The sequence below is a fragment of the Hemicordylus capensis genome, chromosome 4, assembly GCF_027244095.1.
Source record: "Hemicordylus capensis ecotype Gifberg chromosome 4, rHemCap1.1.pri, whole genome shotgun sequence".
Lineage (NCBI taxonomy): Eukaryota > Metazoa > Chordata > Lepidosauria > Squamata > Cordylidae > Hemicordylus > Hemicordylus capensis.
The window spans coordinates 314,328,603-314,616,960 of record NC_069660.1 but is presented as its reverse complement, the minus strand read 5'-3'; the positions used below and the strand labels follow the sequence as shown (position 1 = coordinate 314,616,960).

Below are 288,358 nucleotides of genomic sequence, written 5' to 3'. Positions count from 1 at the left end.
CCTAGAGTGTGCATTTGATGGGGGATCTGTCAATGCACTGTGCTTGAGGAGCGGTGCATTGTGGGGTATCCAGAGGCCAGGACGATGTGTGGCAAAGTACGGATCATCTGGAAGCACAGTCCATGCTCCCAGTAGCATTTCTGTGATCATCTGGAGGTGGGGGAGGTTAGTTGGAGTAGCCTTCCCCCACCCACCCACCTGGTCATGTGAATGGCCCCAGTGTCAGCAAGGTGAGAGGAAAGGGAACGTAACAGGTTGGGTTTCAAGAACTTGTGACTTTTCACTGGAAAGAGAGCCCTAGAAATGGCAGTAAGGGAAAGGCAGTATTTAAGAGAACTTCTTCTTTGCTATGAACCACACCGCCCATTGAGATTTATGTATCTACTAGTGTTTTTTAGCCCGTTACAATAATGGGCGCTAGCGGTTCCCCCCTCTTACCTGCCATGGCCGTGCCGCCAACCACCCGCCCGCCCGCCCGCCCGCCCTCCCAACTGCCGAGTCCTCCTCAAGCCCAGCCAACGTCATTCGGGCGATAAAAGTCCAAATTTTGAGAAGAAGAGAGGAGCTCGCAAGCAGAGCTCCTCTCTCTTAAAAGCCTATTCCCGAACTGGCGCTTTGGGCGCAAAGGACGCCTATTGAGTCCTTTGCGTCCATAGCGCCATTTTGGGCAGTGACTTTGCACAGAGAGGAGCTCTGCTTGCGAGCTCCTCTCTCCTTCTCTAAATAGGAACTGTTATCGGCCGAAGGACGTGGGCTGGGGCTGTGGAGGTCTTGTGTGGGTAAGGAGGTCTCGGCAGCTGGGAGGGCAGGCGGGCGGTTGGCGGCGGCGGCCATGGGGGCAATTACATGGGCCAATTTGGCCCTTAATCATGGGGGGAGGGGTTGGTTTAGAAAGGAGGACTCGGGCAGCTGGGAGGGCGGGTGGTTGGCGGCGGCGGCCGCGGGAGCAATTTGTTGCTACGATGATGGGGACATCAACCATCGTTTGGGGCACTTCAGCTACTTTGGCCAACATGGCCGCCCGTGTCTGGGCGGCCGTATCTTTTTCGGTGGTTCTGAGCATGCGCTCCGCGCATGCCCAGAACTGCCGAAAAAGACACGGGCGGCACGGGATCACACACAGGGCTTTTATTATAGAAGATGTATGTATTTATTTATCTATCACATTTGTACACCGTCCCAAGCTTTCATCCCTGGGCAGTTAACAATATTGAGATTGTCTGGAGAGGTTCGTCTACAGTTGCCAACGGCTCATCTGGTGGCTACTCACGGACGCGCCTTCTCCATAGCTGCCCCAAGGCTTTGCAACACACTTCCTGCTGAAATAAGAGCCTCCCCATCTCTTACAACTTTTAAAAGGGCAGTCAAGACACATTTGTAGGCTTGTGCATTTCAATTTGGGTACAAAACGTATTGTGCCCGAAAATGGCAATTGCAGAGGTTTTGTAACCAAAACAAAATCAAGAATTTAAAAACAGAGATTTTTGTTTCCAAATCAAAATGACTGTGTTTTGGACAGAATGCTTTGTTCTTTGGAAAAGCATTGCAATTCAAATTGACTTCTCTGACTCTCTCCACTCCAGCTGAGGCACTGAGTGATTAGCAGAAGATAAGATATGCAAAAAGCTGTTGAGCATGAATGGTTTAGTTAAGTATGTGTTGTATTCAGTGTGATTGAAATGCAAACTGACCTTGCAAAGGGATTTGGAAGATAGCATTTTGAGACAGAAATACCCAAATATCTTTGGGAGCTCAAAGCAATTCCAAAGCTCTTGGTAAACGCCATGTTATAAATTGTGTGGAGAAGCTTTTCGAGAAGCTGGTTAGGAAAGTTCTGAAATTACACAGGTTTTTCTTTCTATAGGTTTAGAAAGAATCTCTTGACTTGTTCAGGGGTCTTTTGAAGAGCTATTTTGTTTTTCTTCTGATTTTTATGAATTATAGTGGTGTCTAAGTTTTGATGCCCAAGTTGAGCAGTCTAATATAATTTAGGCCACAATGTAATTTGGTGGGACATGTTGTCTAAGCCAGGGGTTCACAACTTTTGGCATTGCAGGGACAAGTCTTCCACATGGGACTACAAGAGACAAAAGGAGGGGGTGAGGAATACCCCTGTCAATCTATTGACATCCTCAGGAATCTTAGTTGCTTCTCTCTTTCTTGTAACCATGATCCATGGTTTTGCACTTTCTTAAATGCAGTGATGATAAATCTCAACAATTCTGAACAGTAGGCTGATTTGTTTGGGCTATGGCTCACTCCAGTTCAGTTAAATGAACATTTGAAGCTGTTCCATAGTACAAAGGCAGTTTTATTTTATTTTTTTACATTTTCTATCCCGCTCTTCCTCCAAGGAGCCCAGAGCGGTGTACTACATACTTAGGTTTCTCCTCACAACAATCCTGTGAAGTAGGTTAGGCTGAGAGAAGTGACTGGCCCAGAGTCACCCAGCTTGTATCATGGCTGAATGGGGATTTGAACTCGGATCTCCATGGTCCTAGTCCAGAACACTAACCACTACACCACGCTGGCTCATTGGTCTATCTTGCTATCTCAAATGACCTGTGGTCACTGTTCCATGGGGAGGGAGTGTTTTTATTGAAAGATTGCTTGAATTCACAAATGAGTTGTGCTGCTGTGCTAGTGCCACAGGGACAGGCTCACACCCACTGCAAAATTCTCAAGTAACTGTGTCGTTGTTGTTCATCATTCTCTTCACTCTTTCAACTTGTTTATGTGGGGCTTCAGGGGCAAAACAGTGGGTTGGGTGGCAGTGCCCCAAGGGTGGTGCACTTAGATTCCAAATAGGGCAAAGGGCTGATTTCTTATGAATTTTTGAGGTTTACGCGTCTTTTAAGATTTTTCTCCATAGGGAATAATGGAGGTTTCAGCAGCCCCATAACTCCACCTGGGGGGCACTGGGATGGCCTGAAGCAAGTGGTGGTGTAGTGCACAGAGGTTTCCAACCACCCCCCTGGATTGCTAACCCATTGGGGTACTGGGATTTGTTGTTTTTGAGGTGTTGAGTTTAGATTTTCTGGTAGCAAATGAGATTTTTAATGAAAAACCATGAATCCACTCTCATATGCTACTAGAGAATCTATTCTCAGAACACCTCTAGAACAAAACCCTGTACTTCATGGGTTGGCAACCCATGTGGGTGGTTGGCACCCTATGTGCACTACACCGCCACTTGCTCTGGGCCACCCCAGTGCCCCTCAAGTGGAGTTATGGGACTGCAGAAACCTCCATTATACCCTATGAGGAAAATCTGAAAGACACGTAACTTCATTAATTCTTTTAAAATCAGTCCTTTGCCAAATTCCTCTGAAAAAATTGTGGTAGCTTCCTTGTACCAACTGGGCACTACCACCAACCACACTCCACTCTGTGCCACCACTCTCAACCACCACCCACCCCCGTGTGAATCTATACTTTTCCTGAAGTATACTTTTCCTGAAGTATTTCCCCATCATACCCTATGGGGGAAATCTGAAAGACACACAAACTTCAAAAATTCACCAAAAATCAGCAGTTTACCCAATTCCTTTGAGATTTTTGTGGTAGCTTCCATTCATTGGGCACTATAACCCCCACCCACTCTTTTGACCATGTGACCCATTTTTAAATCTGAATTAATTCAGATTCGGATTCGGATTAATTCAGATACAAGACAAAACTGGGGTGATTTGGAAGGCTTAATTTTGGACAAAATACAAAATGGGGTTGATTTGGATTTGATACAAATCGAAACAGCAAAAATACAAAACGTGCAACCCTACACATTTGTTCACCCAGGCTTTTAATTAGTTATTGTTTTAATTGTGTTTTAATAGTTTTAATGTTTTAAATTTTAATTGCTGAAATGTATTAATCATTTTATTGGTTGTTTTTTATTGTCTTGTAAACTGCCCAGAGAACCTGCATTTTGGGCAGTATAAAAATGTGTTAAATAAATAAATAATAAATATAGGCTATTGCAGTGCCAAGTTAAGGGCTTTTGTGACACCAATAGATCACTCCTTTCTCATTGCTCTCATTCCTGTTTCCATGTTTTGGATGTTACTTGGTGTAAATTAGGAGGGGGGGAAGGTAGATTGGGATCTATTGGTATATTGGCAAGAGTTCCTTACTCCTGCTTGTTTAACAATAGCAGCAAGTGGGGGAGGGGCATTTTCTCTCCTTCTGTATTATGCAAAGCCTTATCTACCCTTAGATCACATTTCAATATATACACATCATGTGGTGGGCATTCTTTTCGTCAGAACGATGACATTATACTTAGACTATTACAATTCTTATATCCAACCTTTCTTAAGCAATGGAATACCAAAGCCGGTAAACAGTATGAGTAAAACCAAAAGAAAAGCATACATAAACCAATCATTTTATTGTACTACTTTAATATGGGTCATTATTGATGTCTGCATTTTTATTTAAATTGCAAATAAAACTCTTAAAATGCAACCACCAAAATGCATAACCATTTTCTGAGATCAAGCCATCAAAAAGCTGAAGAGCATATAGCAGGTCAGCAAGGAAAGCCCAATACTGACAAGGCCAAAGGGGTCACAGCTCAGCGGTGACGCATCTGCTTTGCATGCAGAAGGGCCTCGGTCCAGCCCCTGGCAGCTTCTCCGGGTAAATCTAGAAAAGACTCCTGCCTGAAGCCCCCGGAGAGTCACTGCCAGTCAGAGTAAACAGTTCTGAGCTAGATAGACCAATGATCTGACCCAGGATAAGTTTTGACTGCTCCATCTGCCCTCTGCAGGGGTGGTGGGCCGATTAAGATAGTCCGCCCCCGGAGGCTTATGGATCTGCTTGGATTCCAGACAGCCCTCGGGGAGTTTCCAGTGTCCAGAGTTGGTGACCCTGTCGAGGCCTTGGTTGATCTCTGGAATGGAGAGATGGCCCAGGCTGTTGACATGGTTGCTCCTAAACGCCCTCTCCGGCTTGGTGGAGCCCATTCGGCTCCTTGGTTTTCCTCGGAGCTAAGGGTGATGAAACAACTTGGACGACGGCTGGAACAACACTGGAGGAAGAGTCGTGCCAAATCCAACCAAACACGGGCTAGAGCCCATTTTAAGGACTACTCCATAGCGGTGGGGGCAGCAAAGAAATGTATTTTCTCCGCCTCCATTGTATCTGCTCAGTGCAGACAAACAGAGCTGTTTCGTGTGGTAAAAACATTGCTCCACACATCCCCCCAGGTAATGAGGGAGGAATCATCTACAGCCCATTGTGATCAGTTTGCTTGCCACTTTGCAGATAAAGTCGCTCGCATCCGTGCTGACCTGGACTCCAGAGTTTTGGCAGTTCCAGCAGACGTGCCTTTGGTACCATCTGGTCCAGTGGTGTTGGATTCTTTTCAGTTGGTGCAGCCTGAGGATGTGGACAAGATCTTGTGCAGTGTGCGAGCGACATCATGTGCTCTTGACCCTTGCCCTTCATGGCTAATAAAAGCTGCCAGGGAGGGTACAGGCAGATGGTTGGAGGTGATCATTAATGCTTCATTAACGGAGGGCAGGATGCCATCATGCCTCAAGGAGGCGGTGGTAAGACCACTATCAAAAAAGCCCTCCCTTGATCCCTCCAACCTGGACAACTATAGAACTGTATCTAACCTTCCCTTTTTGAGCAAGGTGATAGAGTGTGTGGTGCCATCCCAGCTGAAGAGGGTCTTGGATGATATGGATTATCTGGACCCTTTTCCATATGGCTTCCACCTCGGATATGGGACTGAAACTGCCTTGGTCGCTCTAGTGGATGACCTTCGCTGGGAGCTAGACAGGGGGAGTGCGTCCCTGTTGGTTCTGCTAGACCTCTCAGCGGCATTCAATACCATCGACCATGGTATCCTTCTGGACCTCCTCTTGAGTATGGAAAATGGAGGTACTGTGTTTGAGTGGCTCCGTTCCTTTCTTGGGGGGAGGGTCCAGAAGGTGGTGCTGGGGGACTACTGCTCGGCCCTGTGGCCATTGGCCTGTGGGGTCCCCGCAGGGTTCAATTTTGTCCCCCATGCTGTTTAACATCTACATGAAGCCGCTGGGAGAGGTCATCTGGAGACTTGGACTGAGTTGTCAGCAATATGCAGATGACACTCAGCTCTATCTCTCCTTGTCACCTGATCCTAGGGAGGCAGTGGATGTCCAAATCGGGGATTGGAGGCTGTGATGGGTTGGATGTGGGCTAATAAACTGAGACTGACTCCAGACAAGATGGAGGTAATGTTGGTCAGTAGGAGAGCCAATCAGGAAGAGGTAATTTTACCGGTTCTGGATGGGGTTGCACTCCCCTTGAAGGAGCAAGTACACAGCTTGGGGGTACTACTGGACCTGGCTCTGCTTTTGGAAGCTCAGGTGGAGGTGGTGGCCAGGGGTGCCTTTGCACAGCTTCAGCTAGTGCGCCAGCTGCATCCCTTTCTCTAGAAGGCAGATCTGGCCACAGTTACCCATGCCTTAGTCACATTATGGCTGGATTACTGCAATGCGCTCTACATGGCGCTGCCCTTGAAGAATATCCGGAAACTGCAGCTTGTACAAATTGCGGCAGCTAGGGTGCTATCTGGAGTTGCCCGGTGTGATCACATCACACCTATTTTGAAAGGTCCAATTCAAGGTGCTGGTTTTGATCTTTAAAGCCCTTAACGGTTTGGGCCCAGGATACCTGAGGGACCACCTGCTCCCAAGGGTTTCTGCCTGCTTGACGAGATCATCTGAGGGGGCTCTACTCTGGGTGCCGACAATGAGGGCGGCTTGGTTGTTGTGCATGCGGGAAAGGGCCTTCTCTGTTGCTGCCCCCAAGCTTTGGAATGCTCTCCCAGTGGCCACTTGCTCCTCAGACTCCATCACAGTTTTTAGAAAGATGGTTAAATTTTTATCCAGGCCTTTGCATGATTGTTTTATTGCTGCTTCTGTGTGTTTTTATCCATGCATAGTTTTCTGTATTTGTATATTATATATTTTAATATCAGATTGCTTTTATATTTTTAGCTAAATACTTTAAACTCATTTTTATTATGTGTTTTAACTTTCGTAAACCGCCTTGAGATTGTTTTTAATGAAAGGCGGTATATAAATCTAACAATAAATAAATAAATAAATGAGGCAGTTTCCTATATGCCTATGCAGTCATGAGCCATTAGGGTGCAGGGCTTAGAGACTAGGAAGACCCGGCTTCTAATCCCTGCTGGGTAAACCTGGGCTTTGGCCCTGCGTACCATAGGATACCATAGGGGCCGTCTGCTCCCAGCTGAAACTACCCACCTAACTAGATCAATGGGGGGGGGCGCTCTGCTCTGGCCACCTCCAGCCTCAGAGGCAAGATTCTTCTAAATACCAGTTGTAGGGGAGCAACAACAGGAGAGAGGGCATGCCTTCTTCTTTTACCTTTTAAGCTCTACCTCTGGCTTTGTCTCTGTGATGAAGCTCTACAAAGTCACTTAATAATTTCACTGATTGGTTTGTATCTTTTTAACTACCTTGGGGTCTTAGGGTGAGAGGGAGTATATACATATAAATACAATATATAGCCACACACTCCCTCTTTCTCTCTTTCTTAGCCTAACCTACATCACAGAGTTGTTGAAGATAAAATGGGAGAGAACTTTGTATACCATCCTGGCCTTCTTGAAGGAAGGGCAAGGAATGGTAATAAAGTATGGGGCTCCTTCTAACTCTCAGATCGAGGGAGGAGAAGCATCCAGGCAAGCTTCAAGCCCCTTGCATGCTCCTGAAAAATGGCCATGCATGAGCAAATATTAAAGAAAGAGGAAGGGAAGTGATCATCTCTGCTACACCCAGTCTGGGTAGGGGGGCACAGGGTGTGCTTTTCCATTGTGGGGTACACACAGGTGGGTTGTCCACCACTGTCCAACCCAGATCTCAGCTATCACTTCCCCCTTCTCCTACCTCTATGTTTGCTGACACATGACCACTTCTCAGGAGTGTGAATGGGGCTTGAAGCTTGGCTGGATGCTCCTCTTACCCTGATTTTGAACATGAAAACCAGCCATGGTTTCTTCAAAGCTGAGCCTTCACCATGCATGGAAAGTAAGCAAGGCCAGAACAAAGTGAGCCTCCCTGGGAGGGCATTACACACAAGGGTGCCATGACCATAAAGGCCCTGTCACTCCGAGCCAGCAGTCCGATGTCAGATGGGGGGCATGAATGAAGCAGGACCTCTGATATATGAATGTACAAAAAGATCTTAAGGATCCCAAGACCCTTGTCTTGCATTTCTTTGAGGCTATTTTCACAACCATGCAGAATTGGCCTAAGGGAGGCCAGCTCGGTTCCACGGGGCCGTGTGCTGCAACGAGAGCCACATAGCTCCCAGCAGCAAACCTTCTAAAATACCTGTCCCCTTAAACCAGGTTAACAGAGCGAGAGTTAAAATGGGTTTTCACTGGAAAACTGGGAAAACCTGGTTTTTCCAATCGTGAGACGCTGTGGTGCGGCTCCACATCATGGTGACTCACGAGGAGACCCCCCCCCCACGATCAGGAACCTCCCAGCCTCGGGGGTCTCCCCAGAATGCCCCATGAGGCATCCTGGGACTTCTGGGGGCCAGTTGGCCCCCGATCCCCACCGCCCCTAGTGGCTCCGGGATGGAGCTGGTAATCGTGTGGACAGCCAATCTGGCCACCCAAGGACGGTTCCCTGCTCGTGTGCAGGGAGAGCCTGGTTAGGCTCTATGCACAGATCATGTGTAGAGCCTCTTTGTCTTCTGGCCCTGCAGTTTAAAACTTATGTTCTTGCCTATTGGTATATACATTTGACTTGGTGAGTTCCAGTCTACAAATGCTGAGGCTATAATAAATTTGGACATCGAAAAGGTGCTGCAGGACAATATTTTCTCTCTCTTTCTTTCTCGTACCCTTTCACTCTCAGCAGCATATGTCAAAGCTTGCTTTGGGCTTTATCCCAATTTGAGACAATTGAAATGGATTTAATGGATTAAGCCTTTTGAGAGTTTTAAAATAAAACTTTTAAAGCCTGGTATTAATTTTTTTTTTTTTAAAAAAAACCTAGTGTTGCTATGGGAACAGCTTTATCAAAGACAAACATGCATGAAGAAGGAAATATGAAGTTAGTTTGGTCAGAAAGTCTGTGTGGGGAAGAAGGCCAAGGATGCACTTAGGAATGGATAAGAAAGGGTGAGAATCCCCACCGGGGTTGAGCACACAACACACAAAGGAAATGGTAGAACCAAGACTGGCTTTTTAAGCGGCCAGAATCCAATGACAAAGGGATTGTTCAACAGAGTGTAAGGCCAGTCATGGTGGAACAAAATACATTTCTCAAACAATAAAGTTGGAAGGTGCCAATGGGAGGATTGGTATCATCCTTGTGTCTACTGCAAAGCAGGTAGCAGAGAGCTGATGTTACTCTAGGGCTGCCCCATGGAGGGGATGGCATGACCATGACCCCAGAGGCTATGGCAGGGGTGACCAACACGAGGCCTTTTATTGAATTACTTTTTTTAAAAATGCTCTTGTTTCTAAAGTTGCATCTACAAATCTAAATTAGCATGCACAAATTCAATACAGATTAGTTTCTCTTTTTTGTCCACTTTCATTCTCTGTTTTGGCGATGTGGCTCTGGCCACCCTGTTCTTGACACTTTGGCCTGTGAGGGCTAGGATAATTAGGCAAAATCATAGGCTTCGGGTATTAAAAAAGAACACCTTCTCGCTTATGAGCCCTGTTGCCTATTGAGATCACCCAGAGAGATCCATCTGCAGTTGCCACCAGCTCATCTGGTGGCTACTCAGGGATGGGCCTTCTTCATTGCTGCCCTGCGGCTTTGGAATGTGCTTCCTGCTGAAATAAGAGCTTCTCCATCTCTAACAGATTTTTTAAAAGTCACCGAGAGACCTTTTAGGTCTCTCGGCAGCTTTTGAGACTATCAACCATAGTATCCTTCTGGAATGTCTCAGGCGGTTGGGGGTGGCAGGCACTGCTTTGCAGAGGTTCCATACCTACCTTTCAGGCAGATTCCAGATGGAGGCTTGTTGCCCTTGGAGACTGTTGCTCTTCAAAATGTTAAATTTTATATGGGTTTCATACTGTCTCCAAAGCTTTTTAATATCTACATGAAACCACTAGGAGAGATCATCAGGAGATTTGGTGCAGCATGTTTTCTGTATGCTGATGACACCCAAATCTATTTCTCCATGTCAACATTATCAGGCAGGCATAACTTCCTTAAATGACTGCCTGGAGGGAGTGATGAGCTGGTTGAGGGATAACAAACTGAGACTGAATCCAAATAAGATAGAGATATTTATTAGGGGTGTGCGAGCCGGCTTGACCAATTCGGCTCAAGGGGGTTGGGGTTGAGCCGAATTGGCTCAAAAATTACTGGTAAAGGGGAATCCGGTAAGGATTCCCCTTCATCAGTAAAGGAGGGGACCAGAGTGCCAAAAGAAAAAGAGCTGGGACAGGAGGGAAGTAAAAAATTACCTTCAATTTGCTGCCGGTGGCGGCTGAAGCAGCTGCGGCAGTCTTGGGAGTAGTCCAGGGTGGCCAGGGGTGGTGGCGGGGACGCTCCCTCACTCCTGCCAGAGGGGGCAGGTCTGGTTCAGGCCTCCACGTGTGAATGGCAGCAAAAAAATGGCCGCATCTCCAGAGCATTCTCTTCTTGAGGAGTCTGCTTACTTCCACTGGCTTCTGCAATCTTGCCACACACACACATCAAATCTTTTTGCAATCAAAAAGTGCAATCAAAAAGTGGGCAGGAGCAGAACGTTTCCCACTGAAGTGCTAGGGTTTTACTGGCAAGACGCTTGGTACATAGGGGAGCAATAAAAATGGTATCTCCAACCTGTAGTTCAGAGTGGTATAGTCCTCAAAAACAAAAGCAAGATTAGCTGCGGAAGAGAAGATGCATTCCGATGCATTTTGATACAATCTTTCTAAGGAAAATTTTCACTGGACTGCATGGAAAAGATATTGAGGCGGGTCTCACGATCAGTGAGAACTACCTCAAGAGGATTAGCAGGGAGAGCGAGGAGAGTGGGCTTAGCCTGCTCTCCCCACACACTAGCAGGCTGCAGCCTTGGGCGGACGGATCAGCGGGGGCTGTGGGGATCGGGGGCCACATGGCCCCCGGAAGTTCCAGCATGCTCTGTGTGAGGGTGCAGAGCATGCTGGAGAGACTCCCGAGCTGGGAGACTGCTTTTTAGTTTCCCGGTCGGGGGTCTCCCCATGATTTGCCATGGCACAGAGCTGCGGCATGGCAACACACAATCATAGAGCCCAGATTAGTGGAGCACTCGCTCCACTAACCTGGGCTTAGGGGAGGGCTTTGCAAGCGGGTTACCTGCTTTGTGGCAACCAGGCTCACCTGCGAGCCTACTTGCTTCTCATGGTCCACTCCCCTAGCCCGATTTTAGCGGACCGGGAGAATAGCCTCATTTTCTTTCCAAGATCCTAAGCAGACTGGTACAGTCCTCTCTACCCCCTCATATTCTACTACTTCAGTCCGCTGCATGTGTAGGTCAGATGTGAGTCTACTTTAGCAATGAGTCTTATCCTCTGAGCAGTTGTGCCGTGCCGTTAACTTAATAAGAGCTTGACAAATATGTATAAGCAAAACAAGAAGATTGTACTCTATCAGCTGGATGCGCAGAACTACTACCTTGCTTCCCTGTTAAGCAGTTTGTCCCTTGAGAATGACCTGAGTTCAGATTCCAACAAAGTGTTGAAGTTACCTTGTTTGTCTACACAGCTGTTTTTGCTGGGTTTCCTTCTCTCTCTTTTTTCACCGCTGTTGAATCCCTTTTATTGCTCCTGAATGAAGGATCACAAAAGTGATAGAAGGGCCCAGGGTTTTAAGAGGCAGAAAGCCCCTTTGGACTGGCCTACTGTGTTGTAAAGGGGACCATGAGCTCCCTTGTGACTCTCTAAGGCAACCCTTGAAAGAGGTGCCACTCGCCAGTTCCATTGCTGTATGTGCATTATTCATGCATTGTTAGGTAGAGTTGAGGGGCTAAAATGCAAAAAATAGAGTCTGAGCGTGCACAGAATGTCACCAGCCTCCTTTTGAATTGCTTGGGGCTATTCCCACGATCAGCCAAAATTGGGCTAGGGGAGCCTAGCAAGCGAGCCCAGTGGCTCCCAGGTGGTTAACGCGCCTAAATATCCCTCCCCTAAAACTGGGTTTGTGGAATGAGCGCTCCGCAAACCCGGCCTGCCTGATCATGAGTAGCTGCGGCGTGGCTCCACACCATGGCTACTCACGAGGAAACTCCCAGAGGGGAGGCGAAAAGCCACCTCCCGGCTCCTGGGGTCTCACCAGCATGCCCTGTGCGCTCGCGCAGGGCATGCTGGAGCTTCCGGGGGCCAATTGGCCCCCGCTCCCCCCAGCCGCCACTGGCTCTGTCACAGAGCCGGCAATCATGTGGATGGCCAATCCGGTTGGGGATTATGGGAGTTGACATCCAATAACATCTGGGGACCCAATGTTGAGAATCCTTGCTCTAGAGCACACCCACCTAGAACTGAACAGGACAAAATGTATTCCACAGATATCAACCTTTTCAGCAGAAAGGTGTGGTCAGCATTTGACCCCAAGGTGGATTTCTACCTATTTCTGTCACAAAGGCACACATTAAGCAGTGTGTCTCTTCTCTGGATTTACCCATTGCATGTACGTGCATCTGGGCACCAGCTATTGCACTGGCTGTGCCTTGGCTCTCATGCCCATCCTGCTTTCCGCCTCCAGGTTGTTCCTGTCCCCAGGCCTAATCTGTGCAGCATGGACTGCATAAGGGAACTGGTCTCTTGGGATCAGACCATCTTTAGACTCTTCCAGGCTTCCCAACCCACGAATGGCACATGGATACCCACTCTTGCACCTATTTTCCTGCTTGTTCCTGGAGGGAGAAGTCCCTCAGCTCCAGCAGAGCAACAAGTGTCCAACATACCATCAGAGAGGATTGAGGTATACTAACCAACTATCTGCTCCAAACTCTTGTACTCTTTAAAGGGGATAAGGAGGAAGTCTAAAGCTGTTCTCTAAGCCAATTTCAAGGTCAGCCTTGAGTTGATTGTAATTTGGACCTCAAGCGCTTTAGCCTCTTCGTGAGCTTCAATTTAGTATTATTGGTTTTCTTAGTCTTATTAGTTTCATTAGTTAATATTGTGTTTCTTATTAATCAAGATTTCCTTTCTGTACCCCTAAAACCCTAAATAAACCTGATTATATTTGACTTCAACTCTCTGTCAGTCATTTCCAAGACTGAAACTTTGCACAAATTTATTCTCTAATGAGAATAATTACACTCACTCTAGATCTGCTGCTCACTCTAGATCCACTGATTCACCACAAAACCCCAAAAGTTAGTCAGGGGTGCATAGCCAACACCCCAGAGCAGTCTCATTAACAATTGTTGCATTCATGCCCTTCCTGTGCTTTTCAGTAGGCTGGCCACTGATGGTGAACCTTCCAAACCCTGTATGGTGTGGGATCTGGATTTGTGAAGGAACATAAGAAGCTGCCTTCTACTGAGTTGAACCATTGGTCCATCTAGCTCCATATTGTCTACACTGACTGGCACAGCTCTCCAAGATGTCAGGCAGGAATTTTCTCCTACCCTACCTGGAGATGCTGCCTGTTATTGAACCTAGGACCTTCACCTTGCAAAGCAGATGCTCTGCCAAGGAGCTATGACACCATTCCCCTGACTGCTCTCACACAAAGGACTGACTGCTCCTTTCATGACTGTTCAGAGTAAGGAATCCATTATAGGGTAAGACTACTTTATTGTGTTACAGGAAAAGACAAGTTTGACAAGTAGTACAGGCAGGAGGTAGGAAGGGACTCTGCCTCCGATTAGGACCACTGCTAGCAAATGCTAGTGCCACTTACTGGCTGGACATATTACAACATTCCAACACAGCTCCTACATGAACCTGCCCTTGTATGAAAGTCACCTTTAGCTGGTGTAGTGACCATTCTTCCCTCCCTCTAAGGAGTTAACCGGAAGTGCTCCCTTGTCTTGACTGACAGGCCAGTGCCTCCAGAGATGGCCCAATCAGTCCACCATGGGGGTAGGACCTAGAGAGCTGTTGCTGGGAAGTCTGAGAACAAGAAAGGAAGTCTGTGCAGAGAGTGTGAACTAGCATGGGGTTGGATGCCTCATGTCTGGAGGCTGCAGGACAGTCTCTTAGGGTGAGCGATCTGCAAGAAGCTTGATTTCTCATCAGGAGTTTTGGTGAGCTTTCAAGGAAAAGGGAATCCAGCATAGGGAACAGTTTGTTTAGTCAGACTGGGTGTTAGGAGCTTATATTTCTGTGTGCGTGCGCTTCATATATCCCTGATACTGTTTATTATTGTTTACCTGCACTGTAATTAAAATAAGAAAAACTAGCCTACACTCAACCCACTTAGGGCATTGCAAAAGACTCTGTAAACATCTAAGCGTGCCTAAATGCAACCTAAAACTGAAGCCTAAGACAACCTATTTTTGTAACCTACCAAGTATTTTTGAGTGTATCTAAAGCTAAAAGTCTCAAATGGAAGCAGTCTGTAGTAATTGAATAAAACTATTTTTGTTCCTTTCTTTTTACAAGTCTCTCAGAGTTGGTTTTTAACTCAGGGAAAAGGCAGACAGAAAAGAAGGATTTCTCTGGTGCAAAAGCGCTATCAAGCACTCAGCAGCTATCAGTTTTTCTCATCCCATGTAGGCATACACATGGAATGTTTTTTTATACTTGTCCAATAGCAAAATTAAGAGACTTTCCCCTGTTGTTTTCCACCCTAAATCTCAAGGGAGTTCAGGCTCTGTCAATAAGGGGGTGGTGGTGGTGGCAGCATTTTGAATCTACCAGAAATACAGAATAGTTTTATGAGAAGCCCACCCAGGCAGCTCAGCAGGGATGACTCAGCATTTTCTTTCCCTTACATGAGCTAGCTCTGAGAGAAAGAGGAGAGTCTCATGATCGGTGAGACCCGCTTTCAGAGGCTTTGTGGGGAGAGTGGGCTTAGCCCACTCTCCCCGCAGATGATCCCCAGACAGCCCAGGGTGACCGTATCGGCCACCCGCACGACTGCTGGCTCAGTCACGGAGCCAGTGGGGGCTGCGGGGATTGGGGGCAGCACAGCCCCCGGAAATTCCAGATGCACGGGGCATCCTGGAGAGACCCCCTGGGTCGGGAGGCTTGTTTCAGTCTCTCACTGGGGGTCTCCTCGTGTGTTGCCGCAGCATGGAGCCGCACCGCAGCAATACACAATCAAAAAGATGGGGTTAGCAGAGCACTCACTCCGCTAACCTCAGCTAAGGGGAGGGAGAATTAGGAGAGTTTGCTGCTGAGAGCCACGCGGCTTCTGTGGCAGCAGACAATCAGCAAAGAGCGGGCTAGGCTCTCTTAGCCCACTTTTTGCTGATCGTGAGAATCTCCTCAAAGGCTTTAATCCACTACAGCTGGGTTACCCTGTCTTCAAATATGAGGTGAGCAGTGCCCAGAGAAAGGACTTCCTCATTGCTCATACCCCGTTGATGGAATGCTTTCACCCCAGCGAAGCTCTCTGGGGCCTACCTAACCTTCCATCCTTCTGGCACCAGGCAAAGACCTTTACACTTGCCCATGCCTTTAAAGTGCCTCTAATTCTGCTGCTATGGGATTTTGTAGTAAGCTTTTCCTATTTGTTGTTTGTTTTTGATGTACTTTTATTTGATTGCAGCAGTTTCATTTTTATTGTATTTAACAGAATTTAAAGCAGGTTGGGGAGTGTTACACCAAAACGTGGAATAAAAATGCTGGAATAATTTTTTTTAAAAAAATAGGCTCCTGAGCAGAGGGCTCCTTGATTAGATCTGCAGGGTTCTCTTATGGACTGATGTGATGGATTTGTCTCTGGACTGACTTCTCTGTGGATCTGCCCAGAGTGCCATCCAGCCCTGGTCCCAATGCTGCCAGGAATCTCACCAGCTGCCCATGTGCTTCCATGCCTCTCCATGAGCTGCTCTCAAGCCTTTAAGTGCCTCCCTCTCCCTCTGTTTTCACTGCCATCTTCCTTTCCCACCCCAAGTTGCTCAGTAGGAGAGTAAATGAGATTCAAGGCATCAAGGTGACAGCTGCAATCATTTCCTTTGTTGAGGCAAGGGGCTTGTTTCCTTCCAAAGTGGCATATGGGCAAGCCGGCTCCTGGAAGGAAGGTTATACAGTCCCCAAGGAAATATTGACGTTAAACAGCCCACCCTGTCTATAACAGGCTTCCTAGCAGAGCTCCAGAGCAGCAACCAAACCAGATATAAAATGCAAATGTTGAAAGACAACACTAAAGATGGGTTTATGGCTTCTGCCTGCTTCAAAGGGGTTGTTTTTCAAAACATGGTGAGGTTAACTAGAGCTGATGTTGTCCGTGGATTCGGGCACATGGAATGGAGGCGGGGTGGGAGCTCAGTGGTTGAGCATCTACTTTGTATGCAAAAGGTCCCAGGCTCCAGCTGAAAAAGACCCCTCTCTCAAACCCTGATGTAGTGACTGTATATAAGGGTTACTTGTATGTAAAGTTTGAGTACCACTCATGTGTTAAGTTGTTGTAACACTGAGTAGGTATAAAAAGAGCAGCTGTGTATGTAAGCCAGTCTTCTGCTGAGTCATACAAGTGAAATGTGTTTGTTTTATATCCTGTCTCTGTCTGAAAGTATCTATCCTTGTTGGGAACAAACTTAACACCTGGAGAATCAGTGTCCATCAGTGCTGATAGCAACAATATAGCTACATGGACCAAGATTCCATCTAGAAAACCAATCTGTTGATTCGGAACTGATCTGGAACTGGGCTTGAAAAACCAAACCATTTTCCATTATTATTTTATTTTATTATTGTTTTACTACTGCTGCTGCTACAACTACTACTACAGTCCTTTTCTGTTAAAATCGTGCAAAGCATCTTACAAACAATTAAAATACAATGATTGATTGATTGAGTGCAGTCAAGTCAAGTCTTAGCAACCACATAGATAGATTCTCTCCAGGATGATCTGTCTTCAACTTGGCCTTGAAAGTCTCTCAGTGGTGCATTCATTGCTGTCATAATCAAGTCCAACCACCTTGCTGCTGGTCATCCTCTTCTTCTCTGTCCTTCAACTTTTCCCAGCATTGTGGACTTCTCAAGGGAGCTGGGTTTTCGCACAATGTGTCCAAAGTATGATAGTTTGTTTTGGTTTTTTGCATTAAATTTTTATTGATTTTAACAATATCTTAAACATTTCATTACATTTAAACAAACCAAAATTGACTTCCAGCTCACCAATCAGCGCAAATCACTAACTATACAATTAACCCTTGCTATAATTGCTATAATAATTCAAAACAATAAAACCTATATCTTACCAAACTTGATTTTAGTCTACTCAACCTGCTAATATTACTAAATTTCAAACCCTGTTGAAAAATCAATATTAGGAAAATAGTTCTTTAGGTACAGTAAGAATGATTTCCAATCTTCTTTAAAACCTTCCAAATTTTGATCTCTTATCAGTACTGTAAGTTTTGCCATCTCCGCATATTCCAAAATTTTTATCAGCCAATCTTCTTTTGTGGGCAGTTCATTGTCCTTCCATTTCTGTGCATATACTATTCTGGCCGCCATGGTTGCATACATGAAGAATGTTAAATTGCTTGTGGAAAACTCTCCTTGCGTTATTCCCAACAGGAAGGATTCTGGGCTCTTAAGAAATGTCATTTTTTTAAAAAAAAAAATTAACTCATTATATATCATGTCCCAAAAGGCCTTTGCCTTCCTACAAGACCACCACATATGAAAAAAAGTTCCTTCACAAAGTCCACATTTCCAACATTTGTTTGAAACATTTTTATACATTATCGCCAAATTTTTAGGCGTCAAGTACTACCTGTACATCATCTTATAATAATTTTCTTTTAAAGTGTAACATGCAGTGAACTTTAAATCAGTTTTCCATAATTTTTCCCAAGCTGCCATATCTATATTATGACCCACATCTTGAGCCAATTTTATCATAGTCGTTTTAACCACTTCATTTCTTGTCTCTTCCAAAAGCAACAGCCTATACATCTTAGACACTAATTTTTCATCATTTTCACATAGCTCCTTCTCAAATCTCGACATTTGAGCCTCAAATCCAAGTTTGAAATCCTTCTTAAAAACTTCATTTAACTGATGGTACTGAAACCAATTACTAACCAGATTTTGTACTTCAATTAAATTTTTTAACTTACAGCCCTTTTCTTGAAAACACAACAGATCCCTATAGGTACCCCATTGGGGTTGCATATTTATCTCTTTACGTAGTAAAGCTTAAATCGGGGATAACCATAACGGAGTTTTAGGTTCCAGCCATTTTTTATATTTTACCCACACTCTCATTAGACTCCTTCTTACATAGTGATTCAGAAGCATTGGGAAGCAGCAACAGATGCCTCCTTCCCTGCACACCTATTCACAATGTGATGCTGCGGCTGTCAAGTCCAGTCCCGCAGTGGTACTGGAGAACTGCACAACAACGCTGAAAGCATCTAGTGCAGACCTGCTCAACCTAGGCCCCCCAGATGTTTTTGGACTATAACTCCCATGATCGCCAGCCACAGTGGCCAATAGCCAGGGATTATGGAAGTTGTAGGCCAAGATCTACAGGAGAGCCGAAACTGAGCAGCCCTGACCTAGTGAGTAATCTATGCACAGGTGCTGCTGCCCAGATCGCCTCTCATTCTGGGTCCAGCCCCATCACAAAGCTTGTCTGAAGCATCCCCTCAGGTTTGAAATGGCTCTGCCTTGCCCAGCCCCCTTGTAGCCCTCTGGGTCTGGAACTCTGTAATGACTCCCGAAGGTGCTGGTAGATTTCAATGAATTTATCTAGCATATCTTTTTACTGATGCATTTCATTTGAATAAGAGCTGCAATGCTCTTCTTCAGAGGCAAGTCTTAACTAAATAAAGTTGATCACCATAGGTTGTGTTGGTTTGCATCTTGCTTGAAAAAGTTGGCTTCCTTTGGAGTGCTGACTTCCTTGGCATCTGTAAGACCCAGACATTCTATCTCTTGTTTCTGATTAAGAAGATAACCTCCATCTTGTTCTTGATCTATTAATATTCCAGAATAATAAGAAATGTCCTCCAATTTCTTTACTTCTATTTCATTGTTCAAATGCAACAAATTCTAACAATTACACATTGCTGAAGGTTCTTCTCTGCTTGCTGGACATTTCTTGATTTGCTCTACAACAGTCTGTTTTGCATTTGCTTCTAAAAGAGTGTGCCTTAGTACAAAGGAACATTGGAAGCTGCCTTATATCGAGTCAGACCATTGGTCCATCTAGTTCAGTATTGTCTTCACAGACTGGCAGTGGCTTCTCCAAGTTTGCAGGAAGGAGTCTTTCTCAGCCCTATCTTGGAGATGCTGCCCGGGAGTGGTTAGCGTGGTGACAACATTGCCACATTGTGACTGGATACTGGGAGCATGCGTGGCTTGTGAATCTCCCAATTTTTTGTTTGGAGGGATTAGACACGTCATATGAACCCATCCACTGACTGGGAGCAGATTCAGGACAGTCCAGGGAACATACTTCTTTACACAGGAAATAATTCATGCAGCTTACTGTCATCAGATGTGATGCTGGCTACTAGCTTGATTGATTGATTGACTGACTGATTAAGTGCCGTCAAGTCAGTGTTGACTCTTAGTGACCACATAGATACTCTCCAGGATGATCTGTCTTCAACTTGGCCTTTAAGGTCTCTCAGTGGTGCATTCGTTGCTGGCGTAATTGAGTCCATCCACCTTGTTGCTGGTGTTGCTGAGATGGTACCAGTGGCCAAAATGTGTGGGCGTGGCTCATGGACCTCAGTCAGCTGAGGATGACAAAGACATTAAAAGCCATTGAGTGCAGGACTTCTCTGTTCCTGAAGGTTTAAGGCCAGGAGTATATCTGAAGAGCATCCCAGCCTACTTTCCAAAGGAAAGAAGGCTTATGGGATCACCATCTCTATCTCTGTGTTTGTGTGTATGTGCCCGTGTGCTCCCTTCTAATAACATTTGCATTTACATTCTGAAACAAATCAAATTCACAGCAAATTGGAGGGGTTCCTAAGTGAGCCCAACAGTTTTGTTTCATTTTTGCTGATCCACAATGTTGGTTCAAGATGATGGCCACTCAAAGTATAGGCAACACCCCTTTGTAACCCATGTGCTGCCACTTAGATAGAACCCCAATTCACAGCCCATGGGAGAGGGCCCTAGGTAAGAGTCACTGACCCACATCTGCTGCAGCACCACAAGGATGGAAGAAGGGTTCTGCCCTCATAGAATGGCTGGACTGTAGCTGTGCTGAAACCTTGTTCCTCAACCCAGTACATGCAGAGGGGGGAGTGGTTTTTGCTAGAGAAGACACTACCCCAGATCCCTCACAAAAAGAAACCCTAAGTACACAGTACTGGATTTGCTCACACTTATCCCTTTGTACCTGTGCTTCTCCCTTTCTTCTTCTCCCTTTGTTATCCTCCTCTCAGTTAAAAGCCGGACTATAAGTTACTTGGGGATAAGGATATGTGTCCTTTGCTTCTCTGTCAAGTACTATGTACATTGATGGAGTTGACGGTGTTGGTATAATAGCCCAGGATTTCCACCTCCCCCACCAGAAGATGGAGAGGCCTGGATTCCTGAATCTTTGCAGGATGCAGTCAGCAAAGTGGCCACCTTGCTAAAGACTAACTGGAGGGAGAAGCCCACCACACCATGCCCTGGGGGCACAAGAGGAAATCCAGCCCAACCAGAATGCATGCCTGCATAACTGAGTGTGGCCCTTTTAGCTCTCAAGGAAGCTTCCTCCAGGGAGGTGGAGTTACTTGCACACTATTTATTGCAGAATTATTTCAACTCAGTTGGCTTCAGATACGTGCTGGAGCAATACTCCCTGCTTGTCAGTGGACCAGAGGCGCTCTTACTGCTGGGCTTCCGGGCCGAAGTCCAGGGCCTCCACAGCCCCTGGGAGCCCCCAAATCCTTTTTTGCCTATCCTGGGTGTTGTGATCGACAAGTTAAGCATGATGATGCTTAATTTGCCGGGGGGGGGGGAGGGCTCAAAAGGCCTTTAGGTCCAGGCTCCAAAGTTACTTAGCTGCACCTCTGCAGTGGGCCTGGAATCAAGCCTGGTCTAGCAACCAGGCCCACAAGGAGCTATCCATAGTCCTGACCATTTGCTGCCTGGCCAGAACACTCCTGCAGGTCCCAGCTTAAAACAGGACTACTACATAAACAAAAAATAGTACCTACCTGACATAATCATCTGATACTACCAGAGCAGCACAGGATCCAGATATTCAAGAAATGGCAATGATGCCACCCCAAAATATGTTAACTGAGTCTAACAACTTCTGTGAACAAGGAATGAATCCTAGGTTCGCACACCTGCCAAGAATGCACTCTAACCGATGGAGAAGAGAACCCCAAGTTACAATCTTCCATGGTTTAGCACATTTCTTGTGTCGGAAATAGAGTTGAGCCCAAACTGCTCCATGTTCTTTGTGAATGTTTTCAGGAGAACTGAAAAACACCTCCCCTATTTCAATTATTTGTTGGCATTAGGAAAATATTTGCTTATTGGTTTAAATTGCCTGCACTTGCCCTCACTCTTCATGGCCCTCATTTGTCCTCAGGGATGTCATAACACAGCTAAATATGATTGAGCATGTCGTGTTGTGATGCTAACCCATACATTACATGATACATTACATGACTAGAAGGGACCACTGATGTAACTGGCCCAGGAAAGCAGAAGCACAAAAGGCAGTAGCCACAAAAACAAAGATGCTGAAAAGGATTTTTTTTTTAAGATAACTGTTAACAAAGTTTAAATATTTGGGGCCAGAAGTTTTGACTCAAAAACTGAAAGTGGAGAGAGAGAGTATTTGGTGTAGGCCTAACAGGAAGAAATGCAGAACTTCTCCTAAGGAGCTTCCTGAAGGGGTTCTGATCTCATTTAGCATTTGAAGTTTTCCCATCATATTTCATCTCTTCTATCAGTACCAGAAACTTCACGGAAATACTCGGATGGTGCCTGGCTTTTTCAGCACTCCTGCAGCTTCCCTGCAATGTTTTAAACATTGTCCCAGAATTTACAGATATGGGCTAGCAGTATTTGTAGATAATGCAAAATTCATTCCTGGTCTTTGTTGAAACAACCTTGAGACATTTCAAGTTTCAGTGTTCACTGAAGAAGAAGGTGGGGGTTGGTGGCTTTTTACAACCTAATACCAGTCTGGGAACTTAATGTTATTCATTTGATTGAAGAAGACAAGTGGATCTTCGCATGATGCATTACTCCATTTATGAAAAGTCGCCGGCTGGTTACGGTTGATAATCGCCCCATGATTTAGTTAAGTCTCAATTTAGCACTTGAAAACAACCAGCTAATTGGATGCAGCCAATTCTCTCCCTTCAAAAACGGCGTTCAATCAGACGACGAGGGGTGCATTAAATAGATGGGTTATTACAACAGCAGCAGCAGCAGGATTGCGGTGAGGGAGCAGTGGCCTGACTCATCTGCCCTTCTTGCTGAAAGATAGGCACTGGGATCTTTTGACTGGAGGCAGCCTGAGAAATGGCGGGCTTCAAAGAGCCTCCTCCTGCTCACCAATGGGATAATCTAGCTAAGGAGTTTCCAGGATGCTACTCCTTGTAGGACTTTTTTTTAATTCAAAGGAAACATTGGGGATACTTTAAGAAGATGTGCTGTCTGAAAGGCTCTGCTTCATTTGCAGGGGTGTAACTATAATAGGGCAAGGGGAGACAGTTGTCTGAGGGCCCACTGCCTTGTGCCCCCCCCAGAGGCAAGACACATGACTGACTGCCCCGCCGAGCACCCGCCAGGGCTTCCATCAGCTGTATTCAATTCATCCTCCCAAATTGATGTGGGTGTTAAGACTTAGAGCAACCAGAACAGCATGTCTTTCTCTAGTACCATTAAATGACTTGCATCGTCCACAATTTACAAAACCTTTTAAAAAATAATTTAGGATGATGTTCTATTGTGGCACATAGGTGTTTTATATCTAGATCTAGATCTAGTTCTGCTTTTTGCTACCACTATTCAGCCTCATTTAAGACTTCTTTACTTCATGAGCTGAGCTTCAATGAGAGGAGGGGGCATTTTAAAATCTTGTCTCTGGGCCCACTCACGCCTTGCTACGCCTCTGTCCATGTGGCAACTGCCCCCAGCTTTGGACAACTCTCCTGACAGACATCCATGCTGTGGCTTCCCTCACTGCCTTGAAAAGGCAGGTAAAGAGCAGCTGCTCTCTCAGCCTTTGAACTTTAAGTGGTACTTTTTTAAAAATAGAGGTGGTTCTGGTTGTGTGATTTTATTGATCATGTGTTTTAAAAATGAATTTTGTTATTGGTTTTAATGGAGAGACTGTGAACCACTTTGAGAGGAGCTCGTTATGAAAGGTAACATCCACTTTTAGCAATAAACAAAATAAAATGCAGGACAGCACTGATGGAGGACAAGGGAGCTGTTGTGTGCACACATGCATGCATACATGCACAAACACTGGTATGTGCCAGGAGCCAGAGGTATAGTGGAGGGCGGACAGGCCAGGATGGAGAGCCTCTCAGCTTCTCTGGCTGTTGGGGTGGGCATGGCCATGAGGGCTGCACAGGAGTTTCAGGCCAGGAGCCAAGGGTATTGTGGAAGAGGGGATGCCCAGGGAGTGAGCGCTGCTGCTTCTCTAGCTGTTGGGGTGGACATGGCCATGGGGGCTGTCATGGAGAGCACCTTTCACTTCTGAATTTGCAACTACATCACTGCCAGGAGCACTCTGACAACTTGCCATTGGGTCCAGTGGTCATCTCCTGCCCCACAGTGTGAATCAAGCTGTTCAACTCAGCAGCAGCTACTATAACCCAGAAGTCATGTGGTCTATGGGTGCCAGGTGGCAGTGCAATGCCCTGGTGCTGGAAGAGCAGGAGTGGAGTTGGCAGAGGGGATAAGACCAGGAGACATTTTGCTGCCGGAGGCCAAGGCCAAAGTGGCATCCCTGCTCTGTCTGCAAGCAGGTGCTCAGCATGCTGCCAAGGCAGTGGTGCCAGCACATGGACACCCTTAGATGGCTGGGGTTTGTGATTATTTAGCAAAGCACCACAGAAGCTACCACTCCAGTTACAGAGTTCAGAGTTCAGTCATCATTGCAGCTGTTTCAGTAACACGCATGGAGATCACTGTAGAGTCTAAACTAAATTGATTTATTGGTGAAGTACATTTGAGATAGGAAAGAGCTACCCTAGCTATCAGCTACATAATGAATAGGTAGGGCGAGAGAGAGAGATGTCTCCATCTTCTCTCTAGGAGGAAAGGAACATAGGAAGCTGCCATATACTGAGTCAGACCATTAGCCCATCTAGCTCCGTATTAACTATACAGACTGACAGTGGTTTCTCCAAGGTTGCAGGCAGGAATCTCTCTCAGCCCTATCTTGGAGATGCTGCCAGGGAGGGAATGTGGAACCTAGATGCTCTTCCCAGAGTGGCTCCATCCCCTAAGGGGAAGACCTTACAGTGCTCACACTTCTAGTCTCCCTTTCATATGCAACCAGGGTGGACCCTACTTAGCTAAGGGGACAAGTCATGCTTGCTACCACAAGACCAGCAATCCTCGACTGAAGACTGACTCACTAAAGGAAGTACCTGAGAAGGGGTCAAAGCAGGGGTCATAGAGCAGAGGCAAGCAGGGAAAGGTACGGAGACCCTCACTAGCTACCTCTACTCCCCTAGTGGTCACTAGGATAGTTGGTACAAAAGGTTGATGCACTGGAACTCCATCTCCAACACCCCTTCTCATCGCCTGTCACACCAGCTCACGGCTCCCATCTTCTCACGAAGCATCTGGAATCTGTCTCTGGGCAGTGGCTTAGACAATCCATCTGCCACCATCTCTTCTGTTGGGCAGTACTCCATCTGGACTGCCCCTTTTTCTTGCATGTTGCAAACATAATGATACTTTATAGGGATGTGCTTAGTTCGAGAATTCATCTTCTCCATCTGGGAGATCTGGATACAACTTTGGTTACCCTCAAACATTGTTGTGGGCTTTGGTTCCTCAATCCCAAAGTCCTATAGTAGCTGGTGCATCCACACCACTTCTGTGCACGCTTCAGCTGCAGAAATACATTCTGCTTCTGTGGATGAGAGCGCAACAAGTGTCTGCTTGCAGCTAGCCCAACTTATGGTTCCATCTCCATATAAAAACAGGTGTCCACTTGTAAACTTGCAGACCTGTCTTCACCCCAGTTTGAATCCATGTATCCCACTAGTTTGGGATTGCTGCTTGCTGGAATCTCCAACATGTGATGTGCAGTACCTTTTAGGTATCTTCCCAGTCTTTTGACTGCAATCCAATCATTCTTGGTTGGCGCACTTACTTTTCTGCTCAGGTTTCCCACTGCTGAAGCAATATCTGGCCTTGTCACTGTGGCTATATACAGAAGCTTTCCAATTGCTTTTCTGTATTGATTGTTGGCTGGTAAAGGCTTGCGGTCTCCATCTTGCTTCCAGAAATTTGCATCCATTGGTGTACTGACTTCCTTGGCATCTGTCAGTCCCAGGCATTCTAGAAGATCCTTTATCTTCTGCTTCTGGTTGAGAAGGAATGTCCCATCCCCTATTTTGTTGCCAAAGTAATAGGAGATGTTTCCAAGTTCCTTCACCTCTATTCCCTTGTTCAAGTGCTATAAAATTTCATGTCTTTCTTCATGTTTTTCTTCATATGTAATAATCAAGTCATCAGCAGAAGTCGGGATGTAAGTCCATCTATTGTCTCTGAATCTTGAATATAGGCAGGGGTCGGCTTTTCCTTGTGTGAACCCCTCCTTCAGTAGCAGTTGATTCAGTTTCTCATTCCACGCTCTGGCTGCTTGCTTTCAGCCATAGATGCTCTTTTGTAGTTTGCACACTAGCCCCTTCTTTCCAGGTACCTCAAAGCCTGGTGGCTGTTTCATGCAGATGTCTTCTTCAATTTCCCCATGAAGAAAGGCAGTCTTTACATCCAAGTGGTCAACTTGCATCTTTCTGGCTGCTGCCACACTGAGCTGTGTCCTAATTGAAGTGTGTTTCACCACTGGTGCAAAGGACTCATCGTAGTTCTCACCATAGATTGGGAGTATCCTTTGGCTACTAGTCTGGCCTTGTAGCTCTGTACATCCCCTTCTGCATCCTGCTTGACTTTGATGACCCACTTGCATCCCACAGTCTTTCTTCCAGTGGGTAGTTCCACAAGTCTCCAAGTCTCATTTTTGTCCAAGGAATCAATTTATTCTAATGCTTCTTATTTCTCAGCTTCATCAGCTGACATCTTTTCTATATCTTGCCATGTGGTGGGTTCTTGTATCTCTCCTCCTTTGGTCATGAGTGAGAGCCTCTTGCATGGAACCCCTTTCTTGGGCCTCTGTGAGTGCCTAAGTTCTGGCTCAAGCTGTGCATCCCTTTCTGAATCTGTATCCCCTTCTGAACCTGGTTCTGGTTCTGGCATTGATTCTTTGGGTTCACTTGGCTTTTGCCTCATGACTCCACCCACGCAGTTCCTCTTTCACCTGGATCTCTGGCACAAGTTCTGGTACATCACCTCTAGTTGGCCCTTGTCTCTCATCAAAATACACCACATTGTGAATTCTGACCTCTCCACTTGCAGGATCAAGGATTCTGTATCCCTTTTGGCCAGGTGCATATCCAACCAATACTCCCATTTCACATCTGCAATTGAGTTTGGTTCTCTTGGCCTTTGGGACATATGCAGAAGCCTTTAGTACAAATACTCTGATATGGTTTAGAGATGGTTTGTGCTCATGCCATAGTTCAAATGGTGTCTTGTCTATTGCTTTGGTTGACAATCTGTTTTGCAAGTGATTGGCAGTCATCACTGCTTCTCCCCAGAATTTATTTGCCAAGCCAGCATCATGTAACATGCATCTGGTCATTTCTAGTAGAGCAATTTTTCCTCTCCACCACACCATTAAGTACAGGTGTGTGTGGGAGTAGGTTCATGTGAAATCCTGTGTTCCTTTAGGAATCTTTTCATGTCATTTGACATGTATTCACCTCCATTGTCTGACCTTAGTCTTTGAGGCTTTCTTCCAAATTTGTTATTGATCAGTGCAACATACTCTTTAAATTTTTCAAACACTTGACTCTTCTCCCTCAGAGGATATACGTAAGTAAATCTTGAAAAATCATCAATAAATGTGAGTATGTAGCAATTGCCACCCATACTGTGTTGAAGTGGACCACAGACATCATAATGTATAAGTTCCAGAGGATGCTGCGACTCCCTTTGTGTCTGTCCAGAAAAGCTGAGTCTCACTCCTTTATTAAGTAAGCAACATTGACATCTTTAAGTAATCAACATTGACACTTTAAAGTCCTTAATTAGTTCATTTTTTGCAAGCTCATTTATCACATTTATTTGCCTATGCACTAGTCTTTTATAACATATTGTAGAACAATTATTCTGTTTGCATGAGGCTGCAAGGCTTGACAGTTCAGTTACACAGTCCATTTGGAAAAGCAAGTCTTCACACAACGAGCCCCTGGTGGCGCAGTGGTAAAATTGCCGCCCTGTAACCAGAAGGTTGCAAGATCGATCCTGACCAGGGGCTCAAGGTTGACTCAGCCTTCCATCCTTCCGAGGTCGGTAAAATGAGTACCCAGAATGTTGGGGGCAATATGCTAAATCATTGTAAACCGCTTAGAGAGCTCTGGCTATAAAGCAGTATATAAATGTAAGTGCTATTGCTATTGCTATTGCTATTGCTATTGCTATTGCTATTGCTATATAGACTGTCATAATTAAATCATCATCTTTGATGATGTAGAAAACTTTGTCCTCAAAAGTCGCTTTGCAACCTTTATTGACTTTCATGTCCCACAGAGATCAAATTGCTCTCCATATCAGGGACTAAGAGAGCATCCTGGATCAAAATCCTCTCAATCTGTCCACCAGACTACCTGCAATGCAGCTCAGTGGTTCCTTTCCCTGACAAAAAAAATCCTATTCCCATTCCAAACAAAAACAGGAACTTCGTAATTTTTGTCTAAATCAATATACAGTTCAGGGGAATTCAGAATATTTTGGGTAGTGCTGGATTCAATAATAAAATCAGTCCTTTCATTCCTGCTTGCTACATTGTAAGTCTTGATCTTTTGATTGTCTCTCTCCGTGTCCTGTTCTTCAAAACCAGCATGCTGTTTGCTTCTCTGACTGTGAGAAAATCTTGCTATCTTTCCTGATGTATCACAGATAGTGAGTCATCTCTGTAGCTATAGTAACCAGGTTATCCTCCTCTAGAATTCTTTCTGCATTTCCCACCTTTGGGCTCTGGGCAGTTAGCTCGTGACTGCTCTGCTTTGTTAAGGTTAAAGCAATGTCTGTGCTTGCCAAAAAAAAAGGCTGTGGTATTGTCCCCATGCTTTGCAAAATGTTTCTCCCTGTTTAAGGCTGAAATCTTCCAAACATGCAATTACAGTTTCCAATTCAAGTTTATCATGTGAAATTTCCAATGCCATATTTATATGATTATAACTCTGTGGCAAAGATCTCAGAATCAAACCAATTAACACTTGATCATCCAAAGTAGATCTATGTTTTTTTAAGTAATCTGTGAGTCTCCTGCATTCCGCTTATATGGGTTGAAACATCTCCTCCTTCTTCCAGATGCATTTTGCAAATCCTCTGAATGAAAAAGAACAGCAGTGTTGGGGGAGACTCCGCCATACAGCTTTTTGACCACCTCTGAGGCAATTTTAGTCTCTTTGAAATGCATTAGTAAGTCATCACTTACATTTAGGAGAATCAAGCCATATGCTCCGTCGTTCTGTGAATCCTACTCCTTTTGGGCAGCTGCCCCATCTGTTGGCCATGGTTCTGTGAGAGCGCCATTAAGTCCTTTTGCCATCAGAAGGGCTTTCATTTTTATGACCCATTAATCATAATTCCTTCCATTTAGCTTGGAGAGGGCAGCACTGCTCACCTCTGGATCCATGTTGTCTTACTTACTAACTCCCTCAGCTGCACTTCAAAAGGAAAACTCTGCTACAGAATCATGGGCTGCTGGGCCCATAACCCTGTTGGTGTTTGTCCATCTCCAACATAGATTGTGCCACCAAGCCAGGCAGGGACAGCGGGGGAGTTTGCAGGCCACATCTGGGGGTGGGGAGAGGAGGGAAAGAGGTGTGCCCCAGTGGGGTGAGGAGGGGAAAATGAACAGAATGCCCCAGTGAGGCAGAAACAGACAGTGAGTTACAGGGAAGCCCATGGGGTGGTGCCTGTGATGGCAGGGTCTGGCACTTGCTGTCCTCTGTGCCCCTCCTCATGCCCATATCTAAGGTAACTGCCTCATCCTGCCTCATGGAAAAGCCACCCCAGGGTAAGAGCCCGCCCACTTCAAGGAAGGAGGCAGCAATCCTGGGGAAAAATAAAAGGCAAACCTTGGCTTCTAGGAAGGTGTCATTGACAAGAAGGGGTCCTAGAGAGTGGTATGTGGGGCTGGCCTCTCATAGTAGGTTGGGTTCCCTTCCCTAAAAGAGCCATCCAGGGTGAGGGAGCGCAGGGAGGAGAAACAGGGTGGGCAGTAAGTGGGCTCCTTGGTGAGACAATCATTGGGGTATGAACTATGAAGCCAAACACAGGCCTACTTTTCTGCTCTTCTCAGAGAGCTATGAGCCCAATTCAGACATTATGCTTTACAGATGTCTGCACAGTGCACACTCATGCATTTCTTTGTGTGAATGACTGTACCTGTGTTCATTTTACAGATGGACCTGGATACAGACCCTTCAAATGAATGGTACAGAGAGGAAGCGTACTTCTGCACCTGCGTTCAAGATAATATGTGAACGACTGTGCCTGTGTACAGATCTGTACCTGTGTACACTGTGCACTCATATGAGTGTTGAACATAACATGTGAATGGGCCTGTTTGTTCTTCCCTTTGATGTGGCACATGAATGTGGAATGCACTTATGCCTCAGGCTAGCTTCCTACATGATGGTGGTGGTGGTGGTGGTGGTGGTGATGATGATGATGATGATGAAGAAGAACAATTCAATGAGTCTCTGTGCTCGGTAGCCATGACAAAGGCACAGGTCCCTTTGCTTACTGTGTGAAGAACCTCTGCTGAAGCAGCAGCTGAAGACATCAAAGGAGAATTCTGCCCCACACCTCTGCTACTATACTTATGGAGAAGGAAAAGGCCCCAAAGTCCTATGGCTGGATCACATTGCACATGGGAGCCAGTGAGCGGAGTCAAAACAGATGGTCTTTCATCTCTTGTTGCATTCAAAGTGTGGCACTCATTAAGAATTAGTTGGTGCTACCAGAATTCTCAGCTGCCTGTCTGGCACACATATCTCCAGGCCTCTTTGCCTCTCTAGGTCTTCTGCTGGGACATCTCTCTGCTTCAGGCCTTTGGGCCACTCTAGGGCCTCTGCTGGGACATCATCTCTCTGTTCCAGGCTTTTCAGCTGTCCTTGGACATCCCTTAAAAAGGTCCTCCTTCTGCTTTAGTTCTCTGGGCCTTACTAATCCATTGCCACCATACGCGTAGCTCTTCCAGATGCCCAAGAACACTGTCAGGGCTTGGGTATCATATACCTTTCCAAAGGTGTGCCGAAGGTGGTGTATTTTCCTGTGTTTTTACATATCTAGTTATGCAAATACCCATTTACATCAATACTATCTAGAATTATTTTGAAAGGAAACAGAAAAACTGGGGGAGGAAGAAGGGAATTGATAGACGTGTCCAGAAAAGACTGATTCCAATAATTGCACAAGAATCTGCAAACGCCAATACTGAAACAAGCATAGTTAGGTTTTCCTTATTACACTGCTAGGCCGCTGGATGAATCAAGGGACACATTTACATTATTCCCCGTTAACAGGATTCTGTGACATAGTTTAGCATCAGAGTTTCTCTTGCAATCTTGGTCCTGCAGAGGAGGACAAAGAAAACCTTCCCTTGTACCCAGTATCTTTCCATCCTTGTAATACATCTTCTGGATCTAGAGAATAGCATAAAACCTAGCTTCGGTACAGAAATGACTTCATTTCACTTACAAACACTGATTATATCTGTATAAACTAATCTGTACTCTCATTATCATCTTCTGCAGGCAAGTTAAGACATCAGGAATGCTGATGTCTAATGTTATTTACTGGAACTTCTCCTGGGTCAATATTAATCCTGGGGCGGGAGAAACCAACCACCCTGGAATCAATACGGTGCTATGATATTTCTTCAGGCAAATTGGCTTTAAGCCTGGAGAGATCTATGCATTTTTGCTATTATTATGGACCCTTTGCTCCCCAGCTAGCAATTTGATTTAAAAGCTACAACAATGTTTTTCTATGTGATTTATTGAAGGAGGGATGCATTTCTAAAGGCCAGTACGAAGGCCAGTAGTTCAGGTAAGGTTTCTTCACTAAAATGCAACATAGTAGTTCAGGTAAGGTTTCTTACTATGCATCATAGTAAGTAAACAGCATTGCCATTCTATGCAGATTTCCTCAGAAGTAAGTCTTATTGGGTTCCATAGGGGTTACTCTATGTAGCCGCTATGTGCATTTAGCACTGCATTCTTAGATTATGATTCCTCTCCCTCGGCATGATGTTGGCTTATCCAACCAAGACAGGGCTACCATACATTCTCATTTCTACCAACATGTCCCCATTGCCATAAAAAAGAGAGATATCCTTGAGAGAAAGCAATCTTCTCGGTACTTGCACATAGGAGCTGCCTGGCCAGTGGCCAGGTCTATCAGTTCCTGGAGGCCAAGGCTATCCGTCCATGAAAGAAAGCCAGCAGGTAGGCATGGTTGCCTTTGCACCAATGACCACATCTACCCACTGTGCTCTGCTGGCCCCCGGTAGACCTGGCTTCCATTACTTCAGTCACCAGGTTTACTTGGTGGATGAAGGGACAGGATAACCCCACCCCATCCAAAATCATTGGCAGATCTGGTCACCTAGCACCCCGGAGGCCTGGTCTACCATCAGTGCTGGCCCACTCTTCATCATGTCAGTGGTCCCGTCTGTTGCCAGCACATGGCTGCCCCTTTCAAGACATCTGGCCTCCATCTTTATTTTTTAAAAATATTATTATTATTACAATAACAACCAATATTTATATACCACGTTTCAACAAAGGTTTCCAAAGCAGATTACATAGAAAAATATTAAATAAATAAGGTGGCTCCCTGTCCCCAAAGGGCTCACAATCTAAAAAGAAACATAAGGCAGACACCAGCAACAGTCACTGGAGGAAGTACTGTGCTGGGGGTGGATAGGGCCAGTTACTCTCCCCCTGCTCAATAAAGAGAACCACCATGTTAAAAATGTGGCTCTTTGCCCAGTTAGTAGGGGGTTTTTAATTAAATTTTTAATTTTTAAAAGGCGGTGGGAAGGGTGTCCTCATTTTTCAAGCTGAAAATATGGTAGCCTTAAACCAAGTTGGTCTTCACTATCCATAAATAGTAATGTTGTTCCAATTCCATCAAATGTTGCATTTAAAAACCATTTGTCCGGGCTTTAAAAATAAAATCTTGTTTCATCAGGTTTCAGTGAAGCATTGCTGCAGCCCAAATGAAATTTCTCCTTTGGACATTCTGTCGTTCCCAGAGAAAAAGTGGGATCTCGAGAAGGCTGCCAACATTTGCTTTCACAAGCCTGTTAATATTTAAAAAACAAATCTGTCAACAGATTAATTGGCAGCGGCTCGTTCCAGCCGCTTCATGATAGCCCAAAGCGGTTGGCAGTCTCTTCCTAAATGGAACCATGGAGCGCTTACATATGTACAGATGTGGCAGAGCTTATGAACACTGAGACAGACTGAAATTGCCATCCCTTTCTGCCTTCAGGGTGGAGGAACCGTTGTGATTTTTTAAAAGGTATTGGCCAAAAAAGAAGGGGAGGGGGACTGAATTTAAAGTCGTGATGCCACTTCATAGAGTATGGTTTTCTGCCACACAAACAGTTCTAACTTCCCTCAGGAACACTGCAAGAAAAAACCCCACAGTGCCTTTAAATGGAGTTTTGTTATATTTTCATGTCCTTGTTCCATTCGGTTGTGCAGTGCTTGAGGCCTAATTGCAGAAAAGCGGTCTAGAACTTTAATAAATAAATGAATGCATTTACCCATTGATTGACTGATTGGTTAAGTGTCATCGATTTGGTGTCTTAGCGACCACATAGATAGATTCACTTCGTCTTCCCATACTAGAGGTTCTTGCAAGTAGGGAATATCTTTTAGCGTATTCTGGATGTTGATGAGTACTTTGGATATCTCTAAAAGATATCTGCTGTACAGATTTTCAGTATACTTCTTCCATCTCTGTTTGATCTTCTCTAAATCATTTACTATCTGTCTTTTGGCATCTTTTAACATACCATTTTGAGGTTGGAACCTCCTTCTGAGTTCAGAGATCTTTTGGGAAAGTTCCTTGTTTTTCCATGTCTATTTCTATCCTCAAGGTCTTTACAAATGTCATTGTAGTACTGTTCCTAACAGCTTTCTGAAATTCCCTATTAAGTTCTGTCATGAGTTATTTATCTTTCTTGACTCCTACCAAGAAGGAAATGGATGGTCTCCTGGCAGCAAGCATGAATTGTCCCCTTTGCTAAGCAAGGTCCCCCTTGGTTTGCATTTGGATAGATTAGTACATCTGAGTGTTGTATGATATTCCCCTTAGGAGATGGGGCCATACCTCATTGGAAGAGCATCTGCATGCTTGCATGCAGAAGGTCTCAGGTTCAAATCCTGGCAGCATCTCCAAGTAGGGCTAGGAGAGACTCCTGAAACCTTGGAGAGCTGCTGCCAGTCAGTGTCAACAATACTGAGCTAGAAGGACCAATGGCCTGATGGTATATATAGGCAGCTTCCTATGTTACTACAAGTCAGAAAGCACTGAAAAAGGAGGAGAGAAGCAGAACTTGTGTCCAGCAGGGGAGCAGAAGGACCCCAAAGCAACCAAAAACATATCACCCACTTCTCCTCACCCAAACACCTGACCTCTCTCACTGAGGCTGGAGCAACGTGATACATGAAATAGGTGCTTGCTGGTCAAACTGGCTCCTGCAGTGACCTCACAGTTTTACATTGGCAAACATAAATACTCTATGCCCCCTCCATACCACACAGCAGGAGCTATCAACCTTGGGTCCCTGGCTTTTGTTGGACTACAGCTCCCATCATCCCCAGCCATAGTAGCTGAAAGCCATTGTGGCTGGTAATGATGGGAGTTGTAGTCCACCAACATCTGAAAACCCAAGTCTGAGAGCCTCTGCCATACAGAACTTTCTTAGACCATCCAACTCTTACACTTCTAGGATACTGTGTGTCAGCTTACAAAATTGGGCTACTCTTTCCCAGAATTGGGCTACTGTTTCCCAACATTAGCCACTGGGCTGTTCCAACACATTGAAGCATGCAAATGGAGCCCACCCACACAGTAAAAGCATAATAATAAATTAAATTAGTAACAATTTTATATTGTTAACAATACCATAACTGGCTTGAAGTGGTTGACTCATTCTGTTTCATGATAGGCCCAGCCCTGATTGCCCAGTTACTAGGTAACTTTGCAGCTATGGTAGTTACAGGCAGCTGGGCAACTTCAATTTCTTATTGTTGCTCCATCCTGGTGGGATGTGCTGTGTGGATCTCTGTTTGTGCTTCCCCACCACAAGGTCAGAACCTGTAAGTGATCCAGATGGTATAATTTATAAAACTAGTTGGTTCCCTTTGCCTACCTTCCTTTGTGCCCTGACAACTTAAGGAGACCAACATAAGGAGACCAAGGAGACCAACATACCAGATCTCTTTAAGGTCCGGGTTTCTAATAATGAGGAAGAGTAATAAATAACATTTCCATTTTCAAGTCTAATTAATGAAAGCTGAATTAGCCCAATTTGAATGTGAATAAACACAATCTGAATTAATTTGCATTCATGTTCCACAGCTCCCAAAGGGCTGCTCATTTGCATGCAAGTATTCACCCAAGTAATCAAATATTCTAATCTGATTTACATATTTGAAAGCATTTTCATTTCAGCTCCATTCACCTGCCTGACACCAAGGTGAGCAGAGCCGAAACGGTGAGAAGTGGTACAAGACCGAAGCCTAGGAGTGTGTGATGGTAACCCTTCTTTTCGCCATGACTTGTGTTCACAGCGCCATCTTCCCTCCCAAAGTAATAAGTTAGCATTTAGAGCTGTCTCTTTTGTGCCGCCTCAGATGTTCAGCCGTAAAATCAATCGCTGCAATTTACTTCTTTGAACTCATAAAGCACCATTTTATGGCTGTGTTCTGACAGCGGTTATGTTTCCAATGAGAATTTGCTCATGAGAAACATGTGCAGATGTGGGAGGGAGAGGATGAACAGTCCTGATTGTACAGACACCCTGGCTGTAGAAACGACTTAATTGACAAAACTCAGCCCCAAAGTTGCCAACTCCTCGGCAACCTCTTAGGGGCAACCGGCGCCTCTGTTGCCGTTTCTCCGGGACTTTGATGAGTGATTCCTGTTGATGCGGCAGTTTAGATGGGGCTAATTAAGCCCCAAGTGTGTTCCATGCAATTTCCTCAATCAGCCAGAGTGAGGTAAATGGGACGGCGTCACATTTTTATGCTTACGAAATCTCACAGCGATTTCATTTTTTAATAGAGCTGAGAGAGGGGAAAGCTTGGCTCACTTCACATCTGTGGTTTTGTGCAACGGCAGCCCAAGTGGATCCCAGTACAGGCAACAAATGGTGAAATTAGCTCTACAGATAATTATAGCTAACATTGCTTTGAGAGGCCGCCATTTGGTCAAATGGCGTCTCAAGGCTGTGAAGTACCATCAGCACATTGACAAACACATATTTCTCACTCTGCGGGCCACTGGCAGCCCTTCCGTGAGGCAGGTTGAGGTGACCACCTTAGGCATGGGTGCCAGAAAGGCAAGTACAAGCCCTACTACCACAAATGCCACACTACCAGCCCTCTTCCTCCTGCTGCCACCCACTTTCCTCACCCCACGGGAGCATGCTGTTCATTTCCCCCTCTTCACCCTGGTAGGGCATGCTTCTTCTTTCCCTCTCCTCCTCCTTGGGGAGGAGAGCTGGTCTTGTGTTAGCAAGCATGAATGGCTAAGCAGGGTTCACCATGGTTTGCATTTGGATGGAAGGCTACATGGGAGCACTGAACGATATTCCCCTTAGCGGAGAGAGCCATAGCTTGATGGAAGAGCATCTATACGCTTGCGTGCAGAAGGTCCCAGGTACCCTCCCTGGTAGCATCTCCAAGATAGGGCTGAGAGAGACTCCTGCCTATGAACTTGGAGAGCAGCTGCTGGTCAGTGTCAACTATACTAAGCCAGACACACTAATGGTCTGATTCAGTATAAGGCAGTTTCCTATGTTCCCTTTTAACCCCTGATGTGAGATAAGAACACCCCAGTTGCCACTACCTGGCTTAGTGGCATAGTCTAAGAGTGCTCACGTGTCCTTGTCTTGGCTGCATGGCTTGCTGAGCACCCCACCCCACCCCGAAGACAGGGGGCACTGTATTGTTCTTTGTCTCAAGCACCAAAATGTCTTGGACCACCTCTGCCCCTTGGCCCGTCTTCATGGCAGGTTTATCTTCTATGTGAAGAGGGTTTTGTTGGGGGTGTTGTATGAAGGGACATTCCATAATGTGAGCCCCAAGCTCCAGTGGTACAGTCCAGACAGAGGTTTATCACCTCAATATGAACTGAGCCTAAGACCCAGCATCTCCTAAGACAAGATCTACAGTAGCAGGAATGGAGGGTCCCCCACGAGGCCACGTGCAGGAGCTGAAGCAGAAGGCAGGAGTTAGAAATCTGTGCACTGGATTTTGGAATTGCATTGGTGATGGCGAAGATTGAATGAAATGGTCCCTTTTGGGGAAGGGCCTTCACGCAGGGGCGTAACTACCATTAGGCAGGGGGAGGCAGTCGTCTGGGGGCCCCACTGCCTTGAGGGGCCCCCCAGAGACACCTCACATGACTCCCCATTGCCCCCTGCCCAGCCCCAAGACCCTTCAGCCACTTGCCCTGTTTGCCCTCCTCTCTCCTGCTCGTCGTCCTGGTCGGCAATCCAAGCAGCAGGCAAGCTGCTTTTCTCTCCGCCTCTCAGCTGATCGGCGGGTGGGCGGGGCTTCCAGGGAGGCCTCCGTGTAGGCCTCCGTGAAGCCTGAATTCGAGTAGGCTGGCAAGCCCCAGGAAGAAGGCTGGCAGTCAGAGTGGCCACTACAGCTCTCTGCAGCAGACCCTCTTCCCAGGCCAGACAGCTCAGCCTTTGCCAGGTAGAATATGAATTCCTTTTTGTGGTTATACTCCCCCCACCCCCCATATAGGGATCTGCTTGCCATAGGGCTTTGATGGGTGGGGGGGAGACTGAGAAGTCTCTGAATATTTATATTTAATTTAAAACTGATTGGAAAATTTTCTGGCTTAAAAAAAACCCTCTAAAAAGTCCTATAAGTGGCTTGTTTCATGGCAGGAAATTACAAAAACTTCTGGAACAAATTTATTTATGTATTAATTAATTAATTAATTAATTAATTAATTAATTAATACACTTATGTTCAAGTTGTTTTGCAACCCAGGTCTGAGTGAGACCTGAGACATGAGTGAGAACTGTGACGCATGTGTTGTGCTTTTATATTTTTTCCCCTTAGGGTAAATCTGGCCAACATGTGAATGCAGCACCTCCATTCCAGAGGAGATGTGTGTTAAAGGGCTTTAAAAGCCTCCTGTGAAAAACCTCCTGGAATCGAACTTGACTGAATTGGTTCAGAATTCTGAGAAAACAAACATAGGCTCACCCTGCATGGTTGAAAGTCTCCTTTGCTAATCTGCAGCAAGGGGCCCATTTTAATAATTAGTGTTTCTAGTGTCTTCTCATTTGCTCAGTTTTGTACATCTGTTTTTTGTATGTTTTGAATGAGGACAGAAATGTGAGAATAAAAGTCCCCTGCTAACTGGGCAAAGAGGCACCTGTTTCTCTTTGTAAACCGCCCTGAGCCATTTTTGGAAGGGCGGTATAGAAATCGAATTATTATTATTATTATTAAAAAATTTCTCGGCGGGGGGGCCCATTTAAGAATCTTGTCTCAGGGCCCACTCCAACCTAGTTACGCCCCTGCCTTCACGTGTGAACACCAAATGCTGCCAAGAGGATTGCCCTTGTGGCATCTCCTTTTCTTCATCTCCCGTGAAAAATGGCCATGCTTTTTCACCGAGATTCTTAAGGACAAGAGTCGGCAATTAACACGTAAATGATTTCCTGGAGGAAGAGGCAGCAGATGTTATGCTATTTGCAGAAGGCTGCTGTGATTAGGAGACTCCGGCAATGGAGGACGGTGGGAGAAAAGCCACAGAAAAATGAGTAACCAGAGTCTTAACCTTAATTTCTTCCAATTAACCTGGAGACGAATTGGACAGAGCCACAATGGCTTCAGCCGTCACACAACAGGGGTTTGTATTGGACTTGTTGTTATTGCCCAATTCATCTTCATCTCAACATCCTCTCTTGAACCTTCACTGTTATGCCATAGCTGAGTGAACCTCCTCCCTTCAGCACCCTCCCCATTTTTGGCCCTGGCTATTTTAAGGTGGAAAACAGAATAGCACAGCCGCGCAATTAATTCCTCATCTTAAAATTCCAATAAAATCAATTTGGAGGAGCCGGCGTGTCGTTAAGCTGACATCATAATACGGCAATTAGAAACAACTTTCATCTCGCCACTTCCTTTGAAGGTTTTGATTGCAATTAATTAAACATGCATTGCTTTCAAAGTGGAAATTGGATGAGGAGCTCGAGATAACGCAGGATGGGGGTGATTACAGCAAGGATATTTTCCTCCCCAGTTCCAAAATGACCAAACCCACCCACCCACCTCCCTCTCTCTTTTGCAAACTTGCTATTAAAAGTTTGTGTATGGGAAGTCGTGTTCCTGAGTTCGTAGCAACAGTTAGAGAGATTTCCACATGCTACCGTGGGCTATCTTTTGAGTCACATATTAATTGTATTAACATAATGGTATGCTTTAAAGTTGCTCACTGTTAAGGCTAGGCTTCAGCCTGCATTTGCCGACTGGCTAGAAAACTGCCAGTTTGGTTAGTTTCGGAGGTTCCGCCTGCCATGCATCTCTGCATTAGGAGACGAGGGGGACAAAAGGTGTGCTGGATTACCTGCCCCCATCCTAATTTCCAGGCATTTACAGTTTTCATTACTTGAAAGTAAATGCTGTATGTGGGTCGGGGAAACCCAGAAGTGCTGTGTGCATGTGACACCAGAAACAGAAGCCAGTGCTATGCTCCATGCCTAGGCTGAGCCTTCCTCCCTGACCACTGAGAGTGGTGCTCAATGCCTGAGTGGCTTCCTCTCTCACTCAGTGAGTCTAAGGTGGTGGCGGAGGAGGAGGAAGATGGGCAGCAGAGGTGGCAAGGAGAAGTTGCCCTGGGCTGGAGGTGGCTGGCTCACTCGGTTCACTCAAGCCAGCCATGTCCTGCTACCACCAGCCCTGCTGCTCATTTCTGTGGGCCTGGTCCCTACCATGCCTGTTAGAAGCTTTTGGCCGATGGCAACAACTGCCTGAATCAGCCCTAGGTGGCCCTTCCATGGAGCAGGGTGAGGCAGCCACCTCAGGCATGGGCACCAGGAGGGGCAGAGGGGGCAGCATGCACCAGCCCTCACCACCTTATGGGCCACCCCACTGCCCTGCCTCTTGCCCACCATCAATGCCCTTCCTCACCTCATGCTGGTCATTTTGTCTTCCTCATCCCCCCCAGGACACACCTCTTTCCCTACCTGGTGCAAGCTAGGAGTTCCCTTGCCACCACTGCCTGGATTGATGACATCGCCTGAGATTGCTTGTGTGCCATAGTTACTGCCTCAGCAGCATGGCCTGAGGATGCTGAGCACCCACCTGCCGATGGGGGTATCATATTGACCTGCAGCTCAGGCAGCAAAATGCCTCGGACTGCCCTGAGCCCATGCAACTACACTGGATTGAGTGCACATGTATGTACATGTTAAAAGTAGAAAAGTACTACCTAGAAGTATCTAAAACTAGAAGTATCCAGATCCTCTCTTACAGAAGGTGGGGTTGGCTTTGAAGGAATTGAGTGGGGTGTACCTGCCCATTCCCGAGCCAGGGTGTGTTGCCCAGTAGGGTGATGGGTAGGACTTCAGAGTTCTGACCTGCTTCTATTGGCCCTCACTTTTCTCTAAGGGTGATTAATCACCTGGTGTTCCAGTCTGCCATGCCTGTGTAATAGTTAATAAAGTTGTGGCCCTTTTCATCCATATTAACTCTACGTGTCTTCTTGAGCTGGGATCTGGGGACAATGTTTAATTCTTGTTTTAAAATGTTTTTAAATTGTTAATTGTTGTGTTATTGTTTTTAATTTGTTTTAGCTTTTCATTGTTTTACAAATTTGTTTTAATTGTAAACCGCCCTGAGCCATTTTTGGAAGGGCGGTATATAAATAAATAAATAAATAAATAAATAAATAAATAAATGAGGGAATTGCATGGAAATTTGTGGGGGGGGGGTACAAGAGAGGAGAGTGAACTGGGCAAATGTTTTCTCAATGCTCAGGCAAGAGCAGCTCCGAGGAGGGCAAGGGGGCAAGCAAGATAAGACAAGTCATTTGCCCTCCTGTCTGCCCCACTGCCACCACATTTCATTTTAAGAACTATAATACATGGGATAGAGCTCATCCATAAATGGAGAGGAGAGCTGGTCTTGTGGTAGCACGCATGGATTGTCACCTTTGTTAACCTGATTTGCATTTGAATGGGAGACTACATGTGAGAGTTGTAGTTGCATTCAGAAAGTTCCAAGTTCCCTCCATAGAACCCCCAAGATAGGGCTGAAAGAGACTCCTGCCTACAGCCTTGGAGATGCTGCTGCCAGTTTGGGCAGACAAAAATGAGCTAGATAGACCAATGGTCTGACTCAGTATATGGCAGCTTCCTATGTACTTCACCCCTTCTGTGCCACCTCTAAATTTTTTTCTATGGTGCCATTGCTGTGTTCAAGTCTTGAATCATTGTAAGGCCTGTTGAAATCTGTGACTAACCTGGCTCACTTCCTTGAGTGCTTGGTATAGATTCTGAGTTTTCTGCCCTAAATTCATTGATACTCCTGTGGACTAGAAACTTTCTGGCTCAGTGGTTCCCATTTGTAAAAACAGGTGATTTGAATTGTGTCCGTTTGCATTGCTTATGCAGCAAGAGATTGTGTGTGCCTTAGTTGGATGCACAACTGACCAGAGAGAAGGAAATATTGGATTTACTCCTGAGTGGTGCCCAGGACCTGGTGCTGATGGGATCTGAGCTGTCAGAGACTGACCAGGAGAGAGATTTTGGGGTTGTGGTGGACAGCTTGCTGAAACTCAGTGTGCAGCAACTCAACTCAGTGTGCAGCAGTGGTTTTAAAAAGGCAAATTCCATGTGAGGGATCATTAGGAAGGGTGTTGAAAATAAAAATGTTAATATTATAATGTCCTTACAGAAATCTATGGTGTGGCCATATCTGGAGTACTGAGTATGGTTTATAGCACCTGAGGCTTTTTAGTTTAGAAAAAAGACGACTGTGGGGAGACACGATAGAGGTCTATAAAATGGTGGTGGCCACTAGCTTGGATGGCTTTAAAAGGGGCTTAGACAAATTCATGGAGGACAGCTCTATCTATGGCTAATAGTCTGGTGGCTATAAAACACCTCCAGTCTCAGAAGCAAGAGGCTTCTAAATACCAGTTGCAGAGGAGCAACGGCAAGAGAGAGGGCATGCCCCTTGCCTGTGGGCTTCTCAAAGTCATCTGGTGGGTCACTGTGTGAAACGGGATGCTGGACTAGATAGGTCTCAGGCCTGATCCACCAGGGCTTATGTCCTAAGGGACATGTCAATAAATGGAAAACTGTGTGGCTCAGATCTAGAGTGTGTTAAGTAGGCTTCATTCTGAGTGATTTACCATTTTACTCCTGGGATTTGCCCCTTTGCCTAACAAGACTCCATATCTTTAAGCTCTGGTGTTCCATCCTTGGGAACAACTCCTTTACCCTAAATGGCTCCAATCCTTTATCCTCTGGTACTCCATCCCAACCTTTCTGGGAACCACCTCTTTACCCTGTCCACGACTTCACCCAGGTACCAGAATTTTGTCTTTTAGATGCTGGCAACCCTGCCAGGGCTATGGATACACAGATCCAGACCTGGAGTGAATGTTGTCTTATCCAAGGTCATTTGTGAGGGCTCCTGTGCAGAAGGCCCTGCTGAATTGACCAGCCAAGATCAGAAGTCCAGGCTCCTAGTATTTATACCAGGCCTGGCTGATCCAGGGACTTCATACCGTCCGCATATCCCTGTTCTCATTTATATTGCAAGAAAGCTCAACACTGTCCCAGCTAGATCACTAAGCTAGATCCCAACCTCAAGTGATGGGATTCTGGGATCAGGCTCTTTATATTCTACAATAGATGAAAAACATCAGAAGGGTCCTGCTGGATCAGACCACAGATCCATCTTGTTTCACACAGTAGCCATCTAGATTCTTCCAAGAAGCCCAACCCACAGAACAAAGGCATGTCTCCTCTCCCACCATTGCTCCCCAGCAACTGGTATTCAGAGGCATCTTGCCTCTGAACCTGGAGTTGCATAGAGCCATCATGACTAATTGCCCTTGACAGATGTCTTATTTCTTTAAAGCCATCTAAGCCATCAAAGCCATTAAAGCCATGTAAGCACTTGGTAGGGTTACAATGAAGGCCTTGGAAAGGATATTTAGATGCCGTGACGTGTCTATACCTACAAAGATTAGAATCGTTCAGACAACAGTTTCCCCCGTGACACTCTATGGATGAAAGAGCTGGACTTTGAAGAAGCAAGATAGAAAAAGCATTGACACTTTTGAACTTTGGTGCTGGAGAAGACTTTTGAGGATACCATGGACCGCCAAGAAAACAAACAAATGGATCCTAGAACAAATCAATCCACAATTTTCACTCAAGGCACAAATGAACAGGCTCAAACTATCATACTTGGGACACATTATGCAAAAACCCAGCTCCCTTGAGAAGTCTATAATGCTGGGGAAAGTGGAAGGGAAGAGAAGAAGAGGATGACCAGCAGCAAGGTGGATGGACTCAATTACGCCAGCAACGAATGCACCACTGAGAGACCTTAAAGGCCAAGTTGAAGACAGATCATCCTGGAGAGAATCTATCTATGTGGTCACTAAGAGTCAACACTGACTTGACGGCACTTAATCAGTCAGTCAATCAATTAAGATAGTAGCCAGCATCACATGTGATGACAGTAAGCTGCATGAATTATTTGCTGTGTGAAGAAGTATGTTTCCCGGACTGTCCTGAATCTGCTCCCAGTCAGTGGATGGGTTCATATGACCTGCCCAATCCCTCCAAACCAAAAATTGGGAGATTCACAAGCCATGCATGCTCCCAGTATCCAGTCACAATGTGGCAATGTTGTCACCACGCTAACCTGACATTCAACTGGGATCAGTAGTCTGGTGTTTGGCCTTCTGAATATGTTTGACTTGAGTTGAGTTGAGTTCTGAATATGTTGAATATGATGATTGTGATGGTGATTATATGCATGGTGAAAGTCAACATTCACAAGTTTTAACAAGTGAAACTGGTGATTGTCACTTTACCATAGGAGGAGAGCTGGTCTTGGGGAAGCAAGCATGAATTGTCCCCTCCGCTAAGCAGGGTCCAACCTGGTTTGCATTGTATAGGAGACTATATGGTATGAGCACTGTGAGACATTCCCCTTAGGAGATGGGGCTGCTCTGGGAAGAGCATCTTCATGCTTGTGTGCAGAAGGTTCCAAGTTCGCTCCCGGGCAGCATCTCCAAGATAGGGCTGAGAGAGACTCCTTCCTGCAAACTTGGAGAAGCCACTGCCAGTCTGTGAAGACAATACTGAACTAGATGGACCAATGGTCTGACTCGATATAAGGCAGCTTCCAATGTTCCTTTGTACTAAGGCACACTCTTTTAGAAGCAAATGCAAAACAGACTGTTGTAGAGCAAATCAAGAAATGTCCAGCAAGCAGAGAAGAACCTTCAGCAATGTGTAATTGTTAGAATTTGTTGCATTTGAACAATGAAATAGAAGTAAAGAAATTGGAGGACATTTCTTATTATTCTGGAATATTAATAGATCAAGAACAAGATGGAGGTTATCTTCTTAATCAGAAACAAGAGATAGAATGTCTGGGTCTTACAGATGCCAAGGAAGTCAGCACTCCAAAGGAAGCCAATTTTTTCAAGCAAGATGCAAACCAACACAACCTATGGTGATCAACTTTATTTAGTTAAGAATTGCCTCTGAAGAAGAGCACTGCAGCTCTTATTCAAATGAAATGCATCAGTAAAAAGATATGCTAGATAAATTCATTGAAATCTACCAGCACCTTCGGGAGTCATTACAGAGTTCCAGACCCAGAGGGCTACAAGGGGGCTGGGCAAGGCAGAGCCATTTCAAACCTGAGGGGATGCTTCAGACAAGCTTTGTGATGGGGCTGGACCCAGAATGAGAGGCGATCTGGGCAGCAGCACCTGTGCATAGATTACTCACTAGGTCAGGGCTGCTCAGTTTCGGCCCTCCTGTAGATCTTGGCCTACAACTTCCATAATCCCTGGCTATTGGCCACTGTGGCTGGCGATCATGGGAGTTATAGTCCAAAAACGTCTGGGGGGCCTAGGTTGAGCAGGTCTGCACTAAATGCTTTCAGCATTGTTGTGCAGTTCTCCAGTACCACTGCGGGACTGGACTTGACAGCCACAGCATCACATTGTGAATAGGTGTGCAGGGAAGGAGGCATCTGTTGCTGCTTCCCAATGAACAGGCAAGGGGGGGGCACTTTCTTATGATCATCATAATACATCTCTGCTTGTTATTCTGTTAGTGTTTTCAATTTGGTGCCCCGGTGTACGAAATCACACAGCACATCAAAGTGCAGTTTGCTTTCAAGCAGGAAGGGACTCTTGAATCATTTTCAAGCTTTGTTCTCCCCGGCTAATCAATTACTTTGAATGCTGCCAAGCCTTTTGTCTGCGGGGTTCTTGGGAAAGCAAACAATCTTTGCTGGTGAGAGAAATGAGCCTTGTAGGGCAGCACCTGAACAGGGACCTTTCTGTGAGTGCAGGGTGAGGTCTCCAGAAAAAGATATACCTGGCACTAACTTGCAATACCAGTGTCTTTCATCAGCGATGCCATGCATAAGTTATGAAGTTATGAGATACTCCTGATTCCAAGAAGGTTCTCCAGAAACATACAAAGAACTCTGTGGGTGATGAATAGAGGGAGGAAAAGGAAGAAAGAGAATTTCTTCTCGGTGTCATCATATGGGAACTTAGGCTCACCCAATTACATTGATTGGCAGCAAATGCAAGAGCATATGCTGAGGCTGATTGAATAGGACACCATATATAGGGAACTTGAGGAGTTCATCTCTCCAAGATATGGTGATGGCCACTAGCTTAGACAAATTTGTGGAAGGTGGATCTGTTCACAGCAATTCTCAGTGATATGTGTGAAACTTTGCTGGTTCACCAGAAATGCACTTCTGAAACCTTTCTGTTAAGGGGCACGGTTGAGCTAGAAAAACCTTTGTATAACGAATTGCCATTGATAGACCTGACATCCATTAATTTATCTAATCCTCTCTTAGGTCTACCCAAGCTGGTGCATGTAACCATGCCTCATGTCAGCAAATTATAAACATTAAATATGTGTTGGGTATAGAAAGACTTCCTTTTTCTGCCCTTAATTCAGTGACAAGCATTTTTATTGGGTGATCCTGTCTAAGTATTTATTTATTATTATTTATTTATTTATCAAATTTGTACACCGCCCCAAACTTTCATCTCTGGGTGGTTAACAATAGCATAAAACAAGTTAGAAACATATACAAAAAATAAAAAAATTAACAATTTAAAAATAAACCAGAAATTAAAACCTAAAATTTTTAGGAAGCTGAGAAAGCTTGGACGAAAAGATGAGTTTTCAGGTGTGTTTTTTAAATTGCCAGAGATAGGGAGGATTGTATCTCAGCAGGGCGCGTTCCAAAATCTCGGGGCAGCAGCTGAGAAGGCTCGTCTCTGTGTAGCCACCAAACGAATTGGCGGTAACTGGAGACAGACCTCCTCAGATGACCTCAATGGGCGGTGGGGCTCATAGTGAAGAAGTATTATGAGGGACTCTCTTTTTACATTCTCCCCACTTCATCCATGGTCTAATAAAGAAAATCAATTCTACTCAACCCATTTATGCATCCATATGAAATGCAACAATGGCGAGGAATGATTGGTTCTAGACATTATTTGCATAGAATGAAAATTGTGGTGAAGGTCATAGTATGCCCCTGGATCTCAGAAAGCCTGTTGTGCACAGTGAGGGGGAAACAGATAGGAACATGTCCTTTGAAGGATCAAGTGGCTGGATGACCAACTGGGTGGGAGAGTAAATGAACAGTTCTCACAATGGAGAGAAATAAGTAGTGGGGTCCTTCAAGGATCTGTGTCAGGACTGGCATTGTCATTTAATCTGGCATCAGGGGTGAGTAGTGAAATTGGTAGGTTTGTGGATGATGGCATCAAATTATTCAAGAAAGTGAGAGTCCAAGAAAAGTCCCAAGAGTTCTAAAAGAATCTCTCTGAACTGGGTGGTGGAAGCAAATGAGGCAGCAAATGAGTCTCCATATGCATAACTGTAAAGTGATACATACAGGGAGAAAGAAATCAAACACACATACTGTACCACACACACACCACACACACACACACACACACACACACACACACACACACACACACACTCTTCTCATGACCAGCTGTACCTGGTTTAGCACAGATCCACCCAGGGAAAGCAGGTCATGAGAACTTCCAGGATCGGTCTGATCTCAGCACTCCTCTGCCACGTAGCCCAGGTTTTCTACCTGCGCTAAAAGCGAGGTTATGTGGAAGCTCAGGCTTCTGGCACCCTGAGCTTCCATAAAGCCAGGTGGAAAGAGTGCCCAACAATGAGAAAATCCTCCATTGCACAATGTTCCTTGTGCGGTGCATTGTGGGATGCAGGAGGACCCAGCCTGCTTTTCCCCGACACCCTCGCCACTCCTGGAGCACCAGCATGCTGGTCATGTGGGTGTGCAGTGCTGCAGAGCCTGGGAGCTGCTGCAATTGTAGGGGGAAAGGCAAGCAGGCTTCTGCCTTTCCCCCAGCCCTCCCTACACCCAGTCATTTTGGTTGTGAGAGCAACCTCACTAATGGGTGTCATGTTGGAGCTGGCACTGGTGTGGCCAGTGGCCCTGGAGGGGTAAGATCCAGGGCTGGCTAGTTAATAGTCCACACTGGGAATCAGTCCAAAGGGCTGGCAAATCAAGGTCTTATGACAAAAGGCCCAAACCAGGCAGCAGTCCAACAGGGGCAGGCAAAGACACGGTCAAGGATGAGCCAGGGATCAGAAACCGGAAGTTCCATGCAAGGGATAACTCATGAATAAGCCAAGAGCATAGTCAAGCGCAGCTGGGGTTCAGTTGCCAGGAGTTTGGAGCAAGGCATTCATGATGGACAGGGAGCCTTTGCAAGGATGTTGCTTCAGCAACTGCTTACTGTAAAATTAGCTCTTATCTGTCCTGCTCCAGGCTCCAGTTTCAAGCTCCCACCCTCCTGCTAGAGCTCATAGCGACTTAGAGAGGCAACACCCTATTTCTTAAATTCAGGCTCCTACAGAGAGGGGGTGATTGCTTGCTTGGCCATGGGTGGGGAGTCCAGGGCATCCTCAGAGTTGGAGGACATGGGCAGAGGTGGGATGTCCTCCAGGTGGGATGTGGGCAGAGATTCCCCAGGGTCAACTAACCCTTCAGGTGACTTGCCCTCTGAGCCGTCATCACTCAAACCTGCTTTTGCTGGCAGTACTGTCAGGTTCCTGTGTGGGCCCGTGGGCCAGGATTACATGGCTACTTCCCAGAACCTGGAGTCTCTTGTGGTGCCTTGTCATCAGAACTGTCATCACTCAATCCCATCAGGTATGGTGGATGGTTTGGGTTCAGTTTCAGGAGAGCAACAGCAGGAGAAAGGACATGTCCTCACCTCTTGCCTGTGGGCTTCCCAGAGGCATCTGTTGGGCCACTGTGTGAAAGAGGACGCTGGACTAGATAGGCCTTCTTGGGCCTGATCCAGCAGGGCCATTCTTAGGTTCTTATAAGGGGCTTAGACAAAGGGATCTATGCACCAATGGGAACTGAATTAGCAGTGATTAACCCAAAAAGAAACCTTGATGGTGGTTAGCCCAATGAAAACATCTACTTTGTGTGCAGCAGCTGTGCAAAAAATGCAAATTTGATGCTTGGGATTATTAGGAAAGGGACTGAAAATAAAACTGCCAATATCATAATGCAGTGGTGGCCAGTGAGGGCGGCGCTGGTGGGTGGGCGGCAAGAGGTACCTTTAAAATTAAATTAGGAAGTGCTTACCAGCGGTACTGCCGGCCAGCACCTGCAAACTACTGCAAACAGTGGCGCTCCGCCCGGCATCCCACACAGCAGTGGGGCTCCAGCATTCACCTGGCTTCTGTGCAGGCGTGGAGGCCATTTGTGTGGTCAGCAACACCATGCTTGCAGTTGCACAACAGTTGTGCAGCGGAGGTGCATCTCCTTTGTGATAGCAAATAAGAGTGGATTCATGTTGTCTCATGGAAAATCTCATTTGCTATCATAGAATCCACACTCAGAATACCTCAGAAAAAACAGAACCCTGTATGCCATGGGTTAGAAACCCATGGGGGTGGTTGGCACCCTATGTGCACTACACCACCACTCACTCTGGGCCACCCCAGCACCCCCCAAGTGCACTTATGGGGCTGCTGAAAGCTCCATTATATTATGAGGAAAAACCTTAAAGACGCGTAAACTTCAACAATTAACCAAAAATCAGCCCTCTGCCCAAATCCTTTGAAAAAATTCAGGTAGCTTCCTTGCCCCTACCCCACACTGCTCTAGGCCACCCCTTTCCCCCCGACATGAAGCGATACACCCTCCATTATACCCAATGGGGGAAAACCTTAAAAACGCATAAACTTCAGAAATTCACCCAAAATCAGCCCTCTGCCCAATCACTCTGCAATTGGGGTGGTAGCCTCCACCAATTAGGCACTACCACCACCCCCACTCTTTTGGCCCAGATCCCACGTTATGCCCCCAATCTGCCCCAAAGACACTAAAACTTCAAAAATTCACCAAAAATCAGCCCTTTGCCCAGTCCCTCTGCAATTGGGGTGGCAGCCTCCACCCATTAGGCACTACCACCCCATCCCACTATTTTGCCCCTGGGACCCAAAATTAGAGTAGAAGAATTTCAAACCTTTTTGCATTGAAGTCAATGGGAGGCAAAAAGGCGGGAAATTCAAATAGACGTCAAAATCCGAAACAACAGATATTCGGAGCTGAAACGGAGGTGATTCGGTTCGGCTACAAAAAATTTCAGAGGGCCAGAAGGGTGATTCGGTTCAGATCCGAATCACCCGAAATTGGCTGTTTCAGGTACAGATCGTTCTGTACCCGAAACGTTTTGCACATCCCTAATATCCGGCATAAGGAAGTTGCTGGTTTTTTGAGTTTCCGTGAGACTGCTCCCCCTGCTGTTTACGTTTTCAATGTGACTTGCCCAAATGGAGGCATTTTGATGCTTTTGAGCAGCTAGTCTGGAAATCGCCAGCTGAGGTGTGGATGGTTTGGGGCAAAAGAGAGGAGAAATACACCTTACTTCTTTCCTACGAGATTTCTATACTCAGCAGTACAGAAATGCAATAAATAGATAAATAAAATAAAATAAAAAATAAATAAATACGCTCCGGAGGGGGGGCGCTATTTAGGAGCAGCAGCAAAATTAACTGTGGTTCGACTTCACGTCTCCTCCTTCCAGCTGAGACTTGCCCCTTTCTCTCCAGAATGGCACAATATGTACCATGATTGTGAGGGGCATTCTGGGAACAGCGGTGGCTGATGGTATGGGGTGCCATTTTTCCTGAAATGCTGCTTGGAATGACACCCCGTCATGCTATATCATTGTCCCCAGGGCATTCTGGGAGAAGTGAGGGCTGTGAGCTGAAAGGACGTGGGAGGAATGTAGATGAAATTTGCCCCCCTGACCCTGAAAATGGCCGTGAATGAGGCCCACAAACTGGGGGGTGGCATTTCAACTCACCCTTAAGGAAGCCACAGGGAGGCAGCATCTAAAGGATCTCTGGAGTGCTTGAAAGAAAGAGGGGTGACCTCACTCTCCCCGCTGCTAAGGGCCCACTGGGCTGCTGCACAACTTTAAAGGTGCAGCCGTGGGGCTGCTGTGGAATGCCCTCAAAGTGCTTCTCGGCAAAAGGAGAGCCTTCCTTCCCATTGCTCCCAAGGGAAGCACTCTTGCATGAGAGTGACCCATTTTTTAATCCGAATCGATTCGGATTCGGATTCGGATTAATTCGGATCTGAATCGAATCAGGGGTGATTTGGGTGGACCATATTTGGATACAAAACAGAACAGGGGTGTTTCGGTTCGGATTCGAATTGAAACACCGAAAATCCGAATTGCACACCCCTACCGGATATACAACCTCCTAGCTCTATACTGCAGCGATTAAATTTGAGGAAAGGCATTGGCAATGTGAACGGCACCCTGTTGTCCACGTAGGGACTGCATTGCCATGTCGCAGGAAGTGTGGAAGCACACTTCCGAGACCCGACGTGACCCCGCTGCAGGGTCTAATCTGGAAAGTGCCCAGGTCTCCCGTCAAGCTGGTGATCTCCTTCTCCCCTTCTGCCATCTGCTCAATTGCTTCTCGAGACAACTTTGTGCTTTTTTCAAAAATGCATTTTGCTCTGCCAAGCCTCACGATCCATTCCCCTCGCTGCTGGGTTTAAATCGGAGTCCCATTTCCAGGGCTTCTGATTCTTTTGTCCAGCCCAGCGTTGTCAAGTCACTTCAAGTTCCTTTTCTAGGCCACTTCATGCCATGCAGCAAAGGAGACGTGATGTGCAATAAGTGACTTTCAACCCCTGGGAGCCCCAAAAGGGCAGAGTTCTAATGTGGCAACAAAGGGCCCTGGAGATGTCTTAAGAAGCCAAAAGGATAAGTACAAGCTCAAAAGAAGCTGCTGAAAGTCATTCTCTCCTGTATGTAGTTGCAGGGCTGAACTTAACCACTGAGTTGCAATTGCTGGCCAATATTAGAACAAGCAGGAAGAGACCAAGGGAGTAAAACTGGAGCGGAAGCAATGAGGGAACTTTTCTGGTGGGCATGAAGGACTGAGGGCCAAGCCATCCATGATGCTGAGACTTTGAGGGGTGAGGCTGAAGCTCAAGGGCAGAGCATCTGTTTTGCATGCAGAAGATTCCTGGTTCAATCCCTGGTGGCATCTCCAAGTAGGGCTAGGAAAGACTCCTGCCTGAAACCTTGGAGAGACTGCTGCCAGTCAGTGTAGACAATCCTGAGCTAGATGGGCCAAGGGTCTGACTCAGTATAAGGCAGCTTCCTGTGCTCCTCGATCTCTGATAGGACCTTCTGCTATTTCTTACAGTGGTCAATCCAGCCAAGGGAGAGGGAGTTTGGGTCACAGCCGCAGTGCTGGAGGAGGGAGCTCAAACCCTTTGCTCCACACATTTTCCCAATCTCAATGGGGAAACTCGCCCATCAGGAGTTGCTGTTTGCCCTACAGGGAAAACGTAGTTATCTGTTTTGAGCCTCTACATTTTTAAAGAAAAGTAAAGTGTGCTGTTGAGTCAGTTTTGACTCCTGGTGCCCACAGAGCCCTGTGGGTTTTTTTGGTAGAATACAGGAGGGGTTTGCCATTGCCTCCTCCAACGCAGTATGAGATGATGCCTTTCAGCATCTTCCTGTATCGCTGCTGACTGATATAGATGTACCTGCGGGGATTCAAACTGGCAACCTCTTGCTTGATGGTCAAGCATTTCCCCGCTGAGCCATTATTAGCAGCTCTGGGAGATCAGGAAGGTGGCATGAGGGAAAGGATTCGGACAAACCCTCCCCCAAATGCAACAGCCCCAATCTGAATTGAGTGTGGCCAGGTGTGTGTCTGTGTGCAGCTATATTTATCACTTTTTAAGAACAGGAAAACCAGCCCTAACGTCACTTGTGGCTTGGCCCGGCACAAGCAAAAATGAAGTCTCAGGAACATGTGCCCCCATCTCCCCTCTTCCTTTATTCAGTCTCTACCCATCACTGGTGCTTTCTAACCCTGTCCAACAAAGGACCACCTACAGTTAGAAACAACTTCTTGGAGAAGGACCCATGGGCTTCAGATTGGATGCACATCAAAGCTCCGTTCAGATAGCTTGTGGTACCTGCATCCAGGCATCTGTACACTTGTACACTTGTTTGTGTGAACTGGGGTACAGACCTCCTGAAGTACAGGATACAGATAGTACTGTAGGTGCACTGCAGCATCTTGGTTCAACATAGCATGTGAATAACTGTACCTGTGTACAGACCTGCCTACACCGTACACAGATTGTACGAATGTTGAACATTACGTCTGAACAGAATTTAAAACAGGCAATCCATCTTCTCTGCTTTGCTGTCAATGAAATGCTGTCAGGATAGAACTGGGAACCCTTGGCTCTGTGCAGGACTGCCCCCTACATTGACTCACGGAAATTGCAGTCTGGAGCCTCTTTGGGGGCCATTAAGATCCATTCCATCCATCCAAATTGGCATAAAGTCCTCTCCTTTGGGTGAGGATCTTACCTGGACCATGGCTGTCTCCTGGCTCCTGACTCTCAGCTCCACCACTCTGTGACTCAGCTCTAACACATGTGTATCCAGATGTGTGGGTGTGAATGGAAATGTACCTTTAGATGCACAAGTGAGTGGATAGACTGTAGCTGCACTCGGACACATGTCTGTATGGTTGCACATCCCATTGACCCCCTGATCATTTGAACCACACATGGGTACTCCCTTCTGCATTGTAAGAGGGTTCAAAGGTAGAGCTCGGCTCAGATGGGGTGTACCTTAGGGCTCACCTGAGCCAATCCCACCCACCACCATTCATTTTCTTATATTGCAATTTCACACCCTTTCCGTTCAAAGGCTTCTGTAGAGATGGCATGGGGCTCAGAGGACATGCCCCCAGTGCCCATGTTCCTAAGCTCATGCCTTCCCTTCCCAAAGCCAGTTCTCAGCTCTGGTGCTAGGGCCTGGCCTACAGTCTTCAGGAATAGGCATCATCCTCCAGATGACAACAGAAAGCAACTCTGAAGATTGTAATGGCTTTATTGTGGGGCTGGGGGGGAGAAAAATATCCAGGTATACCTTGAGAAAAATATCCAGGAATACCATATGGTCATAATACCTTCCTATGACCCTATGGAGGTGGGCTGGAGGGGAGGCACAACCTTGTGCCTCCCAGAAAAATTCAAGCCCCCAGTTGGGTTTATTGGCCCAACCCCCCACACGATCAGGTTGCTGTGTACTCTGGGAGGGAAGGAAAACCTGAGCTGGGTCTGCCAGGATCTCACGATGCACTGCATGAGCATCAGAGAGGCAGACAGAGGTAGAGTTCTCTTATCCCTGGCTCTGCTTTCCACCTGACTCTATGGTTAAGATGGCCACTGGTAGCCCAGGAACAGTTTAAAATGAGCCAGTGCTGCAGGTGACCAAAAGAAAATGTAGGGCAAGCTCCGTTTTTGTCCTACCTTACTTTAAACCCGGGTAGCAAATCTAGGCTACCCAGGTTTGAAACTGATGGATTGGGGGGGTTCCTGTTGCCCCATGCCCCAGACGGCCACAGGTTCCAGGGTTCCTGGGTTCCGAGGTTCCTCTCCTATCCAGGAATTTGTGGCAGTGAGAGCAGCTCTCTAACTATTGCAGAAGGCAGGACTGGCCTTAGGGGTGGATGAGCTGGGCTGACATTTAGGGAAGCAACCTGAAGGGGGTGCTGTATGTTGACTATAATGTCTGCAGAGAGCTAGAGAGCAAAAAAAGAAGAAGGCAACATTGATAGGCTAACCCTTGGGGATGGGACCAATGGCATTCCTCACCCAGGGCACTGTTTATCCTTGGGCCTGCTCTAGCAGGAGGGTTTTGCCTGAATGCTGCTCACTGCTGCCAAGATTCACTGGCAGAATGAGGGCAACCATGGTGGTGTAGTGATTAGAGTGCTGGACTAGGAACAGGGAGACCCGAGTTCAAATCCCCATTCAGTCATGATACTTGCTGGGTGACTCTGGGCCAGTCACTTCTCTCTCAGCCTAACCTACTTCACAGGGTTGTTGTGAGGAGAAACTTAAGTATGTAGTACACCGCTCTGGGCTCCTTGGAGGAAGAGCGGGATATACACGTAATAAATAAATAAATAAATAAATATATGTGCCTGGCTGAAAGGGATACAGAATTCTTGATCCTACAAGTGGAGAGGTCTGAATTCACAATATGGTGTATTTTGATGACAGACAAGGGCCAACTAGAGGTGATGTACCAGAGATCCAGGTGACAGAGGAACCAAGTATGTAGTACACCGCTCTGGGCTCTTTGGAAGAAGAGCGGAATATAAAATGTAAAAAAATAAAATAATAATAAACCGGCAGATGCAAACCTCAGTCCCCCCCACCCCCCTGATTTGGCAAGTCAATCCACATTGTGTACACAGCACAGCATCGAGGGTGGAAGAAAACCACATCAACCCCACTCCATCCTATCAAGATCGCAGCCAGCATGCAACCCCCTTCCCAGCTGCCTACTTCAATGTTTGCCAGCAAATGACCGTTTCTCCAGAATGCACCCAGGGCTCGGAGCCCGGATGCCCAGCTGTCAGTCATGGGAACAAGCCCATAAAATGTCAAAGGGCAACTCTGCATTGTTGGGGGGGGGAGGGGCTGTGTCCTTCCAAAGAGACAGAGACATAGGCAGCTGCCTTATACAGAGTCCAACTGTTGCAGAGAAATTGCAGGAAGCACCGTGAGGGAGTCCCATCACAGACCACCCGTCCATCTAGGTGTCTACACTGACTGGCAGCAGCTCTCCAAAGTTTCAGTCCAGAGCCTTTCCCAGCTCTTCCTGGAGATTTATTTATTTATGCATACATTTTATGTAGCAAATTTCTATGCCGCCCCAAACTCATGTCTCAGGGCAGTTTACAATCAAAAAATACAATAAAACCAAAATTAAAACCATTCAAAATATAAGACATGTTAAAGGTGTGAAAAAATGATTAAAATGATAAATCTAATTAAAAGCCTGGGTGAACAGATGTGTCGTGACTGACCATTTAAAAGTTGCCAGAGATGAGGAGGCTCTTATTTCGGCAGGGAGCACATTCTGAAGCCTCGGGGCAGCAATGGAGAAGGCCCGTCCCCAAGTAACCACCAGATGAGCCGGTGGCAACCGTAGACGAAGCTCTCTAAGTGATCTTAATGGGCAGATCATGGCGAAGAAGACATTCTCTTAAACAAAAGGCCAGGTATTGAACCTAGGACCTTCTCCACACAGAGCAGATGCTCTGATACTCAGCTGTAGCCCTGTCCCCTAAGGGGATAGCTTAGAGCAGGGCTCACATATACTTACCCATTCCAAATGCAAAACAGGGCAGACCCTGCTTAGCAAAGGGGACAATTCAAGCTTGCTATTGAGAGACCAGCTTTCCTCCCCTAGGTAACTGCAGGACATTGTGAAGTCCATTGGTACATATCAGTGATGCGGAGGCTTTAATCCTTCTTTTCACCGTATCGATTCTCTTAATGTGAACATGGTCTGTTTTCTGTTTGATAGAATTATTTTCCATATTTTCTATACTGACTTGTAAAATTGCATTCAAACTAATTTTAGAAAAAATCCTTATAAGAGAAAGCAGATCGATATGATTTTAATTTTATTTATATCCACATTTTATCCCAATTTTCCATTCTAACATGGAATGCCTAACAATTATAAATATTAAACTAAACTCACGAGAATAAAAGCAGCCAAGACATCAATGGAAAGCAGCAAAAAGCCCTTCCAGACATTGCCAAGCACACTGGGGAGGCGGCAGGCCACACAAAAGGACCTTGGCAAATGGTCAGGGGACAAGCAGGTGCAGCACCTCAGGTCTCCTGGCTATAAACTCTGTAGGCTTTTGATTGCTGGTTCATTTCTGGAGGCAGCAATCAAAGGGTCATATGATCTTAGCCCTGCTGGATCAGACTCAAGGAGGCGATTCTCACAACTGCCAAAAAGCGGGCTAAGGGAGCCTAGCCCATTTTTTGGCGATCATGTGCTGCCACCGGGGCTACCAGCAGCAAACTGCCAAAACTATACCTCCCCTTAGCCAAAGTTAATGGAGTGAGCACTCCGTTAACCTCGGCATTCTGCTTGTGTATCAACGCGGAGCACAGCAACACACAAGTAGACCCCTGATTGGGAGGATGCAAGGAGCCTCCCGGGCTTGGGGGTCTCTCCAGGATGCCCCGTGCACTCGTGATGCCCCCCGCGATGGAGCCGGCAGTCGTGTGGGCAGCCGATCCGGCCACCCAGGGCTACAGGCTTGTTCGTCTGTGGGAAGAGCGGGCTAAGCCCACTCTCTCCACCTAACCACATCTGGCGAGTATCACTGGTCGTGAGACTTGCCTCAAGGCCTATCTAGACCAGCAGTGGCCCACCTGATGCCTCTGGGAAACCCACAGGCAAAAGAAAGAAAGCATATCCTCCCTCCTGCTGTTGTCTCCCTGCAGCTGGTACGTAGAGGCATCTTGTCTCCGAGGCTGGAGGTGGCCTACAGATATGACAACTGCCGCCGCCACCACCAGTCAACACTCTAGCAGCAGCATTAGGCACTAGCTGGAATTTTTGAACAGTCTTCAAGGGTGGTCCCACATACAGCATGTTATAGCAGTGTAGAGCATTGAAGAGGTATGATTTCCCCAGGCACAGGAAGAGTTCAAATGCCAGGCAAAGCTAAGCAACGGCACTCTTGTCCACAGGCACAGCCTGTCCGAACCAGGGTCAGGCAAGACAGCTAGAGGCTCAAGCTTCCAAAGAGAACAGTTGGACCAGCAAAAGGCTGGCAATAGCTGAAGGTGTTTCTAGCTAGCAACAGGACCACCCCTTCCCGGATCTTCAAGCCAGCCCTGCTCTAGAGTAAGTGCCTGAGCTAGCCTCCCCCTCCTCCCAAACAGGCCCATCAAGAGGTAAGCCTGGAGCAACCAGACACACACTTCCCCTTCGGAGGTGGAGCTCAGCCCTGACACAGCACTGACTCCCCTCCAGGAGAGTCAGGAGGGATGGAGGGGGCCCTTCTTCAAAGGGACAGAAGCTTTACAAACAGGCAATGAGTCCCCAGTGCCCCGAGGCTCCTCTGCTGTGGCAACCAGCTCTGGTTCTGAAGGATCTGGAGGGCTATCATCGGGGTCAGGGATCCAGGTTGGAGCAGGCTCCTCCAACAAGAGGGCCTCCTCTGTGACAGAGTCCAGGAATACCCCCCACACAACCTGAGCATCCAAGAGCAAAGCCAGGTAAGAACATAAGAACAGCCCTGCCAGATCAGGCCCAAGGCCCATCTAGTCCAGCATCCTGTTTCACACAGTGGCCCACCAGATGCCTCTGGAAAGCCCATAGGCAAGGGCATGCCCTCCCTCCTGCTGTTGCTCCCCTGCAACTGGTATTTAGAGGCATCTTGCCTCTAAGGCTGGAGGTAGCCTATAGCCATCCAGACTAGCAGCCACTGATAGATTTGAGCCCCTTATAATGCATCCAAGCTGGTGGCCATCACTACATCTCATGGCAGAGAATTCCACCCCATGAAGCCCATCATTGGCAGCAAACAAATCCAAGCTCTGTTCATGCTATTTGAGAGTTGACAAGGACATAAGAACAGTCCTGCTGGATCAGGCCCAAGGAGGCCCATCTAGTCCAGCATCTTGTTTCACACAATGGCCCACCAGATGCTGCTGGAAGTCTACAGGCAGGAGTTGAGGGCATGCCCTCCCTCCTGCTGTTACTCCCCTGCAACTGGTACTCAGAGGCATCCTGCCTCTGAGGCTGGAGGTGGCCTATAGCCCTCTGACTAGTAGCCATTGATAGACCTCTCCTCCATGAAGTTATCCAAACCCCTCTTGAAGCCATCCAGGTTGTTGGCTGTCACCACATCTTGTAGTAAAGGACCACACACACACACACCTAAGAATGTGGTCATGATCCTCCAAGGATATTGATATCCCCATATTGCAGCTGTTGCTGGAAATGTGAGTCCTCAAGCACCAGCTCTCTACACCCATTCATCCTCCTGATCACTAGAGGCTTTAGGAGGAGATGTAGTGAGTAAGGAAAACCCTCTTGATGCTGCTCTTTGTCTCTGTTCTGAGCCCCCTGGCAGGGAGAGATTCTCAGGCTGCTTCCCTTCCATTTCTTCTCCTCTCTCCCCAGCACCATGAGGTAGCCAGATACAGGGCCCAGGCTTTCTGCCCAAGCATGCAATTTCCCTAAAAGACCTTTTGAACTTTAAGCATCAGTCTCCAGGTACTCTTAAGGAGCCACTCTCTCCTCACACATGCATCTTCGGCTGCATAAAACCCTCCCCTCCAATAGCTGTGGGACAAAGGTTGTGGGAGAAGATCACGGACATATTTCTGGCAGCAAACAGTGCTTTTTGTGGGGAAGGGAGAGAAGCGAAAGCCACTTTCTGGTCTCCCTCCCCCCATACTGACCTGCCCATCAAGCCTGCAGGGCAACGACTCTGAAGGTTCCCTGCCTCAACTCAGCTTGGATCCGACAATGGATCACTGCTTGTCATGTCAGCCATTATGTATCAGCCACTTTTCCACAAAAGAAGTTCTCAAAGCCATTTACATAGGGGAAAAAGAATAGGATGGCTCCCTGTCCCAAAAGGGCCCACAAAACACACAAGGGAGAGGCTATTATGGAGGGACACTATGAGTGCTGGGGTTGGATAGGGACAGTTGCTCTCCCCCTGCTCAATACAAGATGAGCACGCTTTAAAAGGTGCCTCTTGGCCCAGTCAGCAGGGATCAAGAAGACGTTTGAACAAGGTGACTCCAGACACCTGTTTAAATACTGGTCAAGTGGTTCCTTCCTATTTCCCATGGTCTCACACCACTTAGAGCTTTGAAAGCTAATATTGAGAGTCAGGGAGAGGAAATAAGATTGGTTGTATGTTCTGACTTTTGGGCCCCATCCCATCATCTGGCAGCTGCATTTTTGCAAGCATTGCAGGAATCCAGCCTGTATTCAGCCAGTAACTGATGCCAAGTCCGTCTTCTGATGCAGAGATCATAGGAACATAGGAAACTACCTTATACCAAGTCAGACCCTTGGTCCATCTAGCTCAGTATTGTTTATTTATTATTTATTTATTACATTTATATCCCACTCTTCCTCTGAGGAAGAGGTGTACATGCATATTTTTATCCTCACAACAACCCTGTAAGGTAGATTAGGCTGAGAGATACATGACTGGCCCACAGTCACCCAGTGAGTTTCATGGTTGAATGGGAATTTGAACTCGGGTCTTCCTGGTTTACACAGAGTGGCAGCAGCTTCTCCAAGGTTGCAGGCAGGAGTCGCTCTTAAACCCATCTGGAGATGCCAGGGAGGGAACCTGAAACCTTCTACATGCAAGCATGCAAATGCTCTTCCCAGAGTGGCCCCATTCCCTGAGTGGAATATCTTACAGTGCTCATATATGTAGTCTCCCATCCAAACACAAACCAGAGCTGGCCCTGCTTAGCAAAGGGGGCAATTCCTGATTGCTGCCACAAGACCAGCTCTCCTCCCATGGAAAATGATTGACAGCCATGTACCTGGTGTCTCTGGAAGCTTTCTTGAGGACTCCCATAGACACTGGCTACGTTTTCTGTTGACTTTTTTCCTGTCACACCGCCTTGTTCCTTTCCTACACACTTCAACAACTTCTTTACTTTCCTGGTGTTTGCATACATCATGGTGTTTGAAGAAAAGGGTACCAGGGCCCACTTACTGCTTGCCTTGCTCTTTTCAAAGCCTGGATTTGGGATTGTTTCTGAAGAATGAAACTTGTCATTTTAAAAGCAACAGATGTTCCAGCCAATCATGGGGATCAAGTAAGAAAACAGAATCCATTCCCCAACTGTGAGCAACTCCGTTGAAACATAGTTGGGGACCTTCAAAGCTGCCCTCTGAGAACAGACTTAAGGTCCCGTGAAGTAGAGGGTCCTTTCATCTGTTAATTTTCAAAAGATAATTGACTTTTCACCTCCAACTGCCTGAATAAATCATGCATCGGATTTTTTTTGGCTAAACTAAATACATTTTTCTCCAAACCAACCACACAGATTATTGCTTATTCAACTATAAGAACACTTGTGTTAACTCAAGCTTAAAGTTATGATGAAGTTACATGCTCAGTGGATGAGCACCTGTTTTGCATGCCAAAGGTCCCTGGCATCTTCAAGAGAAGGCTGAGAGAGAGTCCTGTCTGCAACCTTGAAGAAGCCACTGCCAGTCTGTGTGTAGACAACACTGAGCTAGATGGACCAATGGCCTGACTCAGTATATGGCAGCTTCCTATGTTCCTATGTCTGTGTGATATTTCAGAGAGCACTTTACACATGATTTAGGTTTTTCTCTCTGTATTGGAACCTAGCCCAATTTATGTCCAGGGTAGAAAAACCCTCTTTTTGCTTTGGAGTATCCGTTATGCACAGAACCTCCAGAGCAAGGCTGCTCAGCTTTGGTTCCCCAGCAGTTTTAGGACTACAACTCCTCAGCCACAGTGGCCAAAAGCCAGGGATTATGAGAGTTGTGGGCCAACTTCTGCAGGAGGGCAGAGTTGAGGAGCCCTGCTCCAGAGGAACACTCCAGTCCAACTAGACATAATGTTAAAAATGACTTTGAATCATGTCCTTTGGATTCCCAATGACAGCTTTTAAAATTGCTGTTTTTCACCAAAAACAATCCTAGGAGGCACAATCCATACTAGGGTCATGGTGTGGGAGGTGTGATGTTAATCCTGTGCCCTTTTCTCACTGAACCCCTCCCCCTACACACACACACACACACACACACTTGCAAGCTGCTGTTTACCGTCCAGTAACTTGATCTACACTCTTTTCAAAGCCAAGGAGGTATTTGTCCTATGGTCTAGCATCTCGGCATTTTCTAAACAACTGCACACTATATGGTGTCTTAGGGCTCTTGCGTGTGCATCAGAGACAAGATATACACATACACACACCCTTCATAATAACATAAGAACAGCACTGCTGGATCAGGCCCAAGGCCCATCTACTCCAGCATCCTGTTTCACACAGTGGTCCACCAGATGTCACTGGAAGCCTACAGGCAGGAGTTGAGGGCATGACCTCTCTCATGCTCTTACTCCCCTGCAACTGGTACTCAGAGGCATCCTGCCTCTGAGGCTGGAGGTAGCCCACAGCCCTCCGACTAGTAGCCGTTGATAGACCTCTCCTCCATGAAGTTATCCAAACCCTCTTCAAGCCATTCAGGTTGTTGGCTGTTACCATATCTTGAGCAGAGAATTCCACAAGTTGATTATGCGTTGTGTGAAAAAGTACCTCCGTTTGTAGGTCCTAAATTTCCTGGCAATCAATTTCACGGGATGACCCCTGGTTCTAGTGTTATGGGAGAGGGAGAAGAATTTCTCTCTATCCACTTTCTCCACACCATGCATTATTTTACAGACCTCTATCATGTCTCCCCACAGTCGCCTTTTTTCTAAACTAAATAGCCACAAGTGTTGTAGCCTGGCCTCATAAGAAAGGTGCTCTAGGCCCCTGATCATCTTGGTTGTCCTCTATAAGTGCTGAAAGTGAAACAATCCACCTCATGCAGTGCTGGCTGGGCTCTCCTTCCTGCAGTGAGCAGGGGGTGGACTAGACTAGATGACCTCCAAGGTCAGAAATTCTATGACCTAGTGAGCAACAAAACCTTGGGGAGGGAGCTAGCTTCATTCATGTGCTTAAAGCAATGCCTGACCCTTACACCAATGTTTTAACAAGGTATCCCCAAAAGGCAAAAATAGGGACAGAACAGGGACATCCATTTACCAGGAACAAGGATTGTTGGATCATATGGGGTGCAGAAGGACTGCACAGAAGGACAGTTGGATCATATGGGGTGCATTCTCATGCCCACTAATTTAATGATGGGGGAAGAGAAGCAGGGAGAAGGAGATTCACTTTGCTTTCAATTTCTCAGATTTTTGCCATCTCCAAAGCTTGAGAAAGGGTATGTTTCATAGACCTAGAGCAACACCTACTGGGAGAGGAAAGAAACAGGCCTCTTGTGTTACTCCATGGAAGCTGGAGCCCTCCTGCAATCCCAGTGTTAAGTCCAACATCATGATCATTACTCAGACAAGATTTTCCCCATTTGTTGACTCGGTTCAAGATAGGAGGAAGGAATTATTTCACATGCTTCAGGGAAGTGGAAGAAATGGAAGAACAGTATCCATCTTTTAATTAGAGAAAAGCGAGGAGGAAAACAGCTGTGTTCCACAAAAGCAAGGAGAAACAGCATCTAACTACTTCTTGAGTGATGCGGGGAGCAAAGGTAGATCTGGGTCTACTGGTAGATCTCTGGGTGATTTGCACTAAATCAGCAACGGTTTCTGACTCCTAAATATGCAGACTAACCATCTGCTGCTTCTGTTTAACAAAAGGATCAGCAAAAGTTAAATTAGGCTGCTAAAATAGCAATGACTTCAAGGGGTAGCAACTTGCAAGGGTTGCTTGCAAGGGAAATAAAATATTTCCCACTCCCTTTTCCACTCCCCAATACACCAGACTGGAACTTGACAGCAAAGTGTCAGACACTACAGTCAGAGTTCATTATGGCCCTATTGCTTGAATTATTTTTAAAGGCCTCCATTGTTTAAAGAAGCCGCATTTATTCACTCCTCTGCCTCAGAACAACCAGTAGAAGCCACAGCAGCCAAAGAGGTAGAAGATTCCTCTAGCATCCCAAGAGCCAAGACAACCCCATCACTTCCTTCCTGGCCAGGAACTGAGCTAGATGAAACCATGGCAGCATTCACATGTAACACGGAACCACAGCTGAATAGGCCTGAAGTTCCTCAAATGTTACGTCTGAATGTGGGGAACCACAGTCAGGCGTGGTGATGAAAACCAAGGGTTCAGGATTGGAACTGAAATCTAAACCCTCAGGTTGTTTTGTGAGTTTTGTCGCTGCAACCCGGGGTTCCACGCAGCCTGTGGGACATCAGAATTCAGAACTGCAGGTTGCTAGCCTTGGAACCGGAATTGAGGGAGGAAGCTCCTCCCTCAACTCTGGCCTGATTGGCCATGTGGGCTGTCCTTCCATCAAGACAGAAGCCCGTACAGCCAGCCCCACTGCCTCTCTGCAGTCTTGCAGAGTCTCGCTGACTGCAGAGAGACAACTCTCCTGAAAGTCCAAATTCAGATGGGAGAGTGATGGTGGGGTGCAGAACCATGGGTCCAGTGTGGCCCTTGTGTGCAGGGGGGTGCAGGGTCATCTCTCATCTCCTCTACAGATTTCAGCTGGCTTGGTACTGACCTCTCCCTCTCCAGCCCCATTTTTACTGCCACATGGTCTTGGACAGGAAGAGGAAACGAGTCTAGAAGGCAGGCTAACATTAATAATAAACTAATGTTAATAAACTAAAATTAATTACCTTAGCTCTTCAGGTATTTAATGTATAGCAAAATCCTGGCTCCCCTAAAAACATTTTCGCCACCCCTTCCCTTCTTCAACAAGTTGTCCTAGAGTCGTCCCCAACTAAAATGAAGAAAGAGTGTAGGAAAACCAGAGTGGCATTTTGTGTGAAAGGACTGTGCACTTAGTGAGAACAAATCCAGACGATGGGCAGGGGCTCAGAGGCACCTTGTGCCTTAATTCTTAGTGGATCTATATGTCCCTGCATGGCTGCACCACAATGTTGTACATTATTCCAGTTGGTGGACCTCAGGGTTCTTGTAAGAAAAGTAGATCACACAAGGCTGAAGTTTGTGCTCCCTTACTGCAGGAGATACTCCAGGTGAAGTACTTTGCTACTGGCTTGTTCCCACGCAGCTTATGAACTCCCCCACCCTTTCCCCACAAGAAAATTCAGCAAAGAAAATGTGATCATATCCCAGAATCCTCTGTAGTGCAACCATCTCCCATGTGCTAAAAAGAAGCATCCCTCTGTGCAGAAGAGGAGAGGGGCCTAATCCAGTACCATTTTAAGTGGTATGTCCAAGACAGCCCCGCCCACCATGTGATTAAGAATCTGCACAAATATGTCCCTTTTCCCCTCCCAGTATGCCTTTCCCATATTCCTAGTTGCCAGGGAGGATTTGTCTGAACCTTCATTAAATCAGGTGTGATTTAATGTAATATTTAGAATGCAATTCAAGGGCAATTCAGGGGGCAATTCAGATGAACGCCGCCCCCCCCCCGCAGGCAATTAAGAGAAGGGGGAAGGCATGCCAGGAAGGGGAGCCGGTCATGCTCTTACATGTTCCTAACTGCATAGTGGCCTGGGCTGGCTTAGACATATTAGGCTGGTGCACACAACCACTGGGCAGGAGAAGTGCCCAGCCTAAATAGGAGAGCCTGGTGTTTCGGACTTTTGGTCTTGTGCTCGCAAACATTAAGTAGGAGGTGGGGAGAAGGATCATGTGTGAGGTGGCAGCTGGGTAGGACAGCTTTTCCTCCTACCTTGGTAAAAAGCTGGGGACAGAATCTGGGTAGGGCGTGCTTGTCCTACCCAGATGCCCCCTTGCACACGATCACTCTCCCTGCCTCCTGCCTTAATGTCTGCGGACCCATGACCAAAATTTGGAAGAGCACCCAGCTCTCCTCCCTAGGCTGGGCACTTCTCTTACCCTGCCAGTGGTCATGTGAACAAGCCTATCGTCTGAAACAGTCCTCTATCAGGATCAGGCAGGAGTCCAACAAAAAGTGTTCTGGTCTGCTCACAGGTGCCTCCTTGTGGTCAGCCACTTGAGGCTGGGAGGGTAGCAAGAAGGGGCTGCAGGGGTGGCCCATTCATGAGGCCAGGTGAGGCAGCTGCCTCCAGTGGCAGATTATTGAGTTGCCTGCAGGGCAGCAGGATGTCTTGCACCGTTGGTCCCAAAGAGCTGCAAAGATGGCAATCTAAGTCATGCAGGCTTTATGAAAAGCACAAGGAGATAAGAGAAGGCTGCTAGTAACTTTTCCACATGCACTTCCAAAGTGTGCAAAGGTTGGTTTTGAAAGGAGGCTGGCTCCCACCAGGAGCATGGGGCAAGGCAGCATTTTGCATCTTGACTCAGGCACTGCAATACCTTAGACCTCCCCTGAGGGGCAGTATTGTTCTCCCAGCTTCTAGCAGGGCTCCACCCTGAAGGTAGCTGCCCATTGGTTCCTCCTGGCCTGGCTTGTCTATAAACCTTGCAGGCCAGACTGGGGATTTTATCTCACAGCATAGCTTGCTAGCTGGATTCGGCGCTGTTTGTTTTACAAAGTGTGTTGCTTGTCCAACGTGCCTCTCTGACATATTGTTTTTTGCTCCATCTTGCTTGTGGCAAGCATATGATCATTTGGATAATGGCAGACTGTCTTCTTCTATTATGGTTAGCGTAAAGGTGTCATTGAGTTTAGATCTTTCTTAATGATTGAGTCAAAATGTTTTTCTTCCCTTAGCCAGCATGGCGGGAGAAGCTGGGAAATCACTGTAGCTCAGAGCTGTGGTAACCCTCTATTCACCACCACCCTGCCCAGTTTATCTGTTGAGATAAATTTTAGGATTAGGAAGGTGGAAATTTGAGTGGAAGTTAGGTTGCCTTCAGGCTTGCTTACTTGGCTCTTTACTTACTTTCTTACAGGATGGATAGATGTAACCAGCCTGGTTAAATGTTGCTTAGCCTGAGTGGTTTGACCAGGGTGGCCCTGAAATTCTGGACACACAATCAGCTCCACAGGGCTCACGAATCCTGATCAACTATTTCACCAGGATCATTGTGGTTGTGTGAATGCAGCCTGAGAGTCAACCTACTTAAGGCTGATGAGTTTGTTTCTTTTCAGCTAAATAGCAATTGGATTGGGACCATGGCACTGGGGAGAAAGCCTGAACTCTAACCTCTGCCAAAGTCCTGAGCTGGATCAGGGGCCCCCATGACTACTATTTGCCATGGAAATAAAGCTCTCGATGGGACAGGGATCCAGATCAGGACCATGGATAGCATCAACACCCACTTGCCACACCATGGTTCTTGGGATTGTTTTTAATGAAAGGTGGTATATAAATTTAACAATATATAAAACAAAAAATAAAAATGGTTTTGATCCATGGGAGGCCTAATACAGCTGCTATTTAGTTTTAAAACAATCACACATATCAACATTAAGCATGTGCTTGATGCAAGGTGTAGTCTGAGTCTAAGTTTCTGTAACAAAAAAAATTGAGTTCTGTTTGCTGACATGATCAGCTGTGGTGGCATGGTAGGGAAGCAACTTGCTTAGGGAGCAAGAGGCTGTTAGTTTGAATCCCTGCCAGTGTGCTTCCCAACTGTGCCTAGTAAATATATGTAAAGGCATCATCTCATCCTGCACGGGAGAAAGGCAATGGTAAACCACTCCTGTGTTCTACCAAGAAAACCACATGACTCTGTGGTTGCCAGGAGTTGACACCGACTCGATGCCACAATCTTTCCTTTCCTTGCTGACATGAGTATATTCAGTAGCCAATGGCAGTGCTCTGTCAACCTTTCATGAAAGAAGAGGGAAAGAGAGAGCTAATAAACCAGGCTGGCTGGAAGAAACATGAAGGGGAAATGGAGAGAATTTAACTCCAGTGTACACGTTTCATTATGGGGCTGTGTGGTAAATCATGAATGCATTTTTCCACACTGGAAAAAGGAAACAGATGTTTGTCCTGGATGGTCATCAGGGAAGACTGTCCCACCACTTGTCAAGCAGAGACAGGAGATCAAGCAGCATCACATGTCTCTCTTTTCCTTGAAGTAGAAACACTGCATCAAGCCGGGTGTGATCTCCCATTACTGCCAGATATAGGAACATAGGAAGCTGCCAGCATGTATGGCTCCTGCCCTCTCCTCCTGCCCCCGACTTGCTCTCCAACCCATTCTTGCCAAGATAACACTGGATAGGATTTGCAGTGACTGAGGTGGGGCTTCATGGTCCATGGTCCATGCTGCTTCTATGACTGGGGTTGGGGAATAAAATCCTCCCAATACATGCATGATTTATTATGTAAAAGGAGAGAGATTATGCAAATCTGTTTTATTTGCATAATGTATGATGGTTGCAGAATTCATCTTTTCTTGGTGCAGAATTTGGATTACTTGGGTGGAGAATTTTCCTTTCTGTCACACAAAGCCTGGAGGATACAGCCCGCCCCCCCCCCCCCACACACACACACACCAGACATAACCTCGCATGACGACAGGCATTCTGCAAGTGGAAATGCCAATCTGCAGACATTTGCAAGAGCCCTTTGAGAAAGAGAGAGCAAACAGACCTGCAATGCTACCGCTTTGTTCTAACGCTGGCACAAGACTGTTTTGCAAAATGTATTCCTTTCAGGTTTCCAGGTGGCCTAAAGTCTATGATTGTTTCTTGTGCTAGTGCAAGGGTGCCGGCTGAGCGTAAACGAAGGTCTTCAGATTTTCAAAAGGGACTCAAGCCACTTGTAGGAGAAACTAATTAAGTACCATACAAACTGGATCCACGCTCGAGTGATTGCAAATCTACAGAGTGCGTGGCATGTGATCTTAGTAGAAGCGTCAGCTTTTATATCATTTTAATTTCCTCACTCTCACCCGTTCTTCAAGCCTGCCGGAGCAATACAGTTGGTTATTCCCCCCCCCCCGCCCTCCTCGCCCCAAGTGCTATGCATTAGCATAAATTGAAATGTCAATATCGGGGAAAATAAAATATACAAAGGAAACAGCTTGGTACTGAAGAAGCAGTGTTGCCTCTTCAATAGCTCGAGGGTTATTTATTTTTAACTAGGGAAATGTGCCACATCAATGTGCTGTATGCAGACTGCCACACAAAATCTCTCTTTCCCCACCCCACATTTTAAATAAGAACATAAGAAGGGCCTTGTGCTAGATCAGCCCAAATGTCCATGTAGCCCACTCTCTTTCCAACAGTAGCCATGAAAGCAACAACCTACCTTCTGTTGTTTGACCCCAAAATATGGTACTCAAAGGCACAACGTCATGACTCCTGCAATAAGTGTTGACTCTGAATTTGACCAGGTCCAGCACTGGCTCCACTCCCAGGCCCCAGCACCAGACCAGAGCCAGTGGGAGCCCCAGAATGAAAGCCTTCCAAAACAGCACCCTCAGAGCCTGATTCCCCTGACGCAGCCTCCTTGGAACCCAAGACCAGTGCTCCCTGTAACAGGAATTCCCAGATTTCATTGACTACAACTCCCTTCATCCTTAGCTTTTATGGCCATTGCAGCTGGAATGATGGCAGTTGTAGCCAACAGCATCTGGGAATCCCTGTTACAAGGAAGGCTGCTGGAAACCCCTGAAGAGCAAGCAGCTCCCACACCATTGCACTTCCTGATGACAGCACACCAGCGCCAACAACAGGCTAGGAAGGAACAGCTAGAGAGGATGCGTGCCAGGCTCCAAGCCAGAAGGCTGCCCTTTTAAAAGCTTCTACTCTCCAGGAAAGGAAGTGGAGCTCAGGAGGGATAACCTGAGCTCAGAGCTATTTAAGACTAGCTGCTGTTGGAGCAACTTGTCCCATGGAGCTGCCTGTGGTGCTGAAACCTCTCCTCAGAGGTTCATGTCTGTGAGACGGGATGGGACACTTCACCTATATGGGCAGGACAAGCAGATCAGGGTCCAAGGAGCTGGAAACAACGGTGTAGTCCAAATGGACAACACAAGGCTGGAGCAAACAGATCAGCACCTGAGACAGGCAGAGACAGGGGTGTGAGCTGAGTTCGGAGGGGGGATTAAGGGAAGGGAAGGGAGGTCTACTGCTGTTCATGGTGATGAGTTGCTCAGATTGATGGCTCAGCTCTGAAGTGAAGGCTTCATTGGCCTAGGTGGGATGGAATTGGCTTGTGGGGTCAGCTGACAGTTCCTGCAACACTTAGTCAGTGGGCAAAGCAGTGGTAACACAAGAGGTAAAATGCTGTATCCTAGCTGCTATGTGCCTCTGGTTCAAGATACACAGAATGCTGTACCCCCTTTTCAAAAAGCCAGCCAAGCCTGTGGCCATCATTCTGTATTGTGTGAAGAAGTATTTCCTTTTATCTGCATGCAAATCCCACACACCATCTGGAAGAACCACACCATCACCTGTGACACCTGTTATGACAGAGGTGTCCAAAAGCTGTTTCCATCTTCCTCTGTAATAATGGCAACATGTAGACTAGCTCTAAGGGGGCAAACATTTAGAATAGTTGCATTCCAAACTTCATCTAGTCATTCTTTCTTCCCAGGGAGTCCTGGAAATGTAAGTTGTATAAGAGGGCAAGGGAGCTAGAGATCTCTATCAGCACACTTATGATTGGGACTGGGGCAAGGATTGATTCTGCCCCAGGCTTCCCTGTAGAAAGCCACCTAATGGCTCAGTGGGGAAATGACTTGACTACCAAGCCAGAGGTTGCTGGTTCGAATCCCCACTGGTATGTTTCCCAGACTATGGGAAAGACTATGGGAAACACCTATATCGGGCAGCAGCGATATAGGAAGATGCTGAAAGGCATCATCTCACACTGTGCAGGAGGAGGCAATGGTAAACCCCTCCTGTATCCTACCAAAGACAAACACAGGGCTCTCTGGTCACCAGGAATCGACACTGACTCGGCGGCACACTTTACCTTTACTTTACTCTTCAGATATTACAGCATTCTCAAACTTGGGTCCCCATATGTTATTGTACCTGGCCACAATGGCCTGCAGATAACAAGAGTTTTAGTACAACAACATCTGGAGGCCCAACTTTGAGAACCCACCATATTAGGACTCTTAGGATTCTGTGTAGGAATACTCTCGAAATGGTCCTAATCACAGCTAGAGGAAATGGAAGCCATTCTAGCATGTTTGGAAGAGAGGCAAATTCAAGGTGGGGCAAAGCTTACTGACGAGTCGAGTGGTGCACCTTTTGCAACCGTAGTAGTTGGGTGGCCACCCTTCTCCCCCCCTCTCTCAGGGTGATGCTGTGTGATGACAGAACATTGCTCTGGTGAGAGCTTTGGGGGTGGGAGGGAGCCTGGTTCGGGGTACCCATTGACCATCCTAACCTCCTCCCCAAATTCAAGCCAAAACGCCTTCGTTAAAACTTTCAGCTCTGCTCTAAGTTAAACACATATCAAACCAATACAAGTTTTTCACATGGTCACGGAATGGAGAGCATGAGTTTACAGCTCTGCCATTTTGGAATCTCTCATCCATCAGACTGTGAGAGCAGAACCCTGTTTCCATCATTCATGATCGCTCCTTGAAGGACATTGCTTTTCTCAGCTCCATGGAAAATTCAAGACCTTGAGCTGTCAATTGGGGCACTATGATGATTATTCAATTACATCCCTATCTGATTCCGAGCCATCCGACTCAGCTTTAATGAGCTAAGATCACTAAGGAAACAAACTGCTTCGACCATGTCATGTTTCTGTTGCGGTACGAGGGATGGGGCCTGCAAGGATAATTGGAATGCTTCTTTATTTGCAGGGATGAAATGAATTAAAACATAAAAGGATGAGAGCCTGTCTTGGGGTAGGGAGCATGAATTGTCCCATTTTTTAAGCAGGCTTAGCCTTGATTTGCATTTGGATGGGTGTGCAATATTCCCTTTAGGAATATGCTAATTCTGCTGTGCAAAATTCTGCTGTGTAATATTCCCATCTGCTGTGCAATATTCCCCTTAGGAGATAAGGCCATAGCTGAGTGGTAGAGCTTCTGTTTTGGTCCCAGGTTCAATCCCTGGCTTCTCCAGGTAGGGGCTGGGGAAGATCCTTGTCTGAAACCTTGGAGAGCCACTGCCAGTCAGTGTAGACAATCTTGAGCTAGATGGCCCAAGGGTCTAAATATAAGGCAGCTTCCTATACGTTACTATGACACATTGGTGAAGACTTTTCACCATCTAACCATATGCTGCATTCAAGCCTGTCTTCCACTGACTGAAAATTCAACAAGAATTAAATTATGTATTCTTTGTTAAAGATGTTCCCCTGTTTTTGTCTCCCTGCCCCACGCCAGGAACCTGCATTCAGTGGTATACTGCCTCTGAACATGGAGGGTCCATCTCAATGACAAGGCTCCAAGCCACTATCCTTTGGTATAATAAACTGTCTTATAATAAATTAATATTATCCCCAGTGCCAAGTCTTCTCCCTCCATGTATTCACATATTTCTTGGGGACAATTTCATTTGACAAGTGACAGATTTACAGTTGAGAATTCTGCCAACGAACAGCCATTTTCACTCCAAATGAGGGCCAATTTTGCACTGTAATGAGAAAAAGTAAATTATATTTGATAATGCCCTTGAACCCACCATTGAGGGAATGCCAGTGATAAAGCTGTCATACCAGGGGGAGAAGGGGAGGGAAGAGAAGCAAAGCCAACATCTCTCTTGACTCAAAATGTTTCCTTTCCACTCTGAGGTTAAAGTGGGGAATGATTCCATAAAGAAAGATCTCTGCCAACAGTGCCCACAGAGGCATCTGCCTAGATTTAATATTTAATATGCTATAGAACATGACCGAGCTGTACTTCAAATGCTTAAAATATATCTAACTAGCTTAACCCGCACAGAGCATCTGCACGCTAGTACTTGATTGCTCCCCTCACCCCCTGCCACAGCCCCACTCACCTCAGAGATCTCTCCACCCTCACCTGAGCCGCACTCCTGCTCTTGCTCCCCCATCAGGTTGCTTCCACCCCCCTCACCCCTCTTGGTCATGGCTGCAGCGTTGTGGCGCCTATTAGCCAAGCTGTAGCCCCCTATCCCCAGAGGACCTCCCCACCCTCACCTGAGCCCCTCTCCTGCTCCTCCCCACAGGAGCAGCAACAGAAGCAGTTGACCGGACCGTTCCTCGCTGCTGCCACCACCATGGCCGCTCGTTCCCCTCAGGCTGTTGACAGGCCCGGGCCCATCCCCTGCCTGCCTCCCTCCCTCCCTCCACCAATGGCCTCGGTAGCCCCAAACAACAGCAGTGGTTGACTGGGCCCTTCCTTGCTACCAATAGGCACCCCCATGGCCGCTCATTCCCCTCATGGCTGCTTATTCCCCTCGGCCCCGTCCCTTGTCTTTCCTTCTTTCTTTCACTCTCTTTCTCTCTCCTCCACTTGTTCTTCCCCTCTGTCTTTCTTCCTCCCCCCCTCCCCCTCTCCCCCTTCCTGAGTTAACAGAACTTGTTCATCTTTTTTAAAAAACGCAAACGCATTTATTTACGGTCAATGACCAAATAATGTTCATCTTGTTTCCTCATCTAATTCACACAACGGCATCCTCCTTCTCCTGAAGAGGCTTTTTCCTCCCTCACGACCCCTCTCTTCACAGATCCCTGCCCACTATTTTTTTATAAGTATAGATTCCTCTCCTCTACAATCAAGAACATCTTCCAACTAGTAACAGTTGCATTCCAACTGTCCTTAACCATCACAGGCTCCTCCTCCCTATCTGCATATGGAATCCCCACTGCCCAATCACCATGGTGCTTCTGCTCTCACAGGCTCCTCCTCCCTATCTGCATGTGGAATCTCTACTGCCCAATCGCCACAGTGCTTCTGCTTGTAAACTCCCATGAGAGCTGCCACACATGGGATTAGCCATGGGTACATCTTAGAGAATTATATATATATATATAGAGAGAGAGAGAGAGAGAGAGAGAGAGAGAGAGAGAGAGAGAGAGAGAGAGAGAGAGAGAGAGAGAGAGATATGAATATTGTAGTGGCATGTCAGGTTCCTTGCTTTCATAGCATGGAGGATTGTGCTATATAAATGTACAAGGATGGTCCTTTACATTTACATGTATTTCTTTATTATATTTTTATTATTTTATGATCATCATCATTTTACATGACTGTTCCTCTGAGTTTTAAACCAAAATATGACTGCATGCAGGGCCTCTTCCCATTTTCCTGAGCAGTGCGAATTTTCTGAGAAACATTACTTTTTTGCTTGCTCTCTTACTTTGTGATAAGGGATAGTATGAGTACTGGAAATGTATGGTATCTTTGATACAAGGAGAACATACTGGCCTAATGCACTTCCACAACAAACAAAGCTGCACCAATACAATAAAATCACAGGTTGGGCCTCAAGGGTTCCCAACAAGGCGTACTAGCACCCCTAGGGGTACTTGAAGAGCTTCCAGGGGGAACTCAGAGTCCTCCTGGATTCCCTCGCTGCAGCCACACTATTTGGTCCCCATCTCAGGATCACTGGCTTGAAGCTGATGCATACTCAGTGATGTGTCTCCTGCAGAAGGATTGGCTGGCTACGTGCTATGTATGTTCCCTCAAACCCCTTTATAGGTAGGGAATCCCCTTTGCTTGTAAAGGGGAATCCTTACCCAATTCCACTTTATAAGGAAGGCACTTGAACCAGGTCAAACTGGGCCAAACTGGTTCAGCCTCGACAGCATGAACCGAACCACTGACCAGTTCTAATGAACTGGTTCATGGACCAGTGGTTCATTCGAATTCTAACTGTACCACCACTGACGGTTCTGCGCACGCCCCTACAAGGAGTAACCAAAAAACCCCAAATGTTTAAAGCCCTTGCACACCTATAATTTCTTTCCCAAATTGCAACTGCATGCCAAAGTTGCTTCAACCACAATTGATGGCTATTAAAAACTACATCCATGCTGCAAAACTGCCTCCCATTCTGTCCTACACACACAGCAGCAGTATCCATCCCTACAATGTGAAGGTCAATATCTTAATATCCCGGCCTTGACATGCTGGGATAGTGATGTCATTTCAATGCTTTGTGAGATGGGGACTGCAGTAAGTTGACTGGACAGAGAGCAGGTGGATTCTTTTGAAGACCGGATGGGTAGCCATAACTTAAGGAAGAGGGAACTGACATCTTCAAAAAAGGCCCCCATTGACATTGGACCTCTTCTTCTTCTTCTTCTTCTTTTTAATAATTGTTTTTTTTTAATTACAAAGAAGAAAGAAATTCCATCTCTTGAAATCAAAACATACAAAGTTTTATGCCAAGAATCACTAGTCAGGATAAAGTAAAAAGAAAGATTTTTCTAAAGAAAAAGAAAGGGGGCGGGGGAGAAAGACAAGTTCCACCAACGGGATTTCAATCATGAAATCATAGATCACAGATCAAAACCAGATCTCGAAAACAAACAATGACCTTGTTGAACATTATATTTTATGAAAGTTTCCAAAGTTAATAAAAAGGATTCTGATGAAGAGTTATTCACATAACTCTGAAACTTTGGAAACAGAGGCATAGTCCCATCATTTAATAAACCAGTCAGCTAAAGAGGGGATTATAGAAGAATACCAATTGGCTGCATAAATAATCTTCACTACTGTGATCATATATAGAGACAATTCAGTATACTTCACCGGAATATAAGATTTTGTCAAACTTAAAAGAAAGATTTCTGGTAGAAAAGGAAATTTGATACCTAAAATTTGCTCCATTTTACAATGTATTTGTTTCCAAAATGATTGGGCGTTATCGCATGTCCTGGACATCTTCTAAAGAGGCCTTTGGTACTTAGCACAAATTTGCATGACTGTCTGCCTCTTGGTGGTCATTGTACCTAGTCTCATGCATCAGCTCTCTGCCTGTGTGCAACCACCATCACATACTCTCAAAACCAGCTCTTGTTACGTTGCTGGGGGTGAGGCCGGGGGGCGGGGCGGTGTTGTGGCTGTCCATGCCCTCATGAGCCTGCTTGGGTGCTGAGATCACTTCCAGACACCCTCTTCTAGGTACACCCACCATCAGAAGTAAAGTGGATGGTGACTGGGGAGGGGAGATCCTCTCAGCAAAGGCGCCCCTTTTGTAGAATACTCCCCCCCCCCCCGGGAGGCTCACCAGGAGGGTTTTCAGCCATCAGGCTTTACCCCGGGTTTACCGCAAGGCTTTACTGAAAGTTTGGGGCAAAATAGGTACTCCGACCCAAAAAGATGATTTTTTTACCCAGGACATAAATTGGACTAGGTTTCAATATGGAGGGGGGGACCCAAATTGTGTGTGAGGTGCTCTCTGACGTATTGCACGGGGCAAATCTGGCTGATATTTGAATGCACACCCTCCCTCCCAAAGTAAAGTCATGGTCAAGTCGCCATCTGAAAAACCTCCTGGAACCCACCTTAATGTATTTTGAGCACAATGCAAAGTTTCTGGTCTTTGAATCTGTTTTATACTGTCTTTTCCTGCTGCTTTTTCTTTTGTGTTGTTTCAGTCTGTTTTGTATGGTCTCTTATTCTTTTAACCTGAAATCTGCCTTGGAATGTTTCTCTTGAAAGGTGACATAGAAATGCTTACAGCAAAATGAATGAAATAAGATAAGCAAGCAAATATATGCATTAGCCCTAAAGAAAACAATCTCTCAGGTCCTAATTATGTAAATTATTTCTAATTATTTAACCATGTTAGCTTGTTTGTTTGTGGATCTGAAAGCTCTTATTGGTAATACTCTGACCATACGCGGCCACACAGCACCAGTTGTCTCTCTATTGGTCTTCCTTGGTGTTCCCACTCTCCCTCCCTCCCTCTATTTCTCTGTACTTATTTGGGCTTAGTGATAATCCTCGGACTAAATCTTTCCAATTCTTTCTTCAATATTTTCTAATGTCTCTCAGTAGATCTTTCACTCCCTGCCAGAAGTAAATCAAACACACTCAGGGAAAAGGCACATATTTTGATCCATCTCTTTGAAACTTGATGTGGGAATTGAGATGTATTTTTAAAGGAAAGAGAGGGAATCCTTCATATAGTCCCGCGGGAGATAACCTAGTCAGGAAAGCACCTTCCTTTAAGTATCTTGATGTTTAGCAGCCGGCTGCCCTTTCTAGTTCTTAATTGAAGGAGCACGTCCAAAAAGCAACAGGAGAGAGGCTGCAGGTGGGTGATCCAGAACGCTTGGACCATTCTCAGCTGACTCCAAGTCACTCTGGTTCCTGCTCACACATTCAAACCTTCTAAGAGAAGCGGTAATATCATCGGCTGGCCAATGATATTACTGTTTGTCAAAAGGTTGAATTCAGTGATTCTTTGGAAATGTGTTCTATTGTGGACCCCAGTTCAGCAGTGGAAGCACCAGGAAAAAAACTGAGGCAGGGCACAGAAGGGGCAAAGTGCATTTCTGGGTGGGCGAGCTGCGCCCCACATGTTAGATTTCTGAAACAGATATGGGGGAGCAGGTAGAGGAGTGACTACATGTGTTAGGGGTCTCTTGCCCACCCTTTCCTTCCCCCTCCGGAGTCACCTTTGCAGTTCAGAGCACCCTACAGATGCCACACAGGCTGTTTGGAAGGATTCTGAATTAGATCTCAGTTCCTTCTCTACTAATGCGACCGTATTCAATTGTCAGGTGAATGAAATGACCAAGCAGCAAATAAATATTATCCTCCGGCATTGACAGGGTTCTCAAACTTGGATCCTCCTCAGGTGTTGTTGGACTACAACTCCCCTCATCCCCAGCCACAAAGGCCTGGGGATTGTGGTAGTCCAACAACATCTGGAGACCCAAATTTGAGAACCCCTGCTTTATCCTTTTTAGTCCAGCAATCCTGTTTGCAAGCCCAATCTTCCATGATTTTGTCAAACCCCTTGTTTTCTGCTTGGCTGTACCAGTCTGGAAGGAGTAAGTGCCTACCCAGCTTAAAGCCAGCTACCCAGACTCCGCCGGCATTGGTGGGTCCTACTGACAGAACTTAATCCAGAAAAAGGAGATCTGGATAGGGCTGTATTTCAGTGGTAGAGCATCTGCTTTCGTTGCAGAAGGCCCCAGGTCCAATCCCTTGCAGCATCTCCTGGGAAGGCTGAGAAAGACTCCTTCCTGAAACCTTGGAGAGCTGCTGCCAGTCAGAGTAGACAACCCTAAGCTAGACGGAACAAAGGTCTGACTCAGTATAAGGCAGCTTCCTATGTTCTGAAGCTCTTTGGAAATTCTTCTATCGTCCCATAACTGCTACTATATAATTGACAAATATCAGTCCCTATGCCATGTCAGGTATGAGCAACGTTGACGGTGTAGTGAAATGTGATCCTACCAATGGGAGGGGCCAAAGGCCTGAGTGGGAGTAAGCAACGAGTGTGTTGCTCTTTCGTGCTAGAGACCTTCTGCAGTTCAAGCAGAGCTAAGACAAGAAAGAAGCTGTTCCTGTTTCAACTGAGTCCTCACATCATTACTTGTATGATTCCTATCAAGAACAGACTGTAAGTTGCATGATCAATGTTGTCAGCATCCTCCGAAACAGACAGGGCAGGAAAATCCCCAGGGGGAAACCTGGACACTTTCCATAACCTCCCCGCCCCTTCTCCCTGGACTCTGATCCAAGGGAGAACTGTTCCTTGTCCCTGATCTCTCCCCACCAATTCATAAGAAGGCTCTTACTGGATTAGGCCAAAGCGCTCTTTGATCCCAGCAATGATTAGCCAGATGTTTCTGAAAGCTCAAAAGCAGCCTACGAAGGGGATGGCTGGTCTCCATGGTGTGTCTCCCAGCATCTGGTAGTCAGAGATCGACTCTCTTGGAAAGTGGAGGTTTCATTCACCATTGACAGCTTCATCCTCTATGAATGTGTCTCATCCTGCATCCATGGTTCTGGAAGCCTTTGCTGCCACCCATCCTAGCTTCCTTCCAGGTCAGATCTCTCTCTCACACAGGGAAGGACTGTCAATTGGTTTTCCTTATCTTCCTCACTCCATATCTGCCCACTAATTAGAAAGTTTCTGCTTCCATTATATATCCCTGGTGCCGTCACATTCGCCCTAACTCCTGCCCAGCCCCACGCCCATTGACACAATCAAAAATGGTGTTCTACCCAGGATTGGGAGCTGTGTGTGCTCCCAGTTCTCGGTTGTGTGGAAGCAAGGTAGGAGGGACACCTGGGTACCTTTCTTCCACACAATCACTTCTATCCAGATTCCCTCCTACCTTGCTACCAAACAATCAAAAATTGGGAGCACACACAGCCTGGTAGGACATTCTTCTTGATTGTGTGAATGACCTCATCAGGTGACCACTCTCATAACCAGCTCTACCTGGGTAGGAAGTGCAAGTCCAAGGAGGGCTGGTCTTCTGCACCCCAGGATCACTCCTGATCCTGCCGCTCCTCCCCTGGGTAGTCCTGATTGGCAAACCAGGCTTAAAGGGAGGTAGGAGGACAAGCGCTCGCCTCCATCCTCACGCAGTGGTTGTGTGGAGCTCTGCGCTGCTGGCAGCTGCTCCTGATCTGCAGCTGCCATCTTAGTCACAGAGTTGGGGAGAAGGAGTGGCCAGGTAGCATGGAGCTTTCCTAATGTACCATGCTGCTCGCACAGTGCATTGTGGGATACCTGGTGGCCCCGGTTTGCTCCCCCCCCCCAATTTTCCACTGGACTTGCCGTCACACTGCTTGTGTGAGTGTGGAAGCAGTGGAGCACAATGAAGCTTCTGATCCAGCTCCTCCCACAGGGATTTCCAGAGGTTGTTAACTACAACTCCCATAATCCCCAAGCAAAAGCAATTGCAGCTGGGGATTCTGGGAGTTGTAGTCAACAACATCTGGAAATCCCTGTTAGAGGGAACATTGTCCCCCACCCTGCCCCCATTTGGATGTGAGAATGACCTCTAGGGCTATTCACACAATCAGAAACTGGGTAGGACAAGGATCCTGTCCAGTTTCGGAAGCTGTGCGCACTCCCAGTTTTCAGCCACAAGCAAGTGAATAACAATGTAGGAGGCGAGAGCATCTGCTGGGCCCCAGCTGGGTAGGACAAGGGCACCTTGCCCAGATTCCGTCTCCAATTTATGAATGAGGTAGGAGGGGGAAACACCCTGTGGCTGAAAAGACGACCACACTCCCTGCCTCCTGCTTTCTTTATTTAAAATATGTACATCCTACCCCTCTAATACAATACTGCTCAGGGCACCTAACAACAGTAAACAAAATAATACACTTAAAACAATAAAACAAGCATAGAATAAAAATCAATTCAAATAAAACCCCAATTAAAAGCCCATCAGACTAAGGTTGAGACTTTTAGAAGCCTCTCTAAATAAGTGGGTTTTAGGAACTAAAAAACCCCAAAACCGACTCCTGAGGGAGGGAGCATGGTGAAGTTCTTCTGGGAGGGCATTCCTACCTTGTTTTTCAATTGCACACAATAAAAAATCAGGACCGGACCACACACAGCTCCTGAAACTGAGAGGAGACTTGTTTCCGATCATGCAAATAACCCTAGTGTGTTGTGCATGCGTACAGACCTCTGTAAACATGCACATGCTTTTGTGTAAATGACTGGACATGTGTGCCCTTTAAAAGTGAACCTGGGTACAAGATAAATGCAGGACACAGACAGGAAGTGGAAGTACAGGCTTTGAGCACAAAGTGGGAACAACTGTACAGTAAGCGCAAACAACAGATCTGTAAGTGCCTCACTGTATAGGGATGTGCATGGAACTGGTTCGAAGAACCACTGGTTCCGCCGGTTCGAAGGTAGAGGGCGGGCCACTTTAAAAGCGGGAGAGTGTGCACTTACCCCTCCCGCTGCTTTCCCCCCGCCAGCGTCCTTTGTTAAGAAAGCTGATCGGGGTGGCAGGCAGTGTACCTCCCTGCCGCCCTGTTGCCCCTGTTGGCCAGATATGGCCAGAAGTTGCTGACATGCCTGCACCCTCCCCCGCTCTTAAAGTGGCAACCCCTCCACCTTCGAACTACCCCGCTGCAGTTCCATGCACATCCTTGACACTGTACACTGATTGTACGTGTGAATACCAATAGATTGGGGAAGGACACATCCCACAGCAGTATGCCCAGTGCTGCTCCTTCCCTAGCTCTTTCCCCGATGAGGTGCCATCTTGCATGAGGTACAGGGAGAGTACCCTTCAAAGATCATCTGGCTGATTCACCCAAGGCCAAGTTAGACATGAAGTGGGACTACTAAGGTCAGAACTTCCAATGACATTGCCCCGCCCCCCACCCCAAAAAAAGTATCTGTGAGGAATCCTGATCTGGACTGGAGCTGAGGCATGGGATGAGGGGGACTCACAACTTCCCCTGCTCCATGGCCCCAATCCAAATCTGTGCCCCTCGCCCACAAAACCCTGATATCAGCCGTGAGTGGGCAACTTAAAAGGAATAACCTACTCCTGTCTGCCCCATGGTTAATAGCTTCTGAGCACCCTTCCTGCCCCTCATGCAAGGTGGCCCCTCATCAGGGAAAGAAATCTGAGCACTTTGTCACTAGAGGACCCCCTACAGATTCCTGTTTTCTGCCTTCCTTTCCACTGTCATGGTCTGCCATTTCTGAAACCTGATCAGCTGCATTATTTTGAGTGCATTCCTGCCCCTGGTCTCCGTTCACTGCTCTAGACCCAGGTGTTGACCTGACCTCAATGAATTCTGATCAGAGCCTTGGGGAAAGGCAAGCTAAGAGAGACCCTTCCAAATGGCCCCTCGCAGGCTTCACCAGCCACTAAAGGGTTGCTGGAATGGCATACTCTTTGGAGTGACACTTACCTGACTGAATGGCCAGTGGCTACATAAGTCTCCTTCATACCCTATAACTTGGGGGTCAGAAGAGCACTGCGAGATCTAAGCCATACCTGCTGAGGCCTAGCCACACTGAACCCTCACACTGGGTTCAAATTAGTACTTAGCCATGAAGCTCCCCAGAAGGGCTTGGACAAGTGCCGAAATCCAGACTCATGCCACACTCGCACAATGAACGAAGATGCCTCCTCGCAAAAGGTCACATAACTGAGTGCATGCTCACATTTTCTCCATTTCCGGCAAAGTCCCCATTTCTGCGAGCATTTTGCCTGTACCACAAAGACAGTAGAGAGCTTTTGCATCATTCCCTGCAACTATTTATTTATTCATTCATTCATTCGATTTCTATACCGCCCTTCCAGAATTGGCTCAGGGGGGTATACACAGAGAAATAACAAATAAATAAGATGGATGAACCACAACTAGCGGTGTGGTTGCAAATTCAGAAGTGCAGGCGCTGTCCATGGCAGACCCCATAGCCACACTCACTCTGAACAGCCATGCTCCATGCCCCCACACGTAGATAGATGCAATAATTAGGTGGGGGGGGGTTCTGCTGCAAGGAGTCAAGGATAGTTTTCTAATCCTACAGAGCTTGAAGTCATGTGGTTATTCACCTAGAGCACATATTATTTCCATTTAGAAAGCAAAGGTTTCTGCGTCCCTGCTGAGACCCTGGAGGGGGAAAACGGTTGCTTGCACAACAGTGGTCTGCAAAGCAAGACTAACTAATGCAACATCCTTGCCCTAGTGCAACATGTTTCCACTAGTGCAATGTTAATTGGGATGTCAAGCACTGTCTTTTACCCTGACCTGTTCCACAAGATTCTTCTGAGTGAATAAACCAACATATGCCTCATAGACTTTCTGAGGGAAGGATTCAGCATTCCATCTGCCAATGGACAGGAAGAAGACATAAGAACATAAGAACAGCCCTGCTGGATCAGGCCCAGGGCCCATCTAGTCCAGCATTCTGTTTCATACAGTAGCCCACCAGATGCCACTGGAAGCCACAGGCAGAAGTTGAGGGCATGCCCTCTCTCCTGCTGTTACTGCCCTGCAACTGGTACTCAGAGGCATCCTGCCTTTGAGACTGGAGGTGGCCTATAGCCCTCCGACTAGTAGCCGTTGATAGATCTCTCCTCCATGAAGTTATCCAAACCCCAATTAAAGCCATCCAGGTTGTTGGCTGTCACCACATCTCGTAGCAGAGAATTCCACAAGTTGATTATGCATTGTGTGAAAAATTACTTCCATTTGTTGGTCCTAGATTTCCCGGCAATCAATATCATGGGATGACCCCTGGTTCTAGCATTATGGGAGAGGGAGAAACATTTATCTCTACCCACTTTCTCCACACCATGCATGATTTTATAGACCTCTATCATGTCTCCCTGCAGTCGTCTTTTTTTCTAAACTAAAAAGCCCCAGCTGTTGTAGCCTTGCCTCATAAGAAAGGTGCTGTTTCTTATGCCTGCAAGGAAAGAGCTCATGACAAGAGTGGGGTTGTAGTTCTGTGGTAGAGCATTTGCTTTGCATGCAGAAGGCCCCAGGTTTAATCTCCAGTTGAAAATAGCTCAGCGAGCAGGGTGGAGAAGATCCCTGCCTGAGACCCTGGAGAGTTTCTATCATAACATACAGTATATTAAGCAGGCAGGATGGACCAATGGTTTGACTTGGTATAAGGCAGTTTTGTGGGGTTTTCTTGTCCATTGTTAAAATTCTGTCTGTTGGTCAGGCAGATAAAAGGCAAGTGGTTGTGACAGAAAGATCTTTATTTTTATCTTGAGAGGAGTTAGAGTTCTTTTATTTTTGCCACTGAAAGTGCATTTGTCGTGATCTTCAGCTCAGCAAGAGTTACTGGAGATGCTGAAAGGCTGAATTGCCTTGAAGTGTGCTGGCAGGAGAACAGCTAAGCCAGGTCACAACCAAAGTGGGAGGTAAGCGTTCCTGGGTCTGGAAGGAATTTAACCTTCCAGTTCCCCAAAACACATAATTGCCCCATTTGGTGTACAGAAAGATTTAGTTCTCTTCCTCTTCCCCACTCTGCTCCTCCATAATGTCATTACACCTTCTTAATGCACCTGCATTAGCAACGATTTACTGCCAGCAGCTGCTAATAGAAATCCCAGCTGAGGATTCCATCACATGGGCCCAGCCCCGGGTGTTAATCACACTGCCATTTGGGCAGGCATCCGCCTTGGTAATCAGGAAACAATGGGTCCCCAAGGAGCCCTGCCGGAGAATATGACTCATGTAACATCAGCATTAAAGTCAAAGTGTCCTGCTGGCTCAGGACTTCTGGAGACGAGAACAGCCACTCGCTAGGAAGGGGACGGGGAGCCATTGGTATCCAAAAGACAGCCGGTGAATCAGTGTCCTTGTTGCCATGTTTAAGGGCAAAGACATTCAAAAGCTCAAGGGGTTTGTTGGCTGATGATGAGGTGAATTCAGAGTCACAGGGCTATGGCGCTTGTCCATCCATCATCCTTTTTCCCCTCCCCAAGGCTTCAGTGATGGAAAGAAAGGAGTGTTTGGTAATCTATCTCTGTGGTCGCTAAGAGTCCACGCCAATTTGAAAGCACATAATCAATCAATCAATCAATCAACTTCCTTGCACGATTTCTCCACTGCCTGCCCCTTGGGGATAAAGTTCAGCCATCCACTGCCTACTTAGTTCCTTCTCCTCCTCTAAATACCACTAAAGGGGATATTTGGATATCTAAATATCTAATATTTAGAATATTAGGATATTTAGAAGGGTATTTAAATATCCACTCAATATCCTTCCCTCTATCTTGTAAGCGCCCAGAAATTTGCCCTACCCTCTGAGGCTCTCCCACCCTAGCCACATCTGTGGAGTAAACCTCTTTTCATCCCAAACTATATGCCCCCAGGCAGTACCAGGCCGTTTTGAGGTCCAAATTGGCATTACCAAAGACCAAACAGAAAAAGACACTTTGCAATGGAAGGTGAAAGAAGGTTCAGCGCTACTGCCCTTTTCCAATACTTGATACCAATAACAAAAGGGCTGAGCAAGTCTTATGGGGGGAGCCCATAGGGGGAGAGGGGCTTTCAGTAAGACCAGCCTCTCCACCATGTCAGCCTCCAAGCATGAGCAATGGGATGTCACCACGCCACCAACCATGGAGAATGCCCTCTGGCTCTGGACCTGGTTGGCAGGCACAAGAGGAACTGTCCAGCAACCATCAACAACTTCTTGCCAGACCTGGCGATGTGTTGCCCAAACTGGATGGGCTCTGTCTCCTGGCCTGCCACCAGCTCCTGCAGGTACTGCCTCACACACTGCTCAGTACTGCTGCAGGGCTTGGTGGGCTCCTCCCTCCCCCCTGGCAAGGCACCAAGAAACCCTTCTGTGAACCACCAGGTGGAACATTCAGTCAGAACCGCTGGTTCACTTGGCCCTGCCAGAGACACCACGCTGCTGGACTGAGAAATGGTGGGGATAATGCTGCTGGGGTAGACTGCATCCCAGAGGTGGCCTGGACTCTCCCTTGTTGACCTCTCCTGGTCACCTGCACCCTTCTCAGTGCGTCCTGTTAAAAAGTCTGGCTCTGAAGTCCAGAAAATAGGTATTGGGGAGGGGGCAAAAGCCTACCCTCTACAGATGATCTACTTGCTTTAAGGGATGGATTTTTGCCTCCCCACCCCCAGTAGCCACCTCCCAGGATATAGAATCTCCAAACACCCAACCCAAATGAATTCCAAATGAATGGGTTCCTTCAGAGCTCTGGTCATTCGTTTCGAATAAATGAAAAGCGAACCGAATTGACGAATTTGGTTCATTTTAAAATTAATTCTGAAGCAAATTTACTCCCCTACTAGCTATGTTCCTTTATGTCAGGGTGCACAACTAAAATGCCCCAGTGGGCCGGAACCAACCCTGACATGGTGTTCAGGGGCCAAGGCCCATTTTTAGCACATTATTACATTAAAAATAACTATTAAAAATATCATTGAAACCTATTATTAATGACTTGCAGATCTCATCAAGGGACCCACAATTTAATGAAGGTTAATGGCCAGAAACTAGGCCCTGCCCCAGCTCAGTCAGTGGGGCACCTGGAGTCTATGCCAGCCCCAAATGTCAAGTCCTTTCCTTACCCTAAATCACTGTTGCTTTCAGGTTGCAATCCTAGGAACACTTGCTTAGGAGTATGCCTCACCACGAACTCCTTCAGGGTATTCCTATTGCTATTGCTGCAGGATATTTGTTGTACAGTCGTCCCTTGTCTATCGTGATTTTCCCAATCGCGGATTTGAGTATCCGCGATTGGGAAATTGTGACTGCCCTCACCAATCATGACCTGAGTATCTGTGGCCTGGCGATTAAAAACAATCAATTTGGGGTAATTTGGGGGGTCATTTTGTGGATCAGAGGGTCATTTCTGGGGGTCAGGGGTGATTGGGGGGGTTGGGGTGATTGGGGACCTGGGGCAATTGGGGGGGTTGGGTCATGTCTGGGGGTCAGAGGGTCATTTTCAAGGGTCAGGAGGATTCTTTCCATTTATTACTTTGTTTACAGTTGCTTCACAACTGTAATTCCCCTAATCCCGTTTGCTGTTGAAGCCAATGGCTCTCCCATCGCGAATTCGCCAACCGCGAGGGTTTCCAAGAATGGAAACCCTCTACAAATCTTCTATGTTTTGTTGTTGAGAGGTTTGTCCCAGTGGGAATCCTATTGAGAGTGTGGGCGGTGGAGTTCGAAAGGAAAAGGGAAAACTGAGAAAAATGGAGTTGTTTCTGAATAAACCCTTAGTTCAATCGACATAAGATTACCTTGTGTTTATGAGAGAAGCAGCTACAAAACCATATTCCTACCTGCGGGCCAGCAAAAAAGTCCATGCGGGCCACATCTGGCCCCACAAGGCCTTATGTTGTGTGGGCCTGCTCCACATAAACGTTACATAAGAATGTAAGAACAGCCCTACTGGATCAGGCCCAAGGAGGCCTATCTAGTCCAGCATCCGGTCTCACACAGTGGCCCACCAGATGCCTCTGAGGAGCCTGCAGGCAAGAGGTATGTGCACGCCCTCTCTCTTGCTTCATTCAGGAGAAGTATTGGGGCTTCCACTCCATTTGCAGTCTTATTTTGAGCCACTCTAAGACTTGTATGTACTTGCAATATAAACTTTGAAGGTGAGGTTCCTCCATCATTCTTCCCGAGTGAAGGTTCCTGGGGAAGGTGCCTCCATGTGGAAGCACTTGGTTAGTGGGGAGGAACTTAGAGCACTTGGCTATTGTGTAAGTGTGTTGTGGGGCAGCTCCATTAATAGAAGCAATCAGAGCTCCAAGGCACAAATTAGAGGACTCCTGAATTTCACATCGTGCAATTACCAACAAGGTCCGTATCGACTGCCTTTTGTTTGCTCTGAATCATTAATGCCATTCTGCTTCTGAGCCAACTTTATTGACAAGAAGTGAAGTCAGCCTCACTTGTGAGCTGTGCAGGCAGGAGGCCATGACAAATAAGCCAAATTAATTACATTGGGTGCATTTTGTAGGTGCTTCCCGTGTTTAAAGCGCAAGAGGGGCAGAGAGGAGCCAGTGGGGAGGAACGGGAGAAAAGAATAGTGATCCTGGCCCACATACTGTGCAGCCCATCCATCGTGCCTGATGAGAGCAGCGTCACAACAGCAACAATGCACTCTTTATTAGACACGGAGCAGCCCCACCTTTGGAAGCAGTGCAAATAGACTGCAGAGCACCCCAGGAGCTGCGTGCACACCTCTCTTGGATCAGTGGTGTGCTGCATAGCAGATGTGCCACCAAGTATGATGATTCAGTCCTCAGTTCTGCTTGCCTGGGCAGAGGCGCTCTTACCCCTGGATTTCGGGGATGAAGTCCAGGGCCTCCACACCCCCTGGGGGCCCCCAAGTCCACTTTAGTCTGTCCTGGGTGGTGTGGTTTGTGCCCTCAAGAACCTACATGTTAAAAAATGATGCTTGACTTGCAATGGCGGGGAGACTCTCCAAAGGCCTTTAGGTCCAGGCTCCAAAATTATCTAGGTGCACCTCTGCTCCTGGGCCCGAGATGAAGGAGGACTGGAGCTAAACTCCAAGTCTGTTCCCATTGGCTGCAGCCTCCCAGCAGGCCCTGCAAAGGGGAACAGGAAGGCGCTTCTGGTAGGCTGGTTCCCAGTTCTTGCCCAGAGCAGCTTGACTGGGTTTCAGACAGGCGTATGGGTTGTAGTGGTGGCTGTGGCAACCAGCTTCGTTGTCAAGGTCAAGTCTTTCCCACTGATAAGGTCAGGCCTAGGAAGTTAACCAAGGATGAGATGAAACTGGAGACCAAAGAGGAAAGCTGATGTCAGTTTCAGATGGCAAACTCGAAAGAAGGTGTTCTGACACATCATTGAATCCAAACAGGGTTACGTTTTCTTTTCTTTGCATTTAAACCAGAAAGAAACAGCAGGGAAATAGTATGGGCACAAAAATACCCATAGGAACATAGGAAGCTGCCATATACTGAGTCAGACCCTTGGTCCGTCTAGCTCAATATTGTCTACCCAGGCTGGCAGCAGCTTCTCCAAGGATACAGGCAGGAGTTTCTCTCAGCCCTATCTTAGAGATGCTGCCAGGGAGGGAACTCGGAACCTTCTGCATACAAGGCAGATGTTCTGCTATTGAGCTATGGCTCCATCCCCATCCTCAGCTTTGCCAAGGTGCCTCTGCCTGGTCAACTGTGAGGGGTGGGAAGCTGAGGAATGCAGGAGCCCAGCACAGGATTAAAGCATCCCTTCCTTCAGGCACTTTGCAAAGGAGAAGGGGCAGTCAGGGCTTGGTTTACACATTTACTTACTTTGTTGTTGTTGTTGTTATGCTATTTACACACAGTCTACCAGATGTTATTGACTGGATTTGGTACTAATTATCAGGCCCTTTCCAAGGGTCTAAGATAACTAAAGAAAAATTAAATATAGTGTCGTAGTATTGGTGCTGTCTCAAGTAGTGTGGCCTTCTGTAGCTGATGTGTTGTAATTTAATCGATCCCTAAGGTGTCAAGATGGTGTTCAAGTTCTTTTGGTACTGCTCCAAGAGCATCAACAACTATTGTCACCAGTACTGTTTTTTTCCCCCAGAGCTGCTCAGTTTCAATCTGAAGGTCCGTGTATTTGGTTATTTCCTCCAGTTGTTTCTCGTTGACTTGTCAATCCCCTGGGATTGCAATATCAATGATCAGAACCCGATTCTTCTCGATGACTGTTAGATCCAGCGTATTGTGCGCTAAATGCCTATAGTTTATATTCTAAAATCCCAAAGGATTTTTGCCTCCTCATTTTCTGTGATCTTCGCAATTGAACGATTCCACCAATTCTTGCTTGCTGGCAATTTGTAATTCTTGAGCAAGTTCCAGTGGATCATTGCAGCAATTTTGTTGTGTCTTTCCTTATAATCAGTCTGCATGATTTTTATTTATTATTATTACATATAGACCACTTTTCAACAACAAAGAAGTGGTTTACATACCGAAAGGACTGAGAAAATGATTCCCCGTCCCCAAAAGAGCTCATAATCCCAAAAGGAATATAAGAGAGAAACCAGCATTCAACAGCCACTGGAGGGATGCTGTGCTGGGTTTGGTTAGAGCCAGTTGCTCTCCCCATGACAAATGGAAGAGAGCCACAACTATGAAAGATGCCGCTTTGCAAGCGGGGGAGAGCAACTGGCCTATCCATCCCCAGCACAGCATCCCTCCAGTGACTGCTGCTGTTGTCTGTTTTATGTTTCTTTTTAGATTGTAAGCCCTTTGGGGGCAGGGAGCCATTTTATTTATTTATTTTTATTTCACCAAACATTTGCTGCTATATAGGGCAGGCTAGCCCAAGGGCCTGGGGGAAGAAGACAGAAGGGGAACAGCTGGGGTGGGGCACTGACTGACTGCTGTCTTTGCCTCTGCCCCACCTTTCCTCAGGTGTGTGTGCTACATCTCCTTGGGCAGCTGCTGCTGCTGCTATATAGGGCAGGCTAGCCCAAGGGCTCTCGTCCTTGTGGCTCTCTGCCATGGGGTGAGCTGCCTGGGGGCCCAGAAGATTTCTCTCCTTTCTGCCTTGAAGATGCATCTTCCCTCAATTAAGAAGCCAGCAGGAGTTTACGCGAGTCTGGTTCTGGTTTTTAATAAGCCAAGAGGCCGTGGTGGGTTAGTCTGGGGAGATGTGCCTGGGAGAGCGAAAAAGTGGGTATGGAGTGGGGGCAGCAATATCACGGGTAGCGGGCAGAGGGAGGTATGGCGGTGGGAGTTGGGCAGGCTGTTACAGGGGGAAATGGTCCAGGCAATTGAGGCCTATTCCTTTTTCCAGCCCTTTTCCCAACCCTCTGACCCCAGGGAGCTCTGAGAACACTCCCTCGAGGATTAGGGTGCTGCTGCTGAATGCCAGGTCAGTCAACACTAAAACATCACTCATCCACGGTTTGATTGTTGACCTGGTATGTGTGATGAAGACCTGGTTGGATGACCTGGGCGGGGTTGGTCTCTCTCAGCTCTGTCCTCCTGGTTTCCAGATCATGCAACAGCCCCGCCTGGAGGGTCGGGGAGGGGGTGTTGCAGTCATCTATTGAGAGATCCTCCCCGTTTCCAGGTGCCCGGTCAGGCCATCTCAGAATTTCGAGTGTTTGTCCTTGAGGGTGGGCCTCCGAGATAGGCTGGGGATTCTGCTGGTGTACCGACCACCCCGCTGCACTTCAGTCTCCCTACCTGAGCTGGCGGGGGTGGTCTTGGAGGTGGCCTTGGGTTCCCCCAGGCTTATTGTTTGGGGGGGATTTGTGTAAAATGAGGGGGGAACTCCTCAAACGCTTGTGGGGAATCTGCACCCCTGCCACCGACTCCAGCCCCAGCTCCAAAACATCCATGGGCACCTTCCCATCAGCCTTCTCCAGAAGCCCCTCCCCTTCTCCCCTCCCCACCACCGGACATACTTCCCTTTGTGGTAGTCCCAACACAGTTCTTCCTGAGCAGGCTTTACGAATCGTATTCAGGGGCAGCAGCAGAAGAGAAAGGCGATGGGGCTGCTCTAAATTCCCTTCCCAGTTCTAGAGACTGGTTTTGTTTAAACAGCAGGGATAATTGCAGCTAAAAACACATCGCCATTACACTGCGCCCCATTAATCACCTGCCCTGCCAGTACGGAGTGGGAAAGGCATCTATCCGTACTAAGGACGGATCGCTACTGCTCAGCCTGGCCACCATTCATAGTAATTTGATAAGGCAAAGAAAAGAAAAGCACATTTATCTCAATTAACGGCAATGAGCTGTAAATTATAGGAATTTGCTTCTCCCCCTTACCGGCAGGAATGTTTTCTCCCCAATTACTTTTCAAGTGGCAATTTATTCCATTAAGAGGTTGACAACACTTGCTCTCGTTTGATCTAGTTCAAGCCCCAAATACGCAGCCCAAACGCCGCATCGGCCCAGCTGAACACCGAGAGACTGATTTGGATCTTTGCAGCAGACCGTTACAAACGTTGTCTTTTTAAAAATTATTTAATGTATACGGCATCATCACTGTATGTAGTCCCGTGGAGAATTTCAGAAGCAGAAAGGATGGGAGATTACCTCAGGAAACCTAAGGGCCAAACAAGAACCATACCAGGATGAGGGAGGCCATGTTTGGGGCATGCATCTCTGCCCCCTCAGGGTACAAAGCAAGGCTAGGTACAAAGCAAAGTTCCCTAGGCTTCTGGGATTGGGGAGGCTGCCATGGCACCCCTTCCCCTTCCCTCAAGGCACCCGCCTCACCCTGCCCCCCCCCCCAAACTGGTGAACCAACGCTCGCTGGCTGCAAGCATGATGCATGGCCCTTCATCTCCTCTCGGAAGCACGTGCTTCATTCACTGGCTGGGTTTCTTTCTCACCCATGCTCGGAGCCAGGGAGAGAAAGGACACCCATCCGGTGAACAAAGCACCAGAGCTGGCAAGGGAGGACTGAAGGGTTGCATGTCCCCCACTCCCAATTCTGTCCACGCCCCCCGCATCGGACACCGACTCGAGCCCTGCATCTGATGCCGACTCGAGGGTGTGGCTGCCCCAGTGGCGGAGGGGCGCCATTAAGGTCTAAGGGCCTAATTTTAACATTAAAATTAAAGGGGCACATGGGTGTGGGAAACATTTAAAGGGGCACATGGGTGTGGGAAACCGAGCCTTGGTTCTTTCCCCACCTTCTGTCCGCCGTGGTTCATCATGTCAGGCACTTTTATTTATTTGCTAGATTCACTGATTGCTTGATATCCTATGAGCTCAGAATGGTTGGCCACAAGTTGACTAGAAACACCGAATTTTAGAATGGAAAGGCACCTCAGAGGTCAGCTAGTCCAACCCCGTGCTCAGTGCAAGAAACCACTCAAGCATCCCTGACAGAGGGCCACCCACCCTCCATGTGGAGACCTCTAGAAGAAAGCCGACCACTGCACAAGGCAGGCTGTTCCATTGCCTTTGGCTACTGTGGCTGGGGGCGACGGGAATTGTAGTCCAGCAACATCTGGGGGCCCACACCTGGGAGCCCCTGTTCTAACGTCCTAAGGGGGCAGAGAGCCTGGAATCCTCTTACATTCCCAGCACAGGCCTTGTCCCCTGCTGCTGCTCCCAAAGGGGACCACCCAGGAAGCTACCACCAAGCCCCCGGGATCAAACCTTCCTGTGGCTGCTGCTGCTGCTGCTGGATCAAGGCACCTCTAGATGCCTGCTGCCTCTCATTCTTGCTCACCCTGAGATCAGGTCCCTTTCTAGCCAGGTCCCTTTCCCTTGCAGGTCCCTTTCTAGCCAGCATTGTTTCCTCTTGGGAGCATTTCCCCAAAGCCCTTCTAGCAATGGCAAATCCAACTGAGTTTTCCTTTCTTTTTATGCAACTCCCTGCCACCCCCCACCCCACAGCAAAATCTTTCAGCCTGATAACAGAGGTTGGCAAGATGTGGAATATCTCAGAACACCAGCCCTTATGTGGCTCACCAGTGCCCTCTGGTGGGCAATGCGCGGGACCGGGAGTCGGCATGGAGCTTGTTTCAGTGAGGGTTCTGTAGAAGTTTTCTTTTAATTAATATTTGATTGATTTCTCAGTAACGAACAATAACAAGGGGCCAGTAATGAACAATAACCTGTTATCAACAAGTTATCAATAACCAGTTATCATATAAAAGTAAAGGTAAAGTGTGCCCTCGAGTCGGTGTTGACTCCGGGTGACCACAAAGCCCTGTGATTGTCTTTAATAGAATACAGGAGGGGTTTACCATTGCCATCTCCCGCGCAGTATGAGATGATGCCTTTCAGCATCTTCCTGTATCGCTGCTGCCCGATATACGTGTTTCCCAGAGTCTGGGAAACATACCAGCGGGGATTCGAACCAGCAACCTCTGGCTTGCTAGTCAAGTCATTTCCCCGCTAACCAGTCCTTTTAATACATATCAATCTTAGGTCTACATTGTGTGACCTCTTTTATGAGTGGCCTCAAAGGTAACTTGGGGGAAAGAAAAGGGGGAAGAAAGGTGGAGAGATGAGAAGGGAAAGGGAAATCCATCTGTTTATTTTATACCACCCAGAGCCTTTGGATAGGGCAGTATACAAATGGATGGAAGAAGGAAGGAAGGAAGGAAGGAAAGAAGGAAGGAAGGAAGAGGCAAGGTAGGAAAGAAGGAAGGGAGGAGGGAGGGAAGGGAAGGGAAGGGAAGGAAGTTAGGTTGCAAGTTAGTGGCCCAGGTGGCCCTTTGCAACCTGATTATAACTAATAAATAAATTGCATGCACACAATTTTTTGTGGTGATGTAAATGGACTCTACGCATGTGTGGAGGTCACACAAATTTAAATGGCATCCACGCATGCGTGGAGGCTGGAACCAGGCCACGCACCGGCCTGTGGTGCAGGGGGAGCATCAGTGGGGCCAAGAGAGGCCGCCACCACTGGGAAGCTGCCCCCTCCACTGCCAGGTGGTCCACCACCACAGGCAGTAAGGTGCCCACTTGCCCACCCACCCAAAACCCCTTTTTACATAGGCAATCCCCCTTTGCTTTGTAAAGGGCAATCCTTACCGGCTTCCCCTTCATGAGCAAGGCAATCGAAACGGGTCGACAGCACAAATTGAACTGCTGCTGGTTCTAACAACCCGTTTGAATTCGAACCGAAGAGCCCATGCCCTTTCCATGCACACTCTTACATGTGAGGCTGTGCGTGGCCCCCTGGAGGTGCATCAGGACTGAATCCAGCCCAGCAAACAATTGTGTTTGTCATCCCTGATCTAAGTGATCCTTCTCTTTTTCCAGATACCATGTGAATAGTTGTCATAACAGAAAATAATCATTTTGGTCATTTGTGCAATAAGACATAAGAACATAAGAACAGCCCTGCTGGGTCAGGCCTAAGGCCCATCTAGTCCAGCATCCTGTTTCCCACAGTGGCCCACCAGATGCTGCTGGAAGCCACAGACAGGAGTTGAGGGCGTGCCCTCTCTCCTGCCATTTATCCCCTGTACCTGGCTCTCAGAGCCATCCTGCCTTTTGAGACTGGAGGTGGCCCACAGCCCTCCGACTAATAGCCATTGATGGACCTCTCCTCCATGAAGTTATCCAAACCCCAATTAAAGCCATCCATTTTGACATTTTGTAGAAGTGAACAGAACAACCAGGACTGGGCAGAAGGTAGTTAGGAATCTACTGGTGGGGCTCTGATCGATTTGGAGGAGGCAGGCAAATGTTTCTCATTCCCCATAGTTTCCTGAGAATAAGTTACGGAGAGGAGAGCTGGTCTTGTGGTAGCAAGCATGACTTGTCCCCATAGCTAAGCAGGGTCTGCCCTGGTTGCATCTGAATGGGAGACTTGATGTGTGAGCACTGCAAGATATTCCCCTAGGGCAGGGGTGGGGAACCTTGGCACTCCAGCTGTTTTTGAACTACAACTCCCACGATCCCCAGCCACAAATTGTGGCTGGGGATGATGGGAGTTGTAGTTCAACAACAGTTGGAGTGCCAAGGTTCCCCACCCCTGCCCTAGGGGGATGAAGCTGCTCTGGGAAGAGCAGTGAATTTTTGCCATGGCCTCAGAATGATGCAGGTGGGGTTGGGGTTGGGGGAGGTTAATGGGCGCAAGAAGAAGGCTAGGGTCTGTGTCTTCCTGCCCACTCAGAGCCTGTAGGTTGCTGGGCCAAGAATATTAATACTGATATATTATGGGCACAGAGGGCTGGAGGACAGGCTTCTGTTTAAAAAAATGCAAAATAATAATAATAATCTTGGAATGGGAACAAAGACAGAATTGTTTTTTAAAACCACGAGGCTACACTACCCTTCTAACCACCTACTAGTCCTAGCTAACGGGGATCCCTCCCACACAGAACCCCTGTTTAAACTTCTTTAAAACAAACAACTTTTTAAATTCAATTGCAACCCAAAACCTCCCTCCCAACTGGAAAAAACCCCAAGAATACACAGTTCAAGAGAAAAGTAAGTGTGTGTGTGTGTGTGTGTGTGTGTGTGTGTGTGTGTGTGTGTGTAAATGGGTACACTCCCTCAGTCTAGGACTTCACCCACTTTGTGTGTCCAGTTGTCCACTTCTGGGGTCTGGTCTCTGAGTCTACTCTTTCTTCTTCAGTCTTCTTCTCCTTCTTCAGTCTTCAGCTTTGGGCGAGGGGTTGGGGCTGGGGCAAAAGCCTGGAAAATCGGGGGGAAGGGGGTGGCTGGCCAGATGACCAGTAGCCACAGGGGCTAAGGCTGGTGGCTGGCACAGACACAGCAGGCACAGGCAGGCAGTGATCCTCTCAGCAGCAGGAAGGGGATGAAAAAAGAATTCTCTTCTCCTCAGGAAGAAAAAAGCAATGCAGTAGACAATCCATTCCCAGGTTGGCATGCAGCAGCCAGCAGCTTCAGGCAGGCTGGGTGGCAAGGCAGGCTGGGCTCAGGCTGGCAAGGCAGAAGGCAATAGGCACGGCAAAGCAAAGAAAAGTGCTCTCTCTCTCTCTCTCTCTCTCTCTCTCTCTCTCTCCTCCCATGAGAAAGAAAGGCAGAATGGTGGCTGCTGCCTCTTTAAAGCTCATTGAAAATCCCTCCTTAAACTCCCCACACCACACTTGCCCCTTCTCCGACCCTTCCCCTGGCCAATGTGGGGTCAGTCAGGAGTGGCAAGAGCCAAAAGAGCCAATCTGGAACCAGGAGGGAATCATCAGCAGATCAGCTCATGCTTTTGTTCACTGATCTGAAGCTTGGAAGGGCAGGAGATTCAAATAGACGTCAAACACAAAATGGAGACTACACAGAGATCGCCACAAAATGGAGGTTCAGAACAACAAAACATTCGGCTCTGGAATTTGGGCAATTTGCTTTGGAGCCAAATCTTTTGGGACTTGCAGAGGGGTGAATTGCTTTGTGCACAAATCGTCCGAAACAGGTAGATTTGGGTGCAGATTGTTTGGTACCCAAAACGTTTCACACATCCCTAATGCACACACACACAAAAAGACAGTATTCGAAAACCAGCAGGAGCCCTGGAAGCCTCTATTCAGAACGGACAATGGTAGCAGCATTGTGATGGGACATAGCTGAACTTGTGTTTTGTTTTGTTTTTTAATCCAGTCTTTGTATCACAGGTTGAGTGCTGGCTTGCCACTTGGAAAATCAAACTGCTCGTGTTTTTCTATCTGAATATGTATTATATATTCTAAAGTCCCCCACCCTGAAGATATTGAAGTTCTCAGCAGGTGGCTGCCAGTCAACAGACAACTTTGAGTAAATGGTTAAAGGGATATATGCATGAATATTCACTGCGCTCTTCGTTCTCCACTGCACCCAAACTGTGTGTTTAATCTGTAAATTTCATTATACTGCATTCTCCACAGGAGGCATCACAAATTGAAATCCCAGAGGGAAAAACTGGAAGATCAGACTGTCCAAGCTTATATTTGAATATATATATTATATACATATAAAAACTTGGACAGTCTGATCTTACACACACACACATACTGTATATATTTTACATTTCCCCATCCTGAAGGTACTGAAATGTTCAGCTCCAGCAAGAAAAAGCTTGTTTTGGATCCATTACAAAGGGCAACCTCTCTATATGCAAATTTACTGGATGCGGGAAATAGTTCCTTGATCTTTAACTTGTTTGTGTTCATAAACCCTTCCATTACTGTGTAATTCTGCAAAGCTCGATTTGTATGAGGAATGGGCAAGCTCACCCTTGCTCATCTCACATTAACTTTGTAATAATATGATTTCTTTCCTTTACAAAATCAAAAAGGCTTTGGATCATCTTGCAAGTCAATGTGAGGATCAGAAAAATCCACCCCCTTCCCATCAACCCACCCTTCCAGCCCTACAAACCTCATAAATTCACCCTGTACTCAGTTCTGTGGCAGCAAGAGCAGCAGCATCAAGAAGTGAGTGGGGTTCCTTCTTTTCCTCCCCACTCAGCAGTTGCCCTGTTGCACAGCAAGACAAGAGCGAAGCACAGGGCACCAGGAGGCATTTTTCCTTCTATCTCCTTGCCATCCAGAGTGCTGACTTGGCCAACTGGTTCATCAATGCATCAGGAAGAAAGGTTCAGTGGCTGATGGCAGTTGGTCTCTGCAGTCAAAGAAGAAGGAACAAGGAAGGAAGGAAACTCCCCTGGTCACACATTGCTTCTGCTCAAACTAGTGAAGGAGTGATAAAAGGGCACATTTTTGAGGGCTGGAGGGCTGGTGAGGAGGCAGGTTTTTTCTGAGCACGAGCTTAGAAGTGGGAATCGGGGGTTTAGAAGTTCACCACATTTTTGAAAGAGGGTTTTTTGAGATCCTGAGGTTAATTTCAGAGTCTGTGCTGGGAGGTCTTCACCAGCATGTCTCATTTTTATGACTCTTTGCTCTGCTTCTTCTCTCTCTCCATGCACACATACGGTGCATGCTTAATTACACTAATCACACTGAAAAACCGGTGTTATGTAGCCCCTTTGTGTTGTCCCAGAGACCAACCTGGCTGCCACATTCTGCACTAGTCATAATTTCCAGACTACGTACAAATGCAGCCCCACGTAGAGCACATTACAGTAGTCACTCCTGGAGGTTACCAGCATATGTACCACTGTTTTGAGGTCATTTGTTTCCAGAAATGGATGTTTCTGGCGTATCAGCCGAAGCTCATAAAAAGCGCTCCTAGCCACTGCCTCAGCCTGAGAAACCAGGGAGAGCTTTGGGTCCAGGAGCACTCCCAAGCTATGTTGCTGATCTTTCAGGGGGAGCGTAACCCCATCCAGAACAGGCAGATTTTCAACCATCTAAACCAGGGGGGTTCGGCTCGACATTGAGTTGTCAAACCAAACTGGTTCAACTTCGAACAGATTCAGATTCGTACCTATTTGCACATCCCTAGGGCAGTGCACAGATTTTGCAACTGCCTTGAAAAACAGCACTGCAAAAAAGAAGCAGCACACACAGTCCCTCCCAACAGAGTATAACACATTTTGCCAAACACACAGTCAAAAAATGGCCCAAAAAGAATCACTGACCCATAACCCACTGCCAGACACTGTGCCTGCGCTGCAGTAACGTCATTGGCACAAGTTGCTCCCTCACAAACAATTATGACTCTATCCTTACTTGCAACTTCTGCCACAGCACAGTAAGACCCTTAGCAGCCTGCAAACATAGCCATAAATTCAAGTACAGCAATGTCTTCAGCCACATTTTGACTGAATGAATTGCAGAGTAGACCAAAGCAGTGAGTGAAGCACAAGTTACTCTCAAGGCCAGATATGGAGCTCACCTCACAGCAATCAACAAGAAAATATTACACAGAGAAAGAGAGCAAGAGATCTGAGCTGTCACTGTCCATTTCTTGCCACAACACCATCTCACAAATAGATCAAAGCATCCCTGCGGAGGATGCTGGGAGTTGTGTTTCAGTAACATCTGGTGGACCCCACGTTAAGAACCACAGCCATATTCTAAAGAAATAGGCAGGGCCTTTGGTTTGCCTTCTGGCAACCCTGTGGCAGCAGCTGTATTGTCAAGAAATCATTCTGTGAAGCTGTCTGGGTGGAAGAGCAGAAGGGTGGTGGGATGGCTTCTTGGAGGAGTGAAACAGAGGGAATGAGCTGTGGGTAGTAGGGAAAGGGAAGTAGCATCGGTGTCTGCAGGGATTTTTCCGAGAGAGGGAAAAGTAGATGAGACTGTTCTCATGAGCAGCCAAGAGTGGGCTAAAGCAGCGAAGCCTGTTGGAATGGACTTCCAGTGCATCGACTTTTTGCACCAACTATCCTAACGACGACTAGGGGCACTGAGAGTAGAGATACTGAGTAAGGGTCTCCCTGACTGTTCTACCTGTCCCTACTCTATGACCCCTGATCTGACTCTTCCTCACTTCCTGTGCAGTCACAATCCTTCCTTTCCTCCTCGAGAGCAGATGGAAACATCTCTCTCTCTCTCTCCTTACCAATCCATTATGTAGTCCTTTAGATTAGGTTTAGGCCTTTCCTATCCAAGTGTATTTAACCAATAAATATTTAGTATCTAGTTCTACAAGGATCTCCATGTGTTTTCTCTAAATAGCTGCAGCAACAAAACCATCCTCTGCTACCTGCTCTGTAACAGGAGTGTGTGCTCATTCCTTAGGGGTCTGTTGTTTTACCTGTTGAGGGTAAAAATTAAAATTAACAACCTCTAACAAAGCCTGCTCTTGTCTGCTTATGAGAAGCCACGGGAAGTATGTGGCTGCCGCCCTGCCACGGCAAACCTGCCTGCGCAGCCCTCCTTCAAAATGAGGTTAAATGAACAAATGCTCTCTCAACCTCATTATTTTGGCCGCCTGCCTCTATATGGGCTCTATATGTACCACTATGATAACAATGACAACGAATATTGAGATAGCATTTCTCAAGAAAGTTCTCAAAACGGTTTACATAGAATAATAAACAATCAATAAAATAGTCCCCTGCCCCAAAAGGGCTCACAATCTAAAAACTAATCTAAACATAGACAGTTCTATACACATAAACATAAATTGTGCAACTGCCCCCCCCCCGCTTCGCCCCTGTAGATGCCCATGGAAGTAGCTGCAGATCTGTCATGCAGCTATTCCAAGGAATCCATCTTTCTGCCTGCATTTTTCAGAATGGACATGAGGTGCCGCCAGTAGCTAATATTTCACATTTACTGTTCAGTTTGCTGCAGTCACTGAAAGCAGGAACAAAGTCTTTAATTATCCGAGTCCTGTGTTTCTCCTTGCTTTGCTTTCTTTCCTTTTTAACCACTGGCACCCATGCCTTGACCTGAGGTAATGGGGGTGGGGTGGGGAGCACTGGTGGGTTGATGGAAGGAAGTGTGGATATGTGTGGTGCAAAGAACTACAGAATAGCTTTCATTATTGTTCAAAAGAAGAAACTTTAATTAACTTTAAGTATTTTTTAAAATCGTCAAACAATATTCCCCCCCACACACATCCCATTGAGAGATTGATATATCACTGTGGAGGAATGAGGCCTAGACCTCTTGGTTTTGTAAATAAGCCCTTGTATTGTAAATGAATTGTATTATATTATGAATTCAACTGATATTCCCAAATCACTTCATTGTTGTAAATAGGATTTCTGTGTAAAAATGTTTGCAAAGTCCCTAGGTTGCAAAGAATGCTGGCAGGGTCAAGAGTTCATGCCTCTTTATTATTTGTTTCACTTTGAGAATGTCAGTTTGACAGTTTGGTTGGAGGGAAGGGGAGTTTTGAAAAATGGAGGGAATGTTGAGTTTCACTGCATTGAGTTGTTTAAAAAAACGATTGGAACTCTGTGTGTGTACATATATATATAGATGGGTTGCTCAGAGAGTTAGTTAATTGAAGCTTGAGTCCTGGAGAAAGTCAGAAGAAGTCCAAGTCCAAAGAAGAAGCCAGAAAGAATCACCTTGAAGAAGTCAGAATTAAGTTAGAGAGGAGAGTCCAAGAGTTATATGTTGGAGAGCTGGAATAGAGAGAGTTCAAGAGTTGAAGCTGGAGTTGGAAACCATTGAAGTTGCAGTCAAAGCTGGAAAAGTTGGAGTCAGTTGGAATCTGGGGAGAGACTACAGAACCGAATTGCTGGCACAGAGCTGTAAAAATCACTGGCAGAGAGCTGTAATCTCTGCAGAACTGAAATCACACAGCTGGAAAAGAACAGAATCTGAGGCTGAATTGAGGAAAAGCCAGCATTGCTAAAGGCAATCATGAAGCTAAGGCTCAGTAAGATTCAGGTTAGTGGATGCATTTTTTAACCACATTTTGTTTATTCCTTATGCTTTTTTTGTTAATGTTGCTTTGTACTAAACTTCTGATTTAAAATTGAACTATTTGCCAAGTAAAATTACTTGTTTATCTTTAAAAGAAAAATTGGAATTCCACCACACACCCTATAGGCCTTACCAAAGTTTGTTTTTGCAACAGAAGTTTGAAAGGCTGTTGTGATAGACTCAGCATAAATCACAGATGTCTACTTGGTGGCAGCGGTTAAACTAGTAATTGTCAGGGAGATCCGTGTTAGCAGCAGGGCAGATTCTCCACAATTAGATTCCAAGAACAAAAGTCAGTAGCCAAATTATTTCTCATATTGGACGACTTGGTAACAGAATGTAACTCTGAATCTTCATGAGCTTCTTCTGCCCACACAGATATTCAGAGCAAAATTAAAATAGCAAAGTATGAAATAAAGCGCTATGCAGAATTAGGATAACTAATTCTGACTGAAGCTATTCCTGGAAATTTGCCTCCTCCTCCCATAATATTTGTTCTAATATTTTGCACAATAGCAATCCATTCACATCTCCAAGATCACACTCAGGGTGTGACAACAGCTGATTCCGGGAGACTCCAGACCAGCTCAGCAAGGTTGGCAACCCTAGCCATTAGACCTATGTATTACCAGAAATATCCGATCAGTGCCAATACAATAACAATATGCAAAACAAATAAATTGAAGAGGCCCTCCCCCAAACTTTTGGTATCAGTATTGGTCACACTGACCTGATACTTTACTGATAATCCCGACTGGAAGCTGGCTTGAAGAGAGTCTCTCCTGGACTTTAAGGATGACACTCCTCAAATTTTGGGATGGGGGCTAAGGTAACCCCACCCCCGAAGTACCCATTTGCCCATTGGGTGCTTCCTGAAGGGTTTTGTTAGCACATAAACACACACACACAGCGTTTGGGGAGTATGGGCCTCAAAAAACAGCCCAGAGATGGCTTGGAGAGGAGGTCTCTCCAGCCCACTGGAAGGAAGTATGATCAGAAGTAGAAGGATTTCTGATAGGACATCAAAGATTTTAGCTGGAACTCCCTGCTGTCATATCGGAAATTCTTCCGATAATGTTCAGTAGTGGGCATATTGGACCAATATTCCTAGTGGGCATATTGGACCAATATTCCTATCAGACTGGTACGATTGCACAGCCCTCCTATACAGGTCGATTGTTTGATCACCTAGATCCTAAAAGTAAGTTTTGTTGACGCAAATGCAATTAAAATGGTAATGCCCTTGTTACATGGAAAGCATTCCAGAAATGTCAGTTACTGGCTGCATTTCTCTTGATCCTGCCAAAAAAATGTCTTAAGGCTCAAATATAATTCCTACAAAGACTGAATGGTGACCTTTGCCATCAAGCACTGTAGCTGAACTGATCTCTCATTTAGTTTGGTTTCTGTGGAACTGGGGAGAAGTGTTGGTTCTCCTGACCTTCCAGGCATGCATTCTCTTACGGGATGCAATTCAAAATCTCCTAAGTAGGTTTACGCAGTAATGTTAATTTCCATAATACATAACTTTGAACTTGTTTATTAATAACAGGGGGATTCTAGTAGGACTTGTGTACGTGTGTGTGTGATGTAAACATTGTGTAAGAGACCTTTTTTGTTGTTACATTCTTGATCATAAGAGCTGATATTGGGTTATTAGTCAACATGAATAATATTTATTAGTCAGCCACTTATAAATATTTACCTTTGATTGATAGATTGATTAAGTGCCACCAAGTCAGTGTCGACTCTTAGCAACCTCATAGATAGATTCTCTCCAGGATGATCTGTCTTCAACTTGGCCTTTAAGGTCTCTCAGTGGTGCATTCATCGCTGTTATAATCGAGTCCATCCACCTTGCTGCTGGTCATCCTCTTCTTCTCTTTCCTTCAACTTTCTCCAGCATTATGAACTTCTCAAGGGAGATGGATCTTCACATAATGTGTCTGAAATATGATAGTTTGAACCTGGTCATTTGCGCCTCAAGTGAAAATTCTGGATTGATTTGTTCTTTGATCCATTTGTTGTTTTTTTCTGGCTGTCCATGGTATCCTCAAAAGTCTTCTCCAGCACCAAAGTTCAAAAGTGTCAATGCTTTTTCTATCTTGCTTCTTCAAAGTCCAGCTTTCGCATCCATAGAGTGTCACAAGGAAACCATTGTCCGAACAATTCTAATCATTGTAGGTATAGACGCATCACGGCATCTAAATATCCTTTCCAAGGCCTTCATTGCTACCCTACCAAGTGCTAGTCTGCGGTGTATTTCCTGACTGCTGGATCCTTTACTGTTAACAGTCAATCCTAAAAGGCAAAAGCTATCCACCACTTCAGTGTCTTCATTATCAATTCCGAGGCTGGTTGCTGTACCTGTTGTCATTAGTTTAGTCTTCTTTACATTTAGTTGTAGTTCCATTTTTTTCACTATGCTCCTTGACTTTCATTTCTAGAGCTTGCAGACCATCCACATTCTCAGCTATCAGAGTGGTGTCATCAGCGTAGCGCAGGTTATTTACCTTTACTAATCTCCCAAAAACTGCCTTCAGACTATTGGTCCATCAAGCTTGCTATTGTCTACAAAGGCAGAGATTCTCCCAGGCTTCAGATAGGGAACTTTCCCACCCCAACCTGGAGATGCTGCCATGGATGCAACCTGAGATCTTCTACATGCCAAGCATGTGTTCTACCAGCTTCTTGGGTTATCCTAGTGTTTTAAATGAATAGTTCAGATAAATGTTTTTTATAGCCATGAAGTATCTATGGATACATAGATGTAAGTGTTGTTTGGGCACTGGTTTCCTTTGTCATTTTCACAGCTCTCAAGGTGACATCCCTCAGCAAAGAACACATCTCAAAATGGGACTACTGTCATTTCCTGCACAACTGCTGGTTGTTCTGTTTCTTGTCTATCTGCTTAGAAACAGGATGCTAGCTTTAGAACTATCAGATTTGGCTCAATTGCAAAGTCAAAGGAAAGGCTCCCTGGATGTTGGCCCTCATTCCTTTCTCTTCCTGGGATCCAGAACACTTTGCCTACCATCACTTTGCTATGTGTTAATTCTGGGCTGAGTGACCATACGACGACATTAAGAAGCAAACCATTTGGGTAATGAGGGATACACAAGGCAAAGAAAATGTTGGCCCCTTAAAAAGGCTCTATGCTAAAAATCCCAATCAACCTCAGGGCTGGAGGGCAGTGAGGGTGAACCTACTGTGGGGTGAAGGGAGAACTCAGAGAGCTTATCACATGGCCCCTCTAGAGATGCCTGATTAAAAATAACTGACCAGGCAAAGAAGGACTTATTGGCAGTCAGAATCCCAGCATCCTTTATTTCTGAGTGACATAGATCTCCTGCAGATTCGGAGACTCCACTTCCCAGAGACTTCATGGTTTCTTCCAGTGCCTTGAGTGGGAGGCAAGTCGAAGAGATCTTTCTTTGTGGGACTTCTGGGGTGTACTAGTTCTTTTAGTCCTGGGAACACGATTAACAGCTCACCTTGTTGATGTTTCAGTCTCTTTTGCTTCCGAGCTCAAGCTAAACAAGGAAATGAAGAGGCGTGGGAAGAGATGGCTTTGAAACACAGAGGCAAGAACCTTCACTGAAGCCGTTTCTGGATCACAGCAAAAAGGAGCAGGTTTCCGGAATTCACATGCAGCCAGGGATGCAGACTTCTTCTTTCTTTGGGTCTTTGCATGCAGCTTTCATGTGGCCCAAAATAAGAAAATATGGAGTGGTCTATCTGGTCAGTGGCATAGCCACTGTGGAGCAGGCCACGTCCCTGGGCTGCTGAGATCTAGGGGTCCCTCAGGGCCCCGAGGCAGCAAATCAATCATACCCCAGCTGGGAGGGTAAAGGGCTGAGCTTCCAGGTTTCAGTGCTGGTCATACCCCTTGCGCCGGCACCAACAACATGTTGACGCAGGCGGGTGTGGCTGGCAGCAGATCATGGCCGCATCACCCACCCCGATCCCAGTCAGTGAGTGGTTCCTTGGCTAGCTGGATGCTTCACCAGCTTAAGCACCCAGCCAACAAAGGAACTGCTCACTTGCTCAATCTGTTTTATTCCTAGTTTCCCCCAGTAGCTATTCAGCTATGAGTTTATTGGGTCTTGACCAGCTGTTTGTCCATTGCCGAGAAAGTGAAACACATACCACAGGAATCAAATTAACATTTTATTTGAGTTACAATAGAAATAAGGTAGAACAGCGAATCTTAAACATATTAAAGAATTCAGAAGGCATCTCGCCAAATAGGTTGAATCAGTTTGCAAATCAGTCTCAGCAATTCAAAAGATAAAACTCAAAACAGGAGACCCAATGGAAATTAAAAGAAAAATCAAAAGAACTACTGTATAGCCAGAGCTTGAAGTGCAAAGCTAAGGGAAATGGAGAAAAAGAGGGGGAGAAATCAAAAGGAGAAGGAAATTCCTCCAAAGGGGAGAAAAGTCTCCCCCAAAAGGAAAAGCCCCCCAAAGGGGAGAAAAGTCTGTCAATCAAATCAGTGTAATAAACCGTTACAATCCCTTATCATAGTGGAGTCAGTGTCTTGGCCTCCCAAGAGGATGGTTTAAGATACTTGTTGAGTTTTGAAAGGCCACATCTAATTACAAGATACCAACCATTTTGATTAGAAAGACGTAATTTTAAAATGATTAGGTATTGATCAGTGTTGCCTTTTGTGGGGGGAAACATGAATTGCTGACTTGCATAGCCTGTACATTTGGATTACATGATCTCACTGTCATTTGACCATTACCTGATGGCCAATGCTCAGCAGAAAAAGTCCCTTCTGTGTTCTTGTGGCCTTTCTTGTTTGAAAACAAGCCATCTTACAGTAACTAATTTGCCTATTTGACCCAATGCCCAATGGATCTGACCATGGATTTGACCTAAAGCCAGCTCAGCTTCCTCTCTTCTGCTGAGAATTCTCTTAGCACAAAGCTGGTACAGAGATTTTCAAAAGAACAGCTACAGGCCTGTATAAAGTTGAAACAGACCCGAACCAAAGTGATTGATATATATGAATCCATGATCCTTCACACTGACTGGGAGAGGGCTGGGCAACAGCAGTGCAGCTGTGCTCCAGTGCTGAAAAGAAGCTCATAACTCACCACTCACACCCGACACCACTATCCAAGGAATGAATACCGGCTGCATCTGGAGGGGTCTTGGGGACTGGTAGGGAGGAGGAAGACTTTTCAAAACCCAGAATAATCCATACCCAGAAAGAGTCATCTTTCTGGGTATGGATTATTATTAAGGATGATATGGAGGTTGCAGAGAAGCTGAATGAGTTCTTTGTGTCTGTCTTCACGGCAGAGGATACTGAGCATATACCTGTTCCTGAACCAGGCTTTTTAGGGATGGAGGCTAGAGAACTGAGTCAGATAGAAGTGACAAGAGATGATGTTCTAAGCTGTCTGGAAAAACTGAAAACTAGCAAATCGCCAGGGCCAGATGGCATCTATCCAAGAGTCCTCAAAGAACTCAAATGTGAAATTGCCGACCTCCTTGCTAAAATATATTACTTATCCCTGCAATCAGGCTCTGTACTGGAGAACTGGAAAGCAGCAAATGTAACACTGATTTTCAAAAAGGGATCCAGGGGCGATCTGGGGAAATTACAGGCCAGTTAGCTTAACGCCCTTTCCAGGCAAATTGATGGAAAGCATCCTCAAGGATAAAATTGTAAAGCACATAGAACAACAGGCCCTGCTGGGAGAGAACCAGCTAGGCTTCTGCAAAGGTAAATCTTGCCTCAAAAACCTTTTGGAGTTCTTTGAGAATGTCAACAATTGTGTGGATCAAGGTGATCCAGTTGGCATAGTATACCTGGACTTCCAAAAAGCTTTTGACAAAGTTCCTCATCAAAGACTCTTAAGAAAATTTAGCAATCATGGGATAAGGGGACAAGTACGTGTGTGGATTGCTAACTGGTTGAAAGACTGGAAACAGAGGGTAGGGATAAATGGAGAGTTTTCACAATGGAGGGAAGTAAGAAGTGGGGTCCCCCAGGGATCTGTACTGGGACCGGTGCTTTTTAATTTATTCATACATGATCTAGAAGTAGGGGTAAGCAGTGAGGTGGCCAAATTTTCTGACAATACCAAAATCTTTCGGGTAGTGAAATCCAAAACAGATTGTGAGGAACTCCAAAAGGATCTCTCCAAACTGGGGGAGTGGGCGACAAAATGGCAAATGCGGTTCAGTGTTGGTAAGTGTAAAATGATGCACATTTGGACAAAAAACCCCAACTTCAAGTATACTTTGATGGGATCTGAGCTGTCAGTGACTGACCAGGAGAGGGATCTTGGGGACATACATGGTGGACAGCTTATTGAAAGTGTCGACTCAATGTGCAGCAGCTGTGAAAAAGGCCAATTCCATGCTAGGGATCATTAGGATAGGGGCTGAAAATAAAACGGCTAATATTATAATGCTCTTATACAAAACTATGGTGTGACCACACTTGGAGTACTGTGTACAATTTTGGTCACTACATCTAAAAAAGGGACATTATAGAACAGGAAAAGGTGCAGAAGAGGGCAACCAAGGTGATCACGGGTCTAGAGCACCTTTCTTATGAGGCAAAGCAACAACACCTGGGGCTATTTAGTTTAGAAAAAAAGATGACTGCAGGGAGACATGATAGAGGTCTATAAAATGATGCATGGTGTGGAGAAAGTGGATTGAGAGAAATTCTTCTCCCTCTCACATACCACTAGAACCAGGGGTCATCCCATGAAACTGATTGCTGGGAAATTTAGGACCAATGAATGGGAGTACTTTTTCACACAACACATAATCCACTTGTGGAATTCTCTGCCACGAGATGTGGTGACAGCCAACAGCCTAGATGGCTTATAAGAGGAGTTTGGATTACTTCATGGAGGACAGGTCTATCAATGGCTCCTAGTCGGAGGCTATAGGCCACCTCCAGCCTCAAAGGCAGGATGCCTCTGAGTACCAGTTGCAGGGCAGTAACAGCAGGAGAGAAGGCATGCCCTCAACTCCTGCCTGTAGGCTTCCAGCGGCATCATGTGGGCCACTGTGTGAAACAAGATGCTGGACTAGATGGGCTTTGGGCCTGATCCAGCAGAGCTGTTATTCTTATGGATGCTTTGGAGGGAGCTGTTCCAAACCCCCAAGGTTCATTTCTTATTCCAGGCTGAGAGAACTTCACCACATCACTAGTTAATTAATAACTACAGTGTGTCAGGAAGTTGCTGTCTCAGTTAAAACCTGAATGAATAGAATCAAAGCTTTTGATCCATTCTAATTCAGCAGCCTCACCACTACAGCCTCGTTTTGAAGCTTACTTGTTGAAGAATGGTTACTTTTAAGTCAGCAGCAGAATATTCTGGCAGACTAAAACATTCCCCCATTGGTTCCTTAAACCTGCAATATTTTTAGTGCCACATTTCTGTCCATTGATTTTTCGGCATATAGACTGATCTATTTAAACAGTGTTGGCAGCTGATGGCACATATCACCTTGGAAGATGATCAGGTGAATGATCCTTTGATGGCGTAGCTGACATTGTTCCGTTTTGTAATACTGTTGCCGGAATTGGCATCTGCATCCAGACCCACGTGGGAGACTATACAACCACAAAGGACCAGATATTTCACACAAACCATCACAAGTAGCAGGCGGTGAGTTCCAAGTCCCTTCGAGCCTAGGAAGCTCGCAGCTTTGGAAAGCTCAGTTTGCTTTTCTCAAAACCCTCTTGGCCACTTCTAGTAGACCAGCAACATTTTCAGCCTCCTCCCAAGTTGTAGGAGAAAGGGGATTTGCAGGAATAGCTCTGAATTACAGCCTTCCTTTCGAAGCTGGTATCATAGCCAGAGTGCCCAGCCCTGGGGCTAGAATGTGTCCAGTCCAATGATTTCATTTATATGAAAGACAGGGGTTGGGTTCTATCTCTTTTGTAACACTGAAGCATGGCCAGGAATGGAAACCAAGGTGGGACTATGCAGATGAGGGCTGGCTTGCATCTCATTGGCTGCCACGGATTTTCATGGGGCAAAGTAAATCATCCACCCCTGCTAACTGGGCAAAGAGGCGCTTTACCAAATGGTGGCTCTCTGTTATTTAGCAGGCAGAGAGAAGCTGTCTGTATTCTTTGTGGTATAACATGTCTCCAGGGGCTGAGGCTGGTTTCTCCTTTGCATTTATTTTTCATTTGTAGGGCTGTGCATCAAATCGGGTCGATAACTAGACTGATTCAGTATGACCATTTTTCATTGGAAGGGGAAATTATCTGATAGGCCCAATCCAATCGCATCTGATACAAGGATGTTACAACCTGGATCAGATCGGATCAGTGGGAGTGGAGGACTGGCCTGGCAGCAGAGCAGTGGGCTCCCCTTCTTTCTTCTAACGCAGGAAAGCTGTTGCCGGATGGTTAGCACCAGTGGCATTTCATATTGCTGCTTTTCTTCCCCTGCGCCCAGCCCATAATGCCCCTGGGAAGGAATCTGCATCATGATGTCATGTCCTTTCCCCAATGCATTATTGGACTGTCTTATTGGACTGTCCCCGGTAGTTACGTGCACAAGAGTACACATTTGAGAGAGAGAGAGAGAGAGAGAGACACCTGTCCTTTGTGCATGTTTGGCTGACTCCAGTGCCTTTCTGAATATGCTGTCTGAAATTCAACTGAAGGGCCCAAAGGGAGGACCCCTGGGGTCATGGGAAGGGCTCTGGCTCAGTAGTCAAGCACATTCTTTGCATGCATAATGTCCCAGGTTTAGTTCCTGACATGTTAACTTAAAGGATCTGAGGGCTGGGAAAGAACCTTTGCCTGAGGGTATAAATAAAATCCTGACAACATTTTTCTTTTCTTTTTCTTTTCAAGAGAAAAGCTGCTTCCATAGGAAACCGTGCAGAGCAGGAAATGTGTAGAGTGGTCTTAATCCCCTGGATCTCTTTCCCAATACCACCGAACACTGGGGGTGAAGTGGGAAAGGGCTCAACACCCCTCTTGGGGACACTTGCAAGTGGGGAAGGAGCTCCCTTCTCTGCACTTTTCTGATCCAAAGTGCCCACTCCTGAAACAGCTTTTCTGAGTGTGTTGTGTGTGTGTGTGTGTGTGTGTGTGTGTGTGTGTGTGTGTGTGAGAGAGAGAGAGAGAGAGAGAGAGAGAGAGAGAGAGAGAGAGAGAGAATTCAGCCCTGTTAATGGGCATTCTACTATATGTGTGCATAGACCTCAGGACACGTGTATATGTTTTTGTGTACATGATTGTACATACATTCATTTTAAAAAATGAATGGCATTTTTAAGGCCCCCTCAAATGCAAGCCTAAGTCCACTGAGCACAATGTGCGAATAACTGTGGAAGCATACCATGTAGATGAGGTATGCATTGAACATAAGAGGGTAGTTCAAAGAATATGACCAGCAGCACGTGTGAAGGAGGAGGGTTTGTGCCAAAAGCGTGTCTGTTGGGATCTCCTCCACACAGACATCCCGACTCCCTCCCGGTGTGCCCCTTACTTGTGTGGGAGACCTGTTGATCTGAATGGCCCCTATCCACACGCTCCAAATAGCCATGTAAACAAGTATGTGGAGTGTGTGTTTAGGGGCCATTTGGATGAACAGCCTCCACATGCATTCTAGGGATGCACCAGGAGGGTATCAGGAGGTCCACGGAGAATGTCAGATCAGCTGCTCTTGGTGAAGCCTCCTCCTTCTTCTTCATGTGTGCTTCTGGCCACATGGTTTGAATTAGCCCAATGTATAGTTAGGGCTCACTCACTCACTCACTGACATGAAACTCCCAGAGCAAACCACAAACAGATAGAAACATGCTGTTTTCGCAGGTAGGTTCCAGGCTAGCAAAAAATGGGAACACCCAGGAAAATTCATTACATTACTGTAAAATGCAGGAAAAGTCTCCCCTTGGAAAAGCATGGCTTAGGGTTAGGTTTACAGTTAGCACGAGGGTTAGAATTATTGCTAGGTTTGCAGTTCGGGTTGTGGGTAGGGTCGGGGTTAGTGTTGGGGGTTAGGGTTGGGGTTGGAATTAGGTTTCGAAACAAACTCTGGAAGCTATCTCGGGTACTTTTACACAAACACAATCCGGACTTTGTTGTACAGGCCACAGGCTTGCAAACTGCAAGCCTTTTTACTAGTATAGATCTATGGACAAGAAATAAGTAGGTTTGTATGTCTATGAAGCAAGGTGGACTTCTATTTGCATTATAAAGTTTATGGGCTTGGAGAGTCACCCTTTAATTTGAATTGCATGGTTGTCATTATTTATAGATCAGCATCCTTGTGCATATGGACCTTAATTCCCCTTCCCTGTATGAAAAACCCTTCCCATCTTACTTAACATCATCAAGAGCAGCTCTACATCTCATCTGAGAACAATTTTGTGGGTACATGGTACAGGGGCTTTTTGGTGGTGACACCAAGGCTCTGGGATTCCCTTCCCCAGGAGGCATGTCTGTCACCCACCTCTGCTTTAAAGAGCAGTTATTTTTAGAAAGGTTTTTCAACATGTGATTCCCAGCTCCTGTGATTTTCAATGGCCTAGGCTGGTGTTCTTTTTATAATGGATGCCTTCAATGGATATATTTTAAATGCTTTTAAATTGATTGCTTGATTTTTCATTGTATTTTGTTTACAACTGTGAGCCTTTTATTATTTTTTATTATTATTATTATTTCTTGCTTTCACAGTCAGACAGGTGTTATTGACTGGTTTGTTTTATCCAGACATCGAGTCCGTCCCAAGGACCTGGGATGGCTGGATTTTATTGTCAATTGTTATAGATATTGTTGCAGAATATAGGCTGTTCCCAGTAAAGCTGCTTTTTGTAATTGGCTGATGGTGATTTCGGTGGCCCCTATGGTGTTGAGGTGCTCTTCAGGGTCTTTTGGAACTGCACCCAGGGCACCAATGACCACTGGGATGATGATGATGATGATGATGATGATGATGATGATGATGATGATGATGAAGAATTCAATTTCTATACTGCCCTCCAAAAATGGCTCAGGGCGGTTTACACAGAGAAATAACAAACAAATAATATGGATGGGGAGTAACAACAGGAGAGAGGGCATGCCTTCCTTCTTCTTTTACCTGTGGGCTTCCCAGAGGTCTCTTGGTAGGCCACTGTGGGAAACAGGATGCCGGATTAGATAGGCCTTGGGCCTGATCCAACAGCACGGTTCTTATGTTCTTATGCTGAGGCCCATCTGTTGAGCATTTGGGAAAGGGCCTTCTCAGTTATTTTATTTATTTATTTATTTGATTTCTATACCACCCTTCCAAAAATGGCTCAGGGCAGTTTACACAGAGAAACAACAAATAAATAAGATGGCTCCCTGTCCCCAAAGGGCTCACATTCTAAAAAGAAACATCAGATAGACACCAGCAACAGTTACTGGAGGTCCTGGGCTGGGGGTGGATAGGGCCAGTTACTCTCCCCCTGCTAAATAAAGAGAATCACCACGGTAAACGGTGCCTCTTTGCCCCGTTAGCAGGGGTATTGGAAATGTCGATATATAAACATCAACAAATTAATAAATCTGCCATGCCTTCCAAACGGCATCTCAGCAAACTGAGAGGCTGGCTTGTCTATTTCAGTGGTTTCTGGCATGCCAGAGGGAGTACTGCAGGAAATAGCCGCTCTCTGGGGAACCTCCAGCCAACCAAGCTGGTGGTCGACCCGGTTCCTGAAGGGGAGTGACGTCAGTCCGAAGTCCCAGAGGCTCAGCGGAGGAAGACCCAGCTGCTCATTAATCTATCTTCTCATCTGGTTATTTCTCGGGATAACCCACTCTGAGAATTCTGGGGAGGGCTTTAAATAAATCCCCAGTAACATACACTGTGAGAATTTTTTTAAAAAACCTTTGTTTATACCAGTGTGCCGAAATTTAATTCTCTTCAAATGCTCCAGAGATTCCTTTGAGGCAGAAATTAATCCGCAATTTAATCCAGCTATTGAAGACAGCTCTAAGGGTGCAACTGTAAGCATGCAGTACATACTGGGAAGCAAGTCTTGTTGGATTCAGTGGTAGTTACTTGCCAGGAAATATGGTTAGCTTTGGAGTACAAGAAACGTATGGGATTATCCAATCTGAGTAGGGCATTTTTTATAAAGCAGTGCCAAAGCATCATGTCTGGGTTCAGTACAAAGCCCTGCCACTTTGCCTCACAGGGTCTTGTCTATTTTGCAAAACTAGAAGAATAATTAGTGTCCACTTCAAACATATGAACCTGCCTTTGAGTATAAGATGAAGGATTCTTCTATGGTTTGCATTGCTTGTATTCAGAGACATCACCACCAATGGACAGGTGGGGGGACACAAGCGTACCTGGGCTGTGGAGGTCTAGGGGGCCTCCAGAGCATCACCTCCTCACCTCCCAAGGGTGAGTGGACCATCAGTCCGTTCCAATAGGCAAGCGCTTGGTTTGCTGGCTGGGTACTTTCTTTCCCTCCCTTACTCCAATGAGGGAGAGAAAGAACCTCCAGCTGGCAAACCAAGCACCAGCCGGCTGAGAAGGACCAAAGGCCGTCTGAACATGTGTCCAGCCTTGGTGTCCTCTGCCCTGGGATCTCAATGCCCTTGATTAGTATGCTGCTTCTCCTGCCATACTGTTGCTTCTTCTTGCCTGCCCTGTCCACAGGAAAAGCCCGCAGGGACTAAGGACCCATCGTGCCAATGACTTAAGAGTTCTCAAGAGAGCACGTTGTCTGCAATCTGTGTTCAGTGTAAGCACGTACAACTCTGTATGCACGCACAATTTTCCACACATGATGTTCGATGCATGTAAATTATTACACTTCCTAGCTACATCCTGCCTTTGGATGGGCCTGTATCCCAGCTGTGCCTTTAAAAGCAGCTTGGTATGCAGACATCTAAGGACCACTTTCTTCCAGATGTTTTCTGGAGAAAGGACACCACATGCAAAGCTGCCTTAGACTGAGTCAGACCCTTGGTCCACCTAGCACAGCATGGTTGACTCCGATTGGCAACAGCTTTCTAGGGTTCCAGACAGGGGTCTTTCCCAGACCTACTTGGAGATGCTTGGGACTGAAACTGAGACCTTCTGCACGCAAAGCATGAGCTCTACCACTGAACTAAAATTCCATCCTCAGAATGGAAAGAGGGTCTTCTCAGTGGTGGCACCCTAACTGGGCAAATTCCGTTCCGCCTTCAAGCCTTTCCAGCTGTATCCTCCACTTTAGGTGCCAGGGAAATGCCGTCCTTAGCTCCAGAGCTTTTTAATATTTTGATTCCTTCCTTTTACTTTGGATATGCTGCCTTGAGCCTAGCTGGAAAGGTGGGATGCCAACAATGACTGACCTGACGTGCAGTTCTCAGGGACATGGAGTGACTTGCAGAGTTGCTGCTGCAGAGAGAAACCTTGAGAGAGAAGTTGGGACTTGTAGACCGAAGCACGAGCCAATGAGGAGGAGTGTTGGAGCTGGCAGCATCAGCTTTCAGCTGCAATGTCTCATAGTGACCACTGGGGGGGGGCAGCGGTTAGGGTCATGGATAGAAGTGCTGGACTCCTCCCACTTTGTTCTTCCAGTGTTAGTCTCCATTTTGTCTCTCCAGAGATGGCCATGAGCTACAGCTGAAATTAAGGTGCAGGCTTTTTCACATTTGTTTATAACCTTTTCTTTAAATAAATCCTTGTAGTTCTTCAATACTAAAGAGCTGTCTCAAGACCTCTTGCTTTGCTGCTTTCTCACCGAACCGGTTTGCTCTGCTCTTTGGGGACTGAACTGCCATTCTTCCCCTACAGTATGATGGCACCAAGTTCCCTCCCTGGCATCTCCAGATCAGGCTGGGAGAGACTCCTGCCTCTAACCTTGGAGAAGCCACTGCCAGTCTGGGTAGACAATAGTGAGCTAGATGGCCCAATGGTCTGACTCAGTAGAAGGCAGCTTCCTATGTTCCCATGTAATAGATAAACAAATAAAATCAGCAGGGTAACCTTTTCACAGCATGGAGACAAACTGGATTACCAGCTCACACCTGTGCATCAAGCCCTTCTTAAAAGCACAGCCGCAGTGGCTAGGAAATAAATGGCAACCCGTTTACTTTCCAGTCTCACCATGTTGGCACAGAGACTCTGCAGACCTTTGCTCTGAGGCTGCCTTGGTGTTTTAAGCCACTTTCTTTACAATGTTGTAACATTTTTATGATGTGCTCTGACTGTTCCCAGAAAATCCATCATTGATTGTGCTATTTCCTTCAGCCTCGTAAAGTCTCCTCTTTGCCTTCCAATGTTTTTATCACACACTCAGCCAGAACACCAAATTGCGCTATTTGTTAATAGAGATACTTCAGGGGATTGTTCTGTGAATTTCAGCCAGAGATATGGTCCAATTCTACCATTTTATTTTATTTTTCAAATAGAGGTGGGTTGGGTTTTTTAAAATTAATTATAATGTTTCAAGTACAGGACTCCAAAAGGTTGGGAACATAATACCCATAATGCAGATCAAACAAACAATAAGGCAAACAGCAATAAATATTAGACCCAAAGTTAAAACTTAGTGAGAGCATTAGAAAAATCACCATCTAGGAGATATTCTATCAACAATAAGAAAAACAATATTTATGGTAAGACATTTTCTTGGAAATTATTATTCCAATAATGAAGATACAAAATCCACATTTATATAAATCTATAGCATGTGACCTTTGATGAGTTATAGGATTAGAGCAATGCAAGCTGTGAGAGTAGAATCACAGTTCCACTGTATTTGGGCAGATTATATTATATTAACAGTACTAGATCTGATTTTGGATTTTCTTGTGATATTTGGAAAATATGATTGTTAAATGTACCGTGTTATTATGTGATACTGTTCTATGTTATTACATGAATATTGTAAATATATTTTTTTAAAAAAATCTATAGCATGTAATCTTCTCTTGCATTTATGTAATACGTTTTACCATCAGTGCTATTCTTTTATGTTCTGCTCAACCAGTCTAAAATACTTGGTGGGCTTGGCTGCTTCCAACAATCTCTAGTACACATTTTCGATGCTGTCATCTGGCAGCTCTTCCTATGATAAGCTGTTCTTACCATGTCTGCATCAGAGGTTCTCAACCTTTTATTGAGATAACAATTTACATGTGAGATATGTTTTGAGATGTATATGTGACATATATGCATTGCATTACGGCTATTCTTCTTGTGCATATGAAAACTGTAACATATCATTTGAAAAATTATTATGGTTAATGGACAACCTCCAGAGACCGATCCTCCTCCATGAATTTATCTAATCCCTTTATTTCATATGAATTTTCTACTCTTTTGATTGCTTTCAGTATCGCTGATACCTCAGCCTTCTGCTGAGGTAGACCCCAAGTCAATCTAGCTCCAGGTTTCAGACTGCAAAAGTTTTATTTTTTATGTATGCAAGAACCTTTTGCAAGAACCTTTATTCTCTAAAGATACACAAGATTGAATCTGGGACCTCCTATACACTGATCTGGTGCTCTGCCATAGAGTTTTGGCCTAGGATGGCTTCCCCATGAGGTCACCTGAGGTGACAGCATCAGGGAGCCAGTGTGTCATGGATCACGTGTGGGCACCACCCACTGTGGACAACATTCCACCTGCCTGCGGCCCCACCTCTGCCTTTTCTGTGTTGTTGCCACTCCGCTCTCTCTGCTTGCCCCCCCCCCTTGTCATCCTCGCCCCTGTCTCACTGGCCCTGATGCTGCCCCTCTTGCCTGTCACTGCCGGCTTCGCCCTCCAGGGTGTCCTGCTGCTTAGTGCTGCAGGCCAGCCAGGCAGAGTACATGCTGCAGCAGCTCACCCAACTGGCTTCTGCTCTTGGATATCCCTTCTCCCACATCTGCCCAAGGCTGCAACTCCCACATCTGCCCAAGAAACTACTGCCTCTTTCCCAACTGGGTCATCCCATCCCATCCCATCCCAATCCTCCTTCTCCCTGCTTGCACCATTCTACTCTCTCATCCCTTTCTCTCCCACTGTCTCTTCCCTAAAGGTAAAGTGTACCATCAAGTCGGTGTTGACTCCTGGCCCCCACAGAGCCATGTGGTTGTCTTTGGTAGAATATAGGAGGGGTTTACCATTGCCATCTCCTGCGCAGTATGAGATGAAGCTTTTCAGCATCTTCCGATATGGCTGCTGCCCTATCCACCCCCAGCACAGTACCTCCAGTGACTGTTGCTGGTGTCTATCTTATGTTTCTTTTTAGACTGTGAGCCCTTTGGGGACAGGGAGCCATCTTATTTATTTATTTATTATTTCTCTGTGTAAACTGCCCTGAGCCATTTTTGGAAGGGCGGTATAGAAATCAAATTAATAACGATGATGATAATAATAATATAGGTACCAGCCAGCGGGGATTTGAACTGGCAACCTCTGGCTTGCTAGTCAAGTCATTTCCCCACTGTGCCATTAGGTGGCTCATCTGCAGCATCCAAAATAGTGGAGACAAAGCAGACAGGCTCAGTGCTGGAGGGAGAGAGTGTTGGAAAAAGAGAGGGGGGATGAGAGCAGGGAGAGCAAAGGCAGAGAAATGGAGGAAGAGAGAAAGCAGAGAATGGTGCAGGGCAGAGAGAAGCATGGGAGAAGCGAGGAAGGATGGATTATCCAGTGCTTCCTCCTGGTAGGTCCACAACACCAATCCGTGGTGGATCATCTACTTCAGGCGATGAGGCCAACGGCAAGGAGGAAAGGGGCAGGGCCAGGGGCAGTGAGGGATGGGGCTACTCATTGCCAATTGCTGCAAACAGTGAGAGGCAACAAACCAGCACCAGCTGCAGCTCTCACTTTTTCTATTGGAGTTTCAGATTGATTTTTAATTCATTTCATATATCCGTGGTATTGTTTTGACATTTCAATGCTGCAGAAAAGCAGGGGCGGAAATGGATTGCAATCAGTAGAAATGAACAAATAGTCCTCTTCCAAAGACATGTGAGCCTGTGGCCATCGCCACAATTCTGCAAGTTAACAGTACGTTGTTTGAAGGCAGAGCATTTCCTTTTTTCCTGTCCTGAATTTGCTGCCAGCCAAATCCATTAAGTGATCCCAAATTCAGTCTTCATACCCTCTCTTTCCCCCCTCTCTAGTCTCAAAGAAATAGAGGTAAACAAGGAGGCACATATGGAACATCTCAACCAGGGCTGGAGTGGCACAAAATAACCCACTTCGGACACCATGCCTGCAGGAGCCGAGATGTGAGGAGTACCATTGCACTAGCATCCATATGATTATCACATTAAGGAACATCCAGCTCAGAAAACAATGACACCACATACCATTCAGGGCCCCGAACACCACTGTGAGGTTAGGACGTAGGAACACAGGGAACAGCTTTATATGGAGTCAGACCCTTGGTCCATCTAACTCAGTCCTACCTACACTGACTGGAAGATGCTCTGCCCGGTTTCAGGCCTCTTCCCTAGTCCTAAGTGGAGATACCAGGGATTGAACTTGGGATCTTTTGCACACAAAGCAAGAACTCTATCACAATGCAACAGCCCCATCCACTACCACTGAGATACAAGCCCCATCTTGCTTAATCCAAGACCATCTCCACTGGGAAGGCACTCAATCTGCAACCCCAGGAGGAATGATGGGGTGAAATTAAGCATCAGAACCACAAACGACCCATGATAAGGAAAGCCTCAAGGCAGGCCTGGTTTTAGGTTTCAGGGGATCCCTGACAAACTGCCCTCCATGTTCCTCTTCCTAATATGGGTGGGACCCAGAAGCTCTGCCATCAGCACACAAAAAGGCACCAAGGCTGTGGTGGTCATGTAGTAGACCCTGGAGCTATTCTGATGATCAGTGGAAAGCAGGCTAAGGGTGCTTAGCCCACTTCCCACCGATTGTGTGACTCACCAGGCTCGCAGCCGAGCCCGGTTGAGTCAAAGTGGGTCACCCGCTTTTGTAGCCCTCCCCCAAGCCCTCCCCTAAGTCAGCGCTCCACTAACCCGGGCTTCCCAATTGTGAGTAGCTGTGGCACTCGCCTCATTGACTTCAATGGGAGACAGGGGGTTAGGGGAATCATGAATGACAGAGTGCCTGAAAACACACACAAAAGATGAAAATCCTTCTGACCCCCAGAACAGATCCCCTGAACCTGGAAATGACTCCACGAGCCTGGAAATGACCCCCGCCACTCCCAAAATTGGCCTGAACCCCCAGAAATCACCTCAACCCCCTCAAATCGCCCCCTGACCCTTGGATTGACCCCGTGACGCCAGAAATCGGCCCAAAAACAGCCACTTTTTTTTGTATGGCGCCAACTGCAAATACTCAAGTCATGGTTAGTGAGGTAATGGATTCTCAAATACACAAATGACAAACCCACAGTTGGTGAGGGACAACAGTAGTTGTAAAGTGGGTTAATTGTATAGAAGCTTGGCAGTTATTTTATAGTGCAAACTGTATGTGTTTGACTGACAGCTGCTGCAGTGGAGAAATCCCTTCTGGTGAAAGGGAAATCTCACTTAGGATGCTGGGGGAAGACTGAGGACAGTTGAAGAGAGGGATGGCGAAGGTCAGCTGGCAATTGGAAAAGGAGAAGAGAGGTGGAGAATAGGGGAAAGAAGCTGAAAGCTTGTTCTGGATCTGATAGCTTGAATTTTTTTTAAAAAATCACATTTTTTATATCCCACTCTTCCTCCAAGGAGCCCAGAGCGCATACTTAAGTTTCTACATACTTAAGTTTCTCCTCACAACATACTTAAGTTTCTCCTCACAACAACCCCGTGAAGTAGGCCAGGCTGAGAGAGAAGTGACTGGCCCAGAGTCACCCAGCAAGTCTCAGGGCTGAATGGGGATTTGAACTCGGGTCTCCCCGGTCCTAGTCTCTAACCATTACACCACGCTGAATTGGTGGAACTTCTCTGGTACTGAGAGGAGGTGGCGAAGACGAGCAGGTAGTCGACTGCCTTCTGAAGCACACTGGATCTTTGTTCAAGGGGAGCACTGAGGGAGTGATCAGAGGGAAAGGGGAAAATAAAAGAATAAGCTCTGTATTCCCACAAGAATGCAGAGGGAGAAGACAGAAATGAACGGTTTCTACTAACGTATGTGTAATGAGAGTTTTAAAAACGGTTATGTGTGAGCACCTCTCATGTGATGAAACAAATACAAATCTTCTTGTTTAATTTCATCAAGAGCTGTTGATAATTTCTCCCCCACATTAGCCCAATTCAGACATTATGCTGTACAAGTGTACAGACCTCTGCACACTTGTGTGTGTGTGTTTGTGTGAATGGCTGTACCTCTGTTCATTTTAAAAGTGAACCTAGATACAGGCCCCTCAAATGCATGGTACAGATAGGAAGTGTACTTCTGTACCTGCGTTCAACATAAAATGTGAATGACTGTACAGATCTGTACCTGTGTATGCTCTAGACTCACTGAAAGAGTTCTGAACATAACGTTTTAATGGGCCTGTTATGTGAAGGGAAAAACCCTCTACCATGCTACAATAAAGAAAAGGGGAAAGGAATATTAATCCTACTGCTTATATACCTCTTTTCAACAAACGTTTGAAAGTGTTTTACATAGAAAAATAATTAAGATGATTCCCTGTCGCCAAAGGCTCACAGCCTTAAAAAGAAATATAAAGTAGAGACCAACAACAGCCACTGGAGGGATGCTGTGCTGGGGATGGATAGGGCCAGTTGCTCCCCTGCTACTAAATATAAGAGAATCACCACTTTGAAAGGTGCCTCTTTGCTCAGTTAGCAGGGTTCAGCATCTTGTTCTCAAAGACCGAGTTTTTTTGAAATCTGAGTGGTAGCAGTGAAAGCGTTCCCTGGCACAGGGAGAACTTCCCTCACAGAGACATCCTCAGGAATCGGCCATGGGTGCCTGGGCCCTCATCATGTGCCCAGTTCTGCTGACCCTTGACCAGAGGTGATCCAAGACATTTTGCTGCCTGTGATGAAGATGACCCCCTCTCCACCCAGCTGCAGAGGGGTGCTCAGCCTGCAGCCGAGGTAGGGGCAATGAGAGCCCCTTCAGACCACGCCACCAAGCCACGCCGTGGCTACTGAAGCATCCTACCCCGCATCAGGGGTCAAGAGAGGGGGGAAGAGACATGCCCCACCAGGGTGAGGAGGGCGAAATGAACAGCATGCTCCAGTGGGGGAGGAAAGGCGAAGGGCCACGGCAGGCAAGGAGGCCCATGATGTGGCACCAGTGATGGTGGGGGCTGGCGTTAGCTGCCTCTGCACTCCTCACCCGTGCCTCAGGCGATCACCTTACCCTGTCTCATGGAAGGGTCGCCCTCACCCCTGACACACCATCAAGCCAAGAAATGCACCCACCTGAACAATTCTCTCATAAGTGAGTTAGGGAACGCCTTGGTATGAGAGACCATTCATCTCCCAGTGTTGATTTGCCGCTTTTCATATTTCCCATTAACTTGGGAAAGCGGCGGGGTGGGGGGGAGTCCACTCCCTAGAAGGACAGGACTGTGAGGAATCACACATTTCGCAGAGAACTAAGAAGATTAGGTTAAATATCTGAGGCTGTCACAGGTCAAAGCTTAAGATAACTTGATCTCTGTGAGAAGATGTATGGCACAGCAGATGCCGCTTCCTGTGAGCATTTATGGGTCATCCCTCCAGCTTCAAGAATGTCTTATCCTTTTCTGTGGCCAGGGATACCCATAAGAAGCAGAAACCTCTCCGGCAATCTCATAGCATGCTGAGCGAGAGGGAATGTCACCTCTTAAATATATTAGGCATGAGAAATTGCCAGCAGGGAAAGAGAAAAAATATTCTTTCCCATGCTTTAAAAAAAAAAAAAAGTTGCAAAGCTTTGTGGAGGGTCATACAGAATCTTGCTATCCAATTCACGTAGGCTGAGGTTTCATTTTCTGTGATTCTCCTACTCCTACTATTTGCTTCCAAATATGCCCAATATGAATATGAACAATATTTATTTACCACTTTTCAAGATGATTTCCCAAAGCGGTTTACATAGATATAAGTAAGTAAGTAAGTAAGTAAAATGGCTCCCTGTCCCCAAAGGGCTCACAATCTAAAAAAGAAACACAAGGTAGACACCAGCAACAGCCACTGGAGGGATGCTGTGCTGGGGATAGATAGGGCTAGTTGCTCTCCCCCTGCTAAATAAAGAGAATTGCCACTTTTAAAAGGTGCCTCTTTGCTCAGTTAGCACGGGTTAGACCCCAAAATGCATGAATTCATTTTGAATTCAGAATGAATGAATGAATGAATAAATAAATATAGGTAGATCCCTGTCCCCGAAGGGCTCACCATCTAAAAAGAAATCATAAGCTAGACACCAGCAACAGTCACTGGAGGTACTGTGCTGGGGCTAGGTAGGGCCAGTTACGAAATAAATATTATAAATAAATAATAAATAAATATTTAGCCCTGCTAAATAAAGAGGCTCACCATGTTAAAAAGGTGTCTCTTTGCCCAGTTAGCAGGGGTGTTTTAATGTTGTCTTGTAAGCTGCCCAGAAAACAATTTGTTATGTGGTGGCGAACAAAACAACAAATAACATACACACCACTCACTCACAAACCCCATTCACATGTGCACACACCCTGATTATATGCACACATTATATGCCCTCATTCAGACATTTTTAAAACATTGCCGGTGCATCCATCGTTCTCTTCACTCCCCCTCCCACAGGGATCACGCACAGCCTTTATCTGTAAGTGTGATGGCGGCCACTTCTCTGAGCAGGGAACGCAGGTGGCCGAGTCTTCGCTGCTTCAGACAAAGGCTGTAAGCATAAGCAGGGCAAGAGGGGAGGGGGGGAAATGATGGGTGCCCTCAGGACAAGACTTCCCTTCCTGCTTTCCTGTTTTTAAAACATCTGAATGAGGCTCATTAATCCCCATTATCATCTCTCTCACACATACACAAACATGCATAGCACACACACACATTCATACACGCAACACTCATTCTCAAATATTCTGTTTCTCTGTCAAAAACTGCAATATAGAACCCCAAAGGGGAGGCATGAGACCAACCCAGAGGTTTTGTGAAAAAGAAATAATACCCCAGTGTGCCACTAGAGGGCAAACTGGACCTTGTATGGTAGGGAGTTTCACAGCCTGGGCACCACAACCAAAAAGGCCCTATCCGGTGATGCCACCAACCACACTTCTGAAAGTGGTGGGACACAGAGCAGGTTTCCATGGATAACCCCATTAGACAGGAAGGATCATGTAGGAGGAGGCAGTCTTTTTTTTAATTTTACATTTTATATCTCGCTCTTTCTCCAAGGAGCCCAGAGTGGTGTACTACATACTTAGGTTTCTCCTCACAACAACCCTGTGAAGTAGGTCAGGCTGAGAGAGAAGTGACTGGCCCAGAGTCACCCAGCAAGTCTCAGGGCTGAATGGGGATTTGAACTCGGGTCTCCCCGGTCCTAGTCCAGCACTCTAACCACTATACTACGCTGGCTTTTTAAAGATCGTGGTCCCAAGTTATTTGGAGCTGCTTAGCTATTCATACATAGTGAAGCGAAGCGCTATAGGGCAGGGGTAGTTGAGCGGAGGCTCTCTAGCTGTTGTTGGACTACAATTCCCATCATCCCCAATCGCAACTGTGGTTTTTCTTTTTCCATCTCCTTGCCTCTGAAATCCACAAGGCTCAGTTCCTTTGCAGCTACTTGCTCCTGTCGTGATGGGCTACTACGTATATAATCTGTTGCTCAGCTCATCTTTATTTCATCAGCCTGACATTTGCGACAAGTACACTTCCTCCTCTCTCATTTCCCTTTGATTCCTCCCTCCCAACAGGAATGAATATTTTAAAATAACATCTCAGAGATGTGTTTGTAATAGGTAGAGAGGGACATGAATTTTTAAAAGTCACTATTTGTACCACATCATCTTTCCTACACAGAACTCCACTATAAATACACAGGCATCCATTTATTCATGGAGCTTCTGTAATGATCTCCAGTCCCAGGGGGCTTTGCTTTTGCTGGTCCTTGTCCGAATCCACGCACTGCTTAAATAAACCATTGTAAGGTGCCAAGGAAACAACGCCCTCTTTCTTCACCTCCCACTTCATTTTAGCACTTTAAAAAAAGATAGAAAAATTGTCTCCACCAGGACCTTCTCTCTGTGGCCTTCGACAGGGGCAGGAATTCTCCAGAAGCAAATTGCATGCGTGCCAGAGTTTGACTCTGTAGAATGGATTGTTAGCACATGAGCGAAAGGGCCATCGGAGCACTGGTCGTCTCTTCTCGGGGTATACTCCAACGGTTCTATGGCAAACCGGTCCACCACAAACCAGGCCAGCCTTCACAAGTCATGAACCAGACCAGCCTTCAGAAAAGGCGGACCGGTCTGAGATTGAACCAGATCCGGCCCGGTTCGTGGCGGACCGGTTCATGCGGCTAGGTGTGCATTAAAAGTTGCTTGTAAAATAAAGGGGATCAAGCTTTAGTTAAGGTGGCTGGTGAGGGCAGGCAGTGCTGGGAGGTGGGGCGGTGAGGTGAGATCAAGGAACCTTTAAAAGTAAATGAGAAAGTGCTGCTAGCTTACTGGTCCGGGACCACTCCTGTCCCTGGCAGCTGCAGCAGTGCTCCACTCAGCAGCAGCAGCAGGGCTGCCAGCCTGGCACTCGCTCGCCTGGCCTCCACGCAGGCTCTCACATGGCGCTTAGGAACATAGGAAACTGCCATATACGGAGTCAGACCATTGGTCTATGTCGCTCAGTATTGTCTTCACAGACTGGCAGCGGCTTCTCCAAGGCTGCAGGCAGGAATCTGTCTTAGCCCTACCTTGGAGATGCAGCCAGGGAGGGAACTTGAAACCTTCTGCTCTTCCCAGAGCGGCTTCATCCCCTGAGGGGAATCTCTTGCAGTGCTCACACATCAAGTCTCCCATTCATATGCAACCAGGGCAGACCCTGCTTAGCTATGGGGACAAGTCATGCTTGCTACCACAAGACCAGCTCTCCTCCAGCTTAGCTGGAGTCCTCCAAGAAGGCTCCCTCCAGGCCTAAGCCCCTGGGAGAGGAGTCCTCACACTTGAACCCACAGAGCTGCCCCCACTGCAGCTCAGGGGATATGGAGTCTATCACCCATGTTATTCTTTATTGCCAGTTTTATAAGGACGCTTGGCACCAAATTTATTGCTCTTATTTTAGCCATTTATCCTAGTCACACAGACCAATTTTATTTGGCAATTATGCTGACCAATTTCAAACCTGTAATTTTAGATAATGTGGCAAAGTTCTGTTTCGTGGCGTTGAAGCTCCGTAAAGACTATATTAGTAACTTGAACAGTTAATGATTTTGTACACTTTGAAATTTCGTGAATTTTCTTATTAATGCTATTAATAGTTATTGTTTGTTAATCTGGTCTGTGACCGCAATAAACTTATTGTACTGTACACAGAGCTGGCCTCAGCTCTCTCCCCCGCGTCTCTAGAAATTAAATCTGCAAGTGGGCGGGTGGATGGATGCACTGGGTCTCTACCACACCTGCCTGTCAACGGGTGCACAACATTAAGGCACTCTGGAGCATGCTGTGAGGTTGTTTTCATGACCAAAATGGGGAGGGCTGGGGGGAAGGCATAGAGCCAACCTGTCTTCGCCCACATGATCGGTTGCTCCCATGGGCTCTACTGCTCATGTGACCAGACAAGCAGAAGCAGGAAGCCTGGCTAGCAGGAATCCCACAATGTACCACATGAGCAGCACAGTGTATTGTGAAAATTCCTGCTGCTGGGCTGCTCTTCCCCTGGCGTCTATGGCAGGGATGTGCACGAACCTGTTTGGAGGCCTTTTTATGGGCCTCTGAACAAGTCCAAACACTGGCGAGTTCGAAGGTTCAGCTGCGGGGTGGGGGTCAGACTTTAAGGGTGGGGGAGGGTTCACTTCCCCCCACTGGCACTCGGTTCCTGTAAAATCTTTTGGGATGGTAGCATACCTCCCTGCTGCCCCTTCCCCTCCTCGGCGGAAGTGGCCAGAAGTACTGGGTGTGCATGCGCTCACACACGTCAGATGGGCTCACGTGCAATCACAACATGCGCGCATGCGCAACTGGTACTTCCAGACGAAGAAGGGAAGTGGCAGCAGGGAGGTGTTATTTATTTATAATATTTATTATTATTTATGCTGCCGCCCTGAAGGATTTTACAGGAACCGAGCACTGGCAAGGGGGAAGCAGGGGGATGGGTAAAGGCCCCCTCCCATGAAACCTGACCCCGCCCCCCCAGCCCTTCGAATCACCCCTGCCCGGTTCCATGCACATCCACAGACTATGGTTTAAATGGCTGTTGACAACTCCCAAAGAGCTGCCTAAGTGTCCACACAACCGGGCAGGGGGGTAGGAGGCACACATCTCCCTACCGCACTTTCAGCCCGGTTTGAAACCTGGGCTACCCATCGGAGGAGCGCTGGGATTAGGAGTGATCCCAGCACTTCTCATGAGCAACCCTATCCGAGCTGGCACGGCCATACCCGAGTAGGTCTGGTCGTGAGAACAACCTCAGGAGCTAGCAGATGGGACCCAGTCTCTGGCTATGTGTAATAGTGACCAGCAAAGCAAACAGGATCAGAAGTCCTGTGTTCGCAGGATCAGAAATCCAGTGTTCGCCATCATGCACCTAGTTCTGGCCATCGTCCCTACCCAAGCAGCATTACCATCTAGCAGCTTGGTGTCTTCGCGGGCGCAAATGTGAGTGAGCTTTAACTATGCCAGAGGCCTGCTGGGCTGGAATTAGATCATCTGGTGGCTGTTAGCTGAGTGCAGCCAGGGCTCTGGGCTCCATCCCTCTTGCTGGAAAGCACACCTCCGCCAAGCTGGGCTACAATCCCACTTCCACTCCTGGATGCTCTTCAGGGACCGCTGCTTGTATATTAAGAATACAGTCCAAAGTACAGTTACTAGGGAGTTAAGTCCCAGTGAAATCCATCGGGAGAGCCAGTGTGAACCTATGAAACTTCCTTCTGCTGAGCCAGATCACTGCTCCATCATCTAGCTCAGTATTTACCCCAGGGGTTCCCAACTTTGAGAACCAAGACGATGTGGACTACAACTCCCATCATCCTTTGGTCACAGAGGCTGGGGGTGATGGGAGTTGTAGTCCAACTACATCTGGAGAGTGAACCCAAGTTTGGGAATCCCCACTGTAGTCTAACCCAACTCTCCAGGGTTTCAGACAAAAGTCTTTCCCATCACCTGCTACCTAATCTTCTTCCTTTTCAGGAAGTGGAGTACAAGGAGCATCCCTTATTTCAGTGCACCTGTCCTTGAAAGGGAAGACTCAGGGCCTCAGGACTGTGCCTTAGCAGCCATGAAATCAGAAAAGAATCAGCTGTTGGACTGGATGAAAGCGGGAAGCCCAGAGCACCCAGCTTTGTAAAAGGTTATTCAGAGATTTCTGGGATGCAACTGAAAGAGACATGCATAACACCTCTCAGGTATTTCCAAATTCTAATCAGAACTGAACTCCGCTCAGAATATACGGTACTATCTGTTCACTGAAAGGTTTCAAGTTAGTTAATCAAGACCCCAGGAATTTTCCCAGGAGGACAGGAACTGTGGACATTCCTAAATTAATCAGCCCACCATGAGCCCTGGAATCGACCTGGCAGAGACCCACACCCTTCCCTAATCTAAGAACCATCTGCAAAATAATGCCAGCTTCTCCAGTGAAAAGACTAACCCCATCAATCTTATGGGGAGAGCAAGGAAAGGCTATGGTCTAAGCCTTCCCATACAGAGGAGAGCTGGTCGTGTGGTAGCAAGCATGAATTGCCCCCTTTGCTAAGCAGGGTCTGCCCTGGTTTGCACTTGAATGGGAGACTGCATGTGTGAGAACTGTAAGATATTCCCCTTAGGGGATGGGCCACAGCTTAGTGGAAAAGCATCTGCTTTGCATGCAGAAAGCCCCAAGTCCACTCCCTGGTATCCCCAGATAGAGCTGGAAGAGACTTCTGCTTGCATCCTTGGAGAAGCCACTGCCAGTCTGGGTAGACAATACTGAGCTAAATGGACCCATGGTCTGTCTCGGTATAAGGCAGTTTCCTATGTTCCTATCTCAAAAGGAATTTTGCCTTTGCAGAACAATCAGATCTCTGTAGGGGTCCTTGGACCCTCACAACTGAGGTCTTCTGCACCTGCGCAGTAAACCTGTGGAAGGATCTTTAGCTCCGTTTAGGCGCTCCAGCCCTTTAAGGCGTAGTGTTAATGGAGCCTTCAAAGGGTGCCTTATAGAACAGGCTGTAGAGCGCCTCCCTCTCTGGTTAGGAACATAGGAACATAGGAAGCTGCCATATACTGAGTCTGACCATTGGTCTATCTAGCTCAGTATTGTCTTCACAGACTGGCAGAGGCTTCTCCAAGGTTGCAGGCAGGAGTCTCTCTCAGCCCTATCTTGGAGATGCTGCCAGGCAGGGAACTTGAAACCTTCTGCTCTTCCCAGAGCGGCTTCATCCCCTGAGGGGAATATCTTGCAGTGCTCACACATCAAGTCCCATTCATATGCAACCAGGGCAGACCCTGCTTAGCTATGGGGACAAGTCATGCTTGCTACCACAAGACCAGCTCTCCTCTACTCTGGTTCCTTCTCGTCCGCTGCTTGCGCTGCCTCAGGAAGGATCTGCTCCTGTTTCCCTTGCTCCTGTAAGAGATTGAGATATTTATATTTTGACTTTGTGGACTCGGACTGTTTTTTGACTGTTCTCTCTGCTTACTGCTTTGGACTGTGTTTCAACTGTTATTCTAATTCACTTCAACTCGGCTATTCTGACCTCGGACTGTTTCTGGACTTTGCTTGCACTTCCCTTTGGCTTAAGCATTCTGTTCCTGATTTTTTGGCTGACTCTGGACTGTATTTGGACCCAGCCAAGTCTGCCCCAAAGAGCTTTAAGCGCAGTGCCTGTATGGCCAAATACCAACAATCGCTGTAGGACAACATGAAAGATGAGGTGAATACTCTACCTGAGCCCTTCAAGGGCAGGCTCTTATCCACCCTCTCGATTTTCATCACCATGCCTGGCTCTGATCTACACCTCTGGAGCCAGGAATGAAGGAAAAGATAATCTCCTGTTTGACAGAGAAGGGTATTCTCAAAGAACACTGACGACACAATGGAGAAACTGAAGAAATAGCTCTCTACTGTTAAGATCTTCGCGCAGTCCCAGTTGTCTACTTATCATCAGAGGTATCGTTCTAATTTCAAATAGAGGTTCCAACCTAGAGCTTCCCAAAATAGGGGAGGTTACTGTGGAGGTTCTCAACCATTTTCAAGATGCCCCTTCCATCAGCATCAGAAGGGCCAACAAAAATCCAAATCTCAGGAACAACCCAAGCAGTTGTTTTAATGTCTCAGACCTGGAAGTATCTCTCCTTGTTTCCTCAACTGGCATCCGTCTTTCCCCCTTCCTTCCTTGCTGGCGTCGGGTAACAACAGACGCCTGGGTGTTATGCATAGTGATCAGTGGCTGTGCTATTGAATTTGACTCTCTATCTGCCCGTGCGGTTCTATTCCATATACTTCCAGGTCCCTAAACAAGATGGTGGACTCCGCCCCATCCTGGACTTGCGAGAATTGAACAAGTTTGTCTGAACTTCCAAATTTCACATGATATCTCTGCAGTCAATACTGCCACTGTTGTGGGAGGTGGAGTGGTTTGCGTTCTTAGACACTTATTTCCACGTCTCTATACATCCTTGACACAACCACTCTAGAACATCCTGCTACAAATATTTATACAAGAGAAACCAAGGTTGCCTCCCAGAGACTTTGGCTGTGCCGGAGGTCTCTGATCTTCAGCCGCATGCTGCTTCCAGGATCTCAGATTCATTTTGGGCCATAAACCACCTTGGTGTGGATTCACACCATTTTGTGGCCATAACTCCTACCAGAGCCAGAGGAGGAAGAGGGAGTTCACTGGGGTGAATCCTTGCCTGTAAGGGATTAACAGTAGGCTGCCACCATCCACTTTATTTTAATGTGGGACAAAGTACTCTTTCCACATGAGATTCTTGCAGGGGGGAGGGGGGTAAAGTAGCATAACCCTCCCTAGAAGGGGCTGAGCATTCCTAGGCCTCCGGAAGCACTTGACTAAGGCAGACTCAAAATGAAGAGAAGCACACTTCACCATCAAGGAGTCATTAACAGATTAAAAGAAAAACAAACTTCCCTCATGCATCTAACTGAACAGTCCCTATCTTATTACTCACAGGCAGGGATCTGCTTACTGCCTCCAGACTTGGGTTGCCATATTCTGGCTTTCCAAATTGGGTACCTGATTTGCATATTGTGTAAATTGGCTTGAAAATAATTGTTGAGCAGAATAGTGACTGCACGTTTTGCTCCATAACTCCGCTTCTACAAGGGCTAGAGTTTAGCTCCCCCCACCCCTTTTAATGGAAGCTGAAATTTGGGCGAACCTGAGTGCGCTAAGCAACAGAGGCGCATCTAGGGAAAACAGTGTCTAGGGCAAGCACTGAAATTGCGCCCCCTGTCTAAACATCTGACACCCATCTTTTAGATAACTTTACTATAATATCAGCTGAAAAATATAAGTCAAGCTCGTTAATCTTTTAATAGTTTTTCAAAAACTATTTAGCAGTGGACATAGCCAGACCAAAAAATGCTGGAAAACTACAAATTTCAGTATGCTGGGGCTCATGAAATACCCAAATACTATGTGGAGGTGTACTTGGAAAACTAAACAGAAGTGCCTATCTAATTCTCTACTATGCATTGTAGCATCACTATTACATCAGTTTTAAAAATAAATGGAGAATTTGGCTTTTCCCAGATACTCTGAAAATAATTAAAGGATATGCAGAGTAAACTGTGTCACTGCTTGGAATATATTCTAGTCTTTCAGAAAGACAGTTAAAATGAGAGAAAGAGAGCAAGAAACTCCCAGTGGGCCTTAATACTAAGGATTTCACACTGATTCAAAGACAAACTCACCATTAATAGCCATATTGTTAAGACGCCACATTTAACTCACTTATCATAAGAAGCAAAGTAAGAGCAAATGAATACAATCCTAGCTCATAAGCTTCAGCCCTGTATTCACAAGCCCTGATTCTCTGTACATAGTGCCAAACTGAATATGTGTACAGTGACTTATATTATATTATAATTTTTTTTTAGCCTGTAGCCCCTTCGGGGCGCTTCCTATAGGCCGTGGGAGGGGGGCATCTGCAACTGTTCCCCCTCCCCTTGCTGGCCTCTAGGGCCTCGCAGAGACCATTTGAGCATGTGCTGTGGCCATTTTTTAAAATATTTGGGTGTTTTTTTTTAAAAAAAGGCTGCTGAAAACAAAATGGCCACCGTGCATGCTCAAATGGCCTCTGTGAGGCCTGGCATGGCCTAGGGCCTCACAGAGGCCATTTGAGCATGTGCAGTGGCCATTTTGTTTTTGGTGGCCATTTTTTTTTTAAATTAATTTTAAGAATTTGCAACCCCCCTTCAATTGGCACCCAGGGCACGTGCCCTGCCTGCCCTACCCTAGATACGCCCCTACTAAGCAATCTGGGTAAGATGCTTAAAATCTGGGTAAAACCCAGAATTTCAAGGGGGATGGCAACTCTACTCCAGACTATAACCTTCCCATTTCCCCAGCATCTTCTCAGCCAATTGCTTACTCAGGGCACTCTTGGGACCGTTCTCTGGATTGGTCCTTCTGTTTTGATTTCCCCGGGCTTTCACCCTTATGAAAGGCTCACCCTCCCAGCAATTGCCTTAAGTGAGGTCTAGTCCTCCCTCAAATTCCCCCCCATCACTACACATGGCAATGTTGGTAACCCACATAAACCTTGATTTGGACAATTGTGTAAACAAGGCCAGAGTCTTGTACTCCTGTTTCTCTTCTACTCCATTTCCCTTTTCTGTTTTCTCCACTTTTTCTGTGCACACCTTCAAATCATCTCCCCCATTGCTCAGATAACTAATTTATCTTGCTCCAAACTCTCTATGCCTCCTTGCTGTCCAATTAGATATTATTAGCTTCCATATTAGTCTAGGAGCACCATCCCCAAGAACTCTATGATTTGAGTGGATTTCTCTTCAGTGCATTTCTCCTGTTAAAATCGAATGCCTTATCACTAATTCCCTCACTGTTTCATGCTCATTGCATTATAGATGACTCCGAAGTTTAATCATTGGGTACATTTCAGTTCTTCTTAACCAATATATTATTGCTCATTAAAAGATTGTATCACCTCCCTTTGTACCACTTTGTTCCAGTGCATAGATAAACCCTTTGGTTTAAAAGATCTCATAAGCCCGATACAGATATCATGCTGTACAACTGTACAGACGTCTGTACACCCGTACATGTATTTGTGTGAATGACTGTACCTGTGTTCATTTTAAAAAGAAACCTGGATACAGGACTCTCAAATGCAGGGTACAGATAGGAAGAGTACTTCTGGGTCTGCGTTCAACAAAACATCTCCATGACTGTAGCTGTGTGTAGATCTGTACCTGTGTACACTGTATACTCCTTGTACGAGTATCGAACATAACGTGTGAATGGGCCTAATGAGGCAAGTTTTCCATATACATGTCATGTAACCTTCTGCATTCCAAGCATGTTTTGTACCACTGCAAAGGCATGTCCCTTACCAGCAAGAATCAAAGCAATTAGCGGGGGGCGGGAGGGTCAGTGATCCAGCAGAAACCGGCCAGAAGTCAACCTTTGGCTCATCACAAACCTACGAAACAGAGCTCAAGAGAGTCTACACTAAAGTCAGCGAAGCACAGAGGAGCTGCAGCCAGAGGTTCCAGAGACAACCTTGCAAATCAAAAAGAAATTAAGCGAGGCAGCTTAATGCTCTGAGTGGTGAGGTGGTGGTCCGTTCGCATTTCTTAGACTTTATGATGGCTCTTTGAATCAGGCGGTGTATACAAAGAGTGATTTACAGGCCTCCCAACTAGCTAAGACACGGCCTCTGCCCTGAAGAGCTGCATTTTCGCAGCCTGTAAATCACTCTTCCCTCCAGGGGAGTGACCCCCGGTGCGGCCTCACTTCACGTCGTGTTGCAAATGCATGCTGCAACGTATTCGATTTATTATTTTGTAAATCACTTAGGAAATTATCTGGCCTTTTTTCCTTCTTCTTCTTGTCATGTGGTCTGCCAGCACTCAGCTCCAAGGCTGACACAACATTACAGGCAAGGGGGTGGTGGGCGGGGGGGGGGCTCCCTAACACAGGGCAAAGGAAGATCTTGAGGTGGCTTCACTCAGTTCCATAGGATGCCGCATACGGTACAGAAAACAGGTTTTGGCTCACACTAACAAAATGCTTGAATCGTAGACGCTGCTATGTCAGCGATGCAATGTGCATAACAACTCTCAACAAAATACCTTTATTGCGCAAAAAGAAATTAAAGATGGCATACAAAAAATAAAATAAAATTTAATTTTATTATTATTTTATTTAAATTTTTTTTTTATTAAAATGATATTTTTATGCTATTTACACACATTCTGCCAGATGTTATTGACTGGATTTGGTACTTTAATTATCGGGCCCTTTACAAGGGTCTAAGATAACTAAAGAAAACTAAAGAAAAATTAAAGATATCTTCGTAGTATTTGTGCTATCTTTATTTTTTCTTTAGTTATCCTAGATATTGAATTATTATTTTTATTTTTTTTAATTGTTTTTTGTATACCATCTTTAATTTCTTTTTGTGCAATAAAGGTCTTTTGTTGAGAGCGAAATCCTGGAGCTGTGAGTTGGCACAAATAACTACACACACACACACCCCCGCCCCAGTTCTTAAAAAGTCATTTCCCTCCCTAGATTCCAGATTCAGATTCCTAAGTCAAAGCAATTCTTTCTTCTGTTGTCTGTAACTTGAAAATTCTCAAAGGAACTTTTCCATTGAGAAAATTGGTAGTAGCGCCTTCTTATTAGTGACACATAGTTCCCTTCAGAAAGAAACACAGACACAGTGGCTGGCACCCCGATGAAAGGGGCATTCCTGAGACAGGCAAAGATGCAACAGAACAAGTAGGTCAGAGCGGATCAGTCTCTTGTGCTCTTGAACCACCTGCGCAAGCATTGTGCTTGTGCATCACGGACAATGGCTTGTTTTGCTTTATTCCCTGCAACATGCGTGGAATGAGGAAGAGGTTTCACAGCATGAGGTGTGCCACAGTTTGTGCAAGTCCAACACTAGCCTGGAAGAACACAAGCTCCCAGTTTAGTGAAACTAGCTACCACAACGTCAGCATTACTTAGGAAATAAATAAATAATAAATAAATAAATTAGCCTGCATGTCAGCCTGTGACTTCAAGACTTCCAAACTTTAAAAACAAACGAACACACATTTCCTGTTCTTTTTCGTTTAAACGCAATCTAATAGATGTAGATTATGACTTATAGCCCATCTTTCCTCCATCATTGAGCTCAAGGCACTTTACACATATGGTGTCCCAGAAAGTTACCCATCAAGATACTGACCAGACCTAGACCAGGAGGAGAGCTGGTCTTGGGGCAGCAAGCATGAATTGTCCCCTTTGCTAAGCAGGATCTACCCTGGTTTGCATTTGAGTGGGAGGCTACATGTGTGAGCACTGTAAGATATCTGTGTGGAGGCTACATGTGTGGGAGGCTACATGTGTGAGCACTGTAAGATATCTGTGTGGAGGCTACATGTGTGGGAGGCTACATGTGTGAGCACTGTAAGACATCCCTTAGGGGATGGAGGCGCTCTAGGAAGAGCATCTGCATGCTTGAATGCTGGAGGTTCCAAGTTCCCTCCCTGGCAGCATCTCCAAGATAGGGCTGAGAGAAACTGCTGCCTGCAACCTTGTCTTATTACATGCATTGAAGGTAATATTTACTTCTAGAAGAATTAGTATGGGACTAGCACTTGATAAAGACTCTGAAACAGTTATACACTGGGTTTCTGTTGTATTTTTTGTGGGGTGTGCACTGTCCTCTCTAATTTTTTTCATCTGTGTGCAGAATGAGTTTTGTTCTGGGTGGGAGTATCAAGGCGGTGTGTGTGTGCACGTGCATTCAGACTCGGTCCTTCCTGATTCAACCTGAGTAGGATCTAGAATTAACTGAGCAAACATTAAAAAAACGTGAGTGTGTCCACATACACCCTTTAGAGGGAACAGTGGTGGTGTGTTCTGAATGTCATTAGGATGGACATCATTTACTGTATTTCAGAGTCTATATTGTTGTTTTGATTAGTATTCTTAATCTTATATTTCCCTATAATTATTCATACATGATTTATGTATTGAAATTACAGTTTTCATATTACATTCCATTTTACATGCATTATGTTGTGTTAATGGCCATTGGATCTGTTGTGTGTGATTTCTGACACAGCACAAGGCAGTTTCCTATGTTCCTTCCTGCTTAACTTCAGCAAGCTATTCCTGGGGACTTCAGACCATACCCTGGAAATTAAGCATGTGAAACCTTACTCCAGCACTTTACTTTCCCATAGGGTTGACCGTTCTGACTGAAGACCATCTGTGTGAAGAGCATCTGAGGTTCCAGGTTCCCTCCCTGGCATCTCCAAGATAGAGCTGAAGAAAAAACTCCTGTCTGCAACCATGCAGAAGCCACTGCCAGTCTGTGTAGACAACAGTGTTCTCTCTAATTTTTTTTTCATCTGTGTGCAGAATGAATTTTGTTCTAGGTGGCAGTATCAAGGCAGTGTATGTGCATATGCATTCAGAATGGGGCCTTCCAGAGTCAACCTGAGTGAGATCTAAAATTAACTGAGCGGACATAAAAAAAAACATGTGAGTGCGTGCACACGGGCACACCTTAGAGGAAACACTAGACAACATTGAGCTCCATGGACTAATAATGGTCTGACTCAGTATATGGCAGCTGTGCTGCCTATGTCCTTATGAAGCTCTTCCAGGAGATTCATACCCCGCCTCCTATATTTTCTACCACATCAGTCCACTGAAACTGAATTGAATTTTCTGCTTTGGCAAACCCTGCCACAATTTTACCTCCCTCCCTCTCTCCCCCCTCTCCTTTTCACACTTATTTCTGATTGGCTCCTTCTCTTGCTCGCTACCTTGATGCCTAATCCACATATCAGCCCCTCCCATCTGTGCTATTCCCATTAGGGATGGGCAGAACATTCCAAACTCGAAACCTTCTACCTCAAAATGGGCCATTTTGAATCTTCCAAGCTTGGAACAGAATGCCCTTCAAATGAAGGGCCTGTTCAGAGCTCAGAACGGAACAAGCCCATTCCAACTTGGAACGTTCCGAATGCCATTTTGACCTACAAAATTTAGGGTGTCTGTGCATGTGCAACAGCCATTTGCGTGGTCAGCATGATCACGCAAATGGCTGCTGCACTTGCTCAGAAGCCAGAATGGCCCTCATAATGATCTTGGAAACATTTTGAGTGTTCCCAAGATCGTTCTATCAGAACAATCAACTCAGCCGGTTGTTCTGATGGAATGTTCTGCAGATCATGCATTCTGAACTCGGAACTGGGCGCATAATACATTTCTTGCACATCCCTAGTTCTCATGCCTCCATTCTTTTACTCTGTGGAGGTATAAAAAGGATAGAACAACACACAGTCCCAAACCTTGGAAGAGGAGAGCTGGTCTTGTGGTAGCAAGCATGACTTGTCCCCATAGCTAAGCAGGGTCTGCCCTGGTTGCATTTGAAGGGGAGACCACACGTGAGCACTGTAAGATATTCCCATCAGGGGATGGAGCCACTCTGGGAAGAGCAGACGGTTCCCAATTCCCTCCCTGGCAGCATCTCCAAGATAGGGCTGAGAGAGATTCCTGCCTGCAACCTTGGAGAAGCCGCTGCCAGTCTGTGAAGACAATACTGAGCTAGATAGACCAATAGTCTGACTCAGTAGATGGCAGTTTCCTATGTTGCTATGTACCTTGTCAAATTTGAAGTATGCTATTGGCCGTGATTCCAGTGAAAATCATCCCCCCCACACAAGAAAAAATACTTGTGTGAAGAAGATTAAAAGTGCATGAATACCTGTCTTTTCTCCTCCCTTTTCTTTTTTGGAGAGATATGTTCATGAGCAGTCACAGCTGTGTTAAAGTGCTGGATTTCTCCTCCATCTTTTTCCAAGGAGACAACCCTGCCTTCAGCTGCAGGAATCACCCAGAAATGCTTCCAGAGAGGTAGCATGGTCATCTGTTGTAGCAAAACCACAAAGAGGCTCAAAACAAAACCACATGACATTTAAGGCTCAAATTTGCCATCTTAGGCACACTTACCTGAAGGTACGTTGTAGAATCCAGAGGAAAGAGTCGTGGTAGGCAAGAGCAAGGCAGTGGAACTGAAGCAGGAGTTGAATCAGGAATATTAACGTTTTAATGAGACAGGTATCAGGGGCGTAACTACCATTAGGCAAGGGGAGGCGGCTGCCTGGGGGCCCCCACGCCTCGAGGGGCCCCCCCAGAGGCAAGTCACATGTGAAGTGAGTGTGTGTGTATCAGCGAGGGGCCCATTTTAAAATTTTGTCTCAGGGCCCACTCCAGCGTCGTTACGCCCCTGACAGGTATTCTTTATAGAGAGGCAAGTGCAGACTGCTTTTCAGGCTCTTGCTGCTGGCTGGTTTTTTAAAATCTCCTCCTCTACTCCAGGACTGGAATACAAGTAACTAAAGCCCCATTCAAATTCTGGCCTGGATTAGGGAATGGATTAACCAAAAACACCTCTTAAGTCATTTTGTGCACTTACTTGCTTGTATGCTACTATTACTCATATACCGCTTTTTAATGGAACAGTTTTCAAAGCGGTTTACTTAGAGAAAGAATAACAATAAGATGGTTCCCTGTACCCCAAGCTTCACAGTCTAAAAAGAAACACAAGGTAGACACCACCAACAGCCACCAGAGAGATACTGCCCTGGGGTTGAATAGGGCAAACTCAACCACAATGAGAGCACCAGGGGACTTAGTTCTTCTGAGTCAACATGCAAAGGCTTTAATAGGTAACACACTGGAAAAATTTGATTGATTGATTGATTGATTGATTGATTAAGTGCCATCAAGTCGGTGCTGACTCTTAGTGACCACATAGATAGGTTATTAAACAAACAAATAATAATAATAATAATAATAATAATAATAATAATAATAATAATTCTCTCCAGGATGATCTGCCTTCTTCAACTTGGCCTTTAAGGTCCCTCAGTGGTGCATTCATTGCTGTCACAATCAAGTCCATCCACCTTGCTGCTGGTCGTCCTCTTCTTCTCTTTCTTTCCACTTTCCACAGCATTATGGACTTCTCAAGGGAGCTGTGTCTTCACATCATGTGTCTGAAGTATGATAGTTTTGAGCCTGGTCATTTGTGCCTCGCGTGAGAATTCTGGACTGATTTGTTCCATGATCCGTTTGTTTGTTTCCCTGGCTGTCCGTGGTATCCTCCAAAGCCTTCTCCAGCACCAATGTTCAAAAACATTGTTGCTGGGAAAATTAGCTGTCTTACACCCGGAAGCAACCGCTGAACGTCGTATAAGGACATCACTCTAGCGCCTTTTTGTCTCTGTGCCTTTCTCTGTTCACAAAATAGAAGGGGAGGGAGCGTGGCTTGAGAGGAAGCGTCGGGGGCGGAGCCAGTGAGTGCCCCGCCTCCTGAGTCTTGCTCGGGTTGGTCGGACGCTCTCCTCGTTCTCCTTGCGCGCCCGCTGGGCTGGCTCGGCGGCGCTGCTGCTCTTCATCGGGAGCGCGCTGCCGCGGAACGTTGGGGGCCCGGGGGTGCGCGCGCACGTACGCACGCACACACTCTCTTTGGATTCGGCGCGCGGGAGGTCGCCGGCTTGCCTTGTTCTCGCCGGGGCGGCGGACAAATCGGGTCAGTGGAGACTTATTTCTTGCTGCATTTGTTTCAGTCTGTTGCACGGCATTCATTGCGCGGCCCTGCAGGGCTGCCTTTCGCCTCGCCGGATGCCTTGCCTTGGGCTGCCCGCCCGTGGCGTGGGCATTGTGCTGCAAGGCTGGGCACCTTGCGAGCATCCACGTGCAAAGCCCCGTCTGCAGCCCTGGGTGGGGTCTGGGGAATGGGGAGGAGGGCGGCGGGTTCCCGGCCCCCTCCTTTGCTTGGCTTGTGTGGGATGAGGGGGCGGCAGTTGCATGCGGTGGTGGACTCAGTGGGGCGGGGTAGTCTGCGGAGAATCGGCAGCATTCTCCCTCCCCCCCGGCTTTTGCGCGGTGCCTCCTTCTGGGAGCCGCGGAGGGTTGAGAGAAGAGAGAGACGGGCATTGCTGGCTTGTGTGTCGAAGGGGGGGGGGGGGCGCGCGCGTGTGTGTCCTGCACTGGAGGTGTGCGCGGCGGTAGTAGCCAGGGGCCGGGTGCACAGTTGCTCCTTGCGCGGCCAGCTGCTGCTCTGTCCTGCTTCCGACCTGGCTTGCACGGCGTTGGCGTGCCGGGAGTAGGCAGGCCACGTGAAGGAGCTGCCGTAAAGGCACCCCGGGGGCGGGGGGGGGGGTGATGCTGTGCAGAACTCCCGCTGATAAGGTTTTGCAGCCCAGGATGTGGGTAGGATGCATCCACGCGGCGTTCAGCACCTGGCTGGGTGGGCGGCTTGATCTCGCCGCGGAAGCCTCCTCTTTGCAATGCCAACCGCGCCCCACAGCTGCTCAAGCGGGGAGGGGTGTGGACGCTGCTCGCAGGTACTGCTTCACAGGAGCTGTAGGAAGAGGAGAGGGGGGCGCTGGTCCAATTGAGTAGGGTGCTTCTAAACCACATCACCCAATTTAGGTTGCTCTGTGCAGGCTGAAACCACCGATGGTTCTTGATGCACCCATCTAGTTGTGTAATTTGACCCTGAGACTTGGGGTCACTTCCTCCAATACTCCCTTTAAAAAATTAAAAAAAGGGAAATGTTCATATCGGTATTTGCTGTGAACAATGTCTCTGTGCAGCTGTAGTAAACTGTGTCAAAACCAATAGGAAATTCCAAGCAGGGAGAATTGCTTGAGAGAAGCAGATTCTCAACTTCTGAGTTGACACCTGTGCCTTTTAAATGCATTCTCCTTTGCTGTTACAAGTGAAGTGAATTTTGACTGACTGACTAAATGTCATCAAATCAGTGTGGACTCTTAGTAACCATATAGATAGATTTTCTCCAGGACGATCTGTCTTCAACTTGACTTTTGAGGTCTCTCAGTGGTGCATTCATTGCTGTCATAAGTCCATCCACTTTGCTGCTGGTCGTGTCTTTCTTTCAACTTTTCCCAGCATTATGGACTTCTCAGGGGATCTGGCTCTTCGCATATTGTGTTCGAAGTATGATAGTTTGAGCCTTGATAGCAAAGAAATGGTTTGCTCAGGGACTTTTACATGGAATTGTTCAGGGTGGCGTGCACTGGCCTTAGCTCACCTGTTGCAGAGGACTCTGAGCATCCAGATGTTTTGATATAAAGGCCATAATAGCCCTGTTCAGACATTATGTGGAACACTTGTGTAACAGGTGTACACAGGTATAGTAATACACACATTACATGGAACAGAAATATAGCCATATACTTCCTATCTGTACCATGCATTTAAGGGGCCTGAATCCAGGTTAGGGTCCCGAGAGGAAAGCTGGTCTGGTGGCAGCAAGCCTGATTTGTCCCCTTAGCTAGGCAGGGTCCACTCTGGTTGCATATGAATGGGAGACTAGATGTGTGAGCACTGGAGGATATTCCCTCAGGGGATGGAGCTGCTCTAGGAAGAGCAGAAGGTTTCAAGTTCCCTCCCTGGCAGCATCTCCAAGAGAGGGCTGAAAGAGATTCCTGCCTGCAACCTTGGAGAAGCCACTGCCAATCTGTGAAGGCAATACTGAGCTAGATAGACCAATGGTCTAACTCAGTATATGGCAGGTTCCTATGTTCCGGTTCACTTTTAAAATGAACATAGGTACAGCCATTCACACAACCACATGTATGAGTGTTCATACATCTGTACACTTGTACAACATGTTTGAATGGGTCTAATGTCTAAATGAGGTCAAGGGAAGAAAAAGCCAAATATACTGGATAAAGTAGTATGCCTGGCAGACATAATAATATGTAGCGTCTTTAATTAGGGTGTGAAGCGGTTCACATATATTAACTTGATGATGTGCAGCAGCCAAACAGATAGTCCCTGATGCACATCTCTCAGTCCTGCAGAAGAGCAGGTATGCAAGGTTCAGGGTGTGCATGTCTGTGTAATGAGTTGCAATAAATTGCAGCGAGGGATGGTGGGAGTTGTAGTTCCAACAGCAGCTGGATAACCTCAGGCTGGTCACCTCCAGTGTTCCCTCTAACAGGGATTCCCAGAAGTTCACTACAGCTCCCAGCATCCCCAGCTGCAATGGCCTTTGGCTGGGGATTATGGGAGTTGTAGTCAATAACATCTGGGAAGCCCTGTTAGAGGGAACCCTGGTCACCTCTGCCCTGCAGAGAAGTAAATGTGTTCGTGTTAAAGCAACTCAAGAGGGTACACTTGTTCCTAATGGCATATTCATTATAGGAAGACATAGCTGGGGCAGGTAGTGTTTCTTGTTCTGTTGTTGAAATCAGAGCTGTGTGGTGGAAATGGATCTTTCTGTTTCTAAAATCTCAGCTTGGCTACTTGAAATAGTTGTGAGATACAGGGAGGGGAAATTAATATGGTGAAGATGTCTTTTTGTTTTGTGTTTGAATGTACAAATATAGGTCTAATCTATTTAGGCCAAAAGGAAAATCTATATAGTAAAGTGGGGGTTTTTTGTGGGGGGAATGCATATTCTATACAAATGAAGGAGAAACTTGCATGGGGATATTAACACCCTACAACTCTGGTTGAAACTAACACATTTCTAAACAGCTTGGGCCCTGGGTGTTTAAGAGAACGTCTTCTTCATCATGAACCCCACTGCCCATTGAGATCATCAGGAGAGGTCTGTCTGCATTTGCCACCGGCTCATCTGGTACGGGCCTTCTCCATTGCTTTTCTGAGGCTTTGGAGTGTGCTTCCTATTGAAATAAGAGCCTCCTCATCTCTGACAATTTTTAAAAAGTCTTTAAAGACGCATCTGTTCACCCAGGCTTTTAATTAATATTGTTTTAATATTAATGTTTGGCCACGATGGGTTGGATGTGGGCTAATAAACTGAAATTGAATCCAGGCAAGACAGAGGTACTGTTGGTCAGTAGGAGAGCCAATTGGGATGAGGAGATTTTACCGGTTCTTGAAGGAGTAAGTACGCAGCTTCGGGGTACTATTGGACCCAGCTCTGCTTTTGGAAGCTCAGGTGAAGGCAGTGGCCAGGGTTAGGGTCTTATGAGATCCCCTTGCGGGGGGGGGGTGTTGGTGTGTGTGTGTGACCCCAACAAGTTTGCAATGCTTGGAATAATTTGGACCAAATTTAGTACAGTTGTAGTGCCATATAAGGACACCTCAATAGTATGGTCAGTGATGACGTCACACACCCCAATTTAAGATGGCAGATGCGTGAACTGCCGAACAGATTTGCACCAAAGTTAGTATCCACGTTGGGATTATAGAGGACATCAAACCTTGATATCCCATTCCCCATGAATTCCAAAATCCATTTAAAAATGATGGCGCTGTGTGTCTGGCCATGCCCCCCTCCCCCACTTGGCAATGCCTGGACAAATTTGGCACAGTTGTGCCATTTGGGCATTTCAGTGGCATGTTTTATGATGTCATTATTTCATTGCCACCCCCCACCTGTGTGCAGTGTATCCTGTTCTCACAGATGAGGCTCTACTGTTTTGCTGTATCCTGCTGATTGCATTTGGTGTTTAAGAACAAAAAGTGCACAAATTTGAAGATGGTAATTATTGGTTAAAATATAGTGAAAGGAAAATAGCCGAATTAGTTCTCGCCTGAACGTATTGTTTGTTTTTTGAAAATGGTGTTCTGCATTTCTTCTGTAGTGGCATGCCATCAAAGAAGCATCCAAACATCCGTAACATCACAAATGGAAAATATAGCCATGGCAAGGAATATGAGAAACGGTAAAGGGAGCATTTATTAAACAATAAAAGGGGACCTCCCATCAAAGGAAAAACCTCCAGTAGTCCGTCTCACCCCAAAAAATGCATCTTAACCAGGTGATGCAGCAGGTCGAAGGATGAGAGCTGGGAGGACATTTCCCAGTGGGCCACTTTGGGCGATGGTTCCCCAGTTTAGGAGTACTCTGCTCATTCTGCAAGAGGGGATTGGTTCAGATAATATGGCCCAGACTCCTGAATTTGTCAAAACGTTTGTGTAGGAAGCAGGTATCTCTGACCACACCTTAACTGGTGCTGAACACACGTTTGCTGATCCACAAAGGGGTCAGAATGGTAGAAGGGGTGTGAATCTTTCCACCTGTCCATGCTGAGACATAAATATTCCTGAAGTGAGCTTTCTGGAGCCACCTGGGTAGCATACAGGCCGTGTGTGCCAGGACAGACTTGTCTTGTCCAGAAGGTGGCAGGCAGCATAAACTGACATCCTACACTGAGTCTTCCCTGGCAGCTCAAAGGAAGAGGGCTTCTGGTGGTAAAACCAGGGCTTTTCTTCACAGATGGGTCATAAATTTAAGCAAAGGCGTCATAGTTGGCAGCAATTCATTGTGCCTTTTTGTAAGAGCCCTCAGTGATCGTCTTGATTTATTTAGTTCTAGTTGAGTGCTGAGATTACTTGGCTAAAAGCTTCATTTGTATACATTGCACACATGCATGTGTCCATAATGTACTTTGTGCATGGAACGCAGTGTGGTCCAACGACCAGTAATTAGTCTTAAAAGCCCTGGGTTCAGATCTGTGCTCTGTTACTGGGTGATGGACCCAGTTGTCTGGTTCAGACACGCAAAGAGAGCTGGTCTTGTGATAGCCCTTTGCTAGGCAGGGGCCACCCTGGTTTGCGTTTGAATGGAAGATTGCATGTGTGAGAACTGTTAAGATATTCCCCTTGGGGAATGAAAAAATCCTCTTTGGGAAGAGCACCTGCCTGCTTGCATACTGAAGGTTCCAAATTCCCTCCCTGGCATCCTCAAAATAGGACTGAGAGAGACTCCTTCCTGCAACTTTGGAGAAGCCACTGCCCGTCTGGGCAGACAATACTGAATAGACTGACCAATGGTCTGACTCGGTAGAAGGAAGCTAACAAACCATGGGTATCAATCCAGGATCTGGTATTTGGACGTAATTTTTATTTATTTTATTTATTTTGCATTTTATATCCTGCTTTTCCTTCAAGGAGCCCAGAGCAGTGTACTACATACTTAAGTTTCTCCTCAGAACAACCCTGTGAAGTCGGTTAGGCTGAGAGAGAAGTGACTGGCCCAGAGTCACCCAGCTAGTCTCATGGCTGAATGGGGATTTGAACTCGGGTCCCCCCAGTCCTAGTCCAGCACTCTAACCACTACACCACGCTGGCTCTTAACGGCATACTGCTTTGCCATTAATGGAAGCTCCCAGGCTCCTGCTTTTGGCCTGCCCCCGTCGTGTTGGTGGAGTCAAACTCATCACACCCATGTGGTTTCGCACAATCAGTGGACAACTGTTGCTAGCTTTGTATATTGCATGCTGCAGTGCTAACATGTGCTTCCTGTGGCCAGTCAGCTGTTGCCAGTTGGAGGGAGGAGACATGCCCATGATGTCATTGTATCACATAACCCATCCCTCTATAGCAGAGGTTCTCGCGCTTTTTGGTGCACCACTTGGAAATTGCTTGGGGTCTGAGCAGAACACTTAAGCTTCTTTTAGAAAGCGTAGGAAGCTACCTTATACAGAGTCAGACCATTAGTCCATTTAGCTCAGGATTGTCTACACAGACTGGCAGTGGCTTCTCCAAGGTTGCAGGCAGGAGTCCCTCTCAGCCCAATCTTGGAGATGCTACCAGGGAGGGAACTTGGGAACTTTTGTATGCAGGTGCTCTTCACAGAGTGGCCCCATCCTCTAAGGGGAATATCTTACAGTTCTCATACTTGTCTCCCATTCAAATGTAAACCTGCTTAGCAATGGGGATCGTTCATGCTTGCTACCACAAGACCAGCTCTCCTCCCTGAGAGAGGGGATGCACTTGGATGCCTCAGCAGAGTGACAGTTTCACAAACTACCAAGTACCCCTTCTCTTTCTGTGCCTTTAAATTGGGGCAGCATGGAACGTACCTGTCTGGCTATTCCTCTCCTGAGGCATGCTGGAGTACTCAAAACTGTTGGCATAATTGTAGCATGCCAGAAGGACAGGGCTTCCTCCTGAGAGTGCATATCTGCACAACTTTGAAACTGCCAAATTTGGCAGGTATCTTTGGTTACTGACTTTGAAGCAGTTGGATTTTATAAATGGATTTCCTTGGGGAAAACCTCAAGTTCATTTATGAACAAGTTAAAGAGCACTGGTCCAGTATAGTTCCTTGGGGGACCTCACTTCTTATTTCCCTCCATTTTGAAAACCGTCTATTTATACCAAGGCTGCTCAACTTGGGCCCTCCTGCAGATGTTGGCCTAAAATTCCCATAATCCCTGGCTATTGGCCACTGTGTCTTGGGATTATGGGAGTTGTAGTCCAAAAATAGCTGGGGGGCCTAAATTGAGCAGGCCTGACTTATACTTACCCTCTGTGTCCTGTCTTTCAACCAGTTACCTATCCACACATGAACCTGTCCCCCTAATCCCATGACTACTACATTTTCTCAAGAGTCTATGATGAGGAACCTTGTCATAGGAACATAGGAAGCTGCCATATACTGAGTCCAGACCATTGGTCTATCTAGCTCAGTATTGTCTACACAGACTGACAGCGGCTTCTCCAAGGTTGCAGGCAGGAACTTCTGCTGGGAGGGAACTTGGAACCCAGATGCTCTTCCCAGACCAGCTCTATCCCCTGAGGGGAGTATCTTAAAAGTTGAAAGCTTTTTGAAAGTCCCAAGTATACAACTTCAACTGGATCACCTTTATCCAGAAGCCAGTTGACACTCTCAAAGAACTTCAAAAGGTTGGTGGGCAGTATTCCCCTCTAACAGAGATCCCATGGTGTTGACTACAACTCTCATAATCTCCAGTCAAATGCCATTGCAGCTAGGGATGCTGGGAGTTGTAGTGAACAACATCTGGGAATCCCTGTTAGAGGGAACACTGTTGGTGAGGCAAGATTTACCTTTGCAGAAGCCATGCTGGTTCTTCAGCAGAGCCTGTTCTCCTATATGCTTCACAATTCTGTCCTTAAGAATGCTTTCCATTAATTTGTCCGGCACAGATGTTAAACCAACCAGCCTGTAATTTTCAGGATCCCCCAAATCCTTTTTGAAAATCGGTACATTTGAAAATACATTGACTACTTTCCAGTCCTCAGTACAGAGCTTGATAGTAGGGATAAGTTACCTTTTTTTTTGCCAGGTGGTCAGCAATTTCACATATGAGATTCTTAAGGTCGCTTGGGTGGATGCCATCTGGCCCCGGCAATTTGTTCATATTTAATTTTTCCAGACAGTGTAGAAGGTTGTGCCTTATCACCTCTCTCTGACTCACTTCTTTAGCCTCTGTCCCTGAGAACCTTGATTCAGGCGCTCAGTATGCTCTGCCATGAAGACATATGCAAAGAACTCATTTAGCTGCTCTTCAATTTCCATATCCTCCTCAATAATCCCTTTCACTCCCTCATCATCTAACAGACCAATTGCCTCCCTAGCAGGCTTCTTGTTTCTGATGTATTCAAAGAAGTTTTTGTTATTCCCTTTAATGCTTTTAGCTAAATGTTCCTCAAATTCTCTTCGCCTCTCTTATTGTCTCCTTGTATTTCTTCTGTCAGAGTTTGTGTTCCTTTCTGTTCTCTTCATCTGGGTAGGACTTCCAATTTCTGAAGGAATTCTTCTTCCCCTTTATAGCTTCCTGGACTCTACTTGTTAGCGATTCTGGCATCCTCCCAGATTTGGCGGTACCTTTGCTCCTGTTTGCTATACATTCTAACTGGGCTTCTATTATTGTGGTTTTAAATAAACCCCACACATTCTAGATGAAGAGACTCGTTTGACACACACACACACACCCGTGTAGAAGGTCATCTAGTGATCAATGGGCTGTGTACCAGACATGCTTGATCTACAGACAGGAATTAGTTTTGTTTCTGAGGCTAGCTTCTGGGTGCTGGGTGGCGCCAATCCCCAGTTCCATTCCTGCCTTGCTTGAGTCAGCAGTGTTTCCAAAGAGCTCCAGCTTTTGATTTCACATAAGGCTAGTTATCTCCAGTTTGTCTGCCTTCTCCCCCCCACTCCTGTTCGTCTCCCTCCCCACAGATTGTGCAAGGTTGGAAAGGGGGCTCTTATTTTGCATTTATTTCTTAAAAATCCAAATACTTTTAAAGTTTGCTAATTCCACCCATTAGTCCTCCAAAATTTTTTTTTTTTGTTCTTTCCTTTTGAATCTCTCCCGCTTGGAGCTAGCCCATACTGGGGAGATGCTACGGGGTCCCTTTCAGAAGGCCCCCATTCAGAGGGGAGAGGCAGGTTGCCTCACCAAGACCTGACAAGAGCTGGCCTTGTGGTAGCAAGCATGACTTGTCTCCTTAGCTCAGCAGGATCTGCCCTGGTTGTATATGAATGGGAGACTTGATGTGTCTTTCCATCCTTCCTCCTTGGTCTCCAAGGTCTCTAAAGTCACCCTGGCAAACTGGATTAGAAAGTCCATCACCCTCGCCTATTGCTCCCTCTTCATTCCAGTCCCTGGGAACATTATGGCACATTCTACCCATAGTGCCTCTACTTCAGCAGCCTTCTCCACTCACACCCTGCTTCTAGATATATGTAGAGAGGTGACATGGTCACTATTCCCTGTAAGGCGTGGGCACTTGTGAGTGCTCACAGGTTTCTGGATGTCCACTCAGTTAAATTTAGATCATGCTCAGGTTGAATCAGGAAGGCCCCATTCTGAACGCAGGTGCACACACACTACCATGATACTGCTACCCAGAACAAAACTCATTCCACACAAAGATTTTTTTTTTAAAAAAAAAATTAGAGGGACCAGTGGACATGGTACTCCATCACTCCCTTTTATCAGGCATTATAAGATTTCCTCCTTTCAGTTGGCACAGGCCGCCTTTGGCTGCACTTTTTTACCCGCAGGTGGTTTGACTGCATCCGATTCCACCTATCTTGTTCTTCAGCTTGGGCATGCCCTGTTTGTCACTGGATGGCCTCCTACACTGGGGAAAATTGAACTTACAGTTCTGTGAAGGGTTCTTTTCCCCAGTTTTAGGAGTTTGTCCAACCCTCCTTCAGATGAATATAGTTTGTTCGCTCCTGGGGTCTGGGTATCCTGTGTTTTGGGGTGGATACGGCTCTTGGGTCACTCAGTTTGTGAGTGATATGTTCCTAATGTTTATCCCTATCTTGTTATGTCCATTGTAACCTTGTTTGCCTTCCTAGGCTTTATGTCTTTTTTCTCCTTATGCATGACTCTTCACAACAGTTCTGGAACTGGAGATTGGCGCCAGCTGGCCCCTGGAAGCTAGCCTCAAAAAACCCATTTATCACTGGATGACCACCTTATGCTGCTGGTGGGGAGCTCCTTCACTATAAGTAATGTTCCTTTTCCCTTTCCGTTTTCTTTTTACCAAACTCCTCATTTTAGAGAAGTTTCCTCTTCTGAAGTACAAAGTGTCTGTATTAGACTTCCTTGGTGATGCTCTCCTCGCTTATATGCTGAATTTGATCACCCTATGTTCACTGTTCCCTAAAGTTCCGTGACACTGACATCTTGTACCAGGTCCTGTGCACCACTCAGGATTAAGACCAAGGTGGCCTTTTCCATCACTGAGGAGGCCATCCTTAAGATTGGGTTGTGTACTGAGCATGCTCCAACAGACATAACCTAACCTTTTGAACAGTTGGTGTGGCTAGCTTCCTGCCTGGAAGGCAGCAAATCCCCAGTTCCAGTCCTGTCTTGCTCCAGGACACAGGGCTACTGAGGAGCTCCTGGCTCTTTGGCTCTTTTTTCTGTGGCTAGCTTTTTCTTTCTTTCCTTCCCCTCACACCCTTGGTAGTGTGCCAGAGGGTGAAGAAAGTCGACTGTTTGCAGGGTTTTTTTTTATAAATTGAATCTAAACCATTTTTTCCTTTCTCAATTTGGCTCATTGGTGTCTGTAAGGTTTGTTTGGCGTCTGTTTTCCAGAGAGGAGAGTTTACAGCCACTTATTGGCCCTATGAATCACTCCCATGCAGGACCTTTACTGGAGGGCTCCCTCTCTGAGGGTCCATTCCCTGATACTCGGGAGGCTCTTCCTCTCATGCACAACTGGGGTTACAGTGAGTTAGCTCTCCATCTCCATGACGGGAATGCTCCACTCATAACACCCTGGGCCGTCGCTGTTCTGTGTGCGGAGAAAGACAAAAAGTTTCACAAAAAAGGCGTACTATGCAGAAGAGACCAAGAAGAGTGGTGTAGAGCCTCACAAGCACCACAAGCCTGGTGGTTTGCGAGGAGTACTCTCATTGCCGTTTGCCACCCACGTCAGAGGTTATTGAGCTCCTTTCTCCCTCTGGCCGCCTCATTATGGCACCTGTTCCTGTGGCGCACGAGGCAGCTGTTGCAGTACTCACAGTGATTGTTCCGCCTACCTCTCCCCTGCCTTTGAGGCAGCCAATTCCAGTTACGGAGCCCTTGCCATTGGCTCCACCAACTGAGAAGACACTTCCTCTTGAGCTGGAGTCGATCTCGCTGCTCCCACCGCTGCAAGATCAGCCTGATAGCTCCGTCCCGGCAGCCCCTCAAGTGCTGGTCTGGCCGGCCTCTCTGCTTCCAACACAGCTGCTCATAAACCTTACTCAGATAGAGGAGAGTTTACATCCAGCGGTGCCCATAGACTTGTAGGCCCAAGTCTACCTACAGAGTTCTTGAGTTGGGTGCCCTTGCTCAACAAGGATCTCTTTCCTTCCGATGCCACTGAATGGCTGCAAGATTTTATTGCTAGGCAGTGCTGCGCTATTATGAAAACCACGTCTCCCCCTCTGGCACCCCCCTCCAACCCCCCTGCTGAGTTTCCTGCTCCCACAAATCCACTTCCCCCACCCCTTGGTTCTCAGGGCTCTGACCCATCTGCGCTGATTATCCTCCCCTGCTTCCAGCCCTGCAAGGAGGGCCACTCCTGTCTCGGAAAGGGGGCAATTTATTCCTTTCACAAGGGGGCAAAGACACAGAAAACGCAACAGATCTCCCTCCTCCTCCTCGGAGTGCAGTTCACCTGGGGAGCCCAAGCATCTTGGCAGGGCTGTTTCCCCGCCTTCTAAGACCCCCACCCCCATCCCTGCCTCCATTCCAGTCCCTCCTAATGCGGATCAGATTATTACAGCTCCGGCCAATTCCTTGCCGGCCAAACAGGTTCCAACACTCCCAGCTAATACCGTGCCGGTTGTTCCTATCCATCATTCTGAGGACTCTGTCTGATATATCTGTACCAAAGAAAGGGGCGACTTTCAGCAATAATAATTGTTAAAGCAGAGAGAGAACTTTCAGATGAGGCTGCTTCTTCAGATTCTGAGGTCCTTCTGGCCAAAGCCAGATGCACACTTAATGATGTGTCACCTGTGGATGTCCCTTTGGGAACTGTCTTCCCTGGACCAAAATGTTTTATCTTCCTTCTCGGGCCAAACGACGGTAGTGCCTTTCCCCAAATTGTTTAAGGAAGTTACGTTGAGTACATAGTGGTCCGCTCTTGTGTCCATCAAACCTTTAAACAGTTCTGCTAGGAAGCTATATATTCTGCCTCAGGATTTTTCTTCTCTTATAGCAGCCCCTCCAGTAAACCTTCCAGTAGCCCAACTGGTGTTAGGGACAGTTAAGGAGCGGGAGGAGCAGCTGAGAACACCGAAAGAAAGTAAATCTGATTTGTTACTTCGTAAGACTCGCACAGCAGCAGCCACTGTCATCAAAGCAGCCACCACAAATTCTATTTCCCCCCAGCCTTGGTTCTTTGGACCAAGGAGTTAGCTCAGTACGTTCCTCAGTACTCCGTCAAGGCCTCAACAAGTTGGCTAAGGCGGCAGCCCTTATGGCTGATTCAAGCCTGGATTGTATTCAGTACACATCGCGATGTAGGGCTGCTGGGCTGGCTGTCCACAGGTCTCTGTGGTTGAAACATTGGAACGCAGATTCTAAATCTAGAATCAACCTAGCTGCTTCCCCCTTTTCCGGTTCCAGAGAAGCCCTTAATCCTATCTTAGTAGAAACTAAAGATAAGAGAAAAACCTTACCTATGCCTCAGGGAGATTTTCATAGTCCCTTCCTACCAGCCTTTTCACTGTTTTTGGAACTTTCCCAGATCTTCCTTCTGTCAGCGCAGAGGTAACCATTTTGCCACCTATAGACCCACCGGGCATAATCCGTGGCAACAATGGGGATGTGGAACTTCCAGGGGGCGTGGGAACTGCTGATTCTCCTCAATGACCTCCCAACCCCAGCATAAGCAATGACTGCCCACCAGTAGGGGATGGGTTTCTCCACTTCTACCCTCAGTGGGAAGCCACTACACAAGACCATTGGGTTCTTGCTACCATATTCTCTGGACTTGCTTCCCCCCCCCCCCCCGCCCCACAATCACATTATCCTAACTCCCTTACACAGGAATCCGACCAAACATCTCCGGATAGAAGAGGCCATTCATCACCTTCTTCTAATCAGAGCAGTTTGTACCGTTGACAGTTATGGCTCGTCGTTTACTCTCTCTTTTTTATGCTCCAAAAACGATGGTTCTTGGAGAGCGGTCCACAACCTAAGGTGCCTCAACTGCTTCCTCAAGAAAAGAAAATTCCAAATGAAGTCTCTCCATACGATCAAGGAGGCAATAGCCCAAAGGGACTTCTAGGCATTGATAGACCTGTTCAAAGCATACTTACACATTCCCATCCTTCCCTCTTCACTGCTGGTACCTTTGTTTTTGTTACAACAGATCCCACTATCAATATCGGGCCCTTCTCTTTGGCCTCTCCTCCACACTGAGGATGTTCACAAAAATCATTATCACATCAATAGCACACCTGAGAACACTGGGAATCCAGATACACCCACTTTTGGATAATCTTCTGGTTTGTTTCTTCCGTCCAGGGATCACAGGTTCCTGATAAACAATCAGAAAAGCAATGTCTTGCCTTCTCAACAGTTACAACATCTTGGGGCATGCTTCGATACAGCATGCAGCCTGGTTTCCCTACCACAAGCTTGGAAGGAGAAGATCTCACTGTTAATTCACCCGCTCATCCAGAGCAAGTCTGCAGGCCTGATGCTGTTGTCTCAACTAGTAGGCTCCATGATCGCCTGTCTGGAGTGCACACCATGGGTTTGCTAGTACTCTCACCCCCTTCAGTGGCTCCTGCTTCCCTTCCAAGAGGACATCATGGCTTGTGCACACAAGGAGATCCCTCTCACCCCAACTGTGTGACTGTCCTTCTGTTGGTGGCCTTCCCCAACCCTGGATCTAGGGCTTCCTCTGACTCATCCAGATCGGATCATCGTCTCTACAGACGCAAGCCTGTCGGCTTGGGGAGCATACTGCCTGGGCCAATACACCCAGAGCATTTGGTCAACCGGGGAGGTGACACACACTATGAATTGGCTTGAACTTCATGCAGTTTGGCTGGCCCTAATTCAATTCTTCCCTCTAGTTCAGAAGGCTCACGTTCTGGTGTGTACCGTCAATGTGACATCCAAGGTCCTGCAGCAAGTGGTGTGATGCGTCTTCCTAGTCTCCCTCCCGTATTCTTTTCAGCTTGGGCATGTCCCAGTGTTAAGGATGGCCTCAACTATGGAAAAAGCAACATTGGTCTTACCGTGGAGGGTTCTTTTTCATAGTTGAGGAGGCCATCCGACCCACCCTAGGAATCCACTGGTATGTTCTCGTACCGCCTGGGTGAGGATTGCTTGTTTTGGGGAGGTGGCAACTTCCAGGGGTTTCAGCTTTGTAGTATCTTATCCCCTGCTGTTTTCTTCTACCTCTTTGTTTCTAGCATTACCCGTTTCATTTGGGGTTTTCTGTTCAGTATATATGTAACGTTTGCTACCAGTTTTTTCGTGGTGTTTGGTGCAACAGTCCTGGAACTGGGGATTTGCCGCCTTCCAGGCAGAAAGCTAGCCACCCCTGCAGTTCAAAAGGTCAGGTCCTGTCAGTTGGAGCATGCTCAGTACACAACCCAGTGTTAAGGATGGCCGCCTCAACTGTGAAAAAGTTAGTTACCCTTCACAGTAAGACTGTTTCTTTCTCTCTGGTTGGTTCTGCGTCCAACTGTTCAAAGGCACTGTCATTTAGCATGTCTAGAAACTTGGCCTCTCTGTCAATACCGGCTCATGAACTTCCCAGTCTGTGAGTAATGGAAGACACCCATTATTACAGCTCTGTCTCTCTTTGACACCTCCCAGTCACTTTCATTGTTTTGATCAAGAGGGTGATAGCATGTCTCTAGTAGCACATTTCCTTTCAGGGCCTTGTATTGTCACCCACAGAGTTTATGTGGAGGACTCGGGTCCTCTTAGGTTTTCTAGCTTGTTGGATTCTCTCCCTTCTTTGACATACAGTGCTACTCCACCTGCACTGGTTCTCATTGTCCCACTACATTTTTGTTGTGTCCACTATATCTTTGTTTTTATTGGCAACCAAGCACTCCCGTGCACCCATCTTGGCTTGAAGGCATCTGGCCTTGGTATATAAACACATATACACCTAATCTCTTCCTTGGTGTGTGCTATCTTTCTTTGACCAGCTAGCACATCCTTCTGTCTGTGTTCTACCTGGTTCTATTCTGTCCCCTTCTGGATTATATAAAGCATAATCGCAGAGAACTTACAGTTTGGGTGGTATAGAAATGTATAAAATAAAATAAATTTTCATACCCTCACACCTTAAGGGATGGCATTTGCCAAACGAGATACTGCCCAGGTCCTGTCGGCTATCCCCCAGGCGTCATTTTAAAAGCTGTTCTGCAACCCTCTTTTATTTCAAGCGCCAGCCGTCTGGTTCCATCTTGGTTCAAGTGGATTCTGTCCCTTTTTGTATAGGCACATCTTGTCCCAAAGTGTATCACAGTGCCTAGCAAATATAAACCCCTCCTCCCGGCACCACTGTCTTATCCATGCATCAAGGCCTGCTCAGCCTGTCTCACTGGCCCTGCAAGTCGCATAGGTAGCATTTCTGAGAAATGCCTTGGAGTGTCCTGGACTTCAATATGCCACTCCCTCACATTTCACACTAAACTCCATGCAAAACTCTTTTGATACCAGTTTGCTAATTCCTGATCGCTAATTTCTGGTTGCTAAGTTCTCTGGCCACCACCTCTTATTTAGGGAGTAGGGTTTAAATTGAGGCAATCAGGCTTGTGGCCCCTCCCACCAGGTGTAACTCACCTCAGCCCTGGCTGGCTCCCCTCTCTCTGCAAAAGAGATACTAAATCTGAAAGCCACACAGCCACCAAAACAAGCCCTGGCCAAAAAACACACAGACACACACACTGGGACTTCTCCCCTAAGGAGATACCAACCCCAAATCTCCCCCTCCTGTTTGTTTTTGTTTTGCTTGCTTGTTAGAAGAAGAATGTTTTGTGGGGTGGAGTTAAAAGAAATGTTTGCTATCTTCTGCTTTTCCTCTTCCAGAGTAGGCTTCAAACTATCTTGTATGGCAAATCTCTTAGTGGAATCTGGATGTGGGATCAATTGTTAGACAGAAGCAGAGGTGTGTAGAGATGTGAAGTCCTGGCAGGGGGGAAATTGGGTTTTTTCACACACACTCTCTCAAATTTCCTTTGTGTGTGTGTTTAACAACTTTTCCTGGGTCTCCCCCCACCCCCCAGCATTCACATCTCTAGTAGAGTGTGATTAAAAAAAAAAAAAAAAAAAAAATCAATATGCTTCCTTTTACAGTAAGCTATGGCAAAAAAAGTTGAATTTTGCAACTCCTATGAATTATGAAAATCATCTTAAGTGGCACAGCAGGGAAATGCTTGAACAACAAGCAGAAAGTTGCCGGTCTGAATCACCACTGGTACTGTATCGGGCAGCAGCGATCTCGGAAGATGCTGAAAGGCATCATCTCCTACTGCGCGGGAGGAGGCAATGGTAAACCCCTCCTGTATTCTACCAAAGAAAACCACAGGGCTCTGTGGGCACCAGGAGTCAAAATAGACTTGATGGCACACTTTACCTTTTATGAATTATGAACCCTTAAAGAGCTTTAGACATCATTTTGCATTGTTTCATTTTTTGTAGTGATGGAGAAAGGCAAGGGCATTCAAAACAAGGAGGCTCTCCCCCGCCCTGACCACTGGAAATCCTCTTCAGGCACGCTTCTGGGATCTTGCTATGCATTGCCAACCAGGGTGGATTTGATTTAAATCAAACTGATTTAAATCACGATTTAAATCACTAGCAGGGTGGATAAAAATAAAAAAAATCCAATTTAAATCAAAAAAATTTAAATCGTGATTTAAATCAGTTTGATTTAAATCAGATCCACCCTGTTGCCAACCCACTTTCAAACCTGAGGACTGGAAACTTGATTATTTAAAAAACTGAAAATAGAAAACAGGAACTGGAAATGCCATGTGTATGTTCTGTCTCTGGGCGGAGATGTCGAATGCCAGGCCGTAAAATCTGGTGGACTAACCTTTGAGGCGCTCCACAGCCCTCGTGCAGCTTTAAAATAAAATAAAACAAAATTTAAAATTGATGTTAAGATCTTCATATGCCATTCGTGCTGCTCCATCTGCACATACCGCAAGTGCTGATTCTGCACTCTGGGAGACCCCTAGATGGGGGTTGTTGCATGACGGACTGAATGTCAGAGATTGTGGGGGTTGGCCATTGAGCTGTGATTGCCTCTTAGCAGCTGTAGTTCCTTCACACCACGGCTTCCTCTGAATTCCAGGACGAAGCAAAGAGAAATGCCATTCCCGGCGGTTGGCTCTGCAGCTGTGTGCTGTCAGTGTTCCAAGTGTTCCCCAGGAAGGCACTAGGGATCTTTCTCCAATAGCTCTGTCTTGTCCACGGTGTCTTAACCTGTTCCTCTTGAGCTGTTGACCCAAGTCATGCATTGCATATGCCCTCCTTTCATGATCTTTGCTGTCGGGTTTGGTTAGTCCCTACGGGTCCCATGCTGCAGCCTTCCTGCTGTTGTTGGACTATAACTCCCATCATTCCCAGTTGCAATGGCCAGTAGCTGGGACATTGGGAGTTGTGATCCAGCAAGGAGGGCCGCAATTCGAGACCCCCCTCGTTTAGACGTTCAAGACGGGGCCTGGAGATTCAACACTCCAAGTACATTCATGGGCTGCTTTTTTTCTTGGGAGAGGCTCATTGCACACTTAAAAATGAAGATGTGAATCTGGAGTATTGTGCTGCTGGGTGCTACACTTTAAGAAGAATGCAGAGAAATTGGAACAGTTTCAGACAAGGGCAAGAAATGCAGTCAGGTTCTGGAAAATTAGCCTCATTATTATAATTATTTCAGTTTCTACACCACCCTTCCAAAAATGGCTCAGGGCACTTTACACAGAGAAATAACAAATAAGATGGAACCCTGTCCCCAGAGGGCTCACATTCAAAACGTAAGATAGACACCAGCAACAGTCACTGGATGTACTGTGCTGGGGGTGGATAGGGCCAGGTACTCTCCCCTTGCTATATAAATCCCTATGAGGAAAGGCTGCAGGAGCTGGATATGTTTAGCCTGGAGAAGAGAAGCCAAAGGGGAGATATGGTAGCACTCTGCAAATACCTAGAGGGCTGTTGCATAGGATGGGACCAGATCTCAGTGACTTAAATTAGCGGAGGATAGATTTTGGTGGAACACTATTTATATAGTTAATTTGATTTTATATACTGCCCTTCCAAAAATGACTCAGGGCAGTTTACATCAAAATTAAAATAAATTAACAATTAAAATCAAAACTAAATCAATTAAACAATTAAAATCATTAACATTAAAATCATTTAAAACCAATATTACAAATTTTAAACCATAAATCTAATTAAAAGCCTGGGTGAAAAAATGTGTCTTCAGTGCCTTTTTAAAAGTTGCCAGAGATGGGGAGGCTCTTATTTCAACAGGGAGCACATTCCAAAGTCTAGGGGCAGCAATGGAGAAGGCCCATTCCCGAGTAGCTGCCAGATGAGTTGGCAGAAACCACAGACGAACCTCTCCAGATGATCTTAACAGGCGGTGGGGCTCATGGTGAAGAAGACAAAGGAACATAGGAAGCTGCCATATACTGAGTCAGACCATTGGTCTATTTAGCTCAGTATTGTCTTCACAGACTGGCAGCGGCTTCTCCAAGGTTGCAGGCAGGACTCCCTCTCAGCCCTATCTTGGAGAAGCCAAGGAGGGAACTTGGAACATAGAGGCTCTTCCCAGAGCGGCTCCATCCCCTGAGGGGATTATCTCGCAGTGCTCACCCTTCTAGTCTCCCATTCAAATGCAACCAGGGCGGACCCTGCTTAGCTAAGGGGACAAGTCATGTTTGTGATCACAAGATCTTCTCTCTTCCCTTCGTTCTCTTAAATACTCAGCACTTAAGCTGTTTAGGGCTTTATAGATAACAACCAGTACCTTGTATATTGCCTGGAAATGTATCAGCAGCCAGTGTAGTTCTCTCAACACAGGAGTAATATGGTCTCTCCTAGATGACCCAGAGACCAACCTGGCTGCCCCATTCTTGACCAACTGCAGTTTCCGGACCATGTACAAAGGCAGTCCCACACTGGGATAAATTTGTTAAAGGCAAAAGCAGTTTGACAATGCAGCCAGTTGCTTATAAGGATGGTGGATTTGATCTCTCTGGAAGTCTTCAAGCAGATACTGGACAGCCATCTGGATTTTTGCATCAAAGGATTGGACTGCGTTGCTTATAAGCTGCCATCTTCTCCTCATCCCCCCCTCCCCTTTAGGATGCTAGGAATGCACGGGACATATTTTTGCAAACACGTCATGATGGCGCGCTAGTCAGGGAGTCGGATTTGTATGGCCATTTCACGCAAGCGGCACAAGTGCAAATCCAGGTTTGACATCAAATGCACCCTCATCAGGGAGTCTCAGCCAATCCTCTCTTTCTCTTTCATGTACGATGCTTGACATATTGCATTTTTAGGTGTGCTCTTAAACCACCTTATGTCTTTCTCCAAGTGCACCTAAGGTGATGTAGCACCTGCTTGGGCTTCCTGCTTAAGGGTACACACCACCAGCAGACCCTATTTCCCCCACTGTGTGTAAATGAGCCCTGATTGTGAAAAGAGCAGCAGGGTGGCTGATAGGAATGGAGTTCAGTTCCCTAAGGGCAAAGTGGTGTGATTCACAGATGCGCTCTGTGGTTTTTTTGGGTCCTGATCTCCTTCAAAGAGCTCAAGAAGGCATCCACATGATATTTAGCATTTATATTGCACTCTGCATGCATTATGTCATCTTTAAACCCTTCCTTCCTTTACAGGATTGTTGTATTATTAGGCCCATAGTGCAGACGGAAGGGTTGAGGCCAAGAGCAATGGATTGAATCTGGGGATGTTGGGAGTTGTAGGTCAGCAACATCTGGAGTACCACATGCTCTGCACAACCATTTTGTAAACCTGTAGCACGGGTTCTCAACCCATAGTACTCAGTCACATTTATTTATTTATCAAATGTGTACACTGTCGCAAACTTAGGCTCTGGGCAGTTAACAATAGCATAAAACAAGTTTAAAACATATACAAAAACTTAAAATAATTTAACAATTTAAAAATAAACCAGAGATTAAAGCCTAAAAAAAAAAACCCAGGAAGCTGAGAAAGCTTGGGCAAAAAGATGGGTTTTCAAGTGTTTTTTGAAAATTGCAAGAGATGGGGAGGATCGTCGCAGTGACTGAGAAGGCCTGTCTTTGTGTAGCCACCAAACAAGTTGGCCGTAACTGGAGATGGACCTCCTCAAATGATCTCAATGGGTGGTGGGGCTTGTAGTGAAGAAGACGTTCTCTTTGATACCTAGGGTCTAAGCCATTTAGGGCTTTATAAGTTATAACTAGCACTTTGTATTTTGTCCAGAAACTTATTGGCAGCCAGTGTAGCTCCTTCAACACAGGAGTAATATGGTCTCTCCTAGATGACCCAGAGAGCAGATGATCGGTTTATCTAGCTCAGACTGGCAGCAGCTTCTCCAAGGTTGCAGGCAGGAGTCTGTCTTGTCTTGGAGATACCACCAGGGAGGGAAGTTGGAACCTTCCGCATGCAAGCAGGCAGATGCTCTTCCCAGAGCGGCCCCATCCCCTAAGGGGAATATCTTGCAATGCTCACACATGAAGTCTCTCATTCAAATGCAAGCCAGAGCAGACCCTACTTAGCAGAGGGGGCTATTCATGCTTGCTTTCACAAGACCAGATCTCCTCTCATGTTAGGCAGGGGAAACTTATCTGTAGTCGTCTGAAGGTTCCTGTAGAAAGCAAAGGGATATAGCTGAAAGGGCATTTGGCATTCCTTGCTTGCCTGAATTAAGGGCTCTTATCTCATGATTTGGATCTCAAATGTGTAGGAGGATTTTGGATCTGTTCTCATAGCTGGGACTACTGGGTTGGCATTGTCCCCACTCAGTGGGCCAAGTTCCAGTAACTAAGTTGTGGTTACTTTCACATAATTGGTAAGAAGGTGCTACCGGTTACCCGGGGGCTACGGTTACCCGGCTGCGGCGGTGATGAAGAAGGCCGGTGGGGCGGGGGAGAGGGAACCAGCACAGACACACACACACACACGGCTACACTAAGCCCCCTGAAGGGGCTACAGGTACATACTTTTACTTTTTAGAATTTTTTTTTTTTTTTTAAGTTTGCGGACTGGTCCGGGACTGGACCGGGGGTGGTGGTTTGATGGGGGCCGGACCGAGCTGGTCCGGCTTCGAACCGAACCGGGCCAGATGGTTCCGTGCACACCCCTACTTCTTCCTCCACAACAGGAAGCACTTCTGCCTAGTAGCTGCTGGTTAGCCACCCCCTGCACTATGGGATGTTAGAACAGATGAATGTGGGCATGCTAATAGAGCTTTTCATAGATTATCTCCTGCACAGTGGATGTGTAGATCAGGGTAGGCAACCTTGGTTCTTGGTAAGGTTGCTTAACCCTGGTGTAGAGGGAGCACACCTGAGCCCCCAAACCTGTTTCTGCCCATGCATTTGGTGGGGCATCTGTAAGGGGCCCCAGTGACATAGGAATTGCCACACCGTCTAGAACTGAAGATTGTAGATGGCACAAAAGCCCCAATATACATTCAGCTGTTGGTTTCATTAGGGATGCTCAACACAAAATGGTCCAGCATTTAACTGTTAAGGTGAACTGTACCAGTTAGTACACTTTTAAAACAACCTAGTTCATTTGCTCGGTCTCCTCGCTTAGTGCCTGCAGACTCTCATGGTTAGTTTCCAGAAAGTGTGACAACCTGTCTGATGGTGCTAACAGTACCAAAACTTGATGTAATTTTCCATAATGGCAGCACGACAGAATTTACAGAAGCTACGGCTCCATACGTGTGTTGGCATGTACAGTACAAGCACTTTTAACATGGACACTAGCTATAATACATCGGGGCTTGACAGATCTTAGGAGCCATGGCACCAGAAATCTAACCATAGGGTAGAACAATTATTTTATTTATTTTACATTTGTATCCCGCTGTTCCTCCAAGGAGCCCAGAGTGGTGTACATGGTTATGATCATCCTTACAACAACCCTGTGAGGTAGGTTAGGCTGAGAGATAAGTGGCTGGCCAAGAGTCACCCATGACTGAATGGGGGCCCTTCCATTGGGCTTTAATGTCCCAGATACCGTGTGCTACCTCACAGCCGTCCGGCACTGCAGCGTGTCTTTCTGATAGTCCTGTGCATACCTTGGCCATCCCTGCTCTCTTTGAATTGCAGCCTCAGCTGCAGACGTGATCTTAATTCTGTTCCTCCTTTAGAGGTTCATTTGCAAACTCAGCTGGGTTCTCGTGGACATTTTTGTTCTGCTCGTTTAGGATGCAGCGAAATGGCTTTTCCCTTGTTCTCCCAAGTCGCAGGGAGGAGCGCTTCCAAACTGGCCTCATTGTTGGAGGTCATCGGACTGAACGTTTGAAGCTATTTTCCCTGTGCTTGTTCCATCCCAAACTGCCTGCAAGCTCTCCCCCTGGAACAGCAGAACCCATTTTTCTTCTCCTCCTTGCAACCCTGGGGTGGGAAAGCAGCAGGTCATTCTCCAAGAAGAATGGATGTTGGTGCCAGGCTCTGTGTATTTCATATTTGGGCAGTTTCGTTAAGACATCTCCCTGTGTCCTAGATATTCCCCCCCCCGCCAACTTAATGGCAGTCTTGCTGATATTGAGACCAGTCCTCAAGGTGGGGGGTGCATAATGTCTTGCGGAAAGAAATGAGTTCTGAAGCTGTTCTCCGACGTTATGACTCTCTGTTTTCTGTAGGCCCCAAATTGCTTTTTTCTCCCCCTGCAAGGATTATAGCCTTGCAATCTCCAAACTCATTTGTAGTTATGTAGGTCTGCACCCTCCTCTCTCTGAGTGCTGCCTCCAGTGTCCCTCCTTCCTCTTTCAGTATTCGAGTTTGAAATTGCACGCATTTTGGTATTGGATTTCATTCCATCTTTTTCTTCCGCTTATTATCCGTCTCTGTCCTGCTCCTTGCATTGCTGGCTCAGCTTTCACTAGGCCGGCACGTTCGGGCTTTTTCGAAATCGCAAATAAAGGCTGAGCTGGAGAGTGTATTGAATGTATCGAGGAGTTAGGGGCTTAATTTTACGTTCTTGTTTTTAAGGTAGAGCAGCTGCTTTGCTTGCAAATGGTCCCAGGTTCAAAATCCCTGGCGGTGGGGGGAGAGATACACCCTCTGAATCTTGGAGAGCCGCTTCCGGTCAGGGTAGACACTACTGAGCTAGATGGGTCAGTGGTCTGACTCAGTATAAGGCAGGTTCCTATGGAGGTGTGTTTAACCCTTTATCTAGGCACCGTTTTGCTGCCAAAAATGTTCTCTTGCCCCAAGCTTTTTTATGAGACCTTAAAGGAGAGTGCTGCAGCCCTAATGAGAGCCAGAAACCTTCGAAAAACCACACACACCTCATGATAGAGGAGAGCTGGTCTTGTGGTAGCAAGCATGAGTTGTCTCCTTAGCTAAGCAGGCTCTGCCCTGGTTTATATTTGAATGGGAGACTTGATGTGTGAGCACTGCAAGATATTCCCCTCAGGGGATGGGGCCGCTCTGGGAAGAGCACCTGTATCTTTGCATGCAGAAGGTTCCAAGTTCCCTCCCTGGCAGCATCTCCAAGATAGGGCTGAGAGAGACTCCTGCCTGCAACCTTGGAGAAGCTGCTGCCAGTCTGTGAAGACAATACTGACCTAGATGGACCAGTTGTCTGACTCAGTATATGGCAGCTTCCTATGTCCCTATGATAGCTGCATCGAACTTTGTACTGGAAGGTTCTCTAGTGCTATAATCCTGTGCACACTTGAATGTGAGCGCTGTTGAACTCAATGGACTTCTGAGTAGCTGTATATAGGATTGCACTGTACACCATTATTCATGCTTGTATTATCTGTGGGGGAAACTGGTATTCCTGGTTTGTTGGCTTATGAGTTCCACTGTTTTTCCTGTGTCACTTCTGAGCCCACCGAATAACTGTCTAGTTTTCTGATAGTGAAGCTTTCTGATGCAGCTTTTGTGTTCATTCTTTTAAATATGCCCTTGGGTCATTAGCACTGTAAGGGATCTTGGAGGTCTTCTAGCCCACCTGCTGCTCAGCGCAAGAATCCACTACAGCATCCCTGGCAGATCCTGCTTGAAAACCTCCAGCGAAGGAGAGGCCACCCCTCCATGTGGCAGGCTGTTCCACTGTTGAACAGTTCTTGCAGTTGGGAAATTCTTCTTAACTAGCTGGGCTGGCGCAGAGCATCTGCATGCTAGTTCTCCCTGCCTCTAACCAGGTGGATCTGGCCCCCTGCCCCGCTTCCCCCCATCCTTAAGCCACCCCCTGCCATCCAAGATGGCGGTGGAAGCATGCAGAGAACCCCGAAAATGGCTCAGCCTGTCATTTGGGTGGCAGGCCGGCCTACGGAAGGAACTTTTGCCTCCTCCACTGCCATCCCCGCCTAGGTCTCCCCTCTCCGCCGCCAGCGCCGTGCCCTGGCGGCCACTTCCCCCTCCGCTGCCGTACCCGCCTTGGTCTCCCCTCTGCTGCCCGCACCGCTGGAGCGCCGCACCCCACCACCACTGCCATTCTGCCTGCCATGGTCGCTTCCTCCAGGCATGGGCCCGTTTTCATTGGTCGCAGCATCAGTGGGGCGGGACGTACCATGTATGACCTAAGCCGTCTTTATGTATGTATGAGAGAGAGAGAGAGACTAGCCTAACTCTGTGTCCATGTCAGTCCAGCCCATTAGTTCTATTCTTGGCCACTGACCCCTCTAAGGCGTGTGCATGTGCGCGTGCTCACAAGTTTTTGGATGTCCGCTCAGTTCATTTTAGATCCCGCTCAGGTTGAATCAGGAAGGCCCTATTCTGAATGCAGGTGTGCACACACTGCCTTGATCTGCCCTGCCACCTCGAACCTATCTTACTCTGCACAGAGATGAGAAAAAATTAGAGGGGACCACTGTGCCTGCCCTCAGGGAGCAGCAGGACACACACAGTCTTGCTGAAAACCAAAACCATTAGTTCATCTGTGGGTGGCAGCTAGGAAGATAAAGATGAAAAAGAAACCTCTTGTGAGAACTTCCCATCTGCCTTTGCCTTGCAGAGCATGTTTCCGTCACATATTAAGTAATGCCCCTCAGTTGTTGGACTTCTTTGCCTCTTCCTCCTTCCCTGTTGGGTAAAAATAAGCATGTGGACTTAAAAAAGCACCCCTTTTGGATTGTAGTAACTGGATTTAGTTACTGACTTCTGCAGTGGTGGAAAAACACGCCGGGCATGGAGAAGCTGGGTCAGCTCAGGGCTGATGGCCCCCTTTCCCCCACACAGTTCCTCCAGTCCCCTTTTGCCTTCCAGACCCATTTATAAAGTGGGGTGGAGTCTGGAAGAATACAAAGAGTGACTTGCTGAGCCCAGGCTGGAGAGGCCGCGCACACTTCTGGAGAGGGGAGCATGGAGAACAAATCCTCTTTTGTGACGCTGGCGGCCAGCTGGCAAGATGCCCATGAATCTGAAGTGACCTCCTCTGCCCCACAACCCCTGGGCTGTGAAGTGAACAGAGGCTCTCGGGATGTGGGATGTGAGATGCCGACCCGTCCTTGTTCTCCGATAGCATTCTTGGGTCTCCTTTTAGCTGATTCATTTCAGGGTTCATCTGGTCATCGGAGGCTTCTTGTGTTTGTGTGTTCTGTCTCTACTGGGAGCGTGTGGGCAGCAGGGGTGGATGGCTTTTGGAGTGAATGCTTGTGAAAATAAATATTTTATTTATATATATTTGTGCGTGTGTGTGTATGAGAATGTTTTGTTGGACATGTGGCTGCTTCTCAGAGGTTTCCGTGAGCCCGTTGGCTGTGCACTTGTCTTTGCACAAGCTGTGGGAATGTTGCATTTCAGCAGAACTAATTTGCATGCGTCCACAACTGCAGTCACCACTGGCAACCACTCATCTCTTCCTGAAAGGGCTGAACCTGGTTCAGTCTGCAGTAAAGATTAGGCAGCAGGGGATGGGGAAAGATCTTGCTCTGCCGAGAGCAGCTGTTGGTCAGAGCAGACAGTACTGACTCAACGTAAGGCGGCTTCATATGTTCATCTCAGCAAAACATGGCTCTCCCTTCCCTCAAACTCAGTGTGCATTGTAGAGAACTGCTGTTTTGCCTCCCCTCACTGCCGGAGATGTGGTTTTTCTAGAGACTGTTGAATGGGAAAACGCTCCAGAAAAAAATACAAAAGACTTTTCTGTGCATTAAAAAAAAAAAATGTCAATAAATTCCCCATACAATTTTATCATGCAGGTTTTCCAGATGCCCCAAATAAATTGTGATCTGATTTGGCATGGTGTTTGATCTATTTTTTTAGTTTAAAAATACCCCAACTGTGTTCATGTCTCACACTGTATGTGAAACTCTTAAACTTAAGTGAAACTTAAGTTTTCAAGTAGCCAAGTGTTTGAATTGAGATTGTTTTATTGGGAGCAGGGGGGAACTCAAACACTTAATGTGGTTTACATGTTACACTGAACCACAACTTTGAATGCACAAATTCAGAGTTTTACGTGGAAACAAACGGTTTTTGGAATACTCAAATCAATAAAACGTATGTCAATAAAAATCAATAAAACGTATGTAATCAAATCAATAAAACGTATGTAACCTCCTAGGGATCATTAGAAATATTAATTACAGCTTTGAAATGGCCAAGGTCTCCTCCTACTGCATTGGTATCCATTCCATATTACGGACGAATTTCATGAACCAATGAATTTTTAGAAATGGAAAAATTTTCACACACAAAGAGCTTTGGAAAATTTCCTGGCTTGGAAAATTTTCAACCTTCCATCTCTGAGCAGTAGTAGCCAACCTGAGGCTAGTGTGACTGTAGTTGGACTGCATCCTAAAATTTTCCAATTAAGACACATCTCTGCCCCTTATTCTGCCTGTTTATGGCCCCATGTGGGGGTCTGTAGTCCTTTTAGGATTAAAAGAGCAGAGCTGGAACCTGACCGAAGCAGGCCTGAAAGACCTGCATGTCGTCTACAGTTGTCCAGTCTGCCCGGGTGAATGTTGCTGCACAAAATTTGTGGCAGTGAACCTTGGGGGCAGTTTGGAGGCATCTTTCTGCCCCCCCCCCTTTTAAGACCTCTGTAGAAATAAAACATTTCAGCTTCATCTAATTTGTGTGTGTTGGGGGGGAGGGCAGGTTGGCCATATTGTGCCCGTGCAATATTACTACTTGCGTATCTCTCCAGTGCGGTTCCACCAGGGAGCATTGCCGCAGCAGTTGTGAGAAGCGTAGGTGTGAGGGATGAAAGCGTGGGAATCCTGGGAGGGCTGAGCATCTGGTTAATGAGCTAAACTGATCCAGCAGAATATTAGCAAGAAGGACCTGTTTGATGAGGCCTCAAGCTTCCTGGAATGAAGTGATACCCAAAGTCTTGGAGAGGCAGCTGCATTCAGCAGGCCTCTGCATCCTTTGGCTGCGAAGAGATGCCAGGTGTGGATGCTGGAGCAGGGGGAAAGAGGTAGGGGGTTCTTGCAGAAAGACCTCACACGTTCAGCAATAAAGGAGGATGCTTTGGTGCTCTCTCCCCACACACCAACACACTCACACCAACACAAACACACACAGACACCCCAACACTCTGCCTTTCCCTTGCATCTCTAATAATAGGCTGTGATGTATAGTGGTTAGGGTATTGCCTGGGATAGAGCAAATCAGATCCCTGTTCAGACATTTTATTTATTTATTTTTTCATTTATATCCCGCTCTTCCTCCAATGAGCCCAGAGCGGTGTACTACATACTTGAGTTTCTCCTCACAACAACCCTGTGAAGTAGGTTAGGCTGAGAGAGAAGTGACTGGCCCAGAGTCACCCAGCTAGTTTCATGGCTGAATGGGGATTTGAACTCGGGTCTCCCCGGTCCTGGGTGACCCTGGGCCGTTTGTTCTCTCACATCATAAAATGTGAGCATTGGAAGGCACCTTGGGGGTATTCTAGACCAGCCCTCTGCTGAGTGCAGGAATCTGCTGTACTATCTCTAACACATGGCAGCCCAGCTCCTCTTTGAAAGCCCACAGCGAAGAAGAGCTCACTAATGCCTGCGGAAGACTAATTCCCGTGTCAAAACTGCTCTTTGGTTCAGGAAATTCTTCCTGATGTCTAGCCAGAATCTGCTTCCTTTTATTTTCAACCCAACAGAGAATAAGGCTGCTCCTTCCAATATGGCAGCCTTTCAGATATTTGAAGACCACTATCACATCCTCCCCCTTAAGTCTTCTCATCTCCAGGCTAAACATACCCTGTTGCATCAAGGATTCCTCTTATGATGTGGATTCCAGAACCCATACCATTTGTTGCCTCCTCTGAATCTACTCCAGTTCATTAACACCCTTCTTTAAAATGTGGGGCCCAGGATTAGACACAGGATTCCAAGTGAGGTCTGACCAGTGCAGAACAGTGGAATGATTACTTCCTGTGATCTGGACACTAGTCTTCCTGTAACAAAATCTAAGATTGCAGTAACAGTTTTAGCAACTGCATCACACTACTGTCTCGTGTCCAGTTTATTATCCACTAGGACACTTTCACATGAACTGCTGCCGCTCCCCATCCTGTACTTGTGGATTTGATCTTTCTTACCAATCCCTCATGCAGGACTCTGCACTGGTCTCCATGGATCTTCCTCTTGTGGGCTTTGGCTCAGTGTTCAAACCTGTCCAGATCAGATTGAATCATGATTCTAGCCCTCTTCGGACGTTATCCCCAGCACCGGTGCTCACGCTTACAGCACTGAAAGCGGGGATGAAGTCCCACCTTGGGGCTGTCACTCACCTTCTCCAGCAAATCACTCACAGTTCCAGTTATTGTGAAGGGCAAGGCACCATAACCATGATGTGGGGCGCCTGTGTGAGTTGGAACTTGCCCGAACTTGCCACTCACTGAGATACTGGCCATCATGGTTACAACGCTTCCACCTTCACACAAACACAGCCGAAACCATGAGCAACTGGTTGGAGGGGGTGAGTGACAGCACTGGGGTGCAACTTCCTCCCACTTTCAGTGCTGTACGCGTGAACACTGCTGCAAAGGATAATGTCTGAAGAGGGCTTTTATAATCTAAGGCAAGGATTCTCAACGTTGGGTCCCCAGATGTTATTGGACTTCAATTCCCATAATTCCCAACCAAAGGCCACTGGGGCTGGGTATTATGGGAGTTGAAGTCCAATAATGTCTTGTGACCCAGTGTTGAGAATCCCTGATTTAAGGGATTAGCTCTCTGCCACAGTATTGTGTTGTCTGCAAATAATCAAACAGGATGTATTCAGAAGAGCAACCTTACAAGTTCTTATGCTTTTCCAAGTGTTGCTAGTCATGTTCTATTGAGCTAGAGTGGGATCTTCCCATTCTTCAGGGTGTCCTATCCAAGCAGATGCAATAGAATTTGGATTTTTGTGTCTGACACACACAGAACATAACTTGGAGACCTCCGTACAGAGGTACGCTACTCGGGGATAATTTGTACAAATGATCTAGCTCCTTTTAACTTTTCTTTTTCAGAGATGTATTTTTTGGTTTGCAAAGTAAATAAAGCACAGCTTTTTGGCTCTCCATAAATCTTTGCAGTCCAAAAGTTCAGAAGAGGGTAAGTCTTTGAATACACTGGTTTGTTCGCCAACAGCGCTTCTGGGTTTCTTCCCTTTTCTGAGAGACCTGACCCCTTGAATTTGGAGGAAAAAAGCATGGCAAGTGACAGCAATATTTTTGGGTTCCTGTGTGAAAGCTCCCAAGATGCCGAGCTGCCAAGTCTTGAAGACGTTCCCAAGAACTTAAGTAGCCATCACTTGAGTTCACTTTGTTCTTTGCTGCTTCTATCATGAAAACAGCTTTTAAAAACAACTTGCCAGCCCTTTGGAGGGTGAATTGATTTAAATCGCCAAAAGCAAATCTCGTTTTAAATTGGCGTATGCATACTCTTTTACACTCTGTAATAATAACTAAAATACATGGCTGGCAATCAAGCAGAGTCTTTATATAACCTAGGAGTGTAATCCAAAATGTATGGTCACACAGTGCAGTTATTTCTGTTACGGGTCAAAGTGCAATTATGAAATTAATGGATTTCTATTTGTGTCTCCATCAATATGAATGCAAGGACGCTAGGTAAGATCGCTCAATGGCTAAATGCCCACAGTGTTCCAAAAAATGCAGGAGTTGGTCATACTGGCCAAAACAGTGGCCTGAATCCAGCCCAAATTAGTCGTGACTGAGTCCCATTGATGGTCATAGTATAAGTTAGCTGCACTGAGTTTTAATGAAGAGCAGGACGTAAACCCATTAAACAAATCATAACAAATTTAAGCAAACGGAAGTCCTCTTACTTTCAACAGGAATTGCAACTCATTCATTCTAAGAGCAAGTCCTACTGTGTTCAGTGGGGCATACCCTCGGGGTTTGGGCCATTGTTTTCTTCATGGACTGGATTGTGCCTTCATTTTCAAGTTAAGTAAACAACTCCAGTTGTCTTCTATGGGAGACTAAAGTACAGGCCTAATTATCTCCCTTTTAGAGCCATTGAGACTTAATTCCTTGTGCTCCTTAATTTCCATGCTGTTGACAGTTGTGAATATGCATAACTTGCCACAATAACATAACATATAAGTAATTGCAGGGTTTCTGAATCTTGGTTTCGGTGGTTGTTGGACTCCAGCTTTCAACAACATCTGGGCCAACGCCTTTGGCCATTGTGGCAGGGGATGTTGGGAACTGTATTTGGGACCCAAGATTGGGAGCCCCTGACCTATTATGTCATCACTATAATCCTTTCCAGACTCAGATACTGGCCCCTGTGGCTCTTTCTTTAAGATGAAAAATTGGATTTTAGTTCACTATATATCAATCTAGCCATCTCCATGGTTAAGGAGGGAGCTTACTCAAAATGGTCTGAACTGGAAAACCAGAACTGGATCCATGATTTGATATGGATTTGTAAGCTGTCAAATAAGATACCGGGTAGATAGCAGCTCTAAGCTATAGGTAGGTTGGTTGAAAGATTGAAAACTCAACCCATGATTCAGTGGGATGTTGAGCCAATGTGCATGTATGTATGTATGTATGTATGTATTTATACATTTATACTTCCGCTCTTCCTCTGAGGATCTCAGAGCGGTGTACATGGTTATTTTTACCTTCACAACAACCCTGTGAGCCTAGGTTAGGCTGAGAGATATGTGACTGGCCCAGAGTCACCCAGTGAGTTTCATGGTTGAATGAGGATTGAAACTCAGGTCTTCCTGGTCCTAGTCCAACACTCTAACCACTACACTATGCTATGTTAGAAGGGTTCCATGACCTTGCTCACCATGGTATGGGTTGGAGCAGCTTCCAGCATCCAACCTCAAGGGTACCTTCCTCCAAAACTTGGAATTGAGGGGGAAGGTGGAGGAGGGCGGGATGATCCCACTTCTTCCCCGCATCCAGAGCACATTTGCCCAGCACTCCAATTACCCAGCAGGAGCAGAGCACTGTTCCCTCTAAGGCGTGCTCATGTCTGTGTGCTCACAAGTTTTTTGATGTCCACTCAGTTAATTTTAGATCCCACTCAGGTTGAATCAGGAAGGCCCCATTCTGAATGCACATGTGCGCACACACTGCCTTGATACTCCTGCCCAGAACAAAACTCATTCTGCACACAGATGGGGGGGGAAAACAACCAGAGAGAACACTGGAGCAGAGCCAACAAAGCTGTGGTCTCCTCTCCCTGAGCTGGATAGGAAGGGTGGAGAACCTCAGCTTGGCTTTGTGCTTGCCCAGCTTTCTAAAGAGCTCCAGCCATCTTTCTGCAAAATTCAGGGAGGGGGAATCTTCTCAGCTTAGCTCTGGAATTGATACCAGTTCTTTCTTTCTTGTCAAACTTCAAACTACGAGCTCTGGAACGAGAACAGTGCCATCCTAGATATGTCTAACTGAGCAAAGAGAAACCTTTCAAAGTGGTGATTCTCTTATATTTATCAGGTGGAGAGTGACTAGTCCTCTCCAACCCCAGCACAGCGTCCCTCCAGTGGCTGTTGCTGGTAACTGCCTTGTGTTTCTTTTTAGATTGTGAACCCTTTGGGGACAGTGGGCCGTCTTATTTATGTATTGTTTGTTTTTCTATGTAAACCGCTTTGAAAATTTTGTTGAAGAGTGGTATATAAATTTGTCGTCGTCGTAGTATTTGGAAATAACTCTTAATCCAGGCCCTGACAAATTTTCTTTGGACCTAGGCTAGGAGCCAGCCCAAAAGTATAGGAGCCAGACAGTGCTGGACACTTGACAAAATTACTGTCCTTAATGATAGATGGAAGAGAAGTGTGCCACAAAGAGTTTCACTGAGGAATGAGGCAGGGCCTGTATTAAGGCCTAGGCCTCTAAGAGGTGCCGCCATCTTTGGCCTCTCCTCAGCATGGGCCAGAGTGCGGAGATAGGAAAGAGGCAGCCGCCATTAAAAGGCACGAACAGGCCCGGACAAAGCCCAAGCCCATCACGCAGACCTCCCATAGACAAAGTGAGTGCATTTTACATCAGGTTGATTGCAGTAACTCACAGGCTCTGCAGATGCAAGGTGGTCAGGGGGATCCAGACCACCTAATCCATTTCTCCCCACTGCGGGCCAGACTGGCACCACACTGGTACCTGCATTAGCCCTGCCCACCCTACAGCCACTCGGCGGAAGGGCGATGCTACACTGTTAACCATGACGCTACAGATAGGAGGGTGAGCTTCCAGAGGAAGAGTCCTCGCAGCTGGCAAACCCTATTTTACAGTTATTATCACAGGATTCATATGAGCTTGTCTTGGCTAAGGCTAAGAGAGTCATTAATGCTGTTTCTGTCCCTACAGAGACTAAGGGGGTTACGGCTCAATCCTCCTACCTAGTCACCAGCAACCTGTGATTACTTTCCCCTCCCTTTTTCGCAGCACCATGTTCGCAGAGTGGAACAAAGCAGGTTGGCTCCTTCCCCCTGCCGCCCAAATTCTATGTCCTGGCCAGCGAGGTCATGGTGGAACTTTCCATCCCTATGACAGATGCGCCAATTGCAGCCCTGGTCTCTGGTGCGATTATGAACAAGGATGGGGATGAGCAGCTTAGAATCCCAGAGGATAGGAAGAATGATGTCCTCCTTCATATGGCCCACGAGGCAGTGGTTGTTGCTATCCTGTGGGTCAAGGACCTGCTGTCAAAGGTTGAAACTGTCCAAACCACCTTGTGTGAGGGTCTGAACAAATTGGCGAAGGCAGCCGCCTTCATGGCAGACTCTAGCTTGGACTCAATTCATGCAGCCTCCAGAGACCAGGGTGATGGCAGCAAATGTTGCTATCTGTAGGGCCTTATGGCCCAAGAACTGGCAGGTAGATGCTAGGTCCAAATTTAATTTGGGTTCTTCACTATTCAAAGGAGGTAAGCTGTTCAGGAAATTGCTTGAAACTTACATTAGGTGGGCATGGAGAAAGCAGATAGATCCCCTTACAGTTTCTGTCCCACAGGTACTGGCCTTTCTCCAGGCCTGCCTGACAAGCACCCTTAGACGTCAAGCATTGGCACCTCAGTGCTTAAGCTCAAAGGGCCCAATGGCTCCTTTCTGCACTCACACACATCCTGCTTTTTGAGTGGGCCATCAATATCTTTCCACCTCCTGCCATCTGTTTCCCTCCTGGAACTTTAACAAGGTCCTCAACGCATTAACCCGGTCTCCTTTTGAACTGCTTGCCTCAGTGCCCCTCTAGTATCTTTCCTAGAAGGTCCTTTTTCCAGTTGCCATCACGTCTGCCCACAGGGTTTTGGAATTTGGAGTACTTTCGATCCACAGATAACTTTCAGTCCATTTTCACTCAAGGCACAAATGACCCGGCACAAACTATCATACTTTGGACGCATTATGCGAAGACCCAGCTCCCTTGAGAAATCCATGATGCTGGGGAAAGTTGAAGGGAAGAGAAGGGACAACCAGCAGCAAGGTGGATGGACTCAATTCTGATAACAATGAATACACCACTGAGAGACCTTAAAAGCCAAGTTGAAGACAGATCATCCTGGAGATAATCTATCTAAGAGTCGGCACTGACTTGACGGCACTTAATCAGTCGGGCCATGAGGAGCTCTGTGTGTTCCAGCAGGAGGCGGCAGTTCTGAAGACCGACCCTACTTTCTTTCTGAAGGTCAACTCTGCCTTTCATCGTGCTCAGGAGATTGTTCTTCCCTCCTTTTTGTTTGGGCCCTAAGCATCTGAAAGAATGTCTTTGGCATGACCTTGATGTGTGCAGGGCTCTGCCTGTAGATGTTCGCAGAACGAAAGAGCTACAAAAGTTGGGTGCGCTCTTTGTTTCCTTTCAGTCTATATCCTTTAAATCTCATGTAAGCATCAAAACATCTAATTTAAAATAACCATGGATTTTATTGCCTTGTCCTTGGGGGGGAAAGAACTCGGTAAATATGTTTCTACAGGAAAGCAGACATTCAAAGGCCTCATTCTTACATATGATTTTTAAAATTTTTATATTGATTAGTTGCAATCTCGTCCGCAGTCACCTGTATAACAAAAACCAAGAGTAACTTTATATTAAAATACAGAAAAAGAATCGATAATATAATCTAATAATCTTTGAACCCATTCAGATGCATAGAAATTGCACGTGGTATAGTCCTCCCAAGGTTTGCAAGTTTTGTACCCCAGGACAATGTGCACCATGGGAGGCATTAGCCTAACCTTTCACCTGACTTGATGGTGCTTGTTTTTGTTTGTTTTTGACACGTGGATGCATTCAAATATGTGCTCCTGAAGTGCTGCATTCCTGTCAGGATTGTACCACGTGTTGTTCTGTACATTTGAATTGACTCATTATCACAGGTCAATGAAGTCTTAATTTGCACTTCATAAGTCCATCAATCCCCACAACAGGAATGTGAGGTTAAAACAAGTTGATCTAGTAAGAACTAATCAACCTACTTTCCTTTCACTGTCTCAATAACTGGACTAAATGTGGTTCAAATCGATGTCCACAAGTTAGATCTCTTGCACCTCAAATGTTAATGCACCCGCCATCTTGGATCAGGATGGATGACATCATTACCAACTACACCATTGAGGCGTCCCTGTGTGTCACTCACTACAACTGTACTGAATTTGGTGCAAATCGGTTAGACAGTCTTCAAGTTAGTGCACTTGTGCCTCAAAAGTTCACATGTCCACCATCTTGGATTGGGGTGGATGACATCATCACAAACTACACCATTGGGGGATCCCCATGTGTCCCTACAGCTGTAGCAAATTTGGTTCAAATCGGTTAAGCAGTTCACAAGTTAGCCCACTTGCACCTCAAAAGTTTACACGTCCGCCATCTTGGATCAGGGTGCATGACATCATCACAAACTATGTGTCCCTACAACTGTACCCGATTTGGTTCATATTGGTCCAGGCATTGCGAAGTGAATGGGGAGGGGGCACACAGACAGGGTGATCTCTGAGCCTACTAGAAAGTAGGCTAAAAATATGTCACCTGACAACGAGCCCCAAATGTTCCATGTTGCTTTTAGTGTGGACCTCTAAATCAGTAGGAAAGCAGGTGGAGTGGCTGCTAAGGAATGCCCGGTATGTTTTTCTTGGAGTTGTAGAATAGCTTGGCCTAGATTCTTGATGAACCTGGCACTTGCTCTGATGAAGGTGTTGCGACCAGGGATTGTGGTTTGTGGCTCCTGATTTGATTGACCTCGCTTCTTCCAGCTTGAGTGTGTGTGCTGCTGCAGGATGTTTTTCAAGTGTTGCCTCATCTGGCACTTTGGGATGCTTGTAGGATATTTGAGCGGAGATGATGGGCTCCCACTATGGCAGTTTGCTGGGAATGATTTCACATGGCCTTTTAAAACTCTGGTACAAAAAGTGCCTGAGTTTAAATTTTGCCAGGCACATGCCCAGCCTTGTCAACGTTGAATCGGGCACCCTGTGTTTTAAAATCTTCATACCCTGTAGTGAAGCCATGATTCTTTCCCGATTGTTGTTGATGCCGCATAGTTTAATCAGTTGCATTAAATGCACTTACAATTGGTACTGATATAATTACTTTCCTTTTGGCCATTGTACCCTTTTGTGCAGGACGTTTTCGGTTGCGAAACACTTTTGGGAGCTAATGGGACCCAGTTTTGCTCCCCTTGAAAACTGGCAATTTTAATTTGGAATTGGAATGTGTGAATGTATTACTTAACCATGGGGGGTTCTCAAATCTGAGTCCCCAGATGTAATTGAACTACAGCTCCCATCATCCCTTGCCACAGTGGAAGGCCAAGAATGGTGGGAGTTGTCCTCCAATAATATCTGGGGAAGGACCCACATCTGACGACTCTTGGCGTAACATTGTAAAAAAAACCACCTTTGGACCCATGATACATCATTTTCTTATGGGGTACCTAGAATGTGGAACTCCCTGCCTCATGAGGCCTGCCTGGCCACTTCATTGTTGGACACTTTTGTTTCACCAGGCATTTAACCTAGGGTGATGGTCCTCTCTCTCCCTCACATCCATAGATGCATCTCCTGTTGCTTTCCTAATTGCCACATTTTGCTAATGTTTTAACTTTATCTTTAATTTCATCATTCATTGTTTAAAGTTGCTTATGTGTTGTTCTTTTGTATTCTAAGGGACTATCATCAGCTCTGGGGGTCTTTATGAGGACCAAAAGGTGGGGTGTAGATACTTTGATAAGTAACAAGCATTCAGACATAACTATTTGGCATTCCATGTATGAGCCCAGAGGTGCCTTGAGTGCCTGTCCTTCCCTGCCTCCTCCCTTCATGGGACTTCTATTCTTCTTTGTGATAAAGCATGGCTTGGTCCTTCTTGCAGGTTGGGAAACTATACCTTGCTCAACTAAGGTTCAGAAACCCCGAACTGTGGGGCACAAAAAGAGAAGGGAGTGGGAAAGTAAAACTCCATAGATTTTGTTTACATAATGCCGAACCGAACTGGTGTCCTGTCTGGGCCTTTGGTAGATGGACTCAGACGTTATTTCTCAAATGCTATACTGAGTCAGACTATAGGTCCATCTAGCTCAGTATTGTCTACCCAGATGGGCAGCGGCTTCTCCAAGGTTGCAGGCAGGAGTCTCTCTTAGCCCTATCTTGGAGGTGCCACCAGGGAGGGAACTTGGAACCTTCTGCATGCAAGCAGGCAAGTGCTCTTCCCAGAGCAGCCCCACCCCCTAAGGAGAATATCTTACAGTGTGCACACATGTAACCTCTTACACTTGAGTGCAGTGTCTAAAATGGGGCCGGAAGTCCTGCCCCAGCCTGATCACTCACCCACGCAGCCAGCTGCTCATGGACAGAGAGGCGTTTGAAGAGGCAAATGATGCATCCACGATGGTGTGCGTTTCCATGACTGAGGGGCATGATTGTGCCTCCTGATTTGCCTCTTCAAACCAATGCCGCTCTATCCATGAGTGGTTGGCTGCAGGGGTGATTGACAAGACTGAGGCAGGACTTCTGGGCCCATTTTAAGAGAAGGTCTTCTTTGCCATGAGCCCCACCACCTGTTAAGATCATCTGGAGAAGTTCATCTGCATTTGCCACCAACTCGTCTGGTGGCTACTTGGGAACTGACCTTCTCCATTGCTGTCCCTGGACTTTGGAATGTGCTCCCTATTGATATAAGAGCCTCCCCATCTCTGGCAACTTTTAAAAAGGCACTGAAGACACATTTATTCACCCAGGCTTTTAATTAGATTTATAGTTTTAATATTTTTAATGTTGGGTTTTCAATGTTTTCAATGTTTTCAATGACTTTAATTGTTAATTCATTTAATGTTTTAAATGATTGTAATTGTAAACAGCTCTGACACGCAAATTTTGTGCGGTATAGAAATATTTTAAATAAATAAATACTGTACTTGACTCGAGTACAGAATATGAGAAATAACATCTGGATTGGTGTGTCAGTTTCGTTCTTTATTTTCAAAAGGCAGTGTGCTTTTAGAGGCGCCTTTTGGGATCAGGAACTCTTGCACATCTTGGTCCCAATCCTAAATTTCACTGAATGATTTTACAAAATAAGGGCTAGTACAAATTCTTGTTTCACGAATGTTTGTTCTGCATACATCAGTGTTATACATGAATGCTGTCAACAACATAAGCCAAATTCAGTAGGGGATGTGTGGTTTTATTCTGCTAGGTTTTCGAAATAAAAAGGTCCAGTCTGGTTGGCACAGAATTTCAGTGTGCCTGTTGTTCATCTCTTCACAGGTGTGGACCTTGGATAGTGACTTAGGAAAGTGCTGCGGATGGAAGCAGTTGAATGGAGATGAAATTACTGAGTCCACCTTTTGACGTTATTGGGGGCTTTCCTGGATGTGTGTGCTGATTTTGGTAAGTAACTATCTTGTGCCTGTTTCCCACTGCAGGGCGGGTTGACGGTGGGGCGGGGGGAACGGGCCGTGGGACTCTGTCCAAATCAATATAGAGAATATAACTTTTTATGTAAGTTACTATGTATGTGTACTTGGAGAAAGTATCTTCATTTTGAAGAGTTTGTTCCGATTTCATTCTCCTTGGCCCTTGACTGCCCTGAGTTCAGTATGTCTTGTGAATCTAGAGTAGGGGTGTGCACAAACAGTTTGCCCTGAACTGGTTCACCTCGAACCAGGGCTGGTTCGGAGGTCCGATCACAGACCAAACCGGGGCCAGTTTGGTCTGTGATAGAACCGGGCCCGGTTCGGGACAGTAAGGAGTGGCAAGAGCGGGGTGGGGGGTGGGAGCTGTTTACCCCAACCGGTGCCACTCCTCGCCGCCGCTTACCCTTCTGGCATGGCCCCAAGTGAGCTTCCACCCTACTTTACCAAGCCACTGGCTCAGCTTTTGAAGCATAATAGCATAATAGAATATTTTGCAATATTGGACTTTTCTGTAATAGCTGTCCAGTTGACAATACTGGATCGAGCAGCTGACTGACCACCCTGAAATACATCCCAAGTTGAAAGGTACCCTATTGTTTTGAGAATATTGCTGTTAGGTAGAGCAGGGTAACCCAAAAATGCCCGGAGTTGTTTAACGTTAGAAAGCCATATGAGTCAACATGTGCTGAGTGTTCCCTCCTAGCATTACAAAGATCAGAGGAAACTGTCCTTGCCGCTCACTTCCTGGGTGTCCGAGTCGGCATCCAGCAATGAATGGAAGTATTAAAACTTAAAAAGAGGCTGGTTGGGGGTGGGAGCCGGCTTAAGGGAAGTCGGAATGCCATGTGCCATCTTCGGAGTACATAAATACAATGAGAATGGCAGAAGCATCAGGCAGGGAAGGGACCACCCTGGTCTTGGCTGGTGTGATTTGAATTTCAAAGCAAGCAATTAAACCACATGAGAAATGCAGTTTCAATAGTAAAGGATTGGGGAGTGGGGGAGACTGAGCATTAAGTTGGAACCGTTTTTGAGACTAGCAGGGATGGCAAAATGAGTCCCTGATGAGAACTTTAAATCTTAAATACTTCCACATGACTTCTGTTGCTGGCAGACGATGGAAGGTCCTTTCCTCTGGAGGACTTTAAGGAAGGCTTGTATGTTCATGGCAGTGATGCAGGGTGGGTTGCACTTATCTCTCCCTCCTCAGTCTCTTCTCATCCCTCTTTTCATTTACTCCCCCCCCCTTTTAAAAAGTGGCTTCTTTAATACTTTCAGCATTGAGATTTCAGTGATCTTTCCCATGCTTTTCCAATGAGGAGCAGTCACTATTTGAATCACCTGCTTGTGTGTAAGTCTGTGCGTGTGCTCTAAATTAGACATTTTACATTTTTATTTGCACTTATATCCTCCTTTCCCTCCAGGAAGCCCAGAGCAGTGCTCGGAGTTACGTTTATCCTCACAACCGCCCTGTGAGGTAGATTAGACTGTGAGATGAGTGACTGGCTCAGTCACCCAGTGAGTTTCATAGCTGAACCGGGATTTGAGCTCGGGTCTCCCGGTTCTAGTCCAACACTCTAACCATTAGACCCCCTTCATCAACTTCAAGGACATTGGTTGGCACTATGAATTTGTCCGTTTTTAAACAGCAGTTGAATGAGTAGTTGGTTTGGGGCCACAGTGTGGGAGGAGAGGATTCTGTCTTTTGCCTCTTCGGTGGTCCCAGCCCGAATTGCTCCCCAGCCTTCACAGTTGCTGTTTAACTACACACACACCACCACCACAACCACCACCACACATGTTTAAGATCCTGACTAGGTTGGCCTCCGTTTTTTTCCAAAGAAGAAATATGGACAACTTCTTCTGTCTTGTAAGGCAGCACAGAGGAAGCTGCCTTTTACAGAGCCAACTAGCACAGGTCCATCTAGCACAGTATTGTCTACATTGACTGGCAGCAGCCAATTTCAGTGGCCAAATTGGAAGCATGTTTAGGTAGGCCAATTCCATGCTAGGGATCATTAGGAAGGGGACTGAAAATAAGACGGCTAATATTATAATGTCCTTATACAGAACTATGGTGTGGCCACACCTGGAGTACTGCGTACAATTCTGGTCACCACATCTAAAAAAGGACATTGTAGAACTGGAGAAGGTACAGAAGAGGGCAACCAAGATGATCAGGGGCCTAGAGCACCTTTCTTATGAGGCAAGGCTATAACACCTGGGGCCATTTAGTTTAGAAAAAAGACGACTGCGGGGAGACATGATCGAGGTCTATAAAATCATGCATGGAGTGGAGAAAGTGGATAGAGAGAAATCTTCTCCTTCTCACCTAACACTAGAACCAGGGGTCATCTCATGAAATTGCCAGGAAACTTAAGACCAACAAACAGAAGTACTTCTTCACACAACACATAATCCACTTGTGGAATTCTCTGCCACGAGATGTGGTGACAGCCAACAACCTGGATGGCTTTAATGGGGGTTTGGATAACTTCATGGAGGAGAGGTCTATCAACGGCTACTAGTTGGAGGGCTAAAGGCCATCTCCAGCCTCCAAGGCAGGATGCCTCTGAGTACCAGTTGCAGGGGAGTAACAGCAGGAGAGAGGGCCTGCCCCTTTCAGCTCCTGCCTGTAGGCTTGCAGCGGCATCTGGCGGGCCACTGTGAGAAACAGGATGCTGGACTAGATGGGCCTGATCCAGCAGGGCTGTTCTTATGTAATTGGTACCATAAGGGCTGGAAACTTGCTTCTTAAAGCTGAGATTCTCAGGAAACTTAATGTTTCCTCTCGTGCTCCCATGGAATGGAGCCCACGAAACCTGTTGTATAAAATAAAATTTAAAAATTATGACTACAGAAACATGAGCTCCTTCCTCCTCTGTGGAGTGGGGCATTCCAGTTCCTAAAGCTATGATGAGGTGAGTCAGGACACCTAAGGATTGATAGGCAGATAATGGAGAAGAGAGAGCTCCTTTCCTGATCTCTCCCCGTTCTCGTGTTTTTAAATGTTGATCCTCCCCAAAGGTGAGGGATATGCTAGGAGAGCCTGCTTCCATTTTATTGGTGTTGGGGCTGGGCTCAGCATACCCCAGTCTACTTAATTGACTGGATTGGCTACCTTCCTCATGGATATCCAAATGAAATGTGGGCACAAAAAATATTCATGTTTCTCCTTCCATTCCCCTTGCAACCTGCACCCCCTTGGACATAAAACTTGAAAAGATGAAGACACTTAACTCCAGCAAAGCTTGAAGATCTGCCTCCTCAACCTGCTTTGGACTCATTCACACAATCGGAGGAGTCCCTTGCCAGGGTAGGGGAGCTGTGCACTCCCAGTCGGCAGTCATGTGAATGCAAAGATTGAAAGGGGAGGAGGGTAAAGTGTGTGGGAGCCAGCAGCTGGGTAGGATGGGGGCAGACAACCCACATTTCTGTCCCCAGGATGGAAAGTTGTCCCACTCAACTCTTGCCTCCCACTCACCTCCCCCTCCCTTGATCTTTGCATTCACATGACCGCCAACTGGGAGCATGCACAGTCCTCCTAACCTGACTGGGCGCTGCCCCAACACTGTTTAGGATCATGTGAACAAGCCCTTATTAAGCATTTCCGAGCTTTCCATAGGAACATGGGAAGCTGCCTTCTACCATTGGTCAGAAGCTCAGTATTGTCTACACTGCAGCTTCTCCAAGGTTTCAGGCAGGAATCTCTCCCAGCCCTATCTTGGAGGTGCCAAGGAGGGAATTCGGAACATGCAAACAGGCAGGGGAATATTTTCCAGTGCTCACACATGTAGTCTCCCATCCAAATGCAAACCAGGGCAGACCCTGCTTAGCAACAATGACAATTCATGTTTGCTGCCACCCTAAGTGGTGCAGCGGGGAACTGCTTGACTCACAAGCAGAAGGTTGCCAGTTCGAGTTCCCGCTGGTACTATATCGGGCAGCAGTGATATAGGAAGATGCTGAAAGGCATCATCTCATACTGCACGGGAGGAGGCAATGGTAAACCCCTCCTGTATTCTACCAAAGACAACCACAGGGTTCTGTGGGCACCAGGAGTCGAAATTGACTCGACGGCACACTTTACTTTTACTTTACTGCAAGACCAGTGTGCATGCCTTGTTGCCACTCATTGCACAATTATATACTGCTTAGGACAAGATGATGGTCACGATCTTCCAACTTTCTCAACTGTGACCAAGTGGAAATCACCCCATCTCAATCTGCAAACACACAGCATGTGTTCACTGCCTCGGTATGTCGTGATGACCACTAGCTTTTAGATGGCTTTGGGAGGGGGTCACAAAATACCTCGAAGACGGACCTACCAACTCTTAACTGTGAGAGAGAGCTAAAGCAGAGCCTCCATGTCCAGAGGCAGTGTATCTCTGTAAACGTTGCTGGAAGGAAAATGGTGAAGGCTGTTCTGTGGGTTTCCTGGACGCTTCTGGTGACTGTTGGAAAGAGGGTACTGTAATGGATAGATTTCTGGTTTGACACAGCCGCGTAGTCATGTTCTCTGCCCAAGGTGCAGGAGGACATGGCTACGGACAATTGCAGTGACTCCTGTGATCTTGTCGGAATAGGAAGTTGCAATATGTTTGTGTTGCATTTACACAACTCTCTCTCCGTCTGGAGCATAATTGGCCATTTCCTCATTTTGATGTGGTCCTCTTAAAATAAATAAATCAAAAGCTGACTGGTAGCAACTGTAATTTAGTACGCCATATATTCCTGGCTCTCTCTCTCTCTCTCTCTCTCTTTGCCATGCAAGGTTATCATGGAAGTGAGTTCAGCAGCATAGCAGCACTTGGGATCAGCCTTCTCCGCATTCCTCTGGACAGTGTGGCTGAATGGATCCCTGCCTGCAGAACAGGTGGACTTGGCATCAAAGGGGTGAATGGCTCCGACTTTAAAAAAAAAAAAAAAGGTCGAACAGGTTGTCGCTCAGCTGGGAATCTGCCCAAGCAAATGCTGCACCTGGTGCCAGCCAGGGAGGCCCAGTTGTGGTGGTGGCCTGTGCTGAGTCTGCAGGAGGCACTTTCCCCACACAGTTCCCTCTGCATTCAGTGGCAAACAAATGACACCTGCCACCCCCTCGATAAGGATCTTGTTCTACTTGGGTCCTCCCCTGTTGCTCTCACCCTCCGGGTTCCGTTCCTCTCCCACAGACACTGGAGAGCAGCCCTCCAAGGTGGAAGTTCTGGTTTCCCACCCGGGACGCACGCCTTCTCGCTCTCCCTCTGGGGAAATCGTTCCACCCTTGGAGCACACCTTCCAGGCAACCCCAGCTCTCTTGGTAAGCTGTTAGACGGGGCGGGGGGGGGGAGTTTGAAAGGCGATATGGAGAGCTTGAGAGGAGGAGCAGTCGTATAATTGCCGGCGTAATTGTGGCGCAAGAGGAACCGATGCAGTGATTCGTAGCTGAGCCGACAGAGAAGTTGCTTTTATTAGTTTTAAGTTTTGCAAATTGAACTGAAAGCGAGCAAGAAAATACCCGGCGGAGCTGGGCTTCTTAAGTCTTCCTGCCAGAACGTTTAGTGAAGTGGAAGTGAATTAAGAAAGCAGTGCCTCTGAGCCCTTCTGTGGGGAGTTGAAAGCCTTACAGACCGAGTTGTCCAACCTGGGACCCACAGCACAGTATTCACGTTTCTTCTCCCCCTGCACCCCTGCTTCTCCACCAGCCTGATACTGAGAGATCAAAAGTTTACAGTGGAAATAAAGAGATGTGTGGCATCTCCATATCTCTTTCCAGCAGTCACAGCTAATGTAGATATTTTTTCAGGGTCTTTCTCGCCATGATTCAGCCATGGCAGTGTGGATGATAGTAACTGTGTGAAACCTTGATGAAAACGAGGGTCATCTTTCCTTTTTGCTTAGGACTTAGCAAGTGTGTATGCTTTCTGTCCTGTAAAATATTTGCATTTCTCCAAGGATTCGTCTTTTCGTGCAAAAAATACCCTTAAAAATGTAAGCAGATGTGTGCAGATCAGCTGGTGCTTTGAACATTCCACTGGGGGTGGGGTGCTTAGCAGCTTTTTTTCGTTTTTCCTTTCCAGAAGAGTTTTGTGTTTTGGAATTGGTTGTTATAAAGGGGGCAATGATTTGGTATGTGTGGGGTTCTCTGTGGGATTTACTTTGTCCAACTTCCTAATACTTTTTGTGCATGTTGAGAAGGGGAGGTGGTGTGGGGGTGAAGCTCACACACAGGTAGAAGTTGTTAGTTTTGTGTCTTGGTTGTTAATCTGCAATTATCTGGGGCTTGTAGCCAGAGCACATTTCAACATCTGTGCAGAATCTGTTGCTTATTCAAATTCCTGACAACTGAATCTTTTAGAAACAAAACTCTGCTTGCTGTCATTTAGAACTGTGCTACATGCAAGCAGTATTTACTTCAAAGTATCTGAAACCCATCAGGAGCTGGTGGGAGCTGGAGCTATCTATCTGTATGTTCGTGCACACTCCGTCTCAACTTTTTTCCTAGACAATGAATGGCCAACCTGAATCACTCCAGCTGTTCTTGGACTAAAACTCCCAGCATCCCCAGCTGGCTAGGGTTGATGGGAGTTGTAATCAGACAATAGCTGGAGAGCCTCAGGTTGGCCATCCATGGTCTAGATGCAGTGCTCACAAGAGGGAGGTTTGGGAAAGAGAGTTGGTCTTGTAGCAAGCATGAATTGTCTCCTTTGCTAAGCAAGATCCGTCTTCCTTAGCAAAAAAACCAACAACTCCTCTTTGCATTTGGATGGGTGACTACAAGTGAACACTGTAAGATAATCCTCTTAAGAGTTGGGGCTGTTGCTCAGTGGAAGAGCATCTTTATGCTTGCACGCAGAAGGTCCGAGGTTCACTCCCTGACATCTCCAGTTAGGGTTAGGAAAGACTCAGGCTTGGAGAACCATTGCCACTCAGTGTACACTAGGACAAATGGTCCAACTCAGTATCACTAGTCAGGAAGCTTCCACTTAATCATGATTTTCTACGGAAAGTGCCTTCTTGTTGTCATTTCTCAAGGTGATAGAGGTATAAAGTAGAGACCTTGAAGACCTTCACAAAAGTAGAATTTAGTTATTACTGTTAATTTTGATGATTCAAAACAGTATGTATGACCAGTCTGACTGTAGGAGCAGCAGTGATAATTGCTTGTGCGTGTGCCGCATGCTTAACAAAAACAGGAAACAGGAACGCTGCTTTGGCTTCCAGAGCACATTGTGCACCCATCAAGGGAACCAGAGCACTAAACCATATGCCTGCCACAGTTACACTCCTGAGCATAGAAAAAGCAGCTGTGCCCACTGGCAGCTTTGGCTCTCTGGCTGAGGATGGGAAATATAGGGACCTGGCAAGAAAAGAAGCTCTCGATACGTTTTGGAAAGCTTATACAGCCCAACGTGTGTTGTATTCAGGTTGTCCATCTGCCCAGGAGAGCCCTGCTGTGATGGAAGTGCCCTGAGATAAGGGAACCGATCCAGCAATTCCTCTTGGAAGCAGTTTGCATTGGGTGGAGGCTGCAAAAAACCAAGATCAAGAGCAGCAGCTGGTGCTCTGGATGTGTGTGCTCACTGCCTTGTAGAAAGCAGTGCCCTGTAGTCACCAATGCCTTGGAACCTAACTATGGATTGGCTCTCACATGCTCCACAGGCTTATCACCTGGAGCTGCAGTGTGTGTGAATGGGTCATCACAGACAGAGGAACATAGGAAGCTGCCATATACTGAGTCAGACCATTGGTCTATCAAGCTCAGTATTGTCTTCACAAGATGGCAGCGGCTTCTCAAGGGTGCAGGCAGGAATCTCTCTCAGCCCTATCTTGAAGATGCCAGAGGGAACATGGAACCTAGATGCTCTTCCCAGAGCGGCTCCATCCCCTAAGGGGAATATCTTACAGTGCTCACACTTCTAGTCTCCCATTCATATGCAACCAGGGCAGACCCTGCTTAGCTAAGGGGGCAAGTCATGCTTGCTACCACAAGACCAGCTCTTCTCTCCTAATGACCAGATGCCTCAGATAGTTTTCACTAGAGATATGGGTTCCTAGAAATTAATAATGGCAGAACATCCTGATATTCCCACCCCCAATATTCTCAATCAATTGTGATCAGATTTGGTTTGTTTGTGATTTTTTGTTTGTGTGTGCATACAAAATAACGTGATATTTCTGTATGTACCACTAAAAAAAGCCCTTATGTTAGTTTTATGTGCTGTGTAAATTTCAAAAGGTTTTTAAGCGCCACAAGTATTTGAACGGAAATAGCGGATCAGGGCAAAAATCAATAAAGCACATTAATGTGATTTAAAGGTTATATTCAAACCAATGCAGAGCTTTATGTGGAAATTATTTTAATTAAATAGTTCTAAAAACATAGAGAACTCCAAATGTCGTGATGCAGCTGGGCCCGGAGTGTCTGATGGCACTGGAGGTGTAAAATCTGGGGTTGGATCACTAATAATCCACACTGGAAATCAGTTCGAAGGGCAAACAGAACCGAAGTCTTGCGGCGAAGGTTGAAACCAGGCCGCAATCCAACAGGGCTAGGCGAAGATGTAGTCAAGACGGGCCAGGGCTCAGTAACTGACAGTTCAGTGCAAGTGATAACACACACATCAGCGTAATCAGCTGAGCTGGGGTTCACATTCCAGGAGTTCAGATTAAGGTATACACATCATACATGGTAGAAAGGGCTCTTAGAGAGCCCTTCTCCAACCTTCTCCCCTCATGCAACTGCATGAGGTTAAACATAATGGCGTTGCTTATGTCAAGCTGTGAACCTCTATGCATTTCTGCTTTACTATACATCATGCTCGAGGCTACTTAAAGGGGCCGTGTTCTGTTTCTCAGATGCAGGCTCCTAGGGAGAGGAGGAGATTCCTCGGCCATGACTGGGTTCATGGAGTTGGAGGATATGGGCAGACGGGTGTTCTCCGGGAATGGTATGGGTGGAGTTCCCCCAGAGTCCGCTAAACCTTCAGGCACCTTGCCCTCATCACTCAGTCCTCAGTCTGCTGGCAGTCCTGGCGGGTTCCCGAGCGGATCCACAGGGCAGGGCTGTGTGGCTACTTTCTGCAACGCTGGAGTCTCTCGTGGAGCCTGGTCATCGGCCCTGCCATCGCTCCACACCCGTGGCGGTTGGTTCCGGTTCGTGACATCAAACCGCGTTTTATCCCATACCTAACAGCGTTTTCTGCGAGCACTGGCAATCTTCCCGGTTCAACAAAGCAATTACACTTCTCTCCGTATGTTTGCTGGGAGTGAAACCAAAACTAAATCACAATTTTAGTTTTGCATGGAATAGGAAGTGTAGCCTTGGCTGTACAAGTTGAATCAAAACCGTTCAAGTGAATCCACACAGCTTGATTTTTGGCTTGGGTCTATTGGTAGGCATATCTAGTATTCATTAAACATAGGACGCTGCCTTTGGTCCATCTAGCTCAGTGTTATCTGTATTGTCTGGCGTGCTCTCCCAAGATTTTAGTCAGGAGTCTCTCCCAGCCTTATCTGGAGATGCTGCCTGGGATTGAACCTGGGACCTTCTGCATGTAACTGCTCTCTGAGAACAGCCCCACCCCTAAGGCAAGGCTGCACAACATGGGCCCTCCAGCTGTTTTTGGACTACAGCTCCCATTGTCCCCAGCCATAGTGGCCAGTAGTTTGGAATTATGGGAGTTGTAGTCCAGCATCTGCAGGAGGATCCAAATTTTTGCAGCCCTGCAGCCAGGTGTATACCTTGCAGTAGACTGTGCTCACATGCAATCTCCCATCCAGATGCAAACCAGGGTGGACCTGATTAGCAAAGGGGGCAATATATGCTCGCTAGCTCAAGACCAGCTCTCCTCCCATTAGTTCATATACCTGGCCAGAAGTTATTGCCTGCGCATTCAATGGACATATGTGGGATGCGGAGTGGTATTGTGATGGTGTGGTCTGCTCTCTTGCATGGGAAAAGCATCACAGCAAGCTCCACCCCCGATCTCTTGTGTTCACCGAACCCCTGAATGCACCAGATGTACAGACGTACACATGGAACACTCTGTGTGCATGTGATTGGGAACCCCAGTAATGTGGACGGAGCTTTCCATGCAGAAGCCCACATGTGCACGGGGTCTTGTTCAATAAACATGTGGGAACTGGGGAGGGGAGGAGCGAGGGGAGGACAGAACTGGTTGTTGCAACATCACACACACACACACCATATACATCCATTATCTTACAAATAATGTCTTTCAGGAGGATGTATTCATAGGGTCTCCTTGAGGGAAAATGTGTTAAGAGTTTGTTATCTTGCTTTTGGAACTTTACAGCTAGCAAAAACTAACCAGTGTTGCCACTATAAATGCATATACGTTGGGGAGACTCGGAGATGCAATGGTGGTTCTTGGCTTTTAATTGGGCCCCCAAGGACAGCCAGGCTACAAACTGTATTTAAACTGAAATTAAATAAGGCTTACAAGAGGTATAAAAGGCAGCAGCTTCTGCAGTGCGGCTGTGTCTGCAAGGCATGGGGCACACGAAACACAAAGAGGGGTCTCTCCAACAGCAAGGAGAAATTCAAGAGGCAAAGCCAAGCAGGTGCAAATGTAGTTCAGTGGATTCCTCAGTATGGAGAATGGACTAATAAGCGAGAGTCTCGCCCACTTGGTTTCGCCGCCTGCATTTGTCTCTGGGTAGAGCCAGTGTGCTCCAATATGAAGGGAGTGTGGGCCCAGATTCCTGCAGGGCTGGAGAGAAAGAAACCCTCCCTTCTGCCTCTGCGCTCTCACGTCAGGACCCAAACGACAAGCCATTGCTGGCATTAAGGACTTTTCACAGTTTTCCAGTTAGTTGACACTATTTGACCAGCCAGTCGGCTGGTATCCCATTCCATTCCCATTCCCATCCCATTCTGCTTGGAGCACATGTTAGGAAGCTGTTATGGCAGAATTGCAGTGTTGTGTTATGCGCTAATTGTTGGGTCCAGTATTGTCTTGGCAGTGTGTGGCCCTCTGCTCCAAATGCCAGGTTCTGAATCCTAGCTTACTGATGAACTCGTTGGATTCTTGGCTGTGTTTTCATTTTCTGCCTCGGTTTCTCCTGCTTGCAAAATGGGAATAACAGACATCCGGCTGGGTTGTGATCTTGGTTCAAACATAGGTTGCTGCTCCCTAGGAAACAGATCTCTCGAGGTGTTTCTCTGAAGGACTGACTGGATTCTAGGGGGTTCTTTTTCTGGCCCTGCTTTATGCAACTGCTGACAAGAAGTTCTGGTAAGAACTAATCTGCCTACTCTCATTATAATCTTAATTGATAATTGCCATCTTTTCCACAAGTTAGCCCGCCTGTGCCTTTCACACATCCACCATCTTGAATTGGGGTGGATGTCATCACAAACTACGCTGTTGAGGTGTCCCTATGTGTCACCATCGCTGTGCCTATTTTGGTCCAAATAGGTCCAGGCTTTGCAAAGTTGATAGGGGGACACACAGAGAGAAAAAGAAAGCTGGGTGATCTCATAAGCTTGCTTAAGAAATGTAGGGTAACAAAAATGAAGGAAAACGTGGATTGGGAAGTGCATTGGGTTTTCAGCCTTTGGTGACCTGCGTGTCACAGGTGGCAGCAAGGAGTTGATGGCATGAGTGGATAGGAATTGGAGGCTCGGCGGTCTAGGCTGCAGCGTAGGGCAGGGGTGGCTGTCTGAGGTCTCCAGCTGTTGTTGGGGTTCAGCTCCAGTCATCGGAGATGGAGCGCCTCAGACTGGCCACCCCTGACATAGGGTCAAGGTTACGCTTCATGCCTACTTCAGCAGCACTCACAGTTCACTTATGGATCATATTTATATACCAGCTGATATTTGTTTGTTTGTTTGTTTGTTTGTTTGTTTGTTTGTTCGATTTTTAGACCACCCTTACAAAATAGCTCAGGGCGGTTCACATCAAAGGCCCTTTAAAACAATTTAAGAGCACTGGAAGGCCAGGCCAAACAGGTAGGTCTTTAGGGCTCTGCTAATTTCCAATAAAGAATTCAAATTACGGATGTCTGCAGGGAGCGCATTCCACAGTCCAGGAGTGGCTACAGAGAAGGCCCGCCTCTGGGTCGCCACCAGACGAGCTGGTGGCAACTGGAGCCGGACCTCCTCAGATGATCTTAGCGTGCGGTGGGGATCAGACCGAAGAAGGCGCTCTCTAAGGTAACCTGGACCTAAGTTGTTCAGAGCTTTAAAGGCAATAACCAGCACTTTGTATTTTGCTCGGAAACATATCGGCAGCCAGTGCAGCTGTTTCAAAACAGGCATAATATGGTCTCTCCAGGTTGCCTCGGAGACCAGCTTTGCTGCCGCATTTTGAACTAACTGAAGTTTCTGAACTACCTACAAAGGCAGCCCCACGTAGAGTGCATTACAATAGTCAAGCCTGGAGGTTACCAGTAGGTGCACCACTGTTCTGAGGTCATCCTCCTCTAGGAATGGACGCAGCTTTCGAATCATCCTAAGCTGATAAAAAGCACTCCTGGCCACAGCCTCCACCTGAGATACCAGAGTGAGGCCTGGATCCAGGAGTACCCCCAAGCTGCGTACCTGCTCCTTTTGGGGGGAGTGTAACCCCATCCAGCACAGGGAGATCTAACTCATCCCTCAGATTCTGAGCCCCTACAATGAGCACCTCCGTCTTGCTTGGATTCAGCTTCAATTTGTTCTCCCTCATCCAGCCCATTACTGCTTGTAGGCAGGTATTTAGGGAATGAACGCCATTTCCTGATGAAGCAGATGAAAGAGAGAAGTAGATTTGGGTGTCATCAGCATACTGATAACACCCAGCACCAAATCTCCTGATGACCTCACCTAGCGGTTTCATGTAAATATTGAAAAGCATTGATGACAGAATGGAGCCCTGAGGGACTCCATATAACAGCTCTTCTTGAGAAGAGCAACTGTCACCAAGCTCCACGATATGGGATCCGCCCAAGAGATAAGAGCGGAACCACTGCAGAGCAGTGCCTCCTATCCCCAACTCCTCCAGGCGACACAGAAGCATGGTCGATGGTATCGAACACCGCTGAGAGATCCAAGAGAACCAACAGAGTCACACTCTCTCTGTCGATTCCCCGGTATAGGTCATCCATCAAGCCGACCAAGGCTGTCTCAACCCCATAGCCCGCTCTAAAGCCAGTTGGAAATGGGTCTAGATAATCAGTTTCCTCCAAAACCGCCTGGAGCTGGTCGGCCACCACCCTCTCGATCACCTTGCCCAACCAAGGAACATTAGAGATTGGCCTATAATTACCCATCACCGAAGGATCTAGAGAAGGCTTCTTAAGAAATGGTCTAATTATTGCCTCCTTCAAGCATGGAGGCACCTTACCCTCCCTCAGCAATAGTCATGTGCACGGACCGGTTCGGAGGCCATTCTAAAGGCCTCCAGACCGGTCCGGACACGGGGTGGTTTTGGTTCGGGAGGATGGGGTGGGGGGTTCCAACAAGAAATGGGGGGGGCGTTACTCACCCCGGAGACAACCACACCGTAATTCACTGAGCAATCGGGCGGCAGGATATCTCCCTGCCGCCCGCTTCATTCCCCGCTCGGCGGCTCCGTCCTCATGTACTGTAAAGAATCGTCCTCCTTAAGCATTTAAACCCTTCAAAGCCCCGCTGGCGCTCGGCTGGCGGGCGCTCGGCTGGCGGCCGCCCCAAGAGGACCCCTGCTGCCCCCAAGAGGACCCCTGCCACCCCCATCCTTAAGAAATAACCTCCCATTGAAAGGGGACGGCAGGAGAGCTGCCTGCCGTCCCCTTCCGCTTTGCCGGTCTGGCTGCAAAGGGCTTCTAAGAAGCCTTTAGCGCACGCGCGCAAAGGGCTTCTTAGAAGCCCTTTGCAGCCAGACCGGCAAAGCGGACGGCAAGGAGTTCTTCTCCCGCCGCCCGATTTTTAAGTCGGGCGGCGGGAGAAGAACTCCCTACCGTCCGCTTTGCCGGTCTGGCTGCAAATGGCTTCTAAGAAGCCCTCTGCGCGCGTGCGCGAAAGGCTTCTTAGAAGCCCTTTGCAGCCAGACCGGCAAAGCGGAAGGGGACGGCAGGCAGCTCTCCTGCCGTCCCCTTTCAATGGGAGGTTATTTCTTAAGGATGGGGGTGGCAGGGGTCCTCTTGGGGGCAGCAGGGGTCCTCTTGGGGCGGCCGCCAGCCGAGCGCCCGCCAGCCGAGCGCCAGCGGGGCTTTGAAGGGTTTAAATGCTTAAGGAGGACGATTCTTTACAGTACATGAGGACGGAGCCGCCGAGCGGGGAATGAAGCGGGCGGCAGGGAGATATCCTGCCGCCCGATTGCTCAGTGAATTACGGTGTGGTTGTCTCCGGGGTGAGTAACGCCCCCCCCATTTCTTGTTGGAACCCCCCACCCCAGTGCCGGACCGCAGCTCCACGGTTCCGTGCACACCCCTACTCAGCAATGCATTTATGATATTCACCAGGCCTCCTCGAATAATCTCCCTGCTAGATTGAAGCAGCCAAGTTGGGCAAGGGTCCAGAGAACAAGTGCTGGACCGCAACGCTCCAAGCAGCTTGTCCACATCCTCAGGAATCACAGATTGAAACTGATCCAACCTAATACTGCAAGAAGGATTGCTGGACACCTCCTGCAGAAAAAGTGGAATCCAAAATATGTGTATCTCTAGGCAGTATACACAGTTAAAAGGAAGAAATATAAAACAGAGTAAAAACAATTAAAACAATTTCACTGAATAAAAAAGTGAAACACAGCCAAGAATCCAACAAGTCCATCAGTTCGTCCAATTTCATAGGCTAAAAACAATTTAAACAATTTAAAATTAATTTCAGTTAAAAGCCTGAGAAACCAGATGCGTCTTAAGGGTCTTTCTAAAAGCAGTCAGAGATGGAGATGCTCTTATTTTAACAGAGAGCATATTCCAAAGCCTGGGGGTGGCCACCAAGAAGGCCCTGTCCCGAGTTGTCGCCAAGCAAGCCGGTGGCAACCGTTAAGTGGACCTCCCCACATGAGGGGACCACTCAGCTGAAAAAGCCAGGGCTTTTAAGCCTACTTTCAGGGACTTCTCACCACATTCACTTGCCTTCTGAGGAATCCTTGTGGATCCATGCGATCCCTTGATATTGTATCAGAATCCAGGAGCATGTATTGGGTCGCAGCCATGGTTCACCTACCACAGGGGTAGGCACCATGGAGCTCTCCAGATGTTGCTGAACTACCATCAACCCCAGCCACAGTTTTTTACAGCTGAGGTTGATGGGAGTTGTAGTTCAGCAGCATCTGGAGAGCTCCATGGTGCCTACCCCGTCCTAGCAGATGTGACCAGGCCTGTTGAGATGCATTACCCTACATCAGGTTTTCTCAGCCTCAAGTCCCGAGAGGTTGTTGGACTACAGCTCCAAAGAATGGAGGGAGTTTGTAGTCTAGTAACCTCTGGGGATCCAAGGTTGAGAACCCCCTATCCTACATAAACTGAAGATGCATGCTCAGATTTGGCAGTCATTCTCCTGTGGCTGTACGTCATCTTAGGAGAAGATACAGTGTGGAACTCGGCCACCATCTTCTCATTTGAGGATAACTTCTGAGGGATTCCTCAGTTTCTTGGAACACTGTGAAAACCACTGGGCTGGTGGCGAAATCACCAAAGGGCACAGAAGGCGCTACTCCAGTACGTACGCACAGGGTGGTGCTGAAGTGGCCAGGTAACTTATTTTATTTTATTTTATTTTATTTTATTTTATTTTATTTTATTTTATTTACACATTTTTATACAACCCAAAACTTACGTCTCTGGTCAGTTTACAACAAAATAAAAACAAAGTAAAACATTAGTTAAAACAAATTACAGTTTGTTTTAAAAGTTTAAAACATCACAACAATTTAAAATTTTTAAAAGAACATTTTAAAACAGCATTAAAACATATTTATTTTTAATGTACACTTGTACATTATCACTATTGACATGTAGTGTGAATAATTATTGTGCCGCAAATATTATGAAAGCCTCTTGGCCTCTGCATAAATCCTGCAACAAACAAACACCCAAACTCACTTGTGCTGCACTTCATAAATGAAGATGTACGCATTTTCCCTACATAGAGATAATCTCTATATAGCCACAACATCTTGTGTGAAGTGGTTCTAAAGGAAGAGGCCATAGCTAGACATGCCCTTGTGTCCATTCCCACCCCAGGCCGGTTGCCATACTGTGAGTGCCGGAGATAGAAATGATTCTGGATTCTGTTGTCAGTTCATGGTAAGAAGAGGGGAGTCTCTCCACGGCGTTTAATTATCGGTCTGCTTGTTTTGTCTGTGCTAAACAGGAAACGCTTAAAATATTGTGTGAGAAGCGTTGCCTGCAATGAAAGCAAAATCCCAGCTGCTGGGGTGTGTGTGTGTGTGTGTGTGTGTGTGTGTGTGTGTGTGTGTGTGTGTGTGTGTGTGTTGCGGCTTCATATTCTCACTGTTGCTGTTAGTGCTGCCCCAGCTGCAAAACCCACTGGAGGAGGGGCTGGGCTGCTGAGACAGTAACCTACTTTCTGTTTCTGGTTGACAGCCCAGATGGAGACCAGCAAATCTACAAACAGCCAGCAGCGTGTGAGACGGGCCAATCACTCTTCCGGCTTCCATCCTGGCCGGGGGCAGGGCGCCTCCGATTGGGTTGCCTGGCCATCGGGGAGGCCAGTCTGACCACGTAGAGCTGCATTCCTCGTATGTGCAGGAACGTGACGGGCTTGACGCGAAATGCCACTCGAGAGCGTTTCTGGCTTGTTTGTTAAGCAACATTCGGTTTGCATCTTGAGCTCTGTGGAGGCCACCTTTTTTGAAGGCGCCTCTGGACACTGCAGCAAGCCCCGGCACGTGGGCGTGTGAGCATCTCACACTTCAGCTTCCCAGAATTTTGCTGTAATGCTTTGTGGTGAAATCTCACTGGGCAGGAACGGAAGTGGTGTCCCTGTTCTGCAGTGATTTTCATACGAAATCACGGCTGCAAATTTGCCTCCAGACATTGCCTTGTGCATGCCCTTATTTATGAGTGCTCTGTGTTGTAAGAGTTGAGGCATTCCGCAAGTGCTGGTGTCTCCCTTTGTCACAATAATTATGGTGGAGGGGGAAAGGCGATGTTTTCCCTGGCCTTGTGCCTCATGGACCCGCCACTTACAGAAATCCGGTTAGCGGGACTAGAGACAGGGCCTTTTCGGTTGTGGCCCCTCGGCTTTGGAACAGCCTCCCTGAAGAGCTTTGCCATGCTCCCTCCCTCGTTTTTTTTTTTAAAAAAAAAACAGCTAAAAACACACCTCTTTAAGGAGGCTTTTTAATGCTCCATTTTTGGTCATATCTGGTAGGTTCCTTAGTTTTCAGTTTTTATCACTCTCAGTTTTTATCTTTTAAAATATATTTTTAAAATTTGAACTTTATACTAATGGTGGTTTTTAACCTGACTGTTAACTTGCTTACTCAATTTGGTTAATTTTATTACTTTTATTGTGTCTTGTATCTATTTTATTGTTGCGAGCTGCGCTGAGCGGCAGTGTCCTGGAGGGGCGAGGTATCAATTTTAAATCAATGAATGGTGCAGACGTTGGGGTATTTAGGGACACGGGGTCATGGGTGGGGTGGGGTGGGGTTAAAGGGGCAAGGCTAACTAGTGGGCCCCAGGGAGAGTTCGTCGCTTTGCATGTGGAAAGTACTGCCTGATACAGGCCCTGGCAGCATCTGCCTGTAGGGCTGGGACCAGCCCCTGTCTGAAACCCTGCAGAGCCATTGCTGCCAGTCCGGTAGTTCATGGTAAGGCCTGGGGGCCCGTGGCAATTCCCATCAACCCTAAGTGCAACTCCCAGACGGATTCTTCATTGGGCCTGTGTGAAGCTTCAGCCGAAGCTGAATACTCTTCACAGGCACCATGCAGAGATGACCATTCTCGCTGTGTGGGGCTGCACTTTGCCCAGCGCCTGTGGGTCTCTTCGAAGGGAAAGGGGGCCCTCTGGAGCCCCTGCACCATTTTGGAAGGCATGCATGGAGTGCTGGAGAGTGTTGGAGAGGCATGCATGGAGTGCTGGAGAGCTCTTAAGAGAGGGCTCCATATCTCTTTAGGGCCCTCCCAGCACTTGGGAAACTGCAGTACTGTGTGGAGGTCAACACAGTGGGGAATGGCTCTCACACAGAAGGTTTTTTGCCCAAGTGGTCCCTGCTGGGAAATAACGACAATCACTGCAGCAGACAGACCAATGTTCTTGCTCCGTCTAAGGAGCTTTCTTATGTTTCACATGCGCTGCCGTTTGCTCCCCTCACACCCTGGTATCCCCACATGTCCTAACATCCGCATAAGACTTAGCTCTGCCTCCCTTCCCCCTTTTCCCACTGCCAGTTAATTAAATGGGTTTACTTGCGTTTTCACGCATTCATCAGTGGCAAAATGAATTCTCACTGCAAGTACACTTGGCAGGAAGCCACGACCAATCCTGGCTGCCATGTGAGCGTGTGTGTGTGTATGAGATGCATCTTTGCAAACACAAGTTGGTTTCCAGCTGCTGGTCACCCTTTATCCCCCACTTTCGAATGTACACATTAAGTAAGCGAGGTGAGTGTTGCAGTAGGTAACGCATCTGATGGTGGAGCAGAAGCATCTGGGTTTAGCTCCAAGGTGGCTCGGTTGCATATTTTTTTTAGGGTCTCTTGCTCAGGGGCAGAGCGCATGCATTGCTGGAAGAAGACCCCAGGTGCAGTCCCCAGCAGTGGTCCCTCTAATTTTTTTCATCTGTGTGCGGAATGAGTTTTGTTCTGGGCGGCAGTATCAAGGCAGTGTGCGCGCACATGTGCATTCCGAATGGGGCCTTCCTGATTCAACCCGAGAGGGATCTAAAATTAACTGAGCATACATCCCAAAACTTGTGTGCACATGCATGTGTGCACGCCTTAGAGGGAACGCTGATCCCCGCCATCTCCAAACAGTACCTGGCAGCTGGAGATGGGGAAGGTTCATTGTCTGTCGGTCAGACCTTGGAGAACTGCAGCCAGTCAGAGTAGACTGTAGCGGGTTAGGAAGACCAAAGTCTGACATAGTAGAAGATGTACACCTAAAAAATTCAGCATGTGTGTAAATTTGGCCCTCAGGGCTGTGGTCAGGTTACATAAGAACAGCCCTGCTGGATCAGGCCCAAGGCCCATCTAGTCCAGCATCCTGTTTCGCACAGTGGCCCACCAGATGCCGCTGGAAGCCACAGGCAGGAGTAGAGGGCATGCCTTCTCTCCTGCCCTAACTCCCGTGCAACTGGTTCTCAGAGCCATCCTGCCTTTGAGACCGGAGGTGGCCCACAGCCCTCTGACTAGTAGCCATTGATGGACCTCTCCTCCATGAAGTTATCCAAACCCCTCTTAAAGCCATCCAGGTTGTTGGCTGTCACCATGTCCTGTGGCAGAGAGTTCCACAAGTGGATCACGCGAGCAGAGGTGCCTCACATAGGAAACTGTCTTATACCAATTCAGACCACTGGTCCATCTAGCTCAGTACTGACTGGCCGTGGTTCTCCAAGGCTTCAGGCAGACATCTCTCCCAGCCCTACCTGAAGATGCTGCTGGGCAGTGAGCCTGGGACCTTCTTCAGCCCAAGCAGATGATGCTCTGTCACTGAGCTGTGGCCCCATCCCCCAAGGGGAATATCAATCAATCAATTTTATTACAGCTATAGGCCATACAGAAACCATTAAAAAGCATTAATACAAGATCCCAAGGAGAATATCTTCCAGTGCTCACAGAAGTCTCCCCTCCAGATGCAAACCAAGGCAGGGGTATACTTGTGGGTCAAATGGGCCGCAACCCAAAATTTGGCTTTAAAAAAGCCAATCTGGCAACCAACCGGCTCTCCTCCCTCATCTCATCTGGTGCCTCTCATCTGGCTTCCTGTTTCCAAGGGTGGGTGTTGTGCAACGTTATTCACAAAAATCCCCATGTTTTTGGAGGTGGAGCAGGAGGTTGGCAAGAAAGATTGCTTACAATTTTGCAGCCAGCATTAAATCTGCAAATTTAGGCCAGTTGTAGAATACTGGGACCCTTCTGTAATGGAGAACATGGAGCCACCTTGGCCACCGAAGAGTGTACCTTGTTTGACCTTAAACTTACTGCCTGTATTGTGCTATGCAAGCACATTTTAAAGCTCTGTGTGTGCGTGTATGTGTGTGCTTTCTCCTTTTTGTTTAATTTAATGGGCAGGTGTCCTCTTTCCTCAGCAGAGTCAAATGCCAGGCGTTCTTTACCTCATATGACCCATGCCTTTTCCCTTTTGAGGGTTGCCAGATTTAACAGAGTGCATCTGCTCTGTTTAATAGTTACTTCAAAGAGAGAATTTTAGCTGGGAGAGTCTCTTGCCCCACCTTAGCAGCATCTTGACTGGCCAAAGATGCTTCTTATGAACAGCAGAGGAGACATGGGCTCTGTGGAACTGGGCAATAGATCTTGCTTAGGATGGGGCTTTGCAGGCGTCTGTCACCAAAAGAAAAACATTTCCTTCCCCATGCCTTCCTATCTCCTTTCACCAAATTGCTAGTAGAGCTTTAAGTCAGTTTGGTGCAGTTGTAATGCTGTGGATAGCTGAACACTGGTTAGGAGAACAGGAGTGGGGCTGTGGAACTGCATGCTCCATTTCAAGAGCAAGTTCTTGCCCCTCCCACCAGCTGTTGTAACTGTGGTTAATGGTGGCACTGACATCAACCATGGTTAGTTCTCTGCAGAGTTCCTGACCAACATCTGAAGTTAGTTAGCAAACCGTGGTTAAGATGGTGCCTTAGTTAGTGCTATCCATGTTTAATGCTTGTGCTGTTATATCTTCTGACTGTAGGCAAGAGGGAAAAACAGTCTGACGGGGGCGGGGGGGAGAACCCCCAACAACTGTGTTTGTACCAGGTTATCGTGGTACGTAGAGCTCAAAAGGCCCTGCTGAAACGGATTCATATACTTCCTGCCGATGGTGGAAGACCTATGCTAGTAAAGATGATCGTGAGGTTTAATCCTGAGGCTTAGGAAGGTGCACAGAGTAATATTAGCTTCAGAAGAGATCTCAAATGCCATGTGAAAATCTTAATTTTCCTCCCCGCCTAGCAGGGCTCCCAGGTCAGGGGGCAAATCTTAGCCTCAGACATTTCAAACAATTCACTATTGAAGGTACAGGATACCGGTCACACACATGATGCATGAAATACATCAGTGGTTTGTAACCTGGGGTCCATGGCGTAGGTCCACATGGTTGGTGGAAAATGAAATATATAAATAAAGGTAGCTCTGAAAGACTAAATATGGTGCGTCCTTTATTTTGCTTTGATTTTAATTTTACCTTCACTGTAGACAAGGGACACCAGAGTGGAATTAACTATCCTGTTGTTCTCTCATTTTTAATGGAGCCTTATGAGAATACCTTATATAAAGGGGTGGGGGTCCATGGGTAATAACTGAAGATCAGCACCTTCCAGGAGCCCTTCAGCATATGGGGTCAGATGCAGGGGGTATGGCCAGTGTGTAAAGCGCTGGGATGAGGGGCATCAGGGTATCCATTTTATGTGTTCATTTATCTTATTTCTATGTAAACTGTTTTGGGTTAACTTTTGTTGAAAAGTGGTATATAAATATTTGTTGTATTGTTGAGGACACCATGGATAGCCAGGAAAACAAACAGATGGATCCTAGAACAAATCAATCCAGAATTTTCACCCGAGGCACAAATGACCAGGCTCAAACTATCATACTTTGGACATATTATGCGAAGATCCAGCTCCCTTGAGAAGTCCATAATGCTGGGGAAAGTTGAAGAAAAGAGAAGAAGACGATGATTTGCAGCAAAGTGCATAGACTTGATTACGACAGCAATGAATGCACCACTGAGAGACCTTAAAGGCCAAGTTGAAGAAAGATAATCCTGCAGATTATCTATGTGGTCGCTAACACAAGAACAGCCCTGCTGGATCAGGCACAAGGCACATCTGGTCCAGCATCCTGTTTCACACAGTGGCCCACCAGATGCCTCTGGGGAGCCTAAAGGGAAGAGGTATGTGCATGCCCTCTCTCTTACTGTTGCTCCCCTGCAACTGGCATTAAGAGGCATCGTGCCTCTGAGGCTGGAGGTGGTCCCCAGCCACTAGGCTAGCAGCCATTGATAGACCTTTCCACCATGAATCTGTCTAAGCCCCTTTTAAAGTTATCCAAGCTGGTAGCCATCACCATATCCCATGGCAAGGAATTCCATAGATTAATTATGCGCTGTGTGAAAAAGTACTTCCTCTTCTTGGTCCTAAATTTCCCGACCTTCAGTTTCATGGGGTGACCCCTGGTTCTAGTGTTGTGAGAGAGGGAGAAAAATGTCTCTCTGTCTACCCTCTCCAATCCATGCATAATTTTATATACTTCGATCATGTCTCCCCTTAGTCGCCTCTTTTCCAAGGTAAAGAGCCCCAAATGCTGTAGCCTAGCCTCATAAGGAAGGTGCTCCAGGCCCCTGCTCATTTTGGTTGCCCTCTTCTGCACCTTTTCCATATCTACAATATCCTTCTTAAAATACGGTAACTAAGCTGTACGCAGTACTCTAGATGAGGCCGCACCATAGATTTGTATAAGGGCATTATAATATTAGCAGTTTTATTTCCAATCCCCTTCCTAATGATCCCTACCATGGAATTGGCCTTTTTCACAGCTGCCACGCACTGAGATGACACTTTCAGTGACCTGTCCACCATGACCCCAAGATCTCTCTCTTGGTCAGATCCCATCAGCGTATATGTGAAGCTGGTGTTTTTTGTCCCCATGTGCATCACTTTACACTTGCTTACATTGAAGCACATTTGCCACTTTGTCACCCACTCCTCCAGTTTGGAGAGATCTGTTTGGAGTTTCTCACAATCTGTTGTGGATTTCACTACCCTAGATGGTTTAGTGTCATCTGCAAATTGTCAGTCTGCTAAGAGTTGACACCGACTTGATGGCATTTAATCAATCAATCAGTCAGTCGCCTGAGAGAGAGAGAGAGAAGCAGCAGTGCCCAAGGGAGGTAATACTAGTTGGGCAAAACCAGCCTGGAAACAGGTGGCACACCCTGGCTGTGTTTCCACATACACCTCTGCCATTTGGTCGGCTGCCAGCCAGTTCACTGCACCCCTGCTTCTGCACATATGGTTCCTGCTAAAATGAAACAATCATAGCTGACCACAGTGCAACAGAAGACCCACTCACACATATGTTCAATGAGTATACACAGGCATAGTCATTCACGTGATCTGCTGCATACAGGTACCGAAGTGCATTTGGAGGTTCTGTATTTAGGTCCACTTTTAAAACAAACTCAGGTATAGTCATTCTCACAAACCCCTGTACAGACATCTCTAAACTCGTACAGCATAATGTCTGAATTAAGCTGTAGTTGAAGGAGTTTCGATGACATGCAGCTCCGCAGTGGACTACCCTACCTTGGGTTTTCTTTCCTCTTTTGGTTTCTCTCACAGCTGCCCCTCTTCCCTTTTCAAGCTACTCCCTTCTAGTTTGGAAATGTCCAAACAACATTCTTTGGTACACTTCCTTTTGAGAGAATTCACTTCAGCACACGGCCACGTTTCTTCAGTGCAGTCGCTGTTTTCAAGCCTAGGGTATCCTCCCCCGCCCCCCGCCCAGTACGCAGCTCTTTGAGCTGCTGTTCAGGTATAACTGAAGATCAAAGCTGTTCAGTTAGAAACGGTTCCTAGGTTCTTTCTGCTTTTGAGCTTGGAACAACCTGCAGAGCTTTGTGTGTCTGCTGGGGAATGCAGTTCGCCTTCTGTCTCTCGTTGGGAGATGATGAGAGGCCAGCTGCATTAAAGACTGTGAGTACGGTGCCCACCAAATGGCATATATGGGAACACAGCCAGGGTATGCCACCTCTGTTTCCAGGGTGGTTTTGCCCAACTTGTATTACTTGCCTTGGGCATTCCTGCTTCTCTCTCTTTCTCTCCCCTCCTGCATCTTTTCATCAACCGTCTCTTTCCATTCTTCCCTACTCAGTTGTAGCCTGTCCCTGTGGACAACTTAGAGAGGCACCGAATAATGGCCATGGGTATAGAAACGTCTGGTGATGAGTCTCTCAGTAATTAGTTGAGTTTGGCTTTTGTCCCCAGATGTCACCGAAACCTGGACTGTGGTGCCCACAGACATTGGCAGGTTCACCTCCATTTGTTCTTGGTCTCTGTTCTTGGTCTTTTGGTTCCAAGCCAGCATAGCATGGCAATCCTTGTCCCTTGGTTTCTGGAAATGCAAATAGTTTTGAGAGGAGGATAGGGATTGGTGTAATGGTGGTGGCTGTTGCCGCAGAGACCGTTTTGTCCCTAAAGTGGTGGTATTTCCTTGCATGGTCCATAGGCAGAAAGGGACATTTCTTTCTCTCATTACAGATTGCCATAGCACCATCTTCTGCTGTTCCCTCCCTCTCACCTTCCCAGTGATACCTGTCCCACGCATACCAGCAAAGTCATTTCAGAAGCTGAGGCAGATGGACAGATATATGGATTTGCTGATGTATGGCACATTATTATATAAAATTATGTATTTGTGGAATTATAAAAGCTGAGGCAGATGGACAGATATATGGATTTGCTGATGTATGGCACATTATCATATAAAATTATGTATTTGTGGAATTATAAAAGTTGGCATACAATCTTAGATCTTGGAAAAAATCATGCATGGTGTGGAGAAAGTGGATAGAGAGAAATTCTCCTCCCTCTCACATAACACTAGAACCAGGGGTCATCCCATGAAATTGATTGCCAGGAAATTTAGGACTGACAAACAGAGGTACTTTTTCATACAACACATAATCAACTTGTGGAAATCTCTGCCACAAGATGTGGTGACAGCCAACAACCTGGATGGCTTTAATTGGGGTTTGGATGACTTCATGGAGGAGAGGTCTATCATCGGCTACTAGTTGGAGGACTAAAGGCCACCTCCAGTCTCAAAGGCAGGATGCCTCTGAGTACCAGTTACAGGGGAGTAACAGCAGGAGAGAGGGCATGCCCATTTCAGCTCCTGCCTGTAGGCTTCTCAGAGGCATCTGGTGGGCCACTGTGCGAAACAGGATGCTTGACTAGATGGGCCTTGGGCTTGATCCAGCAGGGCTGTTGTAAAAAGATGTAAGGTCCAGCAGGGCTGTTGTAAAAAAATGCAAGGTTCATAGTAAGACTGTGCCACCCTTGTGGGAATACAGATAATATTCACAGATAACTTTTTTCTAAAATAACCAGCCCATTCCCCACTTCTCTCAAAATCGCCACAAATCTTGGTAGTATCTATTTGGTATCCTTATAGGCTTCCAAAATCCAAAAGGTTGTTGCTCTTGTTCTAATATAGTACTGTGGGGGGGGGGGGGGGAGTTGCTAACAGGCGTACTGAAAACGTGAGGAATATTGCTTTTTGACTCCTGAGTTCAGCTGTAAATGTCAGTAAAATTGCCGGTGGTGGGGTCCACCTAGTTTTTTTCTCCACTGTTTCACAATTGCACATTGCACATCATGAGAATTGTTGGTAGTTCTGTGCACTAGTATTAGACACTGGCAGTTTTTCTTCGACCCACCCCCACGCAGCCAAATTGGGGATGTAATACATGTCTGCAAAGATACAGACCTAGGTCAATCATTGTGTGTTTCTTTTTGTAGAAATCTGGCTATTTAAAGCCACTGAATCGACAATTTGAAAGGAGAGTGATATGATCAGGTTCCTCCTGTCCTGCTAAGTCTAGGAATGATCAGGCTGAAAAAAATCCCGGCGCCCTGATTGCTTAGGCACCAGAAACCTGATGCTCGAGCCTAAAATCTGCACTGCTTTTTTCAGCATGGTGATAGGTGCAGGGCTTATTTTGAGCTCTGAAGTTTCCATGCAGCACAGAGTTAGTAGCACGGTTGTGGACTGTAGTGTGGGGCGGGGCAGTGTTTAATAAATTTTCTGTTGCTCTTCTCCCGTCCCCAGGAAGTCAGGGCAGCCTTCAGTGTTCATCACCACCCCCATTGCTTCAATGTTATCCTTGCAAAAACAACAACAACACAAACCCTTATGAAATGGGTTAGAAATAAAGATGATGACTGATCACCTTTTGTGGCTGATGGAGGATTTGAACCCAAGTCTCCCGAGTCGTAGTTTAGTAGTCTTAACTTTAAGCTGGTTCCCCACTGTTTGTTTAGGGCTTTTCTTAAGTGACCATGCCATTTGATTTGTTTTGTTTACATAAAATGTATATCCTACTTCTGTTAGCATAGTTTTTAAGTATCATAGATTCCCATCCTATCCCACAGTGCCGAGCTCAAAAGGTCTGGGGGCTGCTAAGGAAAAATAGCATAGACAGAGCCATGGGATGAGTTGATCAAACAGGCAGAGACAGACTGAGCTCTTAAGTATCTCTGAACTCAGTTTATGCCTTCTGGACTCTGCCTCCCTGCCTGGAGAGCATCACTCTTAAAAACGGCCTGGCCCTCCTCTTCTCCACCTGATCCTGCCTTACCTGTTCTTTCAAGGGCTCCGTCTCTGGAGCTGTCTGACTTGGTCTTATGGTAAGGTAAAGGTAAGGTGTGCCATCAAGTCGATTTCAACTCCTGGCGCCCACAGAGCCCTGTGGTTTTCTTTGGTAGAATACAGGAGGGGTTGACCATTGCCTCCTCCCGTGCAGTAGGAGATGATGCCTTTCAGCAGGAGATGATGCCTTTCAGCATCTTCCTATATTGCTGCTGCCAGATATAGTAGCAGTGGGGATTCAAACCAGCAACCTTCTGCTTATTAGTCAAGCATTTCCCCGCTGTACCACTTAAGGGTCTTATGGAAGCAAGCATGAATTGCCCCCTTTGCTAAGCTGGGTCCACCCTGGTTTAAATGGGAAACATTAAATGTAAAACGCCCTGAACCACTTTTGGAAGGGCGGTATAGAAACCAAATAAATAAAAATAATTAATAAATAAACTACATGTGGGAGCACTGTAAGATATTCCCCTTAAGGGATGAAGTCGCTCAGGGAAAAGTATATGCATGCTTGCATGGAGAAGATTCCAAGTTCCTTCTCTCTCTGGCATCTCCAAGATAGGACTGAGAAAGACTCAGTCCTTGGAGAAACCGCTGCCAGTGTAGACAAGACTAAGGTAGATGGACCAATGGTCTGACTTGGTATAAGGCCACTTTCCTATAGGAACATAGAAAGCTGCCATATACTGAGTCCGACCATAGGTCTGCACCAGGGCTGCTCAACTTTGGCCTTCCTGCAGATGTTGGCCTACAATTCCCATAATCCCTGGCTATTGGTCACTGTGACTGAGGATTATGGGAGTTGTAGTTCAAAAACAGCTGGGGGGCCTAAGTTGAGCATGCCTGGTCTACACAGACTGGCAGCGGCTTCTCCAAGGTTGCAGGCAGGACTCTCTCTCAGCCCTATCTTGGAGATGCTGCCAGGGAGGGAACTTGGAACCTAGATGTTCTTCCCAGAGCAGCTCCATCCCCTGCTGAGGGGAATATCTTCCAGAGCTCATACTTCTAGTCTCCCTTTCATATGCAACCAGGGCGGACCCTGCTTAGCTTAAGGGGACAAGTCATGCTTGCTTCCACAAGTTCCTGGCTTGGTGTCAGGGTCGCAGGGCTGGGTCCGGTGTTGGTCCTGCCTCTTCAGGGACATTGGTTGGGGGCTGGGATCAAAACAACAGGCGCACCTAAGATCATTATCTTCTCTTTCTTTTTTTAATCCACAACCTCTCTGCTCAGTAATGACACTGCTATCAGATGGCACCATTCTGGAGAAAGGATTAGAGCCACCAGTAGTAGGGTTGCCAACTGTCCCTCATGCAGGATGTCCCTCATTTCAGGGATGAGATGTTGGTCCCTCGTTTATTCATTAGCATATAATCTAATTACATATACATCAAGGATACTCCAGTTCTTGATTACCACTGCATATACCTCCCAGCCCGCCTACCCCCTGCCAGCCCCCACAAACTTGTGTCCTGGCAATGAAATGTTGGCAACCCTCGCCGGTAGGGACCATCTTCTTCTTTTTATTTTTTTAGCTGGAAGGACCTTTTGAATGATCCTCCATGGTGGCAGAATGTCTCTCTGAGCAGGGGATTGTGGGAAATATATGGCAGCCAATGTCCACTGGGAGGAGTATGGCTACAAAATGGATGGTGGCGTGCTAAGGGCGTAAGGCATGACTCTGAAACCCTTTGCCGCCAATCCCTCTGCCTCAATTTCAAGCTAAAAATTTCCAAGACTGAATAGATCTGCAGCACTTCAGGGGGAAGGCTTGAAAGTCCTGCCAACCAAGGGTACATTATGTACATCTTGTAAAAAAAAAAGTTTCCTTCCTTGAGATGTTTGCTTGGCATCGGTTACCCTAGCAATCCGAGCTGGGTTATTGGAGTTGTGTTTTTGGTTACTGTTGGCTTTGGGGGGGGGGTTATTTTATTTTTTAAGACAACATCTGATGCTAAGTCTGGGACTTTCTGGCTGTGGGATTGGATTTATATGACTATGAAAAGCACCTGCATCTCCTACAGTATCCTCGCCTCCCTGCCTCTTTTAGCTGTTGCTGTAGTTCATCATAACAAAAAAGGCCTTGCTGGACTGAAAATAACCCGGAAGAGAGGAGCTAGGAAGGAAGCAGTTGAGCTTATTTCGCTTGCCATTCTCTTCTTGAATCCTTGGAGGGGACCTGGTGGGTTTGTTTCCCCCCCCCCTTTTAATCACGCACATACCAGGCATGTCAGTTTGTAACCCACCATGTTGGTGGTAATCAGTTCAGTGAATAGTGATGCTTTTTTATTTTATTTTTATGTGGGTGCTGTTTTTGTGGGCTAATTTGTGAAAATGTGAATGAAAAAAATGCTACTCATTTTCCTCAAAATAATCTTTGCTGCCCACCAAAGACCTCTTTAGGGAGGCTATATGAAATTTTGGGAGCCACCATTCAAAAGACTTTGTCCTTTGTGCATCTGCCCCCCCCCGCCCCGGTACATCATGTATTTGGGGATTCCCGGATGTCCAGGTGAGGGAAGGGACATGCAGAAGCAGAGGTGCTCTTACCCCTGGACTTCGGGGACAAAGTCCAGGGCCTCCACATCCCCTGGGGCCCCCCAAATCCTCTTTAGTCTGTCCTGGGTGGTGTGGTCGCCCAGCAGAGCATGAAGATGCTTAATTTGCAGGGGAGGGGGCCCTCCAAAGACCTTTAGGCCCAGGCTCCAAAATTGCCTTGGTGTACCTCTGTGCAGAAGGGTCTCAGAAGTGGGTTATTGTGCTCAGGCAGTTCATATGGGAGGAAGGAATTCTTGATATGATCCCAGATGGTTTAGGGCAGGAGTCTCAAACTGCAGCCTTCCAGCTGTTGCTGGACAACTCGCCTCATTCCTAGTCGCAATGGCCCGTAGCCAGGGATGATGGGAGTTGTAGGCTAACCTCTGCATGCTGGCCACAGTTTTGAGACCCTTTGTTTTAGAGCTTTAAAGATCAGAGCCGACACCTTGAATTGAGCCCCAAACTAAACTGGTGATCTGTGTGGCTGATAAAGGACCATGGGACCCATTCTGATCCACCAGCTCCAGTCAGAACCTTGGCAGCTGTATTTTTAGCCAATGGAAGTGCCTGAGCTCTCTTCAAAGGCGTGACACGTATGCACCATCTATTATGATCTGTCATGGAGGCCCTTCGTGGAAGGAAGTCAGATCAGTAGGATGTTGGGTTGGGCCCCATTTGGCAGTCACCTAGTTCTCTGTGCTGCTGGGAAGCATGCTCCACTTGGGTGCCAGACTCAGGAAGAGCTGTAAGGCCTTCCTGTTTTGTCAAGCTTTCCTAGGAGTGCCCTAATTATTGGCTGCTTGCTTTTACTTCTGCTTTGTTGGCTTGATCTTAATGATGTAGTCTGTGATTTAATTAGATATTGCACAACGGGTTTAATAAATTGTATATAGCACACACATCATGTTGGCAACATGCCCATTATTAGGATGGGAAGAAAGTAGAGGTAGGATGCGCTAAATCACAAAACACACTTCACACAGACCTCCAGGGGTGGGTGGGTGTTCCTTTCATTGGGTAGCCAGGTAGATTTGGCCCAAGTGCAATACAGGTGGCTCTCGTTATCCGTGGTCCTGGCACCTGCAGTTTCGCATATCCACAGTTGGGTCATAGGGACCCAGTTTATTTATCTGCAGTTTTTTAAAAAAAGGCAGATTTCACCTATCCGTGGTTCCGGAGTGGCCAGAAATGACTTCTGAAGTCACTTCTAGTCACCATTTTGCAGCATGGACCCATTTTGTGGCTCTTAAGAAAATTCCAATATATTTTTAAAAAATACTCAAAATGTGGAGGCTTTGCCGGTTGGGGGGCACTTTCTAGAGAGCTGGAGGCTTGGAGAGCAAGGTACTATCTTTATTCCCTTTATTTCTGCTTTTGAGGGCTTTCTTTAAGCTCAAGGAACCTAACCCCCCAATTCCCATTGACTCAAGGTTTCGTTATTTGCGATTTCCATTTTCATGCCTATAGGCGAAAACGGAAGCCGTGCAACTAATGAGGGCTACCCATATTTCCATTCAGTGTTCACTCTAACAGGGATTCCCAGATGTTGTTGACTACAACTCCCATAATCCCCATGCAAAAGCCATTGCATCTGGGGATTCTAGGAGTTGTAGTCAACAACAGCTGGAAATTCCTGTTAGAGGAGACATTGCTTCCATTTCTGTCCACAGGAGAAATTAAAGGGGCACCCTTGAGTTTGGGGTTGCTGTCAATCAGTGTTACACTTTAAAGACTTGGGGGAAAATATTCTCCAGTCTAGTCAATAGAATGGCTAGAATAGTTCTCTGAAATATTATCTCCTGTTCTAAATAATGCAGAAGAATATTTTTCCCCAAGCCATATCCCCACTAAGTTGAGATTTAAAATTGCAGTTATCTACATACCATCCCTCTGGGTTTGATTTATGGTCACACTTCTGTGTGCCCTACAGACAGAATTCAGATATATGTTAAGGTATTTGCTACTTCTGATTTTTTGATGTCAGGCAAACCTCATTACTTGCTGGGGTTCTGTTCCTTGCCTACTACCACAAGTAACGAAACTGCGAGTAACAAGGCATTATGCCTATGGGGAAAGGGGGGTTAGGTTTCAGAATGGACCAAAAAGGTGGGGGGAAAACATGGAAAAGGGTGGAAATAATTGAAACTATTTACTGTACCCATGTGCTCAGGAATGGCCCTCCTCCGCAAAATACCCCCCAAACTGCAAGAAATTGCTGGGGAGAATGTTTTGTTTTGTTTTTAAAGAAATGAGTCACAAAATGGCTCCTTTGTGGATACATGGTTTTTAACCATTTAATATCCACAGATAATGAAACCAGGTCTCTAATTAGACACCTGGAAATATGTTAAACCGTGGATATAGAGTCTGGGTATAATGAGGTTTGCCGGTATGAATATTTACTATACTTTCAATCCAGCAGTATAAATATGTGTGAATGTCCAATGAGACATTCCTTTTTCCTATGAGATTTTCCTTTTTGCATGAGAGAAAAAGAATGCTGCTTTTAAAAAAAATGTATATGCTGATTCCTAACAAAAATGTCCCCAGCACAGTTAACATAGCTGATGATGCCTGCTAAGAAACATTTTTTTTTAGATTTAGAACTATTGTTTTTGCTTCTGTGCAAAGACAATGAATTGGTTAACACTGTAGTCTATTAATCAGCTAAGATTTCTTTAACTGAGTGACATCTCTGTTAACTGCTTTTGGAGATCTAGGCTGTTTTCCTCCAGACTTAAGGAGGCTCCCTCTTAAATCTATGATAGTTTAGAGACCTATGCAGTAGATCTGTGCTGAAAATCTAGAGTTGAGATTTGCTGCAAAGGAGTTAAAATACCTACATAATTTAGCTAGTGTACTACCAGATGTTGGCTTTCAGGTTTTGTACCAACTCACCTTCCTTTAAATTTATTTTTTTTTTAAAGTTTCCTCAACAACAGTGTTGAGGGTTCCATTGAATTCTGACCTGGATTGGAATGGCAGACAAGGAGGGTAGGTCTTGTTTATGCTGGGACTGATGTGGGTGGAAGGAAGCAGACTACAAATGGCAAGGTGCAGTGTTAGACGCCAGGGATTTTGAACTGAGGAATTCTGGGCCATGGGGCACAGGTGTTTTATTGCTCACGCCGCTGTGTCCGCTTGCTGGAGAAACATGCTGTTGACTTGCTGCACTCCAGTGCCACCACTGCAGATGGTCAGAGGTGGTATTGCAGCTAAACTCAGGTGATACATGAGGCCAGTAGAGCTCTACTTCGTTTTATAAAGCTTCTTACTTTGGGTTTGTCTCTTCAGTAACTCAGCACTCCGGCACAGCCTGAGTTGCTCTTGAACATCCTATCCTTGCTTGCTGGTTTGACCACCTGCTGACCCCCAGCACACATGAGAGTTATTATTCAATCTGCGAACTCTGCCAAAGATTCGGAAACCAGCAGCAGACTTTGGATAAACTACATGGACTAGTAAATTGCTTTGTACTGTGTAGCCAGGAAGCTAATTTTTGTTCCAGATTCTGTTGGGAGCTGTCTGGTTATTAACTAGCTCATGGTTCTCTTAAGGTCTAGGTGGAGTTGAGTTGGCAAGCAGAGGAGAACTTCAGCCCCTCCCCCCTTTTCTTCGCCAAACTTGGCCCAGCTTGGTGGATTTTGAGCGTTTTCAGGTGAGTCATGCTGAAGTCATCCACATCTTTGTGATATGAAGATGGCTAAGGAATTGGCAGCTTGGCAGTAGGGGAAGCTGGCAGCCATGGTCTAAGCAGGAAATGGGCCAGAAACGTTTTGGTTTGCTTGCGTTGGCCCAAGCATGCTAAAGAACTTGGCATCGGAAGACTTTGAATCATTGCTTGGCATGTTGGAACACCACCACGTGTGTCAAGAGGCAAAGGATAGCATGACTAAGCAGAGGATAAGGGATTTGAAAGCTAACCAGGGATCTGAAAGTTGGGGAACTGCGGGAGTTTTCTCTGTCTTTACGAACAGAGGTGTGAAATAGCTAACCAGAATATCAATGCTGAGCATTGTAGGTATTGTAAGAGCCTTCCTGGTATGAGCCAGCAGGGTGTAGGGGCAAGGGAGTGGGGAGCTCACCAACAGCCGGGGGACAAGGTCCTGTTGGTGGCGCCCCTCCCCGTAACTCTTGATCACATGAACCCAGGGAGAGAGGCCTTTTCTCTTGCATTGCACAGCCCTTTGGAGAAGCTCCTGCTCATTTCAGTGAAGTTTGCACAAGAGAACTTCCTTGTAGGCCAGGCCCATTGGTACAGGAAAGCAAATGCCATTTGGGTTTTCCACCTAAGAATAAAAAATGCTGTGGGCTTGTTCGGCAAACGCCTCCTAGGAACTACTACTATTATGAATTTTTTATATACCACTCTTCAATCAAAGTTCTCAAAGCAGTTTACATAGAAAAATAAATAATATATAAATAAGATGGTCCTCTGTCAACAAAGGGCTCACAAACTAAAAAGAAACATAAGGTTGATACCAGCAACAGCCACTGGAGGAATGCTGTGCTGGGGTTGGATAGGGCAAATTGCTCTCCCCCGGCTAAATATAAGAGAATCACCACTTTAAAAGGTGCCTCTTTGCTCAGTTAGCAGGGGTCAGCACGCAGTTACCTAGGGATGTAGCAGAACCTGAATCCGTTGGAAGTTTTGCTATGACTTGTGCTGTAGGACATGGCTTGAGAAATGCCTGGCACCAGGGAGCCAGGGCACCTAGAAATTTCACCGTGGCACCTAGTTGAGAATATTCAGAAGCAGAGTTATTTTAGTAAAATCTTGATTTGTCCCAGGCTGCTCTGTTTATGTTATTTGTGGAGGGCATAAAGAAAAGCCCAATTACCCTTCCCCACCCCACCACACAGGGGTGTAACTATAATAGGGCAAAGGGAGACAGTTGTCTGGGGGCCCACTGCCTTGGGGGCCCCCCTGAGGCAAGTCACATGACTGACTCCCCCAGCTATGCACCTGCCCAGGCTTCCTTCAGTTGTATTCATCCTCCAAAACTGATGGGAGTGTTAAGACCTGGAGCTACCAGAACAGCATGTCTTTCTCTAGTACCATTCAATGATTTGCATTGTCCACAACTTACAAAACCTTGTAGAAAATAATTTAGGATGATGTTCTATACTTCATAAGCTGAGCTTCGGGGGGTAGGGGACATTTTAGAATCTTGTCTCTGGGCCCACTACTACCTTGCTACGCCTCTGCCACCACAGTGTCAGACATCTGGCTCCTGAATTTTTGAGCTGGTTCCTAGATGCAAAGAAAATTTGTCAAGGTGTGTTTTAATCTGTGTTAAAGATGCCTTCTTCTTGGCTTCTTTCTCAGCTTTTATTCATTTTATGGGTGGGGTGCGTGTGAAGTATGTGTGAGAGACATAAAGCCATCCTGTGAAATGTTTTAACTCGAGGGTAGGATTTTATTTGGAACTAGCTGACCTGGCGCAGAGCATCTGCGTCCCTAGTTCTCCCTGTCTCCCCCCCACCTTCAGACCCAGTTCGTTCTTCCCCGATGGATGGCCTTGTCTGCTGCTTCCTCTCACAGCCTTGCGGCCAACCTGGCCACCACTTTCTCTTGCTGGCCGCTCGCCTTCCTCTCCCCCTCCCCTTGCTCGCGAAATCTCGCGAGAGCTGCCATGCATGGGATTAGTGATGGGTACACCTTAGAGAAATATATATAAACTAGCTGACCGGGCGCATAGCATCTGCGCCCCTAGTAGCGCCGGCGCAGCCAGGCCCGAGAGTGCCGCGGCCAGGCCCGAGAATGCCGCCGCCTGGCCTGCGGCGTGGCCTGGCCCGCCACCTGGCCTCCGCAGCCACCCAGCCAGGCAATTCTCCTGGATGCGCCTTACCCAATCAGGCACCCCCGCAGCCCAGACAATCAGCTGGGCTGCCGGGACGCACGTTCGAAAGGCACACCCAAGAGAATTAAATATATAGATTCCTCTCCTCTACAATCAAGAACATCTTCTGACCAGTAACAGTTGCATTCCAGCTGACCTTTACCATCACAGGCTATTCCTCCCTATCTGCATATGGAATCTCCACTGCCCAATCACCATGGGGCTTCTGTTCTCACAGGCTCCTCCTCCCTATCTGCATATGGAATCTCCCATGCCCAATCACCACGGTGCTTCTGCTTGCAAACTCTTGCGAGAGCTGCCACACATGGGATTAACCACGAGTACGCCTTAGAGAATTAGATAGCTAGATTAGATAGATATGAAATGACTTAGAACATGGGCTCCCAACCTGTGCTCCTCCAGAGGTTGCTGAACTACAACTCCCATCATCCCCAGCCACAATTTATTGCGGGCAGCTCCATGGGGCACTCTTGTGCATGCAGCTGTCTATGCAGAGGGCTCCCTCCGTGCAAAGATCAAAGCTGTACCCGGATGCATTGAACACACTGGAAACTGAAGTGTGGAATACCTTGGGACACCCACTGGTGCTTGTTCCCATTTCCCCCTCAAACGTTATTGGGAGTGATCTGGATCCCGCTTCCTGTGTTTGGCTACCTCTACTTGGAGCCTAGATCGCTGGCTCCCTTCCTTGCTAGCCAGGCCCCTCTCTGTCTGCCTGCCTGCCTTTCTTTCTCTCTCTCTCTCTTGTTGCTGCAGGCTTTGGCCCCACGCCATCCAGAACTGGAGCCCTCTGCCTTGCAAAGCTGCCAGTTTAAATGATTATATTACGATTCCCCGTAGAGTTGGCCTCCCTCTCCTCTCTCCCCCACCCCACCCCCGCCTGCCTTCCTTCTCCAAACTGGCACTTGAGATGGCTAATTGAAGGCAGACATCACAGCTTGGAGCTGGAGGGTGTGCATTGATTTGGACTTGGTTTCCCAGCTAGAGTGTGTGTCTTCTCTCCCTCTCCGCCCCCGCCACCACTTTCCATTGGAAAAGGTGGTGGCAGCAAATGCCAGGAGGCGCCACTTAAGGTAAGCCTGGAAGTTCATTTCAGCCCGATTGGAGGGCGCTGGGAGTGACTCCCAGCAAGCACAGAGAGGGTTTCCCTGGAGGGAGGCGATCATCTCTCTTGCATTCTCCTCTCCTCTGCTGCTGTCCTGCTGCCCACCCCCTCCTGGAAGTTCCGGAAGATTTCTTGGCTTTGCTGTGAGAGTTTCAGGTTGGGAAAGTCTCTCTCTTTGAGGTTGCTGAAAGATTTGAGGACTTGCAGCTGTGGACTGGGAGGGTTGGGGGCTGGAGGGGATATCCCAGCAAATAAGTTGCTTCCCCTCCGCCCCTCCTGTTGTGGCTGGGGTGGGCTGGGGATAGCGCAAGGGAGAGGGTGGTGCTGCTCTGGCGTGGAAGTCGAGGGAGGGGAAGGGACCGTGTTACATTCTTGGAGAGAAACTTAGTATGGTGAGGCTCTGCGCGTTTTGCTGGATGGGACTCGTTTCTTAAGTAATCTCAAAGGCCCTGCGGGAAGCCCATGCATGACACAGACTATCGCAAGCGCCGTTCCAAATCGTCCTGGTTTAAGCAGTGTGGCAGCTTGCATTTGACGTTGATCGTGCACCACAGGAGCGCTAGGTGCTGTTCAGGTTAAGAGCCTTCTCGGCCGGCTTGAACGGTGTTCTAGGAAGATAAGTCGGAGAAGGGCTTGGGGAACTGATGGCGCGACGGGGGTAGAATGCGGGGGGCGTCAGGTGGCTGCGGAGAAGCATTACTGTGAGGGTAGAGAGCTTGACCCTCATGAGCTTTTAAGTTGGCCTGCCTTGGCCCCAGATCCGAAAATGAGTGCACAGCACTTGTTCTCCCCGTAGGACACTGATCTTCACTATTTTTCCAGCCAGGACCACTTTGGCAAAACATCTCCAATGGGAGAGCCATTTCCTACAGAGCTGGCCTTTGGCCAGCACTGCTCTTTTCTCAGTGCTGGAAGGGCCCTTTAAGAGAGATGGAGCCCTCCCTTGGGAGCTCTGCGGGGAAAGCGCTGGGAAGGGCTACACTTCCTGGCACTCTTTCCACACCTTCCAAGGTAGTTCAGGGCTCCACCTGCCAGTGCTGGGCAAAGTGCAGCCCTGCGCTGTGAGAATGGTCATCTCCGCATGGTGCTGTAAGACTGTGCAGAGTATTCGGCTTTGGCCAAAGCTTCACGCTGGTCCAATAAGCAGGGGGGCCACACTAATGGGGCTGCCACTGGCCCTGGGGCTTTATAATGAAGAACTCTGCCACAGGGTCTTTTGCATGTGTGTGTGTGCAAACAGTAGCCCAATTCAGACATTATGCTGTACAAGTGTACAGATGTCTGCACGCTTGTACACATGTTTATGTGAATGACTGTACCTGTGATCATTTAAAAATGCACCTGGATTCAGGCCCTTCAAATGCATGGTACAGGTAGGAAGTGCACTTCTGTACCTGCATTCAACATAAAATGTGAATGGCTGTACCTGGGTACAGTTCTGTACCGGGCTACACTGTACAGTTGTAAGAGTGTTAAACGTAACATGTGAGTGGTAGAGGTTCTGCCAGAGTCCTCTCTGTATGCATCTCATCTGTCATCTCACCTATGTGAGCCAAGATGAAGTCAAAGAGGACTTTGGTGTACATGCACAAATAGAAGATTGCGTTCCAGAAGCTGGCTTAGGATAGAACTTGACAACTCGTATACAAAAACAAGAACTTCTAAGTAGAACGAATGGAGTCCACTTTCCGCTTCTTTCAACATAGTGAATCTTGCAACACTCCATGGAGGTGTCATAGAACGCGCAGCCTCTATTGCTAGCTTGGGTCAGATTTAACTGTAATACTTAATTTAAATTTACTTAATATTGTAAATTTGGTCTGTATTGGACTGCAAGCACAAAGTTGTAAAGTGGTAGAGCTTATACTGTGAGTGGCTGCCATCTTGTTTCACCTTAATAATATCCCCATGACACCCAGATGAGGTTAGATTACAACTCCCATCATCCCCTGCCACAATGGCCAAAAGCTATTGTGGCGACTGATGATAGGAGTTGTAGTGCAACATCATCTGGAGATACAAGTTTAAGAATGCCTGCCCTAGAATCAGTGTTCTCCATAACAGGGATTCCCATGTGATGTTGATTACAACTCCCATAATTCCCAGCCAAAGGCCATTGCAAGTGAGAATGATGGGAGTTGTAGTGTAAAACATCTGGGGATCCTTATTACTGGGAGCAGTGCCTAGGATCATCTTTGATGTATTGCAACTTTGATTTTTATTGGGCTATAAACACAAGCTATTATGGGTAGACACACGTACATAGACATGGTGATCTCATAAGGCTTCTCCCCCCTGGAAATTTGGCTTAAAAAAAATTAAATCAGGGGTGTCTAACTCAATCAGGTGGGGGGCCGGATTGATTCCAGAACACCTCCAGGACGGGGTCCCTTCTAAGGGAGCATTCCCTGCTTCCTTAAACTAATGTCCTCCTTCCCTGAGACCTTCATTTTCCATGACAGCAGAGGAGTTGTCAGCCTAGGAGTGGGATGCCTCTATCACATCCCTGAAGATCTCATCTCCATACTTCTCTGCCTCCCTGAGCTTCTCTGGGTCAGCCACCTTGGCTTTAACATTTAACATTGGTTCCCTGAGAGCCAGGAGCTCTTTGCATTGAGTGCAAACCCGCGACTTCTTCCCCTCAGGCAGATAGTCCTGCATGTAATACAGTGGGAAGCACCACTCCTCTGCTGGCAGTCTACCTTCATAATTAGTTTTATTAGCTATTTAGAATATATAGAGCTTGTTTACGTGAAAGCTAGGTCTTAGCTGCAGTTGTCAGCTAAATAAAGTTTTTAAGCTCTGTCCTCCAAGAAAATTTGAAAAGTGGGGTTGTACTCACCTTCTCCTTGTTCTGGGTGTCTCCTTTGTGATAAAGGGGGACTGCTTGTGTGCCTCCCTGCACACTTACCACTAAGCACCACACAAAATTCCTTTGATATCTGTTAGCAACCCCTGTTCGCAAAGCTCCAGGTAGCAAAGCTCCCTTGGTTTGAGCCTTGTAAGGAAGAGCTGGGAAGGCTGCTGCTTTGGCATATAGCAGGGCTGTGTGGAAGCCAGGGATGTGGCAGCACACAGGGGCTTGTTGGCCGCGACTTGTCCACAGTGGCTATAGTTTTTCCAGGCCGATGATTGGCTTCCTGCCCCATGCTTGGGGGGCCAGACAATGGAGCCTCACAGGAGTTTGACAGCTCTGGGTTATATAGTGTGGAACCCTGGGCTTCCCCTAAGACCACCTACATTGGAGATTCTCAACCTCAGCTCCCCAGATGCTGTTGGACTACAATGCTCTTCATCCTTAAACCATTGTAGCTGGGGGAAATGGTAATTGTAGTCCAACATCTGTGGACCCAAGGTTGAGGGCCCTTGAGCTAGTGAATTCATGATGGATGTAAGAGTTGAACCTTTGACCTCCTGGATCACAGCCCAGTCTCTGCATAGCCACATGATACCAGCCCTCACTGGGTGAACAGATGACTTCCATGGGTCCTTTTTCAGGGTGGTCAGTTCACAAATTTCATCTGTGAGTAATCAAGTGGCATAGCCAAGAGGCGTGTGTGACCCAGCCCTTGGGAAGGGCTAGGAGAAAGGACTTTCTGTCTTTAAAGAAATGTCTGTAACCTATTCCTGACCTGTTGGCAAAGGCAGGCATTCTCAAACTTGGGTCCCCTGATGGTGTTGGACTCCAACTCCCATCATCCCATTTCACAATCATCATTGTAGCAAGGGATGATGGGAGTTGGAGTCCAACACCTGGGAAACCAAGTTCAAGAACCCCTGTTCTAAAGTAAATCGCAGGGTGCAGCCTCTTCTATCCCGTTCCAGTGCCGCTCTTGACCTCAGAGGGACCATTTTCAGCCTTCTCTACCACTCTGTTCCTTAGGGAGTGATCCCCCATGTGGCTTGATAGTCCGCTGTTCTTCCTCCACAGGGAACGTTACTCCTGTGAGCACTACAGAAGGGAAAGCCTGCCCTTTCTTAATCAGCTCAAACTCGGTGTTTTTTGTCCATGAAAGCACAGCTGTAATCCTGGGGAGAAAATGATCAGGCGGCCTCGTATTTTTAGTCCAGGGTTGGCAGCCGACCATTCGTTTGGTCACTGTTGCTCCTTTGCTTCACAAAGGAGGCTTGAGGAGCATCCAACATGCATTGGATGCAGTGAGAGACCCTGACCATCACCACCCAGCCCCCCGCAAATCCTTGGTAATCTGAGTGGGAGGTGGTTTGTGTTCCATCCCCAAAGCAAGGGGCCCCGCTCTCCTTGGAAAGTTATACAGCCTGCTTCCATTTTCTCTGGTGGCACAGAAGCTGTGGCAATGCCACTCTTTCCTGTGCCACCAGTCCAAAGTGGAGTACCTAGGCACCAGCCCTCCCACTGGCAGTCTTGACCCTGATTCATATGGTGAGGTGTCCCTGCAGGCTGCTGCTTAGATGATTCAGGGCTTCTTGCATTGCATAGGCAAAGGTGATGCTGTGATGTGTCCCAGAATTGGGTCTGTGGTGTATGGAGAATATGGGGGAAGGCAGTGGGGGTTGAATCTCTCGTCACACTTGGCTTCTGGAGGAGACACAGCATTCTCCTATTTGGCATGCAGAAACCAGTGGAATTAAATTGATGATTGCCCCTAGCAACCATGTTTGTAGGCCCTGGGAGATGATGTACAAGCATGCTTTCATGTGTACCTCTTCATCCAAGAAAGGCATGTCATTCAAAATGCACATTCTTGCATTTATTTATCTGGGGGTTTTGTACCGTTCTTCTCCTTTCTTTTCCTCTTTCTGCGCCAGGAAAGAGAGAGAAACTGTATCAACTTTTTCTGTTCATGGAAATATAAGGAGACTTTTTCCAAGAATTAAATTTGGGTGCTTGTGTGCTCTCTCACGTATATGTGTGTGCACACACATGCAGTTTGTAAGCATTCCTCCTGCACCACGAAATGACCCTGCACTTAGGGTTGCCATATTCTGGCTTTCCAAATGTGGGTGCCTAATTTGCATATTATATAAATCGGCTTGAAAATAATTTCTGAGCAGAATAATGACTGCACATTTTGCTCCATAACTCCGCTTCTACACGGGCTAGAGCTTAGCTTTTTTTTTTCTTTTTTTAAAATGAAAGCTGAAATCCAGGTGAATCTGGGTGAAATGCTTAAAATCTGGCTAAATACCAGAATTGGAGGGGGGGGGGCATGGTAACTCTACATGCCCTCTCCCTTCACCACGAAATTACTCTCTTCACACCTTGCTAGTTGAAGACCATAAGAGCTACTTGTTTTGAGCATGTAATGGCATTGCTGGTGAAGGAGGAGAGCTGATCTTGTGGTAGCAAGGATGCATTATCCCCTTGCGGAGGCTAGGTTCCCAGAGGCCCAGGAAATAGGAGTAAACAGGGAAAAAAGAGATTAAAGCGTCAAAATAAAGTGCCCTACCCTGCTCCGCGGCCTTCAGCTATCCAGCATTGTTTCCAGAAATCCAAATTCTTCCATCATTCTGTGGTTTTTTTTTTCATGGTGGGGAAGGGTTTTTTCCTTACTAAATGAGCCACAAAATGGCTCCCTTTTACAAATGGCAGCTGAAAATGACCTCCAAGGTAATTTCCGGCAGTCTCCAATCTGTGGATATACGAAATTAACCATTTGTTTTCCACACATGCCAAGGTGCGGTATCAATACCTGGCTGTGGATACGTGAAACTGTGGATATTGGATCTGCAGATAACGAGGTTTTCCTGTATTGAGCAAGATGGACCAGTGGTTTGACCATAAGGCAGCTTCCTATGTTCTTACAAATTCTAGGAGATTGAATTAGACAGATGAACAAAGACCCCTAGTACAGAATTTTTCATGTTGTTCGATTTCTTAAGCGAGTTTCGTGAAAATCCAACACAGATAGAAATCCAGTGAACTATAACAATATAGCTTGTTTGTTCATCATTCTGTGAAAGTCCGGACTTCCTGTCTGTAAAAGTACCCGAGAAAACTGCCAAAGTTTGTCGGAAGGCATCATTTCCCATGCTTTTCCAATGGGAGAGTTTTCCGCATTTTACAGGAAATTAATGAATTTTTCCGGGGGTTTTGATAGTGTGGGCGAGGTCTGGAACCTACCTGCCAAACAGCATGTTTCTCTCTTTTGTGGTTTGGTCTCAGAATTTCATGTGAGTGAGTGAAGCAGCTTGATACAGAGATAGATATATCTAGGGATTTGACAAATAAGTGGGAAACTGGTTTTTAACCAGCTTTTAAGGCCAGTGTCCCGTCCCCCCCCGTGTCCCCCCCCCTCTTGCTTGGCAGGAAAACTTCAGCCAGGTCAGTCCAAACACACTCTGACCACCAAGTCCCATTTTACCAGAGGAAGTGAGGTGAGAGGCGGGAGATGAGAAAATAGAAAGAGGATGGTTAATTCCGGACTATGTATTTTGAATGGCACGTCCGTCCTTTTTATAGCAAATACCATTTCCTTTGGCTTCCCAAATGCAGAAGCTTTTAACAGGCTCTCTCTGTTATCCTTCTGCCTCATGCTTATTTCCTGCTGGAGTGGCAGATGTCCATGGCGCTCAGTGGCTTTTGTTCATTGAGGGGGGGAAAGTGTGGATGACCCTGTGTGTTGCTTCCTCCCTTTTTTCCCTGTTTGTTCCACCACCACCCCTTCCAAATATATACTATGGGCAGGCTCTCTTCCCAGATTCCACTTAAATAAAAGTTATGCAGGTGATTAGGTTCTTTCTCTATCCACCCACCCGCAGCATCTCCTCCCTATAAACCTTTCATCTTGACATCCTGCTTCTTTTCACACCCTTCCACCCACTGGGGATTGAGTGAACTTTGCTTTCTTGCTTCTCCTCTCATTGTCCTAGACACACACCCACTGGTGCTCTTCGCTTTTGAAAAATAAGGAATCCTTGAATTTGCAAGGGAGTGCTAGGCTAGGGAATCCCTCAGCCAAGCTTGAAGCCGGCAGGCTGTCAGCACAGTCTGGTAGGTCCCAGTCCTTCGCTTCATAAGGGGCTCCCAAACCTCAAGAGAACCCTCCCCACCTCTGATGTTTCTGTCGTCGTACTCCTGTACATTGCAGCAGCATTTGGGGCATGTTCTGGGTACAAGTGGGTAGATTTCAGGCTTGCTGGGTCTGCTTTGTAGTTTACTAGAATATCCGGAGGTCTGCCAACGGGAGTTGGGTGCAAAATAGTGGCTGGGCATGGAGCCACGTGCAAAATGGTGGATCCAGAGACCGTGTGCATGCGCAAGTATAAATCTACTGCTGCTCAGAGATTGTAACACAAAACTCTTAAGCCTGGCCAGTTCTTGGTAGCAATAGGCTGCTTGCCTTCCAGCAAGGCTGAAAGATGGATTGTCCACTAGTAATGATATTTTAATAGAGCCTGCTCTGTCCTTTTTCATTCTGCTACGGGTGTGCTGCTGGCTAATCAACCTTTTTCTTTTTTTAACACATTTTATATCCCGCTCTTCCTCCAAGTAGCCCAGAGTGGTGTACTACAGACTTAAGTTTCTCCTCACAACAACCCTGTGAAGTAGGTTAGGCTGAGAGAGAAGTGACTGGCCCAGAGTCACCCAGCTAGTTTCATGGCTGAATGGGGATTTGAACTCGGGTCTCCCCGGTCCTAGTCCAGCACTCTAACCACTACACCACGCTGACTTCTTAGCTCAGTAAGGGTGACAGAGTTTCCCCCACCCTAGGACTTAAGGTCCCTGATGAAGCCCTAATATCACCATTAGAGCATGCAGAGTCTGAAGGTGCATGGTACAGCCGACTTAATGAAGCTAGACAGGCTTGGGTCTACTCCGTGCCAGTGGTCCCTCTAGTTTTTTTTCATCTTGTGTGCGGAATGAGTTTTGTTCTGGACAGCAGTATCAAGGCAGTGTGTGCGCATCTGCAATCAGAGTGGGGCCTTCCTTATTCAACCTGAGCGGGATCTAAAATGAACGGAGCGGACATCCAAAAACGTGTGAGTGCACGTGCGCACGCCTTAGAGGGAGCAGTGCATGGGACTCATAGGGAAGCAGCACCGCTCCTGCAGTAAAAGAATTCGCTTCTAGTCCATGTCCAGAGTGGGTTTTCCATTTAAGTCTGGCCATGTGGGCACAGCCTACCTGAGCCAAGAAAGGCTCAAGAGAGGAACGTAGGAAGCTGCCTGATACCAAGTCAAACCATTGGTCCATCTAGCTTAGTATTGTCTGCGCTGACTGGCAGTGGCTTCCCCAGGGTTTCGGGCAGGAGTCACTCCCAGCCCTATCTGGAGATTCTGGCGTTTGAACCTGAGACCTTCTGAGCTGCAGCCCCATCTCCAAAGGTGGCCTATGTGGGTCCCCCTTCCAGGCACTGACCACACCAAGTCCTGCTGAGCTTCAGGAAGGTGGTGGTATCGCATGCCCTCTGGGACCAAGGGAAGGCTGCTTGCAGGATGGAGTGGGGAGATCAGCTCCCTTGCTTATGAGGGAGGCAGGCTGCAGTATTACAGAACACTAAGCTGTCCTCGGAGGGGGAACCAAATGCAAGGAGAGATGAGTGAGAAAGTAATGTTCTGTGTGACTCACAGCCTAATCTCTAGGGAGCGATCTGTAATCCCGGGATTTTGGCCCAAAGCTGCCTGTACCTGGGTGAGGCTAGGAAAGGGCTCATGAGGCTGGGCTCTCCCTCTCTGCACCTGTGCTCTGGTTTCAGCTGTTGGTGAGCACCTCCTCTTGCTCATCTGGGTCACGCACCTCAGTGCCACCCGGCTAAATTTCCAGGTTGCGGTTTGGCAAAGCCGGCTTCTGTGCCTTCCCTGTCGGCCTGAGTTTCCGCCCCATCCTCCCTGAAAGGTAGACGCGGGGCTCTCTTCCTTTGGGCCACCTGGGCTGCAGGACCTCCGAGTGTTGGCATGTGCTTGCTGGATCCAGGGGGTCAGCTGCAAATGGCTGAGCGAGAGATCCCTCCTGAGCCTCTGCGTGCCACGGAAAAGTCCGTGACCTGGCTATATCTTGCATGAGCTGCTTTGCACACGGCTTGCATCACTCTCACTTCCTTTTTACTGTATTTCCTAATTCAAGGCTTCTCAGGCTTGGGTCCCCAGATGTTGCTGGACAACTGCTCCCATCATCTTTAGCTATTGTGGCTGGAGATCATGGCCGTTGTAGTCCCAACGTCTGGGGACCCAAATGGGAGAAGCCCTCCCTTTTGCTTATAGGTCAGGAGTAGGTTTCAGACTGCTTCAGAGGCAGACCCCTTCCTCCCAATCCTCCCCTGCTTTTATGGCTCTCCGAGGGCTGGATTGCACAGGCCTCTTGGCTAAGCCACTTGATTACTCACAGATGAACTTGGTGAGTAAACCACCCTGAAAAAGGCTTTCTGTCTGAGGTGATATGGATGGATGTGCTCCGTGTTTTGTGATGCAAATAATCTGTTCCCAGTTGGGTTATGCAAGTAAAGTTTAGTCCTCCTGGCTGGGGATGTGAGATCCAGCGTTCTCGGTAACAGGGATTTCAAGATGTTGATGACTACAGCTCCTATAGGGAGATGCCTTATATTGAGTCAGACCATTGGACTCTCTAGCTCAGTATCATTTACACAGACCGGCAGCGGCTCCTCCAAGGTTGCAGGCAGGAGTCTCTCTCAGCCCTCTCTTGGAGATGCTGCCAGGGAGGAAACTTGGAACGTTCTGCATGCATGCATGTAGATGCTCTTCCCCTGAATAAGCATCCAAGATCTTCCCCCGAGGGTAATATCTCACAGTGCTCACATGTCTCCCATTCCATTGCAAACCAGGGTGGACCCTGCTTAGCAAAGGGGACAATTCAGGCTTGCTACCACAAGACCAGCTCTCCAAGATCAGTTGTAGTCATCAGCATCTGGGAGAAAAGCCATCGCTCAGGGGCACAGCACATGCTCTGCCGCTGGGCGGTTCCGGATTTAATCCCCCGACTTCTCCAGTTAAAAGCATTGGAGTGTGCGAGGGCTGGGGGAAAAGCTCTGATGGCTTGGACCGTGGTGAGATGCTGCTTCGGAGTAGACCACACTGTGCTCGATGGATCCCATAGTGGCTTATAAGGCTGCTCCATCTACTCAAAGGGGAAGGGGCTCGCTCATTGCCCAGAGGCACTGGATCTTGCTTCCCTTCTGCAAGTGCTCCTTTTCCAGAAGCACAATTCTTAACATACACCTCTCTTGCCGCTTCAAAACAGTAGCTAGAAATGCAGAAGCCCTTGCGTCCAGGGTGGATTTGATTTAAATCAAATCGATTTAAATCACGATTTAAATCTTGGTTTTTTACATTAACAAAAATCATGCTTGCTGGTAGAATCTTAATATTTACAAGCAGATGAAGGTTTCATTTTTGGTCCTCTTCTAGATAGAAAAATTGCCAAAATAATCTTACAGAAACCTTTGGAAGCATGACATTGTGAATGGATTAATGGAATTCATTTACCAAAAAATTTAAACCTTGGATATATACAGCCTCATGCTACATAATTAAAAACTAATCATTTCATGATGGATAACCTTTGGACTATAATGCATCTTAAATAGAAAACTATCTTTAGATAGATTTTTTTCTTCAAAAAGCATTTTATTTTTTAAAAATCTGATTTAAATTTTAAAAAATTCAATTTAAATTAAAAAAATCCAATTTAAACTAAAAAATCAAATTTAAATGTTTAAAAATCTGATTTTTTTAGTTTTTAAAAAATAAAATCATTGATTTTTATCCATCCTGCTCGCATCCCAAGGTCACAGCATTCACTTCAGCTTGCCAGCCAGCCACTCCCACCAGACATGCTGGCTAGTCAGCTAGATGCCTCGCAAACTGGGCATAATGGAGATGGTCACTCCTTTTTGTTTGATATTTACCGGTATACTGCTCCTGATCATGGAGGTTCCATCCATTAGCCAAGGATTGCTGCCCCGGTAAACGGTTCTTCCCTCAGACATTGATCTGATCCTCTTTCTTGGTATCCCTAAACCGTCCTGTGGGAGTAAACAAACTCTTTCTTCATTCTCTGGTGCCAAATATCCAAAGTGTTCTCCAAATTCCTGGAGTGAGGAGGAGGATCGGGCAAAGTTGGATATAAAGGGAGATGTGGTGAGCTGAGGCTTTGCCAACGGAGGAGATTTTGAACAGAACTTGGATAACACAAGCACCCTTTGTGTTACCCCATGTCCCCCTTGTGCTTTGCTGGGGGACATGGGGCTGTGTGCAGTTGGTGAGAAAAGGGGAGATCTGGGGCCAGTCAAGTCTGGAAGCTGCTCTCATGCAAAGGAGCACAGAAACAGGCCCATGACTGCTCCAGAAGTTTGTGCTGGGCTAGATTCAAGATTGTTTCGTTTACAAACCCTGTAATTGAGGCTGGTGGACTCCCAAACACCTGGTTTCCTAGAAGTTTGAGGACCGCAGCCAGGCGTTTGAAATCTTTCAGCCCTGCTGGTGACCCAAATGTTGTTGCTAAAGTATTGCTTCTGGTGAACAGAAATTGTAAGTATTTCTCTCCCCACCCCACCCCGCCAGCTCTTCTCCATATGCTACTGCTCACCATTTATACTTTGAGTGCTTAGACTGGGGTAGACAACCTCGGCTCTCTGGCTGTAGCTGCACTACAACTCCCATCATCTCCCGCTGCAGTTTACTGCAGCGGGGGATGATGGGAGTTGCAGTTCTGCAACAGCTGGAGAGCCAAAGTTTGCCTACCCCTGGTTTAGAGCATTTCTCATATAGATTCTCTTGGTAAGCTGGTAGGTAGGTCCATATTATCCCTTTATTGCAGACGGAGGCTGAGGCCAAGAGAATGTGGTGCAAGTTCAGAGGCAACGCTAAACCGTGGTTAGCACTTCATGAAAGGGGCCATAGGCTCACGCACTTCTCCATGCACGCAGGCAAAAACTGAGACAGTTCTTGCTTCCGCTGTCAACTAACTGCAGCCTCTGTGTTACCTGTGGCCTCTGGGGGCTGCGGTTTGCTAACGGATTGCAGTTAGAACAAGCTGGGATACCATCCTGCCATTCGCTGGCCTGGCTTGGATTGCTATCAATCTAGTTAGCTGGCAAACCGTGGTTTCCAGGGTGTTTTATCTGATGCAGAGCTACAGCCGTGTCTTGAAATGAAAGATCTCACGCACCGTTTCCGCTTGCAGAGACAACAGATCGAAAAGCACTTGGGTCTGCAGCTCTTGGGGTTCTCATATGGGGTTCTCATGGGCCCCCAGCTGGTGTTGGACTACAACTCCCATCATCCCCAGCCTCAGTGGCCAAAGGCAAACGCTGCGTGGCTGGGATGATGAGAGCTGTAGTCCCATGATCGCTGGAGAGCCTCCAGTTGGCTACCTCTGCTCTGGGTTGTGGCTTTGCCTGCATTTCAAAACGAGTCTCTCCCTCTTTCTCTGTCCAAAGCTGGTGCCGAGGGAAGTCTTTTCTGAAGATTTGCAAGCACATCATGTGTGGCCCCCTAAATCCCTCCTTAAGCCTTTGAAGCTTTCAGTCCACCAGCTTAGGACTTAGGGAGAGGCTACTGTGCTGTGTCCAGCCTTCCGTACAGAGCTGGGTGATCTCATCCTTGGTCTTCGTACATGGCTGACCTTCCTGAGTAGCTGCACAGTGGAGCCTTAACCTATCCATTGTCAGGGAAGCGAACATCGTTCTGAAACAATACGTGTGTGTGTGTGTGTGTGTGTGTGTGTGTGTAAAAAGTCTGTGAACATGAATTTTCAGGCTGCAAGCTTAATCATTTGATCTGATTGGCAATCAGTTTTAATTGGCGTGGTTGTGAATTAAGATCATGTTTTCTCTTACGTTTGGGCTCTTTTGCTTTAGATGTTAATGAAAGTATATTGAGCTCTGCCACATTTGTGTATTATCCGTACAAGCAACTCATTTGACATCCTGGTGGTAATGTATTACATTTTAATAGACTGGGTAAAAACAGGTGATATTCCACAAATTCTTAGTGGTTGAAGGCACTAATCATGTTTGCTTTTAAAAGAAAGAGTGTGGCTGTCTGTCTTCTGAAAGGGCTGCTCACTTGCAGGGAGAAAAACATCTCTGTAATAAACAAATCCCAAATATGAGGATCAGCCCTCAAAGTTGTTTCTCTGTGTAAACTGCCCTGAGCCATTTTTGGAAGGGCAGTGTAGAAATCGAATGAATGAATGAAAAAGGCTTCTTGATACACCACCATTTTATTTAGCTTGCAGAAGGCCGTTTGGCCATAAAGATGGACATGGGGTTTTGGCCAGAGATCTTTTTTTAATGACTCTCGTGTGGTTGCCACCTAATGACGCAGCGGGGAAGCAACCTGCCTAGAGAGCAGGAGTCTGTTGGTTCAAATCCCCACTGGTTTGTTTCCCAGAATATGGGAAACTCCTATATCGGGCAGCAGCAATATAGGAAAGTGCTAAAAGGCATCATCTCATACTAGGCATGAGATAGGAAGGTACTGAAAGGCATCATCTGATAAGGTCAAAACATGACCTTAATTCAATGGTAAACCCCTCCTATACTCTACCAAGAAAACCAAATGGCTCTGTGGTTGCCAGGAGTTGACACTGACTTGATGGCACAACCTTTCCTTTCCTAGTGTGGTTGAACATCCAACATGCATGTTAATTTCTTTTTTAAAGAAAAATTTACATGGACATGTTGTTCCATTTGGTCTAGTGATCGGCTCCGGCTGGCAGCAGCTTGCCTAAGCCTCTGACCTCCACCAGTTCACAAAGGTCTTATCTTTAATGAACAGAGAGATCCTGGCAACTGCCACATCCACATCCTGCCACATGCAAAGCACGTGCTCTGCCATCAAGAAGCCACCACCCCTTGTAGCTTTGGCTGTGAACTCTTGCCACAGTTACTAGCAGGGATGTGTGGAATGTTCCACCTGAAAATGGGCCATTGCAAGCTCGAAACAAAAAAACCCTTAAAAGGGGGGAGCCTGATTCGAGCTCCAGAATATGTCAGTAGAACAGAACTGTTGCATGTAATTCATCCATTGCTACAATACGGAGTGCATTCTTTGATATGTTTTGAGGAGCAAACAGAATTTCAGTCAATACACAATTAATATATTATATTACCTATCCTGAGGCAAAACCTTCCGACCTGTTCCGAGCACCATTTTGGAATCCAAAATGGTGCACTTCTGGCCTCTGCGCTCCCATGGCGGCCATTTGCTCAGTCCACACCGCCATGTAAATGGCCACCACACATATGCAGAGGATAGAAGAGTGCCATTTTGTATTTCAAAATGGCTCTCAGAATGTTCCCAGTTGTTCCTGTGGAACGATCTGCAGATTTTGCGTTCCATTCCAAGCTTCGAATGGAACATAAACTTTGTTTTGTGCACACCCCTAGTTACTAGTGGGCAGTATTCTTGGATTGTGGGAACATTTTCACAATCAAATGCACATGTACACAGCTGCTACCTGACAGTTGGCAGTAAAGACACAACTTGGTATTTCTTGATTTTATTTATTTATTGCAGTCTGTAGAACTTGATTGCCTACAGTGAAGTGCTGCCAACTGGATCCAGACCATCTGCTCAGACAAAGTGATTGTGCTGGTGGAAGCAGAAAATTAACATGGCTTTGGAAGTGTGTAAAGCCCTTAAACGGGGAGAGCTGGTCTTCTGGTAGCAAGCATGAATTGCCTCCTCTGCTAAGCAGGGTCCACCTGGGTTTGAATTTGAATGGGAGACTACATATATGAACATTGTAAGAGTTGCAAACAGTAGGTCCCAGGTTCCCTCCCTGGCATCTCTGGGAGAGACTTCTGCCTGTAACCTTGGAGAAGCCGCTGCCAGTCTGTGTAGACAATACTGAACCAGATAGACCGGTGGTCTCACTCAGTATAAGGCAGCTTCCTATGTTCATAAATGTGGAACGGTGCTGCTTATGCCCCTGTATCTGGCCCTGGCAAACATCTGGCATTTATATACACGGAGGAGTGCTCAAAGCGTTCCATTTTCCCCAGTGACCTCTACAACAACTGTGCAGTGTAGGCCAAGTGTATTTTGCCGGATTGCCTTTTTAACCCTACCCTTGGGGTTCAGGGCAGCATACTTTCCCCACCCATAACCACCACTCATTTTATCCACAACCCTGCAAGGTTGTAGAGAGGAGAGCTGGTCTTGTAATAGCAAGCTTGACTTTTCCTGTTAGCTAAGCAGGGTCCACCCTGGTTGCATATGGATGGGAGACTTGATCTGTGAGCACTGTAAGAGATTCCTCTCAGGGGATGGAGCCGCTCTGGGAAGAGCAGATGGTTCCAAGTTCTCTTCCTGGCAGCATCTCCAAGACACGGCTGAGAGAGACTCCTGCCTGCAACCTTGGAGAAGCCGCTGCCAGTCTGTGAAGACAATCCTGAGCTAGATTTCCGCCCAGAGACGAAAGTTAACCGCCCAGAGACAAACGTTTGGGCGGTATATAAATGTGATGAATGAATGAATGAATAGATGGGTGGACCTATGGTCTGACTCAGTATATGGCAGCTTCCTCTGTTCCTAAGGTAGTTCAGACTTCATGCCTGGGTAGGCGTTTGGACCTGCATCTCCCTGATCCAGGCTTGGTTCTGCCTCTGCTATGCCATGCTGGCTCCCATCATACCCAAGATGTGGCTGGGCACTGAGGCTGAGAGGACAGTGGCTCGCCTGAGTCTACCTTCTGTGTTCATAGCAAAGGAAAAAAATTGAGCCATCATCGTCACATGAAACTGCCTTCCTTTGAGTCGGACCATTGGTTGATCTACCCCCAAATTGTCCACACCTTAGCTTCTTAATGTGTGCGACACATATCCTTGGGGTCCGGTACAAAGGGGAGATGGGAAAGAAGCCCAGCAAGGGGGATGGAGAAGAGAGTGCCCAATTACCTTGGCCAGTGGTTGATGCCGTGAGTGAGTTGTGTGTCTCTCTCCCCCCCCCCCCATCTTTTCCCCTCTTTCCCCAACACTCCCTTGCTCATTTCTCCCCTCCAGAACAGTGACCCTCCCCAAAATCCCTTGGTATGCCATGCAATGCACAGCATTTCCATTTCCCAGCTTTATGTGGCCCTGGCTCTCTTGGCTTTGGCCACCATCCTCCCTAGCCCAAGTACATACTCGAGTTGTGCACCCCAGATGCCAAAGGTGGCTGGATCGGACGCCTGTCTTATCACGGCCCTAAATCCACAGCCCTTCTTCCGTCATATGGCAAACATTACAGTAAATCTAAAATCCACTGAGGGTTGAGAGTGGTCCTTTACATTTTTTCAGAATTGGGGGGTACTTGCTGCTTCGAAGCTTGGGGAAACGCTGGTCTGCACTCACTGAGAGCAGCTCTCCAGGGTTTCAGGTGGCAGTTTCCCACCTTTCCCAGGACTTTCCCAGTCCTAAGCGGACATGCTGCCAGGAATTGCGCCTGGGATCTGCTACATGCAAAGCTTGTGTTCCGCCAGTGAGGTACAGCGCCTCGTGTTCCTGCTCTGTAGCTCCTTGTCTTGGCTGCTCCATTACTTGGCGTCTCCATGGAACAGAATGTTTGGCTTTGTTTGGAAATGGAGGAGTTGCGTCTCTCCATTTGGTTGGATGCAGGCCTCCATTCGAAGCGAGAAGTGCTGGCTGCAGGGGTCAAAAGGCAGGCTTACTCATCTGCTTCCTTCCAGATGGCACCCACTCCTGTCTCTGCCCCCCTCTGCTTCCACTTGGTTCTCTGTTGCTACCCCAGGGCTTTGGAATGTGCTCCCTGCTGAAATAAGAGCCTCCCTATCTCTGCTAACTTTTAAAGAAGGCAGTTGAGACACCTTTGTGCGCCCAGGCTTTTTATTAGACTTTCCGTTTTTAACATGGTGTTAAATTTTATATTATTTTCATGTTTTGATGTGTGTGTTATTTTTTACTGTAAGCCACCCAGAGTCACAAATTTTGGGTGGTATATACATGTTAAATAAATAAAAAATAAAACACATAAAAGATCCTTGTGGCAAAATGTAATAGCAGCATCCCTGTTACATGCCTTGCTGGGTCCTTTTGGAAGAGGAGAAAATAAAGAAGTTCTGTGGGTCCTGGAGCCTTGGAGGGTTAAAAATTACTGCCTCGGCCTATATAAATTAGAAGGCTCAGATTGCTTTGCTGGTGCCAGAATCATCAGAACAGCCCTGCTGGATCAGGCCTAAAGCCAATCTAGTCCAGCATCCTGTTTCCAACAGTGGCCCACCAGATGCCTCTGAGAAGCCCACAGACAAGAGCTGAGGGCATGCCTTCTCTCCTGCTGTTGCTCCCCTGCAACTGGGATTGAGAGGCATCGTGCCTCTGAGGCTGGAGGTGGCCTGTAGCTCTCAGACTTTCAAACAGGCTCCCTCCACCCCACCTTTTAAATAAAGCAGGAGGCCTTTGTGTAGGGTGAGTTAAAAATTGCATGTCTTGAAAACCAAAAGGCGACACTCACGTTTGTGGTTGGTGTGTGTGTGGGGTGGTGCTTCTGGTTTGGTTCAAGGCTACAGTCTTGAATGTATTCTTTCTCTGGTGCTGGTTTTGGTGAACCTGTTGACTATCGCGTGTGGCTCTTTCCCCTTCTGGGGAGAGCTAGTCTTGTGGTAGTGAGCATGAGTTGTCCCCTTTGCTAAGCAGGGTCTGTGTTGGCTTGCATTTGGATGGGTGACTACCTGTGAGCACTGTAAGATATTCTCCTTGGTGGATGAGGCCATAGCTCAGTGGAAGAGCATCTGCATACTTGCATGCAGAAAGTTCCAGGTTCAATCCCTGGCATCTCCAGGTAGGACTGGGAGAGACCGCTGTCTGAAACCTTGCTGGGCTGTAGACATTACTGAGCAAATGCAACTTCCATGATCAGAGACAGCATACCTCTGATGACAGACAGACAGAAAAAAGCTGTTGCCTCCATACTCTTCTTGCAGGCTTCCCAGAGGCATCTGGCTGGTTAGTGCTGGCAACGGGGTGGCTGGACTAGATGGGCCTTTGATCTGTGCCTGCAGGGCTGCCCATAATGTCTTCCTAATCACTCATGTATGAAGTCATGGATACGGCTCTCTGTCTTCAGCTGCTGTCCTCTGTGTAATGAAGTCCCAAATTGCACATCTGTGTTCCTCCTAGCTCTGCCAGGAACTTGTTCCTGGTTGTTCACCTGTATGCTAAACAGGGGCAATCCCTCTGTTTGTTCTAGGTGCTGAACCTTCTTTTTGCAACCCTTTGATCCAAGGAGTCTACATGCAGGCAAATTTCTCCTCTCAACCCCGTCCAAACTGGCCCAGGCCCCCAGGGCCAAGATATTCAAAAGTCAGGCTGCTTCGTTTTTCTCTTCCTTCCTTCTGCCTTCAACTTGGAAAGATTATGAGCGGAGATCAAATGCTGTCGACCAGCCAAAGAGCTGAAAATTAAGACTGTTAATGGCACGTTCAAGGTGCCCTGAAAGAAACGGGAATTGCATTGCCACGAGTTTGGTCACTCAGTGTGTCCTTGATGCCACTGCCAAACGCTGAGTCGTTCAACTTGGGACACAATTGAGGAAACGTTTCAGATCCCTGGGTTCCAGCAATCAGTGCTTTGGGCCCCTGGAATTTTGGCCTTTTGTCGATCTTTTGGATTTGTTTGCATGTTGATCAGAATGAGAAGCTTTGGAATGAATGGGAGGGCAGTCAGTTCACCCCCTGCTTGTGGTCTTCCTGGAAGAATCTGGCTGTCCACTGTGGGGAAAAGATTACATTAGAGCAGGGCTCTTACAACCTTGGGGCTCTCTACTGAGGCAATACTGTACTGGGCATACAGAGGCAAGCCATTCCCAACTTCTGGGCGCTAGAAGCCATCTCTCATAAAACACTCACGCCACACACGTCCTTGTTTTCTAGGTAGTCTGGAACTGTGTTCTTGGGCTTGGATCCCTTACCATGAGGGCGAGGAACTTGTTGCTTAGGCCAAAACGATCGTTTGGATTTCTAGCATTCCAGTGAAGCTTGCTGGTTCTGTGATTCTCTGGGTGCATCGATTCCCAAATCCCTTGTGTCAGAATGCAACGGGAAGGGTTTTCCTGTAACTCAGTGGGCTGCTACACTTCTGTAAAGAATACCCCTCTGTTTATTTTTCCCGCACCTGGCACCACCTGGATTGTCATCCCTACCCTTGCTGCATACCTTTTTCCTGGACAGGAAAGCACCTATTCAGCTCCACGTTGTCTCTCGCGGGCATCGTGAGGAAAGGTGGTTCTCTGGGGGGAAACCGAGGCGAGCTGTGAGTTCCAAAGCCTCTACTTTAATTAAAAGTGGCGTTTCTCAACCCTCCCACTGTCAGCAGCTGTTTGGGTTGCGACAGTGTTTAGGAGGCTGCTTACAGTCGCAGGATTCCACATCTGGGGCCTGCTGGTCCTCAGCCAGGAATCCCAAGTTGGACAATACAGTCCTCATAAGTCTTAATTCTTGTGGACCTCGTTATCCGCAGGGGTTCTGTTCTCGGCTGGCACCACGGATAACGAGGCATTGAGTGAATGGGAATTGGGGTGGGGGAGGCGGTTGGCACTCCAGAATCTGGAAAAGGGCAAAAGCTGGGTTAAAATGGAAGGAAAGAGATAAGGAGAATATCTTACAGTGCTCGCAGATCTAGTCTCCCTTTTATATGCAACCAGGGCGGACCTTGCTTAGCTAAGGGGGACAAGTCATGCTTGCTACCACGAGACCAGCTCTCCTCCTGATCTAACTACTTTCATTAAAATATATATTGATTTATTTGACCCTGTTCTTCAAAGAAACAAAAAATCACAGCAGCTGGTTCTTCCTGAGCTAATGACTGCTCCCCACCGTGTGTGTGCGTGCGTGTGTGTGTGTGTGTGTGCACGCGCATGCACGTGCACACATGTACATGTACACCTGCCATATGACCACATCAGAAATGTGCATAAGCATGTACTGTACTGTCAAAAGAAGTGGATACAAAGAGATGGAGCCTTAAAGACACCATCTTTTTAGCCTGGCTTTTAATGATACCTAGTTTTGAGTTTTAATCTGGTTAGAATGTTTTTTGATTTTAATAGTTTTGTTATGTGTCTTTGATTTTAATGTAAACCACCCTGAGCCACTTTACGAAGAGCGGTATTTGATTTGAATTGAATTGAATACATTATTTTTTTCATTTGTGCTTCTCCCATGTTCTTCAGCCATAGAAAGGTGAAGTCTCCTCTATCAATGGGAGATGGTGGCAGGAATGCCTTTGCAGTCTTTTATACTTCAGTAGCTTTCAGCGTGTTCAAAATCTGGATCAAGTTGGTTAAGAGTTTGATCTCCCTGTGATCCTTTGTTAAATCCTTCTTAACACTCACTTCTTCTGTGATGTGGGCAGGGAGCTGCCAGATGAATAATAGCCTGGCAGGTGGCGAGATAGCGTCATTGCTGGCGTGCATCTGTCCGTGCCTGTGGGCAAAAACAGTCATAGGATTTCAGAGTTGGGAGGGACCTTAGAGGTCTAGCCTCTTGCTCAGTGTGGGAGACTGCCCAACCTCTGTCGGAAGACCCCCAGCAAAGGGGAGTATACTACCACTGCACGAGACAGATTGTTCCACTCTAAAAAAGAATGCTTCCTTCTGTCTGGCCTAAATCTGCTTCCTTGGTTTCAAACCATGGCTTCTAGTCCTCAGGAGCGAGGGAAAAATCGTCCACTCCACTTCCTTCCTGACAGCCTTTCAGAATTTGAAGCTCATTGTCATATCTCTTCCCCGCCGCCGCCACCACCACCACTTAGTCTTCTGTTCTTCTTCAACCAACTCCTTCAGCTGTTCCGCTTCATTCCTTCATTCATTCCTTACATTTCTATACCACCCAATCCCAGTGTCTCAGCGCAGTTTACAAAATAAAACAATAAAACCAACCATTTAAACCGTTAAAAATGTAAAACAACAATTTACACCAAAAAAAATTAAAACTAAGAGGCCATTCACACAATCAAAAACTGTGTTCTACCCAGGTTTGGGAGCTGTGTGTACTCCCAATTTTTGATTGTGTGGAAGCAAGGTTAGAGGAAAACCTGGGTAGAAGTGATTGTGTGGAAGCAAGGTAGGAGAAAAAGGTTCCTCGAACCTTGCTTCCACACAATCACTTCTACCCAGGTTTTCCTCTAACCTTGCTTCCACACAATTAGAAATTGGGAGTACACACAGTTCCCAAACCCGGGTAGAACACAGTTTTCGATTGTGTGAATGACCTCTAAGTCTTGGGACTTCTTTTCTAGAGTCCACGCCATCTTTGTGGCTTTCCTCGGAAGCCATTCTACTTTATACATGTCCTTCTTACAAGGTGCCCGGACTGGACATGGAATTCCATGTGGGACTTGGAACTGTTACTGCTCGTGAGCTGGACTCTGTGGCTCTGTTAATATTGCAATAGCTTTTTTTAGCAGCTGCATCAAACTGCTGGCTTGTGTCCACAAAGACCCTTTCCCCATGTGCTGCTGCCAAGTTAGGTCTCCCCCCTCCTGTACTTGTGCATTTGATTTTTCTTTCCCACAGGCAGGGCTTTACATTGCTCTTTGGTGAACTTCATCTTGTTAGTTTTAGCCAATATCCGAGCCTGTTCAGATGAGGTCAAACTTTGATTCCGTCCTCTAAGGTATTAGCTTATCGACTAAAGTGCTGGGAAAACAGGGTTCCCAGGCCTCCACCCTGAGAGGGCTCCTGCAACTTTTACCAATGACATGGATGGGAAGTTTTACCAGCCTCAGGGTGGCTGCTACAGTCTCCTGGTTTGGGGAATGTGGCATTCCTAAGGAAATGTGGAGCCTGGTACTAACTTGTATTTGTCAATTTGAACTAACCAGCCAATTCTTGGCTTCAGGTGTGTGGGTTTGTGTACGTGGTCTTCACTGGCTATCCCAAACCTCTGTTGCAAGCAACTGAAGGCAGGCCGACAAACGTTCTTTGGATTTAGGAGCCAGGCATTGGGCACTAGAGCAAATGACCTGACGTTAAATGACAGACATTGAGGAGGGAGAGGGTATATAGGCTTCTCTTTATTCCCTTTAAAAGTAACATTCTTGGAACAGAAGCAGGGCTGCCTGCGGGGAATACAGACTTTATTAAAGAACTCTGGCTCTGAATAGCCTAATCAAAGCACCGTGGCTGAATTTCTAGGTGCCACGGCTCCCTGGCACCTAGCCTTGGTTTAAGGGTCGCCCATCTATTCATTTCTCTCCCTTGCGTTCTTCCCCCATGCACCTGAGGGCTCTTTCTCTCAAGGCAGAATCAACCTTGAACCCTATGGCTGCTCAGGCACTCTCAGCAAGCCCTGAAGCTGCATTTGTGCCTGGTTATCCAGACTTCCTAGATTGTGTGCAGACAACGTTGGCATGTCTCAGGCGGCAACCTGCAGGTGGCTTGCATAGCCGCCGCACCCTCCATCTAGAAGAAGCACTTTTACAATTGCTCGAGGGTGTCTGAGCTTCTTTTTCAGTTCCTTTGTTCATAAAAGATGGCACTCAGAGTTCCTTTCTGCCTCTGCTAGTTGATGAAGCTGTCGCTGACTGGCCAGGAGAGAGATCTTGGGGTCGTGGTGGACAGCTAATTGAAAGTGTCATCTCAGTGCTCAGCAGCTGTGAAAAAAGCGAATTCCATGCGAGGAATCATTAAGAGGGGAGTTGAAAATAAAAATGCTACTATTATAATGCCCTTATCCAAACCTATGGTGCGGCCACATCTAGAGTACTGCGTACAGCTTTGATCACCGTATCTTAAGAAGGATATTGTAGAACTGAAAAAGGTGCAGAAGAGGGCAACCAAAATGATCAGGGGCCTGGATCACCTTCCTTATGAGGCTAGGCTACAGCATCTGGGGCTCTTTACCTTGGAAAAGAGGCGACTAAGGGGAGACATAATCAAGGTGTATAAAATTATGCATGGAATGGAGAGGGTGGACAGAGATAAATTTTTCTCCCTCTCACACAACACTAGAACCAGGGGTCACCCCTTGAAACTGAAGGTTGGGAAATTTAGGACCAAGAAGAGGAAGTACTTTTTCACACAGCACATAATTAATCTATGGAATTCCTTGCTATGGGATGTGGTGATGGCCACCAGCTTGGCTGGCTTTAAAAGAGGCTTAGACAAATTCATTGAGGGCAGGTCTATCAATGGCTACTGGTCGGAGGGCTATAGGCCACCTCCAGCCTCAGAGGCAGGATGCCGCTGAGTACCAGTTGCAGGGGAGTAACAGCAGGAGAGAGGGCATGCACGCATCTCTTGCCTGTGAGCTTCTCAGAGGCATCTGGTAGGCCACTGTGGGAAACAGGATGCTGGACTAGATGGGCTTCCTTGGGCCTGATCCAGCAGGGCTGTTCTTATGTTCTTATGAAGGCAGATCCAAGAAACTGCTAGATTTTCTATGTTCAAAGAAGTGGGGAAACAGTCATGATTGTTTCTTTGTCCCGATAAACCTTGGCAAAGCCTGAAATCTGTTTTGTACCTAGCAGGCTAATCTCCTTAAGCCTGCCTCAGAGCTCTTGTACTCTTCCCTAAGACTGTTAAAAAGTTCATCCCTTTGGACATCTCTGCCATGCCCAGCTTTTAACCCACCACTTTCCCTACACTGCCCCCCACCCCACCCTTTTAGTTTGAAGAAGAATTCTGTAAGGCTCAAAACTTTGCTTACTATTTTGTGAAATTTTAGTTGGTCCTAACAAAAGTACTGTCACTTTAAGTGGTGTAGCGGGGAAATACTTGACTAATAAGCAGAAGGTTGCCGGTTCGAATCCACTGCTGGTACTATATCCGGCGGCAGCGATATAGGAAGATGCTGAAAGGTATCATCTGATACTGCGTGGGAGGAGGCAATGGTAAACCCCTCCTGTATTCTACCAAAGACAACCACAGGGCTCTGTGGGCGCCAGGAGTCGAAATCGACTTGACATCACACTTTACTTTACTTAAATAGGCTTACTGTGGGCATTTGGGTTTTTTCCCTAAGAAACCCTTACAGCTACTTCTAAGCCTTCTTTTCAGTAATGGATGATATAGGGGAGGTCACACTCCAGCCTACTTTCGACTAACGGTTGCATAACTCAGTAGTTCTGAGAGGTGTTTTGACTAACTAGAATTTCACTGCTACATTAATGTCGGGAGAGCATTTTGCTTCAGCTATTTATTTATCTATCTATCATATTTCTATACCCCCTGATATAAACATCTGTAGGCGGTGGTGTACAAATTATAAACACAACAAATATTAAAACAGTATAAAACAGATAAAATTCACACACACAAAAATCACAGGTAAAAGCACATTACATTTTTAAAAATTCAGTTAAATGCCTGAGAAAACAGGTACGTCTTTACCCAAATTACAGATGCAGTCTGATGCTATATAGGTCTACTTGGAATTAGAATCTTGCAGAACTCAGTGGGACCTACTCCTGAGTAGATGTGTGCAGCCCTCACCTTGTGAGAGTGAGGCAGCCTTTTTGCATAGAATCCCACCATTTTATGTGGAAATCCAGAATCCTCCTCTGACCATCCTACAAACCCCACTGAGATTAGCATTTACAGAGAAAGCTGGGAAGGCAATTAATGGAATTCCTTATTTAACATACATCACAATGTGTTATAACAAACAGCTAATTTCTCTCCCCCTCCCTAAATAGTTATGGGAGAGTTGGCCCGGTTCTTCCCTCCTTTGATGGGACAACAAGATGGAGGTGAATTAAAGGGTTAAGGGTTACACGGTATCATCAAATAACTGCTGCAGAAGTTCTCAACCTTGGATCCCAAGATGTTTCACTACAACTCCCACCACCCCCAGCCACAATAACCGTCAGACATTGCAGCTGGAGGTCATGGGAGTTGTAGTCCAACATCATCTGGGGACCCAAGGTTGGAAACCTCTGGTCTTATCCAGTAGGGCTGCTGTTTATGTGCTTAAGCATTGGATGCTTTGTCAAGAAGCAGCTTCAGCAGTTGTTTTCTGCAGTTGTTATGAAAACTGAAACAAGGTGCGTACACAACAGATGCAGGGCAGGTGCCTGTTGTGAGAAAGGAGTGATCTGCTGTTTATTTAGCAGTCAGAGCAGTTCACGCAGGATGTGCCTTTCAAAACAACCTCAGCCAAGCGGCTGCATCCTGACTCCTGCAGTCCCATGTAATGTGCTTTGGGGCTATAAATACACCTCCCACAAGCAGCTCAGCTCTGCCCCGCTCAGTCCCAAGAGGACACCAGAACTTGCTTCACATCCAGCTAGCTTCCTCCTGCGGACGGACGTGTGTCATATTGTTGATGTCCCACCGCCAAAAGATGCAATGAATGCTCGTGATTTTTTTGCTGCCCACAGTGAAAATAGCGTTGTTTGCACGAGTAGTAGGAAAGAAGCTACGACTTATTTCTGAGTTTTGAGGCAGTTGTACAGAATGGAGAAATGAGTGCAATAGTCAGGTCTGCAGAGCAAGAGCCTAGCTGCAAGTGCAATAGTGACCCACTCAGCACTTGCGCAGGGAATGATAGGTATTTATTCAGGGATGCAAAATAACCAAGAGGAAAACCTGGCCCTTGAGAAAATGGCATCTCTGCTTTTAATTTATTTTTTAAATTATTTTTATCAATTCATTATATTTCTCTACCGCCCACTCTAAATATCTCTAGGCAGCTTACAAAGGTTTTTTTAAATCTCTTGCTTAAAAATAAAATAAGTTTAAACATTCCAGCCTGATTTTAAAAGTTTGTCTTCAAGGCCCTTTAAAAAAGAAAAAAACTGGCAGAGAGGTTAAATGCTACATCTCTGCAGGGAGTACATTTCACAGCTCAGGAGGAGCAGCAGAGAAGTCCTGACCCCAAGTCTCCACCAGCAAATCTGGTGGCCAGGGGGAACCTCCACACGCTGGCTGCTTTTGTGAGTAAATCTTACTTTTATGTAGTATGTCACTTTTTGGTGAGATGAGAATCACAGAGCCCATTATTGTTTTTCTCTCTCCAAGCACCACGGGGGAAAGATTCCCCTAACTCTGTGGTGTGCTTGTCCCACACAAAAATCAAATGATGTCCAATGAGCTAAGAATACCCAGGTTTTTACTTGCCTTAGGTACAGCAGTGAGTGTCTGATTACTCTTGAAGCTTTCTGTAGGGGGAAGGAATCATGGGAGCTGTAATCCAGCACCATCTGGGGGCCCATGTTTGAGAACACCAGGCTTATGGGTTATAGACCTTGATAGAACCACCTTAAGTGGTGCAGTGGGGAAATGCTTGACTAACAAGCAGAAGGTTGCCAGTTCGAATCCCTGCTGGTGCCTATTTTGGGCAGCAGCAATATAGGAAGATGCTGAAAGGCATTATCTCAGACTGCGCGGGAGGAGGCAGTGGTAAACCCCTCCTGTATTCTACCAAAAGAAAACCACCAGGCTCTGTGGGTGTCAGGAGTCGACACCGACTCGACGGCACACTTTACCTTACCTTTAAACTGCCGCACAGGATTGTTGTGAGGATAAACATATCCATGCATACCACTCTGGACTCCTTGTAGGAAGAGCGGGATGATGGGAGTTGTAGTTCAGCAACTGCTGGAGAACCAAGGTTGCCTCCCCCCTGCTCTAGAAGAGAGCAGAGATGTCTTGACTGCCAGAAGCAGGTGGCCTAACACTTTGCTCCATGCGTGTATTGCTGTGGGACCACAGGATACATGTTTGAAACGGTGAGCAGAAGGTGGTCTTGGATGTGTGGGTTTTATATGCTGCCTGGATAGCTCAGCTCAGGCTACGGTGGCATGGACCGGGCAGATGAGCAGAGCTTGCTTGCCCCTAGTAGTAGCTGATAGTGGGGAGGAACCACAAGGCTGCAAAACTATGAAAGGGCCCCTTGTTAGTGCTTCCCCTCTCTATTGCCATCAGCTCCAAAGGCAGGCTTATTTGCATTTCATAGGCACCTACTAATATGCAAAGTTGAGCGCCTATTTACAGCAGCTTGCCTCAAACTTTTTCGGAGAGTAGCTCTCTCCTCCCCCTGCTGTGTTTCTGCGCAGCCGAAGTCCGGGAGAGTGGGAAACGGCCTGCGAACCCCCCCCCCTTCTGTTGCCTCTCTGTTTCAGTTTACTTATGCGCTTATGTTCTATTTTTGAGTCGCTGGCCACGCGGTGCTAAGCAGCCCATGACCCTGCCGAAGGTAAGCATTGCAAAACAAGAGCTGTCAGGCAGATAACGCCAGCGGCTTAGCTCACAGCCTCTTGGAGGGGGACTCGGGGCAGGAGCTACCCAAAACCTGTCTGCTAGAGGTTGGCCATACGGGGGGTCTGTCTTCGGGCCAAAGGTAAGGCTGTGAATAAGGGGGCTTAATCCGTGGGCCAAGTTCTCCTTGCATGCCGGACAGGGGCTTTAGTGAGGGTTTCGGCTAAGCCTGCCCCACTCTTCTCCCCTCACCCCTACCCGCCCATTTATCCCTTTTGTGTGTTCTGCAATAGAATGTTCCCATACAGGAGAGGTACTCAGGCAGAGCTGGCCTTGTGGTAGCAAGCATGAATTGACCCCTTTGCTAAGCAGGGTCTATCCTGGCTTGCATTTGAATGGGAGACCACATTTGTGAGCATTGTGAGATATTCCCCTTAGGGGAAGGGGCTGCTCTGGGAAGAGCGCCTGCCTGCTTGCATGCAGAAGGTTCCAAGTTCCCTCCCTGGCATCTCCAGGTAGGGCTGGGAGAGACTCCTGCCTGAAACCATGGAGAAGCTGCTGTCAGTCTGTGTAGACAATAATGAGTTAAGTGGACCAATGGTATGACTCAGTATATGGCAGCTTACTGTGTTCCTAACCTTGGGTCCTATGTTTCCCTCTAAGGTGTGCACACACACGCGGTGTTTGATGTCCACTCAGTTAATTTTAGAACCCCTTCAGATTGAATCGGGAAGGGCCCACTCTGAATGCATGTGCACACACACACTGCCTTGATCCTGCTGCCCAGAACAAACCATCTCCAAAATTCATTTTCTTTCTTTCTCCCCATCACTCGTCTCCCTCTCCCCCCACTCCCCAAGTCTTAAGCAAATCAGGTGTAGCAGTTCTAACCTACAGAGCAGTCACTTATGGTCTTTTAGGAAGACCAACTTCTTACCTCAATGAGGAGCAGCTCATTGACCAGAGTGGGCTTCCCTGAGAGGCTGTGGAATCCCTTTCCTAGGATGGTTTCAAAGTAAAGCCAAGAGGAAAATTACCCCAGCCCGTGTGTGTGTGTGTGTGTGTGTGTGTGTGTGTGTGTGTGTGTGTGTGAGACTGTTTCAGGGTAAAGAGGCAGCATTGGTGATCCTTTGGGCTCTGCAGTAAGATTTGACTTGTGGAGCACATAGACACACACCATCAAACTTTCACTGTATCTCTTGGTCTCTTCTCGCACCCCAAATTTTTAACTAGTTGGAGAGACTTTTTCAGAGCATTGCATCTTCTTCTAAGTTGCCGCACTGACATGGGTTGCTTGGAGCATCTCCGATACTTCTCTGCACACTCCCCCACAGCCTGATCATGGCTGCCTGGCTGCCCAAGCAAACGCAACATGCTGGCAGCAAGCCACAAAGTTTCCGATTCGGTGGCTTTCTGGTCAGCGGATGTGTGTCTCAGCACAGCAGTTTCTGGGCTGCAAATAAGAGGAAACGGCTGGTGACGATCAGCCGGCACAGCCAGCCCTTCCGTAGGACGGCTTTGCAGAGCTACTGTTTTGCCTCTGGCTTATTCTTAGTGCATTATAAGCTTCGGTGCTCTGAGTTGCTGTTGGGACTGGAGTGCGCACACCCCGTTCACGCAGAGGCATACGCTTGCGCTTGCTGGTTCTCCGGTCACGCACGGACAGGCTTTTGGCTGTTCTGAGGTGTGCCTCTGCTGCTCTCCGAGGAGAGACCGAGACCAGAGGGGGAAATGCCTCTTAGAAAGTGGGAGAAGTACCTTCGCACCAAGCGAAGGCGACACCGGAAGGCTTAGAGCAGTCTACGCAGAGCAGTGAACTGGCTAGAGAATCGGGCGAGTTTTGTGCCTTGCTGGTTATTCAGAAACTGAACATCGCTCAACTGGTTTCCCTGGTGTTATTTGCATCGTGTTGGGAAATCCCGGGCAGAAAAGGTAAGGTGTGTGTGCTCTTTGTTCAGTGTCCCAACTGAATAAGGTCTGAATAACAACTGAATGTCTCAAGCGGCATTTTGCCACTGAAGCCGTCGGGAGGCTGTCCCATCTGTGAAGCTCCTAATCTCATCCGTGTTTTGCCGAGTGAGCACGCTGCGCCAAAAATAGCTCGACCTTTTCAGAGGGCTCTCTTGTCCGCTCCTGGAAGCCCACTCAGTCTCCCTCGCTCGTTTGCGCTTGTTCTGTGGTGACTGCATTCCAGTGAGGCAATCGAGATGGACTTGTTAGTCACTGTTGGCTGCTTTCCCCAACATGCGCTTGGTGCTGAATCTGGCATGAGCAGCTATGCACGCTTGGGCACAAATGGTCTTGGTATGATTTTATTCTGATGGCACTGTTTTGGAGGGTGGGGTTTATATATGGCATATTCGGACAGGAACTTGGCCAGGGTAAGGCAGGAAAGCCTGACGCGGCTCCATTTCGGAAGCCATGGGGAAACTGTATAGGATGCAACATTTCCAGTGGCTCTGCTAGTGGGGCACCCATTTGAAGCATTGCCCATTGGCTGTCATGCATTTTGCTGCAAATCTCTGCAAAGGTAGCTGTCTGGCCTTCTGAGTTCAGGCGTGAGTGTGTGGAGGATGCATTTTGAAAGCCAGATGACGCACAGTACGAAATATGTGCCTGTGTGCCCGTATGTCTCTGAACAAAGCAGGTCGTCACATACCTGTGCCTAGGAGCTGTGTAGTCAGTTGGTTCTTACCCCCTCTCCTCTTGCTTAAAGATGCTGGGGAAATATGGGTGCCTTCACGGCGCAATCGGGGCCAAGAGTTAATGGGACAACCCTACATCTTTTTTTTAAAAGCAACCCACGTCCCAATCTGATTTTGACATGGTGGTTAAGAATGAGCTTTTGGGTCTCCATCAAGACCCTCCTGTTAGCAAGGTTAGCACTATTGCCCATCTGCTTTCCCGGTGTTTTGGCACGGTTGTGGTGGGGTGGGAATGGTGAGTGAGACCACGTGGCCAAAGGCTGCAGACTAGCTGCCTCCTTGGCAAGTGATGCAGGTAAGCTCCTAAGTGGCCACCATGTTGTATTTCTGTTGTCTGACTTCTTTCTGAGAGGACGCATGATGGGCGTGATTTGAAGGGTTCCTTTATAGATGGAGGCAGACAGGCGACACAGCAATGGGGCAGTCTAGATCCTGAGTTCAGAGATGGAGTTTTCCTCCCAACTAAGGTAGGGTTGGTGATTCTGAGAGATACTCTATCAAGGAGAATTCCCTAGAATGGGGAGGACTCTAGGTCCAGTTCTTTTTCAGTAACTGAGAAGAAAGGCTCCTAAATTTGGCGGCTTCTGGCCTCTGCAAGAAGAAAGGCTGCTAAATCTGGCTGCTTGTGGCCGCTGTAAGTTCTTCAGCTCCTTCTGTGAACGGCTCAGTGGAGAGCCAAAGCGAAACTTCAGTCATCACTGTCTGTCTTTTACAGTGTAGGCTGAGCCATAATCCCACCCTGTGGCAAAATGGAAGAGGGGCATCCTAGAGCAATTCTTGCTATAATACCCTTTTCCGCGCTGCTCTCCCAAATTAGCAGTGGGCAATTGCCCCGGTCTTGCTTCCCCGCCCCCTCTTTTTTAGCATGGAGTTGCAACCTGAATCTCTAACCTTAAAGCATCTCTTCTTCTTGGGGTTGATGCACACCTGTGCTTTCAGGAGTTTGTTATTGGGGCAGAAAAGGGCAGGGGGGACTTACCTGCATGCAGTGTTCCCTCTAAGGCATGCGCATGTGCACATGCTCACACATTTTTTGATATCTGCTCAGTTAATTTTAGATCCCGCTCAGGCTGAATCGGGAAGGCCCTGTTCTGAACACACATGTGCACACACTGCCTTGATAGTGCCACCCAGAAGAAAACTCATTCCACACACAAATGAAAACAATTAGAACACTGCCTCCGTGGCACTCCTTCCGGTGGCTGGAAGCCATTGGTTTTATTTCCCAGAAGTTCCCTTTGGAACCATTTTGTTCCCTGGAGGTTACTCGGAAATAGGAGTGTCAGCCACTGATAGCCAAAGGAACTCTGCCACTGCAAAAATAGCAATGGTAGCAAATCAAAGTGTGTCCTTGTAGTCAGTTTTGCCCCACCCCAAATTCAAGCTGAAAGTTCTCTGTCGAGAACTTTTCACTCAGCCTTAGTTTTGGAAAGTTAGTGCATATGACCCAAGCCTGTCATCTTGGGAGTTTCCACCTGTCCTGACCTCACCATCAGTTTCACTTCTTGGGAAATACTCATAGGAAGCTGGTTTGTACCGATTCAGACCATTGGTCCATCTAGCTCACTATTGTCTACATAGACTGGTAGCAGCTTCTCCGAGGTTATAGGCAGGGGTCTCTCTCAGCCCTATATTGGAGATGCCAGGGAGGGATTCTGGGACCTTCTGCATGCAAGGATGCTCTCTCCAGAACGGCCCCATCCCCATCTTTCAGTGCTCACATTAGTCTCCCATTCAGTTGCAAACCAGGGTGAGCCTTGCTTAGCAAAGACCACAATTCATGCTTGCTACCACAAGACCAGCTCCCATAGGAACATAGAAAGCTGCCATATACTGAGTCAGACCTTTGGTCTATCTAGCTCAGTATTGTCTGCACAGACTGGCAGCAGTTTCTCCAAAGTTGCAGGCAGGAATCTCTCTCAGCTCTGTCTCGGAGATGCCAGGGAGGGAACTTGGAACCTCAGTACTCTTCCCAGAGCGGCTCCATCTCCTAAAGGGAATGTCTTACAGTGGTCACATGTAGTCTCCCATTCAAATGCAACCAGGGTGAACCCTGCTTAGCTAAGGGGACAAGTCATGCTTGCTACCATAAGACCAGCTTTCCTCTCCTCTCTCCTTGCATGCTCCACCTCTCAACCACTCCAGCTGATCCTCCATTCTTGGTCCAGGGGAAACAAGATGGTCTTGATTGTGACAATGCTATCCTAATATTTGAGTCTATATCAAGGACAAGTTCACACATACCTACTTATGCACCACAGAGCAAAGCTTTTGAACTGGCCAAAGTCCACAAACACTCTGTTTTTTAATGTCAACACTTTGCAGCTTCTAGCTGCAAGTTGATAGACAAAGAGTCCGATAAAAACCCCTCTCAAGGGATTCCTGGATGCAAACTCTCAAGAAATGCATTTATATGCATGCATTGGCCCTAACCTGAAGATTATTTTGCAGATCTGAGGTATAGATTGCAGCTCCATTCTTCAAAATGGAGGGGAGCAAGATGAGGCAATTAGTACTCTACTAATTTGGAAGAGCACAGAGGATAAGGTCTTGCAGCAAAACAATCCACACCCCTTTCCAAATTCTGTGAAGCTCCAGAGAACATTGCTTATCTCATGTATGGATAAGCAAGAGAATCAATTTAAAGGAAGAACAATAGTGTTTGGGCATCTTAAAGACTGTTTTGTTGTAGCTCAAAATGTCCATGGACCATATTCCACTTCATCAAAAGCAAGTGGACTGTAGTCTACAAAAGCCTATGCTACAATAAATATAGCCACCTAATGGTGCAGAGGGGAAATAATTTGCCCAGCGAGCAAGAGGTTGCCAGTTTGAATCCCCGCTGGTATGTTTCCCAGACCATGTGAAACACCTATATCGGGCAGCAGTGATATAGGAAGATGCTGAAAGACGTCATCTCATACTGTGCGGGAGATGGCAATAGTCAACCCCTCCTGTACTCTACCAAAGAAAACCACATGGCTCTGTGCTCACCAGGAGTCGACACTGACTCGACACAACTTTACAATAAATATATTGGCCTTAAAGTGCCATGAGACTTCTTATTGTGTGAGAAGGCCAGCAGAGCAACCCTCTGAAATTTAAAAGGCCCATCTTAACAAAAATGTCATCTGTGCCTGTGAAGCTGGGCCCATTGAGAGAATGGGTCCTGTGCCTGATTCTCAGATGGAAGTCCTACGTCCAAGAGAGCATGCAAAGGGCCATGACTTCTGCCTTCCTCTTGGTTTACTATTAAAGTGGCATCAGGGGTGTGATAGGTTCCGATGAGGAGTTGATTTGCCAAACTTGGAAAGCTGCACTTGAGACCTGCGCAGTTGTTTGGTGCACGTTGGTCAGTCTTGGGAGCTAGCTCTGGTGGCCCAGCTTAGCTTTCTAGCTAGAAAAAGAGCAAGACCACCTGCTAAGACCTTGTGTTGTGCAGACTCGAGTCACTCTGTCAAATTACCAGACTGGAAAGGTCCCCTTTCCTGGGACGTAAGAGCATAGGAAACTGCCTTATGCAGAGTCAGACCATTGTTCCATCCATTTGAGGGTTGTCTGCACCAGTGTTCCCTCTGACAGGGATTCCCAGACGTTGTCGACTACAACTCCCAGAACCCCCAGCTGCAATGGCTTTTGCTTGGAGATTCTGGGAGTTGTAGTCAACAACCTCTGGGAGTCCCTGTTAGAGGGAACTCTGGTCTACACTGACTCTCCAAGGTTTCAGGCAGGAGTCTCTCCCAACCCCATCCGGAGATGCCAGGGTTGAACCTGGGACCTTCTGCATGCAAAGCTGATGCTCTTGACACTGAGCTTTAGCCCCATCCCAAAAGTGGCATACATGGGTCTAAAGACCAAGACCAGCTTCAGCAAGATGACTGTATCATGTGCACTTAGACCATGCTCCGGGGCACCCAGGCTCACTAAAGTATCGAGCTGTGTCTCCAGTCTTTTGGACATTCATCATTCCCTTAATAACTCCTCTGATTACATTTCTCTCCTAGAATCATTCTCAGCCTTGTTTAGCTGGGCTGGGGTGGTCCCCACTGCCTGCATTGTGACCTCACGTGCCCCCATTGTGACAGTAGAATTGTTTGGGCTACTTCAAATTAGTGATGTCAGTCCTTTTGAATCTCCTCTCCTAGCAAAGAGAGAGGAAAAGGCATTGGATGTGCAATGCCAGCAGTTCTCTGTGCAGTGCTCCCTGCTGAATATCAAGGTGGCCGCCATTTTTAGGGCTGAATGACTCCGCCTGGTACTGCCTGTTCACCACATACTACTTAGCGTCCCAGAGAGGCAAGTTGCCCTGTGGACTTGCTTTTGAGTAAAGAGGCCAACTAACTAGATAGAGTTTGACAGAGCAGTGGTTGTGGTTTGGGTACAGGAAGTCTGTGTTGTTGTTGGACTTCAAAGGATTGAGATTTGGTAGCCTAGAAATGGTGTGTTTGGGGTAGGTAATGGGCTTGGAAAGGGCGTTTAAAGTCCCATTCACACATCACTAGGTGACATCCCAGTGCCAGAGGGTGAATTGTTTTCTCTTGAGACTGGATCCAAAATACTGAAGGTTTGCTTCATGCGACATGAATATATTCTTCACTCCTTCCCCCCACCCCACACTACAAAGATTTGTAAGGTAGTGACTGCTAGAGAGGTCAGCGTGCCAACATAATATCAGCATGCCGTTCACTTGCTGTATGGAAAATGAGAAGGTCAGTTTAGCTCACTCGGAGAAACCTCACTCGGGAGCTGAGCACTGCTTGCAGGAAGGGTGGGCCAAAGAGCTTTGGAGGTGGGTCAGCGGGGAAGAGAGGGCCAGTGGCTGGATTTCCCTTGTAGAAGAAAAAAGCAGCCATCCATGAGATTCCTGCTTCCAGTTCTTAAATAATCCAGTGATGCTCCTTTTCTCCTTTTAGCAAAATTATCTCTGATATATGTATTTCTTTGCAGCTATAAGGGCTGGAACCTTTTCTTTAAGACAAAAGGTATTTGTACATAAGGTTTTTAAAAGACAATGACTTAGGAACCCCTGCTTACTTGGTAAAGAGGCACCTTTCAATGTGGTGATTCTCTTTATTTAGCAGGAGGAGAGTAACTGGCCCTATCCAGCCCCAGTACAGCATCCCTCCAGTGACTGTTGCTGGTGTCTGTCTTGTGTTTCTCTTTAGATTGTGAGCCCTTTGGAGACAGGGATCCATCTTATTTATTTATTATTTCTCTGTGTAAACTGTCCAGAGCCATTTTTGGAAGGGCGGTATAGAAACTGAATGAATGAATTAATGAATGAAATAAAAGAAATGCTGGGTTCTATATGCACTGTGTTCTATGCTGAAAGTCAGTTCCTATAACTGGTGATGTAGTCAGGGTAAGCCATTGTTTGAGGGTGCACATGAATGCTAAACTGTGATGTGGTGTTAATGCTCTTGTCCTTAAATATGGCATACAGGTAATAAGGTTATTATCTTTAAAGCCCTTAGCGGTTTCCCCTGGATATCTGAAGGATCATGTGTTTCTCCCTGCCCAAACGGTTCACGTTGGGGTCGGGCTTTGCTCCGTGTGTCAACATAGAGGGAGGTTCAGTTGTCATGCATATGGGACAGGGCCTTCTCTGTTGTTGCCCCCAGGCTCTGGAAAGTTCTCCCAGTGGGTGTCTGTTCTTTGGCATTTGTGGCTGCTTTTAAAAAACGACAACTAAAAACGCTTTCATTTATTCAGGCTTTTACCCCATAGGGGTTGCCAGTGTCTCCTTTCTGGCCACTCTGTTTTTGTTCTGACTGTTGCTGCTTGGTGTCTTTATGGTTTTTATGGTCTTAATGGCTTTTAATATTTTAATGTGATTTTTGTGGAATTTTATTATAAGGCAGTATATAAATTGGACAATAAGTAAAGAGGACAGCCGGTCTTGTGATAGCAAGCCTGACTTGTCCCCTTAGCTAAGCAGGGTCCACCCTGGTTGCATATGAAAGGGAAACTAGAAGTGTGAGCACTGGAAGAGATTCCCCTTAGGGGATGGGGCTGCTCTGGGAAGAGCAGAAGGTTCCAAGTTCCCTCCCTGGCAGCATCTCCAAGATAGGGCTGAGAGAGATTCCTGCCTGCAACCTTGGAGAAGCCACTTCCATTCTGTGTAGACAGTACTGAGCTGGATGAACCCATGGTCTTGATCAGTATATGGCAGCTTGCTATGTTCCTAAATTACTGAATGATCTGGACTCTTCCACTAACAAGCGGTTCTTGGTTGTCTCTCCCTCCCTCCACTCTCCCTTGGGCTCTTCCAGATTGTCTCGCATGCTGATCGGTAGTGGATTTATGGAGGGGTCCGGGCACACCTTTGAGCACTGCCACGCGCAACATCCCGCCCGTTGAAGAGAGGACACCACTGCCCCACCCCAACCTGGCACCGCCGCCGCGCCTTTGGGCTTAACCATTCAGGTCTCCTGTGCATGGCTCTCGCAGCCAAGGGTGGACTTCTGCTGGCTGCCGCCCCAGCCTGAGCTGCACCGGGCTCCTGCCACTGCCCCCAAATATTTTACATATCCAGATGGGGTAACGTGACGGCGTCGGAGGCAACGCCGGCGGGCTAACTGAATGCAGAGGCCTTTCTGAGGAGGGGAGAGCGAAGGAGGGAAGCCCGGCGACACTGAAGGACGACTGCTCTGAATTGCACACGCAAAGGAAATTGACACTACGAAGGCTATTTTTTATTTTATTTTGGGGTTTTTTAAATATTCCACATCAAGCACAGGGTTTCTTTTTCTTTATTGGATTAAGAATCCAGCATACACTCCCCAAAGCTGGGAATATTTGCACAACATTTCTGTTGATTGGGAATCAAACAAAACACACACACACACACACACACGTTTTTTGCCAAACTCTAGGGTAACTTTATTTTCACTTTGCCCTGCAATTCTTTTTCTTTGGGGATAGCTTAATTTTGTGTGGCTGTTGTTGTTTTTTGGTTGGGATTTTTGTTGTCATTTTGCCCACCTCTCTCAAACCAACCTTGTTTTTTCCACCATGGCCCGTATGAATCGGCCTGCCCCTGTGGAGGTCTGCTACAAGAACATGAGATTCCTGATCACCCACAACCCCACCAATGCCACACTGAACACCTTCATTGAGGTAAGCTTAACTGGACAACGTGGAAGCAATGGGTGAAGATAAAAGTTAAAACCATTCATAGCATTTGCATTACACTCTTTGAGCTTTCAAAGTGCTTTGTTGGTATTGATGTAATTCTTACAAACAACCCTGTAAGGTAGGTCAGACTATTCCCTATTTGCAGCTGGAGAGTGAGGCTGAGCTTGCCGAGGGCCACTAGTGAGTTTGTGGCAGATGCCAAGTTAGAGTGTTGGTCCATCTTGTTCAGTACTGTATTTCATTGGTTAGCCTGACTCAGTAGGAGTCAGCATTCATGTCCTTATTTCTCCCCTAGGGGCCTCAACCACTCAGCTTTATTTAAAATATTCCAGCTGCCTGGAGCACTGCCTCATAAGGTCCCATGTGCCACCCCACATTGATCATTAATTCCGTACTTTTAATCTTTCTCTTCTCCAACTCTGGAGAAGAGTTGGGGAGAAGAGCTGGTCTTTTGGTAGCAAGCATAAATTGTCCCCTTTGCTAAGCAGGGCCCATCCTGGTTTGCATTTGTTGGGAGACTACATGAGAGCTCTGTAAGATAGTTCCTTTAGGGGATGAGGCCACTCTGGGAAGAGCGTCTGCATGCTTGCCTGCTGCAGAAGGTTCCAAGTTCCCTCCCTGGCAGCATCTCCAAGATAGGGTTGAGAGAGATTCCTGCCTACAACCTTGGAGAAGCCGCTGCCAGTCTGTGAAGACAATACTGAGCTAGATAGACCAATGGTCTGACTCGGTAGAAGGCAGCTTCCTATGTTTCTAACTCTGTTTTGTTTTTGTTTGTTTGTTTGTTTTTAAAAGCTGCACTACATAGCAAGCAAAATTCCCTCCCGACACCACCATCACAACAACTTAAGTTTTAGCAGCTGTTTAGACACGAGCAGTTTGCTTACAGCAGGGAGAAAGGTGTGAGGCTTTGGAGTTCCGGGCTGCTTGGACAGGTCTGGGTGACGTAGGATTAGATCACCTGCAAATCAAACCAGGTGGCTGGTTTTGTTGTCGCTCCAAACAGTGTCTCCTGCAGTGGATTCGCACAACATTATTTTTCTAAATGTGCATTGACTGTTCTTCCTAGTCGGTCACTGCTCCCTTTCTCTCCCCCGCCCTCAATCTTTTTAGCCTGTCTGGAGCTTATAAACATTTGCTTGACAATTTCTGCCCTCTTTAATACCTGGGCTTGTGGCCAGCGAGCTGTTTTTAGCTATACGGTTCCCCCCGACCCCAGAATCGGCTCTGTTGTCCACAGATGTTGATCTGGTTACGTGGGCAACTAGATGAACTGTTACATACCTACCAGGATTAAAAATAAATGCCCTTGTTTACTCTTTGAAGGAGCAACCACAGATCCCTGGCTGGAGAAAACATTCACTAAAGGTAGAGGGAACCGTGCAGGGACTAGAGTGATGGGTTGTTCTGTCCTCTTGGGGAGAGCCCATAGGTCAGTGGGTAGCATGCAGTAGATCTCAAATTCAGTCTGGTTAAAAGAATCTCAGGGAGTAAGGCTGGGATCTCTTTCTGCCTGAGCCCTGGAGGGCTGGGCTAGTTGAACCAGTGGTCTGTCTTCCTCTGAATGGGAGGAGATCTGGTCTTGTGGCAGCAAGCATGAATTGCCCCCTTTGCTAAGCAAGATCCACCCTGGTTTGCATATGAATGGGAGTACATGTTTTAAGCATTGTAAGAGATATCCCCCTTAGGGGATGGAGCTGCTCTGGAAAGAGCACCTGCCTGCTTGCATGGAGAAGGTTCCAAGTTTCCTCTCCCTGGCTTCTCCAAGATAGGACTGAGAGAGACTCCTGCCTGCAACCTTGGAGAAGCCGCTGCTGCCAGTTTGTCTAGACAGTCCTGAGCTAGATGGACCAATGGTCTGATTCAGCATAAGGCACTTTCCTATGTCCCTATGTTCTGTTTTCATGCTGCTGTTAGTTCACTGTTTAATATGGGCCTCTTGATGCTTCTCTTTCAAGTTTTGTTTGTTGGCTCCATCCCCCCTAGGTCTCTGCTTAAAAAATCAGACTGGCACCTCCGGCAGCCTCCTTTTTTATTTGCAAGCGTTGTAATCCAGCGTTGCCCAAACCTGTCAGAGCAGAGTTCAGCAACGACAGCAAGCCAATAAGTTGCCGTAACCTTTTCTGCAGTGTAATTAAAAACGCCCATGTCTCAACATCCCTGAAACATAAAATGCAGGTGATAGTTTGAGCGGATGAAGACCTGCCAGGCCAGATGGCACCAGGATCTAGGATTTGGGTGGGGGGTTCCAGTGATGGAGGGAGGCATAAGGCTGCGTGCTCCCATATTTTGATTTTTGCTGGAGTTTTGGAGGAGAAATACTTCTTTCAGTTCTGTACATTGCATCTAGAAAAGGAGCTGGAGCTGACTCTTCTGCAGATAAAAGTCAGGTAGGTAGCTAGAATAGCGACCAAGAGATTATCCTGCTTAGAGCCAGCATGGTGTAATGGTTAGAGTGCTGGACTAGGACCGGGGAGACCTGAGTTCAAATCCCCATTCAGCCATGAGACTTGCTGGGTGACTCTGGGCCAGTCACGTCTCTCTCAGCCTAACCTACTTCACAGGGTTGTTGTGAGGAGAAACTTAAGTATGTAGTGCACTGCTCTGGGCTCCTTTGAGAAAGAGCAGGATATAAAATGTAAAATGATGATGATGATGATGTCTGGATAAAACAAACCAGTCAATAACACCTGTCCGACTGTGTAAACAAGAAATAATCATAATAATAAAATAGAATCTCGCTTCTGTTATCCTATCTCTTTTTGGATGGTGCTGGATCCCAGGGCAGAGAGGCGAACCCACTTGCAAAAAGCAATGGCTTGAGCCTGGCTTAACATTGCTGGGGGCCAGAGCATTGTTCATATGAAGGATGTGTTTGATCAGTTGACACTTTTACCTTGGCCGCTCATATTTCTTGAATTTACAGCACGCTCTTACTCATGGGTACTCAGAAGTGAGTCTCGCTGTATTCAGTGAGGGTTTACTCCCTAAAAGGCACCTAGGATTTCAGCTTTTAGGGGTCTATCCCCAGAATGCCTGGGCCTTCCGGTTGATGTCGGGGAGCGTGTGTGTTTGTGTATGTGTGTACATATATTATTTTTGCACAATTCCATATGTATAATCAAAGCAGGGCTTGATGACTCCTAGGCACTAGGGATGTGCATGGAATCAGCAGGGGGCGGCTCAAAAGTGGGGAGAGGATACCTCTAAGGGCGGGGGAGGGTGCTCTCACCCCTCCCGCAGCGTTTCCCCCGCTGGCGCTGCACTTTAAAAGGGTCCGGCAGGGCGGCGGCGTACCTCCCTGCTGCCCTGTTGCCTTGTCGGACCGGAGGTACCCAACGCACGTGTGCACGTCAGGCATGGGTCTGATGTGCGTGAGCGTTGGATACTTCCAGTCCGACGAGGCAACGGGGCGGCAGGGAGGCACGCCGCCACCCCGCCAGACCCTTTTAAAGTGCAGCGCCAGCGGGAGAAATGCGGCAGGAGGGGTAAGGGCACCCTCCCCCACCCATACCCCCCGCCCAGCCTTCGAACCGGCCGAACCACCAGTTGCTCGAACCCTCCGAACAGGTTCGTGCACATCCCTGCTAGGCACCAGGGAGCCATGTCACCTCGAAATCTAGCTGTCCCACCTAGACTAGGATATTCAGAGGCAGAGCTCTTTAATAACATCTTCATTGGTCCCATGCAGCCCTGTTCCTGTTCCAAGGATGTTACTTGTAAAGGGAATAAAGCGAAGCCCTTTTTGGCCTCCCCCTCCTCAGTGCCCATCCCCAGGCCCAGTAATCTTGTCAGAGGTCCATGGTCTGCCTCCTAGAGCCAAAGAAAGTGTGCCGAGGCCTGCTTCAGAGCCCAGAGACTGTCGTTTCGAGGTCTCGCTGCAGCTGTCTTGCGACTCCTGGTCAGCTCACCAGTAGCAAAAGGGATGGCTTGGCCTTGGATGGAACCCTGGCCCAGCAAAGCAGAAGGGCTTCCTGGGCGGGCCTTTGGATGAGAGCAGGTGGACTAAAGAGTCTTTTGTCATTTTCTTCCCCTTCTCCTGCACAGGATCTGAAGAAATATGGTGCAACGACAGTAGTGAGAGTGTGCGAAATAACCTACGATAAGGCTCCGCTGGAAAAGGATGGCATTACAGTGATGGTGAGTTCCTCTGAGGCAGCCCCATGGAGCAGATTGTGAATCCGCAGTGCGGGCAGTGGGCGCTCTAAATTGTGCTCAAAGGAGCCTCCGTATTCTATTGATACTAGCCAACCCGCACAGAGCATTTGTGCTCTCTTTGGGGCCGGCTGTATCCCCCTCCCTCCCTTCTGCCCCACACTCTTGCCCCCTTCCCCTCCCTCCCGCCCCACTCTCTTGCCCCCTCCCCACTCTCTCTTGCCCTCCCTCTCCCTCCCACCCTTCTCTCTCACTCTCCCCCCTCCCCCGTGTTCCTCTCCCCTGCCCTCCCCCTCTCCCCCTGCCCCAATCTCTCTTGCCCTCTCTCCCCCTGGCCCTCCTTCTTGCCCATCCCCTCCCCCACCCCTCCTTCTTGCCCACCCCCTCCCCCACCCCACTCTTTCTTGCCCTCCCCTCCCCCCTCCTCCTGCATTTTATTTTACAGTACTTACTAAGCGGCGGCCACTCCTCCTCCCGGGCGGCAAACACGGAAGTCCCACCGTCCGGTTCCCTCCCACCCCAGCCTCCTGCGGGCGTCTGGCCTCGGCGGCCGGTTCTGCCGCCACCTGGCCGTGAGCCGCCTCCGCGGCCGGGCCCAGCACCTCCACTGCCTGGCCTGCTGCCAGGCTGAGTGCCACCTTTGCAGCCGGGCCTGCCAGGCCCGTTGCCGCCACTTGCTAGCCTCTGCAGCCGGCCTCTTTGAGGCCGGCTACCTCTCCTCCACCCCCACCCCCACCTTCTTGCCCAGGCTGCCGGACCGAGTCCCACTGCTGCAGCCGGGCCAGCAGCCGCCTCGCCCAGGCCCGCTGTCTTGCCTGCGCGGCTGGGCCGGGCCTGCGGCCACCCTCGCCATTCACAGCCTGGCCCACCGCTGGCCAAATTCTCCTGGGTGCGCTGCGCCAGCCAATCAGGTGCCTCCGCAGTCCAGCCAATCAGCTGGGCTGCCGGGAAGCATTTTCCCTGGCACACCTAGGAGAAATATAGATGGATGGATGGATGTCTGCCTGGCTGATTGTCTTGCCATGGAAAATTAAAGTTGGATGTGGTTTGGTTCCTTCCCATTCTGATTCGATTCTGAGACTTCAGATAGTTGGGGGGTATATAGACAGGTCCCTGAGAGGAGGTTTGTTGGTCTCAGCTTTCATGATGGTGTGTTGATGAAGGTGGAGAACTTTCTATTGTAATGGAAGCCAGAGGGAACAGAGCAGAAAACTGGGCACTAGACAGTAATTGTTGTTACAGGACCACCAGTGGTGTGTGGTACTTCACAGTACAAGCAGAAAATAAAGAGGAGGTCACTGCCTGATGAAACCTGGCCATTTGTACAGTGATCTGGAAAGGAATACCCAGTCTACTCATACAGTGACTTTTCTGGAGCCCGGGATCAGGAGGGCTTCAACATGCCCCCACTCTTGTTGCAAAGGACAGCTCCCTGCAGCCCAAGGGAGGTCCAACCCAGTTCCATTCGATCTGGGGGAAGCTCAACCACCCCTGCTTCAAAGCCTGCACTATGGCTTTTAACAGAGGGAAGTAATTGGGCTTTTTGTGACATGCAAGTCTCGGGAAACGTGGAAATTGATTGACGATGGGTCTACTACTAACTGAGATAGTAAATGTGTGTTAGATTGTACCACTTCTGTCAGGGACGGTGGGGGTGCACTGGGGTTTGGAATTGTACCTTATCAAGGGAGGGGGGAATTCCTATGCTCAGAAAGCGATAACGTCAGAGAGAAGGCTAGACAAGAATTCCAACCCCTCACATAACATTTTTTCTATGCTGAGGTGTGTGGTGGTGTGATTGCTTCGTGGAACATGGAACAGTATGTTAATATTCTTATCAGAGCATGATCTGAGTCAAACATGGTCAAGTTGGAGCATGGGCGAGTAAGAATCCCTAGGACCAAAGGCAGAGGGTGTTGCCAAAGATAAGCTTCAGACCAAAGTGTGGGGAATCTGAGGGCCAGAGGTGTATGTTGTGGTCAAAGGTAGGCCAGTGGAAGAGCTTCATCTAAGTATGTCAGACAGTAGTTCAACGGGCTGCCTGTTGTTAAATGAAGACTCCAAGCAGTGGGTTTCCCAAGGAAGAGTTGTCTTTTTTTGGTTATGTCTGCTAAGATTGAGCAAAAAAGGATCTCACTAATTGACCCAATAATGCTCATGGGCTTTTAAAATAGCTTCTTGCTGTTCTAGTAGAGCTAATGTTTAAACATCAATGGGGGTGGATGACTTGTTTTAATTGATCGGGCTTGATACTTGTTTGAATTAGAAAACAAAATTAGCTGCTTGTGAAACTATGAAAATATATATTTAAATTCTGAGTTATTGCAGCTTTTTGCAATGTTAGGTAAGTATTCTGGAAGTGGGAGCAGGAAGCTGTTCTCTTTGGCTTTTTGTCCTGAAACACTCTGCCCACAGTTAACAATTTAAAAAGAGAGAAATTAAAACAGGAGTAGAGCAAAGCAATGGCAAGAACTGGACAAAAGGCCATTGTTAGTGTTCATTGTGTGAAGTGTAGTGTTGAAACATTTTGTTTGTTGTTTTTAAATTCAGTTTGTAAAATAATTCGATTTTCTTCATCAACTCCGCCACCTATTAAAATCATCTGAGGAGGTCCGGTTGCAGTTGCCACTGGCTCAGTGGGTGGCAACTCAAAACTGGGCCTTTTTTAGAGTTGCCCCAGGACTCTGGAATGTACTTCCAAATGAAATTTGAGCTTCCCCTTATTTGAATGTTTTTTAAGAAGGACCTGAAAACATACCTGTTTAGCCAGGCTTTTAGTTTATAGTTTGAAAGTTTCAGGTGCTAGCGTTTGTATTTGTATTTTTTATTAATTGTGTCAATGTTTTAATGGTGGTTTTTAGATTGTGAACCTCCCAGGGACTTCTTTTTATGGGGCAGTATGGGAATGTACAACGGGTCTTGTGGTAGCAAGCATGACTTGTCCCCTTAGCTAAGCAGGGACTGCCCTGGTTGCATATGAATGGGAGAGTAGAAGTGTGAGCACTGTAAGATATTCCCCTCAGGGGATGGAGCGGCTCTGGGAAGAGCAGAAGGTTCCAAGTTCCCTCCCTGGCAGCATCTCCAAGATAGGACTGAGAGAGACTCCTGCCTGCAACCTTGGAGAAGCCGCTGCCAGTCTGGGTAGACAATACTGAGCTAGATGGACCTATCGTCTGACTCAGTATATGGCAGCATCCCATGTTCCTAATGTAATAAATAAATAGATAGATAAATAAAATGCCTACCTAAAGTGGCTCAGGGCAGTTTACATTAAAAATAAAAAACACATAATAAAGCGATAAAATCAGAAGACATTTAAACCAGAATAGAATTAAAACTAGATATCATGAAAAGCCAGGCTGAAAAAATGGGTCTTGGAGGCTCTCTTGAAGGCCTCCAAGGAAGATAATCCTCTCTCATCCATGAGCAGCGCATTCCACAACCCCAGGGGCAACAGTTGAGAAAGCCCAGTCGTAGGTTGCCACCAGATGAACTGGTGGCACCCAAAGATGGACCCCTCCTGATGATCTCAGTGAGTGGTGGGGATCTTGTAGAGAAAGGCACTCTCTCAGGTAAGCCGAATCTAAACTCTTCACGGCTTTAAAGGTAATAACCAGCCCTTTGTACTATGCCTAGAAACATATCTTTAAGCTTTGGTTTATATAGAGATATAAAATGTTGAAGTTTGGTGTATTGTTGTAAGCCACTTTGACTGATTTATTCTAAGAGAGAAAGTGATGTATTTTGGAGAGAAAGTGATGTATTTTGGAGCCAATTCAAAGAAAGTCAGTGCAGGACACCAGCCAGTTTCCTGTGTACACACCACACCAGATAGGAAACACTGATCTAAGATATTGTCCAGCCCTGGCTGTGCCACTTGACCCAAATGATTCCTCCAGCCTGGTGAATGTACAGTTGGGAGTCATCGCTGACACAATAGGGGTTTCTGGATTAATTGGATTAGAAAACAGAGTTGAAAATCAGCCAGGTTTTGTCCGCTTTGTGCTTGAACCAATTAAAATTCTGCACCCCATGCAGTTTTAAGTTCTGCACCAAGGGAAGTCTGGATTCTGTTCCCTGTATAAAATATCCAGTTTTACATCATTTATTTTTGCAAGCATCTATAATTTTCTATTCTTCTGCATCATTTATTTTGGTTTTGTTAGTATTCAGAAGGGCAAGAGGTTCCCCGGGATACAGAAGCCCTGCCAATTTACACTGGAAGTATTCATCAATAGGATTTGCCCGTGTGCTTTCAAGCATATCCTCAACCCATAAGGACGTGGAACATGCCTTTAAAAAAAACAAAATTAAGAGTGAGAGAGTGCCCAATGTAGACAGAAATTCCATGCTTTCCCATGGCCCTTTGGAAGGAACCAAGGCTTTTCAGTGTCCCTGTCATCACTATTCCCTCTAAGGTGTGCACACACTCACAAGTTTTCTGAAGTCCGCTCAGTTAATTTTAGATCCCGCTCAGTTTGAATCCAGAAGGCCCCACTCTGAATGCAGGTGTGCACACAGTGCCTTGATACTGCCACCCAGAACAAAACTAATTCCGCACAGAGATTTAAAAAATTAGAGAGATCATGCTTGCTACCACAGGACCAGAGCTAAATGGACCAAGGGTCTGACTCGGTATATGGCAGCTTCCTCTGTTCCCATGTTCCCTTTTAAACCAGGAAGAAGCTTAGGGGCTGGTATTTGGTAGGATGCGGCAGCTGTTCTTAAACAGAGGACCCTTTTCAGTTGCTGGCTTATCCATTTATTTTGTATTTTGGTCTCTGTACCATTCTGTCAAACTTGGCATGAGCAGTCAGCTTCCGACAGGGGTGTGTGTGTGTTTGCAAACTTGCTTGTATTAAAATGAAGTTTGGGGAGCGACTGGTTGATCCTTTGATGCACCGAGTCCCGCATTTAGCAAGGCTTACAGCACAAGGCACACACCAGCTTTGTGAGCCCCAGCGTAAGGCGATTTACTGTCAAGGAGCAAAGACAGCACACGGATTTGGGAGCCAAAAATAGAAGGCAGAGTCAGAGACAGCAGTCACGGTGCCTCACGTGACCTTTTTGGAGACCCACTTATCTTCCTACCAAGAAACACTTCCTTTTATAAATAGATGAGGGAAGCACTGGGTGGGGACCATCTGGGGCTTTTCTTTGTAAATCTGGGTAAATAAGGAAAGTTGTTTTTTTCTTTCCTCAAGTCACTTCCTCGTAGACACACTCTCGGAAGCCAGCCACCTCCTCCAGCCGTTTTAGCACCCTCTTGTGATTCCAGATACCTTGGCTGAAGGAGTAAAGATAAAGTCCAGTCGATTTTGACTCCTGGCGCCCACAGAACCCTGTGGTTGTCTTTGGTAGAATACAGGAGGGGTTGACCATTGCCTCCTCCCATGCAGTATCAGATGATGCCTTTCAGCATCTTCCTGTATCGCTGCTGCCCGATATAGTACCAGCAGGGATTCGAACCGGCAACCTTCTGCTTGTTAGTCAAGCATTTCCTCACTGCGTCACTTAAGGTGGTATTCGCTGAAGGAGTAGAATTAGCAAAAAGCTGCTCACCTCCGCAGCATAAGTGACTAGCTGGAATACAAGATCCAGAAAAGAGGGACAACGGTCATGGCGTTGTTGTTTTTTACATAAACTCCCCAGGGGAGTCGTGTCTTTTCCTTTCCCTTTTCTCAATCACGTTCCTAGGCCTTCTGACTTGTGAAGATCTGCTTCAGCACGAGGGCCTTGCCCGCTCACACCTGAGACCGGACCATTTTCTTCAGTACCTTCTTTTTTTATGATGCTAGTGACTCTTGGTGATGGGTGCTTACTAATGGTGCTTGCTTCACCTGCACAGCCTTGCAGGGGAGAGCATAAGCATCTTGGCACAACCGTTGCTCTTGGGAATCCTTCCTGTGTTTCCGCGGCTGCTTGGCCATGCCTTCTCTCCCCCGGATATCCCACAGTTCTATGAACTGCTTTCAGGTTTCAGAGTCGAGGAATGGAGAGGAGACCCAGAGTTCATGTAAGTGCAGGATTTCCTAGTTTGGGGGTATTTGCCTCCCGCAAGCCACAAAGAAATTGGGGAGGAGGGGGGGAGGAAGCATGAGGCCCTCTCTGGCTGGGGATTGTGGGAGTTGTAGTCCAACAGCATCTGGGGATCCGAGCTGGGGAACCTGTGCTTGACAAGACAAATGGCAACCTGTTGCCCTTTTAGCTTCAGCTTAAGTTGGAGAGGTGGGGTGCAGTGCTTCTGCAGCCAATAGCAGCTTGGGGGCAGAGTGGAATTCGGATCAGGGTTGAGACTTTTGGGGCAAAGAGCCAAGACTCCCACCAATGTTCCCTGTAACAGGGATTCCCAGATGTTGTTGACTACAACTCCCAGCATCCCCGGCCACTGGCCATTGCAGCTGAGGATCCTGGGGGTTGTAGTCAACATCATCTTGGATTCCCTGTTAGAGGGAACACGGCTACCCACCCATCCATACCAGAGCTCTAGACCATGGATTCTCAACGTTGGGTCCCCAGATGTTATTGGACTTCAACTCCCATAATCCCCAACCAAAGCCCACTGCACCTGGGGATTGTGGGAGTTGAAGTCCGATAACATCTGGGAACCCAACGTTGAGAATCCCTGCTCTAGACCAACACAGCATGCACACAAAAGAGGCCGTGCGTCCCAATGACTATTCCCCCATGTCTCCTCTGGTTTGGCCCTGTATGAAGGAAGGTTGGTACAGCGTTGTTGCTGCTGTTGCTGCATCAAAGAGGGTGCTGTTGGATACAAAGTGGGGATTCCATCCCAGCTGGTGGCCATTTTTATTTTTATTTTTATTTTTAATAAAGAGCCTTTGAGTTTGCCTTTAGAGTAAGACTGCTCAACTTCGGCCCTCCTACAGATGTTGGCCTACAAATCCCGTCATCCCTGGCTATTGGCCACTGTGGCTGGGGATTATGGGAGTTGTAGTCCAGAAACAGCTGGGGGGGGCAAAGTTGTGCAGGGCTGCTTTAAAGGAAGGTATGTTGAGGTTTTGGGTGATCAAGTGAGGGATGCTGCTGATTGTGGCCGCCTTTATCTCTTTTCTGCAGCTCTTGTTGCCAGCTGATTTGGTGTCCCTGGTTTCTAGCAATCGTTTGTGTCTGAGATGTCTGCTGTGTTTTAGGCCCTTAGAATGATTTGCAGGATTTTTTGGTGTAGAATGAGTAATGCTGCATCATTTAGCCAATTAATTGGTTGAGTTAACCACTTTAAAAAGCACTGATTTAAAAAAACTCTGTTTGGGCTGCAGATTAAAAAGAAGAAGAATCCCGCTCCTCTCCACCCCCCACTCCAGAAAATACACGCATACTTCTAGCACCGATGTTGTTGCCGTCTTCCTCCTCCTCCTCTTCCTCCTCCTCCTCCTCGCCCCCCCCCCGACAAAAAACTAACTTTTGATTGCCTGGTGCCTTTGCTGTGCGCAGCCCTGGTGGGGATAGCAACCCACGTGGTTCTTATTTTGAGTCAAACAAGGCAACATTGTGGTTTTCCCTTATCTGCCTTCATCGCATTTTGTGGTTAGAAGCCTGAAACAGACTGTCCTATTTACCTTGGATAGCCTCTGCTTGGAAAAGAGGAAGGGAGGTGGTGGTGGTGGTGGCGAAGTTCTGTTCCCCCACCCTTCAGCTGAGTGGATGGCTTGTTGAGGGCTTCCTCTCTGTCAGCCACAGGATGGAAGCCAACTCACAAAACATTTTTCACTGGGCAGAAAACCGGAGGAGAGCGAGCGCGCCTGTTTGCAAGATGCAACGTTGAGTGTTTGTTTCTGTGTGTTTCCTGTGAGTCGCTCCCCCTCCCCTTGGGTGTAGCTGGCAGGTTAGCAAACTTCTCTTCCTTCCCATGCTCCGCTGAAGACCTTCCTGTGCTGTAACAGCCGCCAAAGCCCAGCACACATTTCAAGGGTTTGCAGCCAGGAGAAGACGGACCTTGTCCCCGCAGTGAACCTTTTACAAGCGGCATCTGTAACCTCCTCCTTGCCTCAGCAATTACGCACATGCACAGATTTATCACCAGTTCGGGGAAAGGCCTCTTCCTTGCTTGGCTGACCCCCTCGGACACTCCTGCCCAAGCTTTCTATCCAAGTCTGCTTTTCAGGATGGTGGTTTCCATTGCCAAACCGTTACAAGAGCATTTATCTGAGAAGAAAGGGCCACCCATGGTGCAAAAAGGGAGGCCATTCTGCTCAGGTGGGAGCAGGTCGGTCCAGGCTGAAATCCTTTCTTAGCTAGTGAACACACTGATTGGGTCTTAGAGGAGGAGTGACTCTGATGTCATAAGCCAGAGCCACGGGATTGCAGGCCACGCTAGAGTGGAACATAGGAAGCTGCCTTATACCCAGTCAGACCCTTGGTCCATCTAGCTCAGAACTGTCTACACAAACTGGCAGCGGCTTCTCCAAGGTTGCAGGCAGGAGTCTCTCTCAGCCCTATCTTGGAGATGCTGCCAGGGAGGGAACTTGGAACTTCAGATGGTGTTCCCAGAGCCCCATCCCCTAAGGGGAATATTTATTTATTTATTTCTATTTAACATATTTGTATACCACCCAAAACCTCTGTCTCTGGGCGGTTTACAACAAAACAAAATAAGTGACAACAGAAAAAATTAAAACATTAGTCAAAATAAAGGACAGCAAAAAAGTTAAAACATTACAACAATGTAAAATTTTAAAACAATGTTAAAGCTATTAAAACTGTATTTCATTAAAAGCCTGGGTGCGTCTTTAATTTTTTTTTTTTAAACTGTTAAAGATGGGGAGGCTCTTTTTTCAGCAGGGAGCTCATTCCAAAGCTTTGGGGCAGCAGCGGAGAAGGCCCGTCCCTGAGTAGCCACCAGATGAGCCGGTGGCAAATACAGACTGACCACTCCAGATGATCTCAATGGGCAATGGGGTTCATGACAAAGAAGACATTCTCTTAAATATCCAGGGCCCAAGCCCTTTAGGACTTTATAGGTTATAACCAGCACCTTATATTTTGCCCGGAAACACATCACAGTGCTCACACATGTAGTCTCCCATTCAAATGCAAACCAGGATGGACCGTACATAGCAAAGGGGAAAATGCATGCTTGCTAACACAAGACCAGCTCTCCTCCCCTTTTGACACAATTGGCTGGTCCCGGGCCAAAGAGGCTGCAGTCAGCATGGGTTTGCTGACCTTTGGTGAGGCTGCCACAGGCTAAGATTTGGAGGGTGCATGTGAATTGGTCCTCATTTAACTTAATACCTACAACACAAAAGGTAACGGACCAACTGCAACATACAATCAGGATGGGGTCACACTGAGAGTGCACCTGCCATGACGTCACTGTTTGGGTATCCCTTAATTGCATGGGGGAGGGCATACATCTGAATCACCCTCTCTACACATGCTCCATAACCTTGTTAAGCAGGGTTCATCTAACATTATTTAAAGGATGCCCCAACAGCACAATTGGGCATCCTCCAGTGACGTCATGACAGGTGTGCTCTTGGAACAACTCCTCCCTGCTCATGTGATGTGGCTGGTGCTCATCTGAACCCACCATACGTGGTTGATATAATGCACAGCAGTGGTTATCAGTTTTCAGTGGGGCAGTTCCGCATTGGGTGCTGGGCAAGTGCTGAGGGTGGGGGGAAGGTATAGAAAAAGGTGGTGGTAACAGATTGTCATTTATAGTTTATCTGTTGATCTAATGTGCATGATGATTGATGGATTGAGTGCCATCAAGTTGGTGTCGACTCTTAGTGACCACATAGATAGATTCTCTCCAGGATGATCTGTCTTCAACTTGGCCTTTAAGGTCTCTCAGTGGTGCATTCATTGCTGGCGTAATCGAGTCCATCCACCTTGCTGCTGGTCATCCTCTTCTTCTCTTGCCTTCAACTTTCCCCAGCATTATGGATTTCTCAAGGGAGCTGGGTCTTCGCATAATGTGTCCCAAGTATGATAGTTCAAGCCTGGTCATTTGTGCCTCCAGTGAAAATTCTGGATTGATTTGTTCTATGATCCAAAGAGTCCCGCATTGCAAGGGAAGTCTGCAGTCGTGTAAGATCTCTGTGCAGATCTATTATTCTTGCAATTTCAAGCAAATGGAGGAAGTGGCTGTGCGCGCACAGCTGCAAAGAACACAGAAATCTCTGCACCTCTTGGGGAGGGGGAGATGTCATAAGTTCTGGTTTCTACCTGTGAGTCGCAAGTATGGCCTTGACGTCCTCATACAAGTCTGTGGTGTGACCACCCTCAGGGTGCTGTGAATCGGTCAGGTTGCCCCGTCTCAAAAGGGATACTGTCGCGTCGGAAGGGCGCAGAACTCAGGCAGTGGCTCTCCTCTGGAAGTCACTGCTCCCCTCCGAGTGATGCTACGTCATCACGTAGGATCATTTGGGCAGCAAGCAGCAGCGGCTGGGGCGAGATCCACTATGAAAGAAGCAACAGCTGCAAACGAAGAGAGGGGTTCTTCACCTTTGGTCCCCAGGTGCCGTTGGACTACAACTGCTATCATCCCCAGACACAATGCATTGCAGCTGGGGTGGTGAGAGTTGTAGTCCAACAGCATCTGGGGTCCTGCGGTTGGGGATACCTGAACTAAGAGTCGGCTTCAGTCCTCCTTATGACTCCCCACATAGGAAGCTGCCTTCTACGGAGTCAGACCCTTGGTCCATCTGGCTGTGTATTGCCTGCACTGACTGGCAGCAGCTCTCCAGAGTCTCAGGCAGGAGCCTCTCCCAGCCCTACCTGGAGATGCTGCCAAGGAGGGAACCTGGGTCCTTCTGCATGCAAGCCTGCAGATGCTCTTCCACTGAACTGTGGCTCCATCGCCAAGGCAGAGGCTCCCAACCTGTGGCACTCCGGATGTTGCTGAACTACAACTCCCATCAGCCCAAGCTACAATTTGTGGTGGCTGGGGATGATGGGGGTTGTAGTTCAGCAACATCTGGAGTACCACAGGTTGGGAACCCCTGCCTTCAGGGGAATAACTTACAGCGCACCTATCCAGTGCAAACCAAGACAGACCCTGCTTAGCAAAGGGGACAATTCATGCCTGCTACCACAAAGACCGAGCCACCTAATGGCGCTGCAGGGAAGTGACTTGACTCGCAAGCCAGAGGTGGCCGGTTCAAATCCCCGCTGGAAACTCCTATATTGGGCAGCAGCGATGTAGGAAGATGCTGAAAGGCATCGTCTCACACTGTGCGGGAGGAAGCAATGGTAAACCCCTCCTGGATTCTTCCAAAGACAACCACAGGGTTCTGTGGGCGCCAGGAGTCAAAATCGACTTGATGGCACACTTTACCTTTACCACAAAGACCAGCTTTCTCCAACCTCCATCTTTCAAATCCATTTTCCGATGAGAACTTCACCTCAGCCCTATGGAGAACAGAAGACACGTGTGTCAAAGTCTGCCTCAACGTGTGTGTGTGTAAGCATGAATTGTCCCCTTTGCTGAGCAGGGTCTGCCCTGCCTTGCATTTGAATGGGAGACGACATGTGTGAGCACTGTCAGAGATTCCCCTGAGGGGGTGGGGGATCTCCAGTTCCTTCCCTGGCATATCCGGATACAGCTGGGAGAGATTCCTGCCTGTAACCTTGGAGAAGCCACTGCCAGTCTGGGTAGACAATGCTGAGCTGGCTGGACCAAGGGTCTGACTCGGTATAAGGCAGGTTCCTGTGTGTACGTGTTCTCTCTCTCTCACCCACTCACTCAAAATAAGCATTACGCTTTTTTTCTCTCTCTCTCCCCGTCCCTTCCCCTTCCTCCAGGACTGGCCGTTTGACGATGGCGCTCCGCCACCCACCAAGATTGTGGACGATTGGCTCAACCTGCTGAAGACCAAGTTCTGCGAAGACCCTGGCTGCTGTGTGGCAGTCCATTGCGTGGCTGGCCTGGGACGGTGAGTAGGCAGGGGTAGGTCCTTTTCGGCAAGAGCAGCGAGACCACAATCTTTCTTAAAGAACCTGCTTTCAAGGCTATGTGGCCTTGAGTTTAATCATCATGATGATGATCATCATCATCATAAATTCTGCAACACGTAAAGGCCTGGATCCTGCGGTCTATATGAATTATGCAGATCTGCAAGTGCTCAGACCATACCCCTCTAACCAATGAAAGGCAGAGTATAAATTTAACAATAAAATAAAATGAATAAATAAAATATCCAGGAATTCCTCTGGCTTCTGAGATTTCATTGGGGGTTGTGCCGTGAGATAAATAAGGCTGAGGGATAGAAAATGGCCCCAAGTCACCTACCGAGCTTCGTGGCGGAGTGTGGATTTGAACCAACTGTCTTGGTCCTAACCAGGCCCTCTAACTCTACTACACCATGCTGACTCTGACCGTGCATGTGGGAATTTGCCCACGCATATTTAGTTTGATTCTTGCCTCTGCCATGAGCTCACCAGGAGGCTTTGGCAAGCCTCCCTCTTTCAGTCCCAGTCTCTCGTCTGCAATCTCTCCTCCCATACATGGTTGTTGTAGAGGTTACAAGATTGCTACAAATCTCTAGATGCTAGTTAACGTTGTTTACAGCAGGTATCGGGTGGTTTCAGACATGGCACAGGTTTACTTAACAAACCTGGATTAGCATCACAGATGACCACCAAATCTTGGTTTCTTCTACCATGTTGTGGTTTGTTTGTTATGTTTGTTATATTTGTACATCGCCCAAAACTTCCGTCTCTGGGCAGTTTACAGCAACATAAACAAATTAAAACAGAAATTAAACCCTTAAAACAATTGAAAACCACAAGTCTAGTTCAAAAGCTTTGGTGAATAAATGCGTCTCTAACCACTTTTAAAAAGTTGTCAGAGACGAGGAGGCTCTTATTTCAGCAGGGCGTGCATTCCAGAGTCTCAAGGCAGCAACAGAGAAGTCTGGTGGCAACTGCAGACGGACCTCTCAGGATGATCTCAATGGGCGATGGGGCTCATGGTGAAGAAGACGTTCTCTTAAATACCCAGGGCCTAATCTGTTTCGGGCTTTATAGGTTATAACCAGCACCTTGAATTTTGCCCAGAAATCTACTGGTAGCCAGTGTAGTTCTTTTAATATAGGAGTAATATGGTCTCTCTGAGATGACCCAGAGACTGTGTTGGGAATATAAAGGAGGGCTGAAACCCACCTTCATTCACAACTTACCTTAGTTCAGATATTCCCAACCATGGGACCCCAGATGCTGGATGACAACTCCCATCACCTCCAGCCACAATGCATTGTGTCTGGGGACCATAGCAGTTGTAGTCAGAGTGCTGGACTAGGACCAGGGAGACCTGAGTTCAAATCCCCATTCAGCCATGAGACTAGCTGGGTGACTCTGGGCCAGTCACTTCTCTCTCAGCCTAGCCTACTTCACAGGGTTGTTGTGAAAGAGAAACTTAAGTATGTAGTACACCGCTCTGGGCTCCTTGGAGGAAGAGCGGGATATAGATGTAATCATCATCATCATTATCATTTAGGGACCAAAGGTTAAGAGCCCCTCTCTTAGTTTGCAGCTATTACTTCTTCCATAGCAGTTCATGAAAGAACCAGGGCTTTTCAGTGGCTCTTAGTGGACCAGCCTGGCTGCCGCATTCTATACGTGCTTTCTCATTCTGTACCAACTACAGTTTCCGGACTACGTACAAAGGCAACCCCACATAGAGCGCATTGCAGTAGTCAGGTCTAGAGGTTACCAGCATATGTACTACTGTTCTGAGGTGGTTTATCTCAAGAAATAGGCGCAGCTGGCGTATCAGCCAAAGCTGATAGAAAGCACCTCTGGCCAGCACCTCAACCTGCGACACCAGGGAGAAGTTTGGATCCAGAAGCACTCCCAGGCTGCGTGCCTGTTCCTTCTGGAGAAGTGTGATCTCATCCAGAACCAGCAGATTAAAATTGTCTCCTGAGTTCCCACCCCGCACAATATGTACCTCTATCTTATTTGGATTCAGTCTCAGTTTGTTATCCCTCATCCAGCCCATTACTGCCTCCAGGCAGGCATTTAGGGAGGTAATGCCTTCTCTTGATGATGTTGACATAGAAAAATAGATTTGGGTGTCATCAGCATATTGATAACACCCTGCACCAAATCTCCTGATGATCTCTCTTAGCAGTTTCATGTAGATGTTAAAAAAGCATTGGAGACAGTATGAAGCCCCTGGGGGGTGCCATATAAAAGTTCAGATTTTGAAGAGCAGCAGTCTCCAAGCGACACCATCTGCAATCTGCCCGAGAGATGGGAGCAGAGCGGAACCACTGCAAAACAGTGCCGCCCACCCTTAGCCCCCTCAGATTCTCCTGAAGGATACTGTGGTTAATAGTACCAAAAGCTGTTGAGATTTTTTTTTTTTAAAGGACCAACATACTCCCTCTATCAGTTCCTAATTGGAGGTCATCAATTAGGCCAAGTTGCAGACCAAGGCAATTTCCACTCTATAGCCCACCTGAAAGCCAGTTTGAAATGGGTCTAGCTAATCAGTTTTCTCCATGACTGTCTGGAGCTGGGAGGCCACCACCCTCTCAATTACCTTGCCCAACCATGGAAGGTTGGACACAGGCCTACAGTTGCTTAACTCTGAGGGATTCAAGGCAGGCTGCTTCAGAAGAGGTCTAATGATTGCTTCCTTAAGACAGGAATGCATCTTGCCCTCCCTCATTTATAATCTCTACCGAGATTTTTGTAACAACCCCCCTGCCTGATAGTATAAGCCATGTCAGACAAGAACCAAGATAACAGGTTTTAGGTTGTTCTCCAAGCAGCTTGTCCACATTTTCAGGAGTCACAAACTGAAACTGATCCAGCCTAACCACATAAGCGGAGTTGCTGGACACCTCCTCATTAGACTCTGCAATAATTGTGGGTTCTGAGTCTAAGTTGGCCTGAATACGAGAGATTTTATCCACAAAGAACTCATTTGAAGTGTCACAACGGATAATTGACGGTTCCAGATTCTGATTCAAGGAAGGAGGGTTTGTTCAGGTCTTGCCTTCCTCTCTGAGAGAGTCCATAACCGAGCTGCTGACGCAAACCAAGATTAAACCACACTTCCAGGTTCAGACATCATGAGAGATTATAGTTAGGACAAACCAAGCAAACCATGGGATCAGATTGTGGTTGGTCTGCTCAAAATAAGCCACGGTGGTTTGACTGGTGCGGGTGCATACATGCACACTAATCACTGACAATAGGAGCACAGGAAACTGCCTTGTGCTGAGTCAGACTGTTGTTTCCTCTGGCTTAGTATTGTCTACACTGACTGGCAGCAGCTTCTCCAAGGTCGCACACAGGAGTCTCTCTCAGCCCTCCCTGAAGATGCTGCCAGGGAGTGAGCCAGGGAAAACATGCAAAGCAGATTCTCTGCCACTGAACTACAGCCCAATACAATGCAATACAATACAAACTATGTTTTGTGAGATGTCTGGACTTGAGTATTGGATAATGTCTTGTGTTCCTTTCCACCCACCCACTGCCCAAAAACCTTTTCTGCAGCAAGCATTTTGTTTCTTTTTGAACTGGGCAGGAGAAAGAGTGTCTAGCTGACAATGAGATCTTCCTTTTCCTCTCCTTTCTCCTCCAGGGCTCCTGTTCTGGTCGCGCTGGCTCTGATTGAGAGCGGGATGAAATATGAAGACGCCATTCAGTTCATTAGACAGTAAGTGCCCTGCAATAAACTTCTGAGCCACCTGCTAAGATGTAGGTTAACAGCCTGGCATTTCCAGACAGACTCGCCTCTGGAGTTGCTGCTCTCAACATGCTTGAATGGCAGCTCCTGAGTAAGCAAAATCCTTGTGTGGCAAGAGGTGGGTGGCCTCTGTCCCCAATCCAGGCTGGCCGTGGGCTGCTTGCTTGCTTCTCCCCCATTTGACACCGTGAAAACAAGACGCTAGAGCCCTTCTCTTGGAATCTCCTTCCAACTGTGTCGCGAAGAGCGGCGAGGCACATACCCTTTGGCGTTTTTGAAGCAGCATAAGTCGCCGTCTTATCCGTTCACTCGTGTCCGACTCTTGGTCACTCAATGGATCAATGCACTCCATGCCATCCTATCTCGCACAGCTTCCTTTAATTCCGCCATGGTCATTCCGGTGTCATTTTTTATAATCTCCAGCCACCGAGGACAAGGCCGTCCCTGTCTCCTTTCCCAACCTAATTGTCATTCCCAACCTAGTTGTCTTTTCGAGTGAATCAGCTTGCATGACATGGCCAAAATATGTCGGTCTTTGTTTAGTAATCTTGGCTTCTAGCGATGTTATTGGTTTAGCTCAATCTAAAACTTCCTTATTCATAAGTCTACAAATAGTTTAACCACCATCAACTGTTGGTGTAGAAGGAGAGTATTTTCCTTTAAGTGGGGTCCACAAGGACTTAGACCTCAAGGGTTGCCGGCTGTTTGTTCAGGTGGGGCAGTGTTCCTCCTTCCCTTTGGCTTGAACTCCTGCCTCAATTCAGCTAGAACACATAGAGCATGGCCTAAGAACAGAGGCAGTTGCCTTCTACCGAGTCAGACTATTGGTCCATCTAGCTCAGTATTGTCCTCACAGACTGGCAGCGGCGTCTCCAAGGTTGCAGGAAGGAGTCTCTCTCAGCCCTCTCTTGGAGATGCCAGGGAGGGAACTTGGAAGCTTCTGCATGCAAGCATGCAGCTGCTCTTCCCAGAGCATCCCCATCCCCGAAGGGAAATATCCTGCAGTGCTCACATGTAGTCTCCCATACAAGACTATGTCTTGTATGAGAGTAGACCCTGCTTCATAAAGAGGACAGTTTGTGCTTGCTACCACAAGACCAGCTCTCCTCCTGGCCTAAACCAGGGCTGCACAACTTCAGCCCTCCTGCAGATGTTGGACTACAACTCCCATAATCTCTGACTATTGACAACTGGGGATGATGGGGGTTGTAGTTCGAAAACAGCTGGAGGGATGGAGTTTTGCAGCCCTGGCCCTAAACGTTCACACACACAGTGTGGCTGTTTGGTCCACATAATTTGTGGATTTCACTGCCAAAAGACATGGTGTGGGCTTCTCGTTTTACAAAGCACATAAACAAATTCATGGATCGATTGCTGCTGCTCCTGATGGCTGTATGAAGCCTCCAGGCTCAGTGGCAGTATACCCCTGAATTTTAAGTTAACTGAATACCAGTTGCTGGGGAGCATCAGTGTGAAATGTATTCAGTTGAGTAGATCTGCTTCCCACAGTTGGAAGTGTTACGGCCCAGCCACAGGTCTATAACTTTATCTGCTGCTTATGGAAACCATTCCATGGTCAACACGGTTTTGCGTTGCTGGAGTCCTATCACACTGGCAATAAGGCATATTTACCCAAATAGAAGACGACTCCTCTGAATTTAAGAAGGCACCCCACCCCTCTTAAAAATAGAAGTTAAATAGAGATTATACCTGTTTATCCTAATGGAACAGGACACTGGATTTTTAAGACAATCACCCAATTTCTAACATGAAGGAAGTTGGAAAAGACTAGTCTTGGAATTGGGTAAATAAAGTACAAAATAAATTGGATTGTGGAGGGGAACTGGGCACTGCTTGTCCTGCCAGTAAGTCATCTAGGGTTTAGGGAAGGACTAAAATGAACCCTGGAATCCAGTGAAAGCTGGCCAGGCAGGGTGGTGGAGAATTATGGCCCATCTGGCCGCGTAGCTGGGCTTGTGCTAGAATCGCTGTGTCTGCCCTTCCTTGTGGCTGCGTCTCGTCGTCAGCTGCAGCTCTGCATTTGCTCTCAATCCCTCCTCTAATCTCCTTAGCACATTCTGCTCAGGCCACTCCGATGGGGCTTGTTCCCTCTTCTTTGTTCTTGGCAGAGCTCTGTGTACATCAGAAGGGCCTTGGAGAATTCGCTAGCCCGGGGGGATTCTCAGACAGGGGTCCCCAGATGCTGTTGGACTACGACTCCCATCATCCCCAGCCACAGTGGCCAAAGAGGGAGTTGGGAATTGTAGTCCCACAACACCTGAGGACCCAAGGTTGAGAACCCTTTGGCTGGAAGCATCAAGGCACAGCTGGGACTCATTTTGGCCACTCCAGCCCTTCCCTTCCCAGTCTCCAGCCCAAAAGGAAACGGGACGCAGCCACTGTCTCAGAAGATCTGACCTGGGCTAGCAGGATGGATGCTCATCCCTTGGGCCTGACCCTTTGGTTTCATTCATCCTGCATTCATATGAAGCTGCCTTTTGCTCTGTTGTACAGCTGGACCATCCAGCCCAATCTTGTCTGCTTTGGCTCTCAGTAGCTCTCCGGCCTCGAGCAGAAAAAGGGTTTGCCCACACCAGCATCCCAGTGCTTGAACCTGGGAAAGTGCATGGGAAACATATTCTCTGCCACTGGACTGTGGCCACTCTGTACGTGGGACTATGTAAAATAAAAATCAGAATGCAAGCTATTCCCCTTAGGGGATGAGGCCACTCTGAGAAGAGCACCTGCATGTTTGTATGCAGAATGTTCCAAGTTCCCTTCCTGGATAGGACTGGGAGAGACTCCTGCCTGCAACCTTGGAGAAGCCGCTGGCAGTCTGGGTAGACAGTACTGAGTTAGATGGACCTATGGTCTGACTCAGTAAAAGGCAGCTTCCTATATTCTTCCTATGTTCTTGTGAAAAAGACAAATTCTATGCTGGGGATCATTAGGAAGGGGAGTCAAAATAAAAATGCTAATATTATAATGCCCTTGTACAAATCTATGGTGTGGCCACATTTGGAGTACTGCGTACAGCTTTGGTCACCGTATCTTAAGAAGGACATTGTAGGACTAGAAAAGGTGCAGAAGAGGGCAACCAAGATGACCAGGGGCCTGGAGCACCTTCCTTAGGAGGCAAGGCTGCAGCATCTGGGACTCCTTAGTTTGGAAAAGAGGCAACTAAGGGGTGACATGATTGAGATATATTCAGTTATGCATGGCGTAGAGAGAGTGGGCAGAGGGGAATTTTTCTCCCTCGCTCACAACACTAGAAACGGGTCATCCCATAAAACTGAAGGCCAGGAAATGTAGGACCAACGAAAGGAAGTAATTTTTCACACAGCGTGTAATTAACGCATGGAATTCTCTGCCATGGCATGTGGCTTGGATGGCTTTAAAAGGGGCTTAGACAAATTCATGGAGGACAAGTCTATCAATGGTTACTAGTCTGGTGGCTATAGGCCACCTCCAGCCACAGAGGCACAATGCCTCTCAATACCAGTTGCAGGGGAGCAACTGCAAGGAAGAGGGCATGCCTTCACCAGTATCCCCTCTAACAGGGATTCCCAGCTGTTGTTGACTACAACTCCCAGAATCCCCAGCTGCAATGGCTTTTGCTTGGGGGTTTGGGGAGTTGTAGATTCTGTTGATTCTGTCTTTACAAGTTATGGTGGAGGTGCAAGGACCTGTGCCATCACTGTCACATCCTCCCACCCCAAATCCACTCTTAGGAGTCTTATTCAGCTACCACACTGACTTTGGATAGATTGGCATGCATTGCCTATGCACCATAATCACTGTTGCTTCATTTATATACTGCTGCTCTCTATATATTGCACTCAAAGCAACAAGTAAATGACACATGCACACACACACACCAAAAAAAAAAACCACCCACCAGCATGCAGCAGTGTAAATAGCAGTAGCATAAGAAAAGCAAGCTCATAAACTGACTGGAATAATATCAGCATTTCAAAATACATTAGTAATTGATAAATTATTAATGTATCTAGACTTGGCATTTCATCAGGCTAGCCAAATGAAATCATATTAATACACATTGCACCAAGATGAGGCTAGCCCCCAACCATTCATCTGTGGCCCGACACTTTAAAATACAGAAACCAGTCCAGAGATGAACACACAAATAATGATTTACTGATGCTGCAATAAATCATATCACTAATTTAACAAAATGCATAATCCAGAATGTTATAAAACAACATTATAATTCAATGACAAAGTGACAATAATTAACGACAGTAAAAGTACACACAATAATTGCAGCTCATAAGGGCAATGCACTTCCGTTTATTTATTTATTTTTAAGTCAAAGCAGTTAGGAACTACGCTGCATGGCTAATACCACATTCTGTGCTCAAAGCTTGCACAAGAATTTTCTGCAATCCTATGGAATCTGGGTACACATGTCATAACTATTTAGTGGAATTGACCAACTGTCCTAATGTTTTAATTGCTGTTTTAATTTTGTTATGTTTGTTGTAAACTACCCAGAGTCATGATTTTGGAGGCAGTATACAAATATACACACTTTCTGACCATTTCATAAAAAAGTTTTATTTCTCCATTTCATGAAATGCTTACAGATTGAGACTGCCTAACTTTCTGAGGTCTCACAAGGACTTGCAGACTCCGCATTACGCATCCAGTCCCCTGGTTTTCGAACTGTTTTATGTGAGACCCTGAGGTTCAGCAGAAGCCCAGCAGTTATAGCACAGTTATAGCAGGCAAGCTTCTCTGATAGACAGCTGGGCAATTGCCGCAACCTTCCCATGCCGTGAGCAGCTGTCGGGAAGTATTGGGTGTGTTCTGGGGCCATTCTCCATTGGTGCCAGGCAGAAGAGACGTCTGACTAATGAATGACCCAAGTGAGCGCACTCTAGAAAATGCCCCCAAATCTTCAGCAATATGCTGGAGTTCCAGGACAGACGCATCCAGGTAGAAGGGACTTAGAACTTAAGAACAGCCCTGCTGGATCAAGGCCAAGGCCCATCAGCGTCCTGTTTCATGCAGTGGCCCACTAGAAGCCTCCGAGAAGCCCACAGGCAGGATGTGAGGGCTTTCCCCCTCCCCTGCCGTTGCTCCCCTGCAACTGGTATTCAAGGGCATCTTACCCCCAAGGCTGGAGGTGGCCCTTAGCCATAACACTAGTACCCATTGATAGACCTGTCCTCCATGATGTTGTCTAAGCCCCTTTTAAAGCCAGCCAAGTTAGTGGCCATCACCACATGCTGTGGCAGAGAGTGCCATAAGTTAATTATGCACTGTGTGAAGAAGTACTTCCTTTTTTCGGTCCTAAATTTCCCAACCTTCCTGATTTCCTCAAGTTGTTGTTATGAATATCTATATACTGCTTTTCCATTTTTTGTTTTGTTTAAAGATCGTTCCTTGCCCCCAAAAGGGCTCACAAATCTAACACAAGGTATAGACACTAGTAACAGCCACTGGAAAGACACTGTGCTGGGGTTGGATAGGGTCAGTTGTGCTTTAACATGAGAACAGCCCTGCTGGATCAGGCCCAAGGAGGCCCATCTAGTCCAGCATCCTGTTTCACGCAGTGGCCCACCAGATGCCTCGGAGAAGCCCACAGGCAGGAGTTGAGGGCGTGCCCTCTCTCTCCTGCTGTTACTCCTCTGCAACTGGTACACAGAGGCATTCTGCCTTTGAGGCTGGAGGTGGCCTGTAGCCCCCCTACTAGTAGCCGTTTTCCCTGCTAAACATGAGTCTTGGGGAGGAGAGCTGCTCTTGTGGTAGCAAGCATGAATTGTCCCCTTTGCTAAGCAGGTTTGCCTTTGTGTTTGCATTTGGATGGGTGATCACTGTAAGGTAATCCCCCTTAGGGGGTGGGCCCATAGCTCATTGGAAGAGCATCTGCATGCTTGCATGCAAATGATCCTACCAGGTTCTCTCCCTGGCAGCATCTCCAGATAGGGCTGAGAGGGACTCCTGCCTGCAACCTTGGAGAAGCTGCTGCCAGTCTGTGTAGACAATACTGAGCTAGATGGACCAATGGTCTGACTCCGTATATGGCAGCGCCCGATGTCACCACTTTAAAAGATGCCTCTTTGCTCCGTTGGCAGGGGTTACTAACTAAGCAAAAGCTATAAAGTCGGGGGCTTTGCGAAGCCACTGTCTTCATCCTTGTGAGCGAGAGAGTCCTGCTCGAGCTTTTCCCGCTTCCTCACCCCGCCGTTTCTCTTCCCAGGAAACGCCGGGGCGCCATCAACAGCAAGCAGCTGACGTACCTGGAGAAGTACCGGCCCAAGCAGCGGCTCCGCTTCAAGGACCCTCAGAACCACAAGAACAAATGCTGCGTCATGTGAACCTCAACAACAGCCTCTTGCCAAAACACACACCACGGGGAACACACACACACACGCACACACACGGCTCTGCCTCTGCAGCCACAGGGGGGGCCTGGCGCTGCAACCTTTCCCAGCAGCCAGGTCCCCTTTTTCAAAGGGCCTCTGATCTGCCGCAGGCTTGCAGCCTGGGAAGAAAAAGGCAGCCGCATCCGGGCTGTTTTGGCTTCCAAGGCTAGCCTTGGTCCCGGTTTTTCTCCTCCTCCTTCCCTTCCCCTACAAACACTTGTCAGATGAAGGCTTCTTTACAATGACAGGACAGACTTCAGTGCAATAAATTTTCCCTTTTACTGTTGCATTGTCTGGCTCACGTAGGCACCCTCGGGCTGGCCGGCCTGTATCTGGGGCCCCCAAGACTCCCTTTGCTTATTTCCGGTGGGGGGGGGGTGGCTGCACCCAGCAGCAGCATGGGCTACTTGGGCTGGAATGGTCGTGGCCCAGATACAGCACACAGGCCACGCACTGCCCAGTCTCACTCTGTCGTGCCTGCGTGCCTTGGGACCCATCCAGCCCCAAACGATTCATCCGCCATAGGGCATCGCTTACCGGGGTTCTTCTATCCCTCCCGCCCCCCTGTTCTCATGGTCATTTGTGGCTGGTGGGCTGTGTTTCTATTTGGTGGATGACCTTTGTCCAGGCCTGCTTGAAGTGGGATCAGGCAGAATGGGGAGGCTGGTTGTAGTGAGGGTCCAGGCTGACTGATTTGTGGGATTCTGTGTGCTAGATCATCTGGTGCCTTCCCTCCCTCTTAAATGTAGCCGTGATCATCCTTCCCATATGATCTTTGAGCCAAGCCTGTGAAGGTGAGGGAGTATCCTCTTCTCCCCCTTGAGACAGTGGCGGTGAGGTTGGTTGCCGGTCTGTGCATCGGGAAAGAGGCAGCTTGACTCTGGAGAAGCCACATTCGGAGAGCTCGTCTCCCAGACTGTAGGATTCCTGTCTCTTGTATTTTCAGATACCTTACGTGGTTCCTTCACATGGAGCAGTTGTCACGTTCCCACCCCTTGTTTGGAAAAGCGCTGGAGCCTTCAGTGCCCTTTATAAGGAGATGGTTTTGAGGAGGCAAGGGCACTGAGGTGGTCCTTGGGACTGTGGGTGGAGGGGCAGAGAAATGGGTCGAGAGAAGGTCTGAACTGCGAACGGGTTTGGGGCAAAGGGAGATGGTGGGTCTAGAAGGAGTAGAGTGATGCTCTCTGTGGAAATTAAGGGACGGCAGAGGATTTCCACCATAGGCATCTGGAATCCTTGGACGCATACTGGATCCTTGCGGGGTGTGGTGTGGGGCCACGACTGGCTTCTTGCTCTTTCTGCAAGGGCCTCAGGCAAAGACCAGCCAGGCTTGGGAGAACTCTTGCATGAATGAACTAGTATCGGGGTTCTCCGACTTAGGTGGCCATTGTGGCTGGGAATGATGGGAGGAGTTGTCCAACGACAGCTGGGGACCCAAGTGCGAGAACCCCTGTGCTAGAGGAGGGAAAGTGGGCTTGCTTAGGTTGCTCCCCCTGTTTTGATCATTGGAACTGAAGAAGTGCTCATCCCAAGGGACTCGATGATGGCGTCAGGAGCAACTCATCGTTGGCATTAGCTAGCTGAGCACTGGATGCCTTTCTGTGGGCCACTAACAGGAGCCAGTGTTTGCTCATGGAAGCTCCCGCTTCTGGCAGTGAGTCTTCAGAGGTTCTCGCCGCTGTGGTGTTGTCGTCCTCGGGTTTGGTTCCTGACCCTGGATTTTGCACTGCCCCCCAAACGGCATTCTGCTTCGGTTCTAACCAGTCTTCCCTCTAACAGGGTTCCCTGATGTTGACTACAACTGACATCATCCCCCGCTGCGATGCCTTTGGCTGGGGATGGTGGGAGTCAACATCTAGGGATCCCTGCAGCAGAGAATACTGTCCCACCTCCTAGCTCCTTCTGGCTTTGCCACCGGCTTCTTAAATAGGTGTTTACCTAGGGGGCAGGCCCACACCACTGGCACCTCTCCCCGATTTTGCCGCCTCAGAAGCTTCCCTGCTTCTGGTGGCTCCTCACCTTTGGTTCCTGGCTGCCACATTTCATTATGATTCTGCACATGCTTAGGACACATGTAAGAAATCCACGCCAACCAGACACAGGCCATTAACAGCTGCCCCAAGCAGTAGGGGCCTAGTTCTCTCTGAGGTAGCAAGCCTGGGTCTGGACAGTACCCCGTCAGGCTTTAAATGTCAATGCTCAAATGACTTGAACCCTCTTGCATACACTCACAAGGCTTCCCTGCCAAGGAAGCTGATGTCGGGTGGAGTTTTGTAGCCTCGCCTCCCCGCCCCCTCGATGTTAAGGAAGTGGGGCGGGGCAGGGGTGTGTGCGCCAAAGTGTTCAGTCATTCAATCAAGAGCATTTAATCCAGCCCAGATGGAAGTTCAAAGCAGCCAGAGAGATCTGTTAATGAGCCAAGGATGTTGCTGGTGGTGGTTTTTCAAAATTGCAACCTCAGTCTTTGCCCGTTTGGGCTTTAATCGGATTGTACGCAGTAAGAAATGTTTTAAGGGTTAGGCTAGGAAGAAGAGGCTGCTCCTGTGACTGATACCCGTTCCTGGAGGCAGGGCAGTTTGGAGGAGATAGGCAAAGGCGGATGGAGAAGGGAGGGTTTCTCCTCCACGTCCAGGACCCTGGAAGATACAGGGCTGAGAGCAGTTCTAGGAGGGAGGAAAGCTCAGCTCCAGGGTCAGCAGGCTAATCATCTCTTCCAACTCTGTAGGTAGTGAGGAGGGGCCAGAGGCTCTTCTGTCCTGCTACGCTCTTCCCTCTCCATGGGGCATCCTTTTGGAGCTGCCTTTAAGCTTGCTGGGAAGCCGTGAGGAACCTTCATAAAGTGGTCTCAGAGACAAGCCCACTGGAGGGACATTAGGGAGGGGGGAGAGTTGGGCCTGGGCAGGCATTCCTGTTGAACACATATGGATGTGTGATGCTGCCCTGCCCGTAGTTAAGACTGTTGGCCCATCTTGCCTTGAATGGTGCCCTGAAGTGGCAGGCAGACCTCTCTCCCATCAACTGCTACCTCAGGGGTTCTCAGACTTGGGTCCATAGGATGATGTTGGACTACAGCTTCCATCAGCCCCAGCCACAAAGGAGTTGGCAGGGGATGATGGAGATTGCAGTCCAGCGTCATCTTACAGAGCCAAGTCTGAGAACCCCTGTGCTACGTGAATCTTGTAACTGGAGGTTCCTCTGCTCCTGGCTGTGACCCCTTCACATTGACTATGGGGGAGAGCTGGTCTTGTGGTAGCAAGCATGACTTGTCCCCTTTGCTAAACAGAGTCCACTCTGGTTTGCATTTGAATGGAAGACTACACGAGAGCACTATAAGATATTTCCTTTAGGGGTTAGGTCCACTCTGGGAAGAGCGCCTGCATGCTTGCCTGCAGAAGCTTCCAAGTTCCCTCCCTGGCAGCATCTCCAAGTTAGGGCTGAGAGAGACTCCTACCTGCAACCTTGGAGAAGCTGCCGCCAGTCTGTGAAGACAATACTGAGCTAGTATTGACTCGGTAGACAGCAGCTTCCTATGTTCCTATAACTAGATGGCATGGATTCTAACCTGGGTCTTGTCACAGTGAAAAGCACACACTGTCCTGGACCCTCCTTGGTCCTCGGAAGAATTTACGTCTTCCATCTAAAATGGGCTACTTTCAGGAAAGGACTCTTCACCCTTTCAAGGTGGTTCTTCTACCCATCCCCCCAGAAGTAGAATTTGCCAAGTGCGACCTAATACTTGGCAGAAGCAGGAAGCCCCTCCCTTCCTTCCACGTTCCCAGGGCACCTCATAGGGCCTTAGAGCTCAGGCTGGCACTTGGACCACTCAGACCTCCCACCTCTTTCTGGACTGGCACAGATGCTCTTGGGATATTGTTGCTGCTATCATCCCGAGCCTCAGCCATCCATTCACTTTGCCAGTGCCTATCACTGCAGCCGTGAGTGCATTATGGCTGGCTTGAATTGCCCCTTGGGTCAATTCAGACGACCCTCTGAACCTCCCCTCCTAAATGCAGGGGGGGAGGCGTGTCAGCATGCACCTCCCAGCGGGCTGCCTTGTGACCATGCAGGAGACGGTTCACCGGGACTAGCCCTGAATGCATCTACGAAATGCTCCATTAGGGGTTTGGATGAGCCACCCCTCTGTGCCGGGTGCAGGGGAGATGTGCCCACCCCTGCTCCTCCGCATTGTGTTTCGGACAGGCAGCTCGGAGTATCGCCGCCTGAACTGGCCTCCGGAGGAAGACGAGGACAATGTGAATAGCACGGCATCAAACCCAGCCTGCGCAAAAGTGCCTCCCTTTCCCAGCGTCCGGACTTGGGCATGGCTCCCTTGCCTCTTGATGCTAGTGAAGGGAAGAGAGCTTCTGGTCTTGCTGCTGCAACCGCTTTCTCTTTGTGCTTTTCTCATCAGCTTAATCTCTTCTTCCCTTGCTTAGCAGCAAGCATGCTGTCCCTCCGGGATGGCTGCCAGTCCTGTCCTTTCACTCAGGAAGCCAAAATTTCTAAATAGGTGGCATTGCTGCCTTGGGCTCCTTTTAGCCTACAGGAGGAGAGGGTGGTTTAGTGCATCCGCCTTCTGCCCCAGCGAATGCTTCTGCTCCTTGGCCGAAGGCAGTCGGCCCTGAGGTTCGGCTTCTTTCCATTGTGCTTCTGCGACTTCCTTGCAGTGCTGTGGCTGCTGTATCCACCCAGGAGCATAAAAATCAGAGCATAGGACCTCTTCTCCGGACTGGCAGGCCTAGTCTGCCTTGCACTCTGAACTCGGTGGTTCCCCGTGCTCCTTCAACCTGCTAGGGTGTGGTTCCTGGGCAGGCAATGACGTCTGTATAGCAGCAGCCAGATTCTTGTCCTTATGCTTGTATTCCAGCAGCCACCTCTGGCCTGGATGGTGACCAGGGTTGTGGGTACTCCTTGGGGAAACTCCATTTTTCTTTTTAAAAATCTCTGTCCCGAGAAAAGCAGAATTTTTAAAATGTTTGACTACTTTTGCTGAATCCTGGTTAGTCAGCTCATGGGGCACTAAAGCTTCACCTCCAAAAACATCAAATCTTTGGCTTCTGTGATGTCTCTCGATATTGTTCACACACATTCAAGTGTATCTTCATAAGGTCTAGAAACTTGCCTTCCCCACCCCTTAAAATGAAAGGTGAGGTTTTCAGTGTCCACTACTACAGTCTACACCCTCTATTTCCCCCCCCCCCACCCTGCGCTCCCAAGGAATTGCAGCTTAGGCATAGCTGGTTGTGACTGACTTGTTCCTAAAATGTGGCTAGGTGGTGGACTCCGGGGAGTGCAAAGGTGAACAAGAACATGCCGTTTGCCAGCTTCATCTTGGCACAGGGAAGCAGTTGCCCTTTGCCAGTTTCTGGCACAAGGGAAATGTCTGGTGATTTCTCAATGCTGCATGTCATGTGCATAGATCAACATGACCTGACTTTAACTCATAATTGGGAAGTTTTTCTAGATGATATAGAAATCTAAGTTGTCAGCCTGTTTGGACACTTGGGAGGAAATACAGGATGAGTTTCTGCACCTCAAAATGGCTTCTTTTGAGCCATTTATGATTTAACGGGGGTGGGTCTCAACCTGGGGTCCTCAGATGTTTTTGAGCTACAACTCCCATCATCCGTGCTCCAATGGCCTTTGTTGTTGTCCAACAGCATCTGGGGACCCCTGGCGTAACTCGTATTGCTGTTGCATCAAAAGTGGTTGTGGGAATCCGCCTCAAGAACCCCCTCGTGCATGACTGTCCCCCATTTGTAGAGGCACCAAAATGGAGGCCAGTGCAAGTTGCACAGGACAGCATCCCGTGTGGCTTGTGCACGGACCTCCCTTGCTAAAGTGATAAGCTGTGTAGGAGTAGCTCATACTGTATATGTGAAGTGGCTGGGAGCCAATGAAGATGCTCAGATCTTGGCAAAAAAGATGCTGGGGTGTTGGGCAAGCTCTTTGTAAACCTGGCTGTGGGTGCTTTGATTCTCTTTGTTTTCTCTTCCCATATTTGAGGTACACACGCCACAGTGGTCCTGTGGCTGTGACCTCCAGAAGCGTGTGCTTTCCCCCTCGCTAAAGCAAAAGCTTCAGTCTTGTGCTTAACACCTTGAAGCAAAAGTTCATGTTCTCTGGCTGCTTTATTGTCTCCCACGCAAAGGAATGCATTGTTTAAGTTGAATGCATTGTTCTCTCTGTAATGGTTGGGTGTGTGACGTTTCTGTACTTGAGTGAATCCCATAGGTGACAGGGTTTTTTGGTGTGTGCTTTTTGCCCATCCTGTAAAAATAAGGTCTAATTTGAAAGTTGAAATGGTGGAGACGGGCAGATTGGCTTTTAGATTTGGCTAAGTCAGATTTTTTTTAAAAAAAAAAAAACCTTCTACCAAAAGCAAATGGGAGTTTGCAAAGAGCATTACTGACTGGCGTGAACTTAACTCCTTGTGCTGCGATGCTGTTATCCAGGGTGGTGGCATTTTCCTCTAAATTGGAACTGTAGTGAACTTGGACTAGTTATACATGCAGGAGACCAGGGGTTCTCAAACTTGGTTCCCCCGCAGCCATAGTGGCCTTTGTAGCTCAGAGTCATGGGAGTTGTAGTCCAACATCTGGCAGCCCAGGTTTGAGAACCCCCTACACTGGACTGGGCTGTTTGAAGCTGCAGGTAGGGTGTCTGAAACTTCCATGCCAAAGGGCTTCCTGCATGCTGAAAGCTAGCAGCTTAGAGAGGAGGGTTTCTTCCACTCTCTTCTCTTGGCTTGCTCTTCTTCGTCTGCATGGAATTCTTTTCTTCACTGTGGAAGAGCATTCAAAACTACAGCCCCGCCCCCAATCCAGAAAGTACCATCTAATACAGGGAGGAGTGGGGCCAGAGTTGGTGATTGACCCAAAGCACCTTCATCCAGCTTTCAGTGGCCTTAGCACGGTTTAATCCAAAAACGTTGCTTACGGGGTTTCTGTTTGTGACCCTACATCATGCATTTCACTGCCAGTCTGCTACTTGAGGGGGATCTTGGAGGAAACTCATCTATTCTTCAGTGTGCACTCCCCATCCCCAGCTGATCATCACATGCCATCTAAACACGTGTACTCCAGACCTGTGAAGCTGTCATAGGTAGCTGATGCCAGTTAGCTGACTTGGATGGAGACTGACGCTTCTGCCCGTTTCGGTCCCTGGACTTGGGCTCTGAGTCCCTGAAATCATGGTTGACCCCATGTTTGCTGGACGTATCATCTGACCCTTTGTGCAGGGGGAGCGGGTTGGGGGAGGCAAAGCAGACAGGAAAAGAGTACTTCTTGTCTTCATGCCCCAAGCATCTTTTTTAAAAGGCACAAATTATTTTGTAAAAAGTCCTCTCTGAAAGTGGCGATCTTCCCTAAGCTATATACCTTTGCAAAGTTCTCTCTTCTTCTTTTTAAACAAGAAATAAACATAGCACATGAAAATGTCGTCAGGCATTTCTTTGGAATATTGGCTCCGTCAGGCATGGACATACCAGCATTTTTAATAACAGCCTTATAGTGTGGGAATCTTGAATTTAAAATAAAAGTTTGTGTGTATCCTGTAGCTGGAAAAATATATAAAAGAAAATTGCAATGCCTCTGTGTGTGTTCTGTGTGTGTGTTTCCCTATTATTATTGAGTGACCCAATCTTATTTCTTTGCTATCCTCAAGGCTCTGTGGTCTGAATTGAAATACGCGTTGTGAGAATTTGAAAATCTTGTTTCCGTTTTGGCATGGCTTTTACCATTCTCAAACTTGGTCCCAGATGTGGTTGGACTACAGCTCCCATCGTCGTCTGTCACAATGGGCAAAGACCATTGGGGTTGGGGATGATGGGTGTTGTAGTCCAGCCTCATGTTGAGAACTCAAGTTTGAGAACCCTTGGCTTATAACAATGTTGAGGAATGTGAGTCTGTGCATTGTAGAAGCCAGACAGCCGTTCCCTTGATAAGACTGTGAGTGGTGATGTTTGTTGGTATTCTCAGCGGCTTAAAAACAAAAATGGAGTAATTTCTCTTCCCCCTCCCCAGGCCCACCCCTCCCCACCAATACAGGGAAGCAAAAAAAGACTTGGTTGTTGCTACTTGATGGAATGTTCCAAGTTCCTGCATCCCAATAGTAACAATGACATTTTTATGTAGAAGGGAGGGAGAGCTGCTGGGTGCCCCAGAGGACCAGTTGAATGCCTCAAGGTTCATTCCACTCCCAGGAAGCCCTAGGAAGGGTTGTGGGAACCATCCTAGTTGTACTTTCAGTGTCACATTGCAAAAGCCACTTCCATGGATGGGAGGCGCGGACACTTCGGCATCCCGAGTTTGCGCATTTCACCCCATCCATCTACTGCATTTACCTGAATCCAAGACTAGGTTTTCCCCAAGTTCTTTGATGATAGAAATCGGGGTGGGGTGGGGGGATGTCTTCTATTCAAAGTCCTTTTCCTTTGGGTAACTGCAGGTATATTTAACCTGTATTTAATCTCTCTTTTTAAGGGGGTCATCTTAAATTCAGAGTCATCTTCTATTTGGGTAAATGTGATAATTCTCTATTACTATGGACTGTCCAGTTAGGAAGCCACGGCAGTGCCGTGGTCTGTGTGAAACGAGCCATTGTGAGATCACTAACTTGTTGAAGGATGACGTTTAATCAAATCAAGATTCTAGTCCCTGTGGGGGTGGGAGAGGAGACATGGTTATGCTTTTTTATATGCCTAGGTTTTAATTGTGTTTTGTGGGGGGGATTCAGGATTTCTTTTATGTCATTTTAAGTCTTTTCCCAAAGAAACTTTGGGTTTCCCTTCTGATTTCTTCAGGAACAAGATTATGTCATGTCTCTTCCTTAGGTCTATGAGAAATCTCAGTAGATGAAGACCAGATATGGGGCAGGTGGGAGGGTGGGTGCGTTTTTTCTTCTCCTCTGAGCCATAGCTAAATTATTATTAATTATTATTATACCCAGTGCTTTTATATCAGGCAAGCATCACTTTTGGCTTATGCCAATGAGGTCTAAAGTCTTGACACTTTATAACCTTTTTTAAATAAAATAAAATAAATTTGTCTGTTTGCTCAAATCTTGTGTAAAACTGTATGCCTTTTTTTAAGTAATCACACTCTCTTGTTCTTCTTGAGTTGTGAGAGATTTCCTTAAAAGTGTATTGAAATGATTTTGCCTCCAACCGCAACAACAACAAAAATTTGAAATAAAAGGCCTCACTGTTTTGTACGAGACTCTGTGTGTTGGTGGATTTTTTCCTTTCCCTGATGTAGCAATGAATGTGTCCCAGAATGCTGTTTAATTGGTTAAAGTAGCACAGTCCAGGGCTGTTTTCAGCATGAACTTTGAACTCGGAGCTTGGTGGATCCACACACCAGTGCTTCTGCTGATGAGTCTCTGCCAGCATGAAGGGGAAAGGAGTGTCCATCTTGCCGCCAGGGTTGGGGAGTAGTCTGACACCTTCAAATCGAGGAAGCTTAGATTGGACCAAAGGAAGGGGTATCGGGAGGCCGGGATCCGCAGGAGCAGGGTTTGCAGAGCTATCCTTAGGGAACTGGTACACCAGCAACTGAGCCTGTTCTCACAACCACAGGTTCCTGGGTAGGAGAGGGTTAACCCAGGAACCTGTGCTTGTCTGGGGTAGTGGGAGTCTTCCCTACCTAACAGTTCCAAACCTGGGTAGCCTAGATCCACTACCCAGGTTAAAAGTGAGGTAGGACAAAAACGGAGTCCATCCTACTGCACCTCTTTGTTTTGGTCGCCCGGGAAGCTGGAGCATGTTAAACTGTTCCCGGGTTGCGGGCAGCCGTGTTAACCACAGAGTCATGTGGAAAGTGGGGCCAGGGAGAGGAGAGCTGTTGTTGTCCTAAGAGCTGCAGGGTCCACCCTGGTTTGCATTTGAATGGGAGACTACATGTGTGAGTATATAGTACCAGCGGGGATTCTAACCGGCAACCTTCTGCTTGTGAGTCAAGCATTTCCCCACTGCACCACTTAAGGTGACTGTAGAGTATGTTTAAAGGGTGGGGTCACCTAATTCAGTACTGCCTGCACTGACTGGCAGCAGCTTAGTTTTTCAGACAGGTGTTTTCCCCACTTCCGCATAAAAATAAACACACAAAGGTAAATGGAATAAATACATATACCTCCTCTTTCCAGGTAGCATTAATCTCTTCCCCCTCATTATGTTTCTAATTTCTCTCTCTCTCTCTTCCCCTCCTTTCTATTCCAGGGCCTCAGATTCTTGGGACTACAACTCCCATCATCCCCAACTGTAATGGATGATGGGAATTGTAGTCCAGCAACATCTGGGAGCCCAAGATGGGATCCCCTGCTCTATTGCAGTGTCACCCTTGCATGCATCAAACTCTTATCTAAGGCTGCTGCTTCTGTCTGCATTCTCCACCATTCCTCTGGATGTCCTGTCTCCTACCATATGGACATCTCCATCAGCTCCTTGTATGGCTGAAGACCCATCACTCTTCTAGAGTTCTCCTTCCCTGGTTATCTCCTCTTCTATTTTTCCTACCCTTTTGTTTACACTCCCCATCCCCCATTTTAGCCTTGAGAAGAGAAGACGTCCAAGTCCGTGACCAGAACCATCTCCCTCCTGCCAGAGAGGGAGTGGGGACGGGGGTTTCAGATCATAAATAACACCCTTACAGTGAAAAGAAAATCCCAGTAGTGTGACAACATAAGACGACTTTTCCACAGTAGGGTTCATGCTTAATTTCTTCCGTTTTGCATAATAGCCATGAGTTCCTTCTTTCTGAAACTTCAGTTGCAACTTCATTCAGTTGAGCTTCTTGGCTTCCTTACATATCGTGTAACTTCTTGCTCAATGTGAGTTGCTATTCACTGGAAGATTATGCATTCCAGATGACGCACCCTCTAAACTTTGTCCCACAAAGCAGCCTGACTGGATGAATTGCTTCTAATTTCCCGTTCTGTTAATTGCATCACAGAACGTGGAGGTATTTGTAAGGATCTGGCAGCCAAGGGGATTCCCCACTAACCCTAACTAACTGAGAATGAAAGAAAGGATTGTGAGAAGGGGGTGGGAAGGAATGAAGAAAACCATTAACAGTTGGGAACACAATTCTGATAAGACCCTCCCAATCCTTGCATGAGACTTGCTGGGTGACTCTGGGCCAGTCACTTCTCTCTCAGCCTAACCTACTTCACAGTGTTGTTGTGAGGATAAACTCAAGTATGTAGTACACTGCTCTGGGCTCCTTGGAGGAAGAGTGGGATATAAAAGTTTTAAAAAATAATAATCCTACATTTCACATCCGTAAGGGATATGCACAAAGCCAGAAAATCTAGTTTGGTTTGAGTCAAACCGTACTCAAACGAAACCAGGTCCCATTTGGTTGTGTGCACACCCGAACCGGGCCTGGTTTGACTCAAATTCAAGCCTTGTTCGGGAGGGCTTGAGGTCGTACTGGTAGATGGAAATCCAGTAAGGTTTCCCCTTTACCAGTACAGGGGAAGGGCCAAAGGGGGGGACCGGGGGTTTAATTAAACCGAGATGGGGTGGGAGGGGAGTCAAAATATACCTCGTTGTTGCTGCCACCAACGGTGGAGGCAGTTGGGGTGGTGAATGGGCTTCCCCCTCCCCTGCCAGAGTGGACAGGCCCATTTTGGGCCTCTGAGCATGTGCATTTTTTAAAAATGGCATCTCTGTAGGTGTGTGGTGGCCATTTTGTAACCACTAGACATGCACAGAGGCCCGAAATGGGCCTGCCCCCTGCAGTGGGGGTGGGGTGGGCCCAACGTTGATGGCAGAAATGAGATAAATGTTGATTCTCCTCCTGCCCCAACTCTGTTTAATTAAGCCCTGGGGAATCCTTTCCGGATTTCCCTCTATCAGTATGTTCCGAGTCTGTTCCAGCATGAGCATCCATGCCCTCAGGGGATGGAGCCACACTGGGAAGAACAGAAGGTTCCAAGTTCCCTCCCTGGCAGCATCTCCAAGAAAGGGCTGAGAGAGATTCCTGCCTGCAACCTTGGAGAAGCCGCTGCCCGTCTGTGAAGACAATACTGAGCTAGATAGACCAATGGTTTGACTCAATATATGGCAGCTTCCTATATGTCCCTTCCTCACCACCATAACATAGGAGATTTCAGATCTGATGCAATATACTGTATTATTTGTCCCCAAAGTCCTCGCACTCTAGAATCAGCTATTACGTTCTTTCTAGTCTATGAATAAGCCTAACATAAACTGTCTTACATGGTCAGAATATTGGCTTGTTTTCCCCAAGGGGTGCCACCCGGGGGGCTCCCTCGCTCCCCTCTGCCCAGCTGCTGCTCCTCCTGCTGCCCACACACAGCTGCCATCCATCTGGCCACCACCACGGCTGCCCTTGCTGCTTGCCAGCCCCTTCCTGCTTCTGACTCCCACAGAAGCTGCAAGACTGGGCAGATCCCACCAGCTGGGCAGCCGGAGCAACAAGCGGGGTGGCTTGGTGGCCAGAGAGGGGCCTGCGTGTGCTGTGCCCATGGCCAGTATTGCCGCTCTGGCTGACACCAGCGCTCTCAAGTCTCAGGCAGCAGACTTTCCCAACCCTGCCTGCTGATTCCTTTTGAAATCGAGACTGAATCTGGGACTTTCTGCATTAGGCATGTACAGCGGAACTGGATAGGAATAGACCCCATTTGTATTGGATTGCGTTTGTCCCAATTGAATGCATGGCAGTGAATGGATTCCATTTTCAGAACCTTCATTTCTCGTCATTCACTTCCGGGAAGGCCAACTCTGTTCTTTTTATAACCCACACTGCCCAGCAATGATGCTGCAACCTGGGGCATGTGGGTAATTTAAATGGCTGCCACAAGAAGGCTGCTGTGCAGGATAATTGCTATTGGGAGCTACAACTAGAATCAAGATAATTAAAATAGGAATGCAACAGTTAACAGTTAAAATAGGAATACAAGTTGTTCTAGTACGAACTAATCAGCCTGCTTTCCTTTCATTGTCTCTACAACTGGACTAAATTTGGTTCAAATCGAGGGGCACAAGTTAGTTCTCTTACACCTCAAATGTTCATCTGTCCACCATGCATAGGGATACAGCAATTGTGTAGTTTGTAATGCTGTCATCCACCCATCTAGGGGTGGATGACAGCATTACAAACTACACCATTGCTGCATCCCTATGTGTCCATACAGCTGTAGCAAATTTGGTTCAAATCGGTTAGACTGTCCACAAGTTAGTTCACTTGCACCTCAAAGGTTTACGTGTCCGCCATCTTGAACTGGGTTGGATGACATCGTCACAATCT

The 288,358-nt window shown here is 47.0% G+C and overlaps 1 protein-coding gene across 7 annotated transcripts; it reads left to right on the top strand.

Moving 5' to 3' along the window:
* Positions 1 to 137,598: 137,598 nt before the first annotated feature.
* On the top strand, positions 137,599 to 284,305 carry PTP4A3 (protein tyrosine phosphatase 4A3). Of its 7 annotated transcripts, XM_053246392.1 has the most exons (8): positions 137,599 to 137,783; positions 175,818 to 175,940; positions 208,539 to 208,639; positions 248,006 to 248,852; positions 252,918 to 253,010; positions 264,798 to 264,928; positions 268,591 to 268,665; positions 274,922 to 284,305. In XM_053246392.1, exons 4-8 carry the CDS (start codon positions 248,748 to 248,750, stop codon positions 275,037 to 275,039), a joined length of 522 nt encoding a protein of 173 aa, XP_053102367.1. In that variant the 5' UTR covers positions 137,599 to 137,783; positions 175,818 to 175,940; positions 208,539 to 208,639; positions 248,006 to 248,747; the 3' UTR covers positions 275,040 to 284,305. The 7 variants fall into 7 exon arrangements, with proteins under 7 accessions (XP_053102367.1, XP_053102368.1, XP_053102371.1 ...); XM_053246393.1 differs by lacking the exon at positions 208,539 to 208,639; XM_053246396.1 differs by lacking the exons at positions 137,599 to 137,783; positions 175,818 to 175,940; positions 208,539 to 208,639 and adding an exon at positions 211,788 to 211,918.
* Positions 284,306 to 288,358: the final 4,053 nt, after the last annotated feature.

Bases quoted from the DNA above. Each gene is read 5' to 3' on its own strand.
- PTP4A3 (XM_053246393.1), top strand. From the start codon at position 248,748: ATGGCCCGTATGAATCGGCCTGCCCCTGTGGAGGTCTGCTACAAGAAC. The intron at 253,011-264,797 runs GTGAGTTCCTCT...CCCTTCCTCCAG, and splicing joins AGGATGGCATTACAGTGATG to GACTGGCCGTTTGACGATGG. The intron at 264,929-268,590 runs GTGAGTAGGCAG...TTTCTCCTCCAG, and splicing joins TGCGTGGCTGGCCTGGGACG to GGCTCCTGTTCTGGTCGCGC.